The sequence below is a fragment of the Anastrepha obliqua genome, chromosome 6, assembly GCF_027943255.1.
Source record: "Anastrepha obliqua isolate idAnaObli1 chromosome 6, idAnaObli1_1.0, whole genome shotgun sequence".
In the NCBI taxonomy this organism is placed as follows: Eukaryota; Metazoa; Arthropoda; class Insecta; order Diptera; family Tephritidae; genus Anastrepha; species Anastrepha obliqua.
The window spans coordinates 77484077-77772434 of record NC_072897.1 but is presented as its reverse complement, the minus strand read 5'-3'; the positions used below and the strand labels follow the sequence as shown (position 1 = coordinate 77772434).

At 39.0% G+C, this 288358-nt stretch overlaps 3 protein-coding genes across 7 annotated transcripts; all 3 read left to right on the top strand.

Annotated features, from left to right (window-relative positions):
- The first annotated feature begins 5840 nt into the window (after positions 1-5840).
- LOC129250773 (uncharacterized) lies at positions 5841-11003 on the top strand. Its single transcript, XM_054890369.1, has 2 exons — positions 5841-8902; positions 10262-11003. The coding sequence occupies exons 1-2, from the start codon at positions 5841-5843 to the stop codon at positions 11001-11003; spliced, it is 3804 nt and encodes a 1267-aa protein (XP_054746344.1).
- A 45033-nt stretch (positions 11004-56036) lies between these two features.
- LOC129250866 (uncharacterized) lies at positions 56037-266778 on the top strand. 5 transcript variants are annotated; one of them, XM_054890474.1, is made up of 5 exons: positions 56037-56102; positions 144983-145178; positions 197249-197296; positions 231436-240976; positions 264725-266778. In XM_054890474.1, the coding sequence occupies exons 2-4, from the start codon at positions 145058-145060 to the stop codon at positions 239427-239429; spliced, it is 8163 nt and encodes a 2720-aa protein (XP_054746449.1). In that variant the 5' UTR covers positions 56037-56102; positions 144983-145057; the 3' UTR covers positions 239430-240976; positions 264725-266778. The 5 variants fall into 5 exon arrangements, with proteins under 5 accessions (XP_054746449.1, XP_054746447.1, XP_054746451.1 ...); XM_054890472.1 differs by having other exon boundaries at positions 56048-56102; positions 144905-145178; XM_054890476.1 differs by having other exon boundaries at positions 56085-56098; positions 144974-145178.
- LOC129250772 (T-complex protein 1 subunit theta-like) lies at positions 103620-126250 on the top strand. The gene is made up of 4 exons (XM_054890368.1): positions 103620-103629; positions 125620-125688; positions 125763-125830; positions 125891-126250. Exons 1-4 carry the CDS (start codon positions 103620-103622, stop codon positions 126248-126250), a joined length of 507 nt encoding a protein of 168 aa, XP_054746343.1.
- Positions 266779-288358: the final 21580 nt, after the last annotated feature.

Below are 288358 nucleotides of genomic sequence, written 5' to 3'. Positions count from 1 at the left end.
CCCATTGTGCTTCCGCCTGCAGATGGCTTTCAAGGCTTTTCCTTGGATGAAATCCTCAAGTGGTGGTAAACCATTCAGAGCATCTAATGCTGGGTTCGAAGTAGTCGGAAAAGCTCCGGTGCAGCAGGTGACCACAGTCCGTTGTAGTCTCGATAAGGTCCTCCTGACTCCTACGAGAGAGAGTCTACTCATCCAGATCACTGATGCATAGATGATAATAAGTCCTATCATAGCTGTGTAGATCCATAGGAAGTCTGTCAGTGCTTTGGATGTCTTTGCTTCAACGTGTGACTTCCAAAGGAGTTGACTATCGACGATTGCTCCAAGATATTTGATTTCTTTGTCCATCTATCTTCCTTCTTCTGGACAAAGAAAGAAGAAAGAGGGCAATACCAGTTTTGATGGGGTTTGCCGGTAGCCCATTCGCACAGCATCAAGTGTCAATCATATCCACAGTTTTCTGTACTTTTCTACAGATGTTCACAAGCGAAGGGCCGGTTATGAAACAGGCAACATTGTTCGCATAGGGTTGAGTGTAGACTCCAGCATCATTTAAGGTGGAGAGCAGAGGATCGATCACCATGCACCAGAGCAATGGAGACAGCACACCACCTTGGGGGCAGCCTCTATTAACCCCGGATGACACCAGCGGATCCTCCTCCGGCCGCACCGTGACGATTCTTTGGGCGAGCATTGAACGAATCCAATTCACCAATACCCAGTCTACCCTATGTCTACTGGCAGAGCTACACATACTGTCAAAAGTGGCATTATCAAACACCCCCTCTATATCCAAAGAGATGCCCATAGTGTAGTCCCTTCTGTCGATAGCTGACTGTACCCTAGCAACAAGGTTTTGCAGTGCCGACTCGCAGGATTTTCCTCATGCTTAAATGGAGAGTGAGGGTGAGCCTTCAGCGACCTCTGACGCATGTGCAACTCCACTAGCCGTTCGAGACTTTTCAGAATGAAATAAGTTATGCTGATAGGTCTTTTGGGGCTGGTGTAGTCATCTCTCCCAACGTTAGGTATGAAAGCGACCTTCGCCATCCTCCACGAAAGTGGTGTATAAGCCAGTGCCAGACATGCAGTGAAGATTTTCTTCAGGGCTGCGGCCTTCCTTCAGCAAGTCGAGATAAATGTCATCTGGTCGGGGGAACTTGTAACCGGCAAAAGATTTAATGGCAGATCGAAGGGCGGCTTCATTCACCACAGATCTGGCAATGGACCAGTCACGCCGAGAAAGTGTAGCAGCTCTAACAGCAGCCTTTTTCGTTCAGGGCTTTTGCCGGCCAATCCTTATCTGATTTCCCGGAAAGTGAGTCCAACAGCGAGCTGAATGTCTCACTTTGTTTCTCCGTGAAGGAGATTTCCTAAGTGACCCCAGCTTTGCGGTTGGATCCCTTTTCAGGATCCTAACCAATTTCGCCGTGTCACTCAGAGATTCAATACCGCTGCAGATTCCATAAAAGAAGCCCTTTTCGACTTACGAATAAGTTTCTTGTAGTTCCTCGGAATATGACGGTATCGCTCCCAGTCGTCAGCAAGATTAGTCTTGAGGGCCCGGTTTAGAAGTTTTCTCGACTCACGCCTCATTGTTTGGAGCTTTCGGTTCCACCACTGAACGGGAGTCCGATCAAGGAGAAGTCGAATTGGACAGGCTGACTCTAAATATTCAACTAAGGCAGCGCTGAGTTTCTCAACTGCCACCTCAATCGCCTGTTCTCTCCGATGTCTTGGTGGCGTCACCCCTTAAACTTCTGCCAGTCGGTTTTCCTGGGGTTTCTTGAGGGCAGCGGCATTTGTGCTTCCTTGCCACACTGAAACTCAATATACCTGTGGTCCGAGCACGAATCTTCGGCAAGGACTCTACAGTTCCTGATTGCCCACCCAAAACTTTGTATTTGGTAAGGTGAGATCAATCACCTCCTGCCTTTTAGCAGTAACAAACGTGGGCTGTCTGCCCTTGCTGTGTATGTTTAGGCAAGGAGAAGCGATAAATTCGTATAGCCGAGAGCCCCGCTCAGTGCATTTGCTGCTGACCCAGATTGTATGCTGGGCATTTGCATCCCAGCGGAGAACGAAGCCCAGGCTGCGCTGCTCACAGAACCTTACGAGACTGGTGACCTTCCCAGGTGGTGGCCCTTCCAGGGCATCGTAAGGAAAATAAGCAGATGCAATCACAAATCTCAGCCATCCGCTCTTACCCTTATAACACACCTCAGCAGCTACCAGGTTCTGACAACAGGATTGCTCAAGACTCGTCACAGTGAAATGGGATGAATCTATAAATGCGGTCCTAGATCTACTTGCACTCCTGTCATTTAATACCGTGGCCCCTTTCAACGCATTAAAGCCATAGAGACGGCCACTAAAGACCCAGGGCTATTGCACTGTTATTATATGAGGTACTGTGTGCAGTTGGGTAAGCCGTCTACTTAAGAGTACAGTAGCGGCTTTGGAATGCTGCAAATTAATCTGTGTCACCGCCAGAGACGCGCACGTCACCCTTATGGTGCCGTCTTTTGCCTCATAGCCCTTCGTGTTGGCTTCAGGACCGGAGACAACAACCCAACTCATCAGCTGGGTTGGATTTGTTGTCGGGGCGGCAGTTAGACGGCGGCTCAGTAGAACCATCACCCGCCACATTGACTGGCGCCGGCCCGGCTTTTTTTGAAGATCGTGCCGCCACCGAATCAGCCGCACAACGCAGGCGCCCCGAAACTGGGAAACGTTTTTCCGTCTCTGAAGAAAAGGAGATTGCGATAGCAACCCCCCGTATCCTCCTGGATGCACTCTCGCTCATAGAGCTGAGAGACTTGGATAATGGTTGGGGCCTCCATAATCCATGCCCCTGGCGCCGAAGCGGGTGGATTGCCACTTGTGTGGGTTCCACCTGGAGTAATTAGTCCATTGTTTTCCATTACCTTTTCAGTTTTTGTTCGGGAATTCAAAATGAATTCAAAACTGTACTCACCACGTGCATTGGTGCTTGAACTCCCCAGACATGACGATGAGTATTACCATCTGCTCCTAGTGCACCTCTTATGAGTGGTGATGGAGGTGGCTGCTTCGCGTCGTGTGCCATATATGACGAAGTAAGCCATATCGTCTTTCCGCAGGACTCCACCAATATGATGGCGTTTTCCGCATCGCTAAATGGTATTAGTAAATATATGTACATTAATACATTTCTTCACCAGTATGCCCGACCTGGGCTTACCTTTGTCAGTGGCATAGACCAATTTGTATTCTTGATTGGTCAAACCACAAACCCGATCTTTTACGACCCATGGTTCTTGGATGAGCACGATATCCTCTTCTCTTTCTGCGAGACGGAGGATGAGTGCGGCTGAGGCCGCCTCACTGTGGGGAAGACTGATTTGTACAACCCTCACCATCGATTGTATGCGTTATTGAAGGGCAGCCAACACCGGTTTGGTCAGCATTCTTTTCATCAGATGGAGGATGGGGAGGCTCGTCATCCTCCATAGCAGAGAGATCAGAGTACTCCCCCATGTCCTCTAAGGTAATCCTTTCAAAGAGTTCGCCAACCATGCCGGAGTTGGATGCCACCTCATAGTTGTCTGTGACAACCTCGTTCGCCGCTGCAGATGCAGTCGTATTTTAAGCGGAGGCGTTCTTGCGAGCTACATCCTGTCTGTGAAGCCCAAGGTTTCATCTACGAACTATGGGAAAATATATGTACATATATATAATATATATATGCATCCTGTCTATAGACATGTAGAGTCAGTGCTTTAAAGCCATAATTTATATTCCATTTTCTGTTGGCGAGTCGGTCTAATGATTCCTCGTTTAGGATTATAACGGCTAGTCTTCTCTTGCCATACACTTCGCCAATCGACTTTCCTGTCACTGGTAGGTAGTTCACGGTTACCTAGTTTTATCAATTCTAGAACTTCCTCTGGATCAGAATGGAAATCTGGTATCTCTTGATCTTAGCCGGTTGAGGATGACTTCTCGGGGGACCACATCAAGGCGGGCCTCTGGCCAAGGTTCCTGTTAAGCCAGATTCTGGCAAACTAATAATATAATATAAAATATTGAATTTAAAAATTGAAATTGTATTAAAACCTAATATTAAGTTATTTTATATTGTTTAAAAATTGAAATTGTATTAAAGCTTAATAATAAGTTATTTATATTGTTTATTTATAAGTAGGTATGTAGTATACTTTACTGTTTCTCGCTGTCGCTATTTCTTTACCTGTTTCTATTTACTTCCGAGCATTGACTCTATTTTTCCAGCTATACCTACTTTCCGTTCTTCCTATTTCTATTTACTAACTGCAAACTCTCTCTAACTCTCCACTTACTGTTCTTCCATTTCCGCTATTTCTCGTATCTTAGTTTTAGGCCTAATATAAGGACAGTACATGTGAAATAAACTCCACTTTTGAATTGTTAATCGGACGAGTGCGGTGTTCCTTTTTTAATTACGCGGCGTTACAGGCAATATACGTTTTATTTCGCGCTTCTACCCTTACAAAGTGTTTTTTAAAAAATTTAATAATATATAATACAATACCTAGTTTATCTTCTCAAACCAGTGAATAATTTTTCATGGCGCCCGAGCAGGGACTGTAGTGCGAAATTCGAGAAATAAACAATAATTTGTGAACTAAAATCGGAAGTTGTTTAAATAAAATACATTGATAGTGACAAAAGACCACAAGTTGGCAATTTGTGCGCGCAAAATATTTAATAACTAAGAATTTAATTAAATAACCAACGAAATTAGTAAAAGAATATTGCCTGCGCGGTCCGTTGCAAAACAAAAGTCGTCTCGCAAATAAAAAACCAAAGTAAAATAACAAAACAGACAAACAGACAGCTAAACGAATATATGTACATACATATGTATATGCATATACCAAAACAAGTGCAGTGACGTGGAAAAAGTGCACAGTGACAGTGAGGCCCCAAAGAACAAAACAAAAAAAAAAAAAAGAAAAAGTATATATATATAATATATCTATCAAAAAAGGCTAAAATCATTTAAAAAAAAAAAAAAAATTGTTTAACATATAAACAAAATAGAACATTTATAGCCAAAAAAGTTAAAAAAAAAAAAAACATATCGCCAACGAAGGGGAGTGAAACTACAGCTGTAATATTCATCAGCCACCAACTGTTCACCACCAATACCAACCGTTACACCGTTACATAGGACATCGAAGGAGGAATGACCTGCAACTGCGTGGCCTGCACAAGGGAAGTTCAAGCTGGAAACAAACCAGTCCATGATAAACAGGTATTGAGTGCGAAAAATTGAAGCTAGAAATTGGCTTTGTGATTGACCGAGATTATTACAGTTGCTAATAATCGTCTCACAGTATAAGGGCTTCAATTGTTGGCATCTCTTGTATCCACTTTTTATATGCAAATAAACTTATATACTTATATATATACATATCTATATACATATACATATACTGCCTATGAAGTGAAAGATACAGTGGGACCCGAGGTAGAAGAACTTGTTTGTCGCCAAATAATTTGCGAGTACTATTTTTCGGTTTATTTTCGGGATTTTTTCAAAAAACCAAACGAAATTGCGGTTTGTTAATCAACCACAATATTTTCAAAAAAAAAAAATTTTTTTTTTTCGACAATACAAATTTTGTTTGAGCAAAGACTCAATTGTTCGCTGCTTATTTTCGTCTCGTTTTCGTTGGTTCTGGTCAAGTTTGAGCTATTATATAATATATTTCAGTATTATCGCTTTCGTTTTCGTTTTCGTGCTGACAAACTTCCAGAACCGTTTTCATTTTACAAAAGCCACAGGCTAAAGCAGCGAACTTTAATCTCAAAACATGAGTAAACCAAAGACGGCTATTTCAAGTCTCTCTCCAAGTAAGCAGATGATGGACTTAAAGTCTTTAAAGCGCCAGAGAACTGTTACAAAAACCAGCATAGTGCGCATAAAAACGGGTCTCCTTGAAAAGACCATGTCGCTAGATCCAATCGAATTGGAGTGCCGACTCGACATATTGAACTCCCACAGTGAAAAACTCATGAAATGTCAGTCGAAAATTGAGGAAATCGACGAAGAAGACATTGCCCGTGGAGAGTTAGAGGACTTAATTGTAGAAACAAAGTCCATTATAAAGTCCATTCTGGCGAGAAATAAATCGTCAATTGCCGAAACATCTTTTACTGCACCTCACAGCTCGCGACTACCAAAAATGTCGTTACCTACGTTCAAAGGAGAATATTCCGAGTTTAAAAACTTTATGAGTCTGTTTGAGAGTTTCGTGCATAATGATCCCACAATCCCGGATATTGAAAAATTTAATCATTTAGTATCATGTCTATCCGGTGAAGCCTTAGGCACAGTGAAGTCCTTCCAAATGTCGGAAGAAAATTATCCAAAGGCGTTGGCAAGTTTGAGAAAGGTTTATGACAATAAATGCCTGATATTCTTTAATACAGTGTCTAAACTTTTTGAATTGTCAAAAATCCAAAGGCCTTCGGCGTCGTCTTTGCGATCAATGATCGATACAGTGTCTGCAGTATATGACTCCCTCTTATCGCTGGGTGACGATAAACTTATTTCAAATGCGATGTTGATTCACATAGTCATGTCGAAGGTTGATCCCACTACTCGGTCAAAGTGGGAGGAGCAACTTGACTATGATAAGCTGCCGCTTTGGGCTGAATGTGAAGCTATGCTAAACAAGAGGTACCAGCATTTATCAGCTGAAGAAGCTTCCTCATCCCAACAAAGGCCAAATAATGAAGATACGCGGCAGAAAACAAAAAATCAACAACTGCGACACTCAAGGACAACATTTATCGCGACAAATTCCAAACTGCCGACTTGCCTTCACTGTGGTTCCAAGGACCATTATTTGACAGCTTGTCCAAAATTCCAAGCGCTTACTGCACTTAAAAGATTTGAATTAGCAAAATCTATTTCCCTGTGCATAAATTGCTTGCGCAAGGGACACACGGTCTCAAAGTGCAAAGCAGATCGCTGTGGTGTATGCAACCGTTCGCATCACACCATGTTGCATCAATATCCGATCTCCTTTGAGACCGAGCCGCAACCTTCGACGTCACAGGCCATGCATATTAGCAGCCTGCCTGACCGAGTCATGTTAGCTACAGCCGTAGTTAATGTAAAGGCCAGCTCCGGTGTTTACGTGCAAGCGCGAGCCCTACTTGACTCCGGTTCTCAAGTCAACTTTATGACCGAAGAGCTTATGCAGAAATTGCGAATCCGAAAAGAAAAATTCGCTCTAAATATAGTTGGAATTGGCAATTCAAATAAAAAGGTCCAAGGCAAGCTTAAAACTTATATAAAATCGAGGATCAACAATTTTGAATTTTCGGCGGACTTTTGGGTAATGCGTTCGATATCAGTCAATCATCCAGATCGGACTGTAAACACAAATGGCTGGAAAATCCCACAAAATATTGAACTAGCTGACCCAAGTTTCTACAAGTGTCAGAAAATAGACATACTTTTAGGAGCTGAAATATTCTTTGATCTGTTATCGGTGGGTCAGATCAGAACCAGCCCAAGGCAGCCAACGCTGCAAAAAACTGTGTTAGGCTGGATAATTTCAGGCAAGTATGCCACAAATAATAGCTCCAGTGCCCAAGTAAGTAGCACATTATGTCAATTTGAAGAAAGCGTTGCTAGTATTGATACCACAATCCGAAAATTCTGGGAATTGGAAGAAATACCTGCACAAATAAATTCCACACGACTGACTCCAGAGCAGGAAAAATGTGAGGAATTTTTTTCGAAAACCACACAGGTTTTACCATGTGGAAGGCTTCAAGTCAGACTGCCTTTCAAAACCGACCGTAAATTACTCGGTCATTCGTATGAAACCGCGGCTCGGCGGTTTCAGGCGCTGGAGAGAAGGACGCTGAAAGATCCAGTACTTCGTAAAATGTACCTGGACTTCATGCAAGAGTATCTCGAATTGGGGCATATGAGTCCAAAAAATAATCGACTCCCGAGTGAGCCGCACTATTTCATTCCGCACCAGTGTGTGTTAAGACCGCAGAGCACAACTACCAAGTTGCGCGTAGTTTTTGATGCTTCGAGTCGCACATCAACACAAGTTGCGTTGAATGAAACCTTGATGGTCGGACCGATCGTTCAAGAGGAGCTTTTTTCGACCCTCCTCCGCTTCCGATTGCACAAATATGCCATGACTGTCGACATCACGAAGATGTATCGTCAAATATTGGTGCACGAAGACGACAGGAACTTCCAGCTCATAGTGTGGAGACAGGATCCATCGGAGCATTTGCAAATTTTTCGATTAAACACCGTAACATACGGCACAGCGCCTGCACCATTTCTCGCCACACGGTGTCTGCAAATGCTAAGCGACAAAAATAAAGCCAAATATCCACTCGGTTCCAAAGTCATTCGGAATGACTTTTACGTCGACGACCTATTAACAGGATCCGACAGTATAGAAAGCCTCACCCAGATACAACAGGAAGTAAATATAATTTTAGAATCGGCAGGCCTGAAATTAGCAAAGTGGTTTTCCAATCATACAAGCTCATCGAATAGTGAGAGTCTCCAAAAATTATTGCAGCTCAGCGATACCGACTCCACCAAAACGCTGGGAATCCACTGGCAGCCGAAAGATGACATTTTTCACTTCATTCTGGAAGATAATTTTAGCGAGCTGCGAGCAACTAAACGTAATATTTTATCCGTTTCCGCTCGCCTCTTTGACCCTCTTGGTTTATTAGCCCCGCTAGTTACCAAAGCTAAAATCTTATTACAAGAGCTTTGGATTCAAAAGCTAGACTGGGATGAGTCGATTCCATTGCGGCTTGACACTAGCTGGCAAAACTTTAAAGCCAATTTGTTGCAGCTTTCATCAATTAGCATTCCTCGGTATGTAAATACAGAGTCGAGTGCCAGCTGCCAAATTCATGGCTTTTCCGACGCTTCAATAAGAGCGTATGGCTGCTGCGTATATATACGTAGCCAATCCGCTAGTGGTACGAAATGCACGCTGCTTACTTCAAAGTCTAGAGTAGCTCCGCTGAAGACTAAATCTCTTCCGCGTTTAGAGCTCTCGGCAGCCCATCTTCTTGCCAAATTATGGTCAAGAATTTCACCAATGTTGAGTCGACCAATAGAACAAACAATTTTCTGGACAGACTCCGAAATAGTTCTGCATTGGATTAAAACGCATCCATCGTCGTTGCAAACTTTCGTCGCAAATAGAGTGTCCGAGATCCAAGAGTGGACCCAGAATGTGTCGTGGCGTCATGTGCCCACAAAACAAAATCCAGCGGATCAAGTGTCTCGGGGTTGTAACGTGGACGAATTGGGTAATTCAATATGGTTTAGTGGTCCACAGTTCCTCCTAGAAGACCCTGCTACATGGCCGAAAAATGTCAACTTCAGTCTCTCTCCAGAACAAGAAGCACTCGAGAAGAAGAAGAACGCAATTACGTTAACCGCAATCAATGCCACAACAAATCCACTTCTCGAAATAATTAATAGGTTCTCATCTCACAGAAAAGTGCTTCGGATTTTCGCTTATATACTCAGATGGCTTCGAAAAATACGAGAGCGAAAAGCAGAATCTGAAATAATACCCACGGCAAAGGAATTACAATTGAGTTTCCTTAAAATTGTCGAAATAATTCAACATTTTGAATTTAGCGATGAAATAAATAAATTATCGAAAAATAACGTACTTCCCTCAAGTTTGCAGAAATTAACTCCATTTCTGCATGAACACTCGGAATCATCATTATCGTTTAAATTGATTCGAGTAGGTGGCCGTTTATTAAACGCGCCAATCCCCTATGATGCTAAGTTCCCTTTGCTATTACGCAAAGACTCGCACTTTGTGAAAGCATACATCCGGTTCCTACATTTTCGTAATCACCATGCCGGTCCAAAGGCATTGGTAGCGCTTCTGCGAGAAAAAATATGGCTGGTAAATGCTCGAGAAGCCTGTAGTCGAACTGTAAGAGAATGTATTCACTGTTTTCGTTATAAGCCAAAATTACAAGGTCAGATCATGGGCAATCTACCCGCCGATCGATTACGCGCCCAACGGCCCTTCACAATATGTGGGGTAGATTACTGCGGGCCCATTCAAATAACCTTAAAAATTCGCGGTCGCCCTCCCGTGAAAATGTATATTGCCATTTTCGTGTGTTTCGCTTCAAAGGCAGTTCATCTAGAACTTGTAACTGATTTAACTGCTGATAAATTTATTTTCGCTCTCAAAAGGTTCATTGGGCGCCGAGGGATGCCAGCCAAAATATACTGCGACAACGCGACGAACTTCGTGGGAGCAGAGAGGAAGCTGAGGGAGCTCCGGGAAGCCTTTCTGGCACAGAAAGAGGAGATTCTCCAATATGCCGCCGACGAAGGATTCATCTTCGCCTTCATACCTCCGAGGGCACCCCACTTCGGCGGCCTGTGGGAAGCAGCAGTGAAGTCGGCCAATCATCTGCTGGTGCGCGCCGTAGGCAACGCGCTGTTAACCGCCGAAGAAAGCGCAACGCTTCTCGTCGAAGTAGAAGCGGTACTGAATTCCCGACCGCTCGCACCACTCAGCAACGACCCCAACGACGGCGAGGCGCTAACGCCGGCGCATCTACTAATCGGTTGCCCCTTGCGAGCTTTGCCACCGGAGAAGGTACCCGTCAACCTCAGCCGCTGCTTAGAGAGATGGCAGCTTGTTTGCTCTCTCAAGCAACAATTTTGGCGCGCGTGGTCGAAGAGCTATCTTCTGGAGCTTCAGCAGCGCAACAAATGGGTGCACCCGCAGCGCAACGTCCAACCAGGCCAACTCGTCGTCGTCCACGAAGACAACGTACCACCGCAGCATTGGGTGCTCGGTCGAGTAACCGCAACCATTCCCGGAGCGGACGGCAAAATTCGAGTCGCAGACATCACCACTAGGTCGGGTGAAGTACGACGCCCTATTCACAAACTCGCCGTGCTGCCGGTGGAAAACAAGAATTGAAGGCTGTTGGATTCCTTCAAGGTGGCCGGTGTTAAGCCAGATTCTGGCAAACTAATAATATAATATAAAATATTGAATTTAAAAATTGAAATTGTATTAAAACCTAATATTAAGTTATTTTATATGGTTTAAAAATTGAAATTGTATTAAAGCTTAATAATAAGTTATTTATATTGTTTATTTATAAGTAGGTATGTAGTATACTTTACTGTTTCTCGCTGTCGCTATTTCTTTACCTGTTTCTATTTACTTCCGAGCATTGACTCTATTTTTCCAGCTATACCTACTTTCCGTTCTTCCTATTTCTATTTACTAACTGCAAACTCTCTCTAACTCTCCACTTACTGTTCTTCCATTTCCGCTATTTCTCGTATCTTAGTTTTAGGCCTAATATAAGGACAGTACATGTGAAATAAACTCCACTTTTGAATTGTTAATCGGACGAGTGCGGTGTTCCTTTTTTAATTACGCGGCGTTACAGGCAATATACGTTTTATTTCGCGCTTCTACCCTTACAAAGTGTTTTTTAAAAAATTTAATAATATATAATACAATACCTAGTTTATCTTCTCAAACCAGTGAAGAATTTTTCAGTTCCCTAAGCGATTAATCGGCAGGGTGTAAAAGTCCACGAATCGCTGATAAGCGCATCTTATTACAGTTATGCGCGATTGAAAACATTCTGCATTCGAGCAATTGGGTGGAGGTCCTAGATTTTCTTTCAGGATGTCCCTGTACACCTTCCAATTTTTGCTATTTCCGCGAAAGACTTCTTTCCCGTGGCTTTAATCGTCAGAGTGGTGGACACCTTGATTCTTCCGGCTTCAGTCGATGCCCCTTCACTCGATCGTTTGGGTTGGGATTGCTACTATGGTGATCAGTAAGAGGCCTCGCTGCCGTAGAGACAGTCCCTGAAAGGACGGAGCGGTAACTGGGCCCTGGCTCAGCCAGCTTCTGTGAATGGTCTTTTTTGTAGAAAGACCTGACCTTCCCGGGGATAGGGTCTTGATTTTGCTGTGCCTTGGTTATCCGAGACTAGGTTTGGTTTGTTCATTTCATTTTTCATCATCATCCGCGCTGCTCGAAGTGGCGGGGAGACGTCGACCATGGCAGTCCCTTCTACCATGGCAAGGTCATTCTACCTCCTGTGGTGACTCAGTTCCAGGAGGGTGCCGTAACAATACAGCCGGATACCCCTGGCTCCAAACCATCCATTGGGTACGGTGACGCATAACACTTTGGATAAGGACGGCAAGGAGAGGAAATGATGAGATACAAGGCGAAGGAATAACAGTGGGATTATCGGTATGGTAATCTCCACATGATGGCCAGCCAATACCCATAGGGCGCTTTCCTCTTAGTTCATGCTGGGTTAACCTCCATTATATCAGGGTTAAACCAACACTTAAGCCTCAGCCCCACGGCAAGGAGGCCAACTCGATGAGGAAGGTTATGAAAGTAATCAATATATGATATTTGTGAGGAGTGTTTGCAGTTTTGTTTGCTGGGAGGTGAGATTTTACAACAATGTGTGGTGAAAAATGGCTAATGAGTAGATTTAGGTCAATGTAGTTGTTGCATTTATAAGTTAGCGCATTGCACACTTGCAAAGCTAAAACAGAGGTTTGATGATTCCCTTGAATCACTCCCACGTTACTGGCTGTTTGTAATTAGATCGCACAGCTTACTCCCACTCCTTGGCTTTTGGATTTTGTAAATAAACCTCACAGCGGTCAAGCTGATTGTCAATTAACGTACGTGACTTTGGGCAGCTTGAGGAATGCAGCTGAGAATACATTCGTACCAACATACAAACAGAGCCGCCGGCGCATCTATACCAATACAAACTCATCGTTGAATAGCTACACCGCAAGTAGGGATTTAGGGTAGATTGTAAGAACATAGTTTTTAGTTGAGATTTGATATTAATAAAGAACAGTCGAAAATAGGAAAGTTATATAACAGGTGGCGCTAAAGTAATCCTCCTATCAGAAAATGCTATAAATTTTGCCATTCGCCCCTAATGCCAGTTCTGTTTTGACATTTGTGTAGTAAACATATGCGAAATACACGTTAATAAACAATGTTACGCTACACTGCTCCAGAACGCGGAATATTGCTGACTATTTATTTGACCAATAATCGGTCGGTGACTTTGGCACAACGTGAATTTCGTCGCAGATCTTCTCGCCGTCCAACGCCTACTGGTGAAACACTGCGACGTTTAGCCCTCGCCTCGAAGAGACTGGCACAACACGAGATGCTGCCAGGTGTGGCAGACCCCGGAGTAGCCGTTCTGCAGAAAATATTGCTGCTGTAGCCGAGGATGTCATGGAAGCGCCGTCGACATCGACCAGACGACATGCCACGCAAATGGGTATCAGTCGACGGTCTTTACAGCGAATTTTGGTACAAGATTTGCAGATGTTTCCGTACAAAGTCCAGACGGTGCATCAGCTGTTAGCGGCTGACCGCCAATCGCGTCTAACATACGCTCAAGCTATCCTTAATCACCACCAAGAGGAAGATGATTTTTCATCAAAAATAATCATGAGTGATGAGGCCCATTTTCATCTTAGCGGGTACGTAAATAAGCAAAATTTACGCTTCTGGGGCACGGAAAATTCGCGTACAACCCACGAAGAGCCATTACACCCGCTCAAAGTCACTGTATGGTGTGCTGATTTCGTTGGAGGAGTCATCGGACCTTTTTTCTTCGGTTACTGTGAATGGTGAGCGCTACAGAGCAATGATCAACGAGTTCTTTTTGCCGCAACTTGATGAATTGGGATTGGAAAACATGTGGTTCCAACAGGACGGTGCAACGGCACACACTGCACGTGCCACAACCGATATGCTGAAGGATGCATTTCCCGGGCGCCTAATCTCGCGTTTTGGCGATTTGGACTGGCCAGCAAGATCGCCTGATTTGGCCGCTCCAGACTTCTATTTGTGGGGCTTTTTGAAGTCGCGGGTTTATGTCAAGAAGCCTCAGACTCTTGCAGCTCTTACAGACAATATTCGTCAAGAATGTGAGGACCTATCGCCGGAAGTTTTGGCCAAAGTGATGGAAATTGCCATAAAAAGGGCTCAAATGGCAATCAACTGTGGGGGCGGCCATTTACATGACATCATATTCTCGACTTGTGTTAAAAAAATTAAAAGACCAAATAAAAATAATCCACAAGAAGAATCAAAGTTTTTCTTTTTTTTTTTTTTAATTACAGCCAAAAAACATCGCAAGGTTACTTTTGCGCCAACTTGTATATAGGTAGGTATATATATATAATTGGCACTCACACCCTTTTTGGGTGTTTGGCCGAGCTCCTCCTCCATTTTGTGGTGTGCGTCTTGGTGTTGTTCCCCAAATGGAGGGACCTACATTTTCAAGCCGACTCCGAACGGCAGATATTTCTACGAGGAGCTTTTTCATGGCAGAAATACACTCGGAGTTGGCATAGACCTTTTAATTCCACTGAAGAAATCTCATTCTACCACACCCTGTTCTTTCAAATTTTCTTTCATTTCTGCGACTTCATTTAAGCATGGAGTGTAAATTGTACGTTTTGTAGAATTTAAATTATTGTGTAATATTTTTTAGTGCTTTATGAGCAGCGAACCAAGATAGGTTTGTTTACATCAGCCACTATATACAGGGTCCGGCACTCGAAGTGTAACCAATTAAAAAGGCCATGTCTAAGATAATGAAGTTATTTAAACTATGTCATTTGAATTACCCTGTTGTTTTCCTTTGCTATTGTCTATTCTTTATTTTTGCTGTTTAATGTTCGCCCATTTGTCGCTCTCTTTTAATTTGGACGTGGAATAAAGTGGATGTGCTATAAGCTAAGCTCAAGATTTTTTATTAAACATTTTTTGGTGCCTCCTGTGAGGTCTGATAAATTCACTATAACATCAGCTTAATTCGCACGATTACGGTGCACAAAGGCTTCGCGTTGGATTAGGCCTGATTTCCTGGATAATTGCAGATAACTTATTCGAGGTTGGAACATGTCGGAATTAAATCTACGCCAGTTCCATGCGGCCGCTATTTTGAGGCGAAGGCTGGTGACCTCAATGTCACGCAAATTGATCAGCGTATAAAATCTGCTGCCGTCCATTTTGATCGGATGCTCACAAATCATGAGGCTTTGGTTGCCGCAGCCAAGGAGGAGGACTTAGAGGTACACTCAGGATGGTGGGACTCCACCGAAGCTGTCTACATAGATTTGTGCGCAACGCTGAATCAACGACGAAGGGAGTTGGAGGGTGAATCTCTGCCTGCCAACAATTCGCACAAAGTTTCGCCAATGGAATTAAAATTAGAGCCGCTTTTTATACCATCGTTTGACGGATCCGCTTATAAGTGGCTTGCATTTAAGGATGCATTTGAGACATTGGTTCATCAGCGTGATTTGCCGGTGGCATACAAGTTGGGGAAATTGCGCCAGGCAGTTAAGGCAGAGTCGGTTCCGTTGGTAGGAGGTTTGTATTCGGGTGGCAATGAAGAAGTGTGGACGGCGATGAAAAATCGATATGACAACCCTAAGCAATTAGCGGAGATCCACGTTGCTAGATTTCTGAACATGAAGTCACAGACTGAGGATACGTCCAGGGCGTTACTGGGTGTCGTTGATGTGGTAAACGAGTCCTTGCGAGCGTTAGCGGTAATGAAGTTACCTGTGGACAAATGGGATGCCCTTACCGTCCCCATGGTGGTTTCTAAACTCTCTACTCGCACACAGCGAGAATGGTGCATGAATTGCTCCCCTACCGAGCTATCCACTTTAAATGAGTTGCTAGCATTTTTAGAAAAACGAGCGCACAGTCTTTCGACAGAGTTTTGCCAGGTAGCGGATCATCATGAAGTGTTGCATTCTTCGTCAAAGCAGAAAAACACACTCCGTCTTCTAAAGTCTAACCTCGCCACAACTGATGATGGCAACTGTCAACACTGTAGAGGATCACACAAGGTTATGCGTTGTCCGGTGATTCTAGCTTTGAAACCAGAGCAATGTTTTGAAGCTTTAAAGCGATCGAACCTATGCTTTAACTGTTTGCGGTCCGGGCATTCATCCAAGCTTTGCTCCTCTGGTAACTGTCGCCAGTGTGGCCACAGACATCATACTATTTTTTGCCGCCACAAATCGCAACAACCTATTTCAAGCAACGAGGTAGATTCTTCTGTGGCTAAGCCAGACATAATATCCAATCCACCATCATTATGACTAGCAAGCAATACAATCGTTACTAGCGTCGAAAGGGGAAGCCAGACTGTTCTATTAGCTACAGCACGTGCCCACGTCATCGGCAAGGATCGCAAGCAACGGGTGACTCGTGTATTATGCGATCCTGGATATCAAGTAAGTCTGATCTCGGAATGTTTGGCTAATGGTTTGGGTCTTTATAGGAGCAAGTGTGAGATTATGGTGGAGGGAATTAGTGGAGTTGCATGTTCGAGGACCAAGGGTAGCGTCCGATTCACGATAAAAAGCATTTTTTCTAAATTTGAACTCGACATTCATGCATTGGTTATTGGTTCGATCACTTCAGTTACACCAGCGGTTAGTGTCGATATTGGGCAATGGAGATATTTGGCAAATCTCCAATTGGCAGACCCATATTTTGGTACTCCGGGTCATGTTGATGTACTTCTTGGTGCTGATGTCTGGGGTTCGATTGTAAAAGGGTATGATGAACCTCACGCACAGCTTACCCGACTTGGTTGGGTTGTATTTGGGCCACCGTCCGTTCAGGGCCATTCTAGTACAACAGTTGGCAATTATTGCGCGCAGATTAGAGACGAGTCTTACTTGGAGGATCTCATTTGTAATTTTTGGAAGCTCGAAGAAGTACCGGTGACAACTAAGAGCTCGGATGATGAATGCGAGCGGTTCTTTGCCACTACACACCAACGTATGGCCGACGGACGCTATGTTGTGAGATTGCCATTCCGTCAAGATGGTCAACCGTTAGGCGACTCTTACGTCAACGCTCGACGTCAGTTCTCGCGTTTGGAGCGACGTCTGGCTGCTGATCCGAACATGCATGCAAAATATATAGCGTTTATGAGGGAATATGAGTCCCTTGGCCATATGGAAAGAGTTGTTCAGCCAGTTGTTCAATCCGGATGCTATTATATTCCCCACCATGTTGTATTGGGAAAATTTAGAGTGGTGTTCAATGCATCCGCTCTTACCTCCAACGGGCTTTCGCTTAACGATATCCAACTGGTTGGATCCCCCATTCAAGATTCGTTAATCAACATTATCCTCCGCTTCCGACGCTATGGCATCGCGATCACAGCCGATGTGGAGAAGATGTTTCGCCAGGTTCTCGTGGCACCACAAGACAGAGACTTTCAGCGTATACTTTGGCGTGAATCTCCATCAGAGGAAGTAATTACTTACCGGCTGTCTACTGTCACGTGGCATGGCATGGCATGCAGTCCTCATAATGCGATAAGGGCTATGCATCAGTGTGCGTACGACAGCTTCGACAAGATTCACAATCGCAATATGGGCATCCAAGCGCGAGAATCCATTCTCTCATTATTCTACGTGGATGATTTCCTCACCAGTTGTAGCACCGTCGAAAGTGCTATCACTTTAGCAACAAATATCGACACCATATTGAGAGCTGGAGGCTTTAAGTTAAGGAAGTGGAATTCTAATGACGCCGCCGTATTGATTCCATTAGGGAAGGGCTTATCACCTACGGAATGCCCTATTGATGCATTTATTGCCTCTGTGCTAGGTTTGCGATGGAGTCCAGTCGACGACATCCTGCTGTTCAACGATGTATACACAAAGCGCAGTGTGCTCAGCGAGGTGGCGAAGTTGTTTGACCCAACAGGATTCTTGTCACCCGTAGTGGTGGTGGGTAAGATATTTATTCAAACTCTTTGGTCCGCAGGTATTGCTTGGTATACTGCTCTAACAACGGAATTACGCGAAATTTGGCTAACATTTCGCAATGACCTTACTGCTCTCAACATGCTTCGGATACCTCGTTGGCTTGGGATGAAAGAAGGGTCGACTTCCACGCTTTATGGGTTCTGCGATGCCAGCCAAAAGGCATATGCTGCCGTGGTGTACGCTCGAACAACAAATTCTCAGGGGGACGTTCACGTAGCTTTAATTACGGCCCGAACCAAGGTGGCACCCCTAAGAGGAGCCACTATACCTCGCTTAGAGCTATGTGCGGCACAGTTACTAGCTGAGACTCTTCGAAACGTCCGAAGTGCATTAGGATTAGTCGACCAAGTAGCATCTTTGTGGTCAGACTCGACTATCACCCTCTGTTGGTTGCGAAAGCAGCCTGAGACGCTTAAACCCTATGTATCAAATAGGGTCCGGCGAATACAAGAGTTAACTTTGAGGGATGAATGGCATTATGTACGTTCATCGCAAAACCCAGGGGATTGCGCTAGTAGAGGCAAATCTGCTTCAGAACTTTTGGACCACCATTTATGGTGGAGTGGTCCCAGTTGGCTACGGGATGACACAATAGATCCCACCTGTCACCCTAAACTACGTGATTGCGATGAAGCTGTAGTGAATAGCGAGAGAAGGGTACAGTGTTTAGCCGTCACAGTCACTCATTTAACATTGACAACGCGACGTTTAGACGGGGAAATTATTCCGCTTACAGATCGATTCAGCTCGTTAAAAAAACTTATACATACTACGGCGTTAATACTGAGGTGGCTTCCAAGAAGTCGGAGTTTTCGCCGTTCCACAATTGACCCCCAGGAGATGGAGACGGCGTTAGAATGGCTTATGAGGATCGATCAAATGAATGCGTTTCCGAAAGACATTAGGTGCATACAGGGTGGGTCGGCATTACCAACCGCTAGTAGTATACTCCTGTTAAATCCTTATCTAGATGACCACGGACTATTACGAGTTGGAGGCCGCATTTCGAAATCTGCGTTAATCGAGGCACATAGACACCCAATCATTCTTCCGAAGTCAACGGGGCTAGTCCGGCTGCTTATTACTCAGGCACATATCGACACTCTTCACGGCGGAACTCAGCTGACTCTTCAAACTCTTGGATGTCGCTTTTGGATTATTCATGGGAGAGTAGCAGTACGTAGTCTGATCCTCAAATGTGTCATATGTCGTCGCAACCGGGGAGCTGTTTTAACACAACAAATGGCCTCGCTACCTCGGCACCGGGTTCAGGCAGCTCGACCCTTCATTGCGTCCGGTGTTGATTACTGTGGCCCGTTCAACTTGCGTATTGGAACCAAAAGATCGCGGACTACAGTGCAAACGTACTTGGCGATTTTTGTTTGTACGGCGACGAAGGCTGTTCATATTGAGGTTGCTGATGATCTCTCCACACAGGCTTTTTTGGACGTATTTACTCGGTTTGTTAGCCGGCGAGGTCCATGCCGGGACTTGTACAGCGACAACGGAACTGCGTTCGTCGGAGCTAACCGCGTTCTGAAGGAAGACTTAGCCGCCTGGTTTAATGAACGGAGTATTCAGTCACTGGCTGATTTGGGTACCCGGTGGCATTTTATAACGCCGAGCGCTCCCCATCAAGGAGGCCTATGGGAAGCAGCTGTGAAGTCTGCAAAGCGGCACTTAGTACGCGTAGTGGGTACGCAAGCACTTTGGTACTCTCAGCTACAGACGTTGGCGACTCACATCAAGGCTTGTCTGAATTCTCGCCCACTCGTACCATTGCACGATGACCCGGATGACAAGTATGCATTAACTCCAGCAGACTTCTTAATAGGATCTCAAATAATAGCTATCCCAGAGCCAGACGTTTCGGAGATTCCTGCCAACCGAGTGAAGCACTGGCAATGGTTACGGCAGATGCATCAGCTCTTTTGGAAAAGATGGAATGAGGAGTATTTGGCAACTTTACAGGCGAGGACAAAGTAGCAACGACGGGTTCCTAACATAAGACTGAGTGACATCGTGGTAATACGCCACGAAAATCTACCACCTACACATTGGAGGCTAGCACGCGTCACTGAACTCCACCCAGGCACCGACGGAGCAGTCAGAAATGTTACACTTGCAACCGCACATGGTTCGTGCACCCGGGCCGTGCAGAAGCTATGCCTTCTTTTGGAGGATCCCATTGAAACCAACGTTTCAACCGGGGAGGATTTCTAAGATTATGAAGTTATTTAAACTATGTCATTTGAATTACCCTGTTGTTTTCCTTTGCTATTGTCTATTCTTTATTTTTGCTGTTTAATGTTCGCCCATTTGTCGCTCTCTTTTAATTTGGCCGTGGAATTAAGTGGATGTGCTATAAGCTAAGCTCAAGATTTTTTATTAAACAGGCCATAAATTTAGTTTGGAAAACTACTTTTATTCAATTGAAGGAAAAAAATATGACCACATTTTGCTTTGACTATGGCCTTGAGACGTTCCAGAAACGAATCGCAACCCACTCGAATGTGATTTGCAGGTATTTTGGCCCACTCGCGGACTTTTCAGCACCTCGAGACTAAGGGATTCTTTTGGTTCGGACCTTCCTCTCCAAAATGGCCCAAACAGAATTATCCACCGGATTCGCGTCTGGTGAATTTGAGAGCCATTGTGTGGACGTTATGAAATTGAAACGCCCATCGTCTCCCATCAAAATGTTTGTCTGCCCACGCTTCAAAGCAACCTCCAGAATACTTTCCCGATAATATAATATTTCGCATTTACCTTCACGATGAAAGCGATTAGAGAGCGCCCATCTGCTATTACAGCAGCCCAAACCATTACCTTTGGCGGGTGCTGGCTCCTGGTGGCCAATTGATGACTCAAATTCTCGTATGAACGATCGATCAAAGAAACCCTATCGTTTTGAGAGTTAGGTTAGGTTAGGTTGTAATGGTTGCCCAGAGGGTAGGGCCCACTTGGACGAAATAGTTTGGTTCGTCCTTTGTGATACCATTGAAGGACAAATAGGGGGGAGGAAGGGAAGGGATGGGGAGTGGACTACGGAGTGTTTGTGGACTACGAACGGTGACTAGTCCGCGGTTGTGTTAACCTCATTATGCTGCTGATGTAGTTCATCAGATTTTTGTTATCGACGCCTGCTATATCAGCAGGCGCAGAAAAGAAGTGAGAACCAAGATATTTGAATCTTAGTCCCGCGAAGGCTGGGCAGCTTAGGAGCAGATGCTGAGATGATTCCACCTCATCCTCCATACAGCTGACGCAAAAAGGACTCGAAGTAATTCCGAGTCTCACGGCATGTGTACCTCGCGGACAGTGCCCCGTGATGATGCCCACGAAATTTGAGAGATGACATTTTGTCATCCCCAGAATATCACTCGAGCGCCTCCTATCCAAACGTGGCCAGAAGGACTTCGCGAATCTACACGTTCGTGTACTTGCCCAGCGTTCGCTGAGTTGGTGCATAGCCCATCCTTCCAGGAGTAGAGCGCAGGTTGTCAAGGGGATCCCGATCCTCTCCTTTCGCGGACAGGTCCCCTGTCTGGCCAGCTCGTCGGCTTCGCAGTTTCCTGCAATGTCACTGTGACCAGGTACCCAAATTATCTTAATATCGAAGAATTCTGATGCAATCGAGAGTGAGACCAGGCATTCCCTGACCAGCTTCGAATGCACCATAATAGAGCCTAGAGCCCTAATGGCCGCTTGGCTATCGGAGTAAATATTTACCTTTTTAGCAGTTATTACGCAAGTAAGTAGCCAGTCAGCTGCTTCTTTAATTGCGGCCACCTCTGCTTGGAACACACTACAGTGATCCGGTAGCCTGAATTTGAGTTTGATGGGGAGCTCTTTGCAGAATACTCCTCCTCCAACCCTACCATCCAACTTCGAGCCATCCGTGAACAGGTTAACGAGGCCCTGTCCCCAGGTTTTGAGAGTTTACGAATTGCTCAATTTGAAAAATTTTCTCGTCAGAAAATACAATGTTCGGAAATTTACCGCTTTCGGCCAAGCAAAGAACTCCTTCGCTCTTTCAAGTCTGACTAGTTTCTGCTTTGTTGAGAGATCATGCATTTATTGGAAAGGCTTGACTTTGAGATCATTTTTCAGTATGCGACGACTGTTACGGTCAGCTATTTTCAGTTTTTTCGCCATTTGATTGGCACACCGTCGGGGATTTCGCTCAAGTCGCTTCTTCACTTTTTGAATCATTTCACGTGACGCTGCAGTCTTTAGACGACCTCCATGACGTTTCACGATGTTATCAGTATCATTGTAACGAGTAATGGCGCGATAAACAAAAACTTTATTTACTTTAAGGGGCTCGAGCTCACGAACAATCGCTGGTTGTGATTTTCCAGCCAAATATAAGCAATCACACTATTACGTTTGAAATCCATTACTGATTTTCTTTTATTGCGTTTACTCTCGGAAAAATGCTTCCTCGTGCTTGTAAACAATTTTCTGGACTGTCATTTAGCCAACTAACAGACTGCTGATTCCCCTGCATCAGCTGAGCGAGCCGTTTGAAGTTGGTTACACTTCGAGTGACGAGCCTTGTATTATATTTAGGGCTTTCTTTTGTTGTAGAAGACATTTTGTCATAAAAGACGCTTTAATGAAAAAAATGAACATTTTTCAAAACACTAAAGTATTTTTTTTTATTTTTTGGGTTATTGCAAACATTTAAAAATATGTAGGTATACAATGTTTGTTGAGACTACAACTAGTTTAAAGGAAACTAACAACCAGTATGATTTTAACAGTTTTGTGGGGTTTTTATGAATATATTTTTAAAATCTCTTCTTTACATTAACTATATACCAATAAGATCATATGGTGTTTTTCGCTGGAGTCGTCGGGTTATGCCTGAGGTGTTGAGGAGTTTACGTGCCTATGGAATTGGAGCACCTAGTATTAGGGGATGATTTGCTTTTTTTATTGGTGAAGGTCACATGAATTGATTTGTTACTGTGTAATTTTATTCGTCCAATTTTCGTCCATTTTTCTACTGGTTTTTCCTGTTGGAAAAATTTCTGTGCCGTCAGCAATGGTGGCGATCATAGTACTTGGAGGTAATGGTATATCTTTCGTATACAGAAGGTAAAGAAGGTGCCCAAGGATGCTCCCTTACGGCACGCCAGAGTTTATTTTCTGCAATTTGGAATACTCATTCCCTTGTTTTACGCGAAAAAAGCGTTCAGTTATATAAGATTTCAAAAATGCGCTGCATTGAAGTGGAAGGCATGAGTTCAATTTGTTGATAAGGCCTTCATGCCAAACCTTGTGGAATGCATGCGCGACTTCCAGGAAGACTGCTGAGCACATGTTTTTCTCTTCGAACGATTTTTCTATTTCAGCTGTGATTCTACTCCACGTGTTTGCAACGGAATCCAACCTGGTGTGAAGGTATCACATTGCTAAATTCTATGATTGGTTTTAAACGATTTAGAATGAGCTTTTCTAGTAGTTTTGAAATTTGTGCCAACAAGGAGATTGGCCGGTATGAAGAAAAAATATGTGGATCCTTTCCTGTTCTGGGAATCATAAACATTCCCGCAACTTTCCACAGGCTTGGAACATACTGGAGTCGGATTAACGAATTGAATATATTGGCTAATCTTACTAGGCTTTTGTTGGGTAGTTGCTTTAATACTTCCGCTGTGATTCAATCAAATACAGGTGTCGTTTTGACTTTTATTTGCTTGATTTTTTTCGGTTCGCTTATAGTTCGGCCGCCGTAGCCGAATGGGTTGTTGCGTGACTGCTTTTCGGAATTCAGAGAGAACGTAGGTTCAAATCTCTATGAAACACCAAAATGAAGAAAATCATTTTTCTAATAGCGGTCGCCCCTCGGCAGACGATGGCAAACCTCCGAGTGTATTTCTGCCATGAAAAAGCTCCTCATAAAGAAAAATCGGCCGTCCGGAGTCGGCTTGAAACTGTAGGTCCCTCCATTTGTGGAACAACGTCAACACGCACGCCACAAATAGAAGGAGGAGCTCGGCCAAACACCCAATAAGGGTGTCCGCGCCAATTATATACATATAGTTATATGTGGAATTAGAGTGGTTTCTTGATCTAAGGAGGAATATAAGTCATCGCATTGGTTCTCGTACGGTTGAAAGGTGTTGGATAGATGCTTTGCAAATGTTATAGCTGTATCCTTATCACTTCTCGGCAAGGTATCATTTGCGTTTTTCACTGGCGGAACGTGACACTTTGGTCATTTTAAATATTTTGTGCATTTCCAAAGAGAGTAGTAATTTTTTTAACAGCTATTAACTCAGAAAAATGTCGACACATTGACTCATTATTTAAATGATTTATTTCTCGTCTTAGTTCCTGAGATGCTGTGGTAAGACTAGTTTTATCTCCAGGGAATCGTGTGTGTTGCCCTTTTCGGCGAAGTTGTCTTTTCCGTGGCTTTATTTCTTTGGAATAGTTAGATCGGATTACTTTATTTAAAAAAAAGTGTGCTACTCCACGTTGCTTGTTGGACCTCTTGTTTAAACTTAAAAACTTCTACTTCTAGTTGTTCCTCTGTTGTGATCGAGGAGTTATTGTGTGTATTGTTTTGGAGGACTTTTTCAAAGAATTTGCAACTTGTGTATTTATTGTAAAGGGTTAGTGGTTGGTCCTTTTCGATAATTGCTTCGCTGATTGTTGGATATATTGAGTTGAGATCAGATGCCTCACTGATTTGAACATAGTTGTGTGATATTGCTTTAACTATGAAAAAGTCGATGAAGTCTGGGGTTTGGTTGAAGTCTGTTGGCCAGTAAGTTGGTTTAGCTGTTGAAAGAAACTCACGGTCCGTTTCCTGTGCTGCTTTATATAGTTCCCGTCCTTTTGTCGTAGTTAAGCAGGACCCCCGATGGTATATTTCGCGTTTAAGTCTCCGCCCATTATAAACTAAAATTTATGCATATTTATAAGCTCTTTATATTTGCCTGATGAGATGGAATACCTCGGTGGGCAGTATATAGCCGTGATTGAGATAGGTTGGTTTTTTGTCTTGATTGTGATAGTTTGAAAAATATCAGCACTTATGTTGGGTTCTTCGTATTGATCAATGTTTTTCTTTCCAGTTATGGCGCTACCACATCTTGCACAATTATTCGCAATTAAACATTATGATGTTTAAATTCTGGGATTGTATATTAAAGTGCGTTCCAGATATTAGACAAATGTCAATTTTTTCTAAATCTAATAGTACTTGTAGCTCATTTTGGTGTTTTCTTAAACCGTTCGCATTCCATGCCATAATTCTTAACATGTCAGCTATTATTTAATATTGAGATTTGATTTGTTGTTCAAGTTCATTCAACCGTTTTTGAAGGTTTTTATAGAATTCTTCTTGTCTTTTTAATTTACTAAGTATCTGAGCCAGAATTTCATCATTACTCGCTTTGATATTTGATTTTTTCCTTTTTATATTGGGAGGTTGAATTAGTTTTAAAGGTTTTTTTCGAAGATTTGGGGCTTTATTGTGAAAAAACGGTACAAAATATTTTATTCGAAGTATTGGCCATCGCTAGCTACAACTTTCGCCCATCTTTCGGGCAATTTCCGGATGCCGTTTCTCCAAAATTCTGGCCGCTGCTTGGCTATCCATGACTCAACCCATATTTTGGTAACCTCGTACGAGGAGAACCGCTGGTCCGCCAAATCGAGACTCATATGCCGGAACAAATGATAATCGGAGGGAGCTATGTCTGGACTATACGGCGGGTGGGGTAACACTTCCCAGCCAAGCGTTCGAAGGTATTTTTTGACAGGTTGAGCAACATGCGGCCGAGCGTTGTCATGTTGCAAAATAACCTTGTCGTGCCTTTTTACCGTTTCCGGCCGTTTTTCTTTCAATGCTCGGCTTAAACGCATCAATTGCAGTCGGTAACGATCCCCCGTGATTGTTTCGCCCAGTTGGAGCAGCTCAAAATATAAGACGCCGACCTGATCCCACCAAATGCAGAGCATGATTTTCTTGCCGTGAATATTCTGCTTGGCCGTCGACGTTGATGCGTGGCCGGGCAAACCCCATGATTTTATGCGTTTTGGGTTATCGTAGTGGATCCATTTTTCGTCGCCAGTCACCACCCGATGCAAAAAACCCTTCCGATTTTGTCGCTCGATCAGCAATTCGCATGTAAAAAATCGCCGTTCGACGTCGCGCAGCTTCAACTCGTACGGGACCCAATGTCCTTGCTTTTGGATCATTCCCATCGCTTTTAGACGCTTGCAAACGGTTGATTTATCAACGCCCAATGATTCAGCAAGCTCTTCTTGGGTTTGGCACGAGTCCTCGTTTACCAATTCCCCCAATTCCGCGTCCTCGAACTTTTTGGGCTGGCCAAGACGCTCCTTGTCTTCGGTGTGAAAATCACCACTTTTGAATCGTCGAAACCAGTACTCACATGTTGAAATCGACGGAGTATGGTCTGGGTAGGCCTCCTGCAGCAATTCACGGGCTTGGGCTGTATTTTTTTTTCAAATTGAAGCAGAAAAGCAAAGCTTCCCGCAAATTGTGTTTCGACGGCACGAAAGTTGACATACTCGGAGCACGAAAACACTGCGTTGTTTATACTTCAGCGAAATGACAGATACTGATAAACAAAGCCTAGGGATGAGGCTTTGTCATGAATATATATTCAGTATTGCCAACGCGATAAAGTGATAAATAGCGCCATCTGTGTGTCACCTTTAAAACTAATTCAACCTCCCAATAGTTTTTTTGTTACTTCAGCGAATGATAATTTCTTGGCCTTTACAATATTAGCTCCATAGTTTTGTGTAAGAACATTTGTAGTGTCAGTATTTTCAGCACGGATATTTTGTATTGTTGGTTTAAAGTTCTTTTTATCGCTAACTTTTTGCAGTGTTTTTGCAACAACACATCCCCGATATTTTGGGGGTAGTTTTGCAACATTTTGGTTTTTGGTTTGACGGTTTTTTTGCAGTCTAATGTACTATGCTTTCCACTACATTTTACACATTTTGACTCTTTACCGCAATAGTTTTTCGTATGCCCAAATGCTTGCCAAGTTTGACACTGTGAAATTAGGTTTGAGAATTTGACCGGCTCAACTGTAACAATTGAATGAAGGATATGCTGGAGGTTATATATTTTTTGACGTCTTCTTTTGGATCAAATGTAACAAGAAACATATTCAATGGCTTTTTAGTTTTCCATTTCAACTGTTAAAGGCTTTTATGGCGTCAAGACCTTGGTTTTTTAAATCAGCGATGATTGGCATGGGGTCGCACGAATAGTGTAGATTCTTTATCATTACTTAGATTGGCCACGTTTGTTTGTTTTCATAAGAATACCAAGATGTTCCGGATTCGGCTAACATTCTTGTTATTGACCTATAGTCATGACTTTGAGTTACGTTAATTTTGTAAATGTCATTATTTTATTATAAATGTCATCATATAATAGTAAATTGATTATTTGCCAGCGCTTTGATTGCACCGCTTAGCTTTTGATAATTTTTAGCATTAGATATCAGAATTGGCGGAGGACGAGGCTCATATTTTTGGGTATTATTATCTGATGCTGATTTTCCTTGATTGAGCGATTTTTCAGCAGGCACTTCAACTAAATATAACCGGCTCAGGTAAACCATCAACTTTTCCTTTTTTGCTTAGACGTTTATTATTATTTTTTATAATCCAATTAGTTTCTAGCGCTAATTCTTCTTCATCTGTCTTATAGTGTAATTTTCTTTCTTTTTGGAAGCTTTATAATTAGCAACACCACTGCCCGGAGGAGGAAAGCGGCTGAAATCCATTTATTTATTTGCAAATATCCTACGCGATGGCAACTCTACAACGATCAGCTCCTGGAGCTGTTGATTCACCCAACAGCGGTGCAGTGGTTTTAGAACTTGTCTTGATCTGCCAAATAATATTTTGACAGTCCTTTGTTTATAAACTATGTTTATCTTTTATAGGTGGCTATTAGTTTCTCTTAACTGTTTTGCAGAATATTAAGATCACTTTGGAGTTTACGCAGCGAATTTTGTAAAAGTAAAGAATATAAAATGTGTTTTGTTTTTAATTAATTGTGTCCCAGAGAAATAATCGCGAATACATCGAAACGAACTATCTCACTATTGCAATGTAACCGGAGGTGATTTTTCCAATTAAAGGGAATTTGGAGCACCGATTTAAGGCAAGTAATCACACAATTGAATTATAGACGTCTTTACACTTGAAGTGAAGGAATGACAAAGTGTTAAAATTATTGTAACAGATTATGAACGAGCATTTACTTCTAACTTAATTAAATCTGTGATAGATTCTCTACAGAACAATTTTTTGTACCAGCTCTACATAGTGAGAGTAATGGACAAATCGAAAGATTACACGCAACCCTTTTTGAAATAGCTAGGTGCGTAAAAAAACAGCAACAAATTACCGAAATGTAAAAGAATAAAATAGTACAATTCATTCTGTTACAAAATCAAAACGAATAGAAATCCTTCAAAACTACCCGGTAAAAGAATTGGCGAGGATTAAAAAAAAACTAACTACGGGTCAGGATCTAACATTGAACGGGGTCAATAAGAAAATAATAATTAGACTTACCTAATTAATAAAGTTTTCTTTCGCCGAAATAAAATATTACGAAACAAATTTAATATAGTTTTCGTAGAAAAACGATAGGAAGTGACTTATGTTATGTACTACATTTCAGATAGATGGAAGAACAATTCATAAAAATAATTTACGTTAAATTAAAAATTACTACTTGTTATTATCTACGGTACTGATGCCAATTTAATTGATTATAAATCCTCTTAGGGATGATAACGGAGTGGATCCCACACTTAATTTTGAACAATCACCTTTTAGTATAAATAACATTCTTTTAGTGTCTGATTTACTGTATACTTAAGATTCTTGCTTAAAATTTATCCCTTAGTTCAAAATAGTATTATCATTAAGCTGGAAACCACGCATGCGGCAAAGTGTAGCAATAAATTTAAACCACTTTGAATAAACCGACACTTTGGCAGCTAAGGTGTGTAAGCCAGGTTTTTCGAACTGTTTATACCAGGTGCTAGATAATAACAAAGCGAATTGCACATCATACTTGTATACCGCCTATCCAGAAAATAGACGAAGGTGCTATTATTTTAACCAATGTCTCACCAAAAACCATCTTGGTTGACAAATAATAACTAAATTTAATTATAAATACACGAAAACTTAATTACATTAACATTGCCAAAGACATGATTTTCAAGGCTGAATCAGACCCAACATTCATCAAACGAATCATTACTGGAGATGAAACGTGAAGCAATTCGCAAAAAAAAGAAAGGATTTGTGAGAAAACAACCCGTGGATTTTGAACCATGATATCGCTCCGTCGCACAGTGAAATCATTATCCGTAGATTGCTGACCAAGAACGATACAGCCATCGATTTCATCTGACATGGGCCCCTGAAAAAAACTACTACGTGGAACATGTTTTTCCGGCCATACCCAAAATAAAGTTCCAGAAATGTTTCGAGAGTTAAACAAACGCTGGCTTAAGAGCCTGGCAATTGATGGGGAGTACTCTGAAGACGAAAATATACCTACCTTTGTATCACATGTAGTGAACTTCACGAGAATAAAAGCTATTCAATGCGAACTAATCACAAACATGCGAGAAGAGAAGTGAACAAAACAAACAGTTAATATTTTTCTCGTATTTTTTTAAATTTCTAAATCCTATATCAACTTTAGCTGTTATTCCATGTAGAAAAATGTTCCTTGAAATCCTAACTCAATAAATTGCCTGGTGGTGTCGGGCAGTTCGCCTCCCCGTGGTGCACTCTGGATATCGCCAAATGATCTGCGGCCTTAACGGTGATGACATCGCATTCATCTGAACGGTGATAACAATCGCAGTCGTCTTTGGACTAATCTACTTTTTTACGTTTGGAATTTTTCTGACCCCTGTGCTAGTGGTTGCGGCATTCGGCCACCTGAGTATGTTAGGATGAAACTTAACAGAAATGGCTGGTGGGCTAATGCCGCGACAGCCCCCGTCCCGTTAAAACCCGGGCAGGCTTCGGAGTATGTTCCAAACCCGTCGCCATTGGGTAGGTGCGAAGTTGAGATGACCCCCGTCTTTGCGTCCGGTCTGGCTCTGAACGCATGCGTCAACCCTCGCATGGCCTCCCTGCCATGGCATAGACAACCATAAGGGACGACTACACTTTACGGGCTTTGGATAGAGGCTATGAATGGGGACTCACTTATATAAATATGAATACAAACACAATTAAACAAACACCAAAAACTCCAGGTGGTAGCGAGAACTCGGAGCCGAGTCCTAAAACCATCTTTCCCAAGAAAAGAGGAGCGAAATCGTCTCCTCGCAAATTCTCCCAGGGTCCAGCCCTCAAGGCTGAAGTTCCTAGTGACAGTAAAGTGTCGGAAACGACTAGATAGGTAGACCACAAGGGGGACCCTGAGGGAAGTCGGAACTGATTTCCAGCACGAGTTTGGGGGTTACAAGCGGGAACCCGCTTATGGTAAGTAGGGGACTGCAGGTGGAACCGTCTGAGGTTTATAATTTAGCAGCATTGGATGGGGTGGCCAGTACCAGTAAGGGGTCCTCCCTTACTTTTCCGGGGACTTCGGCAGGAGTAAAGAGGCAAAGCTCCCAGGAGGAGGACGTTTCCTCGAAAAGAGACCCCGGACTGATGGCGGTCTGCCCAAATCATTTAGTGAAGTCGTTAAACAGGCAGGCTCCATCACTCTTGGAGTCATGGACAGTGGTAGGGAAGTAGGGAAGACGGCGCCTTTTTCAGGGTGGAATGGAAGAGAGTAGCCCCCGTCATCTCTGCCGTTTTCATGAGGGTAGTAAGGGAAAGCCCTGGACCTCCCCTCCCCCAAACTGTGAGTGTGCCGTATGGCACTACGGCACTTTCAAAAAAATTATTTCCGCTGACGAACGGTCGGATACTATGTGCAGGGCGCCAGTGGCCTTGGTGGGGGAGGTATTGAAGGGAGCTTAACTGAAGGCGGTGGACAAAAAATATGCAACCGCGAGCGCGTGTCTGGCTCCCTTCGGAACTCTCTACATCAGAGGAAATGGAGGAAATCCTCCGGTACTGCAACCCGAAACTTCCCATGCACAATTGGAAGGGGGTTGAGATGAAGAGGATTGAGGGATCTTATCGGCCAGCGCTGATTCTGCTGAATGCGGAGTCTCTTGGTCCTCTCGCTGAAAAAGGGGGTTTTCACTTATGGTTTCGAAAATGTAGCCCTTAAGGTCTACCAAAGCGATGCCAGAGCGGATGCCTCTGCACATCCAGAGGGGCTGGAGGAAAAAAGGCCCACAGTTGGGAAGCTCCTGTGGGCATGGAGATAGACTGCGTCACGTCGGAAGTTGGCAGTGTTAGCGACGTCCTCTCACGACTAGGATCCGTCGTAAGGATCGGGTCATTCTTTGACAGGGCGAAGGAGCAGAGGCTGCTGGCCTCGGAGAGTGAGGACATCGACTTTGGGGTGCTGCAGAGGTTTATCGAAGATGACTTTTCTTAAGATAGTTCTCCAGCACTCTAAGGCGGCCAATCCGCTGCTCTACCTTGAACAAGATCTCGCATGCTCATAAGAAAGGAACTTAATGCATTTATTTTGCCTGATTTTAGCAATGAAGACATGGTTACTGTAAGCCTGGATGGCCCTGCAGGAAAGCTGTGGCGGATGTCGGTCTATAAGGCACATGAAGGGGAGGTGGAGCCACCTCCGATGATGCTGAGGGAAGCCCTGGCTGAAGCGACGTGCAGGAAACCCGGCGTTATTGTAGGGACGAACACAAGCTCCCACCATACCTTGTGGGGAAGTTCCCACATAAATGCCAGAGGTGAGTCACTTTTTGATTTTATTTTAAACGAGAATTTGTTCATTTGAAACAGGGATAAGGACTCCACTTTTATTACTGCAACCAGGGAAGAGGTGCTGGATCTTGGTCTAGCCTCTTCCTCAATGTTACACCGAATTTCTGATTGGAGGGTGCTTCCTTCTCGAATCACAGTTATATTCAATTTTCTCCCACTGAAACGCGTCCAGGAACCTGAAGAGAACGGACAGTGATACATACGGAAGGAATCTATTGAAAACTCTCCCCGAAGCACCAAGGTAAAATCTAGATCTCTCGGAGGGAGCGATCGATGATATGGTGAAGATCTTCACTTCAGCTTGTAATAAAGCTCTCGAAAGCTCTTGTCCGCTTAGAACGCTCCCTCAGAAGGAAAAACCGCCTTGGAGGACAGTTGGGCTTCATGCAGACGCCTTTTTAAGATGCACCAAGATGTCATGAATCTTCAATGTTTAGACGAATACTCACGAAGAGCTCCGCTCCCTTGGAATACTTGAGGTATGAATCGGGACGTTGGGCGATGAGTTTCGAGGAATCACTAAAATTACTTCTCGACGCTCATTTTCTGACGAGCCCAGTATCTAACAGCACCAGCTTGGAAATTAAACTAATTTGTCTTCGGAATCGAGGCTGGCTGCTGGATCCTGATGGCATCATACTCACTTGTCTCCTCATAGCTCACTTGTCTCCTCTAAGGAGTTCAGCCAATCAGTCTCTCATCCTTCTTCCTGAAAACCCTCGAGAGTCTGATTGACCTACACATAAGAATCGAAATTCCCCGGGGGCATTTGTCGCATATCCAACATGGAGGGTATCAGTGGAATCTGTACTGCAGAATCAGAGCACACAATTGTTCAAGATATTGAGGAGTCTCTATATCTGAAAGAACTCGCACTTGGCGCCTTTCTCGACATCGAGGGGGCTTTTAAAAACGTCCTTCCGGGGGCAATCACTAAACCTCTGCGTATGCTGGGGGTTGGAGCCGACCTTTCCAGATTTATCGAAAGAATGCTTAGCGACAAAACGGTCGTGGCAGAGTGGGGCGGTGTCTCTCTCCGCCCACAGGTTAGTAGGAGTACGCCGCAAGGCGGTGTTCTCGCACCATTTCTCTGGATCATTGTTATCAATGACTTGCTGGAGGAGCTGGCTGTAGGGTAATTGCTTACGCGGATGACGTGGAATTAACCGTTAGAGAAAAGGCCGTAGATATTCTATACGATTTGATGCAGGGATATTTGAACGTGGTTGTTCGATGGGCAGCGTACTGCGGCTTGCCGGTGTCCTCTTAAAACGGAGCTTGTGCTTTTCACGAGGAAATATAAAATACTCAGAGCTCAACACCCTTTGGTAGGGGGCGCTCCGGTGGTGCTTTCTGACAAGGTAAAGTACCAAGGTCTTAGCCTTGACAGTAAGCTAACGTGGAAGCCCAACATTGAGGAAAGAGTAAGGAAGGCAACAATCGCCTTGTATGGATGCGAGGGCGCAATTTGTTAAAGATGCGGCCTTTCACCTAGAAATGTTTTTGACTCTTGTAATATGGAGTCGTTGTCTGGTGGATCTCACTGGAGAGGATGACATCAGTTAAAAAGCTAGAGAGAGTTCAAAGGTCTACACTCATTGTAATCAGTGGGGCGCTTCGAACTACTCCTACTCTATCGCTTAACGTAATGCTAAATGTGGTACCTGTAGACATCGCAGCCAGAATTGCCGCTGCACGTACCACAATCAGACTGAGGTGCTTGGGCTATAAGCTAAATCTCACATATGGCCACTCAAGCATCCTTAGAAACTTTGAGTTCATCCCCCTTCGACGGATCAATGTGTACCCTCGCTTAGTCCAAGCGAAACTTTCTCCGCCCATATTCCATTAAGGGAGAAGTGGACCTGGGGAACACCTGATAACAGGGCCTGGTTAACCTGTTCATGGATGGCTCGAAATTAGACGGTAGAGTTGGAGGAGGAGTATTCTGCAAGAAGCTCCCTATCAAACTCAAATTCAGGTAACCGGATCACTGCAGTGTGTCCCAAGCAGAGGTGGCCGCAATCAAAGAAGCAGTTGACTGGCTGCTTGCTTGCGTAATAGCTGTTAAGAAGGTAAATATTTACTCCGATAGCCAAGCGGCAATTAGGGCCCTAGGCTCTATTATGGTGCACTCGAAACTGGTCAATGAATGCCTGGTCTCACTTCCGATTGCATCAGAATTCTTCGACATAAGGGAGGAAGCTGGTCTAGAATTTTGAAAAAATCGAAAAATTTTTTTGTCTTAAAAGGTGCTTTAGGGTCTTAGAAATAATATACCAAATGAGGGATGCCAGCAAAAATGTCTAAATGCCCAAATTTTTCATTCGACGGCAGTGCCTCGCAGGTATGCCCCGAACGCTATTTACAACTTTAAACGCGTTTTTCTCGAAATCACTTTTTTTAAACTGGCCGAAGACATAACTCGAACAAATCTTTACCGATTCTTACGAAATTTTGACAATACATTCGAAATACCTTTCTCCGGAGACGTACGTAGGATTTTTTATTTATATTACATAGTTTTTTTTTTAATCAACAATTTTATGTCGTTCTTTATAGTGAAAATTGTAACTTTTTGTTCAAACGTGCACCATTTCGCGAAAAAACATAATATCGAAAAAATCCTACGTACGTCTCTTTCTGTTGTTATATAGAAACTAAAAAAATTTTATTTTTTGATCCAGGACAAAAATTAAGAAGTTTACGTCTTCGGCAATGGACCCACTAGAAAAAAAGGCGCCTTAGGAGAACTGCTGGACAGCGGCCATTTTGAAATTAATTCAGACGAAAAATTTTGTATTTGTACCATGAAAGCTATATTATTAAACCTATTTCACAGATTTTCGATTGATTCCTTTGTTGAGTCAAAATAAATTCATAAAATATGCCCATTTTTTGCGCTCTAGACCAGCTTCCCCCCATAAGGGTAATCTGGGTAATTGGTCATGGTGAGATTGCTGGAAACTTCGAAGCCGATGAGTTGGCCGCACAAGAGACCTGTCAGGTAGTGTGCCTGCTAAAGGAGAGAATCGGGATTCCCTTGAGAACATGCGCTCTACTCCTGGAAGGATGGGCTTTGCAGGAACTCAGCGAACGCTGGGTAAATACAGGAACGTATAAGGGCGCGAAATCCTTCAGGCCACGTTTGGATAGGAGGCGTTCGAGGGATATTCTGAGGATAACAAAATTTCATCTCTCAAATTTCGTGGGCATCCGCACGGGGCACTATCCGCGGGGCATACATGCCGTTAGACTCGGAATTACTTCAAGTCCTTCTTGCGTCAGTTGTATGGAGGATGAGGTGGAATCATCACAGCACCTGCTCCTTTGCGGCCCCGTTCTCGCGGGACTTAGATTTAAGCATCTTGGTTCTCACTTATTTTCTGTGCCTGCTGGCATAGCAAGTATTGATATCAAAAATTTGATGATATCAGCAGCATAAAACGGCTAACAGAGTCGCAAATCAATCACCATTCATAGTCCTCAAATACTCAAATGGCGAATAAAAGAATCCTACAGTTTATTTTATTCCAAGTTAAGCCTTTCTCGTTTTTTTTACATAAGTGTTATATTATATTAAGTGTGCAGATATTAGGCCTCATCGACGTATGGGATTATTGACATATCGATGAAGGTTCACTAATAAGTAACGTTTTTTAGGGAAAACCCTAAAAGTACTGAATTGCTTTTGTTAAGCTTTATTTTCCATTTCTTAACCCATGTTTTACATAGTGCTATCGACTGGAAGTATGGCAGTGTCATCCGCTAATGTGTCAGTTATTTGTTGATTTGCCGAAGGTACGCGAGTATACAGAAGATATAACAGAAAACCTAAAATAGTTCCCTGTGGAACCCCTGCATTCATATTTTTTGGAGACGAATATGATTTTTTTGTTTTCCGCAAAAGTGTCGGCAGCATGGACTTGAGTTTTGAGAGAAGCACTTTGTGCAATACTTTGTCGAAAGCTTGCGATATGAAGGAAAACTGACCACACTTTTTTTTTCTTCCATAGGGCTCTTCTAATACATAGCTACGTGCCTAAAGCTGAGACGCTTGTTAAACAAACCGGTCAATTATATATCTATATAAATTATATTATTAAATATTAATAATTTTAAAACACGACGTCTATATTTCAGTGACAAGAATCAACTGATTAACTTTATTGAACACAAGTCAAATGAAACCTTTACATAGATTGCTTAACTTGGAGTTTAATACGATTTGCTGATTAGACTTATTTTACATACAATTAATTGAAATTGGAGACTTTGCAATTGATTTTCGGTTGCGAAACCGGATGTTTATTTGACAAAAAGAAGTTATTAATTTTTTACGTGAAATCGCTTACTAGTCATTTAGTGAGTTCAATAACTCCTGCACTTTCTGGCTAGTTGAATATCTGGATATGCGTTGTGTGCTGGGAATGGAGTGGGCTTATACGTAACTTCTCCCCCCTTTAGAAAAGAATTCTCCTGAATTCTACTATTGTTAAGTTGGATTTTAATTTTTTTGTGCTTTAACATAATTAAGATTATTAGTATAATTATTAGTATAATTATAGTTGCATTGAATGAATAGATTATATCTTTATGTGTTTTTAAGTTTTTGATACTCATCCAGTTTATTTTGTTTGTTTCTAATACAATATATTTTCGAAAGTTATTTGTTTTGTAAAATTTTGCACTTGTCTCCTTTTTTCGTATAATGTTTTTTCGTTTTCTATTTCATAAGTGTTAGTAAAATAATTGTTATCTATACCTATTGTACAATTTGCGAAATGTATTAAAGTATTATTTATAATTTGTATTGTTTTATTGTTACAGTTTTGATACAATTTTTCATTGTTTCCATTCTTGATTACCATGGTCTCCTCGTCAACTTCTATTATTTCCATTTCTTCTCTTTTTATCAATTTACAATTTTTTTTGAATATACAATGTTTGCTGTTTTTCATTTCTTTTAATTTTTTATTTGTTTCATATGTGTAAGTAGCATTTTTGTACTTAAATATAGCTTCGTACTTCTGATTTATTTCAAATGTTTCATTATTAGGTACTGGAATTATTTTTGAACTTTAATTGTGATGAAGCTTGTAGGAATTTCTATTGCAAATATCAATAAATTATTTCTAAGCACTGCTGTAGCTAACTTAAGATGATTGAGTTTGTTGAAGTTTATATTGTATTTTTGGATCTCATTATCAGTTAATATGCTGGGGTGTACAATATTATATCTAGCAGATGCAACATTATCTTGTAAATGTTCTATTTTGTTTCTTATTAACTGTATTTTAATCTGTTGGTCGTAATACAAATTCTCCTGGTTTCTATTATTTTCATATTTGTTAATTGCGTTCAGTTGACTTTCTATTGTTTTTCTATCTGCCTTAATTACATGCTTGATGCAATTGATTGTATCATTAAAATATGTGTTAATATAAATTTGTTTATTTAATAACTCATCTGTTTCTTGCATGTTTTCTTTGAGTTTTGATAAATGATTCTCTATTATTTTTCTGTCTTCTTCGTCCATTGTGCCAAATAAACATTTTGCTCCACTCGCTACTGCATTAACTAATCCTCTTCTTTTACGTGTATGATTTCCATGTAATGTATATAATTTGTGTTTTGTTTCTGTTAACTGTGTCTGTAATATATGTCTGTTATCATTGTTTATAAATTTTATGTTGTTTTCTAAGTCATTTAAAATGTCGTCGATGTTTTCTAAATTGATTATGTGTACTACTATGTCTGTTGTTGTAACTATGTCTTGGGTTTTCGTGTCTATTATTGCGTACCCGTCCTGGTCAAGTATTTGCTGAGTCGTCAACGTTCCTTCCATTGTCTTCATTGTTGTCAGAATTAATATTGTCATCATTAGCATCTTCTGTAAATTTGTAGGCTCGTTTAATATTCTTTGGATCAATATCTTTTAGTTTTGCCTTTTTATATTTTGGAACTTCTTTGTGTCTGACTGCCTTATAGTTCTTTATAAACCCTTCTTCTCGTTTTTCTTCATAATTTTCTCTGTTACTGTTGATTTTTTCTAACATTTTTTTCTTAGCAATTTCTATATTTTCTTTAATTTTCGTCAGTTCTACCTTATTATTTTGAGCTTCGTTAGGGGTGCATTTAATTGTAGAGTGATATCTGTCATTGTAATTTCTTACGGCTTTTTGCATTATCTGTTTTATTGACATGTTTGATGTTTCTGTTTTACGTGTTACCCTACATTTTTCTGCCAATGCATTATGTAGTCTTTCTATGTCTGAATTTCCCGTGTGACTATTTGGTTTAGTTAGGTGTAACTCTATTCCTTTTTGCATTAATAATTCTTTAATTCTGATTGAGTTAAACTCATTATCAGCTATGATTTTATCAGGCTTTCCTATTTTTGTGAAATGTTCTTCCAATTGTTCTACTATGGTTATGTGATTTCTATCATTTAATGAGTATGCTGCTGCAAACTTGGAAAATTTGTCTATAGTTGTTAAGAAATGTGTATTTTTTACTACGTATGTGTCTATATGGATAACTTAATTCTTATTTGATGGGGTTTCTGTTTTCTTGAATTTGTTCTTTATAGGTTTCCTATCATATTTAATTTCTTTGCACAAGTCACATTGGTTTATAACCACTTGCACCAATTCTAATAGTTTTAGATAGTATATTCTGTTTTTTAATTGATTGTAAGTTTCCTGAATACCTGAATGCATACTTTCTCTTACGTGGTAAAACGATATTTGTTTGACTGCTTCTGTCTCGTATTCAATGTCTTGAGCTCTAAATGTACATTTTATGAATTCTATTTGCTTGTCGTCTGAAAACATTTCTATTAACTTTTCTTGTACTATATTGTATTCATACGGTAGTTCCCAATATATTCCAATTTTTCCTTTGTTTATATATTTTTTAAAAATCTCACCCATCGTTGGAAAGTCATATTTGGCTATAAAAATTATTCTTTTACCATGTATTGTTTTAATTTCTTCTATTTTGCAGTTTGTAATAGGACTATGGTTAAGTTCGTGCGGTTTTTTTTTCGAAATTTGAAACTTTATTGACGTAAAATGGTTACAAATTTAATATTCAAAGTATTGTCCATCGCTTACTACTACTTTTTCCCATCTTTCTGGCAATTCACGGATTCCCTTTGTGAAAAATTCGGTCGGTTTTGCCGCAATCCACGAATTGATCCATTTTTTGACTTCATCGTAATTACGGAAGTGTTGGTCAGCCAGGCCATGTTGCATCGATCAGAAGAGATAGTAATCGGATGGCACAAGGTCTGGACTATACGGCGGGTGGGGTAGGACATCCCATTTGAGCGTTTCTAAGTATGTTTTGACCACTTGTGCAACATGTGGCCGAGCATTGTCATGTTGCAAAATAACTTTGTCGTGTCTATCGGCGTATTGCGGCCGTTTTTCTCGCAGTGCTCGGCTCAAACGCATCAATTGTCGTCGGTAGACATCCCCCGTAATCGTTTCATTCGGTTTCAGTAGCTCATAATACACAACACCCAGCTGGTCCCACCAGATACACAGCATAACCTTCAGGCCATGAATATTCTGCGCCGACGTCGATGTTGAAGCATGGCCAGGGTATCCATACGTTGCCCGACGTTTTGGATTGTCGTAATGGACCCACTTTTCATCGCCAGTCACAATTCGATGCAAAAAACCCTTTCTTTTGTGCCGTTGAAGCAGTTGTTCGCATGCCATAAAACGGCGTTCAACGTCTCTTGGCTTCAATTCATACGGCACCCAATGGCCTACCTTTCGGATCATTCCCATGGCTTTTAAACGTTTGGAAATGGTTGATTGATCAACTCCCAAAGTTTTTGCAACCTCTTCTTGCGTTTGAGCCGGATCTTGATCGAGCAATTCCTCCAATTCGGTATCCATGAACTTTGGCGGCGCACCCTCGCGTTCTTCGTCTTCCAAGCCAAAATCACCACTTTTAAAGCGTGCAAACCACTTCTGGCACGTTCGCTCAGCTAGAGCATGCTCACCATAAACTTCCACCAAGATACGATGACTTTCGGCTGCTTTTTTCTTCATATTAAAATAATGAAGAAGAATTCCCCGCAAAAACACATTATTCGGCACGAAATTCGACATTTTCAAGTGTGGTAAAAATATTGTTGTTTACGCTTCAAATAAAAAACTTATACTGACGTTTGTGCCTTACGACAGTAGCTCTCCAATGAATGTTTGGAAATGTGGATCGATGGAATAATAATCAAGTTACGCCATCTGTTGTAAAACCGCACGAACTTATTCATAGTCCTATTAATTATTATCTGTGTTTTGTACTTATTAACTATTTCCTCCTTTATAGAAAAATTATTGTGTAAATTTTCTTCAGCTGAATGTATTGTTTCTATTGACATATTATCTTCTTTATCCTCTATGTTTGCTATTATATTTATATCTGATACGTTGTCGTTATTTAAGTTCTGTATGCCATCTTTTTTATCTTGTATGCAGTCATTGTCTTCGAGTCTGCTCAAAAAGTCTGCTACTCTATTTTCTTTTCCTTGTAAATAGTCAAGTTCAAATTGGTACTCTCCTAGTTTCAACAGCCATCTTTGATGTCTAGGCGAAATGTCTTTTCCTTTATGTTTTGAATGTAAAAATTTTATGGGCTGATGGTCGGTCAATATTTTAAATTTTCTTCCATACAAATAGGGTCTAAAATAATTAACGCTCCAAAGAATTGCCAAAAATTCCTTATCGGTAGCCGAATAATTCTTTTCGTGATTATTAAGAGTTCTAGATGCAAAACAAATTGGGTGACCTTCTTGGGATAACACCGCACCTATTGCATAATTCGACGCGTCAGTCGTAAGTGTAAATGTTTTATCAAAGTTGGGAAATCTAAGTATGGGCTGTTAACTGATCATATGTTTCAATTTTTCGAATGCTTCTACATAAGTTGGGTCTTTTCTATCAATTTTCACATTTTTCTTTAAATATTTTGTTATTGGTTGTGCTACTTTAGCATAATCTTTAATAAATTTTCTGTAATAGCCTGTTATACCAAGAAAACTTTTTATCTGTTTTTCTGTCCGAGGCAGTACTAGTTTTTCTATAATGGCTATTTTGTTAGGATTTGGTTTAATACCTTCCTTTGTCAAAATATGACCCAAAAATTCCGTTTCTCTTTTCATTAAATTGCATTTATCTATATGAATCTTTAAATTTTTCTCTTCCAGGATTTGGAAAATTTCATTAATGGCCTGAATGTGTTCTTGTAATGATGTGCTAAATATTAGTATATCATCTAGATATACAACACATATTTTGTTAATGTGATCTCTCAGTATTTCGTTCATAAACCTTTGAAAGGTAGCCGGGGCATTTTTTTAACCCGAATGGCATTCTTATAAACTCATATAAACCATGTGGTGTTACAAATGCTGTTTTCTTTCTATCTTCTTTCTTAACCAAGTTTTGGTGATAACCCTTGGCCAGGTCTAGCGTAGTAAAATATTGGGCTCTTCCGAGTTTGTCCAAAATTGAATCGATGTTTGGGATTGGAAACTTATCGTCAATTGTGATTTCGTTTAACTTTCTATAATCAATTACTATTCGATATTTCTTTTTGCCTGAATTGTCTATTTTCTTCGGTATTACTATCAAAGGGCTTGAATATCTTGAATTACTTTTCCTTATTATACCTTGCTCCGTCATTTCTCTTATTTGTCTCCTTACTTCTTCCTCATGTTGTGGTGGATACCTATAGAGTCTTGAATTTAATTGTTCGTCTGTGGTTGTGCGTATTTCGTGGTCTATCTCTGTTGTACTAGTCAATACGTCTCCCTCTTTGAAAAAAAAATTTACTATAACGTTGCATAATAATTTCAATTTCTTTTCTTTCTTCTTTGTTCAAATGATCTAACTTTAGATTATCGAGGCTTCCTTCGTTGCTTTCTAATGTAAACACTTCTTTGTACTGATACGGGTTATTTATGATTGAGTTTTCTTTATGATTAAGTGTTAAAACTTTTTTTTCAATATTGATAAACGCGTTTAAAAAATTCAATAGGTCTATGCCTATGATAAAACTGTACTTTCTTCCTGTCAGTGGGGCTACTTTCCAGCGAACTCTTGCATTACTTGGTAAATTAAATTCTTTTGGTTCTGTCGTATGAATTTCATGCTCTATTATGTCTTTGCTATTTATCGTACTATATGGAATTGGTCTGTTTAATTTTATTTTTCTGTACCCGTTGATTTGGTCATTTACTAGGCTTAAAGTGGCTCCTGTATCTATCAATGCTACATATTTTTCTTTATTTATGTTTAATTCTATTAATGGTAGGCATTCCGAGGTTGCTTCATAAAAAAAACAGTATTATTAACTTCTGCATTATTAACCTCTTAGGCGGCCGCCGTAGCCGAATGGGTTGGTGCGTGATCACCATTCAGAATTCACTGAGATGTCGTTGGTTCGAATCTCGGTGAAACACCAAAATTAAGAAAAACATTTTTCTAATAGCGGTCGCCCCTCGGCAGGCAATGGCAAACCTCCGAGTGTATTTCTGCCATGAAAAAGCTCGTCATAAAAATATCTGCCGTTCGGAGTCGGCTTGAAACTGTAGGTCCCTCCATTTGTGGAACAACATCAAGAGGCACACCATAAATAGGAGGAGGAGCTCGGCCAAACACCTAACAGAAGTGTACGCGCCAATTATTTATTTTTATTTATGGTGGCTGTACTGATCGTTTGAATCGTTGTTGTCGTTGTAGTCGTCATCCTGATATTGGTCATTGTCATTGTTCCTGTTTTGGTAGGCTTCTAAATTATCAATTTCTATTGGTTCTGCGTTTCCTGGTCTATACTGTCTGGATTGGTGTGAACCTGATTGCTGATAGTTTTGATTTTGTCTACTTTGTCCCAAATTGTTGCTTTTTTCTATTAGGAGCTGTTTCATGGCAGATATACACTCGGAGGTTTACAAGACAATATTTTGGAAGATTACGTAATTTGGCCTTCATTAAATGAAATTCAAATTTGCATGTTTGTGAATTTTTCGATATTCGAAAATCCATTGAGATAACATGAGACGTGATACGGTCGCTTACATAGTCGCACAAAAAAAATAAAAAAAACTTCAAAATCCGATATCTCAGTGAAAAATAAAGATATTTGAGCAAACTCAACGGCACTTAAAAGAGGAAGACTTATACTTTAAAATACTATGTTTACTTTTTTATGAAGAGCAAAATCTGCGTAGCTACATAACCTCAAAAATGGGCAAAAACAGCGTTTTTTGCACTTTTAGGTTAGGATATCTAAAATCCTGACGTGATAGAACAATTTAAACCCCGGATTCGGATTCTACGCAAACAATTACTTCGGAAATGACCCTACACTTTTATAGGACAAAACATTGTCGACCTGTGTAATTGAAGTAGACTGTATGAAAATCGAAAGTGACGCTTTGATTGTAAAAGATAATTTGTTAAGTGAGAATATCCTGCTAGAGTGTGTGTTCTCTGAAAAGGTTTCTGATCTTGGTCGGTGTAATATATTGAAAATGTCAATTTCAAAAATGTCAAAATTCCCAAACATCGGTGAAAATGAAAGCATATCGTCTACCTTTCTGCAAGCGTCCGATCGTGGCAGATATAAGAAAAGATCTACTGGAAAACAAAATGATAAGACCCTCAAAATTATAAGACACTTATAAGAATCCTCATATGCGTCACCCATTGTTCTCGTTGAAAAAACTAAATGGTGAGCATCCGTTTTGTGTAAATTATAGTTGTTTGAATAAAGTAATATAAGTAAAAACATCATATCCGATGCCAGGGATGGATGAACATTTTTCGCAGCTAGCAGGTAATAAATATTTTTCCATATTAGACCTACGAATGTGGTATTACCAAATAGAGCTCAACGAACATTCAAAGCAGTTTACGGCATTTATTACCAACGAAGACCACTACGAATTCAATAGAATGTCTTTTGGGTTGGTCAACGCTCTGGCTGTGTTCCAAACAGTAATGAATAGATTGGTCGCCGAAATGAAACCGGGGGATGTCTTGGCACATTTAGTCATTATACCAATTCGCACTATTGAGAAAGGTCTACAGCGTCTCGAGAAGTTTTTGGTTCTCTTAAGAAAAAGTGGGTTGACACTCCAACAAATGCAAATTTTTGCAAGCTAAAATTGAATATCTCGGTCACGTCATTGCCGAGAACGGTATAACGCCTGGAAATCGCAAGGTATCAGCAATCCAGAATTTTCAAGTGCCGACGAATATCACAGATCTGAGAAGATTATTGGGTCTCACGGGCTTCTTCAGAAATTTTTTTGCCGATTACTCTTTGATAACAAAGCCATCAGCAACAATTTTACGAAAGTCCGAACAGAATAATTTTTTCTGGACTGAGCTACAGCAGACAGCGGTTGAAAGAATTGTCAACTTTGACAACCACTCCAGTGTTGGCACTCTACGACCAATGCGCGCAGCATAAGGTTCACACCGACGCTAGCAGTATCGACCTCGCAGGCGTACTGATGCAATCGTACGACAGTAAAACATGGCAACCAACAATGTAAAGCGTTTTTCAGTAAGAGCGCTTCAACTTTTTTTGAATAAAACACAAACGGTTTGACTTTTTTAACTAATTTTTTTTTATTATCGAGTTTGAACATATACATTTAAGTATGAAATTCGATTTCTTTTGCATGACTACCGCGTGCAGTCCAATCGTTGAACCCAATTTTCGACCACTCTTTTGCATAAATCGGCCGAAATTCCAGCAATTTCGCTTTCAATATTGGCTCTGAGCTCACAAATCGTCGCCGCCTTGTTACTGTAGACCAATGACTTCACATAACCCCAAAGAAAATAGTCTAGAGGCGTCAAATCACACGAGGGCGGCGGCCATTCGACCGGTCCATTTCTGGAAATAATGGGCTCATCCAACTTACTCTTCAACAAATCAATTGTAGCGCGTGCTGTGTGGCTTGTGGCCCCGTCCTGTTGAAACCACATGTCGTCTAAGTCCATACCATTCAATTGCGGCCAAAAATAATCGTTAATCACGTCGCGGTATCGATTTCCATTCACAGTAACGTGGCGATCGTTCTCGTCAACGAAAAAATATGGGCCAATTACGCCGCCGGCATGTAAACCGCACCAAACAGTGATTTTTTCGGGATACAACGGTGCCTCATGAATCACGTGTGGATTGCTTTCTGCCCAGTAACGCATATTTTGTTTGTTGACAAAGCCATTGAGCCAATAGTAAGCTTCATCACTGAAGATGATTTTTTGGAAAAAAGTAGTCTTAAAGTAGCAGCAACAGAACGATTATTTTCATAAAAAATTTGCACGATTTGCAATCGTTGCTCAAGTGTGTAGCATTCCATCATGAAATGTATACTAATTAAGTTTACAAATGACAAGCGAAAAATAAAAAATATTGCGTCGTTCGCCCTCCCTATCGGAAAAAAATACTACAGTCGTCACTGTATAGATACCGAGAGTCATTATCACTCTTATGAGTTGAAAACTCTTGCTGTTGCTGAAGTGCTTGAACGATTTCGCATATACCTACTGGTCAAGAAATTCCGCTTAATGACTGACTGTCCAGCAGTTGCCAAAGTACGTGCTAAAAAGGAACTTAAGCCTAAAATTTCTCGATGGTGGTTGAAAATATCAGAACTCGACTTCGAATGCGTACATCGTTCCGTTAGCAGACTTGCTCATGTAGATGCGATGAGTAGAGTACCTGCCCAGCTCGCTGAAATTGTGGAACCAGCCGGTTCTATAGGCGAAATAACGTCCGACGTCATCGATTTGCTTTATACCATGCAGATTCAAGATATAAAACAACGTGAAATTCACAGCATACTGCGGGGTGTGTTGAATGCTGTTATCGGAAAGCAAAATGCGTTAAGGTAGAAGGTGTGATGCATTTCGGTCCTCTAGAGCCGATACCTTTCCCCGTGATTCACACTGATTACCTCGGTTCATTTGTTGGTAGCAAGAAGGGAAATTGTTACGTATTAACAATTTCCGACGCATTCTCAAAATATCTTGTAGTTAAGCCGGTTCGCGATACGCGAACAATTCATTTTTTAAATGCATTAAATGACATGACCAGCTATTTCGGGTTGCCGGTTAAAGTAATCACCGTTCGTGGGACCGTCTATACGTCAATGACATTAAGTTCATATTGCCAGCAAAACGGTATAAGACACATTAAACTCCACGGTCTAATGGGCAAGTCGAGCGCGCTAACCAAACTATCCTAAACTATTTACGTACTTCCGTTGATAATCCGAAAGATTGGGACTTAGTATTACGGGATTTGCAATATAGCATTAATTCGCAAAATAATTAAACCACCGGTTATAGTCCAAATGAGCTAATATTAAACTTCAATTTGCACGATATTGCGAAACCGCTGAGAAAATTTTGATGGAGGAAAAACGTAGTATAGCTTCTGGCAAAATCGAGTGCGAGCGACAAGAATGGAAGAAGCGTTTTGACAAAAAACATTCACTTCCTGTATTATATCGTGAAGATGATTTAGTCGTTATCGAGAACGAATCGTATCGCAAAGGTTTTAAACAACGATCGGTACCTAATAGAAGATATACCGGGAATGCCTATAAAATCACGTAATTTTTCTTCTGTTTATGAATCTAGCAAACTTAAACCTTGGTGTGGCATCCGTCCTGAACTCGACGATGACTACACAAGTAGTACCGATTCTGAAGACAAAGGAATCGGGGACGATTCCATGTCAGGAAGGGCCGACTTTCAGCGAGCTGGTAGACCTTCAACTAGCTAATGTGCAACTAGCATCGCCATATCCAAATTGCAGCGCGGGCGACGAAGATATCTCCTGACAAGTCGGGAAAAGTCGAACAGAACGCAAACGGGGGCGGTCGTAACATTAGAAATAATATATACAATATATACGTTGATAGTTTTATATTTTTAAATAAATTTTGTATAAAAGGAATAATTAAAACGTTTAATTTTAATATTGTGGAAATATGTATAAAAGCCTTCTGACAATAACTTAATACAATTCTAATCCTTTGGTCGTAATGAGCCTTGGACCGCTTGCTGTGTGCTTCGCGTTAAAGTAGCCACTAATTATAAAGCGACCCTGAAAACGATTTAAAAGGGCCAAGTAGCCCTCAGATTTCAACTGGTGTCTAGATGGACTGTAAACAGCAATTAACGTCAGTGGCTGTTTTAAAGTTTCAACGGAAACGAATGTCACTTGAAACTGGGATTCTCATATTGCTCAGTATACCATTGGTACATTTTGGAAAGCGTTAAATCAGAATGTAGCTATTTTTGGCTCGTGTCACGTCTAGTGTAATGAGTCGAGAAGCTTTTGATATTGTTTTTGACTTCCTCCAATTTTCCTGAATTTATTTTATTCGGTGGCTGGACAAGCAATTTTCTTGCATATTACACTTTTTACCAAACCCTCGGCCTCACGAAAGCACTTTCAGTAGGACCAAGGACTGAAATTAATATATGTATACTATGTATAAATCAAACTTAACCCTTTAGACTTTTGCTTAGGTCAAAATAAAATCCATTGATTGAGGATTGAGGTGAGGAAATTTTGCTTTCCTAATGTTTTTGCAATAATATTATATATTTAAATAGTGCAAATAAGAGGCGATATAAACTAAAAACAAGAACAACAACACCAAATACAACAAAGAAAAACCAAATACTCCCAAATCCACTCCGCGACAAAATATGCAACGAATGTTACAAAAAGCAGTACAACAACATCAAAATGGACAAAAGAAGGAGCAGACGTTGAGCTCTAGAGTTCCTTCAAACACCTGGAGCACCCAATGTTTCAGTCCCAATGATTTCAGTCCCTTGACTCAATCCCAAATTCGCAAATTTCCCCAAATAATTCGAGGGCAAATGTGCAAAAACAAATTCAACTGCTACAGCAAAAGCTGCATAAGCTTTACCAGCAAAACTGTTCAAGGTACCAATTGGCCAACTGTAGAGTCGAAAAAGAGACAACTCGATAGCCCAGGTAAGTAAGTGTAAGTAATTGGATGAATATTGGCTGTATAGCTTTGAGCCCACCCAGAACAGATTTTCTTCTCTAGAAATTTAAGGAGAGAAAAAACCCCGTGATAAAACTCCAAAACCCTCGCCAATATTTGTTGACAAAATTAACAATATTAGCACACTAATGAAGCTCCTGAAGAAAGCTGCCCAATAACAAAGTTATTGTGACCCTATTGGAGGTCAAGCAAATGGAATTTTACGCTTACAGTGAGTCAAAAAGTAAGTATAAGCCCAAGCAGGAGAGAAACTTTAAGGTAATACTCAAAAATATGCATAGAGCTTGGTCATTCTGCCGAAAATATCTAGGACATCAAACATAGAAGCACCAAAAAAGCAATCCCTATGTTCATCTTCGAGCGGAAGCCGAATGAATACTTTTATTTGGAATGCCAATGGACTCTTAAAATATATACTAGAAATACATTTAATATATACGACATATATCAGAAACTCATTTTACAGATAGGAGCTATTTTCGAACTCCAAATTACAATACAAGCTATATCACACAATGCACCCCGATAAAAAAGGTAATTTTTGCTCTGCTATTCTCATTAAAAGCCAGATTAAACATTACAGCATACTTCTTATTGTACAGAAGCTATTCAAGCCGCAAATATTGTTATAGCAAACACGAAAGGCCCACTCACAATCTTGTCAGTATACACCCAAGCACACTATCAAGGCAGAAGAGTATGAAAAATTCTTCGAAACGCTTGGAAAAAGGAAAGGCCGCCTGAATTGAACCTCACCACAGCCTCCTCAGGCTCCCCAACATATTGACCAACTGACACAAATAAAATCCCTGATCTCATCGACTTTTGCGTAGCGAAAGGTATTCTAGCTAGTGAAATAGTAACTCATGTTATGAACTATCCTCCGATCTCTCTCCCGTAATGATCGCTCTAAATAAAGAATCAGTTGACTCATTTCCCCACTGCTGTCTCCACAAAAATAAAACCGATTGGTTTACTTTCAAACACTATTAACTTCAACAATTAACCTTCAGCACCCACTCAAGTGCCATGAAGATATTATAAATGCTGTCGAGTACTTCAATAATTGCCTTCACCAGGCGGCATGGAACTCAACAGCCTCCTTCACAAAGCGACAACACACACAAGTATCTCTTTGCACCTTGGAAATTTAAAAATACCAGCTTTAACACAATCAGCCATTAAAATGGAAAATAATAAATAGACCCAATCGGGTCCCGAAAAAGCTCACACATTTGCTCAACATTTATCCTTAACCACTGTTCAAAAAGTCAAAGATTCCCTGGAACTCATTCACCAAACAGATCCGCCGAAAAAATTTTTCGAAGAAAGAAGTAAAAGCGGTAATAAAGAAGCTTAAACAAAGAAAGCCCTGGATATATTCTCATTACAGGAGAAGTACTTAAACAACTGCCATATGAATGAATCTCTTTTCTCACGTACACATATAATGCTATCATATTAACTGTTATATTATATTAATAATAATGCAATCAAACCCCAAAATAATGTTACGAAATATCTTGGTATACATCTCGACAGCAAGCTTACATGGAAAAAACATATTTTCACTAAACGTAAGGCAATTGAATCAAACTCCGAAATCTATACTGGTTACTTAATTTAAATTCACATGAATCTCTCAAAAGCAAGCTCTCACTCTAGTCAGCCATCTGAAAACCCATATAGACCTATGGTGTACAACTCTGGAGCACTGCAGCTAACTCTTACGTCGAATTACTTCAAAGATTCCAGTCAAAAATTCTAAGATTGATTACAAACGCATCATATTACATCACAAATGCCCAAATACATCGGGGTCTCAAATTTCTCTAAAAAAGCTTGCCAAATCATACAATATAAGGCTCCAGTTCCCCCAAAACCCTTTAATTCAAGAAATAACTCTCAATCCGATCTAATTTAACAAACTAAAGAGGAAGTCGACAACGGATTTATTATGCTAATAAGCAAAAATCTTCCAATGGTTGCAGCACTGGGCGCTTTCCATGGATGTCTAGTAAAATGTCCTGGTTTAAGTACAAGTATTACTGCATGTAAAAAAAAAAACAGATTGCTATAAATAAATGGATTGAAAAAAATTAGCATTTTGTCTTATTTTGAACTACTGGTGCAAACAATTTTTCAAAACATCTGTTCTTTTGAGTCAGATTGATGTCTGCGAAATGTGATTGGGCATTGCTGCAAATTGTATTCGGGTAAGGCTTTCTCAAGTGGGCCACAAAATTACCAAAGTGAATATTTTGCGATGAAATTCAGCCAGGACTGAGTTCTATCATCCAGAAGCACACTCAGAAAATTTTGTTGTAAAATTCTAAATAGTTTTTTTTTATCATTGTAACTATCGAAGTTTTTTGCAGCGCTTGAACAATTATCACATTTCTCTAAAGTAAGTATCCGATTACAACGATTTTTCAACTGCAGACTGATAAAGGATGATATTTTCTAAAAACGTTATTTTTGTTCCGAAACTTGATGTTTTGTTGTTGTAAATAATTTCTTTTAATAAACAATTAAAAAAAAATTTTAACTAATTTCTGCGCCTCTGGGATGAAAATTTTTTAAGGATATTAACGTAATAAACATCTGTGCATTTATGTATGGAAAAAATGCGTGCAATTCGAAAAGGATTAATTACAATTAATTTTTTTTGTGCCAGAATGCGCGCTTCGACTTACGCGGACGCGCACGAACACACAAACGGCGACTCGCGGGCGGCTTGCGAAAAACCGTGTTTCGGACACGTCTCAACGCGATATGCTTCCGTAAGATCAGTTTTGCCGACATTGTCATTAGTTGTGTCTAGTCTCCTTCCGACTGCTGTGGTGATGTGTTTCGGTGATAATAAAAACTGTGATATTATGTAAATCGCGTACGTTAATGTGTACAAAACTAAGTATAGACATTATATTAGTCACATGCAAATCGTTGTTGCAACCCTTTCGGAAAACAAAACCATAGTCGTGTTTACACAAATCTAGTCCGAATAAGTGACCAAAATGCGAAATTTAGTGTCGTGTTCAAAATTCTGTGCAATCAGAATACTGGAACACAACGCAGGCAACAATACATCCTTACGTTGTGCATTACAAAGAAAACGGCGTAGAACAGCATAAGAATTTTGTGATCATTTCTGAAGCATTGGAACATGACAGTTCCGCAGTCAATTTGTTCAATTCTAAATTGATTCAATATTTGATTAAACAGTTTGGTAAACGAAATGTGAAGAAAATCTACCTATTATTTTTCCGTCGGGGCGGCCTCACAGTACAAAAACAAGTACAATTTTATAAATTTACTATTTCACAAAAAGGATTTTGTCATCGATGCCGAGTGGCACTTTTTTGCCTCTGCACATGGGAAAGGTGCCTGCGATGGTATTGGTGGTGCTATAAAGAGAAATGCGTACCATGCAAGCTTGCAAGATAAAATTCCGGTGAAAATTACGAGACCGAAACAGTTGTATGATTGGGCAAAAGTCAATTCTAAGAAAATTAATTTTGATTACTGTAATAAACAAGAACATGAAAATCACTCTAGTAAGTTGAAAAAGCGCTATTCCAAAGAGCAAACTTTGAAAAGTACGAGGCAGTTCTATTCTTTTATTCCAAAAGATAAAAATTCCATCGAGTGCAAAATATTTTCAGCCCACGATCAATCTAAAATTTACCCATTATGTAAAAACAAACTACATGAAAAGTGTAAAAAGCGTGAATGATTTTCATTTTTTCTCGAAATAACAAATGAATATGCGATATCTGTATAACTTTCTTTAAGGGCATTTGCTGACTAAACCTACAATGTATAGATCTGATATGTAAACATAAACGTTAGTAATAAAGAAGTATATAGAAACCTTGCATGACAGCTTATACATTTCTTTGAATACATTTGATTTAATTATCATTACGCATTTCCGCGACAGTCAAAGCGCAAATTCTGTTATATGTAAATTATTTATATGACCAATCTTTAAAAACAAGTAAGCACCAGTAATGGAAAAGTCGGCAAAACTGATCTTACGGAAGCATATCGCGTTGAGACGTGTCCGAAACACGGTTTTTCGCAAGCCGCCCGCGAGTCGCCGTTTGTGTGTTCGTGCGCGTCCGCGTAAGTCGAAGCGCGCATTCTGGCACAAAAAAATTAATTGTAATTAATCCTTTTCGAATTGCACGCATTTTTTCCATACATAAATGCACAGATGTTTATTACGTTAATATCCTTAAAAAATTTTCATCCCAGAGGCGCAGAAATTAGTTAAAATTTTTTTTTAATTGTTTATTAAAAGAAATTATTTACAACAACAAAACATCAAGTTTCGGAACAAAAATAACGTTTTTAGAAAATATCATCCTTTATCAGTCTGCAGTTGAAAAATCGTTGTAATCGGATACTTACTTTAGAGAAATGTGATAATTGTTCAAGCGCTGCAAAAAACTTCGATAGTTACAATGATAAAAAAAACACTATTTAGAATTTTACAACAAAATTTTCTGAGTGTGCTTCTGGATGATAGAACTCAGTCCTGGCTGAATTTCATCGCAAAATATTCACTTTGGTAATTTTGTGGCCCACTTGAGAAAGCCTTACCCATTCCTTATTCCTCATGCCCTCAAAAATGTGAATTTAAAATTCAGAGTTTCAAAATCCATATGCCACAGTTAGAATACTAAACTCTTGCATGGTATTCTATTGCGGAAACTTTAAATTCAAAGCTTTTTCCTCATTCTTACGACTCATTCGCATCTGTTTGAAACCACCTCTAGAGTTCCCCAGGGTGGCGTTCTAAGTCCACTTTTACTTTTTCTTTTCATAAATAACATTTGGGTCTGTTTTCATCGATCAAAGTCTTATGCAGTTCACTGAAAAATTTTTAGTAGAATTTCTATTTTGTGATTTAAAAAATTTAATGAACTGGAGTATTAGAAATAAATTATCTTATAATATCAGTAGTCGCGTTAATATGACATTTTCTAAAATACTAAATCCAATAGTCTCTGCTTGCAGTCTTTATGAGGCTCAACTTTATACTGAATCCAATTGTAACTTAACTGAGACGATATGCTAAGGAATTCAAAGACCCCTGTTCCAGAAAAATAGTTTACAGTTGCCTAGCTAAATCAAACTTGGAATATGCAAAAATAGTTTCGTTAATCAGAAGAGTTTAGTATAGATTCATTCGCTATTCTTTGCTTTAATTTCTACCGTCATACTATTTACGGTGCATATAACAGAAAATGCTTCTCCAATTGTCCTGTTCTTCCGGAGCAGATGAGCTTTAACATTCTTTTATGTAAGAGTTGGTAAATCAACTTATTCTAATTATGGTTCCATTACAAGCGCTTTAAGTAAGTTATAGAACATCACTAGAAGCATTGATCAATGCTTTGCCCTTCCCAGGCCAATTTTTTTCGCAACACTTATTTCAAATACACGTACATATACATAATTATGTAAGTATAAAAAAATAATATAGTAGCTGTGAGTGAGATATTTTTTCTGACATAATATCTCGGGCAAATTTAATTACTCCAAGTGGTGTTTGTCATGTCAGAATGCTTTTTTTTTTTTTGCACTGTCTGCTTACCTTTTCCATGTGCTTCGCCCATAGAAAGTGGCCCGTCGGCAACCCAACCAGCTGCTTACAGTCCCTTATGTTTAATGAAAGGGGGATCTGCGACAGTCAGATAGACATATATAATACATATCTGCCTCTACATCTGTTCTCCACAACAAAGTTCATCGCTTCTTGAAACACCTACGTGTTCCTTCCAAGAGCGAAGTGTAGTATTGTTTGAGTTTGACCAAATTGAGCCTTTGGCAGCACCACTCCGTATCTCTTGTCTGGATGGAATGGAGTCAAGGGGCATAACGAGGATCATTGGATCGAGGTCCATGCCTACTCTGTTGTCCATGCCCATTGTGTGTCAGCCTGCAGATGGCCTTCAAGGCCTCTTCTTGGATGAAACATCAAATGGTGGTAGACTAACCAGAGCATCCCATGCCGGGCCTGAAGTAATCGGAAAAGCTCCGGTGCAACAGTTGACCACAGTGCGTTGTGTGAAAGGGGTCCTCCTGACTCCCACGAGGGAGAGTCTACTCATCCAGATCTTGCTAGGATGAAGCCCCAAGTTTTCCCGAAGAAGGCTGTCAGTGCTTTGGGTGTTTTTGTTTCCCCGTGTGACTTTCTAATGAGTTTACGATCGAGGATTGCTCCAAGATAATTGATTTCTTTGGATAGCTTTCTTGGCCTATCCGTGAAGGACTCTCCAGTTCTTGACTGACCACCCAAGTTTCGAATTTGATATGGTGAGATCAATCACCTCCTGCCTTTTATCAGTTACAAATGTAGGCTGTGTGCCCTTGTTGTGTATTTTTAGATCGGAGGAAGCGATAAGCTCGAATAGCGCAATCTAGTGAAAAATCTTAGAACAGAAAATCTTTAAAAATTTAACATAGTAGTCTTCTGCGACATGTATGGGTCCTTTAAAATAATTAGGCCAAATATTTCTATAAACTGGGTGCTTGCTGAACTTGTTTGTTAAAGTCTAGCCTTGGTACAAGAAACAAATTTTGAGCAAGGAGACTTCTTTGAAAGGATTTTTTAGTATTGATCTAATATTTTAAATTAAACTTTCCAACACGACTTATAAATACCAAATTCATGACGAGCAGAGATAAGTCGCGGCTAGTAAGGCGGGAACGTGGGAACGGGGACAAAACATAGATATTTCAACCCACTGAATTGGCGGTGAAACAACGCCGACCACATAAAGAGGTCGCTGATGTTGTCCATACACACCTTGATACGGTTCACTGCTAAATGGGAAACAGCTGCAAGCGTGATGATCTAGTTAGTCCCCTTCAAACCTGATAACTATAAGTTAATATACAATTGGCGGAACTTGCAGAGTAAAGTGATGGAACCCACCTGAAAAGTTCTCGAAAACTCTGGTTAACCGTTGCGTAATTCGCCATTGCTAGATTGGCTTGCACGCAGTAGGATTGGGTGTTTCTGTAGAATCTGCAGGTTATACAATACTTTCTCTTCTACAGTCCAAAAATATCTACGCGAAGGGGTAAAGAACTCAGTAGACATTAATTTAGGGAATAAAAAAAACAATATAGCCAACTTGACGGAATTAATTTTGAAAAGAAATTAGGCTTAGAAGATATAAGAATAATACAAGAATGATAGATTACAAGACTTAGCCATCCGAGGGAAAATTGTGAGAGTAACTTTGATTGCTACGTGACACTACGGACAAAATTGCTCCTCTCATTTCATACTAGGACTACGTATGAGACTTTACTTTAAGAGACAGTCGTTTTTCAGACATGTATCCCCAACACAATCTCAGTTTCTGCCGACCTGTAATGAACTTTCTTCCGGACACTCCCGTGGTAGCACGAAATCATTTTTATTATTAACGTGATCAAACTATAACATCTGCCAATGATATGTACTTCATCTGTAATATGTACTTCTTATAAAAAATTCTCTTTATCAGTAAAATGGCTTAGCACAGAGAGTACAGCTGATAATCGGTCTATTCCTTCTCCATCTATTGGGGAAGTAACTACTTATAGTATATCATATATATATATGACCTTTGTTTGTATGCCTATAAAAATGTTGACGTTAGTTTAACTTACGGATTTCCCCAATAAAGTAATAGGCAACAAGTTGGCACCTTTGTGTATTTGTAAAGTATTTTTAAACACAGTACATATGCGTATGCATCTTTATGTTTTCTTCCTCTGCTCATTTTAGTTAATATATTTTTCATTTCATTGTTTACTATAATCATTTTTTATTTTGCCATTTTATCCGCATATGAGTGTGTAAGTGAGGCATATAATATAATGGCCAAAGCTATAGCAGGCACGTTCAGCTGTGCCTACACGCTTGCGCACAAAGCAGCTATGTGTTTAGGTTTTTCGTAGCAGAAGAAAAGAAAAAAACATCTTCAACTGCAACACAAGAAAAAAGAAACAGTGGTGGTGAACAGTGGTCGTTCTGGTTTTGGCTTCAAGTTATTTAACAACTGAGCAACATCACAATCCGTCAACTTGTTAACGAAGTCGCTGCCACATACTTAATCAGTTGATCAACTTTCATTCGAATTGTACGGTTGCGCGCCTGAACTCTGCTCGTAGGTATGACCTCAACAACGGGATTAGCAAGAAGCAAGTGAAAGAAGTGTCCAAGAGCTATTAGGCGACATACAATTTTTTGGACTTTTTCATAGTTATTGATATATATATATTTTTTTTTCTAACCCAAAGTTCCATTAACAACGACTTTCTATGTGTTAAGTCAATTGAAAATAATCAAAGTTCGAAATACTGTTAAGTCATTGTTCATCAACCCAACAAGAAAAAAAAAATAAACAAGTTTGAAATCTGGATGTTTTGCTCAAGCACTCATAAAACAATAGCGCGAAAATCGGTCAAGTATGTGCACATATTTACATATGTATGTATATTATAAGGGAGCCGTATTATGGTCACCTATTTTAAAATTGAATAGTGTGAAGTGAATAGTTCCGAAGGTTTTTTTGTAAAAAAAGGTTAAAAAAGCTAAATTGCTTTCTCGTGCGATTTGTCTCGTCTTACAATTCACGGACTTTTCATGGGCTATTGACATGCGACTTTGCTTACGTACAACCGCATTCAAAGAAAAATACAAGTACTGCTTTCAAATCGAACGCTCTCATCATTTCAGCAGTGGCATTTCTGTGCTTTGTCCCTTCGAATAATTCAATATGACTAAACCTCACTATACACTCAGTAAAAGGCGACAAAATTAATCATCCCATTTTGTTTTCGAATAACTTTTTTTACTTATTAAAAAAAGTGATGTTGAGTAATGGAAAGTTGTATTTTAACTTTTAATATTGCTTGTCTGTTTGTATACCGCAGCCGTCTACACCATTGCAAAAACGCCATTTGCTAAATTTATAAATCTTTCGGTAGGGTAATTAATTTTGCGCCACCTTTTACATGTCAGATCGAACAATACTGAGTCGTGAGCTGAGTCAGCCCGTATAATGTGAATATAATAACATTTTACCAGACCGAGAACGAACCGTGGAAGGGCCTCATCCTCATCGTTAGAAGCTAACGAAGTGCAAGTTGGATAGGATACTGCATGAACAGAATAACACTAGTTTTAAGTATAAGTAAAAGGGTTAGCGTATTGTCTATTTCCGGAGGCAATTTCTAGTTATATGAGTTTCCAAAAACCAATTGAGAAACGAGTAAATTACTGGCCACCAGAGCAAGGAAAGGAGCTCACCACTTTAATGGTAGAATACTTGTATGTAAGCCGCGCACATGCTATTATTAACGTTAAGAAAATTGTATTTATATAATATACTAAGATGGCCACTGCAAGCCAAATGAGTGTTAGGCTGCATTAAAATGCTATATACGTACATAGGTAGAAAAATATATATTTATATATTTATATATATATGTATAAAAATATATTTATTTATTTATTTATTGAAAAGAGTAATAATTATAAATAATTATTCCACTTAAAGGTAAGAAAAAAAAGGAACAAGCACTAGCTGCTAAGGCCTTTGGCTATTGTTTTAAATGGTTAATACTATATATCAAGACGAGAAAAGTAAATAATTATATTATGCTAGATTTATTATACGCTAGATTCGAGATAAAAATATATTATATCTTCACTGGAGAAGATGAAAATAGTACAATAGAAGGTATGTGGAGTTAACCACTACTATACACACCAGATAACTTAGAAGTCTATGAAGTTAAATTTTTAATTTACAGCAAGAAAAAAATTGGTTTATGATACTAATATTATAGTCCGTTGTCTGCTTCAGAAGTTCAGATGGTTTGATATTTCTAAACACCGATGATCTAATATTTTGGATTCCTGAACATATATCCATGAAGTGCGATACGGTGAATTCGCTAAATCCACAAAACGGGCACGGGGGTTTCGGTAAACCATTTAGCAAATACGAGTGGGTTGAAATTGTATGGCCAATTCTCAGACGAACAACGGTCTTAATATTCCGGCATGAAGAATTTGACGGGTATTGGTTTTTCGATCTCGAGAGATTGAAGGATTTGTAGTGATGTTGGTACTGGTTCCATTTGTTCAGGGAACTTTCATAATTGGTACGCCTTACCATATCTTCTGGATGAGTGTATTCGAACATGTACAATGGCTCTTTGGTTGCCTCCTTAGCTCTACTATCGGCCTGTTCATTACCTTTGATGCCACTGTGACCCGGGACCCACATAAGTTTGATTGAACCTTTTTTTGTGTGAGCATGTTGCGCATTTTTGTTATTACTGGAGAGTTATTAGCTGGGTTCAGAATAGCCTCGATTGTTGATTTGAGATTATGAGAAACGACAAATATCTAGGGCCGTAGAGAGCATATCCGGGCCCCGGGGGAAAATTGCAAATGCGGGCCCTTTCCAATTATGTCTAACTCATATAAATACGTATAATCTCGAGTCCGGGCCCCTCTGAGAACTCCGGGCCCGGGGTAAAAAGTTCCCGATTCCCCCCCTCGATTGTTGATTTGCTGTCACTGCATATTATATATTGATGGTTTTTTTGGGACGCAAAGTGTACCGCCTCAAGTAACGCAGCAGCTTCGGCTGTGAAAATTGAGCAGTAACTTGGTAAAAATCCAACGGTTATAGTGGTACCTATTTCGTTTGTTACGGCAAATGAAGTACAGGTATCGGTTTTAGATCCGTCAGTAAATAACAGGTCCCAGTCTGATTTCAAAGGAGAAACAGTTTCAAGATATAATTGTTTGAATTCATCGGGGCCAGTAATATTTTTTGATGATGCATTAAATTATTTATGGCTAAATAGCTTGGTACGATCCATTCTGGATGAGACGGTTTTTCTACGAGGATTGGTGATATGAGTATGTTCAGTTCTTTGGCTTGATTTAAAATTTCTGAAATCGTTAATTTTCGGCCATTTTTACGTGTATTGTGTTGATATGAAGAAACGCATTCAAACAAAAACTTGTTTCTGCAATATAGAACTCTAGGGATACACATCAGCGTGTTATTTAATACCCTTTCCACAAGGGTAGGTAGACCAGCTTCCGCTAAGATAGCATAAATGGGAGAAGTAGGAAAGGCTCTAATGCTCCTTCTAGCTGCTGCGTGATAAGGCGCTTCTAGGCGTTTCAGATGGGTGTATGCGCAATGTCCGTAAATAGCTAATCCGAAGTCTATCTTAGATAACATCAAAGCTCTAGTTATATTTACCAATGTTTGTGTATGAATTAGACAGTGTTTTGAAGACAAGTACTTAATTATATTTAGTCTTGATAATAAGCTTATTCTAATATGTTCACAATGATGCTTATAAGTTAATTTTTTATATAATATAATTAATTCCGAGTACTTTTAGGGTGTTAGTGTGAGGAAGAGTGACGTTAGAAAATGATATTGAGGAGAAAGTACACTTATGTTTACGACAAATGTGAAAAGTGGAGCTTTTGTTAATAGACATGCTTGCTCCTGATGATTTCGACCAAAGCTCGAGTTTAGAGAGGATGTCAGTGAATGAATTTCTGACCGTTGTTAAATCGGAAATTTTGGAGAAAATCAGCACGTCGTCTGCATAAGCAAAGTGTTTGATATTTGCGTTTAAGGATATGATAGAGCTGACTTCTTTGAACGCTATTATGAACAAGATTACAGAAAGAGGAGACCCTTGGGGTATTCCGTTGAAAAGTGGGGGAATGTTAGACTCATTGTTGTTTACACGCACGAAGAATTTGCGATTACATAAGTATGATCTTATGACTTTGTATATTTTTTCTCCGACTTTCCAGCGACTAAGCTCTTCCAAGACAACGTGCGAGCCAATTCTATCATACGCCTTTTCAAAGTCTATACTAAGTACTGAAACATGGTTTCTGTTTGCTAAGGCTGAGGCAAAGTTTTCGAAGATAAGCAGTGGGTCTATAACGCCTAAGTTTTTCTGGAACGCAAACTGATTTGGACTTAGGAGGTTATTTTGCTGGGCAAACCATACAAGACGCCGAGCAATGATCTTCTCCAAAACTTTCGAGATGCAAGGCAACAGGGATATAGGCCTGAAATTGGAAATGAGGGAGTTTGGTTTGTTTAGTTTCGGAATCGGGATTATTGCAGCAATTTTCCATGATTGTGGAAATGTTCCTTGTTCTAATATCGAACTGTACAAATTAACAACGCGCGATTTTAAAGCGAATGGCAAATTTTTTAAGATATTGTACGTTATTCTATCAGAACCTGGTGTTTTGCCTGACAACGAAGAAAGAGTTAAGTTAAATTCTTCTAAAGTTATGCGAGAATCTAAACAGAGAGCTTCGTAAGAGGGTGAGGAATTGTGATAACATTTTGGTACTATATTTGACTTTTTACAGCTAAAATCTGGATGAAAGTTTGAACTATGTGAATAGTTTGACCAAGTTATTGCAAATTTGTCGGCGATTTCCTTGGGGGAATATATTGGGCCTTCTGGCGAGTGTATAAAAGGGATGTGGTTACGCTGACAGGAAGAAGTAAGATATTTTATATCTGACCAGATCTTTTTTGGGCTAGAGGAGGGTGTTATGCTGGCAGTAAGAGTTTCTAGAGCTTGCCTTTTCGACGCTTTTAATTCGCGCCTGAAGCATGCGTTGGCTTTTTTGTATTTTACAAGATTCTCGTTAGACCTAGTTCGCTTGTACTCCGCCCAAGAAGATTGTTTAGTTTTCCTCAAAAAGGAGAGCAGATTTGACCAATATGGAAGTTTCGCAGAGAACTTTTTGGTGCAAGTCTGTGGGATAGAAATATTCGCCGCTGAACGTATGAGGGACTGGATAGTAAAAGTTTCTTTGTTAACATTATGTGATTCAGGTTTTTTACTTGATAGGTGTATTATGTTAGAACAGAAAGTTTCCCAATCAGCTCTTTCTGTTATAAATTTAGGTTTAGGTTTAAATTTTAAATTTTTTTTAAATTTTTTGCAAGGATGACATCCTCGATTATTTTGCCTCTGTTATTTGTTGTAGGTGACCCCCAAAGAGGACTCCACCCATTAAAGTCACCCAGAAGGATGATAGGATCCAAAAAGGGATTTATTAAATTTAGGATTTCTGTACTACTAAATGGTTGCTCAGGTGGAATGTAACATGTAATAATTGTAATTTTAACACCTATATCTACTTCTACAGCAACAGACTGAATATTAGAAGCTATTGAGATAAATTTATGGCTGAGGGATTTTTTTACAAACATAGCCACACCTTGTTTGCATGTTTTGTTGTTGGCGTTATTGCTAAAGTAACTAAGGTATTTGTTTGGAGCGTGAGCTGTTTTACTCAGGCGAGTACTCATGTAAAATTAAATCAAGGTCAACATAGTTGTTGAGAAGACCATTAATATTCCATTGTACTATCTTCATGATTTAAACCTCCTTAAGAGTGTTTGTTTCTGAGGTAGTAGCTTGAGAGTCAGGATTAAGAGTGAAATTTGAAGAGTCAGGATTAAGAGAGAGATTTGAAGAGTTTGTTGGAAGAGAAGAAAGAGAAGAGTTGAATTCGTGTGGAATAGAAATCATTTGGGCGAGAAAGTTATCGATTAGCATTCTTTGTTGTGTTTGATTATCATCTGAGTTCATTTCAAGTGAGTTGTTGTCTGAAGCGATAGTGCTTGGGCTATTTGTTGATATTTTGTTGTTTGTTGAGGGAGTATTTGAATTATTTGTTGGATTTTCGTTATTGTTATTGTTAATTTGATTTGGTTTTGAGAAATTAGTTTGGTTTGAAATAATGTTTTGTTGTTGGTTGGCTGCGGATTGCAGTTAGCACAAAAGGTGCGGGAGCATGACAAATCGTCGTGAGGGGGAAGTGAGCAATTTGCACATACAGGCGTTTTTTTGCATCGTTTGAGTGTGTGGCCAAGTAGTTGACAACTCTTGCACCGCATGGGATTTGGATAGAACTGTTTTACTTTTGTTGTATACCATGACACTTCAATTTTCTCAGGCAAGTGGTAGAGATCAAAGGTTAATAGAATGACTCCAGAAGGTGCGGATTTGCCGTCAACGAATTTTAGAAACTTGTATACAGAAGTAACTCCTTGATCCTTTAAATTGTCAACTATTTCACTTTCAGAGACGTTATTTAAACACGGTGCAAATATAGTGCCTTTAGTAGAGTTAAGGTTGTTATGAAGTTGAAACTTAACTGGGCAGATGCCAAGAAGAGCTTTAGTTTGCAGAAATTTGTTAGCTATATTCATATTTTTAACAAACAGAAGTAAATTTCCGTCTCTTAGCTCTGAAATGTTTAAAATGTCGGTACTTACGTTTTTAAGTGCCTTGTGAACAGCAAAGGAAGAATATTTGCTAAGGGGTTTGGATGTATCAAGTGCACTTGCAATTAAGTATTTGGGGTTTTCTTTTATCACTGCCGGCAGTGCTGGGAACAACTCCTTAGTAATTGTTTGTGCTTTCTTTCTTTTGCGTTGAGGGCTTGCCGAGAGCAAGGCAAACCGGTTATCCCCGAGAGGGGGAGGCATTATTTCTTACCGAAGTCCGCAAGGTGAGAAGCAATATAAGGTCGTAAACAAATAAACAAACCGGTGCACGAAAAGAGATGAATAATTAGAGAATAGAAGAAATAAAAGCACTGCGATGAACTCAGATTGTAATCACTAGACTGCGAGAAGAGGAAAAACACAACCGAACGCCAAGAGTGCTAGTCGATGACTGTATAAAAATATATATTTCTCAAATTATACTTTCTCAGTAATGGTAAAAATATGCGCATTTCTGTAATCTCTGCCAGTGAGGTTCAGCTACTCGATCCATTCCAAATAGCCCCAAAACTAGTTTGGGATAAGGTATTGCTTTGGGGTATTCTTTGCTATCTCCAATAGGATGGTGATCGTATAAAGTGAAGGTTATTTACCCATTTCCTTTCTTTGGTCAGGTCGTCCTTATGACTTTTCCGTAGCACTAAAAAAAAGGAAATATATGCGAAAAAGACGCACTCAAAATAATCTAATTTCGGCCTTTAACATGCACAATGAAATATTTGTTTTTAATTATCAAATATGAAACTTTCGTGGTTTGGTCTTAAAAACTCTTCATGAATAGAAAACGAACAGTTTGCATCCACAGAAGTAAATGCAGTATACCTTAAAGTAGCCAGTTCGTTAGGATAATGTTAATCAAAACACAGTCCTCCTCAATCAAATACGAAATATCAAATTTATATTAGACGATAGATGTCACCAAGACGAATTCATACAAAGTGATAGCAGTAGCAAATTAATTAAAAAAATCTAATTATTATATATATATATAATTGGCGCGTACGCCCTTTTTTGGTGTTTGGCCAAGCCAAATAGCAGGAGGAATTTATTGGCGTGCGTATTAATCTTCTCTTCTTAATTGGCGCTATAACCGCTTACGCGATTTTGGCCGAGTTTCACAAAGCCCGCCAGTCGTTTCTTTCTCGTGCTAACCAGCGCCAGTTGGACACACCAAGTGAAGCCAAGTCATTCTCCACCTGATCTTTCCAACGCAGAGGAGGCCGCCCTCTTCCTCTGCTACCACCAGCTGGTACCGCATCGAATACTTTCAAAGCCGGAGCGTTTGTATCCATTCGGACGACATGACCCAGCCAACGTAGTCGCTTGATCTTTATTCGCTACGCTATGTCTATGTCGTCGTAAAGCTCATACAGCTCATCGTTCCATCGCCTGCGATATTCGCCGCTGCCAACGTGCAAAGGTCCAAAAATCTTCGGCATAGTCTTTCTCTCGAACACTCCAAGCGTCGCTTCATCGGATGTTGTCATCGTCCAAGCTTCTGCGCCATACGTTAGGACGGGCATGATGAGAGTCTTGTAGAGTGTTAGTTTTGTTCGTCGAGAGAGGACTTTACTGCTCAGTTGCCTACTTAGTCCAAAGTAGCACTTGTTGGCAAGAGAGATTCTACGTTGGATTTCAAGGCTGACATTGTTATCGGTGTTAATGCTGGTTCCTAAATAGACGAAGTCTTTTACAACCTCGAAATTATAACTGTCTACAGTGACGTGGGTGCCGATACGCGAGTGCGCCGACTGTTTGTTTGAAGACAGGAGGTACTTCGTTTTGTCCTCGTTCATCACCAGACCCATTCGCTTTGCCTCTTTATCCAGTTTGGAGAAGGCAGAACTAACAGCGCGGTTGTTAAGGCCGATGATGTCAATATCATCGGCATACGCCAACAATTGTACGCTCTTATAAAAAATTGTGCCTGTGCGATTAAGTTCTGCGGCTCGTACGGTGCTCTCCAACATCAGGTTAAAGAAATCACAGGACAGCGAGTCACCCTGTCTGAAACCTCGTTTGGTATCAAACGGCTCGGAGAGGTCCTTCCCAATTCTGACGGCGCTGCTGGTGTTGAGCAATGTCATCTTACATAGCCGTATAGTTTTGCGGGGATACCAAATTCAGACATCGCGGCATATAGGTAACTCCTCTCCGTACTGTCGAATGCAGCTTTGAAGTCGACGAAAAGATGGTGTGTGTCGATTCTCCTTTCATGGGTCTTTTCCAAGATTTGGCGTATTGTGAATATTTGGTCGATGATAGACTTTCCAGGCCTGAAGCCACACTGATAATGTCCAATCAGTTGGTTGACGGTGGGCTTCAGCCTTTCACACAATACGCTCGCTAGAACCTTATAGGCGATATTTAGAAGACTAATCCCGCGGTAATTGGCACAAATTGCAGGATCGCCCTTCTTATGGATTGGGCAGAGCACACTTAAATTCCAATCGGCAGGCATGCTTTCATCCGACCGTATTTTGCATAGGAGCTGATGCATGCACCTTACCAGCTCCTCGCCGCCATGTTTGAATAGCTCACCCGGCAGTCCGTCGGCGCCCGCGGCTTTGTTGTTTTTTAACCGCGTTATCGCTATTCTCACCTCGTCATGATTGGGTAGCGGAACGATAATTCCGTCGTCAACGATTGGGGTATCGGGATCTTCACTTTCTCGGTGACATGCGCAGCTGTCACTGTTTAATAGGTTCGAGAAGTGTTCCCTCCATAATTTAAGATTGCTCGGTACGTCAGTCACGAGTTCGCCGTCTTTGTTCTTACAGGAAAACGCCCCGGTCTTAAAACCTTCTGTAAGCCGCCGAACTTTCTGGTAGAATTTTCGGGCGTTGTTCCTGTTGGCCAGCATCTCAAGCTCTTCGCACTCACGTATTTCGGCCTCTCGTGTTTTCCGTCTGATAATACGTCTCTCTTCCTTTTTCAACTCCTGGTAGTGATCCTACATGGCTCGCGTTGCAACCGATCGCAGCGTGGATCTATAGGTACCGTCTTTCCTTTCTGCGGAAGCATGACATTTCTCATCGTACCAATTGTTTTTTCGGGCTCGCCGGAGTCCGATATCTTCTTGAAGAAATTTTGCTCCATTGCTCGTGCATGCCAGTTTGTTGGGCAGTACTCTCTGAGAGTAGGATTGAGAGTCGAGTGGCGAATCTTCTGGCTGTCTGTTGTGATTGCAACTTTTCGATGTTGAACATTCTTTGCTGCACAGAGACGTGTTCCTAGTTTAGCTCGATGTTGGGTCCTCGGATCGTACGTACATTTAAAACACTAGAAGCGTGTCTTCCATCAATCCCAACATGATGGATTTGGGTTTGCGTTATTTGATCAGGAGACAGCCACATAGCTTCAATCAGGTACTGCGCACTACCATGTTTCCGGTCCCGGCGAAATCGATCCGCCTTCCGTTACCGGATGTGTCGTTGTACCGGCTGAATTTTCCGACTGTGGGACCAAAAATTGCCTCCTTGCCCTCCCTGGCGTTGAAGTCGCCAAGTGCGGCTTTGGTGTAGGGCGGGGGCAGCTCTCATAGAAACGTTCCAAATGCTCGTTGAAGGAATCTTTGGTCACATCGTCCTTCTCTTCCGTCGAGGCGTGGGCGCGAATGAGCGAGATGTTAAAAAAAGCGGGCTTTGATGCGGATTATTGCGAGACGCTCGTCCACCGGAGTGAAGGACAGTACTTGGTGACGAAGTCTCTCTCATACAACAAATCCCACACCGAATTTGCACTCCTTTACATGGTAGCTGTAGTAGACGTCGCAAGGTCCTACTCTTTTCTTTCTTTGCCCCGTCCATCGCATCTCTTGGATGGCAGTGATGTCAGCCTTTACTCTCACGAGGACATTAACCAGCCGGGCAGAGGCACCTTCCCCATTAAGGGACCGGCCATTTCAGGTGCATGCCCTCAAATCATAGTCCTTAGTTCATTTGCAGGGGACGTCATCAGTATAGGGAGGTCTCATCCGAGGCTTTTTTAAACTTTTCAATTGGGGGGGATTTTTAAGTGGCGGGTCCCAAACCCAACGCACAACCAGCTATCCTGGAATGTTTCGCCTTCTCACGTTAGCTCACTCCCGAACGGGAGTTCGGAAGCTACCCAGAGGATACGTGGGCTAATCTCGGACGTTGTGAGCTGCTTGAACCATGTGCAGAAGAATCGTCCTGGCCATTCCCAAGTGAATGGCGATCAGTAACTTTCCCCACTTGCGTGTGGCTTATGGCGAGACACTCGTCCACCGGAGTGAACGACAGTACTTGGCGACGAAGTCTCTCTCCCACAACAAATCCAACACCGTATTGGCGCTTCTTTACATGACAGCTGTAGTAGAGGTCACAAGGTCCTAAGTTTTTCTTGCCTTGGTTTTTGTTAATGGGGGGTGGGGATTTTTACGTGGCGGGTCTCAAATCCAGCGCACCACCAGGGGTGTTCGGAAGCTATCCACAGGATACTTGAGCTAATCGCGGAAGTTATGAGCTGGCTGAACCATATGTAGGGGAATTTTCCTGGCCACACCCAAGTGAATTGCGATCAGTAACTTTCCCCACTTACGTGGACTTCTACATAGGGAGGATGCCTCCCCATGGACCAAAGATTGATAAGTACAAAATTGAGAATATTTTGTATGCGGAATTTATTTCATTATTTTGTTATGAAATCACATTCGTAAAATTATATCTTCGACTCCGGATACATAGCATTTGTCAAGGTTGGGTATTTTTGGACTACCACTGTCTATTCAGTGGTAGTTAAAATGCGAAATAAATTTTATCTGAAAATTTAGTGATAGTGAAAAAAATTATTTATTTATTTACAGACGTGGAATAATAATATAATTATTCTTACACGCAAAAGACTATGGTAAAAATATAGTAACTATGTTAAAGGAGAAAACATCAAATCTATTTTTTCAATCCAGATTTAACTAGAAATTCTGATATTTTTTATATATTTTCTGAGAAAAAAAATTTATTTAATATAACTATCACTTAACTTTGTTATAATGAAAAAATATATTTGAGTTTATATTTTATGATGGATATCAACTAGTTCATTAAGCCAATCTAGTGAAATACCTAACGACTTCTTGGTGTCAACAGTAGACATAAAATTGCCAAGTTCAAATCTCAACAAATATTTGACTCTGATGACTTTAGGATATGTCATTGTATTTATTTCTCCTTCAATATTTAAAAAATTGAAATTAAATTTATGTTTAAATTAAATTTACGCAACTGATTTATATTTAAATTAAATTTACGCAACTGAGCTTATGCTACTAAATTGGAGTTATTTAAGTTAGTTTTACTTTTGATTCAGTACCGCACGTGTTGTTTTTTTAATAAAATATTGCAAAGTGTTCGAAGTGTTTAAATTTTGTAGTGGACAAAAATTATATTTTATAAAATGAGTGATACTGAAATATAATATATTTTGGAAGCTACGATTCCCTTATCCCACTTTCGAGCTTAAACCTGGTTCGAGTAGAAAAACTCGGGTCAATGGAAACTACCAGGTGTGTTCGTGTTATCAATGTTTTTAAAATACAGCACGCCTCTGCCTTCCTCTACGCCAGTGGAGGAACTTTTTTCTTTTGCCGGAATTTTCAATCGATCGGCAGGCAAAATAGCACTGGCCGTAATTTTGAAGAATTGGTATTAAAAAAGCAAAAAAAAAAATTAACTTTATTTTCCTACTTTTGGTGCGGTATTATTAGAAGATTCTACTCAAAATTATGGTTTATTTGGAAAACATTTCCTTATACTGCTTTAGTTCATATAGTCTTACTTTTATTTCTCAAGAAGCAGTGTTATGTGATTGAAAAATGATAATTATCACTAAAGATTTTCACTGTCACTAAATATTCAGTGAACTTGCAATTTTTTCACTAGAAATGTTTATTCATAATGTAATATTTTTCACTATCACTAAATATTTAGTGATAATGAAATCCGAGTTTTAACTACCACTGAAGAAGTAGTGGTAGTGAAACGTTTACTACATTTATTTTTTAGTGCATTATGCCCAACCCTGGCTCTGGCAACACAATGGACCCTAGGGGTCTACGAAAGATCATTTTACAGAACAGCCAGCACTACTTAACCTAACTTAACATTGCTAAAACAGAATGCGGACTTGGAAAACGCAAATCTATGTGGTCTGTAGGACATGAAGTGATGAAAAAGTGCTTGCACTGAATTCTTCGGAGATCATTAACCTCTTGCGCTATAAATTAATTTCCAAGCGTGTGACTATCCCGTGCAAAAAAATTGCAAATGAGCTTTTACTTGGAATAACTTCTGTTAAAGCTTTGGGCAGATCGCGTCTGCGAAATGCACATAATTCTACTATTTATTATTGGCTATTTTTTACAGTTCTTTATTAAGTAAGGAGCACAGAAAGCTCAGAAAGCTCTGAAGACGTGCGTGACACGTCTTTAAATTTTGAGACCAAATTTCGTTGGACATGTATAGCACGTCCAAATAGCGCAAGAGGTTAAAGAGAAGGTAAAACTATTATGTTCCCTAATTTATGGACCAAGTGTTGAATTTATGGATTTATTTGAATTTATTTTACATTGTATACCAAGATCCACAGCCCGGCATAAAAATAGCAAAGAAAGATTAACACTTGTGGTTTACTGTAATGCAAGCTTAAGTTACTAAACATAAACACTCAGGGACGATTAAAAAGCCTTTAGCTGGAATGTACTAATGTCATTTGTGAAAGAAGTAACACACTACTTTAAAGAAAACTCTACCGAAATTAAATTACTTATAGAGTTTCTAGTCTCTCCTTTGGTCTAGTTCAACAAATAATTTTGTGGATTCTTTAAATGAAGTTGCTTTTCTAGCATCAAATGCTACAGTTTGCTTAAAAGATATTTTAATAAAAAAATATTTAATGACAAGGACTGGGCTCATGATCATCTGTTACGGGCCGGCAGTTTAACTGAAATCATTGATACACTTGTTGAAATATTGATATTAATAATTGAATTATTGAAGAGTGGTTGAATGGCGACACTAATTTGGTTTTCAACGAGATTAGGATGATGATAATGAGAACAGCATCAAAATGAAAACCAAGCTCCGAGTATTTCGTACCGTCAAGCTAAATGCGTTTGATAGATATATTAAAATGACCACATTTTGAATCTCGTTAGTCTCAGAGATATTGCCCACAAAAAGAAAAATGAAACAAAACTTCGATAAATGAAAATATCTAATTTTTTTCTGCCCAATGGAAATTTGGAAATATATACAAATGTACGCATAACTTACAACATTAAAAACAAATCGTAAAACAGAGATATTTGAGATTATACTGTATTTGCATATTTTCTAGAGCCAAAACATTTACTTAAAACCACGAAAAAAGCAAAACTATATATTTACGATTCAAATATGTAAAATATGAATGGAATTTCTAAGATCTTTATAATTAGTATATATATTTCATCTATTTGGGTTTTTCGTAAGTCTAACGAAAGCATGTATTTTCATTGATCTCCATGCCCTACTCTTCACTTTTAGAAAACTGTATGAATAGGCTTAGTCTAGTCCTAGTAAAGGTCTTCTTAATAATTTCTTTCAGTGAACCAGAGATCTGAGTAGGAATAATGACCTTATTGGAGCAAGTTTTTTGAATGTCCATTTCAGGGTTAACAAATACCTCCTCTCTATGAGACGCGTAAATGCAAGTGGAAAGAAGTTAGGATGCTCTCGCTCAAACATTTCACGTATCACTGCAACCTTTACAGGTCATTGTAAGGTAGGGGATCATGCAGCCAGACTTAACCTTCCTTTCAATCCCATCTGCAGAAGATGTCATGCAGAACAAGACTTCGCTCTTTCGGTAAGCCTTTCCTACAGCAAATTAATGAAATCTCAAGGAAAGAGATACAAAATTGACTATTATACTTGGATCTCACGAACGGGATCTGAGAAAAAGCGATAACAGTGGTAGTGAAACGGCGCTAGTCGCTAATTAAGATTATTTCAGTAGAAATACTAAACCACTTCAACAATAACAAGACCGCGTTCAAACAGTGCAACTCGTCTTGCATAATATCGGCGATTTCTTTTTTGAAATTGTTCGTCGTGTTCTCTTAAGGCAGTTCCGTTTCTTGTAATCGTTTTTGTTTTTAGTCTTCTGTTTTTCTTGTGAGAGCGCTGTCAAAATGTGCATTTAGTATAACTTTAGCCAGTAATGCCAAACCGGAAGAATCATTCATTGGGTATTTTTCTAAACAAGAGCTAATCAATTCAAATGATGTCGATTTTACGTTCATGCCTAATTGCGTAGTATTGAAATTTTTGGCAAAAAACTTCATTCAAAAGAAAACTTTTCTATGAAATAAAAGGTTTTCTAGGCTACTTCATATAACCACATGTTTATGTATAAGTTTCCCCCCAAAGACGATTAAAGAATATTTCACAAAATATCTATTGATAATAAGCCCATAGCAACTGCCATGAATTGCTGAGCCAACATATTGATTATTAATTGAAATCCTATGCGGAAAGTAAACATTGACCTAATTAATTGCAGAGCAGAAGTAGCGCGAATATCAGCAATAGCAATACCAACCATAGCAACAATGATAACAGCAGGCTATGAGTAGCAATAGGTCCATATTAGTTGTTAAAAATTAGTTTTCTTTTGCAGCATGACATTCCTCGTTGTATCAACAGTTTATTCGGGCTCGTCGGTATCCGATTTCTTCTTCGGCGGCGCTACGTAAAGAACGAGCAATGTTGCTCCATTGCTCGTGCATGCCGGTTTGGTCGACAGTACTCTCTGAGAGCAGGATAAGAGTCAAATGGTGGATCTCCTGGCTGTCTCTTGTGATTGCAGCTTTTCGATGTTTAACATTCTTTGTGTATTTAGATGTACGTTTTTTGCTGCGCAGAGGCGTGTGCTTGGTTTGGGGAGGTAATCATCCGAATCGATCTTGGGTCCTCGGATCGTACGTACATCCAAAGAAGCGTGTATTCCATCTATCACAACTTAACTTAAAACTGTAGGTCCCTACATTTGTGGAACACCATCAAAACGCGCACCGAACACCCAAAAAGGGCATAATCGCCATTTATATATACATATATAAAAATACATGTGACATATGGTAAATTTGGGGATATGTTCCACAACTTTATAAAATCGCGTAAGATGAAAAACTCTAAATATTTTCCCAAAGAACCGTGCAAAAGAAGTAATAATGAAATCCATATTACATAAAATAAAAACAATTCATTTTTATTACAACAAAAATTAAAAGTAGTGTTCACGTAAAATTCAATCCTTAAGTACAAAACATAAAAATTCAAATTAATGTTAGGAATAAAAATCAATTTTATAACTATTCGTCGGTACTTGATAACAAGCGTACACGTTTATTACGGACTGTTACAGAAATGCTATCATCAGTAGATATGTCAGATATGTCTAGCACAACTGTAGGGGTTGATTCAAATGAAGAATTTCGTTCGTTATTAACGACCTCTGCTGATTTTTTTGTTGTTATAAAGCTGTTTTTTTTTTTGGTTTCTCACGTTGCTTACATAATTCTTGATATCCATATATTGAAATTTTAATGCACGCTCCATGTCAGGATCATGAGTAAGAAAATGTTGTTCCATACTTGTAGCAAATTTTAAGCCCTCCCGAATTAAATCAGCCGTTAATAGCTGAACTTCACCTTCGTTTTCATCATTAACGGGTTCTTTATTATCACAAACTGTCATAAACTCAAAAAAATCGTCCTCATCCAAAGGGCTTTCTCGCATGTATTCATCGATGTCAGCCGTTTGCATGTTGTTGAAACCTTCGCCACCAATTGCATTCGGCACTCACGGCTGATTTTTGTACTACGAAACTTCCACGCTTGACGCATGATGGCAAAATGTTTTTTCAACAAGCATTTAAAATCGATTGGCGTAACTGTTTAATGGCAAAATAAGCATGTGTAATACAATCCATAATCGTAAACTTTATCCATGCTTCCATAACATTCAAATTTCTTTCTTCTACTGAGTCTAAAATATATTTAAACGTTTGCTTGATATAGTACATTTTAAATGCTGCCATAATACTCTGATCCAGTGGCTGAATCAGCAAGGTGGTATTCGGCGGCAAAAACAACAATTGAGTATTTGAATAATCCAGCACTAGGTGGCTGGGCGCATTATCAACGAGCAAAAGTATTTTGAATTCCAAACGTTTTTGTGTCATATATTCCTGGACACCAGTTGTTGAACCAATTTGTGAACAGATCCATGCCTTTTTATTCGCCGTCAAATCTACTGGAAGGTGTTTAATGTTCTTACCTCTTAAAGCTCGTGGCATAAGGGGTTTGTTGATTAAGACAGGCTTTAACATGTTATCACCAGATGCGTTACTGCAAAACAAAAGCGTCACCCGATCTTTGGACGCTTTAAAGCCAAAAGCTGATTTCCTTTTATTTTTACATTGTAAAATGCATGTATTTTTGGAAAACCTATCAGCTATCCCATTAAATACCAGTTTCTTCGTTGGCAGAATTGTTGTTGATAGTTAAAATTTTTGAAGTTGGTTGTATAATTTAAGTGCTTTCTCTTTTATAATTTTCCCATCAATAGGTATTTTTTTTGCAAATCTTCCATCCAAAACACCATGTGTTTTCTCGTTTTCCTTAAGATAGGACTTCGGCTATAAAAAGATGTTTTAGAACTAAGTTCTGATCCAGAAATTATTGATTGCCGAATGGAATTATCATTTTTCTAATTCTTCTTACAGTCGCTTCGCTTAAACTAAAAGCTTAGCCTACAGATGTGGAACCTTCGCCTCTCTTCAGACAGTCTAAGATTTTTATTTTGGTTCCTAACGAAATTGCTTGTCTCTACGGAATGTTTTGTTGTTGTTTAGGCATTTAATTGATAAGTCTACTGTAAAAACGATGTAAAATAATATTGCTTATAGAACTTTTCTAAAGCGAAAACTTAACACAATATTACATTAGTTGATAGTAAAAATTGATCAATAATATAAAGCAAACTAAAAATTTCACTAACTAATTAAAAAAAACTAATTTGAACATTAACTTAGAGAACTGTATTGAAATTATTTATTACGTCCTACGAATTGAACACTTTAACACAATACTGACTAACGAAATGCTGTGTTCAAGCTGAAGTACAACGAGATAAAGAAAAAAGCGATAATAAAAATCAGGTATTCCCCGTAAAGTAAACAAGCCATGAAATAGACCAAGTCACTAACACAATCGACCGACGGTTTGTTTACTTATGTATACCGGAAGTTACGGTAATCCCCCAATTGTATTTTGTTGCTGTATAGATAAGTTTTTATAAGACACTGTCAAAATTATGATAGAATTAAAAATTTTTTTAGGGTTAGTGCTAGAACAAAAAATTCGGGTATAAATACATATGCATTAATTCTTTTTGGTCAACCGCGTTATTTCAAAATCGTGTAAAAAGTACCGTGTCAAAAAGAGTTGGGTGTATACATGTGCTTAATCACTATCGTAATTTCTAGATCTGGCAGCTCGTATCTTCTGGTGAATTCTGTTGTAGCAGCAACTTACTAGTCACCTGTCGTCTTCGTCTAACTCATATAGTGGTAAACCCAGAAAACGTGCACTGTCTCGCTATCTACTGTCGCCATCAAGGTTAATTCATGTTTTTATTGTATTTTGGGCCTCTCGTTCCCTATTGTTCCAAGTCGGTTCTCGAAACTTAGCGATTGTAACAATATACTACTACAACATAAATTATTGAAATGTCTAAAATTAGGGTATTACAAAATGATTTAATAATTAAGTATTATTATTTTATAATAAAGTATTAATTATATTATTTTATAATTAAGTATCCGATACCAATATTTATTACTAAGAAAATCAGTGTATTTGTTTTGCCGCATAACGTATTTTATATTTGGAGACACACACACACAGTTGCTGAATATAACTTCTGCTCAAATATGAAGGAGACGGTATCAATAAAACGGTCCGCGGATGACATATGGCAAAAAAACATTTTTTTGTTTTTTGGTAGGACTGTTATAAGCTTACATGGCAAATTTCAGTGTAATATGTCACATAGTTTGTTTTCTGTGCTACTGTAAACAAGTCAAGCTCGAGTGTGTTCTTCGAATTTAACGATGGAAATTCAAAGAATTTGTTAGAAATTTTGTTATTCCAACAAAATTTCGGCTTCAGACGCCTTAAAAATGTTGCACACAACCTGTGGGGACTCTGTTCTATCGCGTGCACGTGTTTTCCAGTGGTACAAATCGTTCAAAGAGGGCCGTACATCGGTTGAAAACTTGCCTCATGAACGTCGTCCAGCAACATCAGTAAACGACGAAAACATCGGAAAAGTAAAGGAAATTGTGCTTGAAAATCGCATAAATCGCAAAATCGGTTAACGCTGAATATTATTTAGACGTTTTAAAGCGTTTGCGTGAGAACATTCGTCTTAAAAGGAAGGAATTGTGGGACAACAAGTCATGGTTCTTGCATCACGATAATGCACCAGCTCACACATCACGTCTTGTTCGCGATTATTTGAACAAAAATAATGTTAATATCGTTCCGCAAGCACCGTATTCGCCTGATATGGCTCCATGTGACTTTTCCCTGTTTCCCAAGCTCAAGTTGCCGCTCCGTGGAAAACATTTTGAGACAATTGAAGTCATAAAAGAGAATTCGAAGAACACACTCGAGCTTGACTTGTTTACAGTAGCACAGAAAACAAACTATGTGACATATCACGCTGAAATTTGTCATGGAAGCTTATAACAGTCCTACCAAAAAACAAAAAATTTTTTTTTGCCATATGTCATCCGCGGACCGTTTTATTGATACCGTCTCCTTCATATTTGAGCAGAAGGTAAAGATAAGGTTCACTCTACTATACATTTTCAATATTCTACAAGATGCTACGAATCAGTACTTGTGGGCAACAGTTGATTTCCGGAGGAATGGCGAATTGTTCAACTACCGCTAACCATAACAAGAACATCACATAGATTGATGATCATATTATCGTAATTATCAACGAGACAGCTAAGGTCAGGGGCGAACATGGAGAGGTTAAAGTCACTAGAGGGACCTACTTGATATTGTTGGAATATCAGATGACAATAAATGGTATTGATTTCTAATAGAGGAATTTGGCTCTGAAATGAATATCCGGGATATCAGCAGCATAAAAAATTAATTTCATTGGACATCAGGAAACCTTAAGTCAGAACTATCTTCAAAAAATCACTATATGGAACATTAATCATTAACTTAAAAACAGTGACCTTTGTCATAACAACATATGTATGTGGTTCTCATGGAGATAAGGATAATTTGGAATTATTATAAAAAACATTCCATGCGATGAGCAACCGATAGAATAGCCAGGACATTCAAAAAAAGAATCGAGGACAATCCTCACTTAGGAAGGGAGATCAAAAGGTCAGACGAACGGATAGTCTCCAGGCGATTTCGTTTACCATTGATATTCCCTACGTTGCCTGCTATTAAAAAAACAGTACCTTTTAATTTTTTTTTATCGTTTTTAAGCTAACTTTTGAATGTCTGGCAGCGTTCGTCTTACTTATTTTTTAAACAGTTGGTTTAAGCAGCTGACGCACGTTTCGTGTTTTGTTTCACTGCCAAACATCTTCAGTTCGGTGTATAATTTAACCTGAATCGTCTTACAAACGAACAACGCTTGCAAATCATTGAATTTTATTATAAAAATGCGTGTTCTGTTAAGAAAGTTTAAAGTCGAAAAATTTTGTTCAGCGACGAAGCTCATTTTTGGGTCAATGGGTACGTAAATAAATAGAATTGTTGATTTTGGAGTGAAGATCAGCCAGAAGAATTGCAAGAGCTACCAATGTATCCAGAAAAGGTCACAGTTTGGTGCGCTTTATGGGCTGGAGGTATCATTGAACCCTACTTTTTCAAAGATGCTGGGGATCCCTTTACTTATAATCATTATTTTTACATTCGCGTCTATTTTTTTTAACGAAATATTTCTGAATTTTCAAAAGAAATTTTTATTGTGCTAAATTTTTAATATTATATATGCAGCGGCTGCTTACTTGTTGGATGAACGTTCCGACGAAGTGAAGATAAGCATCCAAAGGCGAAATGTAAGGGATGCTCTGTGTTGTTTCAAAAATACGTAGGCTTGTGACGAACTTTCTTGCCACAGGTAGTTTCCATTGGAAACGAATCAATATCAGGAATGAGACAACCAACAGATGCACAGGTAATCACGAAGGGCTTGTGTGTTTTGGAGACAATATTTTGAAACAAATGGGTGAGCTTCACACGAACTCAGGAAGAAGAAAACACCGTAAAACAGTGGTCGCCAACCTTTTCAATGTGTTGAGCTACTTTCAAGATTTTGAAATAAACAGCGAGTTACTTGCACAAGCCAACATAAATTAAATAATACACAGTTATATTCGACATACAATACATGTATTTATTTTACTAATATACGTTCTATATATAGTAAACTTATGACTTATAGTGCTTATACTTATGCATAACTACATCCATGTTCACACCTATCAATCGTAACAAAATTTTTTGCAGTCATAATGGCAAATCACAAGTGACTTAAAAAAACAACAAACCAGTAATAGTACATTATTATATAAATAAAATATGGGCAGATAAAAAGAGCATATTTAATGAGAAGGTTGACATTCTGACTCATCGATAATTTTTTTAATATTTGCAGCATAATTTGATACAGTCATTCGAATACAGTTATCCAAATGTATATCTGTAAGCCGACTGCGGTATTTATTTTTAATAAATTTCATATTGGAAAAAGAAGATTCACACAAATAAGTTGAACTGAATAACGCTTTCACTTTCAACGCAACACGACATAAAACTGAATACTTATCTTTACTTACTAAGGTCCATATACATTTTGTATTTGAACCTAAAGATTTTAAAGTCAAGTCACTTTGAAAAGCAATCAGTTGAATTTCTGTCACAGCAATGTCTTCGCCAAAGTTGTTCATAACACAAGTTGCAAACTGTTGTATATCAATGTCCATGAAGGGTGAAACAACAAATTGCGTCACTAAAGCAATTTTGCTGAAATTCTTGAAACGATTTTTTAAGTTTTCCTTCAAGTTAGAAACTATTTCCATATGATATTTACTGTCATAGGGCTCTAATAGATTTTTGGATATCTTTTCGGAAAGAATAGGAAAATGCTTAGTATCGCGGTTTTTTAGGTTTTCTTCCCAAAATTCAAGTTTTGTAATAAATGCATTTATATCAGAAATCATTTCCGCTAATTCTTTATCCCTGCCTTGAAGCTGCAAGTCAAGCTCATTTAATTTCTCTGTAATGTCCACAAGAAAACCGAAATCTCTGAGCCAAGTTGAATTATCCAGTTCAGGAATCGGTTCATCGCGTTCTTTGAAAAATTGGAGTATAGCAGGCAGGACATCATTGAAACGTTTGAGCACTCGTCCTCTGCTTAACCATCGCACTTCAAAGTGAAGAAGTAGCTCTCCGTATTGACAGTCAATTTCATCAGCCAAGGTTTTAAATAATCTTCTTTGTAACGCTTGAGCTCTAATCTTGCTCACAATTTTCACCACCAGTTTCATAACGTTGTTCAAGTTTAGAAAATTTTCTCATAATGCTTGCTGATTTATAGCGTTTTTCAATAGGTGCGCTTCAACTTTTTTCCGATAGGGAGGGCGAACGACGCAATATTTTTTATTTTTCGTTTGTCATTTGTAAACTTCATTAGTATACATTTCACGATGGAACGCTACACACTTGAGCAATGATTGCAAATTGTTCAATTTTTTTATGAAAATAATCGTTCTGTTGCTGTTTTTCCAAAAAATCATCTTCAGTGATGAAGCTCACTTTTGGCTCAATGGCTTTGTCAACAAGCAAAATATGCGTTACTGGGCAGAAAGCAATCCACACGTGATTCATGAGGCACCGTTGCATCCCGAAAAAATCACTGTTTGGTGCGGTTTACATGCCGGCGGCGTAATTGGCCCATATTTTTTCGTTGACGAGAACGATCGCCACGTTACTGTGAATGGAAATCGATACCGCGACGTGATTAACGATTATTTTTGGCCGCAATTGAATGGTATGGACTTAGACGACATGTGGTTTCAACAGGACGGGGCCATAAGCCACACAGCACACGCTACAATTGATTTGTTGAAGAGTAAGTTGGATGAGCCCATTATTTCCAAAAATGGACCGGTCGAATGGCCGCCGCGCTCGTGTGATTTGACGCCTCTAGACTATTTTCTTTGGAGTTATGTGAAGTCATTGGTCTACAGTAACAAGGCGGCGACGATTTGTGAGCTCAGAGCCAATATTGAACGCGAAATTGCTGGAATTTCGGCCTATTTATGCAAAAGAGTGGTCGAAAATTGGTTCAACGATTAGACATCGTAAAACGTGCACGCGGTGGTCATGCAAAAGAAATCGAATTTCATACTTAAATGTATATGTTCAAACTCGATAATAAAAAAAAAAATTAGTTTAAAAAGTCAAACCGTTTGTGTTTTATTCAAAAAAAAAGTTGAAGCGCTCTTACTGAAGAACGCTTTATAATACAGTGGTAACTAAGAAATTGTGGAAAACTTTCATCCTTATGACATAGCGCCACGAGCCCATTATCACAACCCACCATAGCTGGAGCACCGTCAGTTGTCAGGCCTACCATTTTTGATATTGGAATTTTCTCAGAAGAGATGAGATTTTTTAAATGAGAAAACAGCTCTAGCCCAGTAGTATGTCCTTTGAGTGGAATAAACTTGAAAAGATCTTCTTTAATTGTAAAATCACTAAAAGCCATCCTGACAAATATGGCCATCTGTGAGGTGTCAACTACATCTGTTGATTCATCCAGTTGCAGTGAAAAATAAATACAGTTATCTAAGTCACTTCTTAACTGTAAAAAAATATCATTGCTCATTACTTTTACTCGCCTCATCACTGTATTAGCAGAAAGTTGCATAGATTTTATAGCAGACACTATTTCGTCTTTATTTCTAAAGTTGGCGAATAAAGAATCTGCAGCTTCCAAAAATGCTTGTTTTATGATTTCCCCGTCTTCATAAGGTTTTTGAAGTGAAAACTTCTTTAGAATCGTTGGGAGTGATTTGAGAAAAAGTGAAACGAAAAAAGCGACCATCTTGGCTACGAATATTACATATAAACGTAGCGACGAACTAAATAACTTTTAGGCCAGCGCCGACAGCATGGCGCGATAGCCGAGCGGCTAGCAATGTGAGCTTCCGATCCAAAATTCTTGGTTCGAATCACAAGAAAAAAAATTTTTTTATACAGTTATTTTATTTTATTTTATGATATGTTTATGAGGAGCTTTTTTTCATGGCAGAAATACACTCGGTGTTTTGCCATTGCCTGCTGAGGGGTGAGCGCTATTAGAAAAATAGTTTTCCTTAATTTTGGTGTTTTCACCGAGATTCGAACTGACGTTCTCTCTGTGAATTCTGAATAGTAGTCACGCACCAACCCATTCGGCTACGGCGTTTGTTTAATTTTACTGATGCAAAAATGAGGAAAAATATATGAATAAATTTTGGTTACTGTTTACACATTTTCCAAAGGTGACGGAGAACCAAAAAAAAAAGTCGATTTTCAAACAAATACGAGTGCATATGTGTAATTGTGTTAGAGTTTCGGTCACGCCCCAGCAAAACCTGCGTGCATATGTGTTTGTAACATTCAAAAAAATGTAATTGTGTTAGAGTTTCGGTCACGCAGGTTTTGCTGGGGACGCTCAAAATAGCAACCGCGTGTGTATTTTTATATTCGTAAATATTTTTATTTTTAAATATTTACCGCAATTATGCCGAAAAATAATGCAGAAAAGTGTCGTGAATATCGACAGAAAAAAAAATCAATAAATAGCATCACAGAATTCATTCACGAAAATTTAATAAAGTATACACCAGAAGTATCGCGGATACTTAGAAAAGATTACAATAAAGTTCCAATGATTTTAAGTGGCGATTTTAACGTAAATTTTGCATTGGACACAGCGGTTCCTTTAATTGACGTTCTCAATACAACATTCAATTTAAAAATGTGTAACAGTCGCACTGAATCGACAACACGATCAAAAACAACCATTGACGCGGTATTTCAAAGATATGTTGACAACATCGAAACCAAAGCATTTGTATCATATTTTAGCTATCATAAGCCACTCGTATCATTTGTTGACATTGAAAACATTGAGGATGAATAATAATAAAATGAAGAAAATAAAATATGAACTTTATAGCAATATTATAATGAACCTATAATTATCCCGCTCCTAATGCTGCTTTCGTCTTATTCTCTCTCAGTTTGTTTTACGGAAGGTTTCACTTCTATCGCGTCTAACCGTTAGACTGGTATTTTTTTTTTTCTTTTGTGCAATTATCTGGGAAACACGATAAGATGCTTCAGTTGTAGCCTTATTTTTGTCGATTGTTTTCAAAAATATTGACTGTTGTCCAATTAACTGGATTTTTAGAGGGTTGGTGTCGAAATTCTGTATGTACAAAATTCTGCTTTTTAAAAGTCTGCTTTTTAAAATTCTGCTTTTTTAAAATTCTGCTTTTTTAAAATTCTGCTTTCTAAAATTCTGCTTTCAAAATTCTGCCTTACAAAATTCTGTATTAAAATATAATGTTAACAATGTTAAAGAGGTAATGTAATTATTTAATTTATTATTATTATTATTTTTTATTATTATTCGAGATATTAAATAAAAATAATAATAATAATAATAATAATTTTTTCTTCAGTTTCGATAGAATCCATAGTATTTTTGCGTAGAACTTTTTTTCGCGTGGGCGGCCTTCGGCCGCGCTTCAAAAATATAACCCTCATCAATCCAACTCCGGCTACGCAATCCACAGTATTTTTGCGTAGAACTCCTTTCCGTGTTAAAACCATTGAGGCCTTCCAGCTTTTTTTTTTTATTTACTATCTCGAAAACTAAGCGAGATATCAAAAAATTTTACTCCTTCATTTCGTTTTCTTTTGTCGAGTTCTATAAGAATCCGCCATAAGATTGCGGCGCCACGGAAACAGCAAAATCCCCTCGTACATATGTACATACCTACATTAATTATAGTTGATAACAGTTATACATTGGTATGTACATATGGTTGCTATCAAATATTACATGGGGATGAGAACTTTGACTCTCTTCTTTTATGACGAAAATCACAAAACTTGAATAAAGCAGAATTTTTCGCATTAAACATGCAGAATTTTGAAAAAGCAGAATTTTAGAAAGCAGAATTTTAAAAAAGCAGAATTTTAAAAAGCAGAATTTTTTTGCAATTTACAGAATTTTGTTTCCCAGAATTTTGTAATACAGAATAATGACACGCTCGCTTTTTAAATGTTTCAGTTTTTCTTTTCTGGTGGTAGAATTTAACGGGAATGCCTTCTCAAAATTCGAATGTACAGTTTTATGATGCCTCTCAATATTTCCTTTTTTAGGAACTGAAACAGATGTATTACATAACAAACAAACACTTTTGCCTTTAACTTCTGTGAAAAAGTATTGTTCTTCCCATTCCGAATGGAAATGGTATGTCTTCGCCTTCTTACTACTGCTTGCCATAATGGTTCGAACTCTAACCCAACCGCTGCACGCGGAACGTTGATAATGCCGTTCAGTATTAAACTGAGCGCAATGTCGACGTGCATTGCGTATATATAAAGCCAAAAAATTCTCGAACACGCTAATCAGTTCCAGCCGATCCTAGAACGGAGACGCGACTTCGCGTCGTGTTTGTCGGCGCGAAATCGCTTACCGCAGTGTTGCCGCTATTTATCTATTTATTATGAAAATTTCTGAAATTTGCTAATACTGGTATGATTTTCAGACTTTTGGATTTTTTGCAACGTGAGCAGCGCGAGCTACCAGAATTGCCTTTGCGAGCTACCGGTAAGAGCTGCCGTAAAAGAACACTTTCTTTAATAACTTTGGCATACCGGGGGTTACAGGCTATGTCGACCATAATCAGAAGGGATTTTATAGTAAAAATGTTGTGGCAGTATGTATGTATGCTGACATATACTACATATTTGTGCACAGAGTCATCAAACATAAACATATTTATATACTTATAAAAACTAATTACAAATAGATTTGCGGCCATAATATGAGAATTATCTATGTATTGGGTTGGGAAATAGGTTCGCAGCGTTTTTACGGAAGACGTTTATTTAAACAAAAAACAATAAATAAATCAAAAAGTTAATCAATTATATATTCGCCGTTGTTGTTTACAACCTCTTCCCACCTCGGGAACAATTTGTCAATGCCGTTCCGCCAAAAATCGACTGGTCTGGTGTCAAAGAAGTTGTTGAGCCACTTTTTAAGGACCTCTTTGTTATCGAAGGTAACGCTCTTCATATGGTTTGACAGGAAGTGGAAAAGATCGTAATCGGTCGGTACAAGGTCCGAAGAATACGGCGGATGCTAAGAGATCTACCATTCGAGCTCTTGGAGTGCGGCTTTGACGGCTTGTGGAGCATGAGATCTGGCGTGAAAAAGTTAGGCTTGACCTTGTCGATCAGGTATTTTCAGTCGAATAGAATTATTCACGCTGTGTAGCTGGGCAATGGGTCTTGTTGACCATGGTATTCCTTTCCAGCATTTGTCAGTGCACTATACCCTCCCAATCCTACCAAACACATATTATTATTGTATCTTCTTTTGATGAAGATCCGGATTCACTCTCGGCTTTGGCGTGTCTCCTGGAGCCACCGACATCTTTTTTTGCGTCATATTGATATATACATAGGTATCATTTCTCATCACCCGTGACGTTTCGGTACAAAAGCGCTGTTGCTTGATGGCGGGCGAGATGCTTAGAATCAATTTGAAGATGACTTTCTTTGTTTCTTTCGTTGAGCTCGTGAGGCAACCAGGCTCCCAATTTGTCGAAAAATCTCATTGAATGAAAGTGATTGAGAATCGTTTTATGATCGCAGCTCATTTTTTCCGCCAATTCTAGACTGGTTTGGCGACTGTCCTGCTTCAAAAGTGATTTGAGACGTTCCTCACTGAATTCAGAAGGCCTTCCGCTGCGGCAGTTGTCATCGACATCAGAGTCGCCACTTTTGAACTTTGCAAACCATTTCCGCGTTGTAGACTTGCCTAGACACCTTCTCCAATCACATCGCAAATGCCCCGTGCTGCTTTGCAAGCTTTTTGACCTCGATGAAAAGCAAAGAACAGCAGGTGTAAATGTTGATTTTTGCCTCCTGGGTATTCGATTGCTAAGCCTTTGAGACTAATAAAAAATTAAATAAGTCAAAAATACAATTAACATAGTTTTGTAAAGCATAAAGAATTCTATCAAATGAATACTTCCTCTTTGCCAAGCAGCAAACAAATCATTGTAAAATAAAAGAAAATATAATAGCGTTATGAACTTGTTCCCCAACCCAATAGACGCGAGAAACCCTGGGGTTAACCACGACACTTTTATATGGAAGCATAGCGCAGAAGAATAGTTACTTCAAACAGATTTTACAATTAACATTATAACTATATAGTAATTTTGAAATGTCTCTCCGCAGGTGACTCTGGTTATCCACTACAACCATATATCTTGACACCATTCCGTATGCCCAGTGATACAGTCCAGAGCAGCTTTGATGACAGACATGCCAAGCCAAGAAATGTCATTGAGCGCTATTTCGGCGTTAAAAAAATTATTTTATTTTATTTATTTAGTATAGTTGATTACTTTGTTACAAAATAACTTAAGGTTAGATTGAATTGTGTATAGAGTAGAGGAGATTTCGCGGCTAATTTTGCTGCTTCATCTGCACGTTCGTTACCAGTTATGCCAACATGGCCTGGTAACCACATTAGTTTCACGTTCTTGCCTAGCTCGATTAGCATTTGCTGTATGGCCACTATGGGTTCACTGGTGTTGGTAAGGTTTGTGATGCCTTCAAATACAGAAAGGCTATCAGTGCATATAAATGTGGCGTTAGCTCCAGTATTGTGCTAATACCAGACTTGTGTTTCAATGGACGTTTTCTGGATTTCAGCTATTGAACCTCTTTGGAAAGGGCTGGATTAGTTTTGCAGCATAGTTTTGGTATTTGATAACATCGAGTGAAAAGTATTCCATCTTCAATGGAAGTGAAGCCGCCCCAGCTAGTAGGTTAGACGTACAGTTGTTATTAACGCACGCATGTTTCGTCGAACGGCGGCATGGTAAGGAGATTTAATAAGCAATAAAGAACTTTTGGAACATTTCCAATAAATGGGCAGGCCGTAGTCGATTTTTGAAAAAATTGTTAGTCTGGTTATAAGAGGGCGGTTTTTGTGTGAGCTTGACTCTTATAGGATGAAAGATACTTAATTATATTTAATCTGGCAACTAGGCTGTTTCTTAAACTATTTATTACAGTGTTCTCTAAAGTTATTTTTATAGTCGAATACTAATCCTAAAATTTTTATACTTTTTACATTTGATATTGAATGAATACCATATTTAATATTAATTAGATTACAATTTTATTTTAAACATACATGTAAGTGCTTACATTTATCCATATATATTTTCGCACCAGAGTTTTGGCACCAGCCGTCAATTGATGCTAGTGCATAATCAAACCAGGTTAGAATGTCGTTGAAGTTATTTTTATTGCAAAGCAGGTATAGATCGTCTGCATAAAGACAATGATGAATATTGTTCTGCTTTAGTAGAAGACGACTTAAATCATCGAAATCTATTAAAAATAAAGTGACTGACAAGGGGGAACCTTGTGATATTATATATATATATATAATTGGCTCGTACACCCTTTTTGGGTGTTTGGCTGAGCTCCTCCTCCTATTTATGGTGTGCGTCTTGATGTTGGTCCACAAATGGAGGGACCTACAGTTTTAAGCCGACTCCGAACGGCAGATATTTTTATGAGGAGCTTTTTCATGGCAGAAATACACTCGGAGGTTTGCCATTGCCTGCCGAGGGGAGACCGCTATTAGAAAAATGTTTTTTTTTTCTTAATTTTGGTGTTTCACGGAGATTCGAGCCGACGTTCTGTCTGTGAATTGCGAATGGTAGTCACGCACCAACCCATTCGGCTACGGCGACCGCCGCCAGCTTAAGCATAGAGTAGGTTATTTTATCATGCCCCTGGGTAGTGCTAGTTAGAGATTTAAGACAGGTTTCTATTTCATTGAAGTTAATCCGACTTTCCTTGAGCTTAGCTTTAGCTGAACAAGGGCAGTTTAATGGCTGCTTGAGGACTGTGTACTTGGTGGAACAAAAAGTACAGGGAAAGCTTGCAAAAGCAGTCGTTATTTCCGCTGAAATACTTACTACATTGAATTGAGTTTGTTATTGATCGAATGTTTTGCCAAATTGGAGTTACTGGGGAGTAGGGGTTGATATTCGATGTAAAATCTGCGAAACTCTTGCGCTTCGCAGTCTTCTTGTCTTTGTTGAAAAGGGCATAGGGTTTTTTGTAAGCAATAGCATTGTCAATGGATAAACATCTTTGCAAGGCATGCCACGCATTTGGTTTAGAATCTCTTAGAACCTTCAATTTTGAGGACAACTAGGGGACTGATCTAAAGTTTATTTTGTAAGGTGTGAGCGGGATTGACTCGTTAGCTACTTTTCAAATGATTTTTTTGGATTAACGTTGCCTCAGCGTTGTTATTATCCACTGGAGGTGAAGTGGAGGAAAAAGTTTGAATTTTATTTTGAAATATTCTCCAGTTGGCCTTGTTGGTATTAAACTGTGGTATTTTGGTGTGAGGGGTAAAGCAGTTGACGGATTTTGAGGTTACTCTCGGGTAATGATCGCTATTGTGAAGATCGTTGATGGTGTGCGACACAATTAGGTTAGATGCTAGAATAAGTTCTTCAATAATTTTAGCTCTTCAGTTGCTAGCAGGTGAGCTCCATTAAGGGCTCCAGGCGTTGAAATCGCCCAATATTAATATTTATGGAATTTATTATATTGAATAAGTCTGAAACAGAGATACTTTGTTGAGGGGGTATATAGATTGAAATTAATGTGAAACAAAAATTTATTCTAAGCTCAGCTACAATAACAGAAATATTAGAAGTGATATTTAAAAGTTTACAAATATAGTTTAATCATAAGAAGTGCGGTCTCTTGTTTAGCAAAGGTGTTGTAATTAAAGTTACGAAAGCATGGACACTCTGGGATATAAAGTGATAGTTGCGGTGTACAGACGTGTTTTGGTTCGCTCCACAATTGTGTTTATTTTCTAGCGAATCCGTCAATTAGTGCCTATTTAAAAACATGCCTTGCACATGCAAGCAAAAAGTCGACCGTGGTGAACGGAAAATACAATGTTCCAAATGCAAGGAACTTTTCCACTTGAAATGCGTTAACTTATCGGAAGCTGATGCTGACTTTTTTATCAACTGTGAACGTGACTTTCTTTGTGCAGTTTGCTCTAAAGTGCGGCGAAACTCAATTCGGTCCCCGCCTCCACCCCGCAACACACTTGATGCATTGCCGCCTGTGGATGATCGGGAAATTGTGATTGTGCCAGAAAAACAACAAGGACCATCTGTATTTCAAAAGGTAAATAATACTCGGCAGAAAGATGAAGAAACGGAATCTGCGCTCATTGCTGTTGTGCAAGAACTAGCTGGGCTTAGAGCAGAGAATATTCGTGTGCTTTCTCTGCTCCAATCTCTACACGATGATAAGCAATTGCTTTTGGGAAAGGTTGATAACCTTCAATCAGAAATTCTCTCTATGAAGAGTTTACTGAATAACTGCTTTACTGCAGTAAATCCTGAGGCTGTTAATGCGCCTATTTGTGCTGATGATAAGACTAGCTGTATCTCGCGCACTGCTAACACAACGAATCCAATGTCAACAACTGTGCCAACTATTTCTGCTGCCAACAATTTTACTTCGAATGCTGCTGCTGACGCCTCCGCCTCTATCTCATACGCTGCTGCTGCCTCTGCCTCTGAGACTTTGTCGCCGTCTGTTGTGCCTTTCGTTCGCAATCGCTCTCAGCTGTTGCCTCGCCCAATTGTTGCTAGTGCAGTTGATGCTCCCTCCGGTAATGTTAAGAGCGTAAATAATAATTTACCTTCGCGGATAATTGCTTCTCAACTTCCAAACTCTTCGCGGGCTCCCACTGATTCTGCCTGGGTCTCTGTTGAGACTAAAAAGAGTAGACGTAAGAAAAATCAATTACGTGTTGTTGGTTCTGGTGTGAACAACGAACTTGAGGTGGCTGTACGCTATAAGTGGCTACATTTGTCATCTTTCTCACCTACGGTGTCAACTGATAACATTATTCAGTATGTTAATAAACATGCCGGCTTAGATACGAAGCATATCTTATGTTATAAGCTTATTAAAAAAGAGACAAATGCGGACTCTCTTAGGCATATAAACTTTAAGTTAGGTGTTAGTGAACATAACTATGATGAACTACTTAAGCCTGAGATTTGGCCTGCTAATGTATCCATTCGTCCTTTTAATTTTTTAAGCAAACAAATAAATCAACCGCCGCAGAATTAGTTGTCTGTGCTAGGCCTAATAATCGAAATAATAGTCGAATTAAGATTTATTATGAAAATGCGTCCGGCATGCGTACTAAGGCAGAGCATGTACACTCCCTTAGGGTGCGGCCAGAGTGAACGCTGATGCCGAGCCGAGCCGAGCCGAGCTTATTGACGCTTATTTTCATGCGAGAAGAAAATTTGTATATAACACAGTGAATGCGAGAATCAGCGCTGAAATTTTGTTTATTCCATGTGTTTTGCTCTTATGTCATTTAATTTTGTTGTTCATTTGTGTTTATAAAAGGTCTGTACACGGTAATGGATTCATCAGGAAGAGTATTTTGCTTCTCCTAGTGTGATTAATGCAATTATTAACACAAAAGAGTTTGGAAAACATCCAATTACACTAAAAAGGAATGAATTTGGTGAATTTCATCATTTATTTAATGATTTATCTTATATTTATTTCGTGGAGGGAGCCTGAGAAACGGCTACCCCACTCCATTGGCCAGTTTTTCTTCGATTTTCGTGGTGTGGTACACTATGGATTCCTTCCACCTGGCCAAACTGTTAATAAAGAATATTGTTTAAGCGTTATACGTCGTTTACGTGAAGCAATTCATCTAAAAAGACCAGAATTATGGGCCAACAACTCTTGGTTTTTGCATCACGATAATGCACCGTCTCACACTGCACTCGTTCTTCGTGACCATTTCGCCAAAAATTCCACGCACATCGTTCCGCAACCACCGTATTCGCCTGATTTGGCTCCGTGTGCCTTCTGGCTATTTCCAAAACTCAAGAGGCCACTCCGGGGAACGCGTTTCGAGTCGATTGAGGGGATAAAAGCTGAATCGAAGAAGGTGCTGATGGCTATACCGGAGATGGACTATTTGGCATGTTTCGGGGATTGGAAAAATCGTTGGCATAGGTGTATTTTATCGAGAGGGGATTATTTTGAAGGGGATGAAATTGATTTACAAGAATAAATAAAGATTTTTAATTTTACAACCAAATTCACCTTACTTTTTGCCCACAGGTAAAAAAAGAAAATATTAATCCTGGCAATCCTAATAAGGATAATGGAAAACTTTTATCAAATTATTGCATTGTCATCGGTCCTTGATAGGTGTGCAAAATTTCAAGCCGATCAGATTTTTAGAAGCCAGTGAAAATTAAGCTCAAAGATTCCGTTAAATACATACATACATACATACAACCCGACCTAATAAAAGTGTGTTAAAAACACAACTGCACTCTAAAAAGTAAACATCAACAATCCAAAAAAGCGAGCAAAACGCTTTGAAACTGTTTTCTCGCACTCATCGGCTTTGCTCTCTGCTCTTGTCGGCGCTCACTGTGTTATACACAAGCTTATTTGTATTGACTTGTATGTAACCAGTTTTATCGCACTGACAATCTTTATCGCACTGACAATCTCGGCTCGGCTTTCAGCGTTCACTCTGGCCGCACCCTTAGTTCGCAATTAGATTATGACATATTCGTTCTTGTTGAGACCTGGCTAAATGCAAGTTTTTATAACAATGAATTCTTTGACCCGAACCTATTTAACGTTTTTCGAAAAGACAGAGACGCTGCAAAAACAGGGTGCTTGCGCGGGGGTGGTATTCTTATTGCTATCAGGTGTCACTTAAACGCATTTTTGTGCCCCCTCATGAACGGTGACTCTCTACTGGATCAGATCTGCGTCTGCATAAGTAGTCGAAACTCACAAGGCTCTTTATATCTGATTGCCTCGTATTTGCCGCCTGAAAGTTCATACGAGCTGTACAAAGCGCATGTTGACAACATAGTATATCTTGTCCTAAATAATTTAAATGACAATAATTTATGTGTGTTAGGTGATTTCAACTTGAGTAAAATAAATTGGTGTCCTAGTGCCTCTAACTCTATTCTCATACCAAACAATGTAACTGCAAACCATGAATTATATCTTATTGATAATATTCTTAGTCTTAATTTATTTCAAATTAATAATTTTGTTAATTCTCTGAACAGAATCTTAGACCTCATATTTGTAAGTGATAACATAAACTACGAGATCAATGAATGTTTGAATTCCATAACTCCAAAAGGTAAGCATCATTTACCCTTAGTGCTCAAAATCGACTTTTATACTTTTGCTACAACTGCATCTGATGTCAGGCAATCATTCAATTATTCTTTATGCGATTTTGTCAATTTCAATGACTTATTACTTGACATTAATTGGGATAATTTATTTGCTGAACTCGACACATCTAGTAGTTTTTCTGCGTTTAAGTCCATTTTGTCTAAACTCTGTTTAGATAACATTCCGCTCAGAAAGAAAAAGCCCTATAAATTGCCCTGGTATTCTAGGTCTCTGAAAAAGCTTAAAAATCTTTAAAATAATTACTTCAAGAAGTTTAAATCTACGAAGAATCATTTGTACTTCGTTAAATATAAGCAAGCGTTAAAGGATTTCAACGATTTAAATAAATCTCTCTATAACAGCTATATTACCAATATAGAGTTAAACATTAAAGCGAATCCCAAAATCTTCTGGAAATACATAAAATCTAGAAGGAGTAGTGCCAGTGTTCCCACTGGTATGTTTTTCGATAATAGCCAAGCGCGAACCCCAACTGAAACGGCAAACTTGTTTGCTGAATTTTTTAAATCTAATTTTGCTGACGACGAACTTGATTGCCCATCCGACTTTTCTTCTGACTTAGATTATGCCCTGAACTTTGGAGGTCTTTGCCTCTCTTCTGAGGATATTAGTAATGCTTTAACTAAATTGAAATCATCCTCTCAAACTGATGCTGATGGACTTTCAGCAGTTTTGATAAAAAACTGTCCGGCCTTCGTCTATCCCCTGAAAATTATTTTCAACAAATCTTTATCGTCGGGGTGTTTCATTGACGCATGGAAACTCTCTTTCATTACGCCCTTCTTTAAGAGTGGCAATAAAAATGACGTTAGAAATTATAGACCTATCTCTAAGCTGTCGACTATCTCCAAAATTTTTGAGCATGCGGTCTATGCAAAGCTGAGTTTTGCCGTTAAATCTTTAATTTGCCCTAATCAGCATGGGTTTATTGCTAACAGATCTACAGTATCTAATCTGGCCGTTTTTAGTGAATACTGCATTGATTCTTTCTCCGCTGGCTTCCAGGTCGACTGTATTTACACCGACTTTTCGAAAGCCTTCGACAAAGTTTCTCATAGAATCTTAGTTAAAAAATTAGCTAGTCTTGGCTTTCATTCTAATTTCTGCAATGGATAAACTCTTATTTGAGCAATAGACGCTGTGTTGTAACAATCGATGGTATTTCATCTACTTCCTTTGCTGCCATCTCAGGTGTTCCGCAAGGAAGTATCTTGGGACCGCTTTTATTTGTGTTATTTATTAATGACATCAAAAGTTGTTTCACATTTGCTAAATTTTTACTTTATGCTGATGACCTTAAGATCTTCTCAGCGATCAAGACGCAAGAGGATGCCATTAAACTTCAAGCCGATATGAATAGGCTTTATTTCTGGTGCCAGAACTCACGACTTTCGCTGAACTTATCTAAGTGCTTCCAAATATCTTACTCTAAAACATCTAATATTTTGTGCACTAAGTACAGGATCTCGGCATGTGTCCTGCAGTGTGTTAGTGAGTTTAAGGACCTTGGCGTCATCTTCGATAACAAATTCTCTTTTAATAACCATATAAATTATATTACTTCTAAATCTATTTCGATGCTGGGCTTCGTCAGACGGAACGCCACTAAGTTCTCTGATCCCTATACCATTAAGTTACTGTATACATCTTTTGTTAGATCTCACTTAGAATATGCTGCTTTTATTTGGAGACCTTGTAGTCAGCAAGCTATTAATAGAATCGAACGTGTGCAAAAAATATTTCTCAAATATGCCCTTCGGTCCCTGAATTTTATTGATCCCATGCCATCATATTCTGCTCGTCTCATGCTTATAAGTCTCAAGTCCTTAGAGATTCGTAGGACTATACTGTGTCTGTCTTTTACTCATAATATTATTACTGGAGTAATTGATTGTCCCTACTTATTGGAAAGAATTCGATTTAATGTTCCCCAGCGATCTCTTAGGAACTTCTACCCTTATTATGGGGGTAACTGTAAAACTACGTATGCCAGCAATGCTCCCATTACTCGTGCTTTACGGGAATTAAATGCCGTTCATAATGATGTTCTTCTTGATTTCTCGCTTTCAAGAACAGCACTTTTAAATCTTTTGAATTCTATATTATAGTTAGTTAGTAGCTAGTATAGTTTTTAAATACATATAATATATTTGTAGCTTAATCTAAGCAACTTTTGTATCATAGTCTGTAAGGATTGTAATTCATAGACTTAAATAAATAAATAAATAAATAAAAGACTTGTGTATTTGTGTGATTGGTGGTTTGAGGAGAAATTTCACGACTATGTAACGGATCTGAGTTATTAGCTGTTACATAGCTTTCGCTATTGGTGAGACGACTTATTAGAGTGGGGGAAAGAGAGTCTTTTGTGAATTAGAGAGAGAGGATGGAGAGATGGTGTTGGATTTGCAGATTATGTAGGAAGCAGAAAAGGTGTTTGGAGAAAATCGTTGATATTGTTAGTTACGTCGTCAACTGTATTGTTTGGTTGGCCGTTGGATTTAATTTGTTGATTTTGAAACACTGCTGATTGCAAGAGTCAAGTCATTAATATTTCTTTCTTTAATCTTAATTCTGTCATCAAAGAACACCACATCTCGACTTATTACCATCTTCTCAGTCATTTTATTGTATAACCGGTACGCTTTAGATTCGTTGCTATAGCCCATCAATACACATTCAATCGATTTCTTCTTCAATTGCTTTTTTTTTGGAACTCGGACCATTGCTCGACAACCAAGTACTCTTAAGTAGAAGAAGTCTGGTTTCAACTTCGTCCAGCTTTCTTCGAGAGTTTTGACATTGGCTCTGCATGGAGTTTTGTTTAACAGATATGCTGCTGTCACAGAAGCTTCAGCCAAAATTTTTTACCTGAACCTGCATGTCTCTTTCGGAGACACCACAATGCCACTATGACTTTTATATGTAACATGTATTACAAATTTCACAACTCGTCTTTTCAAAGGCGATTCTATTCCCTTTGATTGCCATTTGACTCACTGTAGAAGGGGGAACAGTTAGGGAACAATGTGACATTTATAACTGTTGACGTTAGATTAGATTGACGTTCCGCTTTGCCAATATTGGGAAACATGTGTAGGTCACCAATACATTCCGTTTTTAGATTCGAATTATTAGCAATAATAATATTTTTTCTATAAATGAGCCTTTGTCTAAGTAAAGCAAGCTCTCCTTTAACAAGTAGGATGTGGCACCGCTATCGACATACCATTCTATTGAATTTACATTACACGCGAGAAGCGAAGCAAATAATACATTATCATTAGGTCAATTAGGTTTGTTGTTGATCGGTTTATTTTTCTTCTTTGGTCAGACCTTCGCATAATGCCTACAAAATGCCATGCAAAGTTCTTATTTTTTGCGATCATTGCACTGTCGTTCGAAGTGCTGCTCTTTGGATATATCCTTGATTCTGCAACAACGTAGTTTTGACATGCTCAATTGTTACAGTTTTTTGAGTATTTTCGATGATCATAACAAAAATATCAAATTCAGCTTGCAAGCAAGCATAATTGAGGTTATCACTTTATCATTCAGTGACAAGCCCGCACTTTTTACTCGTGACGATAACGAGAGCATTTCATTGACATACTGATCCATGCTGTCGAGGTCAGAGAGTACGGTGTGATTGTAACAACAATGCGACTCTACGGCTAATGCTGAAAACAGTGACCGACGTAAACGCAGTCCCCTGTCAGCCGTTACGATCAAAGTAATGAGAACCCTATGTGAATGAAAAATTCCTTCCTTCCGTATCGTAGATTTTATTTCACGATTTTTGAAAATTCCCGAAGAATTCTGTCAGCTGGTTGCTCTCTCACCACACAGTGTTGCCAAGCAGTACATTTCGAAATCATTTACAAAAGAAACTTTATATATAGAAAAGAAAAATTATAATTTGTATTAAAATAACTTAAAAACAATGTTGAATAATTTTAATTATAGATAAATGAACTATTTACATTTGTGGGTTTTTGGCTTTGGTTTATTAAACAATGAAAAATTGTAACTGATAACGCGGATGTGTGAAAAAGTGTGTAAGCAAAAATATCAATGGGAACATTGTGTAGATACAACCAAACACATACACACACAAACCGATGCATTGTGTAAATATGTAATTAAAAGAACGCAGTTGTTCTCTACGGGATGAGTTTTGCTCAGTTTTGTGCTCGTTAGGGGCTGCGGTAACTGATTCCGTACGTCGGTCACTGTTTTCAGCGGAAGACCTGTTTCATGTAGACTAAAAATAGAAACAAGCAAACGCGTATGTAAAGAAACGATTATATGTATTAAGGAATAACTATGTAAACAATGCAGAAGAGCGCATCCAGGATTCAAAAAGATAGAAAAAATTTGAAGACATTTTTTTTTTAACTTAAATTAATTAAATGTAAGCGTTGACGAACGAGGGAATTAAAATGGTAAACGAAATCGTCTGGAGACGATTCGTTCGTCCGGTCTTTCAATCGTCTGATCTTTCGATCGCAATATAGAATGACGCCGTTAAGGTGCATAAACATTTTCACTCTTAAACAAAGTAGTTGATCCAACGGCATAAATACAACAAGTTTGGGATAGTAAAGCAAAGTGTCTCCTAGTATATTTCTGGTATGACAAAGCTTCTCATAGAAAACCATCTGCAATTCTTAGGCGAGATAGAAATGTAGATACCTCCATTTGTGGAACATTATTAAGAATCACTCCACAAATTGGATAAGGAGGTCGGTCAAACACATTGTACTTGAATTTTTTTGTGTACTCAAAAATTCAACTAGACTACGCTTTTGAACTCAAGTCTTTCAATAATTTTGTAATCTGAGAATAAGTTTACCTAATACAGGGTTCGCCATATAACTTTACGGAATTAAAGATGCTATAAAAAAGGAACTACTCAATATTTTTCCAAACTGTTTTTTTTATTTTGAAGTACAATCCTTCCGGTTAATGATGGAACACAACTTCATTCATATGGCTGCCTCGGCTACCATGCTCCATCCCATATTTCAATGATGTCTCCGAAATGTCCAATTGTTGAGAACGACGGTGAACTGATGTTCCTGGTGATTCACGAACACTATCGGCCACATCAGCAATATTTTCGGGTGTATGCACGGTTTTTGGTCGGTCACGCGTTGGTTTGTCAATAAGCAACGAAGTTTCTCTTACTTTTTTCGCAAAGTAACGCACATATGCTTCATTCGGTGCTTTTCTTCTTCCCATTGCCGTACGTAATTTTCGTACACATTCTGCAACATTACCATGATTTTCAAAGTAATGTCGCAATATTTCCCAGCGTTCTTTGAGCGTATACACAACCATTTTCGTTCAGCGGAAGAATAAAACTAATTTTCTGTCAAATCAGATGACAGCTAAGTGTTACCATTCTTCAAATAATACCTAGTTCAAATCCGTAACGATAGATGGCGGGCCCTGTATATGTACGTATGTAAGAATGTAAAGTCCACCTTGAAGTGAACCTATACAATGAAAATGTTAAATGCAAAACATTATATAGAGATTTAATTAAAAAGTTTATTTATTCTTTGATATGAAATTAAAAGAAGCATTATTTTGTTATGGAATCACATAAATTAACTTAGAATTTTACACAAAAGACTGTCGGATCTTTCCAAAAATTTCCTCAAATTACACAATTGAGTATATTGGTTGATAGTTGTCCTTATTCTTATATGGAGCTGCCCAATGAGTCCATTCAATAAATCGACAACACCCATGTCCCCGTTGTACTCATTGATAATTGTTGGATTGAGTATTTCAATTTTTTCCCCCCACTAGACATGTTGCAGTTGAGGAGTAATATGCTTTTTGACAACTTGGTTGTATTCCCATGTAAGTGGAAAGAAGGTGTTTTTGTTTGTTAATCATGCCGCTCCCCAGAAAGTTGCTTACATCCAGTCCACAAACTGTTCCATAATCCTTCGAAAAACCAAGATTTACTTTTTGTTGAGCTCAGTATCACTAGAAAGTTTAATGCATGGAACGCGAGTTGCCTACACTGAACCTAAATTGTAAATTGCGTGGCTTTTCAAACAAACTAACAATAACACTGAGGTGTTAAAATGATCGAAGTACACTATATAAAAACTAGCAGCTATTTGGCCATATAAGAGCGCACAAATAAAGCTCTACTTTACATATTTGTAAAATTTCAAATATAAAAATTTTAAAACTTCAATATAAATCAGTGCTCTCGCCCCCGTCTGTAGGCTGGAGTATGCAATAAAGGGTTAAATGCACTGTATACCAGCAATTGGTAGAAGCAATAATGTCGTGATGGAATCATGAGCTCTATGAACTGTACACAGACATGGAAATAGTGCAGCGAATTAATATTCAGCAGCTCTGCTGAGTAGATCATGTCGTATGAATGAAAACAATCGCATTGGCGCTGAGAGCATTCGACACGTTACGCGAGGGTGGTAGCAGAGGAAGGTCAACGCCTCCTTTGCGTTAGAAGGACCTGCCTTCGCTCGGCAGTTCTAATTGACGTCGATGAGTACTGGAAAAAATAACTGGGGCCCTTTGCTGAATTCGACCAAAATTACTTACTTGGATACTGTGACAAAAAAGAAAAATCAAATAATAGATTATTCTTCATACCATGAATTACAAGCCATATGTCTGAAAGAGAGAACTTGATTGATATTAATTTTAAGAAAATTCAAGCTTAGAAGCATAGTTGCATTTTACGCAGTATAGACAAATCCTTACGTTCAAACTGGGTTGGTTGGTTGCGAATGCACAAAAGTTGAATGGAGTTTCGTTTCTCATTATTTTGGTACACACAAATATAGGGATAGCAATATTTCCTACGAAAATTATAAAAAGCTTTGTAAAAATATACCCGTTTCGTATAATTATACGGAAAGGGGTAACACTGCTAACAGCGAACAACCTGTTACAACTGCGGAGCCTTGCGTGACAGATATGAGCGATGCTTCTTTAGAACATCGTCAATATGGCGGATAAACTATATAAAATACATTTCAATTAAGGAATCAAATTCTTAGTGGTGGCAGAGTTTATGTGTGTTATTTTATAATTTTAAATATATTATACGTGTGTATATCCGCGTTCTCCGCGGACTTTGGATTTATAATTCATGGAAAAAAAAGACACAATGCACATGGAAATTTTTGAAATAGAGTGCCACATCTCAAAATCATCTATTTATCTCATTTTGACCAAACATTTGAGCTACAAAAAAGCTCAGTCAAGCACAATTTGTTTATCTTATCTCAATGCTGTCGGCAGTTAACGCGTGTATTTTAACATTGACGTACATATTCAATTTGTCTTTGTGCTCTATTTTAAAAACTTTAACAAAAGAGCTACCGCAATGTTTGAGACCAATTCTTAAACGAAAAGTTATGTTAATGACATTTTAGTTATGTTAAAAAATATAAAAAAAAAAATTCAGCCAAGAATTACTTCGAAGAGTCTAAAAAACATGCTTTCTTCTAAATAAGGCAGTGATCTAAAGTAAAACCATTGACGGTGATAACAAAACTCATGCCTAATGTTGATCTTTCTTTCGGAAATCTTGAAGTTTGAGTTAGAAAAAATGTATCATATCCTCAAAGATGTTTAGTTCTGTTTTTTTTATTATTAAATATCACAACTTTTCTTAAATATTTGTAAATCAAAACAACTTCTTTCACAAAAAATTTATTTAAAATTTTGTATCATTTTCATTTGGCCGCCATAGCCGAATAGTGCTGTGGTGTCCGTGCTCGAAACACCAAATGATAGAAAAGTGTTTTTCTAATAGCGATTGTTGGTCGGCAGACAAAGACAAATCTCCGAGCGTATTTCTGCCTTGAAAAAGCTCATTTTAAAAAAACCATATGCCCTTCAGCGGCATAAACTGTAATTTTAACGTAAATTAAACACTTTTTGAATACTTTTACATTCAATGTCTTTTATATGCACGGAATGTAAAGAGGTTGAGGGGATCTAATGTCAAATGGCTCATGGTAAACATGGTTCTTCGATTTTGTTGTCCAGCGGGTAAATATGACGGCTCTCCAAAATGTGAACATACCACCTATTTTTGTGTAATTCTCTCAAATTTCCTTGCAATTAGACGTATATCAAATAAAGGCCGATAGCCTCATATGCTGGTTGCCTTGCTATTTTAATGTAATTATTCATTTTCTATATATATATATAATTGGCACGTACAACCTTTTTGGGTGTTTGGCCGAGCTCCTCCTATTTGTGGTGTGCGTCTTTATTTCATACTTCATGTTTATATAGAGCTTCTCAGCCTAAACTTAACTAACAGACTATATATAAATAAGAGAAAATGTATTATGTATATTATGTTACATTATGTTTTCTATGCACAGGGTGGGCCATATAGCGTTTGATTTTTGAACCACCTATTTTTTTGAGAATGGTAACACAAATGACATGTCAAATGTGTTCATAATTTACTTAAAGGTTTGACATTTACGAAATGGGACGCTATACGCTTGAACAAAATTGGGAAATATTGAAAACCTATTTCCAAAGTGGTGAGTCTTCTTCTTCTTCCGCGGTCACAGTAAATGGCGAGCGTTACCGTGACATGCTCAACTTATACATATATAGTGTTATTATGACATACAACCGTAATTTGAACAGCAGACCTAATATTTAAATGTACAGCTAAATTGAGAAATTTTTAAAAATTCATTTCGGATAATTAATGATAACACTTAAATTAAAAATTAAGTACTAAAAAAATCTAAATTGAACCCCATTTGGTGTAACATAAATAAATAAATAAAATTTCTCATACAAAATGGAGAGATTTTTAAAACTTTTTTGTCTTAAAATATTTTCTTGAGCCGCGAAAAACACAAAACAAATACCGCTTAAGACGGACGCCCCATTCTCGAGTTATGCGTTGTCTTGTATACACAACTGTTTTGCATGTTGTTAATAAAAAGCTTAAGTTTTTAAAATCGCTTTTTTACCCTCTAAATGTTTGGTTCCTGTCCAATCGAGCTGAACTGAATTTTTTTGTTTAAGTGTGCATGGTGGCACAAATAATTTTAATTTTTAGATCTACCCATATCATAATATTCAAGTAAAATTTGTTACTAATTAACTTTTTTCTTTAAAATTAAGAGATTTATATTGTTACGAATTTGTTACGTTTTTGTCTAAATAAAAACATCTCACAATAATTCCTCTGAGTCAGATCACTGAATTGTTAAATAAAAGTCGCAAATCATGGCAACACAACTTACAAGCTTTAGTGGATCCCTTTACTACTTTTTTATTCGTTTACACGCTCACACGCTTAACTTGAAACTGAATACCCTTATGCGCATGCGGAGTTCGTCTTCGGTTGGCTGTGTAGTATACTGCAATTGCCTTTCTGACCATTAACATTCTTAGTGATAAACATTACTTCGGCATTTGCAGACAATTCGGAGCACTGAGGTACTGGACGTTCATCGTCAGATATTTCTTCCGCATCATTTATTTCGGGTGTTGCACGCAAAGGCAACTCATCTTCCGAAACTAATTCAGTATTTACAATAGTTGCATTACTCTATTATGCAATTTTTTTTGACTATCACTTCATATTCAGTGATAAAGAAATTCGTGTTTTAACTACTACTGAAGAAGTAGTGGTAGTGAAACGCATATTGTATTTATTTTTTAGTGTATTATTGCCAACCCTGTCTTCAACCAATTGTTCTTCATAAAGAATGCAGTTCTCGTCTTGTGGTATTTCTTCAACTATTTCCTCTGATTCTACAATATGCTCCTCATCTATTATAACATCAGTAATAACGCCTTGGGCTGATTTTTTGAACATTTCCTTATTAACAAGCCACGCTCTTCCAACTCTTTCTTAAGATGCCGAAGTTTGCTTAGCTTTGCCATTTCCACGATCCTGTTCTTTGCAATTTATTCAGCAATTCCACTTTTGACACCAATTGCTACGAATTTGTTAAGTCCTTATCCAAATAAAAACGTCTCACAAGAATTCCCCTGAGCTTGATCACTGGATTGTTAAGTAAAAAACACAAATTAATGGCAAAACAACTTGCTTGCGTTAGTACCTATGTATATCACTTTATTGCTTTACTATTCTTTTACGCGGTCCCACGCATGCACCTCTGCTTATATACATGTGCTTAATAGATTTGGTTGTGCTTAATTAATTTGCTTCTAGGTTTGGCAACTCGTATCTTCTGGCGAGTTCTGTTGCGTTATCTAGTGCCAAGGCGAGTTCATGTTTTTGTTTTGATATCCCGTTCGCTCAATACTGTTGCCAGTGGATACGCGAATTTTCTTAGTTCGTTACAGTATATAAATTTGCTGTATTAAAAACCGACTGCCCTGTCCTATCTTTTTCCTTGGCTGGGTCTTACCAGACTGGATCACCAACAATCCCAAATTGTATAATAATAGTAATTAATTAAAATTGTATAATAATAGAAATAAACATACTATTAATTAAAAAAGAAACATAATATTAATTGGTATTATTATTTTTTATTGACGAACGCATGCCTCTATACTAGCTACCCCTTTGCTCTGCCATTCGCGCTGCCACCGAAGCCCATCTTCTGGCGCCCCACTTTCATATATGTAAATATAAGTATGATATGTAACATGTACGCAAAGGTCCACAATTTCCACCACGCTGTACACGACCTTGTGCCTTTTGTTGTTGATAACATGTTGTTCTTATGGCAGCATAAACATACCCATACACATACTAATTTTTTTATTTAATTACATATATATTTTGCAGATGTAGAACAACACTCATAATAACAGATGTTAATAAGAGCTTGATTGCTACAGATGCATACAAAGCTAAATAATTAGATAAAAAAATCAGTTTTGACACTTTTACTTACATTAATCATTGACTAAGAAGCTGATATTTGTTTACTTGTTTTGCTGTTGTCTTATTGCAGCTGGCTTTTTTCTGTTTGCTTGCTGCTTTTCTGCTACGGCATTAGTATGATTAGTGGGATTAGATAAAAGTATTTATTGCAATGGCGACAAATACGGAATATTTTATGATGCCAGACATGCATCCAAAGCTGCACCGTACTTAAAGAACTCGCCGGAGCAGATCTGATCCATCTTGTAGCATATAAATGCACATTTCTTAACACAATTCACTGGACTGGTTAGCAATGAATGCACATTTCTACTTAAATGAATCAAATACTATTATGCTGGTATTTTGTTGAAGGCTGAAAAGAATCAATTAATGATTAATATGCTACCATCCCAGAGGTTGCGGGTTCGAATTCTGAAGCACGGTCCGCTCACTTTTCCAAATTTACCTACCTTTAGAAAGAGGGAATTTAATAATTTTAAATCCCAAAAATATTTTCAGACTCACTCCCTACTCCTCAAACCCAAACTTATCCTTTCCACTCCCGCACAATAGTCAGCGCATTATTCGCATTGTGGCTGGTAAAATAAGCAAAAGCAAAGAAAAACACAGAGTTACACATTGCATCAGTGGCGCCAGTAAGAGGAAGTGGGCAACGGCGGTAAAGCGCATACACATCAACTTTAGCGAATTCCTTAACCATCTGTGGGATCCAAGCAGTAAGAAAGCGTTGTTCTTAAGTTCAGGACTGGTAGTGGCAGGCTAACCACCCACCCTGTCATAAATCAAATAGATTAACGTAACCAACGCATGAGGCCCTATGCTCCCGCGAGGAATGAACAAGAAAAAAATATGCAACTCAAACGAAAATAAAAAAGCAGACTATTGCGTCCACAACTACGGCTCTCCACTCCGATCGATCCTCCACCACGCGTTCCCATTTTCAGCCGGTTGGTTGTGACCTCATCAACCCAGCCTTTATTTGGTATCCATCGACCTCTCCGTCCAATCGGTTGTCTATGAAATGCTAAACTGGCAACTCCCTTCAACTGTCTGCAATTATCCCAGCATGATTTTCTGTCTCTTTCTTCTACTTCCTGAATAAGAGAAGAGAAATTACCCTTTCCTATGCCAAATAATGGCTTCGGGCCTATAAATGGGGAGCACACCACTTTTCTGGCAAATTTGTGTGCTAGTTCGCTCCCAGCAATTCATATGTGCCCTGAAATCGTCATTTCTGGCCTAAAATATTCAGCTTATCAAGACATTCCAGCACCAGCTTTGATGTAACCTGGAAAGAGTTGTGAGCCTTGATTGCTGTGTGGCTGTCGGTAAGGACAGCTATGCTTATATTGTTACAAAGGGTGCTATAGGAAAGTTTTTCAAAAAAACACACGTAAAATTGAGAAAAATTCATGCAATGCTTAGTCCAATTTTGGCATACTCTTTCCAATGTTTCGGCCGGCATGTCACATATAAATGCTTTAATGTTGTCTTCCAATGCGTTAATTGAAGCAGGCTTGTCTGAATAGAGATGAACTTTAACATAGCCCCACAAAAAATAATCTAAAGGCGTTATATCGCACGATCTGGGTGGCCAATTGACAGGTCCCGAACGTGAAATAAAATGTTCACCGAGCTCGCCTCTCAACAAGTCCATTGTTACGCGTGCTGTATGGCATGTGGCACCGTCTTGCTGAAACCACATGTCATGCAAGTCAAGCTCTTGCATTTTGGGCAAAAAAAAGTTGGATATCATTTCACGGTAACGCTCACCATTCACAGTTACGTTACGATTCACAGCATCTTTGGAGAAGTACGGTCCAATGATACCTCCAGCCCATAAACCGCACCCAACTGTGACCTTTTCTGGATACATTGGTAGCTTTTGCAATTCTTCTGGCTGATCTTCACTCCAAAATCGACAATTCTGCTTATTTACGTACCCATTCACCAAAAATTCTGTGTTGCGGTAGGGCGTTCGGCTTCAATTCTTACACCACCTGTATTTTGAAAGGCTTCACACCTAAATCCTTTCGCAAATTTTCCACGTTGTTGAGTAACGGAGGCCCAATTGCTGTGAACGGCGACGAATCCATAATTGATGGTCATCATTAACACTGGCAGCTGCGATATTTTCTTCAGTTCGCACTCTATGTAAGCGTGTTGGTGGTTTGATGTCCAATAATGTAAATTTGGTTCTAAATTTAGTCACAATAGCTCGAATAACCGCTTCAGTGGGTCGATTAAACTGACCATAAAATGGAAGAAGCGCGCGATAAACTTTCTTAAGAGAACACGCATTTTTATAATAAAATTCAATGATTTGCAAGTGTTGTTTGTTTGTAAGACGATTCATGGTTAAATTATCGACCAAACTGAAGATTCTTGACAGTGAAACGAAACACGAAACGTGCATCAGCTGTTTAAAACAACTGTTTAAAAAGATAATAGCTAAAAAATCACCCTTTGGTTGCATTCAAGGTTAAAGTGAGCACATCTTTCTATTGCGTAGGCTTCCACTTGAAATGGCGATTTCAAGTATTTTATTTCGCAGTATCATCATATCACATGGCATTGAGATCTCAGAGGCTGCTTCAGCATGATCTTAGGATAGCCCTCCTCTCTTGGGATTGGATATGAATATGAAGAAGGGTAAGTTCTAGAAGGGCCTCCATTGATGCCGTAGTATGTATGTATATGTACGCATGGCACCTGTTATGCATATGCACGTAAGTTTTTGTAACCATGTTAATGTGTTTATTATTGATTGCTTCCGACTATACCGGGTAGGTCCATCGCAAGAATTTTGGTGCTAGCTCCCAATTTTTCCCTGTAATCGATTAAGAGGTTATGAATACTCTAATAGCCCCTCTCTCCATCTCTGTAATATATGCCTTCCATAGTATTTTTTGGTCAAATGTGATACCCAAGGATTTAACTTCTCTACTTTGGTAAAATACAAAAATTCTATATAAGTAATTTGGTTCAAAATTTTTGAGTTCGTATTCCCTTGTTAATGTTACGACGGTCGTTTGTGCTGAATTTATGTTCAACCTCATTTTAACGCATCATTTTTAGGTTAGTTTAATTGAATTCTATTCAAAGAGTTTATTCGAATTTCTCTTGACATACTATGATTATGTCGTCACAATATCCTTGAAAGATAAACCAAAGATGTCTAATTCCATCAAGAGTACATCTAGATGCATTTGCCGTTTTACTACTCGAGTTGGTTGTTATCTCTATCCTTCTCGTACTTGGCATATTGCCGATTCGTTGAGCGGGAGTATTATTAATCCGTCTAAAAATTATAACCGCATTTATGGCTTCATCTGAGGTGTTATGAACATGTACGAACAATGGGGCAAAGTTTCTTCTGCTTTACGCGCCGATAAAGAAATCGGACTTCGGCAAGTCCAAAAAAACAATTGGTATAACGAAGAATATATTGCTGTTGTGCAAAAAACGGACGCTGCCTATCACGGTAGGCAGGAAGCATCGATATCAATATTATGTAGCTATATTATATATAACAAAAAAGTACAGTTTAAACTATTGATATTAGTGTTTTCTGGCAAATGTATTTTCTAGTTTTAGAAATTCTTATATGCGAAGATTAATTAATAATGAATAGTCAGCTGAATAGTCGGGTGAATAGTCAGCATCCGCTTTATAAATGCAATCATGAAGAAAATCGCACAAAAGTATGTGCTCTTTGTGGGGAAAAAATTATTTCCCAAAATAAACCTTCCCAACATTTCTTGCTATCTGAAAAACATATTGAAGTTATAAAAAAGCACATTAATGGTGAATTTAATATTTATAATAGTAAATTCCCAAAAAGTTTATGTAGTTCTTGCTGACTAACTATAAATGAATATGGAAATGATATTTTCAAAAGACCTTGTCCAACTATGCCCAATTACGAGGATCTTAAATTATCAAAAGAAACAAGAACGATGGGTGGTAATTGTTACATCTGTCTAACAGCACGAGTTACGAGTCATAAAAAACAAAAAAAAGGTAGAGGTCAAATTAGGGATTTCTCTACAAATATTGACGGCAACTAGACCGAGAACTTCTACTGAGTTATGTAACAGTTGTTTTCAACAAATAGGTAAAGGCATATCACATTCTTGCAGAGGTCCTTCTACTTCTAATGCTCGTAAGAATGTTTTGAATATAGTACAAAAGTTACCCGAGAAACATCAGAACCAAATAATAACTAAAATTTTGAAAAAAAAATATCCAACAATGATAACGAAGATAAAGATGAGCTCGTGTTAAATACTCTGGGATCGAAGGTTCGGGTAACTGTTAATAAAAAAAAAGAAAAAGAATTAAGATTTTCTGCCGAAAGATTAGACAATTTCCAAGCTAATACTGGATCGTCTACAAATGATATGAAAAAATTGGCTAACTTCATTCGTAGTTCTGCTGGTAGAAACTCAGTTCCCAAGAATTACAATCAACATTTGTATGAAAAATCTAATATCCTGGAACACATTTATAAAGAAGGTTTCTACGAATTCGAAACATCCCAAGATGGTATTAAACAGAGACCAGTTGTGTATGCTACTGCATCAGAACTCGTAGACTTTCTCTTTGAAAATCGAAACATTGAACATATTGAACAATCAAAAATAAAAGTAATGGCAGATCGAGGACAAGATTTCTTCAAAGTTTCTCTTTCAATATCAATTCCAGAAAACGACTTAAAAGAAAATGACTTGGATAAAAGTAAAAATGTTTCAACTTACTCTACTGGTGGAAGTATGGCAAATAAACGTAAGTTGACTAGTGTATTTAAATTGCTTTTATTAGGCATAGTGCCTCGGATTAAAGAGACCTATGATAATTTTAAAATTTTGGTTGAATTGACGAAACTCAATGAGATACCATTTAAATTTGTTGGAGTTTTAAAGCTCGTTCTATTGGTCAATGGGCAGCAAACTGCAACGGCTTTCTACCTTTGCCCTTATTGCTTCGTCACATTAAATGAATTAAAAAGTTATAATAAAATGATTGAGGAAAATTATATAAGCAGTGATGACAAAAATCTTGATTTAAAGACCTACAAACATTTAAAAGATGACTACTTTAAATTCAAGAGCTTGGGTAATGACAAAAAAAGTCTAAAGAATGTCGCAGTACAGTAAATCACCCTTTATTCATTGAATACGGCACTACTGAAGATGATAACTTGTACGTACTTCAGAAGTGCATTCCTCCTGAACTACACCTATTACAAGGGTTTGTCTACCATCTTTTCTGGGACGGTATAGTTAAAATTGAGGAAATTGGAAAATATAGAGCGTTATTGTGGCCGAATAAATTAGGTATATCTCATAAGAGATATCAAGGAGATATGTTTGAAGGCAATCAATGTCGAAAATTACTTAAAGAGGCCGATAAATTGCAGGATCCTGAAATTTACGAGCTTGCAGGACCATTTCGTTTACAGCCTTATATTGCTGCATTTAAAGCTATTAATAAAATTGTTGAAAAGTGCTTTGCTGCCAAAAAAGCTGATCTTACTGAGTTTAACAAAAATTTAAAAGAACTCCGTGAAGCCTTAAAAAGTACTGAAATTTCTCAAACACTAAAAATTCATATTATCCTGGAGCATTTGGAGGAAGCAATCATATTCTTGAATAATGATGGCTTAGGTTTATGGTCCGAGCAGGCTGGAGAGTCAGTTCATAGCGAGTTCAATTAATATTGGAATAGATTTAAAATAAATTTGCTAGATGAACCATCTTTTATAAGTCGCTAAAAGAAAGCTGTCGTTACATTTTCATTACAGCATGTTTAAATTTACAAACTTAAGTTTACAAATTCTAAATATTGTAATATATACAGAAATAGTAACACATCTTAATATCTAAAAATAAAAAAAAATCTAAAAAAAACAAAAAAACTGAAAAAACATAAAAAAATAGAAAAAAAGGTACAAAGTAAGTTACCTCCACGTGGTGTACCTTGGAAACGATTAAAATCGGCTAAAAACTTACGTAAGATTCTTTATTATTCTCTTGCTTAATACAAATTCAAACGAGATTATACTTTTGATATTGATTCCAAATTGTCCCAACATGAAATATAAAAATATGAATAACTTTTGAAAAGGAGCAGGTAGGATTTCAATTCCAACGGATTTTGCACCTATAATCATCAACAAATACAACCCAGCTTGCAGTTTTTGTCGACATTTTTGTGCAACCTATCGATGCTTCCTGCCTACCGTGCTATAGGGCCACGCTGCGATCGGCCACAATGCTAGCCATGTGGGATCGCTAAGAAAGGAAAAGAGAGGAAGCTATCAGAAGAACGAAATGAGAGGTCGAGGTATGTGAGTGCAAAGAGTTTGAGATGGTAGCCAATAGGAACAACGCTCGAAAATCCTACCAGAAAGTTCGGAGTGTCAACAAAACATTTATATCTTATTCGTTTAACAGGTGTTCTCTTTGCGCCAGCTCACTTTTCGTTAACTGCTTTTAAATGAAGAAGATTAGAACGCGTCTAGATATTTCGTAGACCGAGTCGTGTGTGTCCTTCAGGTTTGCATTCCAACGCTGTTCTGCTTGTGCTCTCCCTATCATTTCTGAGAGTGTGGCCGATCCATTGCCATTTACGAACTTTTTTCCGCCTTTTGGATTGCTTCTTGCTCGGGGATCTCCCACGAGTCCGCATTTCGGATGGTATTCGGCCAAAAGGAACTTAACATATAATCAGAAAGCATTTGTTTGTAAAGCTTTACAATTTCTGCGAATTTCTGCGTCGTCTTCAGTTTCTCTGTTAGTCGATACTATGCTACTAAGATGGCAGAAACTTTCAACATACTGCACCGCTTCCAGATTACAATATTGTTAGGATCTGTATTATTAAGTCTCATTACTAGCGTTTTCTTGCTGTAATTTCCAGTCCAGCGTTTCGTGCCGCAGTGACTAAAAGATCGATGTTGCCTGTGTGAAAGCAGGCAAATATCGTCCGCATAGTTCAGGTCATGTAGTTGGCGAAATAGCATCCAAGTGATGCCATCCCCCTTTGTGCATTACATCTTGAAGTCTAACCGCGAATAGAAGTAGCGATAGTGGGCAGTGTTTTAGACCGGACGTTGTTCTAAATGGAGTACTTGTGGCGCCATTGTGGAGAACTGTTAATTCCGCATTATGATATGACTCCGCATTATGATAGAGCCTTAACTTTTGTAGGAAATCCTTTATTTTCTCAGAGCTGACTTGGTGTGCGCTTGACGGTATCACAAGCCTTCTGTAAATCGATGAACGCCATATAAAGTAGATTGGTCTATTATAAGGATTGTTCAATAATTATCCTGAAAGTATTCCCTTTATCTACACAGTTCCGGTGGGGACGGGTCACGTAGTGACATTTCGACCGCTTGAAGTCTATCCAGAATAAAAGTTGCGACTATTTGATAAATAGTGTTGAGCAGTGTGATGTCTTCCAGTAGCCGTATTCCCAAAGATCACCTTTTTTTTGCAGCTTAACCACAATGACTTTCGTTCGAGACATCGGAAAGTTCTCGCTGTCCCAGCCTGCAGCGATGTTTGGGTGTAACACGGCTATGCAAAATGACGTTGCTCAATACCAGCAGCGCCGTCAGCGTACAATTGTTGGCATATGCTGATGATATTGATATCATCGGCCTTAACAACAACGCTTTTCGTTCTGGCTTTTCCAAACTAGATAAAGCAGCAAAGCGAATGGGTCTGGTGGTGAATGAGGGCAAAACGAAGTACCTCCTATTATCATACAAACAGTTGACGTACTCGCGTATCGGCACGCACATTACTATTGACAGTTATGATTTCGAGGCCGTAAGAGATTTCGTTTATCTAGGAACTAGCATTAACACCGATAACAATGTCTGCCTTGAAATCCAACGAAGAATCTCTCTTGCCAACAAGTTCAACTTTGCACTAAATAGGCAATTGAGTAGTAAATTCCTCTCTCGACGGACAAAAACTAGCAGTCTATAAGGCTCTCATCATGCCGCGACGGCGAGTAACATAGGTGATGGAACAATGAGCTGTATGCGCTTTACGACGACATTGACATAGCGCTGCCAATAAAGATCCAATGGCTCCGTTGGCTGGATCATATCGTCTGAATGGATACAAACGTTTCGGTTTTGAAAATATTTGATGCAGTACAGCTGGTGGTAGCAGAGGAATAGGGAAGATCATGCGGAGAAGGACATGGTTTCACTTGGTGTGCCCAACTGGCACAGGTTAGCACGAGAAAGAATTGACTGGTGCGCTATGTTAAACTCGGCCACAATCGCTTAAGTGGTTATCACACCAAGCAAGAAGATTTCAGCTTGAATTATACTACAGTAATAAGGGAGTCTGAACGATTTTTGGAGATCAAATTACGGAGAAACGACAGCCATTCTTACTCCTTCCGCCATTTTGGACACATCTGTAAATTGTATGAATGATATGTGGATTTTAGACCTTTTTGCTATCCATTTTACATATTACGCCAAGTTTTTTGCAAAACTTAACTTGTGGAATTACGTAGTTTGATCTTCCGTTGGAATCCAAAATGTTGCTGTGACCAGAAGGCATCTGTGGGAATTTTGCTGACATTTTCAGTCTTAGAGCAGATATTTTGGCTTAGTTTCTTACTACTAGTTTGATTGGATGCCAGTTGAGAATTCTTTTTATTACCGCTGTTGGAGTTGTGCTCATAGTGCCCATTACATATATTCCTGCAATCCTTTCCACTCTTTTAACGTTAGTCACTTTATCGCACACCGTCTACCATAGTAGTGAACCCTAGAACATTACTGGTCTTTTGACCGCCATGTATATGCAATGTATGGGTCGAGGAGATAAGCCCCAAGTCTTACCGAACATTCTTCTGCATGCGTATAAGGCATTAGAGATTTTTTTTTCATGATAGTTTTCTATTCACAACAATACCTAGATATTGTCGATGTTTTTGGTGGAAAATCAATTCTTTAAAGCTTCGAAGGTGACCAGTTTGGAATCTTGTCTTCCTTGTAAGGAGTACTAAGCCTGTCTTATCTGAATTTACTTCCAGTCGGATCATTTCCGTCCACTCTCTCTACGCGTCCTTCTGAGTACGTCATTCATCGTTTGTGGACACATAGCTGAGATGATAATAGCCATGTCGTCAGCATATGCTGTCAGAATCAGTTCGCTATTCCCAGGTTTGAATCCAGTCCCTCAATCAAATCTTGCGTGGATACATTGTGAAAAACTCCAGATATGCCAAGGAACACTTCCATGGTATATTCTTCGTAGTGCAGCGCTTTCTCTATCTAGAGTAGTACCCCGTGAAGAGCTGTTTCAATAACTTTCCGTTTGTGTATGCATGTTGATTTGGCGACAATAGGCTAGTTTTGGTTCTTTTCTTAATGCACGAATCTAGAAGTCTCTCGAACGTTTTCAAAACGAATGATGATCTTGTTGATCAATGATTGATAGGATAGAAAAGATTTAAAGGTAAGAAGCTCTGGTGCCGTCTCTAGATCTAGTGGAAATACCGGATGATGGAGGCAGGCTTTAGGCTTTCGTTTCCGCATTAAAGGTGGACGCAATTTATGATATGATAGAAAAGACTTAGAGGTAAGAAGCTCTGTAGGCATCCTCATATATAGTGGAAATATCGGATGTTGGTAAAGTTTATGTACCTATGATCAGAGAATGAGTTTTGTTCAAGAACCCGCCAATCTAAGACTTGTATGCTGTTACTGTAACAGAGAGTAACATCTAATACTTTTTCTGATGTTGGACCTATATACATATGTCGGGATATTTGATCTATTTGCTATGTTTAGATTGTTCTGCAATATATATGTAGTTGAAAAGGGACTCACCTCGATCATTCAGATTCTGCTGCCTCATTGGGAGTGGTGCGAATTACTGTTCGCTCCTACCACCATCACTTGGTCCCTTATCTGTATCTCCTCCGTAATCTTTTGCAGCTAAATGGGTGGCGCCTCGACGTTGTCGGCTATGTAGCGTGAGGAAAAGGGTCTGGGCTCCCCGTTCTCCCTCCTCATCCTGAGTTCCCTGTCCTCTCATAGTCAGGTCATCTAAGCTATTATTAGATAGTAAGTACGCATCAACACAGGATGGCCGATTAGTCTTTCTTACCGTTGAAGCGTAGTGCATCTTATAGTTATCCGACTGCAGTCCAGCCGTCGTTTTCCTGGATTCCTGGATTCCATGTTCAAGGTTTCCGGATTATAGCTATATCGTAACCGCCGCTCTCTAAAGTACAAAAGACGTTGGCTGAAGCCATTGTACTATGATGGAGATTAATCTGCATGATTATTCCTAATGTCGAGGTCAGAAGCGGGTTTCATGGGTACAGCTGCCTTCGTCGTATCTCCGCTTTCCATCGTGTCCATTTAGTGCCAGTGTCGCTTCCATCACCGATTTTAAGCCGAGTTCACGTTCTACTTCGCCTCCAGCGTGTTGTCATTTCCGTCCTTCGGGTGATATTTTTTGAGGCGCAGATAGGCACGGCCGGTGCCGCACGACATCTTCCCAAAGCGCGGATACAGATTTTTCTCTGCTTCCTAATTTATCTGGATGATCAGATCACGTTCATTATTGATATCTGGTTTCTCTGGCTTAACCTTGTTAGATACCCGGACGTTAGCTCTCCGTTCGTGTGGAATGTTGTGCAGTTTTTCACCGTTCCATAAACACTCCAGTGTCAGAACAGTCACAGCCATTTTAGCGGCGCATCATCATTTCACTTTAGGGTTTTTACATCCATTAACCATCCTGCTCCTTCGAATGAGAGCGAGATTTGGTCCGGCTCGTTCACGATCTCCGCAACGAAAGCTTGCAGCAGTTTTTCCATTGATCTATCGTCATGTGCGAACAAAGGGGAGGGGACCTTTGGTGCCAAGCTGCATTTTGATTTTGTCCTTCGCTTTGCAGCGGGAAGGGATTTCCTGCGCTTCTTTCTCGGCTTCTTCCTCGCAGTTTTCTTCTGCGACTATATTTACAGTCGCCACGTTGCTAACGCTTTCGAGATCCGAATCGTATTCGACTGCGGTAGTTCTTTAGACTGACCAATTGCTGGGGCCAGAAACCACCGCAACAGAGGTGTGACCACTGGAAACACGCAGAGGGGAATTCAGTTACCTCTCGTGCCCGCTGATGGCAGCAGTCATTACTCCGATCCACGTTTGGAGCCCTTTGGCACCACGTTGGTTTTCTTGTTCAGGGACTCCTTTCATAGCGTTTATGCCTACTCGCAAAGCACCTTCTGGCCCTGACAGCAACAAAGTTCTGCATATTATCGCCTACCATAAGGATGCTGGAGGAAGGCATACAAATTAGCGACCCTTCACCAAAATTAAACTAGTGGAGTTGGAGTTGGCAAAAGAACTTAAACATTTTATTGAAATTTCTTCTTTTATACAATAACTTGCTTACACACTAATACCTTCTACTCAAATATGAACGAGACGGTATCAATAAAACGGTCCGCGGATAACATATGGCAAAAATAAATTTTTTGTTTTTTGGTAGGACTGTTATAAGCTTACATGGCAAATTTCAGCGTGATATGTCACATAGTTTGTTTTCTGAGCTACTGTAAACAAGTCAAGCTCGAGTATGTTCTTCGAATTCTCTTTTATGACTTCAATTGTCTCAAAATGTTTTCCACGGAGCGGCAACTTGAGCTTGGGAAACAGGGAAAAGTCACATGGAGCCATATCAGGCGAATACGGTGCTTGCGGAACGATATTAACATTATTTTTGTTCAAATAATCGCGAACAAGACGTGATGTGTGAGCTGGTGCATTATCGTGATGCAAGAACCATGACTTGTTGTCCCACAATTCCTTCCTTTTAAGACGAATGATCTCGCGCAAACGCTTTAAAACGTCTAAATAATATTCAGCGTTAACCGATCGGCCTTGCGGAAGGAACTCCGAGTGCACCACACCTTCGTAATCGAAAAAAACAGTCAGCATAACCTTAATTTTTGAGCGACTTTGGCGTGGTTTTTTTTGTTGATGTACGGCCCTCTTTGAACGATTTGTACCACTGGAAAACACGTGCACGCGATAGAGCAGAGTCCCCATAGGTTGTCTGCAACATTTTTAAGGCGTCTGAAGCCGAAATTTTGTTGGAATAACAAAATTTCAAACAAATTCTTTGAATTTTCATCGTTAAATTCGAAGAACACACTCGAGCTTGACTTGTTTACAGTAGCACAGAAAGCAAACTGTGTGACATATCACGCTAAAATTTGCCATGTAAGCTTACAACAGTCCTACCAAAAAGCAAAAAATTTATTTTTGCCATATGTCATCCGCGGACCGTTTTATTGATACCGTCTCCTTCATATTTGAGTAGAAGGTATATTTTGTTTGTGTTCTTCGATACAATAGTTTTATATTTGTGTTCTTATTTACCGATTCTTACATGTGGAGTTGCTAACAATGCTATTTTAGTCAACTCATTGGGCAATAGCGAATTATATTACGGCGGCACGACTTTCGCTGCAGGCGAAATGTTAAGTTATTGTTGTTGTTAAGTTATTGGAAAAGTGCTTAACTCTGTGAACGAATTTGGCAATTCGAGCGCTTTTTAATAGCGCAGCATTTTATTAAAATTACATATTTACTCAACAATATTGTTTTACATATTTAGCCAACAATATTGTTGCTAGTATATTTCAGTACAATGATTAGTGTGCAAATTGTTGTGCTAACTTACATATTTAGTCAACAATGTTGTTTTACATATTTACTCAACAACATTGTTGCTAGTGCATTTCAGTACAATGATTGGTGGACACATTATTGTGCTAACTTACATACTTTGTAAACAGCCTTAGCTAAACCTCTTGCCGCATTGCTCCTCGTATTCCCACCCCTTTCCAAAATCTAATATCGAAATTTCGGTTATTAGAAGTGGGACGGGGTGGGAAGAGCAAAGATGTCGAGATCCATTTTCCAGGCGGCACCCTCGCGGGTGGCTTAGTCAGAGGATTTTTGCCACCCAGCTAACACTTTATAGATATTAGAAACCTCGTTGGTGTGCCCAGTAACTTCGTAAAAACTTCTGAAACTGTTACGCTTCTCTTCCCTTATCTCCTCATTGTAAAGAGGTAAAGCGCGTTTTTGTTCTTACCTGTCTTCAGATGTTTTTAATCTATTTCGAAGTCTGCGACCGGCAGTTTTCATGTAGGTCAGTTACCAAGGAACTTCCTTAGTAAAATGTAATTTACATATTGGAGAGCTGTCCTCATATGTCTTAATAATGGCTTTATTTAAACTTTCGATAGTGCTTTCTAAATGTATTGTGCTTCTAATGCTCTCATCAAAACTACGCTATTTTAAATTGTTTTTAGATTCGTAAATATTTATTCTAATCTGTAATTTTAGGGTTCCTAAGGATAATGTAAGCTGTTGATGAGGCCCCAATGCCAAATCTATTATGCTATGATTCGTCATCACTATCATACTATCAAACTTCTTACTAGAGCCCTGCTCCGACTACTTCCTAGGGTTATATTAAGCATCCCTTCGTGTATACCATTTGTAACTACGTTGGTGTAGGTTAAGTTAGGTTGGCCTGGCTGGCTGAAAGCCATGACATAGACCTATTGGTCCTTATTGGTACCAAATGGAGCTTCACCCTTACGTTTCCTTGTAGTAGGCTTCTTGTAATAAGCCTGCGTCTTTTGCGAATCTAAGTAAGCTCTGAAGCTCTAACCCCGAGAGACATTCTAACCTCTAATATTGTAGAGCTCCTAGAACATTTCATTCGGGTTCTAGCTAATGTGGAACAAGAACATAGAAGGTGTTGTAGAGTTTCCCTCTCTTCTAGTTCATTGCAAAATCTGCATCTATCATTGTTTGCAATTTCCATGTTGTATGCGTGTGCCGCATGTTAGTATATCTACGATAGTTCTGCTGTGCTTTCTAGACAGGGCTAGTACGAATCTGGCGTATTTATCTGCATTCTGTGTGCACTCGATTTTCGCGGTTTTGCATGTGGCTTGATTATTCCACATCCTGTCTATCCGTATTTTCATGTTCGCAGTGATGACTGTCAACGTATATATTTATGTTGTTATTGCTCGATGTCTTTGCTTCTGCCGGAAAAATGCTGCAGTGGCCCGGGACCTTATGTGACCGCTTGATGTCTAGCTCTGCGCAATAAATCCCTACACATACTCCGTCCATCATTTTTGAGCCGTCACTAAGCGTATTGGGGCTACCATAGGTTTCATATCTCTTTTACACTCCTTTTCTTTTATTGCTGTTCCGAATCTCTTCACCCAATTGTATTTCGGAGTCGTATTTCGGAGTCATGTAACTCCCAGCATTCTTTTACATGCATATAGTGCGTTACTAGCCTTTTCCTTCCTCTCCAATATATTGTGCTTTCATGATAGTTTGCTATCTAAAATTACTCCAAGGTACTTTACGTAGTCTTTAAGAGTCAGTTCTACGCCGTATAGTTTCGGGGGGTGCCAATTCGGGATAAGTAAAAAGTATCATACATATGTCTGAGTTGCCCATTGATGCACTGTTGCGGCTGTATTATTCATTATGACGCTCACAGTACTATTATTCGCCTGTCACTATTATGGCTATGTCATCTTCAATTTTCGTTACTAGTTCATTAGCTGCGAATAACCAGAGAAGTCAAATCCTAGTTTAGTGTGTTCAGATTCGTTCCATTCCGCACGTATTACTCTACATACAAGTTAAAAAGTTCTTTATCCATGAATAAACCTCCCTATAACTAACAATAGTGAGTGTAACGCAGTCTCTGTGGATCTGCCTTTAGTATATGCGTGTTGTGCCTTAGACATAAAGTTTGACATCCTATTTTCTCTAATGTGGCCGTCAAGGATTTTCTCAAACGTGTTCAGTAGAAATGAGGTCAAACTGATGGGCCTATATTCCTTTGAGAGTATGGGGTTGCTTTTACCTGCTTTCGGTATAAACACAACCCTTGCTTCTCTCCAGAGTATTGACACATAGTTAAACCTCAGACATCCTGTGTATATCGCTTTTAGCAATGGTACCAACAGATTGTCCATCCCTTGGAGCATGGCAGGTGGGTTGCCCATTCTATTTCTTGCGTTGTATTAATGTCTTTCGGGATGTTTACGTTACTTCTTACAGGCTCCTTACCTAAGTAGTCTATGCATCCTAGAAAATGCGTACTGACTAGATCTTGGAGTGATTCTTCACAACTATCAGTCCAGTCTCCGTTGGACTTATGTATTACGTTGGGCGTAGTTGGGTGTTTTGATAACAATTTCCTGAGCCTAGCCGCTTCGTTTGTGCTTTCTATACTGCCACAGAAGTCTTTCCATCACTCTATCTTGGCTCTACGCCCCTGTTTCTTGTATGTTCGTCGTATATTATTATACCCTTCCCAGCAGGATTCATTATCGGCTACTCGAGCCAACTTATAGAATTCTATTACGCTGCGCCTTTTTGACCCCAGCTCCTTGCTCCACTAAGGTGGCTTTGATCCGCGTTTTAAGCATAGGGAAGTGCATGCTGCGTTACTTGCTTTATTAAGTGCTCTTGTGTTCTAACACTCTCTTCCAGTTCAACACATGAGCTAAACCTGCGAGATCTCACTGGTTTTTACAATAGCACGTTCTTAAGCAGATCCCACTTTGTGTTTCTAGGATTTCTGATGGTTTTGCTTGGGCGAGAATGTTATTTTGAACTATATGCATTTGTGGTTGTAGAAAGACAGCGTAGGAATACTCTCCAATCTTCCACGATTTATTCGTAAAGAGAGTTAAGTCTAGAACATTTTTTGAGGTGGGTCCAATAAATGTTGGTTCCTCACCCGGTTTGTTATTCCCAGACTAGTTTGTAAAATAAAGTTAAGTAGGTACTCACATCTATCGTTTATGTCGGAGCTCCCCCGGACAGTGTGATTAGAGTTGGCATCGGAGCCTTCCTCCGCTCAACTTCCTTAACCAGCCTACGAAGCTCATCCGGCGGTGCTTCCCTCTCGTGTGATATATTATATAACAGGACCCAAGGAGTAATATTTGATTCTTGCAGCCCTTATAGTCATCACTGTGAGGTCATCTGTGGAGAGATTGGTATTAAAGTAGGAACATACACTTTCTTTAACAAGTATTACCGCTCTTACCCTCCTAGTGTTCGGGAAGTATGTATTGAAGTTTCGAGAGTCCAGTTCCGATACCACGTTTTTTTAACCGATCCATGGTTCCTGGACTAGAGCCGCGTCGTAGTTGACCCCTTCTATATTTTGGAGGAGCTCAACTGAGGCTTCCTTGCTTATGTGAAGGTTAATTTGAAGGACCTTCTGAATCAGGCCTCGGCTCATTCACGGGTTTGGATGCCTGCTCAAGATCACCCACCTTATCGACAAAGATGTTAAGAGAGGTTTTGGGGATGTCTTCAATGCGGAGATCCTCCTCCACCTCCCCAGTTTTGACCGTGTTTTCGTTGAACACGCTTCTAATGCCCCACGCCATTTTCCCAAATCGTTCGCACAAAACTCCTCCGCCGTTGTATTTATCTGGAGGATGTAGTTCTGGCTTCCATCTGCGTTCGCTCATTTAGCCACTATCAACACCATCCAGTCGTCGGTAGGTACATCTTTGCTCAGCATTTGTAGCAGACGCAGTTTAAGCTCCGGTTTTACCGTGCGAGGTACTAACGCCCTTGGTATCCGTTCGGATCCGCGTCCAGTTTTGCAAAGAGAGTTTCCAACAGCTTCATTTCCACTGTTTTAAACGGTGTCTGCGACATTTCCTCCGGCGGTTTACCACGATCAATAAGTGCCACAGCCAAGAGCTTTTTGGCAATTTTATTTGCCGCCGCATCTGCTTTGGACGTTATCGACCTACCTTCGCTTTCGGTTGATCGGTGCCTTTTTTCTACCAGTGTGTCCTCAACCTTGTTGGCGGACTCCGGGTTTGATGCAGCGATTTGCAAAGTGATCACGGCCCTTTTCAATTTGTCTTTTAGCCCATGCCAGCCGTTCCGCTTCAGCTTGCGTCAGACTGGTCATGTCACTAAACCGGTCTACACTTTGTAGGGTGCTTTCGCTTTCATCGCCTCCATGGTTCCCTTACATCTAGGCCCTTTCTTACTCACAGGACTTGCACCATCAAGCTTCACCGGAGAGCGAAGTAATGCATGTTCTTCGTTTCTATTTACGCTTGCAACCCTTTCCAAGTCAGAGTCCTCGCGGACTATGGCACCCATGCATTGTATAGCGTTTTTTGTATGTTTTGGCAGTAGCACCACCACCACTGTAACCTGCTCCTGTTACAGTAGAAGTTTGGTAGCTTGAGTCAGAATAGAAATGAAATTCATCTTTTTCCTACGACCACCTTTTCGACAAGGCAAGCGCAGTCGTCTATATGGTATAAAGGGGAATTCAAATGGTCCACCGCGGCGGCGACCCCTGCCAACATGCAAGGCCACAGTTCCTCCATTAGGCGGCACGATGTTAAGGAGGTGCCGTTAAGATACAGCCGGTCTGGTAAGCGCCCTGGCTGCAAACCATCCAATGGGCACGATGACGCATAACACCCCAGATTAGGGGGTGGGCAAGGAGAGGAAATAATGGGATGCCGGGGGTTTGGGATGAACATGGGGTCTTCGTCGGTACGATGATCTTCGCATGGGGATTAAATGGCCACCAATTTCGCCGTAAAGCGGATGGATGGCTAGACAAACCCCATATGGAGCTTCCCTCTTAATACGTGTTGCATTGGGCCCCATGATATGGAGTTCAAACCACCACTTAAGTCTAATCCCCGCGGCAAGGAGACCAACAAGATGAGGGTATTACCTTCAAGCTACTGATGAAATTCATCAGGTGTCCGATATCCAAACCGGCTACCACCTCTTGGAAAACATTGCAGTGGTACCGTAGGTTGAACTTGAGCTTAAATTGAAGCTCCTCGCAGAATACTTTTCCGATAACCGTTCCATCTGACTTTGAGTCAACCGTAAGCATATTTATCACGCCCAATATCCAAAAGCTGGACTCCACCCACTCCTCTCTTCTAGGAATAATAAAAGAAAAAGTACCACTCGGACGCAGCGAGGACTTAGTTTGTTAATCATCATGGGGATGAACTCAAAGTTTTAGGGATACTGGAGTGCCTAGAGCTTAAGTATAGCTTGTACTCCGAATACGCAATATTCACGGGTACCACTTCTATCTCATTCAGCATTAAGAGTACGAATGGAATGAAGCGCCTACTGATTTCAATGAGCGCAGACCTTCTGACTCTTTCCAGCTTCTTAACCAACACAGTCCTCTTCAGATAGTGTTACTAGACTAGGCTCCATACAATAAATTGGCTTGATAATTGTGTAATATAGCCAGAATGTAACCCTGGTCGAGAGGTCCTATCTCTTGCCGATGACGCTTCGGCGTCCTTACAAGTCGACTGTTGCCTTCATAGTCCTCTCTTGGATACTGGGATTCAAAGTAAGCCCTCTGTCAAGGATCAGTCCCAGATACTTCCTTCACTTTATCAGAAAACACTTACAGAGCGCCCACTCTTGTGGGAAGTTGAGTTCTGAGTATTTAATATCTCCGCGTGTCTAAGACGAACTCCGAATTCAGAGATTCACAGAGAGATCCCACTCTGCGGTCCATTTGACAACTATATTTAGGTAATCCTGCATCAATTTATACAGAATATTTAAAAACTTATGTGGCTTGCACAAATAGGAAGCAGCCAACGGCAAGACACCTCCGAGGATTTATCCAGTTGAGCAGTCATGATGCCATTGGGACCAGGAGACATGAAAGATTTAAAGGAGCCTATCGCCCTTGTCAGACTGGGCTTATCCGGCTAGCAGCCATGGACATAAGAAAGGCCTGGCACGCTACCCCTTTTTGGTAATTCCCAAGCTAGGATTTATAAGAAAATAGACCTCGGAATGAAACCTGAGAGACTCCTTGCTACACACCGTTCAATACCCCGATTCGTGTCTCAGGTACCCCATGGACGTGGAATTCCTCAAGAGAATGCATCGGAATCTTCTCCATGCGTCTTCCTAAGATTTTCAGTATACTTAACGGTTGCCCCGTGATGGGAGGGAAACAGAGCTGGAGTGGGCTTTTACTGGGTGAGCGGAAATGCAAGTCTCACACTCTTCAGTGCTTCACACTGAATATATATATTTTTTTTTCTTGAGGTATCAACGCATTGAAAGTTGAAGTGTGAAGCACTGAAAAGTGTGAACCACTAAAAACCCACCCCAGCTCCGTTTCCCTCCCACCACGGGGCAACAGTTAAGTATTACTACACGGGTGGGGGAGCGGCCTATTGCCAGTTCATGTAGATTTTGCGTTGTTGCTCAGCGCGACATTTATATGGGCACAGTAGTCCAGTCAAAAGAGGATTTAACTTCGTAATTTTAGGAGTACGGGAGTTTATGGTTTTATTATGTAAAGCCCATCACTGTGAACTTAAGTTTGAGTTTTCGGGGTCGGGGGTTGTGTCCCGCGGCCGCCATCTTGGAAATAAGGGTGCAACTGGTTTTTTGCGTTTATCTCGTGAATTCCGAAAGTTACGAACATTTTGTAAAATACGTTTTTGTAGACAATAATATTATCTACAACTTTCATTCAAAACTTTTTATTGTAAAATTAATAATAAAAAAGTTATAAACAAAATTACGCGAAAAATTAAGGGATGCATTGTTTTAAAGCGTAATAACTTTTTTTTTATTGATTTTATGGAAAATATACATCAGAGCTTTTTTATAGAGCATTCTTTTGTGAACATTTTTGTCCAAAAGTTTTTTCCGCTATCTTTACTTAGTCGTATGATTTTGAGCTGCTAAGCGGAGCAACCAATACATTAGCGAAGCGCGTACATGATTACACAGGCCGACAAAATTTAACCAACATTCAGACCCAGAAACCAGACTATATATTTCCGAAGGCTTATGATGCGCTGAATCCAAATCTGGCCTCGGAATTGCTCTATCTGCTCTGGTTTTCGAGATATCCTAATCTAAATGTGCAAAAAACACCATTTTTGCCCATATTTGAGGTTATGTAGCCTTGCAGATGTTTTCTTTCACCAAAGTTAAAGGATGGCATCTTTAAATACAAGCCTTCTTTTTTCAAATGGCGTTTTGTTTGCTCAAATATCATTTTTTTTCGCAGAGATATCGCATTTTGAAATTTTCATGTTTCTAAATTTTCCTACACCTGAAAATCGATTAAGATAACATAGACATGATATATTCGATTACTAATTTTCTTGAATTGAGTCTTATTTTTCTTAAAATTTTGTCTCACACCATAAGTGTTCTGACTCACCACACCCCTACACTATCTAACCTTTGGGTACCGAGTCACACACAGCCCTAACCCCTAGAAACCACCCCTATCATACCGCGAGCAGGCTTTCCCACAAACTCCAAATTTACATACTATTAATCCACATATTTCAGGCCCTCAAACCCAAGAAAATTAGTAAACGACTATATCATGTCTATGTTATCTTAATCGATTTTCAGGTGTAGGAAACATGAAAATTTCAAAATGCGATATCTCTGCGAAAAAAAATGATATTTGAGCAAACAAAACGCCATTTGAAAAAAAAGGATTGTATTTAAAGATGCCATCCTTTAATTTTGGTGAAAGAAAACATCTATAAGGCTACATAACCTCAAATATGGGCAAAAATGGTGTTTTTTGCACATTTAGATTAAAATATCTCGAAAACCAGAGCAGATAGAGCAATTCCGAGGCCATATTTGGATTCAGCGCATCATAAACCTTCGGAAATATATAGTCTGGTTTCTGGGTCTGAATGTTGGTTAAATTTTGTCGGCCTGTGTAATCATGTACGCGCTTCGCTAATGTATTGGTTGCTCCGCTTAGCAGCGCAAAATCATACGACTAAATAAAGATAGCGGAAAAAACTTTTAGACAAAAATGTTCACAAAAGAATGCTCTATAAAAAAGCTCTGATGTATATTTTCCATAAAATCAATAAAAAAAAAGTTATTACGCTTTAAAACAATGCATCCCTTAATTTTTCGCGTAATTTTGTTTATAACTTTTTTATTATTAATTTTACAATAAAAAGTTTTGAATGAAAGTTGTAGATAATATTATTGTCTACAAAAACGTATTTTACAAAATTTTCGTAACTTTCGAAATTCACGGGTTTTACATAATAAAACCATAAACTCGCATACTCCGAAAATTACGAAGTTGGCTATTTTTTTCGTCTCTTTTGACTGGACTACAGGGCAAAGGAAATACATATTGGCGCAGTGAATTGTGTATGCCTTTTTGTATGTGCGTTTGTTTTTCTGTTTTCTCATAAGAAGGATTATGTTTCGTATGCATGTACATACATACACACTTGGATATATATAATTGGCGCGTACACCCTTTCTAGGCGTTTGGCCGAGCTCCTCCTCCTATTTGTGGCATGCGCCTTAATGTTGTTCCACAAATGGAGGGACTTACAGCTTTAAGCCGACTCCGAACGGCCGATATTTTTTTATGAGGAGCTTTTTCATGGCCACTATTAGAAAAAACTTTTTCTTCATTTTGCTGTTTCGCCGAGATTCGAACCTACGTTCTCTCTGAACTCCGAATGGTAGTCACGCACCAACCCACTCGGCTACGGCGGCTGTCACTTAATGGAAAGAGACTAATCCAACGACAGCGTGATTCGTATGATGGTTTCGGGTCTGAGAAATTTAGTGAATGTAGTGCGAACCGCAAAAAAATTTTTTTAACCTTCTCCACTCGATTTATATGGACTGTATGAAAAGGTCTCCAAATAAAATAAGCATAATCTAATTTGGACCGAACAAACGCAGAGTATATTGTCTTAAGAGTATAAGCAGAGAATGTTAATGCAATGAGAAGGAGCAAATGTTAAATGAGCTTTTTTCGAGAACTAATTTGTAGATTCATACTAACGTAATTTCAAATTCAACTTTGCTCACTAGTGGAGAATTGCAGATATTTACCACGCGAGTGACGCGAGTGGAGGGTTTCTATATTTACTTACCACGCTAGGACAGGAATTCAGATTTTTTCTGCGTTTACCAAACTACTGAGGAATTTCATACGATTTTTTGGCACACTACTAAGGAAATCGACTTATTTCATGCCCACAGCGAAGCGAATAAATTTGCGATTAAGAAGGCCGCGCGGCAGTTAATTTGTTGTGCAGAAGCTAAAGTCGGCGGAATTATTCGTTTTGTTTTCTGGCACGTACATATTTAATTCAGGTTCAAGTCCTGAAGTCATATTTTTTTTCTTGCACATTTTTTTTTACAATTCAAACCAGGAAAGTTTGGTAAATTTTTGAGTTTATTTTAATTAAAATTTTTTTAAAATACTGTTTTTTTTGTATTTCATAAATGGAAATTTCTTTTCGGTATAAAATAGTTCATACTGGATATGACCTGACTTTTATATAAATCAATCAAAACAGAAAATATGTACATATGTATGTCTATAATCTATTTCATCAAATCCAAATTATATTGATGAGAAAATATCATTCTAATATCCGTCCAGAAAGCCCAACGCGCATTCACACATACATACATATGCATATAATTACGCATACAAACTTTCAACTAACGCAGAATATGTGCATACATATGTATAAAACTGCGAATCGAATAAATGACTGATTTAGAAAATTTCATTAGTAATTTTAGGTTGGCGCAATCGTGAAAGACGTGTTGTGTATGCAGTACATCGTCTCATATTTGACTCAGGTTCAAGTCCTGTACACACTTTTCTTTGTTCGATATTTTTATTTAATTTTTTGTATTTGGTTTAATTAGAATTGATTTAAAATAGTGTATTCAGGTTTTTCTAATACCTGTTATTTAGAAATTTATTTTCTATATAACATTATTCATACTTCTTTTGAATTAATTTATATGTAAAACAGCCATAAAGGCAATCATATGAATATGCATTCCTATATTTAATCTCTTCAGTCAAATCTGAACTACTTACATACACATATTGATGAGAAAATATTCTAATATCCATGGATGCATCCAGAAAGCCAAACGCGCATACACGCATATGTATATAAATATATATAAATACATATATACAAGCCTTCAACGAACGTAAAATGTATGCATACAAAAAACAACAACTGCGACCGTCTTCTTGTCCGTCAGTGAAAAGATGGGATATGTATACCCTATGAGCAAAAAGAACCGGGAAGGTGATGTTGACTGTTTTCTTCGATTGCCAAGGCGTAGTGCACCATGAGTACCTTCCATCGGGCCAGACAGTCAATAAAGAATATTATTCATCCGTTTTGAAACCTTTGAGAGATGCTGTATGTTGCAAACAGCCGGAAATGTGAGCAAACAATTCTTGGATTTGGCATGATGATAACGTGCCATCGCACCGATCAAAAAGATCAAAGAGAATACGACGAAGGAGCTGAAGGCCATGTCGACCTGCCGGGGTGTTTGTAGGACTGTGTTAAACGTTGGCACATGTGTGTTGCTTCAGACGGGTCATATTTTGAAGGAGATAATATTATATAAATTTGCCTGAAATTTAACTCTGTTATGTTTTATTTAAACATTCCCGGTACTTTTTGATCAAAGAGTACATATATGCGGCTTTGTGAACAGAAATGTGTGATTCGCTGGATTTGTTCAAGGAATCTAAGTCGCATTAACTCGCGACTGTCGAACAGTTAGAAGACATATTTACATACATATAAGGGTGCATACATACATACGGAGCCGCGGCCACTCGACATGACAAAAATTCAAGATTTATCAAATACTGGCAAATAATTCCACGCGAAATATTCCAATATTGACTATTTTCGAATGGTCGCGAAAATTGGCATATGGGCGGCTCGTTTTATGAATGAAATTGAAATATGAGCTCGAACTTATGAATGAACTGTTTGTTTTTGTTCTGAATTGTTCAGCGCCGTCGCTGATAGAATCATAGCCGCTGCGACTGCGTCTACGAATGTATTTTGTTTTTGTAGTCGCTAGGCTTAGATTTTAGCTTCGGGCGACATGCGCATGTGAGGTATGTGTTTTTGTTGTGTTCTACAATAGAACATTTTAGAATGTGTGGTGGGAAAGCGGCCATCGCGTTGCGCTTGCTGTTGCATTTGCGTCTATCAAAGTATTGTGTTTTTGTAAGTACAATATTAGGAATATCGACTGGTGAAAGACAAAAGTACACGGAATCAAGAAGGGAGCGCTGTGCTCGCTCATATACGTATGCTTGAATGTAAGAACGTGCATGGATGCAGTAACATATGAATACAATTATTTTGCATGATTCAATTATAGAAGGTCAGGTAAGTAAACAGCTTTCTCGCTCCCTCTTGACATATCGGCTCCCTTATTTGAAAGCGTGTTGCTTCTTTACAAAAAAAGTACCTATTTCACAAAAAAATGTTTGAATTGTAGTAAAAACTAAACTTTTGGTGCAAATTATTTGGTCGGCAACACCGTTTCCACTTTGACGCTTTGCTTTGTTATTATTCGTTGAAAATCTTTTATCTGTTTGTAAACATTCAAGTAAGTATAATAATAAAAGCTAATTATTTTGTAAATTAATGTCGTTTTTCACTATTTAGGTCGATTATGTCTTTCATATGGTGATAGTCGATTATTTGGAGTCGGCTTTCTGCTGCAGAAAACCACCGGTTTGTGAATTTTCATACATGTAAGTCCAGATCAGACATTTGTAAACATTCTTATTAAACTTTTTCATTCATAGGTTTTTATAGCAGCGTTTTTGCAAATATAACAGAGACCACCTTACATACAATACATAAACTACAGTTAGTAAGTTCTTTTAGAATATTTGCTAATAAATTGTAATAAATAAAAAGTTTTTATTTGTAGGACTTCACAGACGAGCAATTGCTGCGGAAGGTGTGTGTTGAAGAGCTAGGTGGCCCTACTATTGTGGTTTTTAGAAACGAAAGCACGTATGCGCGTATTTCTACCATTGTCTCATGTGGTGCTACGGACAATTTCATAGGAGACATGGAGCGTGTTGTGTATGATGGTGCAAATACCTGTTTAACATGTGACGGTTATTATGTGCCTAGTACTGCTACCTCTGAAATGAATTTGACTTCCGAACTGGCTGTCCACGTCGATACCTTACCCCGTCTAGAACAATATGCTGTACGTTGTATGCGCAACACCTACACGAGCAAGTCCTCGCGCTTTAAGTTTACAATTACAGATAAGTTGTAATGATATATTTGTGAGTTATTTTTAAGTTTTTGGTATACAGGTTTTTGATTTCTGCCTGAAGTAAGTGCAGCGTTCCAACACCTATACGAGCAAGTGCACCCACATTCCTCATATTTCCACTCCGATTCATTACTGAGACACGTGGTATTGATATACGTAAATTTACAAACCATCACAATTACTAAAAGTGGATTATATTACCAATATCTAAAATTTTTCGATGTATTAGTTTTAGTTTATATTAATACATTTTCCTATTAATGTTAGGGACGCAAAGTATATTAAGGTAGACAAATTTTAAACTACAAACTAGTAAATTTGTAATTTTTATTGCAAACTATTTTAACTCTTCTAATTTCAATTTTTTTCTTATATTTAGAAATGATCGACTGAACTTCTGCTTTCGCAATGTCTTTACGGTAACATACTACATGTATCTACATGTATTGTTATGTACGAAATAAGAAAAAAAATTAAACTTTCTGTTTCATCTCATTCCTGTCGATTAAGTAAAGCGTTTTTCAATAGGTGCGCTTCAACTTTTTTCTGATAGGGACGGCGAACGACGCAATATTTTTTATTTTTCGCTTGTCATTTGTAAACTTCATTAGTATACATTTCATGATGGAACGCTACACACTTCAGCAACGCGTTAAAGTTACTCAGGCTTATTATGAAAACGGGCGTTCAAATCAAAATGCATATCGCGCATTTCGTGAAGAAAATCCTCTTCAGTGATGAGGCACATTTTCACCTCAGTGGATTCGTCAATAAGCATAATTACCGCATTTGAGCGAATGATAATCCAAGAGTGATTGCCGAAAAACCAATGCATCCCGAAAAAATCACTGTTTGGTGCGGTTTACATGCCGGCGACGTAATTGGCCCATATTTTTTCGTTGACGAGAACGATCGCCACGTTACTCGAAAAAACAAACACATACATAAGTAACATCACATAGTTCTGCGTGCTCTTGTGTTAGATAAACATCGAAAATATTCTAAATAAATATTACATTTGTTTAAAGAAAAAACTATAATTTTTCTGTCGTTTTAATGTAGATTAAATTACCAATATACTTGTTTTTCTCTTAGTACAGGACTAATTAGTTACTTTACGTACTTTTTTACTACCTTTAGGCAAGAAGGGGAAAACATTTTTCCCTTTTTCCCATCCTTCGTAAATGCAGCCCTAAAATAAGGGAGTGTCAAAGCGCCCTTGTCACTACTTACCTAACCTTCTATAATTGAATCATGATTATTTTGTAGGAAGTTTAGAAGGCAAGTAGGTATATGTATATGTATGTATACATATATGCTAGGACATAAAGTGGGTATACATATCGCTCATTTGCTGCAACGTCGTCATAACTCAAAAATCGCAAAATTTCAGTTAACATGACTAATATATCGGAAACAACATGTTTGATCAACTGACAAAGTCTTATATCCGAAGTTTTAACATTTCACGCAGCATCGCGATAGATGCCTTTCGCTCTAATTACATATCCTATTGCGTCGTATTTGCAACAACGTATTATCTCAGTTGTGCGTCGGCTTTTGTGTGGTTAACATCGTGAAGTTCTCTAGAAAAGTGTCATATTTCGTTTTGTGACAATATTAATAAAAGGTAAGTTCACTTTTATATCTCTTTCCCTATCGTGTATATTGCATTATTTTAAGATATGACGTTGTGCATGTAAAAATTTGAGTGAATTCCTGTAGTGTTTTTGAGTGTTATGACGTTTTTGCAGAAAATAATCATTTTTATTTCAGTACTATTTCGTCTTGAAACACTATTACAAATAAGATGTATTAGTGAAGCAATAGTGTATTAAAGAACTATTCACTGTTATGACATTCTTGCACTAAATATTTTTTAAGTATAAATTATTTGCTATGAATCATTTCCATTTATGTCAGTATTGTTGTCATTTTCAGTCAAAAAAATGGTGGGAATGGCTTTAAAAAAACAAGATGGAAAGGGTAAAGAATGCCAGATAAAAAGAACATCAACAGTGAATCTTGTTGAAATGAAATCAGACTCATTAAGCTCAAGCTCATTTTCTGAGGATGATGACGATTCCGTACGTGATACCACATACATTCTACCCGATATTGCCAGTAAGAGTAAGAGTCACTGCGAACAAAATTCAACATCAGACAGTTCTGAGGCTAACACAACCGGTGTCGAAACTCCGATTATTTTAACGAGTCCACTAAAAAAAGGAGTAAAGCGTAAACGAAATGAGAGTAATTGGGTAAGAAATGTAAACAAAAAGTTGAGAAATAGTGGAAAAGAATACAAAATGAGGTCTACGTGTCAAAAAGTTCGAAAAGAGAGAAAAATTGAACCTCCATGTACAGAGAAGTGTAAGCGAAAATGTTTTGAAAAATTTACAGAAGAGGAACGGATGGTAATTTTTAGATCATACTGGGATTTGGCTATGTACGAAAAACAGCGACTATTTATTCAGAATAGTATGGAGGTCATTCAGCCTAAATATCGTTATGTGCGTGAAGGTGGTACGAGAAAGAAAAGGGAAAATAATAATGGCTTCTATTTTCATCTCAATGGGCAGAAAGTTCGAGTATGCAAACTGTTTTTTAAAAATACTTTGAATATTAATGATCGCCCAATAAGAACTGTGCAGGAGAAACGAAATAAGGTGGCAAATGTTTTACTGATGGAGGATTGTCGAGGAAAACATGGAAAACAAAGAAAAATTGATGAAATTGTAAGGGAAGGTGTTAAAAGCTTCATCGATAAAATCCCTAAAATCGAAAGTCATTACACTCGCGCAAACACCAGTAAACATTTTATTGATGGTAGCAAATCTATTGCAGACATTCACCGATACTACGTCGCGGAGTGTAAAGATAAAAACGTTCCGTTTGTTAACTATGTAATGTTTTATCGAATATTTACAGAAGATTATAATATTTCGTTCTTTACGCCAAAAAAAGACTTATGTGAAACATGTTGTGCCTACGATATCGCTGAGGGTGATGAAAAAAATAAACAAGAAGAATATTATAATCAGCATATCGTAGAGAAAGAATTATCCAGAAAGGAAAAGAAGTATGATAAGGAGGAAGGCTATGCTAATGTGGTAGTGTACGATTTACAAGCCGCCATGCAGATTCTAAAGGGCGATGTCTCAGTTTTTTATTATAAATCAAAACTAAATGTATTCAATTTTACAATCTACGATCTAAAGAGTAACGAATGTGAATGTTTTGTTTGGGATGAATCCAATGGGTATAGAGGTATTAACGAGTTGGGTACGTGCGTTTTTCGGTTTTTAAATAAAAGAGCTGTGTCAAGTGATGAAGACTTCATATTTTATTCGGATAATTGTGCGGGCCAGCAAAAAAATAAGTTCATGGTGGCCCTCTACCTCTACGCTGTATCTTATCTCAACGTAAAAAGCATAACTCATAAGTACCTAATCAAAGGCCACACGGAAAACGAGGGAGATTCCGCCCACTCTTTAATTGAACGTCAAGTGAAACGACAGCTGAAAGGTGGTCCAATGTACACGCCAGAGTCATTTATATCTGCAATTCGTGGTGCCAAAAAATGGAAAGCCATTTAACGTTACGGAACTGTGCTTTGAAGACTTCTTTGATATGAAGGCTTTAGCAACTGAAATGGGACTCCAAAATATGGCACAGGTAAAAATTTCCACAGTGGTGGTTCTGCAAGTTCGGCGCGATTCACCTAACACCATTTTCTTTAAAACATCTTATAACGAAAACGAATTTAAGGTGGCAAATAATATCATTAAAAAGAAAAACATTAAGGATATTACAATGACAAGGGCATTTTATACAAAACCTCAGATAGCGGACCGCAAAAAAAAAGATCTGCTAGAATTGATTCAGAAAAATCACGTTCCTAAGTATTATAGAATTTATGTTTCTTTATTTTTGTACCTGAAGTAATATGTTAATTTTTATGTTACAATAAAATATGCAATGAATGCAATAAATTTTATTTAATATCCATATTTTTTTCTCTTATAATGTTTAGTAAGTGCAAATATAATACCGTCACAAGTCAGAATTTGCAATAGGTTTTCAGCTATAAAACTTTTTGTTATTTGCAGTAACGTCACAATTTTAATTATGTCAGACCATAAAACTTATTTTTGCAGCAACAACGTCATAAGAAAAACTCGGAGTACTTTTGAAGCTACAGAAAAAAGTCCATTATACATTACAACATTTAATTTACATATACGTCTTAACCAGATGCTATTTCAGCAAATTTGACCATAATCTTCTTTTCATACACAATTTTAATATATATAAAACAATTTAAAAACTGAAAAATGCGTCTCCTGTAAAATCACAATTTTTGAGTTATGACGACGTTGCAGCAAATGAGCGATATATACATACATAGAGCAGAATTGTTTTTGCACTTGTTAGAAAGAAACTCGTTCACTAGTGCGTATGTGTTTTTGATTTCTTGTAAGAATGTGATGTGCTGTGACATGTGTACAAATGTACATAAGTCAAGGTTATTGGGCATACATGCATATGTACATATGTAGGTATGAAAGGAAAATGATGTTTCTACGCTTGTGCATTATTGTTTTTCATATACAAATGTACATACTTACATACATATGTATGTAAATGCTGTCGAATACATTAACTATAAAGTGACATACAATATAAAATAAGTGTTGATTTATCTTAAACCGTTTCATTTTCTGAATGCAAATACCTCCTATTGACATGTACATACATACATATTATGTATAATGTCATATACCATCATTTATGTACATATAGAGTATACGTTCATTTATGAATGTATGTATGTAATGAAAAACTTCATGAATTACTTTCACAATTTATTAAAACTTATTCGCGTCGCGCGCATACATATGTACATATCTACGTAGACATCACAAACCTTTTGTTCACAACGCAGGCGCAGAAATAAACGCTCTGCGTATTTATCCTCCTCACGTAACTCGCCATCAATTCTCGGCGCAAATTTTTTTTTTTTTTTTTTTAATTTTTTTTTTTAATGTAATCGTAAAAAAATTTGTAATAAATTTTATGTATCCGCTTATCATTTCAAAAGTAACAAAATGGTAAAAAAATAAGCAGTCGAAGAAATAAACGCGCCGCCTATTTTTCCTCGCCTCATGTTAGACTCGATTTCAATTCCCGGCGCAAACTTTTTTTATTAATTTTTTTTTTTTTTAAATTCGTTTTTTTTTAATGCAATTGAAAAAAAAATTATGTAATAAATTTTACGTATTCGCTTATTATTTGTGTGGTGTTTCTAATTTTTGTGTGGGGAAAAGTCAGTGAGGTGTCTATAAACTCGGTGTGCTAAATTTCCTTACTTCAAATCTTTCAAATCTCAATTGTACTAAAAAAAGTTCACAGTAACATTTGCACCTTCTCATTGCACTAACATTCTCTGGTATAAGGGTCAGTGAAGTGCGATGAGTGACGTCTAAAAAAAGTGAGCATAGCAAGAGAATTGGAAACGGCATAATTTAGGTGCGTGATAAAATTAAGCTTTGAATCAAAGAAAACCCAATTGGTGATATGATAAGAGGTATTAAGGGGGTTTTGAAGCTTAGAAAACGTTATTTTATGACATTTTTCAATATTAAGAAATAAACGATTCATAAGACACCAGGAAAATAAATCATTCAACTCGGACTGTAGGACGGTTGAATCACTAGAATTTCTTACTTCAGCGTACCCTTTTGGATCAACGGCATGGAGAAGAAAATTAGCAAAGGAATAACACGAACAAATATCTTTAATAAACAAAACAAATAACAAAGATCCTAAAATACTACCCTGAGGAACTCCAGAGGTGGCGATGTAATGTTTCAAAGAAACTCCATCGATAACAATAGTACTGCATTTCTTTATTAAATAGGGTCGAATCCAATCAAGGAAAGTTGAATGAAAACCGAGACAAGCCAATTTAGTAACTAAAATCGTATGGGAGATTTTATCAAAGGATTTAGAGAATTCCATGTATATTGCGTCAGCTTGGAAACCATTCTGGAAGTCTGCGTGACAATCATAAAAAAAAACGGATAAATTAGATAACGTAGATCTTGCAACGACAAAACCATGCTGTCTAGGACTAATTAGACGTTTAAAGCTAAAATATAACTTGTCTTTAACAGCACATTCAAAAAGTTTAGATGCCATATGACTTTTAAAGGGTGATTTTTTAAGAGCTATTGTAAAGTTTTCCAAAAAAACACGCGTAAAATTCAGAAAAAACGTTGAAATGTCTAAGAAACTACCGCTGGTTGTAGCAGAAAATAAAAAAAATAAATAATTGGCGCGTACACTTCTGTTAGGTATTTGGCCGAGCTCCTCCTCCTATTTGTGGTGTGCGTCTTGATGTTGTTCCACAAATGGAGGGACCTACAGTTTCAAGCCGACTCCGAACGTCAGATATTTTTATGAGGAGCTTTTTCATGGCAGAAATACACTCGGAGGTTTGCCATTGCCTGCCGAGGGGCGACCGCTATTAGAAAAATGTTTTTATTAATTTTACTTTCACCGAGATTCGAACCAACGACCTCTCTGTGAATTCCGAATGGTAATCACGCACCAACCCATTCGGCTACGGCGGCCAGCAGAACAACCGTTGCATTAAATGCTGTGTCCAAATTGCTTTATTTCACTTTTTTTTATTCTTGTTTTATTCATTTTTTGTTGTAAATATTCAATATTAAATAAATAAATTTACTTTGAAATTAAAAATCTTTAATTTGAATTTAAAAAAAGTTTAATTTGAATTAAAGTTTTTTTTTTAATTAAAAAACTTTAATTCGAAGTTAAAAACCCATATAGCAGCTTGGCTATCCATGAGGGAGTTTGTTGTGCAGTTAATTGTTGCTTCTGTAAATACAAGCGCTGCTGCTTTTTTACAGCAAAGATCTCCGCTTGAAACACAGGACAATAGATAGGGAATTTAAATTACTTTTTGATGCTTAATTTCGCATAATATATGCCAACGCCAACCCCTCATCCATTTTTGATCCATCGGTAAATACATCGATGGTGCTTCTCAGAACTAAACCTTTGCGCCATCCATCGTCTTCGATAACGGTCTTTAGCGGTTTTCCAAAAATCGAAACTGGAATAATATAGTCTGAATTGAGCGTGCCATTCCCAGTAATAGAGCTATGTGCGAAGGTTCTAGAGATAGCTTCACAGTTGCTTGTAGCTTCACAGCTGAGTTTGCAGCCCGATTTTCCACGTAGAGATCAATCGGTGTAAGGTCGAGGATAGCCATTGGAGTTGATTTTATAGCTCCCATAACGCAAAGCGCGGAGACTCAGTGAACTTTTACCAATGGCTTGAGATATGTCTTCCTCCTAACCGCCTTCCACCACACCCATATGCCATACAGTAGGTCTAACAATTGAGTGTAACACCAGTGCATAAAAGCTGGTGAGAGAGTTCTTCAAATCATTCTTTTACATACGTATAAAGCATTCGTTGCCTTCTTCACCCTCTCCTCAACATTGGATTCCCTCGTCAATTTATTTTTCACTATTACTCTTAGGTATTTGGTGCAGGATTTCAGCGATAGAGAGATGCCGTCGAGCGTACCTCTTTATAAAGCACTGTTTTTTCTGCTTTTAATCAGACTAGTATTGCTAGTTCAAAAGACTTGGAATTCAGTAACATATGACAGGATCCATTTGAACAACATCAAGGCTTTCTAAGATAGCGTTAGTTGATACATTGTTGGATGAATCATTCCAGGAATAATCCTAAAGCACATTCCTTATATTCCAAAGCTTTTTCAACATTAAAGACCAGAGTATGTAGTGCAATTTGCTCTTAGTATAGCCGTGTTGAGATTTTCACCGCCCTTCAGGGCCTAATCAGTCTCCTATATGGTTTGCCAAAAGTTTTCCAAATATTTTATGCTTTAATAAAGGCTTTTGTAAACCTGCTACGCAAAGTTTTGGCGTCTTCATAAGAATTTTTTGATACATTTTCCCCATTTCCTTAGCCAGAATCTTTCCATAGAGATCCCAGTTAGCGTTTCCGGGACTCCTCAGAACTTTGCTGATTTTTGTGAAATGGAAATCAATATTAAAGCTGATGTTATCATGATCTGAGAATGAGGGTTCTTCCAGAACCTTCCAGTCCCTAATCAAAGTTTTATCATCAGTAAAGGGAGTTATATCCATAACGTTATTCGAGGTAGAGACTACGAAAGTCAGTTTCTCCCCACGATTTGTAAAACTTAACCTATTTTGAATTTTACAGTTAAGAAGCAAGTCACCTCTGTCAATGATGTCAGTACTTTTCCATACCGACTGCTGTGCGTTGGCGTCCGTATCGATGACAAGATCATGCCTCCTCCCGCCGTCTATATCTACCAGCTTTTGAAGGCCTCCAGATGGCGTTTCTTCTTTGTGTGGCATGTAACAAAACGCCAGGAGTAGAGTTACTTCCACTTTTTCTGTTTCCAGTGCTACAAGATCATCTCCGGAGTGCATTAATTATATAAGAACTAATACCTTTTCCAGTATAACAGTTCTTTCTGTTTCCAGTGCTACAAGATCATTTGCGGAGAGTGCATTAATTATATAAGAATTAATACCTTTTCCAGTATAACAGTTCTTACTTGCTTCTGGTTGCACCTGCACTTTCGTCTTCACGTACATTTAGTGATGAAATAAGCATTTCCTCCAATCCAATGTCCTTCTGAATCTCTTCTGCTGCTAGCGTGTTGTGATTCTTGCTCGTCAGATGCCGTTTTCTGAGGCCGAGGTGCACGCTCCCACACCCCACGACATTTTTCCGAAGCGTGTAAAACGGCCAACTTGTTGAATTGGAGGATGTAAATTTGTTTTTAGCCGGATAGATGATTTTTAACTTCCTCCAATCACCCACTTTTTTGTCGCTGCAGTAGGTGTAGCGCATCTTCTAGCTTTACCACTCGAGCAATAAGAACCTTCGGCAGAGCCAGAATGCTGCTGCGGTATACTACTTCTAGCGATGCACCTTCCCATAGGCCTTGGAGTGTTTCACTAATATCCCTTAACCACTTCAGTGTCGGCTCATCCACGCATTTGAGGATTTGAACGCGACTGAACCAGCCAGCGCCGTCGAACCATGGCATTTCCCGTATATGTATGGGGAATGTTTATGCTGCTACACCAACGACATGGCATTGGAGAATCTGGTTGAGCGCTAAGTTTTGCGACCATGGCGTCAAGTTTCATCTTTACCTTCTTTCAATTATCTTGCTACATTCGTCCAAGAACATGGTTGACAAGTGCCATAATCAAATGTAAATATTCAGAGAGCAGCAGATCGGAAAAAAGATGACATTAGTGAGAAAATTAAAAATAATGCAGACTTTACTGATTACAAATGTACTTGGCATCGAACTTGTATGGCAAGTTACATTAGCGAAGAGAAGATAAGACGTCGAGAATTGGCACTACAAAAGCAGGAGAATGTTTCTATTTCTACCTGCTCTGCAGAAGCTAGTGTGTCAGGTGCTCAAGGCACTCGAAGGTCATCAAGAACAAATTTAAAATTTAATAAAAATCTAAAATGTTTAATCTGTGGTAAACAAACAAGAAATAAAAACAAAACACTTTATTTGTGCTCCGAAATGTCACCAGCGGAACAAATCCTAATTACTGCCCGAAAAAGACAAGATGATGTTTTTACACAAATTGAAACTTGCGAACATCCAGCCGATTTATTTGCAATGGAAGTAAAGTATCATAAACACTGTTATCGTGATTATCTACGACTACCAAGAAACTCAGCAACTCCAGAAGGTAGACCTCCAAATAAAATACCACATGACATTCTTATAGAGACATTTGAGAAGCTGATTAATGAAATAAAACATAAATTAACAACTCACTCTTTTGAAGTGTCATCATTATCTAAGCGACTAGCTGAACTCACTGACATAGAAGATGCAGTTGTAGAAAATCGTGATATTAAATCACTACTAATAGATAAGTATGGTGAAAACGTTTTATGTTCATATCCAAATGATCGATCGAAATCATCATTAGTGTTTATGGGCAACATACCACTGGATGAAGTCATTGAACATATTCGTACCATACTTCAACAAACTCCATTGTTCAAGTGGCAAAACAACTTCGTAAAGAAATATTAAGTACTGAAGTAATACCAAATGGGTTTTTATGTGATGAAATTTTAATTGAACAATTTTTAAAGAAAAATCATTTACCGAATAATTGGCAAATTTTTATGCAAGCTTTGTTCAGTGCTAAAAATAAAAAATTAAGTGAAAATTACAATCGACGAGCGTTATCAGTGTTTCATGATATATACTTCACGATTACTGAGAAACCGACTCCAAAGCATATTGCTTTAGCTCAATCTATTCATCATTTGACTCGATCGAAAAATATAATCAAAGTGATGAATAAACTTGGTCATTGCATTAATTAAAAAGCATTAAAAAACTTCGATAAAGAAGTTCTAACGTCAATTGGTTGCGACTCGACTACCAGATTGGGCTAAAAAAAAAAAGTTTAAAAGCTGCATCGTTGGGTTTTGTGCGAAATGGTCTAAGGCATTTAGCAAATCCATACCTAACAGTCGAACAGTTAACGGAATTAGAAACCATTTGCATCTATTATATCTTTTCTAAAAAAAAAACATTAACTGCTGATGAACTTCGCTATAAATTAATTTGTCAAAATATCGGCTTCGGCTTAAATTTATTAAAAGTAATTTGCACATCAGATGCTCTACATTTACATTTGTTAAGAGCTTCAGCACAAACATATAATATACTAGCAAACCCGGCCCCTTTCGTTGGGCACACTAAAATAGAATAGATATGGTTTAGAACAGAAAATATATGGTTTTCATATTATTTATTTCTTTATTCTTTATTCAAGCGCTTTGGCATAAACAATATTTTTTGTTTTTCTATTTGTTTTTGAGTAAATATAAAATATAAATTGAAAATCAGGAAAAAAGAAGATTGTTTTTAAATTTCAAATCAACGCATATGAATAAACAATCGTCTTTTTTCCTGATCATCCATGAATTTTTCGTTTCAATTTATATGTTTTATTAAGCATTGGAGCTTTTTTAACCATTATCCATTTATATTTAAAAAAAAAAAAAACGAAAAAAATTGTTCTTTCCACGAACACATAATTTCATTCGGATTTCACATTAAATTCTCAAATTTCGTAAGAAATTATTCACTGTTCCAAAATCCACTCCAAAAAAATTCACAAACAATTTTTACATCTTGCACTTACGTTTTTTCCTTATGGCATCCAAATCAGAAAGAAATATTGACACATTGTAACTAACACTGTCAATTTGACAGTTCAGTTCCGCCCCATGCGTTAAAAAAGTAAGCGACATTATGGCTGGCTCAAAAGAACGCTGTACCCGTTGCCACTGCTCCGAATTACAACCAAACTTTACGAAACCCATTTTCAATACTTACTTAACAATGTGCATAAGTTTGGTTTAATTCGGTGCAAAGACACGGCGGGTCCACGTTTTGGCATATATTTCGAGACCCTAGTCATCAATAGGTATGAAAATTACCCCGTATTAAAGCACTTATCAACAGCTTTCATTTGATACCTATATTGTACATACACAACCAAAGGTTACCCGGGTCCACGTTTTGACCTATATCTCGAGACCCCAGTCACGTAGCGGCATGAAAAATACTCTGTACTAAGGCATTCACCAACAGCTTCAATTTGATATCCATATTGTACAAACACATTCTAGGCTCCACGTTTTGGTCTCTATCTCGAGATCCTAGTCACGGAGCGGATGGAAATACTCTGAACTAAAGCATTCACCAACAGCTTCCATTTGATACCCATATTGTACATACACGTCCGAAGGTTACCCGGGTCCACGTTTTGACCTATATCTCGAGACCCTAGTCATCAATAGGTATGAAAATTACCCCGTACTAAAGCATTCACCAACAGCTTCCATTTGATACCCATATTGTACATACACATTCTATGGTCCACGTTTTGATCTCTATCTCGAGGCCCTAGTCATGGAGCGGCATGAAAAATACTCTGGACTAAAGCATTCACCAACAGCTTCCATTTGATACCCATATTGTACATACACATCTGAAGGTTACCCGGGTCCACGTTTTGACCTATATCTCGAGCCCTATCCACCAATAGGTATCCAAACTATACGGAAACCATCTTCAATACCTTCTTAACTATGTGTGTAAGTTTGGTTTAATTCGGTGCAGACACGGCCGGTTAGCGAACACACACAAAAAGTTGACTTTATTTTATATATAAGATTTTTTTCAGTTTGTGTCCGAAAAATCCAAATATCTTACGGAACCCTATTTTTTCCAAAATAAAATGTAATCCATGTTACTCCTGGATAATGTAGTTTTCGAATGGTGAAAGAATTTTTAAAATCGGTCCAGTAGTTTTTGAGCCTATTCGTTACAAACAAACAAACAAACAAAGTTTTCCTCTTTATAATATTAGTATAGATATGGATAAATTCTGACCAAACAGTACTACCAGAGAATGTTAATGCAATGAGAAGGAGCAAATGTTAAATGAGCTTTTTTCGAGTTCTAATTTATAGATTCATAATAAGGTCATTTTAAATTCAACTGTCTTCACGAGTGGGGAATTGCAGATATTTACCACGCGAGTGACGCGAGTGGAGGGTTTCTATATTTACTTACCACGCTAGGACAAGAATTCAGATATTTTCTGCGTTTACCAAACTACTGAGGAAGTTCATAAGATTTTTCGGCACACTACTAAGGAAATCGAAGCGAATAAATTTGCGATTAAGAAGGCCGCGCGGCAGTTAGTTTGTGGTGCAGAAGCTAAAGGCGGCGGAATTATTCGTTTTGTTTTTTGGCACGTATATAATTCAGGTTCAAGTCCGGAAGACATTTTTTTTTCTTACACATTTTTTTTTACAATTCAAACCAGGAAAGTTTGGTAAAATTTTTGAGTTTATTTTAATTAAAATTTCTTTAAAATACTGTTTTTTTTTTGTATTTTATAAATGGAAATTTCTTTTCGGTATAAAATAGTTCATACTGGATATGACCTGACTTTTATATAAATCAATCAAAACAGAAAATATGTACATATATCTATAATCTATTTCATCAAATCCAAATTATATTGATGAGAAAATATCATTCTAATATCCGTCCAGAAAGCCAAACGCGCATACACACATGCATATTCATATAATTACGCATACAAACTTTCAACTAACGCAGAATATGTGCATATAAAACTGCGAATCGAATACATGAGTGATTTAGAAAAGATCATTAATAATTGTAGATTAGCGCAATCGTGAAAGACGTGTTGTGTATGCAGTACATCGTCTCATATTTGACTCAGGTTCAAGTCCTGTACACACTTTTCTTTGTTCGATATTTTTATTTCATTTTTTATATTTGGTTTAATTGAAATTGATTTAAAATAGTGTATTCAGGTTTTTCTAATACCTGTTTTTTATAAATTTATTTTCTATATAACATTATTAATACTTCATTTGAATTAATTTATATGAAAAACAGCCATAATGGCAATCATATGAATATGCATTCCTATATTTAATCTCTTCAGCCAAATCTGAACTACTTACATACACATATTGATGAGAAAATATTCTAATATCCATGGATGCATCCAGAAAGCCAAACGCGCATACACGCATATGTATACAAATATATGCAAACCTTCAACGAACGCAAAATGTATGCATATAAAAAACAACAACTGCGACCGTCTTCTTGTCCGTCAGTGAAAAGATGGGATATGTATACCCTATGAGCAAAAAGAACCGGGAAGGTGATGTTGACTGTTTCCTTCGATTGCCAAGGCATAGTCCACCATGAGTACCTTCCATCGGGCCAGACAGTCAATAGAGAATATTATTTATTCGTTTTGAAACCTTAGAGAGATGCTGTGTGTTGCAAACCGCCGGAAATGTGAGCAAACAATTCTCAGATTTTGCATGGTGATAATGCGCCATCGCACTGATCAAAGAGAATACAAATCGGCCTGCCGGGAGTGTTTGGAGGACTGGGTTAAGCGTTGGCACATGTGTGTTCCTTCAGACGGGTCATATTTTGAAGGAGATAATATAAATTTTCCTTAAATTTAACTCTGTTTTGTTTAATTTAAACATTCCCGGTACTTTCTGATCATAAGTTACATATATGCGGCTTTGCGGACAGCAATGTGTGATTCGCTGGAAGTCGCATTAACTCGCGACTGTCGCACAGTTAGAAGACATATTTACATACATATAAGGGTGCATACATACATACGGAGCCGCGGCCACTCGACATGACAAAAATTTAAGATTTATCAAATATTTGCAAATAATTCCACGCGAAATATTCCAATATTGACTATTTTCGAATGGTCGCGAAAATTGGCATATGGGCGGCTCGTTTTATGAATGAAATTGAAATATGAGCTCTAACTTATGAATGAACTTTTTGTTTTGTTCTAAATTGTTCAGCGCCGTCGCTGATAGAATCATAGCCGCTGCGACTGCGTCTACGAATGTATTTTGTTTTTGTAGTCGCTAGGCTTAGATTTTAGCTTTGGGCGACATGCGCATGTGAGGTATGTGTTTTTGTTGTGTTCTAGAACATTTTAGAATGTGCGGTGGCAAAGCGGCCATGGCGTTGCGCTTGCTGTTGCGTTTGCGTCTATCAAAGTACATATCGTGATTTTGTAAGTACAATATTAGGAATATCGACTGGTGAAAGACAAAAGTACACGAAAGCAAGAAGGGAGCGCTGTACTCGCGCATATACATATGCATGAATGTATGAACGTGCATGGATGTAGTAACATATGAATACAATTATTTTGTAGGAAGTTTAGAAGGCAAGCAAGAATGATAGAAACAAGATTGCGCCCATCAGAGCGTACGTGACGTCACGTTTGCTGAGTTGTGCAGTATTGCCAACAATTTGCTCTTCGCAATAAATTTAGTGCTTTTTTATACCGAAAATGCGACAATTTTTAAGTTTGGTGTTTGTTTCTTTTTGATTTTAATTTAAGGCTAGCGAAACTTTAGGTTAAAAAAAAAACTGTATTATTATACAAAAGAAGTTTAAAAAAGGCCACTCTGAGAAGATTTTAGTGGTAATGAAAATTTTTTTACTCCTATAAAATTTGATAATTTGAAAGTGCAAATTTAATTTTTGGCTCCATTTAAGGCTATGCAAAAATATTAAATGCCCCTCTCTCAACTCTTCTTAAGATTGAAAACCTTTTTACACATTTTAAAAAGCCTTTGAATTTATTGAATGCGAATTAAAACCATAGAGGTGTAATCGTTTCTTCCGGTCATCAATCCTTAGTGAGACATAGAGCATCAAGAGGTGTATTCATAGTAAAAATAAGCAACAAAATACCAGAAAATACTAAAGAAACCATACTGACATTTTTACAAAAAGAGTACCTTATCTAGTTACATAACTTCAAATATAGCAAAAAAGTCGTTCCCTTAATAAAAGAGTCTCGCTTAACAAAAAAAACTCATAAATTAAATTGTACATAAGCATAACACATTTATTTAAAAGAAACGCACAATCTACAGACAATTTGTCACGCATGCAAAGTTCTTTAAGTAACACAATAAAAATTTCGTGTTTTATTTTCTTTAAATGGGCATTTAGAGCGTTTTTATATCCAAAGCTAGGCAACTCTGCAGTAGCGAGAGAGAGATTTGACTGCCGAAAGCAGAAGAACACCAACAACACCGGCAATCGCGGACAATGCCACCAGATGTTAAAAAAAAGTAAAGCTAAATAAAACTGAGTGAATTATTTAAATAATTATTAAAAAATGTATATTTTACAAAATTATAAACATTACTTTTAATTAGAATAGGCTAGAAAAATGTCATGTAGAATGAACTAAAACTCCGAGACAAAAAATAATAAAAATAACAAAAAAAAATGCTAAATCAAGTTACGAAAATGGTAATCTGGCCATACTGGAGCTAAAATCACGTAACTAGTTGTCAAATTCGCTGAGCGCAAAGTAACGGGACCACGATGGGCGCCATCTCATTATTCTTTGCATCATGGAAGGCAAGTAGGTATATATGTATGTATATATGCTAGGACATAATACATACATAGAGCAGAATTGTTTTTGCACTTGTTAGGAAGAAACTCGCTAGTGCGTATGTGTATTTGTCTTGTAAGAATGTGATGTGCTGTGACTTGTGTACATACATAAGTCAAGGTTATTTGGGCATACATGCATATGTACATATGTATGAAAGGAAGATGATGTTCTTGCGCTTGTGCATTATTGTTTTTCATATACAAATGTACATACCTACATATGTATGTAAATGCTGTCGAATACATAAACTATAAATTGACATACAATATAAAATACGTGTTGATTTATCTTAAACCGTTTTTTTTTTTTTCTTAATGCAAATACCTCCTATTGACATGTACATACATATTATGTATGTATATTGTCATATACCATCATTTATGTACATATAGAGTATACGTTCATTTATAAATGTATGTAATGAAAAACTTCATGAATTACTTTCAGAACTTTATTAAAATTAATTCGCGTCGCGCGCATGCACAAAACCTTGGTTCACAACGCAGGCGCAGAAATAAACGCACTGCGTATTTATCCTCCCCATGTGACTCGGCATCAATTCTCGGCGCCAATTTTTTTTTTTTTTTTTTAAATGTGTTTTTTTTTATGTAATCGTAAAAAATTTTTAATAAATTTTATGTATCCGCTTATCATTTCAAAAGTAACAAAATGGTAAAAAAATAAGCAGTCGAAGAAATAAATGCACCGCATATTTTTCCTAGCCACATGTTAGACTCGATTTCAATTCCCAGTGCAAACTTTTTTTTTTAATTTTTTTTTTTTTTAAATTCGTTTTTTTTTTTATGTAATTAAAAAAAATTATGTAATAAATTTTACGTATTCGCTTATTATTTCAAAAAATACGAAAATAGTAAAAATTTAATTAGTTTAATGTCTTTATCCTCCCCATGTGACTCGGCATCAATTCTCGGCGCCAATTTTTTTTTTTAAATGTGTTGTTTTTAATGTAATCGTAAAAAAATTTTTAATAAATTTTATGTATCCGCTTATCATTTCAAAAGTAACAAAGTGGTAAAAAAGTAAACAGTCGAAGAAATAAACGCACCGCCTATTTTTCCTCGCCACATGTTAGACTCGAGTTCAATTCCCGGCGCAAACTTTTTTTTATACATTTTGTTTTAAATCGTTTTTTTTTTAATGTAATTGAAAAAAAAATTATGTAATAAATTTTACGTATTCGCTTATTATTTCAAAAATACGAAAATAGTAAAAATTTAATTGGTTTAATGTCGAGGTGAGAAATGTGTTGTATGTTGAGGTGAAAGATGTGTGGTGTTTCTAATTTTTGTGTGGGCAAAAGTCAGTGAGGTGTCTATAAACTCGGTGTGCTAAATGACCTTATTACAAATCTTTCAAATCTCAATTGTACTAAAAAAAGCTCACAGTAACATTTGCACCTTCTCATAGCATTAACATTCTCTGGTACTACAGCCTATTGATTACATCTTATTAGGCTATGAAAAAAAGATGGTAAATTGTATCAACGACAATTGACGAAGCGACCATTACCGGAATTGTTAATTCAACCCTGCAAATGTACATCTAATTGTCAAACAAAGGCTTGTTCTTGCAACTAAATTGTATTTCGTTGTGCACATGTATTAATAATAACTGCCAAAATAAAAAAGATTAATTATTTGTATTTTTTTGTATGACTTATGTTAAAATGTTCTTTTTCCTATTAAATCATTTTTTATCAAAAATATGTGTTTTATTTTTTACTTTTTTTTATTGACTAACTAAAATTATCTTTAATCATAAGAAATAATTGAATTTTATCACTAAAACAATCATTGAAATGGTTTCAAAGCACTTGTTCAGTCCATTTACTTGAATACTAAGGGGGTGGGGTAAAAAAAAAAATGGACCATCAAATCTCCCGGCAACATCCAGAATCATAATCTGCAAGCTTTTCTGAGTTCAAAACTATTTATAGAATGCGGTCCTCACATTTTGCACACTCAACTCCATACAGCCCCCGCTCTAAATACAGATATATTACAAATATTAAGTGTATGGTCTGACTGTGCAGATAGACAGACAGAGCTAAATTGATTCCTCATCATTCTGAATATTTTGGTATGTGTGTATGAATCCTGCGTTAGGGAGGAAAAATTACTGTTATGAGAATAGTAAAAAGGTAACCTTATTCGCAAATCAACATTCGAGACTCTTTACTTTCCCTTGTGTTCAGCCTATCTGAGCTATATAGTAAATTTTGCTTGCAGCGTGCAAGGCTATACCGAAAAGAGCGAACAAAAAATGTTTCGAAAAATGGAAAATGTGGTAGTATCTAGAGGGATTGTATTTTATTGAAATTACTTGTTATCGATGGCAAATTGAACCATAAGCCTTCTTTATATCCTATCATTAGTTCATACATACGCAACTACGAATGAAGTGAATAGTTTCTATAATTAATTCGTTTTTACATTTTTATTCCTTTTAGGTACAACGAAAAACAAACTCTGGATTCAGACATCAAAATAATAGTATCAAAAATATTTACTTTTGTGAGTTGTTGCAGCCGCGCTGTACAGGCGAATCGTTGTAGCAGAAGTCGAAATTGTCCTGCCGTAAATCGCCAAGTCTCCCGTGGACAATGTTAACCACAGCGCAGCACCGAGGCATATGTAGCACAACACCGATATCAACCCGTAATGTGTTATTTTTAATGTTTGGCGCTCTGCTAGCACTGCCACCAACTCAGCCCTCCACTTTAGGTAAGTTCTCGTTCTATTAGTATAACTTGGAAAAAAATTGAGAATAGGAAAGCTGTATCCTCAAGTGGAAGCTTTATATAATTCCAAAGTACTAATATTCAAGTACATTAATAGGTAATTGTATGCTAAACAAAATTATAGTAATAACATTGATCAATGGTAACTGCTTAAGCTAGTTGAGCTATAGAATTATATTCGTTACTCCAATCGTCAAACACATGTCTTAAATTTTCAAATGATTTATTAAAACCTCCCTCAGATTACAACTTTATCTTGTTAATAAAGCCATCTCGATGACGTTACATTATTATTTTTTTTATCGGAACAGACTAGCAAGTCCAGCATTCAGACAACATTAAGTCTAGTGTCTTGCACTAGGGTCCCCTTTTTAAAATTCTTTAAATTTACCCGACCTATTAAGAAATCTGAGTATATCTTGTGGTGCCAAGGAGCCAAGGTGGTCGCATCAGAGTGCCAAAAATATCCGCCGTCTCATCCTCCTCTCCATATATTGGGCAGATTGCACTATCTGAGATGCTTACCATTTCCTTGTGATTCGCTCATAGGAGGTGGTCCGTCATCAGTCCAACCAGCTGCCTACAGGTCCTTCTGCTTAATGACAGGAGGACCTGTGACAGTCGGTCGGACATGACAGGTAACATCAGTTTTGTCCTTCTGCAGTCTCTCTCAGCTTGCATATCTCGCTTGTGGGTTAAAGTAATCCGTTCGCTAACCGTAGCTTTGATGGCTGCAGAAGGGAGTGCCAGAACGGGCTCCGGGCCATAAAGTTGGCCTTTGAGCCTATCCAGCTAACGAGTCAGAGGTGTCGTTACCGGCGATACCCACATGTGCCGTTAGCATCAGGATATTCTGTCTACCGACATAGTTCAGCTTGGATTTATAGTGCTCAATTACTCTTGAAGTGATTGGAGGACAGTCTAAAACCATGAGGTTAGCTTTGCTGTCGCTGCAGATACATACAGACCAGCTTCTCCGTTATATCTTCCTGAACAGCATACACCTTCGCCTAGCAAAGTGTAATTTTGTCCTGCTGGATTTCACGTAGAGACCAGAGCCGGAACGGTGCTTGGTCTTGGAGCCATCCGTGAACACGCGAAAACAACGTTTGCCGGGCTCATTTTTTGGGTTTAACCACACCTCCTTCTGTTTCTCGGTAGCCTATTCGTACAGCCTAGCAAACTAGCAGATCTTCCTCTGCTCGCACCGTGACGATTCTTTGGGTCAGCATCGGACGAATCGAATTCACTAGCACCCGGTCTACTTCATACCTACTAGCAGAGCTGCACATACTATCAAAAGTGGCATTATCAAATGTCCCCTCTATGTCGAAAAATATGCCCATAGCGTAGTCCCTTTTGTCGATGGCTAGCTCTACCCCAGCAAAAAGGTTTTGCAGTGCTGACTCGTAGGATTTTCCACTTTGATAGGCATGCTAAAATGGAAAATGCGGGTGGAGTTTCAGCCACTTCTGACGTATGCGCAATTCCACCACTCGTTCGAGACTTTTCAGCACGAAAGAAGACATATTAACGTTTCTAAAGCTTTTGGGGTTCGTGGAGTCATCTCTTCCAACCTTAGGGATGAAAGCGACCCTCACCATGCTCCAAGAGCGTGGTATATATGTAAGAAAGAAGATATTCCTTCTTTCAGTTGGAATTCATAACGTTTATTAATTCAGAATAATGTATTCTACAAATGCAGTGTTAATTAAAATTTAAAAATAGTTTTATGAAAAAATAAATATCGATGGCGCACACAACTGACGACGACCGCTTCTTTCTCTTTAATGCCGGTTCGCCGGGACTGCCTTTTCGATAGAGTTACCACCCTTCACACTCGGTCATCCTGATTATCATCTGACTCAGATGATTCATCTTCGTCGACTTCGAAGTGAGCCCATAGCTTTATGTTATCTACGCTGGTGGATGTAACCTGGGGACCTTTAAAGTCCGCTGCTTTTTCGACGTCGTATCTTCCGTTGCGTTTAACTCGTGTAATTTTGTACGGACCGATGAATTTGTTGAACAGTTTTTTGTTCGAAAATTGCATGAATTTGATTGCAACTAAATCTCCGTGTTGGTACCCATAACAGCTTTTGCGCTTTTTGTCAAAATTTCTCTTGTAAGTTTCTTGTGCTTTCTGAATGTTGACTCTCGCCTCTTCCCTCAACTTAGTACGTTCCTCTTGCAATGCAGTAATCAATTCTTCTTCCAACAGCTTTATAATCTCAGTAATCGATCCGGTTCTCATTCTTACCCCAAACATGGTCTCAAATGGTGTGAATTTCGTAGACGAGTGAACGTGTGCATTTATTGCTTTTTGCACCTGTGCTATATGTTTGTACCATTTGCTTGGTTCGTTCGAAGACAGCTTTGCTAGTATCGAGAGAATAACTCGGTTAACCCTCTCAATTTGTCCATTTCCCCTTGGAACCCCTGTTGTAATTTCAATGTGTTCAATATTGTTTGCTTTGCAAAAATCTTTAAATATATTTGCTACGAACGCCGGCCCCTTGTCGCTAACAATTCGCTGTGGATTTCCGAAAACTACAACCCATGATTTCATATGCTTAAGAACTTCATTAGCATCCGTAGACTTTGTTGGGAACAGCCACACAAATTTGGCAAAACCATCAACAATAGCGAAAACATATTTATAATTTTTAGCAGTTGCATCTAAAATACCTAGATGGTCGACGTGTATAGTTTCAAGCGGAGAACCACCTTTATCAAGGCAATGTAAAAAATCGTGTTGTTTGCCTAACTTGTGATTATGAATTATACAATCAACACAGTTGGCAATGTGCGCTTTAACTTTCTTTTCTAAATGTGGAATGAAAAAATCTTGACGTATGGCATGCATAGTTTTCATTGCACCCATATGCCCTACATCGTGCGCTTTTCTAATTATTTCTTTTTCCATACTTCTTGGAACTGCTAGTAAGTCTTGACCATTAATTTGTTTAAACAAGATCCCACCTTTCACTACATAATCTGCATACGGTTTTTGCTGAAGAACTGAAGCAACTGCCTTAAGATGGTCATCCTCTTGCTGCGCTTTACAAATACGCGCACGTATTTCTGACGTAACTAACATGACTGGAAAACGACTTAACCCATCGACATGCTTCATTCTATCGCCTGCACGATGCTCGATGTTGAAAACAAAATCCTGCAAATACATAAGCCATTGACGACTTCACGTGGAATTTCTTTTTTGGATGCTGTTTGTTTAAAAGCTGCACAGTCGGTAATTAAATCAAATTCAAGGTCCATCAAATAGTGTCGTAGTCTTTTCGTGGCTAAATATGCTGCTTTTACCTCTAAAAAATAACTATGGAGCTTTTCCTCTTGAGGTGATGTCTTTCGACTCCAGAAAAACACGGGATGCCACTTACCATCATGTTGTTGCATTAACGTTGCGCCAAATCCAAACTTAGATGCGTCTACATGCAGTTGGGTTTTTGCATTTTGCTTGTAAATTTTCAAAACAGGCCCTTTGGTTAATGATGCTTTCAATTCTTCAATTGCTTGCTGATGTTCAACGTCAATTTTAAATTCGACATCTTTTTTCAATAATTGTGTCAAAGGCTTAGCAATTGTAGCATACCCCTGGATAAATTTTCTAAAATAACCCGTAATGCCTAGAAAAGCTTGCACCCCCTTTATGTTTTTAGGCACTGGAAAATTTTTGACAGCTTTGATTTTATCTGCTCCAGGCCAGATATTGCCATTTTTCACTTCATGGCCCAGAAAACTTATTTTTTCTTTCAAAAATTTGCATTTTGCCCATTTAATTTCAAGACCATAATTTTCAGCTTTCTGCAACACCTTTTTTACGTTCTTTAAACATTCGTCTGCTGTCCGTCCGAAAACCACAATATCGTCCACATATATTTCCATAGTGCCTTCGTTTATCAACTGTTGAAAAATGTATGTTACGTACCTCACAAAAATCGCTGGTGAGTTACAAAAACCAAATGGAGCTTTGTTAAACTCATATAAACCCTCCTTGGTTACAAACGCAGTATATTTACGGCTGCTTTCTTCCACGGGAACGTGAAAAAATCCATTCTTAAGATCCATCACCGAAAAAAACTTGGCTGCCTGCATTTTTTCCAAAACTTCGTCGATTATTGGTACCGGAAAACGATCTTTTAGCACGGCCGCATTCAGTTTGCGATAATCGATGCACACTCGGTAACTTCCATCCTTTTGCTTTGCCAAGACTACTTTACTTGCAACGTTTGAAGAAGATTCGCGGATCACGCCCTGCTGCAACCACTCATCCACCTGCCTTTTTACAACAGCTCGTTCCATAGCCGACAATCGAGTTGGACTTTCATTAAAAGCGATGTGTTCTTCTTTCGGAATTACTTTCAGCTGGATAGGATGCTGCGTCAGCGTCTTCGTAGGTTTGTAGCTTTGAATCAATTTATTAATTTCTTGTTTATACTGTGGCATAACATCTATATCAACTTCACCTTCAACGACGTTGTATAAACAATTGTATTTCTCTTCGGCATTGGTGAAAAAATAGACATTCGTATTAAATTCTAATTGAAATTTCTGAATAAAGTCGTAACCAATAATAACCTCAAAACTTATGTCTGCATCTGATACCACGAGCAAAGTGTGCTCTGTCTGCACGCCGTCAACTTTGACATCTGTTTGACTTCGTTTATCGTCTCCAACTATGCTCATCACTTGATTCTGCTTTGCACAATTTTTCGCAATATGTCCACTTCCATTACATTTGAAGCATTTTGTTTCTGCTTTGCATTCTGCTCGTGCGTGCGCAGTCGAACCGCAGTTGAAACAATGTTGCCTATGCGTGTCGTAATTGATATCGTTATGCTTCTGCGTATTCCTCTCGTTCTGCGTTTTCATCTGAGTAGTGCTGCTCTGCTTTGTGCTCATCTGTTGTATTAAATCGTACCGCTCTCTCAATTCTTTGTACGTAGTTGCGCTGTACAAAGGGTATTTTAAATCGTCGCGCATTCTCAATCCATTGACGATGTAGCGAATCACTGCTTGCTCTTCAATTGAACCTAGTGCTGCCAGCTTTCGCATTTCAAGTACATATTGGTGAAAATTTTCTTCATCTCTTTTACGCCTTTTAGTAAGCTTTTGATGAATGTCAATGCTGCTGAGTTTCTCGTCGAATTCTTCCACTAACGCTTTGCATAGATTTTCGTAGTTTGCCACGCTTATTGTTTCAAGGAATAATTTTGCCGTCCCTGTCATTTTATTTCTTGCGTTTACGTATTTTTGCTTGTCGGTCAATTCGTATGCGTCCGCATTCTCGTTAAATTTTCTTAGCCAATTTCTGATAGGAATTGAAATACCATCATACTCTGGCACTATTTTGGCGAAACTTTCAATTGAAACACTCTTATTGGAATCAATGTACTTTAGCAATTCACGAAGTTCAAGCGATGAATAGTTCAATGCGCCGCCGTTTGTACTGGATTGGTTTTTTCCTTCGCGGATGCCTGCTGCACTTTCTGGCCACTGCACTTCCTCAACTTCCATATATTGGGCTACTTGTTCTGCCTCTTTTTTCTTTTTTTCTGATTTCGACATTTTTATTGTTCAACTTTTGTCTTTAACTTTGGGATCGACTTTCAACTGCTAAATTTCACTTACAACTGTCTGATTTTTTCCTTTCAACTTATAAAATTTTCTGTTTTTCAACTGTTCAACTTTTTCTAACTGTTCAACTTTTCTTCATCACATTTTCATATAAAAATTATAATGTCTTCGGCTATTCCACTTTCTTTACATCACGCACGTGGTTTCTTACATTGATAATAAGTTCGGCGGTTGAGCCCCCATGTAAGAAAGAAGATATTCCTTCTTTCAGTTGGAATTCATAACGTTTATTAATTCAGAATAATATATTCTACAAATGCAGTGTTAATTAAAATTTAAAAATAGTTTTATGAAAAAATAAATATCGATGGCGCACACAACTGACGACGACCGCTTCTTTCTCTTTAATGCCGGTTCGCCGGGACTGCCTTTTCGATAGAGTTACCACCCTTCACATATATGCCAGTGCTAGGCATGCAGAGAAGATTTTCTTCAAGGCTGCAGTCACGGCCGATACAATCACAAACCTCAACCGTCCGCGTTTACCTCTATACTGCACTTTAGCCGCTACCAGGTATATGGCAACAGAATTGCTTAAGATACGGCACAGTGAGATAGGATGATACTATAAGACCTAAGTCTACTCGAATTTCTGTCGTATAATAACGTAGCTTCTTTCAACGTGCGAAGTAACAGAGGGGGCCCCTTAACTTTAAAACGCAAGCCCTCCGAAACTGGGAAACGACTTTCCGTCTTTGAAGAAGAGGAGAGAGCGATGAGGTTTTTAATTCAGGACTCCTCCCTAGCCAGTTTTGTTCGCGGATGGCAACCTAATTCTATGCCAACTTTTAGTCATCACACACTAGTGTTGGAACGTACCCCATTTGGGAAGGCCACTCGTGTGATGCCAGGGCTTCCCTATCCGCCAGTTGGGACGCCCCCATCGGAAGACCAGCTCCTGACGTTACATACTATGTAAGTTTTTTTTCGTTTTTCCAATCTAATAAATGGCAGAATTCTCGGTTTACGGTCACAGCAATATGTTTTGACCACAGTGCCTTTCCATCAATTTAACACACGCATTGTTTACACATAGAGGATATATTTCACAAATTTTAACATTGACAAAGTATCAAGTAGTACTGGTTAGCGGTAGTGAACTGGCGTCGCACTATGGAAAATAGTATAACAACGGCTACAAATGTCGCTATCTTTTTTAATTTGTTTCCCATAGTTTAAGGATCAAATTAAGCTATCATAAAAAATTTGTTAATAAATTATATGAAATTAATTTTTTATCATTCGGCAATCTTTGTTATTTTTGGAAACGTCCAGGTGAAGCCACTTCACCTTACTACATTTAAAGTGATTTTAAGGTCATACTTTGTAGGAGTAAATATAAAGTGTTATATATTTCGGAAAGTTTATTTTTTTCGAGATTATTAAAAATTCAATATGTTTTCAAATTTGTTTTAAAATTAGTACAGCGTTATGGCCCACCTACAACCTTAAGCAATCGTCAACATTGATAAACATGAAACGACGGGACGCCTGGAGACTAACGGCAGTAATAACTGGCTTTTGGTCTGTGGGAGAACAAGCAGCCAAAATGGGCATCCCTCACAACACATACTGTCACAGTTGTAAACAACCGGAGAAAAAGGAAACAATCTTCTATTTCCTCTGCAAATGCCCTGCCTTATGGAAGGACAGAATGTTAACCCTGGGTAAACCGCTGTTCGAGAGTCTGGAACAGCTGTCTGGCTCTGTCAACAATCTGATAAGGTCCCTGAACCGCACAGACTGATTATAGTCATGCTGTAAATAACTGGTAACGAGGATGTGGCAACAAAAGGTGCGGAAGCGCTGGTTGGATTCTGGAAGAATCACCACTTAAACCAACCAACCAACCAGTACAAAAAACAGCTTCAAATAACATAAGTTAAAAAAAAGGTATTTTAAGTTTATCGAAATTTTCGGCAATTACCTACGCCTCTCCACGTTTAAAATTTTAGTGGGATTAGTAACTTTATTTTACAAATTTTACAAATTTAATAAAATGTCTTGTTTCAAGTGTTCTAAGCGTGAAATTATAATAAATCATATTGAAGGAGGACAAACTTTAAATAATTTATCAAGTGTTTTGAAAAATTATTACAAAGTCTCTGAAGACAGAATATATCTTATCATCAGTGATACTCAAAGACATATAATTCCAGCTTTTAATAAAAGATGGATGGAAGTATCCTGTAAAAAAGAAATATTTAAGAAAAAAAACAGTAATTTGTTGAATTCCGAATATTCAGTTATTTTACCGAAAGACAATACAACCGTTTCTGGTAAACATGGAAAACCGTGCTTACCCTATACAGACTCATCAGAATCCAGCAAGAAAAGAAAAAAACACAGTGTCACTCCATGAATACGGATTTGAGCACATTTACAATGCTTATCTTCAGAAACAAATCTTGTGGAAACAATAAGAGCAGCAGACCGTAAAAATAAGCCTTATACTCGGATCTAATAGAAAAATCAGAACATAAACCCATTCTAACCTATAAAGAGGCATTGAGTGTTAGAATTGATTTAAATTTAACAAAAGCCCAATATCAATACCTAAGAAATTTAACTAACGAACGACACTCTTTTATATATCCACCACATTACAAAGTGCAAGCAATTGAACAAACCTGCTGTCCGCTAGTGTCATCAATAGAACTAACAAACACAAGTGCAAAAATAGTGAAGCTTCAAGATTTATTGGATTACACTGTGGCTAGAATTTTGAGAGTAGATTCTGTCTTCAAAGATGAGTTGAAACATCTAGTCCTGTACAGTAAATGGGGATGTGATGGTTCATCTGGACAAAGCCAGTATAAACAAAACCATCCAAAAGAGTCTGAAAATATTAATGACGCAAATTTGTTTATCACTTCTATGGTGCCTATTCAATTGATTAACAACCTAACAGAGGATGTGGTGAGGGAAAATCCAGTACCTTTATCTGTTCGATTTTGCTGTCCAATATTTATTGAATTTAGCAAAGAAACCCCGGGAAAAAACTTAAGCTGTTGTGGATGAGATAAAGTGTGAAATAAATTCTTTAAAACCAACATTTATTATTAAAGAAGATAAGAAAGTGAAAGTAAAGCATGAACTCTTTCTAACAATGATAGATGACAAGGTAGCTCAAGTATTGACAGACACTTCATCAACTTCCACATGTACAATATGTGGGGCTACTCCACGTGAAATGAACGATCTAACTAAAGTGATTGCTAGGCCTGAAAATAAAGACTCTTATCAATATGGACTATCTACATTACATGCCTGGATTCGTTTCCCTGGTACTATACTACATATTTCCTACAATCCTACATATTTCCTACAATCAATCTAATGATACTACATATTTCCTACAATCTTTCCTTCAAAACATGGTCAGCTCACAGTGAATAAAATAAACTGCTAAAGCAAGAGAAAAAGATCCTGGTACAAAAACGATTTCGCGATGAGCTAGGATTGATAATCGACAAACCCCGACAAAGAAGTGCCAATACCAATGGCGGTAATACTGCCAGAACATTTTTTTACAATTCTAGCTGTTCAGCTGAAATTACTGGAGTCGACATTCATTTGATTAAGCGCCTTCATATAGTTCTACAGACTCTTTCATCGGGAATGATGATAAATTCGGAGAAATTTGGTGGTTATGCTATGGAAACTGCTCAGATCTATATGACTAATTATAAATGGTATTACATAACATCTTCGGTCCACAAAATTTTAACACATGGAGAAAGTATTATAAACGAATCAGCAGTGCTTCCTATTGGTCAACTTTCTGAAGACGCACAAGAGTCCCGTAATAAGGATTATAAAAAATTTCGTTTACACCATGCTCGGAAATGCTCTCCATCAGCTGCAAATGAAGACGTATTCCACACTCTTCTTTATACCTATATCTGATCCATTTATAACAAGTTTAAGAAAAACCTATAAAAGAATGGTAAAGGAACTTGAAGAGGAAACCCTGGATTTACTAAACATTAATTAATTTGTTTTTAATCCTTATTTTCAGTAAGTATTTAAGTAATTAAAATAATTTTTTGTAAATAGAAAAGGTACAAAAAATAACTTTTATAATGTTTATTATTTCTATTCCTTTAATACGTATTGTAATGTACTACTTCTTCTTACTGATTTGCTTTACTTAATTGATTGACAATAATTTAAATATTTTGTTTTGTTAAAAGTTATGAGTTACAAGTTTGTTTTTACATACTTTAAGACGTTTAGTTATTTAAAATGGAATAAAATAATTTTAAATTTGATAATTTTTAAGTTTAACTTTTTTTCACACGGTATTTAAAAATAAATGATATTAAAATATATTTTATTTAAATCTTTATACATTTCCTCGTATTTGTGCAAATTTTCGCAACGTAATATTTAGAAATGTAACAATTATGTATTTTTGGTCCGTAAAACTCTTCCATTTTCCATAGTGCGTCGCTCTAACATTTCAGTTTCAGCGAAACCTCTTCTTTCGAGCGAAATTTTTACCGGCGATCAATTTTTTTAGGTCTGCGAAAAACAGTAGTCGGTGGAAGCCAAATCTGGCGAATGCGGTGGACTTGAGAGCTATTCGGAGCTCAATTCATATATATCGTTATGCTATTGTTTTTATGGACGTGTGACACGGTGCGTTATCTTGAGAGTGAGCATGCGCGACATTCAGTTTGAACAAAGCTTTCTCATATTCAAATGATCATGCAATATAAAACCAACACGGTGTCTCTACGACCATATTAGAAGTCAGCAAACCATGGTTAGGTTTCTGGCACGAAGACGAAACTTCGGGACACACAGAAATCTTTACTTTGCTATCTGAGCAGTATCCACTATTTTTGGCCCCTAAATATGACCTGATACCCACAGCTTCATTTGGAAGGAAATTTGATGTCAGATTTCAATTGCGTGAGCAATGGAGAAATCCAAAATGCTTTCAGGGAGGTTTATTTACAAATGGGTCTAAGAATGAAATAGGGTCTGGAGCCGGATGGCACTTAAACGATAGCAATAAGTATCACTATGCTATGGGGGAAATGGCAACTGTTTTCCAAACGGAAAGTTTTGCCATCCTGAAAGTAGCCGAATGGATAATCGAAAGGAGATGGAGCGGGAAACAGATTGGAGCTCTCAGTGACAATCAGGCTGCGCAGAGGGCAAGCTTGTACTTATATGAGTTTCAGGATGCTCCGGTGTTCAAGGAAACGAAATTGCAGATAAATTGGCCAGCCGTGGATCAGCGGTTCTCTGCGTGACCTGCCTTTGCTAGAGCACGTCTACGAGTTTTGGGTTCCGATGTCATGAGCATGAGTAATATTCGTTTTCTAAAACTATAAGATATCTACAGATTTGCCAAAGAATCTGGAAAATTCTCACAGTATTAACTATCTATATCTCTATCTCTATTCTTTCCCATCTCTTTCTCAGATACTTTTCTCCCTTTTTGACTATCTACCCTCTTTCCAGAGCTCTAAATACAATTGGATTTTTAGCCTGAGTATTTTAGGAGTCACCAAATCGCCTGGTGCTTCTTTACTTGACCTTTTCAAATTTGAGTTTCAATTTCAATACCTACAGGAGCCTTAGGATCACGGAACCACCACGAAGAAATGCAGATCTTTCGAAAGAATCGATAGGTGAATTGGTGGAGGCATTCTCCGTTGCGTGTAACAGGGCCCTCGCGAGCGCTTGCCCTGTAATTCCGCTTCCCAAAGAGGAAAAGCCGCCTTGGTGGACAATCGAACTCACGCAAACTAGATCTTCATGTAGGTGGCTCTTTAATAGAGCCAGAAGAATTAAGTCTCCCTCGGGTTGGAAACTGTACAAAGTAGGATTAGGAATCTACAAGCCCAAAATTAAGAAAACGAAACGTGACTCATAGATGAGATTATGCGAAAGCTTCCACGCTGTAATGAGTTCGCGAGATTCAGACGGATCCTTTCGAGGAATTCCACACCAATGTGGTACGTGAGAAATAGCTCGTGGTGCTGGACGATGAGCAGCGAGGAATCACTTAGGTTACTTCTTGACGCCCATTTTCCAACAAACCCGGACTCGGGCAATATCGGCAGTTGTTGTCTTCTCCCTATCCAGGTGAGCTGCATAGATTGAAGCTACATACTCAGATCTTGGAGGTCTGTGAGAGTTACAGTCGTACCCACGGCAGATAAAATCTCACATGTACCACCTAAAGATTTCATACCTAACAGGTCTCTTCTCGTTCCTTCTGAAATCCCTTGAGAGGCTGATTGACCTGTACATAAGATGTGGAAGTCCTCGGGGCATTTATGCAACATGCCTACTGCAAAGGCAGATCGGTAGAGTCTGCCTTACATACTATTGTTAAGGACATCGAGCAGTCCCTCTATCAGAAGGAGTTCACTGTGGACGCCTTCCTCGACATAGGGAGGCCTTTTATCAATGTCCTCCTGGAAGCAATCACCAGGTCTCTGCTTAAACTCGGAGTCGGAATAGAACTTATTAGGCTTATCCATAAGATGCTTAGCGATAGAACGGTCTCGGCAGAGTGGTGCGACACTTCTCTTCTTCTATAAGCTAGACTTAAGCTGCGAAAATTCTAGTATTCTTAAAAATTTTGGGTTCATCGCCATGGTGCTGGATCATAGTATACCCACGCTGGGTCCGAGCGGAACTTTTTCAACTCATACTCCCTCAAGAGATGAGTGGGCGTGGTTGGGCGGCAAGGCTAGGCAAACATATTCACGGATGGCCCGAAGTTGGACGGAAGGGTTGGTGGGGGAGTATTCTGTGAAGAGCTCCCCATTAAGCTCAAATCCAAGCTTCCGGACCCCTTTAGTGTTTTCCAAGCCGAGGTGGACGGAATTAAGGGAGTAGTGGACTGGTTGCTCACTTCGATAATTACCGTTAAGAATGTAAATATTTACTCCGACAGCCAAGCAGATATTAGGGCCTTGGGCTCATTGTTTTTGGTTTGTCAGGGAATGCCTAGCTTTTCTCTCAGGTATGAGGCTCATTTGGGCTCCCGGTGACAGCGGCATAAGGGAAACTGAAGGGCTGATGAGCTGGCTAGACAAGAAACCTTGGAAACGGTTTCGTCACAGAATTAGAGGGTTGGGGTTCCTTTGAGAACCTGTGGTGTGCTCCTGGAAAGATGAGCCTCCTGGTCACGGGTAGATCGTTGGCGCTCGAGAAAACTTATAAGGCAAACAAAACTGCAGCTCTAGAATTGTGTGGGTATCCCGTTAGGTGTCCATGCGGTAAGACTTGGGATTGCCTTAAGTCCGTTCTGCAGAAGTTGTTTGAAAGACGAGGTGGAATCATTTGAGCACCTTCTTCTCATCTCCCTGCTCTCGTCTGGTAGAGATTTAGACATCTGGGCTCTCACTTTTTTGCTACACCTGAAAATTAAGAAAAACATTTTTCTAATAGCGGTCGATTGTATTTCTGCCATGAAAAAGCTCCTCATAAAAAAAAAAATATCTGCCGTTCCGAGTTGGCTTGAAACTGTAGGTCCCTCCATTTTTGGAACAACATCAAGACGCATACTACAAATAGGAGGAGCGGCTCGGACAATTTATGAACTTAACTAATTACGAACGTAAATTATCCACCGACGGCGTCATCGTAAGTGTATGGTTATCATCCCCTATTCCCAAGGCCTCTTCTTCCCTCCATTCTCCATTGTATGTTATCACAACGGGTGAATTTTGGAAATTTGTCCAAGTGGGCCCCTCGCAAGGGTAGCCATTTAACCTAACCTAACCCAATGAATGGAATATCATGACATTTTAACAGCTGTATTTTTAAGGTTAGTACTAGCTGAAAAATAGGGGAATGCAATAAAACTAGTGCCATTTACATATGTGTTAGGCTCGGGACTTTTCAGCCCATTAGAGCCTGACGTATTTATTTGCATTCTGTGAAACGTGATTTTCGCGGCTTCGCATATGGCTAGCTGGTTACATCTCTGTCTATTCGTATTTTTATGTCCGCAATGATGTCATCGTATATCGTATTTAAAGTCGTCAGCATGCCATTTTCTTTTTCAAATGGTAAGTAAACAGCCTTTTTGTTAATCTCATCTACAATTTCATTTCATGTGCAGCCTTTTATCTGCGGCCAGTCTCTCTATGGGCTTTCCTGCTCTTAAGAACGTTTTGAGAGGAAATTTCATATAATTTGATTGCCTTTATCGCCGCTTGATTATCTATCATACATATATAACAATGGCTTTCCGAATGCTATTTCGGCAGCCTTTTTTACAACAAAGACTTCTGCCTGATTCCTGGCTCTGCGCAATAAATCCTTGCACCTATTCCGTCCAACAATTTCGAGCTGTCAGTAAATATGTATATGAAGCGTATTGCAGCTAGGTTTCATGCCTCTTTTCCACCCTTCTTTTTTCTATTGTTGTTCGGAATTTCTTCACCCAGTTAAATTTATTCCGTATTAGCCACACAAATCATGCCTTTCGGCAAGTTTAGCTGCTACACATTCTGCCGCAATGTCGATCGGTGGCCAGTTGAGAATTCTTTTAAGTGCTGCCGTGCACTAAGGCGCTGAATAGTTTACATAGGTATTTTGCATGCCGTTTTTCTTAACGGTTTACTACAGCTGAGCAGTACCAATACATTATAAAAGGATACAGAACCTATGTAACTCGCAGCATCCTTTTACATCCATAGAGTGCTCACTTTTCTTCCTATGTAATATCTTGTGTTTCTATAATAGCTTGCTATCCAAAATTACCCAAAGCTAATTTGAGTTGTCTTTAAGAGTCAGTTCTACGCAATTTAGCTTCGGGGGTTGCCAATACGGAATCTTGTACCTTCTAGTAAAAATTATCATATTCGTTTTGTCAGCGTTTATCCCCAGGCCTAGCTGATTTGCTCATTGCCAGTGTATTATATTATTCATTATGTCGCTCACGATATCTAAGAATTGCCTCTTACTACTACGACTATGATATCTGCATATGCCGGCGGCCTTTTAAAATAGCTTCTGCCGACTAGTATATGCGTGTTGTGCCTTAGACATTAAGTATGACGTGGGCGTCAAGGGTTTTCTCAAGCGTCTTCAGAAGGAAGGAGGTCAAACTGATGAGCCTATGTTCTTTTGACAGAGTGGGGTTGCTTTTATCTGCTTTCGGTATTAACACAACCCTTGCTTATCTCATGCATATATGTATAGCTTTTAGCCATTATACCAACACATTGCTCATCCGTTTTAGCATGGGTGGAAATATTGCATATTCATATATATTTATATATATAAACTAGCGGACCCTCACCCGCTTCGTTGGGTGAAAGCAAAATATAAATGAAAAGTGTTCTTTGTTTTTTTCTTGTTTCATCACTTAATTCATACTCGGCCATTATTTTGTGACTTATTCTAATAACAATGTTTTATTTATTTTAGTGACTTACTCTAATGATTGTAAACTAACAACTTATTCTAAAGCCTTCTGATACACAAAATTTTTGGTTTTATTTTCATGCTGTGTATAAATATAAAGTAACGATGGTTTCCCTACTCGAGAACATCCTACATACAGTTGCCCATGTCCAAAGCATGGATAAGTTAGGTCAATTCCACATAATTGAAGTGTTTGACCTTGAGACTTATTGATTGTAATAGCAAAAGCAAGGCGAATGGGAAATTGAAGTCGCTTAAAATCAAAAGGCAAATCTGCTGAAATCATTGGAATGCGCGGAATCAAAACATCTTCACCTTTAAATTTGCCTTTCAAAATTGTTGCTTCAATTACATTGTTCATTGTCCGTTTCACTGCTAATCTTGTCCCATTGCATAGTTTCGGCTGATTGATATTTTCAAACGATGTGATGTCAAGCCAGGCAAATGAGGTGAATTCAAAAATTCAATTGGATAATTCACTACATCGTCGGGATTAGTGATTGAATCAATTGATTTATAGGTGACAACTTCACCTGGAATTTGAGTCAAAATACTGGCATTGATTTCATTGACATCGACATTTTTGGCAGCTAATATAGCTCTCTCGCTTAGCCAATCTTGATTTTGATAGTTTTGTGCAATATTTGGGAATACATTTTCCACTAATTGTACTCTTGATTCTGTTACGGTACAAAAATTAGTTGGAAGTGTGATCATGCCTGTATTCTTATTAATTGGCTTTCGTCCGTTTCCAATTTGCAACAAATGTTCGGAAAATTCAGCAGCTGTTGGATCATTCTGTAACTGCACACGAACAATAGTAGTTAATGTGAGTTTTTGAACATACCTATCTCCACAGATTAGAAGATTTAAGGCACGATCTCAATTCATCAGCTGCTGTTGATTTGGAATAACAGGCAAAGTTTGTCGAAAATCACCGGCCAATAGAATTAGTGCACCACCAAATATGTTTGTGTTATTTCGAAAATCTTTCAGTGTTCTATTTAAGGCTTCCAGTGATTTTTTATGAGCCATCGTACATTCATCCCATACAATAATTTTACATGTTTGTAAAACCTTTCCCATTCCAGAATTTTTAGAAATTTTGCAAATTGGTTCTTCATTTACTTGCATATTTAATGGTAACTTTAATGCAGAATGTGCAGTGCGACCGCCGTGCAATAAAGTTGCCGCTAATCCAGATGATGCCAAAGCCAATGTAATATTATTCTGTGATCGAATGGTGGCCAAAATTAACGACAACAAAAACGTTTTTCCAGTCCCACCTGGTGCATCCAAGAAGAATATTCCTCCTCTTTCATTTGCAACATTGTCTATAATTGTGTCATATGCCTGCCTTTGTTCTGTGTTTAATTTTGGTAGGTTTGTTGTTACAAATGTGTTCAGATCATTTCGATCATATTCTTTTTCACGTCTTAATTCTGCATTGTACGCATCATGCATCGGACGATTTGGTGCGATCATACCTAACTCGCTCAGAGTTTTATTTGCAATCATCAGGCAAAAGTCTTCGATTTTAATTAATGCCTCATGATATAATTCATCTGTATAATTCAAATTTGGATTTGCAGTAATGCGACGTACTTGATGTAGGATATCTCCTGTTATGTATTCTTGGTAAGTACTCCACAATTCTTTTGGGTTTGATGGGAAACATGTAGCAATAATTATGGCAAATAGTGTTCTTATTTGGTGTGGAGAACTTGTTGCACATGCATCCATAAGAGTTGCATCCCACTGATTATCATTTTCAAGCAAATTCAATTCTTTGGATGCTTGCTGATAAGTACAACAAAGATGACCATTAACTCGTTTCAAACTTTCGCATGATCTTGGGCCGGGAATATCAACTAAGAGTAAACGTAGATAGAAACATTCCACTTTACTTGGATGCACAGTGTAAGGTTGTCCGATTGCATTACCCAAATGAACACCTGGATATCCATCTACAGGTATTTCTCGTTGCCTTCGTACCCAGGACCTTGATGATGCATTCGAAGTATAATATTTAGGAACATTTGAATAAAGCAATGTTCTTGCAAATGAATCTGTTTCACATAAGTTGAAAAATGCAGTTAGTGTTGTTGCAGGTGGTCGTTCGGCCATTTGTTGAGCAGTATTTTCAGTGAAATAAGCACTTTGTTCATTTTCTAAATGGACTGACAAATGAATAACAGCTGGATGGCGATCATGAATCGGAAATGATAATATTCTCCAAACTACTTCGTTGCTACTAATGTATCTTCCCATTTGGTAATTAGTAATTTCATCATTTCGATTTACAACTCCAAATACTGCCATGTCACTTCCTTTATTGATATATTTGCATACGTATTTGATGGATTTTACGGAGTTACAATATTCAACATTTATATGTGCGTTAAATGTTTTCGATAATAATTTGGAATACGGAACTATCCAACGGTTATCGATCTCCACATTTTGATTATTTATTTTCACAGTGACTGTTTTTCCATTATCTTCTGGTGATCTTCTACGGTACAATGGATATCCATCATTTGCAGTCATTATTTCAGCAATTAATTGCCTTGGGTAGTTTTTTGAACATTTACCATCAACCATACATGGAGAATTTTGATTTAACGTACCACACGGTCCATGAATCATGTTTTTGGTTACAGTAGTATGTAATTCTGGGCCTTCATTTATATCTGGAATTTCAGCACATATAATATGATCAATTTTATCTGTGGTTAGTTTTTGTTTTAACCAAATCAAAATATGCGCATGAGGCAAGCCTCTTTTTTGCCATTCCACAGAATACAAAAAACATTGTACATCTCCGTAAACTTTATGTTTTACAATGAAATCCATTAGAGACTGTAGCTTTCGTCTAAGCACTCTTGCAGTAATGTCATGCCTATCAGTAGCTGATTGCCCAGTATATAAATGATTCTTAATATCATCCCATTTCGGATTGCATGTGAAAGTTATGAATAAGTCGGGTCGACCATAATTTCTGACATAACACATTGCATCTTGGGCGTATTCATGCATATGCGTTGGACTGCCTGTATACGATGAAGGTAATATAACCATTTGACCAATGTTATTAACGTTGGTATCGTTGTTAATTGCATCTCTTAAATGTATGTATTCGTCACAGCGTAATTTTCTTTGGTTGAATCTAATGTAATTCAATCGTTCTGTTTCTATTTTTGCATACATGTCAACAATATACTGATGAAATAATTTACGACATTTTAAAATGTGATTCTCATGATTTTCTCTTATCATGATTCTGTATGCATAATAATTCATTGTGCTTACAGTTTTATTTGTTTCTTGACCATTTGCTGGATTTATTTGTTTTATATCAATCGAATAATCATCTTCACCACTATAGAACATAAGAGGATATTGTAATGCATCATATTTTCGATGCGTTTCATTAACACGTTGCAGTGTATCATTTCTTCTTTGCAAAACAATATCTCTTGGTTGAAATTCATCTCCAGATATAATATTTGCAACCTCGTTGCTTGAAGTTGGTGGAAGATACACCACGATGTTCGCCGGCAGGCGTTTTATTTGCATCAATTTTAATTTTATGATTATCAGATGACAATCTTTCGATTGCTGTTTCCAAAACTTTGCACCAAAACATTGTGTGTGTGTAATAAATCTTGTAACTCTCTCATAATGACTCTGTTTATATTTCTGGAAAATGCACACCGTGCTTCAAGTTCATCATCGTTGTCATTAATGAAATAAATTTGCAAAAATTTTGACTCTTGATCGGGTAGTGGTAGTAATGAACCTATTAAGTGATATGCTTGCCCTTGAATCTGAAAAAAGCCATAATTTGTGTCCATAAAATTTAATTATTCATTAGATGTGTCAGCGAATGTTGTTGAACATTGAAATTTATGTATTACCTTGAACGTTGGCATGAAGTTATCGGTTATAATTTTTCCAGCACCAAAAAATGTCATTTGAAAACATGAATTATATGTGGAAATTTTTTCAAGAAAATGTTTGGAATCGGGTGATGTTCCCGATAATAATGTAGCTAATGGTTCGGGCGGATATTGTTTGTCTGATAAACGAACTTTTCCTGCAGCGCAACACATGCCTGATGTTTCAGTTTTGAATTTCAATGCTTGAAAAAATCCGCAAATTTGATCCATACTATCAATGACAACGTATTTGTGAGATGAATAATCAAGTTGTGGATTATATTGAAATGCTGCACCATTCAAATTTACAGAATTGATATTTATTGGCCGATTTTGTTGACTTAATCTATCAGCATGATTTTCCTCACTTTCATTTTGTCTGTAGTTTTGCACATTTCGATTGTGACGTGTATTACGTCCGATGTTAGCATGTCTTCTACCTCGTGGCATTCCTTTTACCGAATCAAAATGGTCTTCTTTATGTCACCCTGAGCTCTTGATTGCTACTTTTCTTGTTTTTACACTGGAATTCAAATTAACATACTGTTAGCGCCATCTTTTAAAAATATAATTGAAATGTGAGCATTCTTGAAAATATCTATCTATCTTAAATATCTTAACTAAAAACTTCTAAAATATTTTTCACATCATTTATTCACTGTTTCACTTGTTATCAATCATTTGCAAAATTAATATATATTTTGTAAATTTTTCGTGAAAATATGGTTGGAAAATGTGGAAACAATCTCTTCTCTTAAATATTTCTAACGCACTTTTTTATCTCTTTGGTTGACGCCTGGAAACTGCTTCACTTGAACACTTTACCAAATAAAACACTTTCTTGTTAGTTTTAACACTTACTTTCACTATGCACTATTACTGATAACCTTTGATAATCTTCTAAAAAAACGGCCTTGCTTAAGTACTTTTTTAGCGACGACCTGTTCAGGTTCGTTGAGCTAATGGTTTTGCTTCGGTTATCCCGAAGTGTGGGTGTAAAGAAGAAGTATTTAAGCAAAGTGTTAAGTTAGTCACAGCAGCATTGTGTTACGATTAATTATTGCAGGCGCTCAGCTACAGCTGTGCCTGCTAATTTGTATGTTTCTATTCTATGCGAATGCAGGCGTGCAGCCACTGCTGTATGAATATATGTATATGTATATATGTTTGCATTCCATTGAAATGTATGTAGTGGAATGAAAATTTAGGCATAAATACTGCTGCGTTAACTTGTACATATGTGAGTAAAATGCAACCGTTTGCAATAACAACCTCACGCGTAAAAAGAACGCTGCCTCGTGTATACTGTGTGTTGACGAAAAAGTAAAGGAGATTTTAACCAAACATAGTTACAAACCTTCTCCACATGTGTCTCTTCAATGTTGCAAAGTTTGGTTAAAATCGGTTGAGCCATTCTCCGTAAAGTTCATCACAACGCGAAAAACGGCTGAATTTTTATATTTATAGATATATATATATATGTAAATATAAATATATACATATTTATATATGTATTATATTATTATATGTATTTATTTATATATTAATATATGTATTATATTTATATATCTATAACATAAAAATAAGTCGGGTTTGTCTTCCTGACGCTATAACTCCAGAACCCACGAACTGATTTCTTCCGTGAGGTTTATAGCATGTACTCTGCTCAGTTAATTTCATGAGACATTTATTATGCGCACGTTCTTTCAAACACTAACTTAAAACCGGTATTGTGTTCACTGTGAAATTGAGGTTAACGTTATTCGTTTTCTAACAGTTCAATTGGAAAACATCAAATCAATCACGCGTATTGTGCAAATTTTTATTCAACTTCATCTTGCATCGCTTGCGCATTCGAACGAATAATCCCGACATGCAAATAACCGATCAAATCTACAATGAGGGATTTATTCTGATTGAGGATCAATGCTTGACTATTGCAAACAAGCTACTGATTGAAGTAGGAATGATAGCGTCAAATCGATCGATGCACGATGCATTCAACCAAGAATTAAATCGAGAGCTGCAATAGAATGTTGATACATTGCAGGAATTCGTTCGAAATAATGTGCCGTTGCTGAATGAACAGCAAAAACAAATATACGAAACATTAATGCAAGCGGTGGACAATAATACTGCTGGTCTATTCTTCCTGGACGCACCTAGAGGAACAGGGAAAACATTTGTCATTTCATTGATTTTGGCCACTATTCGATCAAGATGTGACATAGCTTTGGCGTTAGCATCATCTGGAATGGCGGCGACTCTTCTAGATGGCGGTCGTACTGCACATTCTGCGCTTAAGCTGCCACTCAATTTAAACACAATTGATACTCCAACATGCAATATTCCCCGATCCAGTGCAATGGGAAAACTGTTGATGCAATGCAAGCTCATTGTTTGGGATGAGTGCACAATGGCACATAAGAAATCACTTGAAGCACTTAACTTCACACTGAAGGATCTTCGGCGAAATAACAACATCTTTGGCGGCTTGATGGTATTGTTGGCAGGCGATTTCAGGCCGACGTTGCCAGTAATTCCCCGTGGAACGCCTGAAGATGAATTTAATGCTTGCCTGAAGGCATCACTTTTGTGGAATAACGTAAAAACATTATCGCTAACCACTAATATGCGAGTTCAACTTTAAAATGATCAAAGTGCTGCACAATTTTCCAAACAATTGTTAGCTGTTAGAAATGTAAAAGTCCCAGTTGATGCGGCAGCTGGATTAATTACTCTTACCAACGACTTTTGCCGACTCTCAATTAGCTCTTATTGAAAATGTTTTCCCAAACATTAGTGCGAATTATCAGAATTATACTTGGTGAAGTCAACGAGCAATTCTCGCCGCAAAGCACAATGAATTTCACAATTCAATCAAAAATCGATGGCGATTTGGTGAGATACTAATCCGTTGATTGCATAACAAATCCCGATGATGTAGTAAATTATCCAACGGAGTTTTTGAACTCTCTGGAGTTCTCAAAGTTGGTTCAGTTATTATGATATTGCGTAATTTGAATCCACTGCGACTTTGCAACAGTATTCGACTTGCGGTGAAAAGACTTATGCCGAATTTGATTGAGGCAACCATTATTAACGGAAAGTACGCAGATGAAAATGTATGTATTCCTCGAATACCAATGATTCCGACTGATCTTCCGTTTGACTTCAAACGATTGCGATTTCCGGTTCGCCTTACGTTCGCAATGACAATTAACAAGTCCCAAGGCCAATCGCTTAGTGATTGCGGGATAAATTTAGAAAATCATTGTTTTTCACATGGGCAGCTATACGTTGCATGCTCACGACTTGGGAAACCATCCGCTTTGTTTGTGTTAACGTCAGACCACGTTATGTATGACGGTCGTAAATGATGTTAAGGGGAGTTGCCAGGTGTCCTGGTGCGATATTGAGACAATCTTCTTGGTTCTACATCACGGTATGTTGCCTTGAAGCGAGAATCAGATTTAAGGTTCTGTACTGGGGATATATTTTCTATACGGTTTGACGGTTCATCCTCTACGTCATCGAGGTCTGGCAAAGCAAGATCCAGTCTCGACAAGTCCACTTTGATTTCGTACAAACGATATAATGGAGAGTTCTGCAGTTAACCACGAAGTAACTGTACTTTTGGACATGTATCCGCTAATGTAAACAGATTTGTGGGCAATCCGAAATTACCTTCAGCTGTGCTGCAGTGATGGGTTTAAGGTCGTTTTTAAACCAAAGTCTGTCGCAGACCGAGCAAGAGTAGCCAAAATCGTTTTCCAAAAAAGTAGATTTGAATTTCATGATTGATGCTGCCCATTTGGTGTTCCAAGTAGATTGCTCAATTTGATCTGAAGAAGTACTTGGTTGTACAGCTTGGCGTAATCTGTCGTTTCGATCTCTTACATTACGTGCTTTTCTTCCAGCTGCTGTCTGTGCAGGAGTTTTGGATACAGCAATCCGCTGTCTGTACTCACGTTGTATTTGTGCCCTTGTGTGTTTGGAGCAGCGAATATTGCCTGCGCAAATGGCGTTGCTAAAGTAGATGCTACAATATCTTGAACTTCTATGGGTTCACTCAGCGAAGGTAGTGGCTCATTCGTGACATTCTCTGGTTCGTCAGGTTGTTTTTCCATGGTGCGATTGTAAGCGGTTCTGCAAAATGAATCGTCGTTCGAAACAATTTAGAAAAATTTTTCATTAAATTCTTCGTTCCGAAAATCATTTTAATTTACAAAATACTTTTAAAAAAATTTGTTTCAATTTCTACTCGACTGTTAAAATTTAATTTTTGATTTTATTATTTTATAATAATAATACATTTTGTATTAACATTATTTCTTTCAACAAGTAAACTGAATAAAAGTTGTTGTTCAATTAGTTACTCATTTATTTTTGCAAATTTAATTGTAATTTGTTGTAAAATGTTATAACTTTGAATAATTTATTATAAGAATAAACTGTGATTAAATTATTGTTCATAAGTCTTGTTCATAAATCCAACTTTTAAAAAGTTCTCCTCAATGTGCATGATATATGAGAAAATTGTTTCCTTTGACAGCTGGCTGGTCCAACCTGTCATTTCAGACATGTTGTTATGATATGTGGAAGATTTAACATTTATGTTTTAATTTTTTGAAATCATAGCTACGCTCGATAATTACTTCAATCGCCATTGATTTTTTACTCATCGTGAAATAGTTCTGTTAACTTATTGTTGCATAGTTTTGTGAATATTGCATAACCTACAATCGCTGCACTAGCGGGCCGATGTTATTATTTCGACAATATATCACTGAACATATATTTAATATCGAATGAATCATTACCTTTATCGCCGTAATTATCGTTGCTATTAACAATTGACACCACATTCACTTTTCACTTCACTTCATAATTAACGAAAACGTGTAAATGTATATGAGTAATGATAACACAATATTTATCATTTATTTTATGTAACTTTATTTATATATATGTAAGAGATATATATACAACTTGCCGATTACGAAATCAAACTTTGAGTGAAAGTATGCTAATGAAAAATATATGTTAGAAGTTGAGAGAGGGTTTTCTTAAAGGTTATTTTAAAGTTAAATATTATATAATAACCGTAATAAAAAAGTATAAGAAATTGAACAAGTGGAATATAGGGTAAATGGGTACAAGATGGACATAACTCGCGCTTTGAATTAGTCTAGTATTATCAGAGAACGTAAATTCATAGAGAAGGCGCAGTACCGGCTCATTCCTCATTTTGGGCACTAACAAAACACGGGTAAGAGATTCAACTCAGAAATTACTTCACCACAGGTTAATAGTAGGAAATTAATTAATATGGCTGCCGTAGAGAAAAGAGAGGGAGAGAGTGACACGCAAGTGGGAAAAAATGTAGTTTACATTAGCTAACATTTGCTTGCATACAGAATAGATTCGTACATTTGATATGTCCATATGATTTGTATGCATCTTTACATATAGATTTGTTCTTTTCACGTTAATAAAAACATTAAAACAACAGCTATTATTAGCAACTAGTCGTCACTAATTATAAATTCGGTAAGGCTGATGATCATACAATTGACTTTATTATAAATTCTTCAAGTAAATCAAATTAATAATCCTCATAGAGAAATGGTTCATTACCATGCACACAGGAAGAAGGCTTATGCAAATACAAATATGTGAATTTATATATATATATTATATATGCGCATATACATACACTCAAGTAGGAGAGAGCAGATGTCGAACGTTGCCGAATGCGGGGCCGATTGTGCCTCTTTGTCGTTCGCTCTCGCTTGCAGTTCAAGCAAGGTAACGCCGCATTTTTTGGTGCGTGCAGCCGACTACATCGAATTATAAGACGTTATCACGTCAAAATGCATTGATAAGTTCGAGCTCATATTTCTATGAGCAAAGTATTTTCATTCATTGAACGCGACGCCCATATGTCAATTTTTCTCAATGATGACAAAAATTTACATCTAAGATTGAACATATCAAATCGAAATAGTCAATACTGGAATATTTCTTATAGAAACATTTGCCAATATTTGGTGAATCGTGATTTTTGTCATGTCGAATGGTTACGGCTCCGTATATAGGCTTACGCCCATATATATATATGTAAATATGTCTTCTAATTGCTCGACAACTGCAGCTGCTGTTCATCAAGTACACGCATGAGTGTATAGTGAAAGGCAGAAGACAGCAAGAAGTAGCTTATAAAAAAGTTCTGCCCCGAACATTTCGATACTAGGAGAAAATTTCCTAACAAATATTTTACTATATGTTCTCTGGTAGTAGGTAAATAATTAATTAGTATATTACTTTACGTATGTAGTTCTTCAAATGATAAAAGTGCATAAAAACATATGCATATATCTGGAAAGTTAGAAGCTTACTCGGAAATCAGAGGTCGGCTTATTTGAAGCTTACTGTACATACAACGCTGTGCCTATGAATGTGCGCTGGATTTCTTGAGAAATTTTAGAGAATCGTAATATTTTTTGCTGTGGCAAGTGCACACAGCATATACACGTACATACATACACACAGGATATATAAATTTAAGTTTAATTTTGCATATGCCATCTTCCTGTGTGCCTGGTAATGAATCAATTCTCTATGAGAGATTTGATTTGGTTGAAGGGAATTCAACAAAGTTTGAACAGAGGGTGCCATAGACAGACGTAATATACATATGTATATATAGGCGGCCGCCGTAGCCGAATGTTGATTGATGCGTGATTACCATTCGGAATTCACAGAGAGAACGTTGGTTCGAATTAAGAAAACCATTTTTCTAATAGCGGTCGCCTCTCGGCAGGCAATGGCAAACTTCCGAGTGTATTTCTGCCATCAAAAAGCTCCTCAATAAAAAGAAAATATCTGCCATTCGGAGTCGGCTTGAAACAGTAGCTCCCTCCATTTGTGGAACAACATCACGACGCACACCACAAATAGGAGGAGGAGCTCGGCCAAAGGGTGTACGCGTCAATTATATATATATATGTATGTTTATCAAAATAAAAAATATATATATACACATTCTCTAATAGTGATAGCAAAAACAATAATTAAGTCTGAACCTAAACTTATTAAGTGAACCACTTTGTTTTGTTTTAATAATAATTCGATATGCTTAGATTCATTTTTTTCCAATATTAATATTATTGGTAAGACTTCCTTAAACGATTTTTCTTTATCCATAACCACGGTTTCTGATATGAGAGACAAAAGAATGTATCCTAAAGGTCGCCTTATGTCCTCAGCTGTTTTGGATCGGATAATATTTTCCTAAAATTTGTATTTTATTTTCTCCACACTTAATTTCTCCTTTTAATTTGGTTTAAAGATGGTCGCTTCTTAACACATTAATGCCAATGACCTCGAACCTGATTGGAGTGAAGGTGGGGCAGACGCACAGGAAGTGATCCGCCGTCTCATCCTCCTCTTCACAACGTGGGCAGAGTAGACTGCCTGAGATGCCCACCCTTTCCATGTGCTTCGCCCACAGAAAGTGGCCCGTCATCAGTCCAACCAGCCGTCTGCACTCCCTTCTGTTTAATGACAGGAGGGTTTGCGACAGTCGATCGGACGTGACAGGTAACATCAGTTTGTACATCTGCAGCCCTTCTCTGCCTGCCAAGCTCTCTTGTGGGTTGTAGTAACTCATTTGCTAACCGTGGCTTTGATGGACGCAGAAGGGAGTGGCAAAGCGGGCTCTGGGCCAAAGAAGTTGCGCTCATAGCTCATCTTAGCTAAGGAGTCAGTCCATGCCTTCTCTGTTTTCCAATGCCGGACAGAGGCCTTACCACTTCCCATTGTATTTCAGCCTGTAGATGGCTTTCAAGGCCTCTCCTTGGATGAAAGCATCAAGTGGTGGTAAATCCTTCAGAGCATCTAATGCTGGGCCTGAAGTAGTCGGAAAAGCTCCGGTGCAACAGATGGCCACACAGCGTTGTATACTCCTTAAGTTCCTCCTGACTCCCACGTGAGAGAGTCTACTCATCCCAACCACCGATGCATAGGTGATAATAAGTCTTATCATAGCCGTGTGTATCCATAGGACCTTGCTAGGGGAAAGACCCCACGTTTTCGCAAAGACACCTAGGCACTGCCAGAAAGCTGTCAGGGTGTTTTGGGAAACAGGACAATACCAGTCTTGGTGGGATTTGTCGATAGCCCACTCGCACAGCACCAAGTGTCAATCCGATCCAGAGTTTTCTGCACTTTCCTGCAGATGTTTATAAGCGAAGGGTCTGTTACCAAAAAGGATACATCGTCCGCCTATGCTTGTGCGTACACTCCCGAGTCATTTAAAGTGGTGAGTAGAGGATCGATTACCATGCACCAGAGCAATGGAGACAGTATACGGCTTTGGGGGCAACCTCTATTAACCCCGGATGATACCAGCAGATCTTCCTCTGCTCGTACCGAGACGATTCTTTGGACCAGCATCGAACGAATCCAATTCACTAGCACCCGGTCTAAGCCGTGCCTACTATCAGAGCTACACATACTGCCAAAAGTAGCATTATCAAACGCCCCCTCTATGTCTAAAAAGATGCCCATAGCTTAGCCCCTCCTGTCACTTTGATAGGCATGCTGAATTGGATACAGAGGGTGAGCCTTCAGCGACTTCTGACGTATGCGCAATTCCACCAGTCGTTCGAGACTTTTCAGCATGAAAGAAGTCATGCTGATGGGTCTAAAGCTTTTAGGGCTGGTGTGTAGGCCAGTGCCAGTCACGGACTCTGCGCCTTCCTTCAGCATGGCAGGATATATTCCATCTGGTCTAGGCGACTTGTAGCAAATGGCAAATCGAATGGCGGTCTCATTCACCACAGATCTGGCAACGACCCAATCATGCTGAGAAGGTGTAACGGCTCTGACAACAGCCTCTATCAATAAGGGCTGTTGCCGGCTGACGTTTATCTGATTAATAGGAAAGTGAGATTCCATCAGTAAGCTGAGATCTCACTTTGCCGCTCCATGAAGGAGCCATTAGATTTCCTAAGTGACCTTAGCTGTGCAGTTGGGTCCCGTTTCAGGATCCTTACCGATTTCGCCCTGACATTCAAAAATTCAATACCGCTGCAGAGTTCCCTATGGGAGGCTCTTTTCGATTCCCGAATAAGCCTCTTGTAGATCTTCTGAACATCACGGTATCGCTCCCAGTCCTCAGCAAGGTTAGTCTTGAGGGCCCGGTTTAGAAGCTTTTTCGACTCACGCCCCAACATCTGGAGCTCTCGATTCAACCGAGAGAGATCGAACTGGACTTGGCGTCACGTCAAGGTCCCGCAACGCCTCCTTTAAATTCTGCCAGTCTGGTTTTCTGGGCTTTTTAGAGGGCAATGGCATTTGTGCCCGCTCGCCACACAGAAACCCAAAATACCAGTGGTCCGAGCACGAATCTTCGGCAAGGACTCTCCAGTTCTTGACTGACCACCCAAGTTATGTAGGCTGTGAGCCCTTGTTATGTATGTCTAGGCAAGAGGACCCGATAAATTCTAAAAGTGTAGACCCCCGTCCATTGCAATTGCTGCTGCCCCAAATTGTATGCTGGGAATTAGCATCGCAACATAGGATAAGGCCCAGATTGCGCCGCTCACAGAACCTCACGAGACTAGTGACCGTCCCAGGTGTTGGCCCTTCCAGAGCATCGTAAGGAAAATAAGCAGATGCAATCAGAAATCTCAGCCACCCGCTTCTACCCTTATAACACACCTCAGCAGCTACCAGGTCCTGACAGCAGAATTGCTCAAGACTCAAGACACAGCAAGATGAGATGGTACTATAAGACCGGTCCTAGGACTACTCGAACCCCTGTCATTTAATAACGTGGCCTCTTTCAGCGTGCTTAAGCTACAGAGGCGGCCCATAAAGACCCAGGGCTCTTGAACTGTTGTAATGTGAGGTAATGTGTGCAGCTGGGTAAGCCTTCTACTTAGTAGTGCAGTAGCGGCTTTGGAATGCTGCAAGTTAATTTGCGTCCCCGTCAAGGGACGGCAGATACAGGAACCGTCCGAGCCAATCATCTGGAAAAGACGTGAAAGCTGACCATTCCAAAGAAGAGACTCTGACGGTTCCCGTACCGTGAGCCCATGACATGAACACTGCCCTCATTCCCTCGCACCACATGGGAAGCCCCTTTCTTTCCTTCCCGGTTTTTGCTCTTGGTGTGCGAGACGACTCGCCAAAGCCTCGTGTTGATGCCCGGATTCTGGGCAAGTAAACAGGATAGGACATCCGCCGTAGACAGGTCTGGATCCGGAATCCAGCAAATGGCCTTCCTGAGGGGTACACTCTCCTCGCTGTAGACTGCGAATCGAGTGGTCCCCATGGGGGGCACGTTATTGACCACGGTTCTGATCCACTCGAAGTTGGCCAGAGACGCGCACGTCCCCTTTATGGTGCCGTCCTTTGTCTCATAGCCCTTCGCGTTGGCTTCAGGACCGGAGGCAATAACCTGACGCATCAGTCGACTTTTGCAGTATTTGATTTCTGCATCCGTCAGCTGATAGTAGGGCTCCAGTTTACCAATCACAGCCACAGGTCGTGGGCCAGCAGCCATCTCGCTACAGGATGGCCTGGCCGCACCCTTGGATGTGCTTGGGCGAAGTTTCAGCTCTCCATCCTCCCTTGACGAAAATTTCGCCAGGCAGACAGCTGTGCTGGACTTTCTGTCGAGGCGCCGATAGTGGCGTGGCTCAGCAGAAGCTTTTCCCGTCACATTGACTGGCGCTAAGACCACGCTCATACCTTGGGGGGTCGTGGCTCGGCCATTAGCGACAGCTGCAGGGCAGTGAGGTGTATTGCTTTCAGCCACCGTCCTTTTTTACTTACCTCGAAAGCGACACAGCTTGGGAGCGACCGTGACCAACGAGGATTCGATAGCTTCCGTGGTCTTTTAGAAGACGCAGGCGCAGAAGGGCCGGCAGAGCCATATGAGGATTTCTCCCGCATGAGTCCTGTCCGCCGTTTTCTTCTCTCCCTTCGATTTCCCTCCGAAACAGGGAAACGTTTTTCACACTCTGAAGAAGAGGAGGTTGCGATAGCAGCCCCCGTCTCCTCCAGGATGCGCCCTCGCTCATAGAGCTGAGAGACTTACGTAATGGTTGGGGCCTACAGAATCCATGCCCCTCCCACCGAAGCGACAGGATTGCCACTTGTGTGGATTCCACCTGGAGTATTATCATGATGTTGTCCATTAAAAAGAATGATTTTTATTCGGGACTCCTCCCTAGCCAGTTTGGTTCGCGGATGGCACCCTGATTCTATGCTTACTTTGAGTCAACACACGAGTGTTGAACCCACCCCATCAGCGATGAAATCTTAATTTGTCCCACTATGTCTTCTTCGATTTTGATACAATTTATTAGGAATGGGTTTAAGTATTTTGGTGCTACGCCCTTATTTAAAAAATCGGATTTTTAAATACATTTTTTGGACTTTCGACGCTTTATATTAGATTGTGAGATGTGCTTTCATCTGAATTCGTTACCCTCGATAAAGTTTTTACTTGTGATTGTGGTTGAATTCTTTATAAAGAATCGTTTGCTTTGCCGGGCTTATATATTAATTCATGGTCATATTCTTTCCGATTTTTCATTTTACTGTTATTATTTGTATTACTTAGTGCATAAGTTATTGGTTGATGGTAATTTTTTTTTTTGCCGAAACCATATAGATAATTTCTGAAGGTATTTAATGCTGATATTATCGCGGTACAAATGCTATCGGTCTATCACTATGTGATGGATAAGCTAGGATGGTGGTCTTCGGAAATTTATCAATTCTTAATTTTCCTGAATGAATCGTTTGCTTCATTATTTAAAGAAATCTTCTTAGTGGCAGATTTGCACTTTGAGATTCTCCCACCTTCCCCTCTTAAAAGTGTCGTCAGTGGTTTAGCAATAAACTTTTACAAATTTACGGTAATACCCTGACAATCCTAGGAAGCTGACGATTTGCTTTAATTTTTTTGAAAATTCACGTACGCATCTTCTAATGTTTTAAATACTTTTTCTATATCTTTAAAACGCTCTTTTTCAGTTTTGCTGAAAACTATTATTCTTCTTCTTAATTAGTGCGATAATCGCTTACGCGGTTATGGCCGAATTTATCAAAGTGCGCCTGTCGTTTCTTTTCCATGCGTCAGTTTGAAACACCAAGTGAAGCCAAGTCCTTCTCCGCCTGATTTTTCCAACGCAAAGGGGGCCTTTTTCTTCCTCTGCTACCACCAGCTGGTACCGCATCGAATACTTTCAGAGCCGGAGGGTTTGTATCCATTCGGACGACATGTCCCATCCAACGTAGCTGCTGAATCTTTATTCGCTGCGCTATGTCTATGTCGTCGTAAAGCTCATACAGCTCATCGTTCCATCGTCTGCGATATTCGCCGTTGCCAACGTGCAAAGGTCCAAAAATCTTGCAGAATCTTTCTCTCGAAAAATCCAAGCGTCGCTTCAACGGATGTTGTCACACACAGCACACTTACTCTATGTTGCGATGCTAATTCCCAGCATACAATTTGGGGCAGCAGCAATTGCAATGGACGGGGGTCTACACTTTTGGAATTTGTCGGGTCCTCTTGCCTAGACATACATAACAAGGGCTCATAGCCTACATAACTTGGGTGGTCAGTCAAGAACTGGAGAGTCCTTGCCGAAGATTCGTGCTCGGACCACTGGTATTTTGGGTTTCTGTGTGGGCACAAATGCCATTGCCCTCTAAAAAGCCCAGAAAACCAGACTGGCAGAAGTTAAAGGAGGCGTTGCGGGACCTTGACGTGACGCCACCAAGACTTGCTGAATGTTTTGAGTCACCTTGTCCAGTTCGATCTCTCTCGGTGGAATCGAGAGCTCCAGATGTTGGGGCGTGAGTCGAAAAAGCTTCTAAACCGGGCCCTCAAGACTAACCTTGCTGAGGACTGGGAGCGATACCGTGATGTTCAGAAGATCTACAAGAGGCTTATTCGGGAATCGAAAAGAGCCTCCCATAGGGAACTCTGCAGCGGTATTGAATTTTTGAATGACACGGCGAAATCGGTAAGGATCCTGAAACGGGACCCAACTGCACAGCTAAGGTCACTTAGGAAATCTAATGGCTCCTTCATGGAGCGGCAAAGTGAGATCTCAGCTTACTGATGGAATCTCACTTTCCTATTAATCAGATATACGTCAGCCGGCAACAGCCCTTATTGATAGAGGCTGTTGTCAGAGCCGTTACACCTTCTCAGCATGATTGGGTCGTTGCCAGATCTGTGGTGAATGAGACCGCCATTCGATTTGCCATCAAATCTTTTGGCGGCTACAAGTCGCCTAGACCAGATGGAATATATCCTGCCATGCTGAAGGAAGGCGCAGAGTCCGTGACTGGCACTGGCCTACACACCAGCCCTAAAAGCTTTAGACCCATCAGCATGACTTCTTTCATGCTGAAAAGTCTCGAACGACTGGTGGAATTGCGCATACGTCAGAAGTCGCTGAAGGCTCACCCTCTGTATCCAATTCAGCATGCCTATCAAAGTGACAGGAGGGGCTAAGCTATGGGCATCTTTTTAGACATAGAGGGGGCGTTTGATAATGCTACTTTTGGCAGTATGTGTAGCTCTGATAGTAGGCACGGCTTAGACCGGGTGCTAGTGAATTGGATTCGTTCGATGCTGGTCCAAAGAATCGTCTCGGTACGAGCAGAGGAAGATCTGCTGGTATCATCCGGGGTTAATAGAGGTTGCCCCCAAAGCCGTATACTGTCTCCATTGCTCTGGTGCATGGTAATCGATCCTCTACTCACCACTTTAAATGACTCGGGAGTGTACGCACAAGCATAGGCGGACGATGTATCCTTTTTGGTAACAGACCCTTCGCTTATAAACATCTGCAGGAAAGTGCAGAAAACTCTGGATCGGATTGAAACTTGGTGCTGTGCGAGTGGGCTATCGACAAATCCCACCAAGACTGGTATTGTCCTGTTTCCCAAAACACCCTGACAGCTTTCTGGCAGTGCCTAGGTGTCTTTGCGAAAACGTGGGGTCTTTCCCCTAGCAAGGTCCTATGGATATACACGGCTATGATAAGACTTATTATCACCTATGCATCGGTGGTTGGGATGAGTAGACTCTCTCACGTGGGAGTCAAGAGGAACTTAAGGAGTATACAACGCTGTGTGGCCATCTGTTGCACCGGAGCTTTTCCGACTACTTCAGGCCCAGCATTAGATGCTCTGAAGGATTTACCACCACTTGATGCTTTCATCCAAGGAGAGGCCTTGAAAGCCATCTACAGGCTGAAATACAATGGGAAGTGGTAAGGCCTCTGTCCGGCATTGGAAAACAGAGAAGGCATGGACTGACTCCTTAGCTAAGATGAGCTATGAGCGCAACTTCTTTGGCCCAGAGCCCGCTTTGCCACTCCCTTCTGCGTCCATCAAAGCCACGGTTAGCAAATGAGTTACTACAACCCACAAGAGAGCTTGGCAGGCAGAGAAGGGCTGCAGATGTACAAACTGATGTTACCTGTCACGTCCGATCGACTGTCGCAAACCCTCCTGTCATTAAACAGAAGGGAGTGCAGACGGCTGGTTGGACTGATGACGGGCCACTTTCTGTGGGCGAAGCACATGGAAAGGGTGGGCATCTCAGGCAGTCTACTCTGCCCACGTTGTGAAGAGGAGGATGAGACGGCGGATCACTTCCTGTGCGTCTGCCCCACCTTCACTCCAATCAGGTTCGAGGTCATTGGCATTGATGTGTTAAGAAGCGACCATCTTTAAACCAAATTAAAAGGAGAAATTAAGTGTGGAGAAAATAAAATACAAATTTTAGGAAAATATTATCCGATCCAAAACAGCTGAGGACATAAGGCGACCTTTAGGATACATTCTTTTGTCTCTCATATCAGAAACCGTGGTTATGGATAAAGAAAAATCGTTTAAGGAAGTCTTACCAATAATATTAATATTGGAAAAAAATGAATCTAAGCATATCGAATTATTATTAAAACAAAACAAAGTGGTTCACTTAATAAGTTTAGGTTCAGACTTAATTATTGTTTTTGCTATCACTATTAGAGAATGTGTATATATATATTTTTTATTTTGATAAACATACATATATATATATATGCGTTAGGCCGAGCTCCTCCTCCTATTTGTGGTGTGCGTCGTGATGGTGTTACACAAAAGGAGGGACCTACAGTTTCAAGCCGACTCCGAATGGCAGATATTTTCTTTTTATTGAGGAGCTTTTTCATGGCAGAATCACACTCGGAGGTTTGCCATTGCCTGTCGAGTGGCGACCGCTATTAGAAAAATGTGTTTCTTAATTTTGGTGTTTCACCGAGATTCGAACATATGTTTTCTCTGTGAATTCCGAATGGTAGTCAGGCACCAATCTATTCGGCTACGGCGGCCGCCGTATTAATAAATATAAAAGAAAATTATGTATATCACCTGAACTGCAATCACCACAAAATACTGCAAAAGCAACAGCGGGTCCGTTTCTGCAATTAAGAATAACATACCATCTTTCCTGCAACAGCAATAACGATTGACGGCAATCGACTTAAGAGGGGAAGAGTTAACTTAGGATAACTCGCCTGTAATACAACTACCAATCATAAATTAGAGGTTTTTTTATTAGATCTGCACTGGAGTACTCAAGAAGCATTTCCCAAAAACACATTACCACACAAGTCATAGGAAATGCGATGACAACGCACATATTTCACCTGACACTTATTATAAATTACTATAACTTCACCAAGTTGACCCGTATCAAGAGTCAAAAGAAATCAATACCGAAATTGTAAAATCTTTGGTCAGTTTTTATTTATTATTGAATAAAGGCGGTTGTTATCACCGCGACCCAAAAAAAAAACACTCAATTTTTATTAACTTATGTAAATTAAATTTTCATTTGTTGAAAATTGTTTTTTAAAACGTTGCCGGAGCGAGCTCCGGACTTCTTTATTTTAAATTAACTTAACACTAAACTTAACTCTTGCTCATTACAACTAGGACTGACTTAAATATTCAAAATATGCTTAATATTAAGTGCCTTGTCACCTGCTTTGACGCGTGACCGCGTTTCGTGGGAATCATCACCGGTAGTTGCGCAGACAGTTTGGTCAGCATATTTGTGCATTTCGGCTAATTTGACCGTATCAGCAAGTACATATAAGGTGTCGCAACGCGACTGGTGTTAACTCCTCCACGCTTAAATTCGATTGTCCTCAATCGATCAATTTCTAATAAAATTGGGTTACTGCTAACTCTTCTACCAAAAAATACTTCGATAGGTTTTTTATCTGATGTCGATTGTAATGTGAAATTATATTCTTTAACTGACCTTTGTAATAATTCTTCGAAAGATGGGTGGTTGTTTTTCGTTTTAAGGCAGCGCATTATTTCTTCTAGAGTAGAATGAAAACGTTCCACTTGGCCGCTTACGCAGCTAGTGTACGAGGGTGTGCGAAAGATTTTAATACCGAATTCGTTTTTTGTCATGAAATTTATTGAAGCTGAATGAAAAGCTTTCTCATTATCTATAATTATTTGTTCGGACATTAGGGCAAAAAGTATATCTCTTAAAGGTTGTCTAATATCTTCAGCTGCTCTAGACTTTATGGTTTTGACAATGGCAAATTTTGAGAATTTGTCTATTGCTGTTAACATCATTTTTTTATCTGTAAGAATTTTGAATTGGTAGGTAGAGGTATCCTGTTTGTTGAGAAAAATTTGATTTTTGAATGCATTTATTGGTGCGTCAGTGCTATAGATTAGGTTGTGTGAAGAGCTTTCATCACTATGTTCAGTTGTTGTCAACGAATTTTTCTGTTGTTGTGGTGTTCTGGATAAAGCGTCTGCAACGACGTTAGCCTTACCGGGTTTATAGTGTAATTTATAATTATATTCTTCAAGAATAGCTTTCCAGCGTTTCATTTTACTATTGCTATTTTTATTACTCAATGCGTGAGTCAGGGGTTGATTATCAGTAAAAATATTAACTTTAGATGTTCCGTAAAGGAAATTTCGGAGGGATTTTAATGCCCAAATGATTGCTAACATTTCCTTTTCGTTTGTAGCATAGTTTTCTTCGGTTTTATTTAGCGTTCGAGATATGAACGTTATGGGTTTGTCATCTTGTGACAACACTGCTCCTATAGCGAAGTTGGAAGCATCGGTTGTGAGTGCGAACTCTTTTTCGAAGTTTGGATAAGCAAGCAACAAATCCTCTGACGCCAGAGTTGCCTTTATTTTATTGAAAGCTTCGATAGCTTCCGAGCTCAATTTTATTATTTTTTTGTTGGACAAATTTTTCGATAATCGTCCTTCCTTCCCTCGTAAAAGGGATGTCAGGGGATTAGCTAGCTTGGCGTAGTCACGAACAAAGCGACGATAATAACCTGAAAGCCTTAGGAAAGAGCGAAGTCTTTTAATCTGTTAGGGTATGGGATTTTTGAAATGGCGTCAACCTTAGCTGGGTTCGTTTTAATTCCGTCGGCTGAAATTATAAATCCCAAGAATTCTACGGAGGTTTTAAAAAAATTGCACTTATCAAGTTGGACTTTCATATTTGATTCCACTAAAGTTTTGAAAATCATCTCTATGTGCTTAATATGTTCGTTTTCTTATTTACTGAAAATAATAATGTCGTCGATATACACATGGCAGATTTTGCCAATATGACTGCGTAAAATGTCGTCGAGAGCTCTTTGGAAAATTGAGGGTGCGTTCTTAAGACCGAATGGTAGTCTTGTAAACTCGTACTTTCCATTGTTTATAGAAAACGCTGTTTTTTCAATATCAGATTCTTTTAACGGGATCTGATGAAATCCGCTTTTTAGATCCAGCACGGAAAAGAATTGATTTTTCCCTAGTTGTGCAAGGACTTCATTGATATCTGGGATAGGATATCGATCAGCAATGGTGAGTTCGTTCAACTTCCGATAGTCGACCACCACTCTGTATTGCTTATTGCCGGAGGAGTCGGCTTTCTTGGGTACAATCCAAACAGGTGAATTGTAGGGAGAACTAGATGGTCGAATTATTCCGTCCTTGAGCATGGATCCAATTTTTTTCTCTACCTCTGATTTTAGAGACATTGGATATGGGTAATATCTGGTGTATACTGGTGTATCTGTGTGGGTGCGAATTTCGCCTATTACTCTTGTCGTGTAAGTAAGTTTCCTATTTAGTTCTGCAAAAAGTTTTGAGGAATTATTTACTAAATTTTGAATATTGAATTTTTGTTTTTCCGTCATGTGTTCATTTCTTATGTTTATTGCGTTTACGGATTTAGAATCTAATTGTTTTATTTTTATATTTATGTTGGTTCGTACAGACATGTAATTATCTCTGGTGTGAATAACGGCATTTAGTGTTTTAAGACTTTGGTTTCCTATTATTCCATGAAAAGATTTAAGAGTGGGTAGTATATAAAACTTAAGATTTATATTATGGAGATTAAAAAGATTAATGAAAGTATGTTCCCTGATTTTCACGTCTCCAGCTATTGATTTAACATAGAAACATTGTTCGTTTGGTACAGGGTTTTTTACTAAACTTGGCTGAATATAGTTTTGAGTGGAACCGGTGTCGATTAAAAACTTTAAGATTTGTTTGCTCTTCGTGTTACTTTCGATGTACGGTAGCGAAGAGTTAGTTAGTCTAAAAAATGTATATCGCTAGTGTCTAATAACTCAGTGTTTACGTCACTGTTTTCTTGAGTGTAATTTTCTAGTGTTGCGTATGCATCGGAGTCTGGAAAAGCTGGTTGGTACATTTCTTGTTCTTGTAGTTGATTGTCTATATGAAAGTTTCGTTGAATTTTACGTGATTTTTGGAATTGGTTAGGATGTGTCTTTTACCAGTTCGGTCTGGGTCGGTTCATGTAATTTAGGTTTTTGGTGCGCATACTTTGGTCAATGTATTATATGTATTGAATGGCCTAGGGTTTTGTTTCCATGGAAGAAAAGTAGTTTGTGGTTGTGGCATGTGAGCCAGTTGGGGATAAAATATTTGTCGTACAAAAGAAGGCTAAGATTTTTTTACAGGCAGTTGAGGTGAAATATTGGAGAATTTTCTGGTAACACTTTGAGTGTTAAAGGCATAATTGGATCGAAAATTTTGATTTTCGAGGTTCAAACAGAGATGTAGTGCTTGCGGTAAATCGGCCGGTTCTCGTATGCCTAGTAATCTGGGTAGGTCGCCTTTAAGGCCTCTTACAAAAGTATCGAGCGCCTTATCTCTGTAAGTTTGAGTAAGCAGATGTAGCGATTCCTCGCCCATGCAACCAATTTTATTCATTATCAGCGCTAAATGGGAATATACCTGCTGATAGAATTCTTGTACACTATCATGCCCTTGAACTAGAGACATCATTTGGTACTCTAGCGTACCAAGATCTCTTTTATCTGCGTAGTGCAGAGTTAGGCACTTGGAAATCGCGTTACCAATAATTTTATTACGAATTACGCTTAAGATTCCGTAATACTTCGAGGTGCCGGCAATTGGCTCGTAGATCTGAAGGATACGATCTACTCCCTTTTTCCAAGAATTGAACTCTCCTGGATTCCCTGAAAATTCGCGAAGGCAGCGAACCACCTCGGGAATTCTATCGACGTCTGGTAAACTGTTTCTATATGAAGGATCAATCGTTTGATCTGCGAAATTAGAGAAGTTCACATTAGTATAGAGCTGTCTGCACCAGTTGTCGTCCCTGTGATTAGAAAACGTTATTAACTATTTGGGTAATTGTCGCGGTCAGTTGTTCAGTAGTCATGTTTTGCGTAGGTTGGGTGGGAGGTTGGACGAGAACAGGTGGGCGTATGCGATTATTTGGGTTTGACATTGTAATTAAAATTTTTTCTTTTTAATTAATTATTGAAATATATATAGTTTTTGTTCTCACTATCTTCTTCTTCTTAATTGGCGCTATAACCGCTTACGCGATTTTGGCCGAGTTTAACAAAGCGCGCCAGTCGTTTCTTTCTCGTGCTAACCGGCGCCAGTTGGGCACACCAACGTAGCCGCTGGATCTTTATTCGCTGCGCTATGTCTATGTCGTCGTAAAGCTCATACAGCTCATGGTTCCATCGCCTGCGATATTCACCGTTGCCAACGAGCAAAGGTCCAAAAATCTTCAGCATAATCTTTCTCTCAATCGCTCTGAGCGTCGCTTCATCGGATGTTGTCATCGTCCTAGCTTCTGCGCCATACGTCAGGACGGTCATGATGAGAGCCTTGTAGAGTGTTAGTTTCATTCGTCGAGGGAGAAATTTACTACTCAGTTGCCGACTTAGTCCAAAGTAGCACTTGTTGGCAAGAGATACTCAACATTGTATTTCCAGTCTGACATTGTTATCGGTGCTAATGCTGGTTCCTAAATAGACGAAGTCCTTTACAACCTCGAAATCATAACTGTCAACAGTGACGTGGGTGCCGATACGCGAGTGCTCCGACTGTTTGTTTGATGACAAGAGGTACTTCGTTCACCACCAGACCCATTCAGTTTGCCAACAATTGTACGCTCTAATAAAAAATTGTGCCTGAGCGATTAAGTTCTGCGGCTCGTACGATGCTCTCCAACATCAGGTTAAAGAAGTCACACGACAGCGAGTCACCCTGTCTGAAACCTCGTTTGGTATCAAACGGCTCGGAGAGGTCCTTCCCAATTCTGACGGCGCTGCTGGTGTTGAGCAACGTCATCTTACATAGCCGTATTAGTTTTGCGGCGATACCAAATTCAGACATAGCGGCATACAGGTAACTCCTTTCCGTACTGTCGAATGCAGCTTTGAAGTCGACGAAAAGATGGTGTGTGTCGATTCTCCTTTCATGGGTCTTTTCCAAGATTTGGCGTATTGTGAATATTTGGTCGATGGTACACTTTCGAGGTATAAAGCCACACTGATAAGGTCCAATCAGTTGGTTGATGGTGGGCCTCAGCCTTTCACACAATACACTCGCTAGAACCTTGTTGGCGATATTTAGAAAAGTAATCCCGCGAAAATTGGGAAAGATTGCAGGATCACTCTTCTTATGGATTGGGCAGAGCACACTTAAATTCCAATCGGCAGGCATCCTTTCATCCGACCATATTTTGAATAGAAGCTGATGCATGCACTTTACCAGCCCCTCGCCGCCATGGTTGAATAGCTCACCCGGCAGTCCGTCGGCGCCCGAGGCATTGTTGTTCTTTAGCCGCGTTATCGCTATTCCCGCCTCGTCATGGTCGAGTAGCGGAACGACAATTCCATCGTCCACGATTGGGGCATCTGGATCTTCACTTTCTCGGTGACATGCGCATCTAACGCTATTTATCAGGTTTGAATAGTGTTCCCTTCGTAATTTAAGTGTAATCTGGATGTGAGTCAACATATTGCCGTCTTTGTTCTTACAGAAAAACGCCCCGGTCTTAAAATCTTGTGTAAGCCACCGAACTTTCTGGTAGAATGCGCGTGGGTTGTTCCTATTGCCCAGCATCTTAAGCTTCTCGCACTCACGTATTTCGGCCTCTCGTTTATCTTTTTGGATAATACGTCTCTCTTTTTTTCTCAGCTCTCGGTAGCGATCCCAGCATTGCGCCCGATCGTAGCGTGGCTCTAACGGCGGCATATTTTCTTTCTGCGCAGCATGACATTCCGCGTCGTACCAACTGCTTTTTCAGGCTCGCCGGAATTGGATTTCTTCTTCAGCAGCGCTACGTAGAAAACGATAAATGTTGTTCCATTGCTCGTGCACGCCGGATTTCGGGCCAGTTTCTCTCTAGTAGTTTTCGCAAGGTCTTATGTTTTTCTGCCCTTGCCCCGTCCATCGCATCCCTTGAATGACAGTGATGTCAGCCTTTCTTTTCACGAGGACATCAACCAGCTGAGCAGAGACACCTTCACCATTAAGGGACCAGACATTCCAAGTGCATGCCTACAAATCGTATTCCTTGTTCCGTTTGCAGGGTTCTCATCCGATGCTTTGTACATCGCAGCTCTCCTGGGATGCTTCGTTTTTTCACGTTAGCTCACACCCAAACGGGTGTTCGGAAACTAATCAGAGGATACTTGGGCTAATCCCGGAAGTTGTGAGCTGCTTGAACCATATGCAGAAGATCAGTAACTTTCCCCACTCTCGTGGACTTCTACATATGGAACCATCCTCCATCCTGAAAACTATAATATTATATCGTCGATATACACATAGCAACGTTTCCCAATGTTCTTTCAATATTTTATCTAATTTTCTAAATCTAAATTCGTATTTACCATTATTAATAGAAAATGTGGTTTTCTCTATGTTAAGATTTCCTTAAGGGAATTAGATGGACACAACTTTTCAAATCTATAACCGAGAAGAAGTTGCTATCAGCTACTTGTGGTATTGGGGAAATGGATACCTGTCAGAAATTGTAACTGCGTTGTGGCATAAGCTAATTGTGGGTAAAAGGGTTACGGTTGTGCCCTTAGAGGCTTTTTTTTGGTGATGATGCCCTTATGTTTTTGGCATGATTCGACCAAAAATTTTAGTTATCTAATTTTTTACATAAGAAGAGAACCTGGGGTAAGTCGACAAGTTCCTTCATACCTAGTACCCCTGTTAGGTCCCCATTTAGACCTCTTATGAGGCTTGTCTCTAAAGGACTGTGTTAGCATACATAGAGTTTAATTACTCATTCCTTCGCAACCTAATTTATTTAAACTCAACGAAAGGTGTATATATACCTGTTGATAGATTTCCGAGATTGTCCTGTTACCTTGTACATTGTTACCTAGTCGTCATTTGATATTCCAGCGTAGAAAGGTCGCGTCTATCAGCGTATTGCATGGCTACGCATCTTGTTATTGTTGGCCAATCAAATGGAGAGTTGTATGATTCCAAGGCTGTATCGGCCTAACCAGTTATTTTGTTTCTGATCACGCTCACAATTCAATTATATTTCGGAGTTCTTTTTAGTAGTTCGTAAATGTTAAGAACGCGCTTTTTTCCATAAGTTCGCCGCGAATTTAGATTATTCTGGCATCAAATTTTTCGCGCAAAAGAGCCATTGTTTCGTTAGCTGTGCAACAAGTGGCACAGTCCTGTTGAAACCACATATCGTCCACATCCATATCTTCCAATTCGGATTATAAAAAGTTCGTTATCATCTCACGATAGCGAACATTATTCACAGTAACTGCCTGACCGGCCTCATTTTGGAAAAAATACGGCCCAATGAAGCGGCCGGCCCATAAACCGCACCAAACAGTTACTCTTTGTGGGTGCATTGGTTTTTCGGCAAACACTCTTGGGTTATCATTCGCCCAAATGCGGCAATTCTGCTTATTGAGGAATCCACTGAGGTGAAAATGTGCCTCATCACTGAAGATGATTTTCTTCGATATGCATTTTGGTTTGAACGCCCGTTTTTATAATAAGCCTGAATAACTTTAACGCGTTGCTCGATTGTGTATCCTTCCATGGTTCAAATTGAGTTAGTCTGAAACTGAAAAATGTCAAACGAAATGCAGAAAAGAATTTGACGTTTAGGTGTGGTTTACAAATTTAACCACCAAATTTAACTCTTCGAGCCGTTTGATACCAAACGAGGTTTCAGACAGGGTGACTCGCTGTCGTGTGACTTCTTTAACCTGATGTTGGAGAGCATCGTACGAGCCGCAGAACTTAATCGCTCAGGCACAATTTTTTAAAAGTGCGTACAATTGCTGGCGTATGCCGATGATATTGACATCATCGGCCTTAACAACCGCGCTGTTAGTTCTGCCTTCTCCAAACTGGATAAAAAGGCAAAGCGAATGAGTTTGGTGGTGAACGAGGACAAAACGAAGTACCTCCTGTCTTCAAACAAACAGTCGGCGCACTCGCGTATCGGCACCCACGTCACTGTTGACAGTTATAATTTTGAGGTTGTAAAAGACTTCGTCTATTTAGGAACCAGCATTAACACCGATAACAATGTCAACCTTGAAATCCAACGTAGAATCTCTCTTGCCAACAAGTGCTACTTTGGACTAAGTCGGCAATTGAGCAGTAAAGTCCTCTCTCGACAAACAAAACTAACACTCTACAAGACTCTCATCATGCTCGTCCTAACGTATGGCGCAGAAGCTAGGACGATGACAACATCCGATGAAGCGACGCTCAGAGCGATTGAGAGAAAGATTATGCTGAAGATTTTTGGACCTTTGTACGTTGGCAACGGCGGGTTTCGTAGACGATGGAACGATGAGCTGTATGAGCTTTACGACGACATAGACATAGCGCAGCGAATAAAGATCCAGCGGCTTCGTTGGCTGGGTCATGTCGTCCAAATGGATACAAACGCTCCGGCTTTGAAAGTATTCGATGCGGTACCAGCTGGTGGTAGCAGAGGAAGAGGGCGGCCTCCTCTGCGTTGGAAAGATCAGGTGGAGAAGGACTTGGCTTCACTTGGTGTGTCCAATTGGCGCCGGTTAGCACGAGAAAGAAACGACTGGCGCGCTTTGTTAATCTCGGCCAAAATCGCGTAAGCGGTTATAGCGCCAATTAAGAAGAAGAGAAGAAGAATGGCAGGCGAATTAGTCGAGAGACTGATATCAAGAACCTCTTCCCAATTGTTTTATGTTTTCAATGCTGGAAATGGTGTTGCCCTTTTTCCAAATAAGGAAATATCGACTTATAATGAAATCAAAAAGAGTCTCTCCTCGATCATTTATCTCTCTGCCTAACGGTATGTCTCGCATTGGCGTCGCAGCCGATGAGGATGGCCTCTTTATTAAATGAAGGTGAGTCCATAAAACGTCCCACTTCCCCAGGAGGTACTGCATTTTCGTGGGCCATGTATGAAGAAACCAAATTGTAGCAGCGGCCACTAGATGCTTCTACACGAACTACTGACACGTCTCGTGAGCTGAAATGAGAAGTCAGAAAGGCATTAATAGTTTTCCTAAAGAGGACAAAAGCCCTAAGCTTACCTTTTGACTGGACACAAAAAGGGGATCATAGTGCCTTTTCTGGAGTCCCATGATCTTAGACTGCTGACCCCAAGGTTCTTGGATCAGGCAGATATCTATGTCTTCCTCCCTGAGGATGACACAGAGGTTACCGGTACCTAACTAGCGTGGGGAAGGTTAATTTGAGCCAACCTCAACATTTCTTTGTTAAAAGGTGCTCACCTAAGTCTGTTTTATGACCGATCTCCGAGGATTTTAAGGAGCTCTTGACTTCGGGTACTGCGTCCTTCGCAGACGGCCGTAGTTCGTCGAGCTGATTTACTACTTCACCTTTTCCGTCAAGTTCGCCATCGGGAGCACCAGTCTTCTTGGGATCACCCTAGAGCCATGGCAGATATCTCCCGAGTCGAAAAGAGGTAATTTTTCTTGGTTTGCCACGAGGTATTCGACGATCATTTCTGACAGCCGTCCCTCAATGGCACCCCAATTGGCCAGCAGCTCCCTACCACTATGAGATTTTGCGTCTGCGAAGGTAACTTGGAGGTGATCCCGGGCCACCTCGCTATAAGCCCCTCGTAGCCGCAACCGCCGTTCTTATTTTACGGCCCTAAACTCCCTGAGTCACGAAATTTTTTGTTTTCTTGGCAGCGCGCCCTCTCACATCTTGTGATTGATTACGCTTAACCGCTGGTTGGTTCTGACGATTTTTATGTGATTGGAGGTCGGAAGTTTTCCTAGGGCCATGGTTTCGTCGTCTTGTCCCCTGTGTCGCAATCATGTGGCCTACCGGCCAATTCATTCTTAGTTATCTTAGCCAAAATGAATTTTGCTCTCAGGTAGCACTCTTAGAGCAGCGACCTGGACGATTTTTTAATTTTCTTTTTGGTATCCCTATCAGAGGTCCCCGGAGAAGGGGATTGCGTTTGTTGGGTTATTGGCTGTAAACGGCTGGGTTTCAGCAGTGAAGTGCTATGGTGAGCAACTACGACCAACTTTCGGTTAATAGAATAGAACGCGTTCAAAAAATTTTCCTTAAGCAAGCATTACGTTCCCTTCGACTTGAGTCGGTTGTTCCAAAATATAATTATCGGCTAAAGCTAATAAATTTAGAATCTCTTGAAAAGAGAAGGACAGTCCTCTCACTTTCGTTTATTTTCAGTGCTGTTAATGGCGACTGTCCAGATCCACTTGAGCGGATAAGCTTTAATGTTCCCCAAAGAAGTCTTCGAAGTTTTTACCCTTTTTATGTGGAAAACTTTAAGACTAAATTTGCGAGTAATACACCCATTGCTCACGAACTTCGAGACCATAATTAATTACCTAATACCAGTCTGCTTGATTTCGCATTATCCAGATCTAATTTTGTAAAAAAAATAAAATTTATTTATTTAATTTTGTATATTATAGTTGCCAAATTTGGCTTGCGTTTTTTTACATTTGTGTCTAGTCTGTAAGGTAATTTGTACTGTAGAGTATTAACAAAAATGTATATATAAAATAAAATATTTCTGTAAGAAATATTCCAGTTTTGAATATTTCCGAATGGATGAGTGATTTGTTCAGCCCTGCCGAGACTAAAAAAATCATGGCCGCTACATTTATATATATGCAAAGACAATTGAACTTTTGCTAAGTTGCCCCACACATGCATATATGGTTCTCTAAGTATTTCTTTTATTTATTTTAAGTTTCAAAGTTTTATACAATCTAGAAAATGCATGTCCTGTAATAAAATGTAAATTGAATAAAATTTCGTTCGTCGTCGGCTATTAGTCAATTTCATTTCATACAGAATCCAAAAACTGAGCAGGGCCAATGTACTTAGAGAGACTTATCCAAGAGTGAGAGAAACTATTCGTAGCCCGTGAGTCTCCTCCATATCATCTAAGTTGTTTGTATTTGTTCTGCACAATGTTTGGCTTCTGCAGGAAATCAAATTGACGAATGGCCGGCGGCATTTTGCAAGGCATTTGAATGACTTTATTTCTAAGTTTCCTTGACAAACGAAGTTTTATTCAATTTAAATTTTCAAAAAAACTTAAACGTACATTCAAACATACATAGGTATATTTTGAATTATAAGCACCAAAATGTAAAATCAAGGTAACTTTAATGTTTCCAGCTTTCAATTAAATTGCGACCAGTGCCGACCGATCTTGAAAGTTTAGTAAAAATCGTGTTTCGTCCTGATATTTCGGTCTGCTATAAAATCACTATACATTCAATAAATTAAGTGAATAAAAGTAAAAATTAAATGAGATGAACATTAATATTTAATTAAAAACATTAAGTAACAACAATTAGTCAGGGTAACTTCTTTTGAGAGTAGTTTTTTTACAGATAATATACAATTTTCTATGTTGCTGGTCCCAGCGCAGCAAGAACTGTTTTTGTTCTTTTTCAGTCGTGATGAGTCCGTTAAATTCTTCCATTAATTTAACAGCAGTATCATTCACAACTCTCAAATGACTTATTTTTCTTTTATCTTCGAGAAAAGCAGCATTATTATCACAAGAAAATACATCTTCCTTTGGAAAACTGTCGTCTATCTGCAGTTGTGATGGAAATTGTTTGCTTTTCTCCGATCCGAAATCATCCAGTGTTTTGTCCGGAAAAAAATAAAACAAGTTAAATAACAAAAGTAAAATTCAACAAACGATTTCAAAATATCACATAAAGTCAATTTTACTTACCAAACAACTTGCTAAAATCCCTGTTGAAGTTGTCAGCTACGAGGAAGGGAGAGTAAATATACCAAAGAGAGAATTCACTGTAATCATCTCTGTTAAAAACTTCACCACATTACGGCCGCAGTTAAACTTTATTTTTTCCCACTATTCGTAGCCCGAAAGACTTCTCTATACATTAACGGTCTCTGCTTGCTACGAGCAAGCATCCCTTTTGTAAATTGCAAAACGTGTACTTGTACATTTGAAACCTTCTAACTGATACCAAACACATTAAAAATTGAGGTTAGGTCTGTCGTCAACAAATTTTCTGCAATATACGTCGATTTACTTTCATAACCCGCGTCGCGCTCGCCAAACACGAACTTACTGAATTCTCGATTCTTTTCCGATTTGAACGGTCTCTTTCGCATTGAAATACAAATTTATGCAAAGCGAAGGTGGTTTCCTTTCTACTACAATTTAGATTCGCTGACACGAGATCAAGAGCTTATACAGGGTAGGCCATGTAGCGTTTGCTTTTTGAACCACCTATTATTTTGAGAATGGTAACACAAATGACATGTCAAATGTGTTCATAATTTACTTAAAGGTTTGACATTTACGAAATGGGACGCTATACGCTTGAACAAAATTGGGAAATATTGAAAACCTATTTCCAAAGTGGTGAGCCTTCTTCTTCTTTTCTGATGAAGCTCATTTTCACATCGGTGGCTACGTCAATAAGCAAAATTGTCGGATTTGGGGCTCAGAAAATCCACACGTTATCGTAGAGAAGCAAATGCATCCACAACGAGTCACTGTTTGGTGCGGTTTTTGGTCTGGCGGCATCATCGGGCCATTTTTTTCGAAAATGAGCGAGGAGCCGCGGTTACAGTAAATGGCGAGCGTTACCGTGACACGCTCAACGAGTTGTTTCCAAAAATTGAAGAGGATGGCATGGACGACATTTGGTTTCAACAGGACGGTGCAACTTGTCACACTGCCAAAGTTACACTCGAACTTTTGGCTACCGTTTTTGAAAACCGAATAATCAGCCGAAATTCCGATATCAATTGGCCGCCTCGGAGCTGTGATTTAAGCCCGTTGGACTATTTTTTGTGGGGAGCCGTTAAAGACAAATGCTATGCGAACCATCCAGAGACGATTGATGCTTTAAAGCACGAAATCGAAGTTGTCATTCATGAAAGTAGAGCCCAAACAATCGAAAATGTGCTTAACAATTGGGTTGATCGAATGGCCTACTGTAAAGCCAGTCGTGGCTGTCATTTGAACGATATTATTTTTTTATTTATAAATCACAATGTTCAATCTTCAAAATAAAAAAAAAGTTTGAAAAAATATTCATTAGTTTTTTTTTTATAGCCGATTCAAAAAGCAAATTTTACATGGCCCACCCTATATCTCCAGTGTTACGGCTTGCGTCTTTATTTTGACGTGATAACGTCTTATAATTCGATTTAACAGGCTGCACGCACGAAAAAATGTGTCGTTACCTAGCTCATTAGTGTTACCTTGCTCATTAGTGTTACCTTGCTCATATGTAGTTACCTTGCTCATTAGTGTTACCTTGCTCATTAGTGTTACCTTGCTCATATGTAGTTACCTTGCTCATTGCCGTTACCTTGCTCATTTGTCGTTACCTTGCTCATTGCATTGAATGAACTGCAAGCGAAAGCGCGGAACGAACGACAAAGCAAACAAAGCAAACGAACGGCAACGTTCGACATCTTGCTCTCTCCTACTTAAGTGAGCGTATATATGTATGTATATGCGCATATGTACATATATAAATTCACGTATTTGTATTTGCATATGCCTTCTTATTGATTATTATTAATTTGATTCACTTGAAGAATTTAAAATAAAACCAAGTTTGTTAATAATACCTGTTGTTTTAATGTTATTATTATTAATTTTTTTATTATATATGAAGGAAAAAATGTATGGTAATATTTACCATATACCTTATAAGATATGTTGTCTATACTAATATTATAAAGAGGAAAACTTTGTTTGTTTGAAATGAGGAGGCTCAAAAACTACTGGACCGATTTTAAAAATTCTTTCACCATTCGAAAGCTACATCCTCCACGAGTAACATGGATTATATTTTATTTTGGAAATAGGGCTCGAGATATAGGTCAAAACGTGAACCCGGGTAACCTTCGGATGTGTATGTACAATATGGGTATCAAATGGAAGCTGTTGGTGAATGCTTTAGTACAGAGTATTTTTCATGCCGCTCCGTGACTAGGACCTCGAGATAGAGACCAACACGTGGACCCTAGAATGTGTTTGTACAATATGGATATCAAATTGAAGCTGTTGGTGAATGCTTTAGTGCAGAGTATTTTTCATGCCGCTCCGTGACTGGGGTCTCGAGATATAGGTCAAAACGTGGACCCGGGTAACCTTTGGCTGTGTATGTACAATATGGGTATCAAATGAAAGCTGTTGATAAGTGCTTTAATACGGGGTAATTTTCATACCTATTGATGACTAGGGTCTGGAAATATATGCCAAAACGTGGACCCGCCGTGTCTTTGCACCGAATTAAGCCAAACTTACACACATTGTTAAGGGGTATTGAAGATGGTTTCCGTATAGTTTGGATGCCTATTGGTAGACAGGGTCTCGAGATATAGGTCAAAACGTGGACCCGGGTAACCTTCGGATGTGTATGTACAATATGGGTATCAAATGAAAGCTGTTGGTGAATGCTTTAGTACAGAGTATTTTTCATGCCGCTCCGTGACTGGGGTCTTGAGATATAGGTCAAAACGTGGACCCGGGTAACCTTTGGATGTGTATGTACAATATGGGTATCAAATGAAAGCTGTTGATAAGTGCTTTAATACGGGGTAATTTGTTATGTTATGTTATGTTATGTAATGTTATGTTATGTTATGTTATGTTATGTTGTGTTATGTTATGTTATTTTATGTTATGTTATGTTATGTTATGTTATGTTATGTTATGTTATGTTATGTTATGTTATGTTATGTTATGTTATGTTATGTTATGTTATGTTATGTTATGTTATGTTATGTTATGTTATGTTATGTTATGTTATGTTATGTTATGTTATGTTATGTTATGTTATGTTATGTTATGTTATGTTATGTTATGTTATGTTATGTTATGTTATGTTATGTTATGTTATGTTATGTTATGTTATGTTATGTTATGTTATGTTATGTTATGTTATGTTATGTTATGTTATGTTATGTTATGTTATGTTATGTTATGTTATGTTATGTTATGTTATGTTATGTTATGTTATGTTATGTTATGTTATGTTATGTTATGTTATGTTATGTTATGTTATGTTATGTTATGTTATGTTATGTTATGTTATGTTATGTTATGTTATGTTATGTTATGTTATGTTGTGTTATGTTATGTTATTTTATGTTATGTTATGTTATGTTATGTTGTGTTATGTTATGTTATGTTATGTTATGTTATGTTATGTTATGTTATGTTATGTTATGTTATGTTATGTTATGTTATGTTATGTTATGTTGTGTTATGTTATGTTATGTTATGTTATGTTATGTTATGTTATGTTATGTTATGTTATGTTATGTTATGTTATGTTATGTTATGTTATGTTATGTTATGTTATGTTATGTTATGTTATGTTATGTTATGTTATGTTATGTTATGTTATGTTATGTTATGTTATGTTATGTTATGTTATGTTATGTTATGTTATGTTATGTTATGTTATGTTATGTTATGTTATGTTATGTTAATGTTAACTCATTCTCTATATCCATACAAAATATCTATCAAACAAATAAAATTAAAATTTTCTTTTGAAAAATGCAACCATTCAATCAGTATTTTCTTATGACGTTATCACGTTAAACTATCGTCAGTAAACCGACTTTACAGACAACCTCTTTTTTAAATTTTCCGAATAATTTCCCGGACGAGTCCCCAAAACCGACCGTCTACGCTACAACCTAAAATGCGACTCCTCGCGAAACTAACTCGAAATCAGACCTTCCCTCGTTTGCTGATGTAGCCAACCAAGATTGCCAGGACCCCAAAAGTGAGACTGGGGATTACACCATTCCCACAGTATTGCTCCTCTTCGTTTTTCTGAGCTTGCCTTAGTTTCTTCTCCCAATTTTTTTTTTTTTCATATTATGCGGCAGGAGATCTGGAGATGTGTCATTTTCTCCGACATCTACATTTTTAGTGACATAACGCTGGATTTTGACAGTAAGTATGTATTTCGTATTATTATTTTTTACACCCTATTTCAAAATATATTCCTTATAAAAGTTTTTTTTTTTTAAAACAAAAAATAAAGTAATAACAAAACAAACTTTTTGTATGACTATGTAACATCTAAAGTAAAGATCTTAAAAATTAGTGTTAAATACATATAAGTACAAGCTAGTCGAATCGACAAAGCATTAGTATTTACGTATATAGTAAAATAGAGCATTAGTACTCTGGGATTAAATAAGGGTTTGAACTATAAAAAACCGCCTTAGAATAAACCCTTTATAACAAATTGCGTTTTTAATTAAAATTATTTCAATTATTATAATGAAACAAGAAGATTTTTTAAAATTCAACATAGTAATGCGGGAACATCAAATGCATTAGTGATCGGTCAACAAATTAATTCTTCGGAGTGGCGCAAAATGCTCTCTACAACATTTTGGACGTTAGAATTGACATTCCGATGATTGCTAAGCGAGGCTAGTACTTTCAATCGATCGTAAAACCGTTTCTGAATTAGGCAATGTTGAAAAATAACGTCGTTGACGCAGTGACAGGCAATGCCACCATAACTCGACAAAGCTATTGGACATTTGGAAGCGCTTCTCCATTGCAAATGTAAAGCGATTCCAGAGAGTTTGTAATGTCTTTGTTGGCAATGAGCCAACTCCACAGTTGAACTTGACTTATCCATGAATTATAAGAATCCTCATGCAAAATTTTAGAGTATACATAGTTTGAATAACTGAACACATTGATTCAAAAAGCGGTTGGTTCTTAATCATATTGTACGTTGAAGCATTGAATTCGACGTCAAGTTAGCTATAGTATTCATATGTTTATGCCGTGGTTTTTCTTGTCGTGCTCATTTGAATATTTTCTCTTCCTTTTTTGCAGTATTAGCCAGTTCTATACTATTATCGCATATCTCAGTTTTTTGCCTGAATTAGTTGCCTGAGTGATATGGTCAAGGAACGCAATGACTCCAGCACAAACATGCAAATCTGATCTGATGAAAATTTGTTCCAAATCAAAAACGAAACCATGTCTCTTTTAAGAATCTACTTTTTTTCTATTTTTTTCCTACGATCAATTTTTTATGCATTTATATATGCGAGTATACTCGTATACATACTTGTTATAATGCCAACAAATATAGTAATGCGTTTCTTTATTTACTTCTAGATGAATTTTACGTTCAACCAACACCAGCGCTACATGCCGCTAAAGGAGGTATGTATGCAAATATGACTACATAGTCCGGGAGCCATGGGCCATTTTGATCTTATCATTTCATGCCGACTTATTTTAATACTGAAGGCAGACGCCATCCAATGGATGACGAAACCAACCGTCAGCTGGTCCAGTAGCGGTGAGTACGTGCGTGGTATGCTGCGAAACGTGTCGAAAAAAATGTTTAACAACTCATTTAATACCGGCTGAAATTTTGTTTGTGTATTGTTGACATTTAGTAGAATAAAAAAATAGTCCGCTGCGCGTGAGAGGGGGACAATACGTCAGCTGAACAGGCGAACTTGTAAAATAAATCAAAAAGTAAAACTACTTTATGCCGATTGAAATTTTTTTACATAATTTTGGACACATATTAAAATATAATAATGATGGTCAGCTGCGTTTATAGCGGTGGGAAGACCGTCAGCCGAAGCATTGAAAATTCCGCGCGCCGCCGAGATGTATGAACGCAATGATACATTCTTGCTTCGGCTGACGGTCTTCCCACCGCTATAAATGCAGCTGACCATCATAATTATATTTTTATATGTGTCCAAAATTATGTAAAAAAATTTCAATCGGCATAAAGTAGTTTACTTTTTAATTTATTTTACAAGTCCAGCTGTCGTGTTTTCTACCCTCTACCGCCCAGCTGACTGTTTTTTTTTATTCAACTAAATGTCAACAATACAGGAAAAAAATTTCAGCCGGTATAAAATGAGTTCGTAGAAATTTTTTTTCGACACGTTTCGTACCCTCCCACAATCACATCCACTGCGGGTGCGCCAGCTGACGTTCACTTTCGTTATTCATGAAAGCTTAATCACAAGTATAGTCAAGAATTGAACGGTATAAAAACGCAGTCCAAAATCGACCCCTGGCTCCCGGACTAACATAAGTATGATATTACACATATTTTACCTTATTTTTATGTATGTATTATACTATTCTATATAACTATTGCTTAAAATTTGTCAAGTGAAAAGTCAAAAAGTTAATAATGCGATATTTTATAACATATCTATATTGCATAGTATTAGTTAAGTTACAGCTTTTCTGGATAAAACTTTGCGATCTGTATATGTAGTTATTTATTTATTTAAGAATAAACCACAATGATTATAAAAGTTAAAGTATTACGAAGAGCATACCTTGGGAAGTTAGTAATGCGATTTTTGTGATCCCAACATATGAAGCTTAATAAACTTTCTCAGTAGTTAAAATTTATTACTTAGTAGTAGTTCAAAAATTATTCATAGTTTTCTAATATGGTTTTGTAAAAAGAATTATGTACATAAGCCTAACATTCATATTTTTCTATCAGAGAACTAGCTTTTTGCTTAAATAAGTTACTAGTCACATGTATGTATATGTAATTAGTAGAATCAATGCTTAGGTTAGGTTTAAATCGGTTGCCTTTAAAAATTTGCAAATTCTATCTCACACTGTTGATCCCATACTTGTATGTTTATTCATTTTCCGGATCACCACTATTTCCAGGGACCCAGGACAGTTTGGTACTGGAGGAAGATGCCAGACCCTATTCTTAAGCTCATTTCTCAACCGTCTTTGAAGACTGGAACTTCGTCATTTTTTAGAACGGTATCAGATTCCCAGTTACATCTGGTAGGGTAATGAATGCTGAATCTGTGGACAAAGTTTATCTCCGTTATTTCATGGTCATAGTTTTACTTCATACTTTCTGACGCAGAAATTCGTGCAGTTCCAGAAACCCAAAAGAATTAAGCTGAACCGCACGCAATCGCATGATTTTGGTGGCTAATTCACAGTGCCGCAAAGCAAAATAAATAAAATTCGAAATGCCCCCTAGTTCTCCAGGGGCAAATCTCCATGTTCACACATGATGCTTTAAAATAATAAAGTTCCAAATATCCGGTCTTAACACACAGGTGATAAATTACAAGGTTTAGCTATCCGAAGCAAAATTGTGCGAGTAACTTCAGCGGCCACGCCATCGGGGATTCGGCAGAAGGATTCTGCCCACTCACTTCACACGTATTCGTAAGAATACGGTCGTCCAATCAGTCGTTATTCAGACAGCAATGAAGTAATATGAGTAGAAACTGCGTTCTTTCTTCTTATATCACCAACACAATCTCAGTTTTTGCCGATCTATAACGAACCAGAGAGAACGTCGGTTCGAATCTCGGTGAAACACCAAAAATTAAGAAAAATATTTTTCTAATAGCGGTCGCCCCTCGGCAAGCAATAACAAACCTCCGAGTGTATTTCTGCTATGAAAAAGCTCTTCATAAAAGATATCTGCCGTTCGGAGTCGGCTTGAAACTGTAGGTCCCTCCATTTGTGGAACAACATCAAGACGCACACCACAAATAGGAGGAGGAGCTCGGCCAAAGGGTGTACGCGCCAGTTATAACGAACCGTTGCCACATCCAAAGTGACGGTAGCAACTCATATTTATATGTCTATTAAATATTAAAACCTTAATTAATTATGTAGATAAGTAAATTTTCCTATATGTGTAGATATATTATAATTGTACAATACATTTTATTTATTATATAAAATTTTTATTGAACACATAAATACTTTAATATGTATATATGTACATACATAAAAATCTATTAGCCTGCATATACGAGGGACACTACCATTTAATAATAAATTCTTCACATTCTTCACTTGTCATGTTATTTTGAAACATTCCGATTTAATTTATCCGACATATTTTTGAACTAATCGACACGAACACTAATAGAATATTGTGCAATATTTTATGCAAGGCGAATATAAAAACAAAAAATTAAATATTAAGACCTCTAGGATGGTGCATAACGATATATTATAAATTACTATTAAATGAAGCATTTAATTTTAGTTCTTAATAGTTAATATGTTTCTCTTAAAATAGACTTCACTTAATTTCGTTGGTATGGAATCCACAATCCATGCTGAAAGATCCAAGAACCTCCATAGAAATTCTCAGCGAATTCTCTTAATACATCCTTCAGCAGATTTTGTATAAGATTCTCTCAATGTTCTAGAAAAAAATTAATTATAAGACAAAACGAGAATATGTTTTTTAATGAAAACAAATAAAGGCAAATGAAATTGCATGAAATTAAAAAAAAACTTAAATTTGCTTTCGACTCGTCGCTTTTAAGTGGGAGTTTAAGTTTCTATACATATGTATAAGAATGTACTGGTCCATTCACCGGTTTTTGTGACATCGTTCTTCTTAAATACTTGCTTCGTTACTTGTTTGTTTAACGTAGGTATATTTTGTTTCTGCAAATCCAACGTACGCACCAAGTAACGAAGAGTTGTGGTGACAAACTTGGCAATTTGATCTGTAGCTGGTAAAATAACGATTAGCGCGAAGTTCAAGTTTAAAATATCAAAAGTTATTTTTGTAGTCTAAGATTTTATATTTCAGGAACATTTTCTTTCAGTCGGTGACACGAAGCTAGCTCGCAAGCGCCAGAAGCCCAAAACACCAAAACAAAAAAAGAAAACGGAGTAGCCGGAAAAAAATAAAAAAATTCGGGGAAGTAGGAGTCTCATATTAGATTTTTTGATTGAAAACGTCAAAACTGAGGCATTCAGGAATGACTTCTGACATAAAAAATAAATTAAATTTTTCGACTTCATTGGCAAAATATAGCACTCTTAATTTGTCTTTGACTTTTTTGTACTGATTCATATTTATTCACAGCATTAAAAGGAAATCAATTAAAAAAACTTCGAGTTCTTTGAAAAATTGAATCAAAACCTAAAAATTTCCTTCAAAACACTTGCAAAGCAGTTGATCGAGGAGTGTGGTATTGTTGTCTCTCATGAAGCAGTGCGTCAAGCCGTACTGCGCCATAAATGTTCATAGAGCCTGCACAAAATGTAGGAAAATGCTTGTCTTTTGCTTTGAACCCCATCACAGGCTGTTGGGACGACGTTATATTTTGCGACGAGACAAAAGTAATGCAGGGGGGAGAAAAAAAATAACAAAAGAAGTCAAAGATAAATAAAGACTGCTAGTTTTTGCTAGAGAATCGTTGGGGACTCCATCCGGACCTGGAGCTTTATTATTTTTTATCCGTTTTCTGCTCATCAGGAGTTCTTCTCTGTTTGTTAACTGCACATTTTGATTGGAATCTTACCAATCTATACTCTCGTTTAGTGTCTTGCAAGTGGGAACAATGTTTCTACTACATTACGCATCGTCGCATAGCTGGAGGAAACACCGGCGTTTGCTGTTTTTAATTGCCTTTTTAGGCATATGTATGTATGTATAAATTCTGCGTGCACTTACCACAGCAAAAAATAAAACGCTCTCTAAAAAATCGCTTACAACCGCATATACAAAGTATTTAAAACCAAGATCCCTAATTAAACCGGTCGTGTTTCGCCTAAGTGAAATTGGTTTACTCCGGGACTAACAAAATAGATTAAATAATAACCAAATCAACGAAAATGAAACAACAAAAAACCAAAAGTGCAAACAGATGAGTGTCCGACGTTCTCCGCCGCCAGTGCGCGTTCGCTCAGCCAGCATTGATGAGAACGGCGATGCAGCAGCTTTCATCAACGGGAACAAAAATGGGCGTACAATCTCCCCGCTTACAAGTAGTTTTGGCACAACCGAAATTGTCTCTGTTTCGCAAGTGCAGTCAGAAGGCATTTCGCAAACCAACGGAAAAACTTCTGATCGAATTGTGAGTACACTCTCTACAGACTCTACAGCAGTGGTCGCCAACCTTTTCAATGTGTTGAGCTACTTTCAAGATTTTGAAATAAACAGCGAGCTACTTGCACAAGCCAACATAAATTAAATAATACACAGTTGTATTCGTCATACAATACATGTATTTATTTTACTAATATACGTTCTATATATAATAAACTTATGACTTATAGTGCTTATACTTATGCATAACTACATCCATGTTCACACCTATCAATCGTAACAAAATTTTTTGCAGTCATAATGGCAAATCACAAACGACTTAAAAAAACAGTAATAGTACATTATTATATAAATAGAAGGTTGACATTCTGACTCATCGATAATTTTTTTAATATTTGCAGCATAATTTGATACAGTCATTCGAATACAGTTATCCAAATGTATATCTGTAAGCCGACTGCGGTATTTATTTTTAATAAATTTCATATTGGAAAAAGAAGATTCACACAAATAAGTTGAACTGAATAACGCTTTCACTTTCAACGCAACACGACATAAAACTGAATACTTATCTTTACTTACTAAGGTCCATATACATTTTGTATTTGAACCTAAAGATTTTAAAGTCAAGTCACTTTGAAAAGCAATCAGTTGAATTTCTGTCACAGCAATGTCTTCGCCAAAGTTGTTCATAACACAAGTTGCAAACTGTTGTATATCAATGTCCATGAAGGGTGAAACAACAAATTGCGTCACTAAAGCAATTTTGCTGAAATTCTTGAAACGATTTTTTAAGTTTTCCTTCAAGTTAGAAACTATTTCCATATGATATTTACTGTCATAGGGCTCTAATAGATTTTTGGATATCTTTTCGGAAAGAATAGGAAAATGCTTAGTATCGCGGTTTTTTAGGTTTTCTTCCCAAAATTCAAGTTTTGTAATAAATGCATTTATATCAGAAATCATTTCCGCTAATTCTTTATCCCTGCCTTGAAGCTGCAAGTTAAGCTCATTTAATTTCTCTGTAATGCCCACAAGAAAACCAAAATCTCTGAGCCAAGTCGAATATTTCAGTTCAGGAATCGGTTCATCGCGTTCTTTGAAAAATTGGAGTATAGCAGGCAGGACATCATTGAAACGTTTGAGCACTCGTCCTTTGCTTAACCATCGCACTTCAGAGTGAAGAAGTAGCTCTCCGTATTGACAGTCAATTTCATCAGCCAAGGTTTTAAATAATCTTCTTTGTAACGCTTGAGCTCTAATCTTGTTCACAATTTCCCCCACCAGTTTCATAACGTTGTTCAAGTTTAGAGAATTTCCACATAATGCTTGCTGATGTATTATACAGTGGTAACTAAGAAATTGTGGAAAACTTTCATCCTTATGACATAGCGCCACGAGCCCATTATCACAACCCACCATAGCTGGAGCACCGTCAGTTGTCAGGCCTACCATTTTTGATATTGGAATTTTCTCAGAAGAGATGAGATTTTTTAAATGAGAAAACAGCTCTAGCCCAGTAGTATGTCCTTTGAGTGGAATAAACTTCAAAAGATCTTCTTTAATTGTAAAATCACTAAAAGCCATCCTGACAAATATGGCCATCTGTGAGGTGTCAACTACATCTGTTGATTCATCCAGTTGCAGTGAAAAATAAATACAGTTATCTAAGTCACTTCTTAACTGTAAAAAAATATCATTGCTCATTACTTTTACTCGCCTCATCACTGTATTAGCAGAAAGTTGCATAGATTTTATAGCAGACACTATTTCGTATTTATTTCTAAAGTTGGCGAATAAAGAATCTGCAGTTTCCAAAAATGCTTGTTTTATGATTTCCCCGTCTTCATAAGGTTTTTTCTTTTGTGCAATTATCTGGGAAACACGATAAGATGCTTCAGTTGCAGCCTTATTTTTGTCGATTGTTTTCAAAATATTGACTGTTGTCCAATTAACTGGATTTTTAAATGTTTCAGTTTTTCTTTTCTGGTGGTAGAATTTAACGGGAATGCCTTCTCAAAATTCGAATGTACAGTTTTATGATGCCTCTCAATATTTCCTTATTTAGGAACTGACACAGATGTATTACATAACAAACAAACACTTTTGCCTTTAACTTCTGTGAAGAAGTATTGTTCTTCCCATTCCGAATGGAAATGGTATGTCTTCGCCTTCTTACTACTGCTTGCCATAATGGTTCGAACTCTAACCCAACCGCTGCACGCAGAACGTTGATAATGCCGTTCAGTATTAAACTGAGCGCAATGTCGACGTGCATTGCGTATATATAAAGCCAAAAAATTTTCGAACACGCTAATCGGTTCCAGCCGATCCTAGAACGGAGACGCGACTTCGCGTCGTGTTTGTCGGAGCGAAATCGCTTACCGCAGTGTTGCCGTTGTTTATCTATTTATTATGAAAATTTCTGAAATTTGCTAATACTGGTATGATTTTCAGACTTTTGGATTTTTTGCAACGTGAGCAGCGGGAGCTACCAGAATTGCCTTTGCGAGCTACCGCTAGCTCGCGATCGATGGGTTGGCGACCACTGCTCTACTACACTGCTCTGTGAGCAGATCTACAGCCACAGCTCAAGAAGAAAAGCTCTCTCACGAAAGCTTTACGAAAGCTCTAATCAGTAACTGCCCAAACCAGAGTAAAATTAAACAGTCGGTCATACAGACTGGGTTAGACCGCTACATGAACATTCAGCCAAAGCGTAAACTAAGTCCGCAAAAGCAAACAGTTGATAAACAAAGAGAAAAAATAAAAATAATTTGTGAAGACGGCTCCCAGAATAGATTTGCTATACTAGACAAAAGTGAGGAAATAACCAAGAGTAAAAGTACAGGCAGTAAGTCTAAACCGCCCCAATATACTTAAGAGAAAAAAATTCGAAGACTGTTCTAAACAATTTAGCAAAGTTATTGGGTGCACACAATTTTCATGTTGTTTCTGTTATGAAAGGCAACATACATGAGACCAAAATCCAAATCTACGAGGAAGAAAATTTTAGAAGGTTAGTAAATAATTTCGATTTGCTTAAGAAAGAGTACTACACGTATCAGCTTAAAAGCAGTAAGGGCCTTATAGTAATTTTGAAAGGAGTTGAGCATAAAGTAGATCCGTCCGAAATAAAGGGAGCACTTGAAGAAGCGGGATTCGAAATAAGGTCTATATTTAATTAAAAAAACCGGTACAAAGTTCCGCAACCAATGTTTCGTATAGAACTTGAGCCATCAGCAAAATTATTAAAAAAAAAACACCAGTCTAACGGTTAGACGCGATAGAAGTGAAACCTTCCGTCAAACAAACTGAGAGAGAATAAGACGAAAGCAGCATTAGGAGCAAGATAATTATAGGTTCATTATAATATTGCTATAAAGTTCATATTTTATTTTCTTCATTTTATTATTATTCATCCTCAATGTTTTCAATGTCAACAAATGATACGAGTGGCTTATGATAGCTAAAATATGATACAAATGCTTTGGTTTCGATGTTGTCAACATGTCTTTGAAATACCGCGTCAATGGTTGTTTTTGATCGTGTTGTCGATTCAGTGCGATTGTTACACATTTTTAAATTGAATGTTGTATTGAGAACGTCAATTAAAGGAACCGCTGTGTCCAATGCAAAATTTACGTTAAAATCGCCACTTAAAATCATTGGAACTTTATTGTAATCTTTTCTAAGTATCCGCGATACTTCTGGTGTATACTTTATTAAATTTTCGTGAATGAATTCCGTGATGCTATTTATTGATTTTTTTTTCTGTCGATATTCACTACACTTTTCTGCATTATTTTTCGGCATAATTGCGGTAAATATTTAAAAATGAAAATATTTACGAATATAAAAATACACACGCGGTTGCTATTATGAGCGTCCCCAGCAAAACCTGCGTGACCGAAACTCTAACACAATTACATTTTTTTGAATGTTACAAACACATATGCACGCAGGTTTTGCTGGGGCGTGACCGAAACTCTAACACAATTACACATATGCACTCGTATTTGTTTGAAAATCGACTTTTTTTTTTTGGTTCTCCGTCACCTTTGGAAAATGTGTAAACAGTAAGCAAACTTTATTCATATATCTTTCCTCATTTTTGCATCAGTAAAATTAAACAAACGCCGTAGCCGAATGGGTTGGTGCGTGACTACTATTCAGAATTCACAGAGAGAACGTCAGTTCGAATCTCGGTGAAAACACCAAAATTAGGGAAAACTATTTTTCTAATAACGCTCACCCCTCAGCAGGCAATGGCAAAACACCGAGTGTATTTCTGCCATGAAAAAAACATAAACATACCATAAAATAAAATAAAATAACTGTATAAAAAAAATTTTTTTCTTGTGATTCGAACCAAGGATTTTGGATCGGAAGCTCACATTGCTAGCCGCTCGGCTATCGCGCCATGCTGTTGGCGCTGGCCTAAAAGTTATGTAGTTCGTCGCTACGTGTATATGTAATATTCGTAGCCAAGAGTGTCGCTTTTTTCGTTTCACTTTTTCTCAAATCACTCCCAACGATTCTAAAGAAGTTTTCACTTCAAAAGGCGAACTGCATCCTATTTTCAACCTGCGTTATCTACTGCATCGTAAAATTTCAATAGAAGAACCAATAAAACGTAAGAGTCCCGTACAATGTACAAACTGCCAGGAATTTGGCTACACTCGTAGCTACTGTAATTTACCAAGCGTGTGTGTGATATGCGGTGACTTACACTCCACATCTACGTGTAGCAAACCAAAACAAGATGCAAGTGTTAAAAAATGTAGCAATTGTGGAGAAAACCACACTGCTAATTATCGGGGCTGTCCTGTATTTTTATCAATAAAACAAAAAGAATTGCTGCCAAATAGAAAACCTGTCCCACCTACAACAGTAACAAATCTAAATTCTTTTAGTCGCCAACCAATAGCACAACCACAATACCAATCATATGCAAACGTCCTGAAAACCAACTCATATGTGGAAGCAAATAACATGAATAATTGCAGTATAGAATCTATGCTTCAAACACTCGTGCAAACTCTTAATCAATTTATGGTTGGAATGCAAAGCATGATACAGGATCTGATTAGTAATCAAACCATTTTAATGCAAACTCTTTTAAATAAACCATAATGTACAGAATCAAAATTTGTCATTGGAACGCAAACGGTCTCACCAAGCACAAGCTCGAAGTCTATAATTTTCTATTATCAAATAACATTGACATTATGCTTATATCTGAAACTCATCTTACAGATAAAAATTATTTTAGAATTCCGGAATATCTTTTCTATGATACAAAACATCCTAGAAACATGGCTCGTGGTGGCACAGCGATATTAATAAAAAAAAACGTCTAAAGCACAGTATACTAGAGGAGTTTAATGAAGAATACCTTCAGTCCACTATTATTCAACTGCAAGAATTTTCCAGTACAACGGCTATCGCAGCTGTGTACTGCCCTCCTTCTCAAATTATAACCGAACAACAGTTCAAAGATTTTTTTGCCAAACTTGGGCCAAAGTTCATGGCTGCAGGGGACTTCAATGCCAAGCACCGCTATTGGGGCCCTAGACTGGTCACACCTAGAGGGAGACAACTTTTTAGTTGTATACTAAGATCAAAACTTGATGTTGTATCTACAGGACAGCCAACATATTGGCCATCTGACCGCCAGAAGATGCCTGACCTGATTGACTTTGGTATTATAAAGGGTATTGATCGCAAGATTGTAACAGCGTCCTCATCCCTGGAATTGTCCTCCGACCATTCTCCGTCTATTATAACCATGGAAGGTAGTCCTTGCACCAGAACAGCGGGTAATCAGCTCCCCCATCCCAATCTCATAAACTGGCTTAAATATAAAAAATACATTAGCACTCATATAAAAACCAATGTTTCTTTAAAGAATGATATTGATATCGATAGGCAGATATATATAATACATTTACTGAACTAATGGATGGAGCTACTAGGGCAGCAGTGGCCACAAATAATAAAAGTCGTGTTAACTCTCAGCGAAACATTGATGAGACTATAGATGATTTAGTTAAAAAGAAACGAGAGCTGAGAAGGTCTTCGCAACAATATCGTTCTCCAAAATACAGGAAACTATTGTATGAATACACAGTTAAGTTGCGTTGCGCCCTTAAAAAAGAAAAGGAGAGTCATGTTCATGATTTCCTTTCTAATCTTACTCCGACGGACCAAACAGATTACGCATTGTGGAGGGCCACAAAAAATACAAATCGGCCCATACAGTACGAATCACCAATTCGACTAGGAAATGGTAATTGGGCACGTACGGATTCTGAAAAAGGGTATGTATTTGCTGAACGTCTGCAATCTGTCTTCACTCCCAATCAGTCTTCTGCAACTACTTGTTTACCACTAGACATATTGCAACCACCAAGAAAGCCAATAAAGTTTAAAAAAAATAACATAGTCTCAGTTATTAATCAACTTAAACCTAAAAAAGCACCAGGTTACGACAAAATCACCCCAAAATACTAAAAGAGCTTCCCAATATTGCCGTTCTACATATCAGGCACATATTTAATGCCATCTCTCGTACTGCCTACTACCCAAAAGCTTGGAAATTATCTCAAATCACTATGATTGGTAAACCTGGGAAAGACTTAAGTCAAGCATCCTCACATCGGCCAATTATTCTATTTTCCATACTTTCAAGGCTATTTGAAAAGTTGCTCTTGCAGAAAAAGGGCAAGATAACAAGATAACAATATTATTCCTCAACACCAATTTGGATTTAGAGCAAAACATAGTACAACTGAGCAAGTTCATCGCATTTTGTCATTTATACAAAAGTCCTTTGAGAAAAAACAGTACTGCACTGCACTGTTCTTAGGTTATTCGATAAGGTATGGCACCGCGGCCTAATTCACAAAATTACTAGTTTACTGCCTACGAATATACACCTCTTGCTGCAAAACTATATCACTAATAGAGAATTTGTTGTAAAGCAAAAAGATTTTTTTTCTCGGCATTGTAGAATAGACGCTGAAGTTCCACAACGCAGCGTTCTATAGGGCCTAGAATATGTATTATACACATCTGATATGCCAACGACAAGCCAAACAATGACATCAACATTTGCCGATGATACTGCAATACTTTGCACTCACACAGACCCAAAAGTAGCAACGTCTATATTACAAAGGCATATACTTGAAACAGAAGTATGGCTTAAAAACTGGAGAATAAAGGTTAATGAAACCAAATGCGTCCATATTACTTTTACTCTAAGAAAAGAAACTTGCCCTGCAGTTACAATAAACGGTCAGAATATACCACAGCAAAACGAAATAAAATATCTTGGAATTCACTTAGATAGAAGACTCACATGGCGGAATCATATTGAAAAGAAAGTGTCGAATATCAAGCTTAAAATGAAAAGCCTATATTGGATGTTTAATTCGAAATCAGCATTACCTCTAGAGTACAAACTGCTACTATATAAAGCCATGCTAAAACCAATATGGACATATGGTATAGAAATGTGGGGAACGGCTACGCCCTCAAATATCGGAAAACTTCAGAGAGTGCAATCTAAAGCCTTGCGGATAATCACGGGAGCGCTATGGTATATAAAGAACGCGAACATTCACAGAGATATTTGCATACCTCGTGTAGCCGATGAAATAGTACGGTTGATCAAAAAATACCTACAAAAGTTAGAAGACCATCCCAATAAACTAGCGCGAAATCTACTTTTAGATGAAGGTCACACACGATTGAAAAAAAGAGACATCTTCAAGTCTGCACTGTCTTAATTATCTCATCTCACACGAGAGTCCGTCCACAACTTCCTCCAACCACATGTATCACATTCGAAAAAAAAAACAAAAAACAACAACATTTTCACAATCGACATGAGGGACAACGGAAGCTCTAAGGGAGACTGGAAACTAGGCCTTTCCGGCTCCCAGCTACGAAGAATCGGAGACTGGAAACTCGTCCTTTCCAGCTCCCAACTATGAAGATTCACAACCGATTTAAACATATATAATATGTAAATATATACTATATTCATTTGAGCAAATAATTCGTTTCTTAGCAGTGGCAAGGAAACATATTAGTTTAGTATATAAGATTTGTAAACTTATTATTAGTTTCTTATACAAGAAAGATTCAATAAATAAAGAAAAATGGAAAAAAAACTATTTGCTGCTTCGGTCCCTGTTGTTATGAATAGCGCTGCACAGCTCACAGAAGCTTCAATATATTTGGCACTTTGGGCTTCATCCGAAGGCTGAATGTATTTACAGTAACCTCCAAATAAGCCGAACTCTGGTTTCAGAGTACGTTTCTAACTTCGCAGATATACCTATACGTATGTTTTTGTACCCTTTTTATCAATTGGAGAACTACACACGTAAAGTAACATACTAATTAATTATTTACCTACTATCAGAGAACATAAAATAATTGTTTAGAAATTTTCTCCTAGTATCGAAATGTCCGGGACAGAACCTTCTTATAAGCTACTTGTTGCAATTTTCTACATTCTACTGTACGCTCTTCCGCGCACTTGACGAACAGGAGCAGCGGTTGTCGAGCATTTAGAAGACATATAAACACATTTATGAAGGCAAACATATGTATATACGGAGCCGCGACCATTCGACAAGACAAAAATTCACGAGTCACCAAATATGGGGAAATATTTCTGTAAAAAATATTCCAGTATTGACTATTTTGATTTGATTTCTTCAATCTCAGATGTAAATTTTTGTCTTCGTTGAGAAAAATTGGCTTATGGGTGGCGCGTTTTATGAATAGAAACAATTTGCTCCTAGAAATATGACCACAAACTTATCAATGAATTGTTTTTTGTTGTGCTGTACAATATTTGAAAGTGTTACGCGCCGCCGCGACTATTTTAGACTGTTCAGCCCCATGACAACTAGAATCATGGCCTATGAATATATTTTGTTCTTGTAGTCGCCAGGAATAGAATTTTATCCTTGGACGACGTAGGCATTTGGAGGAATAAAGTAAGAGACCTGTGTGTGCATACATAGGCTATAGCATCAAGTGTGCATAGGCACATACAAATATATATACGCATCTGCAAAAGAGAAACGTCTTAGCATATGTTAGGCAGGACTTCGATCATTCGGGTATTTCCTCCCTAATTATTGCATATATCGTCCCCTTAGTATTAAAATAGCCTATACATTTTTTGATGTTTTGAGAAAATGAATTTCAAACTTTTTGTCGAAAGTGGCTCTCACTCAAATCTCGTTATGTCTGTAAATATTTATTATTTTTGACTGACGTTTTGACCCACTTTGTGGAACTAGAATTTGACAAAATTTTGACCACATATAAAATCGACGATGGAGAATCCAAAAATTCAATAAAAAAATAATAGCCTATGAGCACATAGGCTATTGTTATACTAAGGGGACGATATGATAGATATCATAAGACGATTCGTCGTGAGATAGGTCATGGTTGCTGTAGTACATATGTACATATGCAATACTGTAAGAATTCAAGTTGCAGTTGAACTTTCGTACAAATATAACTAACATAATATATATAGTTATATACATATCTATGGGTTTGGGAAAAAGTTTCCGTCCTTTCTAAACCAAAGTTACGAAGTATTTAAACAATTAAATATTACATATTATGTGAAGTATGTGCCATTGGAAGCTACAACTTTACTCCATCTTTCAGGCAGCATACGGATACCTCTGAGGAAAAATTCGACTTCTTTTGACTTGATCCATTCATTGAGCCAGTGCTCTTGAGCGATGCTCTCGTAAGAAGTGAACCAATAAGGGCTGACTGCATAGATCGGAAAAGACGGTAATCCGAAGGTACAATGTCTGGGGAATACGGCGCGTGGGCAAGATTTCTCAATTCAGTCCCTCCAAATATTTCTGGACCGATTTAGCGACGTGTAGCTTGGCGTCGTCAAGAAACAAAATCAGTTTGTCATGTCCACCGTCCCATTCCGGCCGCTTTTCTTTGAGAACTCGATTCAAACGCATTAGCTGCAGTCAGTAACGATCACCAATGACGGTTTCAGATGGCGTAAGGAGTTCATAATAGCTGACACCCTTCCGATCCCACCAGATGCACAATATAACCTGCATGAATATTTTTTTCTGTTGTCAACGGACTTGGTTCACCTGGCAGGCTACAACATTTTCTACGCTTTCAGTTATCATAATACATATATCTATTTTTCATCGCCAGTGACGATGCGATGCAGAAAAACTTTTCTTTCCTCCTGTTGAAGAAGCATCTCACACGTCACCAAACTTCAATCGATATCCCACTCCTTCAATTGATGTGGCACCCAGTTACCTGCTTTCTGGACCATTCCCATGGCGTGCAAACGTTTACCGACGGTTGATCTGTCAACATCCAACTCTTTAGACATATAGTATCATCAAGGAGTTGACATGCGTCTTCATCCAATAATTTTTGTAGTAGAGTATCTTAGACTTTTTTCGATGCCCCTCCACTGTTGCTCCCCTTTGTGTTGTTATGAGTAGCCCCATTCAGTAGCCCATGCATTAAAATCGCTTCCAACTAATATCAGTACTTTCCCTTTGATGGCTCTGGTCATTACATCAACCGTTTGCTCAAAGTCATTCATGCTGCAATTTGGGGAATAAAAGTTGAAGTTACCGCAGTTCATTACGGCTGCGTTGCCGTTTGCATCAGATGCTCACCGGTTGTTATCTGTTTTGGTCTTCCCATATGCATCGTTATCTTTAGGTTCCTTATCCTTGGTTGCAGTATCGATATCTTTGCCTATTGGCGTGCGTGGGGTGAGGATACTTCCTTCGAAAGGATCGCACATTCTTGACGTATCATCCTCTGCCACCCCCGCACCTTCAGATATAATGGGTGCAATTGGGAGATCTTGCCATTTTGTGGCTTCTCTTGAAGGGAGCTTTCCCTTTTCCAGCATTCTCTGCTAATACGATTTTTTATCCTTCTCATATCCGCTGCTGCTGGTACTGTAGGTTTTTTTTCGCTATAGTTAGCGCTTGCTGTTGTTGTAGTTTTTGTGTTTGTGGTTTTTTCTGTCTCCATTTAGTAAGGGTTCCCACTCAAGTCCGTTATCTCTGGACGTAGTGTAGTTGTTTTATAACCCTACGGTTATCTATACAATGTAGGAAGGCCATGCGAGGGTTGACACATGACTTTATGAGTACATGTGTTCAAAGCCGGGTCGGCACTAACCAGGAAAAATTCAACTTGACCTACACAACCAATTAAATGGTGATGGCCAGAGAGCGATACTTGAGGCCTGCCAGAGTTTTAACGGGACGAGGCTATCGTGACATTAGCCCAGGAGCCATTTCAGTAAGGTGTCACCCTAACCTACTGAAGTTCTAGAATACCACGATAACCTGCCCATGTCAAACAAATTCCTCTCCTATCGCCAGTTTGCCATAATTAAGATCCTACTGGTCCGGATCTTAATGATGCAAAGCGAGTCATGTTGGATCGCTTCTGGGAGCTAAGCAAAACGAGAGGCAAACATTTATGAAAGCGGGGAGTTTGAGATGCTTGGCAACAGAAAAAACGCCCCAACATTCCACCAGAAAGCTCGTAGGCTTACAGAAGGATTTAAGATCTGGGTGATTTCCTGTAAGAACAAAGACGGCGATCTGGTGACTGACATCCAGAGTGCACCAGAATTATGGGGGAGCACTTCTAAAACCTGATAAATGGTAATAACTGCGCATGTCACAGAGAATGTGACGTTGACGACGGGACTGTCGCTCCGCTTCCGGATCATGGTGAGGTGAGAACAGCTTTGCTGCGGGAGCTTACGGACAGCAATCTTGCAATCTGTGCCAATTATCGCGGGACTAGTCTTCTAAATAGTTGACCTCGGTAGTTTAGCGTAAGAGCACTAGCCTGCCATCCCAGAGGTTGGGGGTTCGAATCCCACGTAAAGCACGATCTTCGCACTTTTCCAAACTTGCCTACCTTCCTAGTTTCTAAAAAAACAAAATAATTCGTCAACCCCAACAACCTTATCCTTCCAATCCTTACTCCCGCACAAAAAGTCAGCGCATTACATGCTTTGTGGTTGCTAAAACAAGTAAAAATAAAACTAAAGAAAAAGACACAGTTAAACATTGCATCAGTGGCGCCAGCAAGAGGAAGCAGGCAATCGCGGTAATAGCGCAGACACACCAAACTCAGCGAAGTCCTCAACCATCTGTGTGATCCTTCTTCCAGACAAATTTGACACACAGATGGCGCTTCAAGCAGTAAGAAGGCGTTGTACCTAAGCAACGACAGGTGGGCATTCCCATTACTTAGGACTGGTAGGGGCAGGCTAATCACCTACCCTGTCAGAAAGCAAATAGATTAATGAAACCAACGCAAGAACTGAGTCTTGCCGAGGCCCTATGCTCCCGAAGTGGAGTGAACAAGGAAACAAAAAAAGTCTTTTAAATATCGTCTATGAGGTTCTAGCGAGCGTATTGTGTAACAACCAACTGATTATACCTTATCAGTGCCGCTTTATACCTGGAAAAACCACAATCGGCCAGACATTCACAATACGCCAAGTCTTGGAAAATACCCATGCAAAGAGAACCCACATACACAATCTTTTCGTTGACTTCAAACCTGCATTCGACAGTGCGAAAAGGAGTTACCTATATATGCCACGATGTCTGAATTTGGTATCCGCGGAAAACTAATACGGCTTTGCAAGATGACGTTTCTCATCAGAATTGGGAAGGACCTCTCCGAGCCGTTTTATACCAAACGAGGTTTCAGACAGGGTGATTCGCGATTTTTACATAAGACCGTACAGTTGTTGGCGTATGCTGATGATATTGATATTATCGGTCTTAACAACGGCACTATTGGTTCTGCATTTTCCAAACTAAATAAAGAAGCAAAGCGAAGGGGTCTGGTGGTGATCGAGGACAAAACGAAGTCCTGCCTTCAGACTAACAGTTGGCGCACTCGCATATCGGCACCCACTTCACTGTTGATAGTTACGATTTCGACGTTGTAAGAGACTTCGTCTATCTAGGAACCAGCATTAATGTCAATAACAATGTCACCTTTGTAATCCAACGGAGAATCTGTCTTGCCAACAAGTGCAACTTTGGACTAAATAGGCAATTAGTAGTAAAATTCTCGACGAACAAAACTCTCATCATGTCCGTCCTATCGTATGGCGCAGAAGCTTGGACAATGACAGCATTGGAGTGTGTGAGAGAAAGATTCTGCGGAAGATTTTGGGACTTTTGCTCGTTTATGATGGTGAGTATCGTAGACAATGGAACAGTAAGTTGTATTTCCTGGTTCCCCTTCTAATATGGTAATATGTTACTCCCGTAACTCATGGTGAAAGGATTTTTAGAGGCGTGGCCAAGACTAGTACCCGTTGGTGTGGCAGAACTTTTGGAATTATGCTCTCAAATATTGCCCAAGTTATAAAAACGGCGTTATAAGTTTCCATGTTACTTTAAAAAAATAGGAATCTAAGTAAATTTCATAAAAAAGTTCCTAAAAACTAAATACTAACATTTTTGAATTAAATATCACTTTGACACTATGTCACATAGAATTCTTTTGTATAAATTGGGCTCTCTTGGCTTTCACTTGGTTTTCCTTCAATCGTTAAAATCTTATCTGAGTGAAAGGAGCTTTGATTTAGAAATTCAGAGTAAATCTTCTGCTCGATTCATTGCAACTTCTGGGGTACCTCAAGGTAGTATTTCGGGATCGCTATTTTTCATCGTATTTATGATATTAGCAGTTAATTTCATTTGCCAGGCGGTCGACTTCAAAATGCTTACCGCAATAAGAAAGTCAGATGATGTGCTTGAGCTCTTGGTTGACCTTATTGAACTCGCTTTTTGATGCGCAGGTTCATGACATCCCTTGATATTCTGCAAACGCCATATAATATTTCTAATAATTTCCTCCAATCTGTAGATAAATTCAAAGACTTTGGAGTAATTTTTGACACTAATTTTTCTTTCTCCAGTCAAAAGGAATTTCGAGCTCAATGTACCTATTGCTCGGACTCATCGCGTATATAATGACATCTCGAATTCCATTTCGTAGATTTTACAATTAATAGAAATAAATTATTTTTTTTGTTGAATGCATTATTTAATTTTCTAATATAATTGTTATTGTTTTGATCCAGTTATGATTTTTTTTAGCTAGTTTTATTTTTAGCTCGGCCTCATTTTTGCCCAACACTCTGCCAGGTTTCAAAACTTACGAATACTTAATTTTTTTCCAGCACTTGTGGTGACTCAAATTAGATGTTTGGCTTCTGATTTACTTCACAGCAAGTGCGGCAGTACACGAAACCTGTCGCTACAGTATCATTCGACTTCAGGATTTCAGCAAACAAAGAAACAACGGTAATAAGGATGAAAATTTGCATATGCAAATCAATCAGAAAATTTAACAAAAAAACATTGCATACCAAAAAAATCGATACCGTTATTAAGAGTATTAAAATAGAAATTCACATATACATATATAAACCTCTTTTCCTGAAACATCGAGCATTTTGCGATTCCCGGATGAAGTTGTATTTTGTTTTGTGGATTTGGATATTAATCGAAATGGATTTGATATCAATCGAAAATTATTCTTTAAAAAAGTTTTAAATATGCATTACAAGATTAAATCATGCATTAATCTTAGAAAACCAAAATGGTTTTGGTATGAAAGATTTTAACACAGGATCATAAAACACTGGATAAATTTGAATATTAGGTGTGCAGTCAATGAGAATTTTTGTTGACTGTTTTATGCAAAAGAAAAAAACGCTATTTCGATTCCAGGAAACTCAATTTATTTTGAAGATTTTTAAGTACAAAGTTACTGTAGGCGAGCTTAAACTAGTCCGCCCGATATGGTATATGATCAAATTGCGACTAGCTATTGCCCTGCAGTTGGGTAAAGTTGTTGGAACCTGCACATAAGGTGAGAGATCAGCAAACGCAAATGAATGAATAGTATGTACTAATTTAAATACAGCAAGTTTACAGATTGTTCTTTGTGATTTCCTTTGATTGCTGTGTAGAGCAATTTACAGAAGTTTATATGTATGTATATACATATGTCAAAGTACATGAGAGAAGACAAGTGCAGCGTCTATGTTGGTTGCGCTGCCTGCACTGCTTTCGCCTCCTGCATAACCATACATCCTCCCTCCGTTGGAAGACTCGGGCTTTCAACCTCATCCTGTCTTGGCAATGGGTATAGCTTTCGGACAGCTCTTCGGATGACTCCGTTTGCAGTCTTTAGTACAGCGACACATCCCACACGATCTGATCCATATATTAGTTCGGAGACTCTTGGCCCCTACCACTTGATTCTCGTCCTGTACTACAACTATGTCGTGGATGCAGATTTCGAACTTCTGTATGCACCATTTTGAGTGCTGCTGCAGGGTAGTTAAGTACTCTTGACGCCAACGTGCCCAAAATATCTGCTGGTAGTATGATACGCGCTGCCATTGATCTAAACGATTAAAGTTAATCTTCGGGACATCTGGTTCAACATAAGTACAGATAGAAGCAGTGCCAATGAAGTGAGCTGGAGTTAGAACGTCTAAATCGTCCAGATTCTCTGAAAGTCGAAACAAAGCTCGTGAGTTAATAATTGCCGCTACGTGGCAAGTAAGTGTACGTGGGCTCATCGAAGTTTAATAATGACGAGCCAACCGAGCGATAAAAGTGATATTACGCAGTTTTAACGGCCGCTTCCCAAAGTCCACTAAAGTGTGGAGAGCGAGGTGGAATGAAACGCCACTCTATGGTATTGGCTAGACGAAATTCATGAACTGCTTGTACATGATTATCGCTCTGGAATAAACGTTTTAATTCTGCCATCTCATACAGGGTGGCTGATAAAAGCCGCTACCAAAAAAAAATTGAATAACTTTTTTTCTTTTTAAGTTATCTGTTCCATTTTTGTTTTAATTTGCAGATTGATCTTTAAAATTTATTAAAATGGATAACTGGGACACGCAAACAAGAATTTGGATAGTCCGCCGCTATCACGCACTGGAGTCCGTAGTTTTGGTACAGAGAGAGTACAGGCGGATGTTTGGCGGCGATCCCCCGAGCAGATGGACCATAATGAGACTGGTGAATAATTTTGCTGAGCAAGGAACAGTCGCAAGAAGGCCTTATCATCGAAACCCACCAGTTCGGACGGAGGAAACGATCGCTGCTGTAGCTGCAGCTATACAAAGCAATCCAAGGGTTTCAACAAGAAGCTTATCTGCTCAACTTGGTGTCAGCCGTCAGTCTTTGCAAACAATAATGCACAAAGATTTAGACTTATTTCCCTACAAAATTCAAATGGTTAACAAACTGAATGCAGCAGACTTGCCGATTCGCTTGGAATTTTGCCAGAAGATCCTGCAAATGGTGGAAGAAGACCAAAACATGTTAAACTGCCTTTTCATGTCTGATGAGGCCCATTTCGTTTTAAACGGCAATGTGAACAAACAAAATTGTCGAATATGGAGTACTTCTAACCCACAGATACTCCACGAGACGGAATTGCATCCTCTTCGCGTGACAGTGTGGTGTGCGGTTTCTTCACGCTGTATTGTCGGGCCTTATTTTTTTGAAGAAAATGGTCACACCGTTACGGTTACTGGAGACCGTTATTTGAAAATGCTGAAAGAATTTTTCTATCCAGAACTACGCCGAAAGAGAATTCCTTTCAACTCTGTGTGGTTTCAACAAGATGGGCCAACGTCTCACATAGCCCAGACTGTTATGACAGAGTTGCGACGAAAATTTCCCAATAAACTGATTTCAAGAAACTCCGAATTTCGTTGGCCCCCCAGGTCGCCTGACCTTACTGCACCTGACTTTTTCTTGTGGGGTTTATGTAAACAAGAAGTTTATAAAATAAAGCCAACAAATTTGGATGAACTAAAACAATCCATTCGGGCAACAATTGCGGCTATTCCTGTCGCAACTCTCAAAGCAGCAATGAACAACTTTTTACTAAGATGCCGCACTTGTGTCAACGAGCATGGGGGGCATTTAAATTCAATTATTTTTAAAACTAGTTAAGCTACATTTAATAAAATTTAATGACCTTCAACTTGAAAAAAAAAAATAAATGAATTCCATACACTAAAAAAAAAGTTAGTTGAGTTTCTTAATGTAGCAAAATTCATCAGCCACCCTGTACTTAGCGCCTACAAAGGTAATTGCGTTGTCCGACCATATACGAGTAGGGCGGTCCACAATAATCAACGCCCGTCACCATAAATGTATAAGATGAATTTACTCTATCTTCCGAAAGATCAGCCATAATATAATATAATATGTTCCGCTAAGTGCGGTTTAACTCGAAAACATAGAGTGCATTAGCTTACAACGTTTGAAACAGTGTTTCTTCCACAAATAGGCCAATACTGCACCCGAATGTATGCTAGTAAGGAGCGAGGACCCGCGTACAAATTGCGCCTATGAAAATGCATAACGATTACCTGAGTGACGGGATGACGGCACAGCAGTATGACTGGATGCTGTGCATCGAAGTCGAGCGCCGAGTTTTTCAGTCGTCCACCTACACTAAGCAGTCTATAACTATCGGTGAACGGTGAGACTGACGCAGTGCAACTAGATGCCTTCACACATTGACCGGCTTGAAGGCATTTGAGATCCTCTTTGAAGTGAACCATTTGGGTGATGGGCAGGAGTAATTTTGTGCCATGGTGGCGTATGCAATCAATAGTCAGTCCAGATAACCGTAAGCGATTTGGGAACTTATAAATGTAACCAAAGGCATGCTGTAATTTTTCAAATGAATTAATGAACTTACCCCTGAGTGTTATGCCAATGTACTCAGATGTCGCAAATAACACCGTTTTGCGCATTTCTGGGAGTTGATTGACTTGACGACAAGGCTTTGGCCAATTGTTTTTATCTTGAGCTATAAAATCCGGTCCATGAAGCCATAGAGATGAGTTAATGAGGTCGTTAGAGGTTGCACCTCTGGATAAAATATCAGCTTGGTTAAACTTCGCAGGCACGTATCGTCATTCCATACTCACAGCCAACTTCTGTATAGTGGCTATGCGATTAGCTGTAAAGATTTGAAATCTTGAAGGTTCGTCGCAGATCCAGGATAGTGCGACCGCCGATTCAGTCCAACAATAATATCGACACGAGAAAAGTTTCATTTGAGCTATTTCATGCATGAGTTGCGCCAACAGAGAGGTACCGCACAACTTCAGCCTTGAAACCGTGAGAGTTTTTAAGGACGCTACACGAGATTTTGGACATAGAAGTTGCGCCTGCTTTCTTCCTTGACTGACTGACGCTAAAACCATGAAGTCAAGCCTCTCTTTTTAGATTTGTTGAAGAAAGATTTTAGCCTTCGAAATAATAGGGCTGATGAGACCGAATGGGTCATAAAACCGAAAAATAGTTCACAAAATGGACTGCTTGCAGTGTTTCGATAAAGGCTGCATTGGTGAGAACGCGAACAATAGGCAATCTGATGCAGGATTCCAAGTTAGGCCGCGTGCCTTAGTTACATCGCTTCCATCGTCGCACTTAAGTAGTGTTTCTCGATCATCAGGTGGTATCGTCTGCAACAATTCAGGATTATTGGAGTACCACTTTCCCAGCTTGAAAGCTCCATTAGCTAGCAGCTTTGTAGTTTGACTCATAATTTTCCTGACTTCTTGAATGGACTTACCGCTGTCAAAAGGTCATCGACATAAAAATCGCGATTTAATATTTTTGACCCTATAGCAGACAGTTTGTTCATCAATGGCTAACTGGTGCATCAAACGAATTGTGACGAATGAAGCTGGTCTTGTACCATAGGTGACTGTGTCAAGTTTAAAGACGTTGACCGGCTACTGGGGGGAGTCACACCCCCCCAGCAGCTAACTATGGGGCTCTGAGACTCACACACAACGATACATCTTACAAATATCGCCCGTCAAAGCGATTGGAAAGGTTCTAAACCGAAGCAATGTGTTGAACAGCTTAGGTTGTATGGTGGGTCCTGTCATAAGCAAGTTGTTCAACGAGTACCCAGAAGATGAAACCGCAGAGTTATCGAATACAATGCGGAGTTTTGTAGTTGTGCTGTATTCCTTCAAAACACAGTGATATGGTAGAACGTATTTACAACGCCGCAGATTGTCTTTACTAACCAGTGACACATGTTTTAGATCCACATAATTGGCCTTAAAATGCGTTTCGCAGTCGAAGTCTTCTTTGGAGTATATGGCGACAGATTCAGAGCAACTTTCAACCATTAAAAAACTAAGTACTAAATTGATCGATTCGAACATTGGATTCGAAACCTATGTCAAGTGATGACTGCACAGCCAACATCGCTCCTCTTTGCCGCAGTGATTCACCACCTGTTACATCCCATCCTAACCTAGTTTTCTGTAAGCGCAGCAGACCGTGAGCTAACTTTATTTGTCCAATGCATAAGAGTTAATAAAAGAGACTACCTCCAATAAGCATGTCTATTCATTGCGACTTTAAAAAACCTTGATCTGCTAAACAAATGTTCGATGGTATGTTCCAATGAGAAATATACAAAGTAAAAGAGGGTTCATTTTCCGTTATGTTAGGAGCAACCAACGCTGTAATGCAGATAGAGTACTCCGAGTTTTGAGACTGGATAGTAATATTGGCAGTCAAACCTTCAGAGGCGAAGTTGACATTACCACGACCCGATACGGAGCTGGATGACTTGGTTTTGTGCAACTGCAGTTGATGAACAAGACGGGATGTAACAAAATGCAACTGTGACCCGAAATTGAGCAGTGCACGACATTGCATCCATGTACCTGCGTTGTTCTTAGCATTGATGACAGCAGTGGCCAGAAGCACAACATCAGAACTGAGATTTTGAGCAAATGTGAGAGTTGACGTCGTTTGTAAGATTGCAGCCAAGGATTGATGTGCGACTGAAGTTGAAACAACCTTAGTTTGGTGGTGCTAGTTGGGAGGATGCTTGCCCTGAAGATGCAGGACCTTACGACTTAGAGTAGTCGATATGTAGCAGAATGTGGTGCTTGGCTCTACATGTACGACATAACGCAGCATTGCAAGTTCGAAGGTGATGGCCTTTTCTGAGGCAGTTTAAACACAAAGCAAGCCTTTTGACCTTTTTAAGACGGAGTTGTAGAGATAAATTTATAAAACGAGTGCATGAATATACAGCATGGTCTGTATTGTCACAAAAAACATAGCCATTGGTTGGTTTAGTATCAATAAATGATTTTCAACCATGGTTAATAGTTCTACTATTTTTTCCCACCTGAGAGCAATGTGAATACGCTGCCATAGAATGTTGTACGTTCTCTAGCTTTTGACACCGCTTCCCCAGGAAATTTGTAAACTGCTTCTATGAGGGTATAAGAACTATCGGCGCAGCTTCCTCCCAATGGGCCTGCGTGGTACTGTCGACTTTTTGTAGAAGAGTGTGTACGATTATGCACTCCGTATTTGCTCCGAAGTTCCCATGGTGCGTAGGGCGCGCAGGTTTGCATTTACCTTTTCGGATAATTCCTGAAGCTTCACCGCTGAAGAAGTGTCCGACCTTTTGATGCCCATAATCTCAGTGATGTGTGCCTGAAAAACCAGACGCTTATTGTCAAATCTTTTGTTAAGCAACTATAGCCACAGAGTAGTTGTTGCCACCTATCTCCAACTTCTTGACATCCATGAGGTCCGGATCCTTGTCTATAACGGTTGAAAACAGGGAAAAGAAATCTGTGTATTTCATAGGTTAGGTTAAGTTATGGTGGTAGTCGGTCCGTATGACCAACTCACTTAGACCTCACAGGTCCGTTGTTATACCACTGTGCGACACAAGAACCTTGTTTATTTACTTTCATGAAACCATTTTGAGGCTCTTGTGAAGCGCAAAATTGGTCTAATCCTCCCGCCAGATAGTTCTGTAAGAGGATTGAAAAAGTGTTTACCTAGACAACCTGCTCTGGTTTTAGCTAAGGCTGGACAATTGCAAAGGAAGTGCTCTATTGTTTCTTCCTCCTCCTCATCTTTACAGCTCCTACAATATTCATGGGAGAATACTCCTAGTCTCAAGGAATGCCTGCCAAATAGCCAGTGGCCGGTGACACAACCCCCTCCCTTCGAGATATCTTCTCTTGAGCGGCTAAGCAATTCCTTTATCCTTTTCTTATTTATTTGCGCCCATAGTAGCCAGGCGGTTACGCATGTATCTTGATCTCCCCATGACCTATTGGCCCCATGGGTAATGTTGTTTTTTATTATTAATTTACTCGTGGCCAACGGTATTCCAATGGTATTTTTATCACGGAACAGTTGAAGAGCAGTACCATTTCTGGTTAGCTCATCAGCTCTACAGTTTCCCTCCATATCTCTGTGTCCAGGAACCCAAATAAGGCTGGCCTTGAATACGACGCTAATAGCATTTAGGGCTGCTCGGCGTTCCTGTGCAACCTTTGATCTTAGTATAGCCGCATTCATTGATTTAATGGCCGCTTGGCTATCCGAGAATATATTTATAGTTGTTTTCGTTACGGCATGCATATTTAGGTATGTAGCCGTATCTTTTATGGCTAGAACCTCTGCCTGATAGACGCTGCAGTAGTCTGGTAGTCGAACGGATAGTTCCAGTCCTAATTCTTCCGAAAATACTCCATAGCCAACTTTATCGTCTAGCTTGGAACCATCTGTATAAAAATTTAATTCCCCCCTTCTCCATGGCCTTGGTGTCTGCCACTCCCTTCTTGACGGTATATTTGTCTTGAAGAGTTTGTCGAAGGTAAGTCTAGGAGTAGAATAGTCTATTTCTTGTTTGTGACCGTTCAGAGTGTGCAAAATACAGGCGAGGGCAAACCGCCATTCTTTCCATAGCGCCATACTTTTGAGTCTAAGCGCCGAGGCGGCGGCCACGTTGTTCCCTACAAGATTTAGTGCAGGCAAATTGATTAGCACTTCTAGCGCTTTGTTTGGGGTAGTTCTTAAAGCACCAGAGATGCATAAAAGAGCTGTTCTTTGGACCTTACTAACCCGTAAGTACTTGACATTCTCTCTCAAAGGAATCTCCACACCCTTGAAATCCAGCGGGAAGATTATAGGCAGCCTATGTTTCCTTGTAAAGAGTATTATTTCAGTTTTTGCGGGATTTATAGCGAGTCCCCTACTCTCAGTCCAGCTCCTAAGCGTGGCCATGTTAGAGCGCAGAATGTCCATGAGGGTGTTAGGATATCTGCCTTTGACGGCAATTTCTAGGACATCTGCGTATGCAGTGACGTGGTAACCCCCCCTCTCCAGGGTCAGCAATAGCGAGTTTACCGCCAAAATCCAGAGAGGGGAAAGGACACCATCTTGAGGTGTGCCTCTGCAGACCTGTCTGCTTAGAGTAGTGCTGCCTAAATTTGCCGTTACCTTCCCTCTGACGAGTATTGCTTCTATCAGGGCAACAACGTGTGTTCAACTCCAAAGTCTTCTAAAGCATCTACTATAGCGCTCGTCTTTATATTGCTGAAGGCGCCTTCTATATCTACGAAGGCAACCATGTGAAACTCTTTATCTGATGAACATTTTTCCACCAACCCGACAAACGAGTGTAAGGCGGTTTCTGTAGATTTCCCCTTAGTGCAGGAATGCTGCGCCGAGGAGAACTTATTTATTGGTATAGCGCCCCGTATGTACTCGTCCACTATCCTCTCTAGAATTTTGAGGAGGAAAGACGTAAGACTAATTGGTCTGAAGTCTTTGGGGTTAGTGTGTGAGGACCTGCCTGCCTTGGGTATGAAAGATACTTCTGTCTCCCTCCATCCTAGCGGAATGTAGCCCATGTTAAGGCAACTTCTAATGATAATTTTAATAAGCGGTGAGGCAATATTCCGTGCTTTCGGCAATTCCACAGGATAGATACCGTCTAGTTCAGGTGATTTATAAGGACTAAAAGTGTTGATAGCCCATTTAATCTTTGCGTTGGTCACTAATAGACTTCCTAAGTTGGATTGCCTTTTCGTGATTAGTAGAATCGTTTTGTTCCACCGGCTTGGGGAGTGTGTGTCTAGTACAAGACCTAATAATTCCTTACTTGACGTAGTCCATGTATTCGCTTGACCTTGTAGATAGCCTAGATTACATGGCGTCTTTGAAAGAACTTTTCTTAATCTGGTCGCTTCTGAAGTTTCTTCAATTCCTTGCAATATTTTTGCCAGGATTCCCGTTGCGCAGTTCTGACTGCTTTCTTATACTTTTTCGGTTCGGCCTTATAGGCTGGCCAGTCCTCTGACCTTCTCGTGGCCTTGGCGAGATTGAATAAAGTTCTATGGTATTTTTGTAGCGAGGTTAGTTGCTTGGTCCACCAAGATGGTTTAGACTTTCCTCTGGGCCTGACAGACGGGCAGCTGGCTGCTTAAGAGATAGTCATTGCTATAGTTAACTGATTTACAAATTTATCCAGCTCCCCACATGTAGTGAAGTCTTTGGGGGCTATCTTTGGCAGTAAAGTTTTTAGTTTATTATTGAAAAATCTCCAGTCGATTTTTCGTATATTTCTAAACTTACTTACTTGAAGGGATCTAATGTCGATTGTAGTTGGAAAACATCTTGGAAGGGTGATATCCAGAACTTCCTCTCTTTTCATTGTGACAAAGGTCGGCTCTGAGCCTAAATTCAACACACTAAGTTTGCTTTCTAAAATAAAGTCAAGTAAAGACTCACCTTTAGGGTTAGTGTCGCTACTCCCCCACAGGGTGTTAAGTGCATTTGTGTCGCATGAGACAACCAGGTGTTCCTTCTTCAGAGCTGCCTCTTTCACGAGCACCCGAACCTCTTCCGGCGGGTCGTCTTTTTCACGGGCCATGTGGGCGGAGGCTAGGCAAAGGCGGTTTTCCCAAGCTCGTTGCTTGCCGCCACCAAGTCGCCGCTACTGAGCTGCGTAAGCAAGAAAATATTGATATTATTTCTAGCTAGAATGCAGCTGCGGATCTTACCTCTGTTTTGTACGGCAATTGGTTTGAAGCCCTTCACTCCGAGTCCACAGATTTTATTGCCGCATATCCATGGCTCTTGAATGAGGGCTACGTCAAGTCCACCGGCAGCCAAGTGGGCGGGAAAGTGTGCGGACGCAATTTAAGAATGGTAAAGATTAATTTGGATCAGCTTCATGTGAATCTCTCCGTTTCGTCTCCGCCATCGTGACATCACCGTCCTCATCCGAGATCTCTCCATCCTCAGTGTCAGCGAGGAGATCCTCTTCGTTGAAAAGCGGCCCACACCGGTCAGCCTCTCGGAATCGGTTGAGCTCTGACTACAGACCAACTCTTCTTCCGTATCGCTACGCAAGCCGGCTTTGTCCTTCCTCATCATAATGGTTGCGTCAACAACCCCGAACCTGACAACATAATTTTTTTGCGCCAGTGGGGCAAGCGATTCTCCATTGAGGATGAGCATCACCTGTCTTCCTCTCTCTATTGGCTCTTCTACTTTCCCTACCTAACAGTTGTGAGTTGGCAGGTCGCTATTACATGTTTTAAATATTTGCTCGATTTTTTCCGGCTCTGCCGGCCTGGCCGGAATCTAATCTCGACCAAACCTTTCCCGGCTCGCGGCCAAACCTTTCCTACCCTGGCTACGGCCAACCTGTAGAGTGTGGTTGACCTAACGTCTTCGCAGGCGATGAGCTTTGCTCTACCTTGATACCAACCTGTGTCATGGCAAAGGAGAGGGGGTCAGGGGTGTTCCTTTAGGATCTGGAGGTAAACTTCGGCGATAGCTTCCTCAATCCATCTCCATTTTTCCTTGGGAATGTTCTCTTCCCCCTCTCCCTTGTCAATGACTGCCAGTATCTCACCGCCGCCTTCTACGACCTCACTGAACGTTTATAGCCACCTATTTTTTGCTTTTTGGCGACCTTTTCTTCTGCTTTCTCTGGAGAACGTTGCCTTTTAGGAGTATCACCCACCGTTTTCCCCAGTCGGATATTCCTCCCTTTTCCCATTCCAGCGACTTAACCTGTTCTTCTGTTAGCTGTTCTGTCGCTCTCTTCTAGTTTAAATAAGACCCTATTGGCCACCTTTTTCTCTTAGTAGCTTTGCTTAGAGGAACGGACATGTTTAGCCTGTCGCCCCTGCCCCTGAAAGAGGTTGAGGTGAAATGAGGATTGCTCGCCCTAAGCGGAGTTGATCCCGTAAGTCCTGGTGTTGGTCGCTTGAAGACCGGTTTTCCCAAGCCTCCTCGTCCCCCGCTGCCTCCTGCAGTACTCGTACTGGGACCAGCCCTATCGCTCAAGCCCCCTCTGTCTACTGTTAATGACGGTCTGACCACTACCTTGCTGGCAACTGTGGCGACAGTCGGGTTCACCTTCGTCGGTTCTTTGGGAGAACCGTCCTCCTTGTTAGATGTATGTTTATTAGAACTCTTTTCATTTTTTGGTCCAACGAGTGTCGGACAAGGGAGGTCCGCCTGCACAGAGGTCCGTGTGCACAGGTAAGGCTAGATAGAACCGGAGGTCGCCAGGTATCCGGAGCACTCCGTTCACGACTGGACTATTTTTTATCTGAGTCCCCAGCCAGGCTGAACCATGGCGTGGTGACGTCAGGAAACCACCTGCTCTTCCTCTTCTTCTTAATCAAGACGATAACTGCTTACGCCATTTTACCCGAGTTTAACAAAGCGCGCTGGTCGTTTCTTTCTCGTGCTAACCGTCGCCAGTTGGAAACTCCAAGTGAAGCTAAGTTCTTCTCCACCTGCTATTTCCAACGCAGAGAAGGCCTTCCTCCTCCTCTGCTACCACCAGCTGGTACTGCATCGCATACTTTCAGAGCCGGAGCGTTTTCATCCATTCGGACGATATGACGCAGCCAACGGAGCCGCTGGATCTTTATTCACTATGGCGTCGTAAAGCTTATAGAGATCATTGTTCCATCGCTTGCGATATTCGCCGTTGCCAACGTGCAATGGTCCAAAAATCTTCCGCAAAATCTTTCTCTCAAACACTCCAAGTAACGAATGTTTTGTTTGTCGAGACAGTTGCCTACCTAGTTGAAAACGGAGATTCTTCGTTGATGTGAGTGCCGATATGCTGGTGTGCTGAATGTTTGTTTGGTGACAGGAGATACTTCGTTTTGTCCTTGTTCACAACCAGACCCATTCGCTTTGCCTCTTTATCCAGTTTGAAAAAGTGCTGATGATATCAATGTTATATGCGATATTTAGATATTTATAATAATTGGCAAAAATTGCAGGATCACCCTTTTTATGGATTGGACATGGCACACTGAAATTCCAATCGGAAGACATGCTTGCATCCGACCATATTTTGCATCAAAGCTGATGCATGAACCTTACCAGCTCCCCACCGCCATGTTTGAATAGCTCAGCCGGCAGTCCGTCGGCTCCCACGGCCTTATTGTTCTTTAGCCGCGTTACCGCTCCTCGTCATGGTTGGGTAGTGGAACGACAGTTCCGTCGCCGGCGATTGGGGTATCGCGATCTTGACATTCTCTACGACACACGCAGCTGTCACTATTTAGCAAGTTCTGGAAGTGTTGCGTTTTTTGATCAAGAGACAGCCACGTAGTATGGTTTATCTTCGTATGCTGGAATCTGGTGTTGCAGACTACCATGTTTCGGGTCCCGACGAAGTCGATCAGCCTCTGTCCATTACCGAATGTTTCGTTGTGCAGGCTAAATTTTCCGACTATGGTATCGAAAATTCCCTCCTTGCCCACACTGGCGTTGAAGTGGCCAAGCACGATTTTTATGTCGTGGCGGGGGCAGTGCTGATGGGAACGTTCCAGAATACGTTGATAGAAGGAATCTTTGGTCGCGTGGGGCGTGGGCGCAAATAAGCGAGATGTTGAAAAATCTCCCTTTGATGTGGGGCATTCAAGTAATTCCCCTTCTTTTTGTTTGTATATCATGTCAGTCCATAAGTTCGTGCGTTTCTTAAAGGTGTTTTAAAATTCATAAAAAAGATGTTTACAGTATTTATTAATGAATAGTATATTTTCCTTCATTGTTTACAATGTCTTCCCAACGTTTGGGCAAATTTTTAATTCCCTGCTCAAAAAATTGTTTGTCCTTGGACCCAAAATACGCTTCGATATCCCTTTTTATAGCTTCTTTTGAGGAGTAGTTATTCTTACTCATATGGGATTGAAGTCCACGGAAAGGTTATAATGACAAGGTGCAATATCCGGAGAGCATGGTGGATGCGGCATTAGCTCCCATCCGAGCTCGTTCAGCTTGCCTAATGTTTGCCTTGCGGTATGAGGTCTTGCGTTGTCGTGGTGAAAAAAAACTTTGCGTCTATTCACTAAAGACGGTCGATTTTCGTTAAGTGCCTCATTCAGGTTTGATAGCTGATGGGAATAATAATCAGCAGTTACCGCCTAGTTTGGTTACAGAAGTTCATAATAAACAATATCGGCCATGTCCCACCAAATAGACAGGAGAATCTTCTTAGAGTGAAGGCCATCTCTAGGGGTCCGTTATGGTGTTTCATCTTTATCTAACAATTGGCGTAACAGGATTATTGTAAAGGACGCATTTTTCATCACCAGTAACGATACGGTTCAAAAAACTTTGATTTTCAAGCCGTTGCAGCAACTGAGAACACACATTCACTCTCATTTTGGCGACGGAAAGTCTATGCGGAACCCATTTTCCCAACTTTGAAACCTTTCCCAACCGAACCAGGTGCCTGTGAACTGTTCCATGCGATGAATTTATCCTCTGAGCTATCATATCGAATGTCAAATTTGGCTCAACCTCCACGAGTTCGAGCAAGGCGTCGGAGTTAAAGAATTCAGGGCAACCAGCGCGCGGGGCATCCTCCATGTCGCAGTTACCACTTCGTTATTTTGAAAACCACTTTTGCGCAGTCCTTACACTCACAGTATCCTCTCCGTGAACAGTGTTTATTTCTGCAGCAGCAGTTGTTGCATTTTTACCACTTTTATAAAAAAATACAAAATATGCCTCTTATACGCGTTCGAAGATTACATTTTATATTTTAACAACACGTGCTTCTATCTGCGATTAAAATCACGTGTTCAATGCACAATATATCAAAGAAAATATAAATAGTTTCGTTACACTCCGCGAATAATTTTGTGTGTGCAAAAATCGTAAAAAAGTGAAATTATGTGTAAAATACGCACGTACTTATGGACTGACCTCATATTGTATGTATATTAGCTTGACGACACAGTGAATTCGGAAGGCACAATCTTGTATTAATATATATTATCCTTGGGCAGTATCAATAAGTGCAATCAGCAAACATAACACGAAACGGACTGCGCAAAAACTGTCACATCTCTAATTTTGCCGTACAGCAAGAGTAGTGAAAATAACAAGAACAATTTTGTATCGCCCAATTTTTTATCGATGGTAAATGCTCAGAATAAAGAAATTTAAATTAAATGTCTACGACTACAACTAATTCTATTAAAACCGTCTTTTTATAATATATTTCACAACCAGCAAACTGTTTATACACAACGAAGTATAAAATTTGCTTCCAATCAAATTGGTTGCCGCAACGGACCCTTTGTGACATCCCCATGAAGTATATCCCTTTGAATGCTGAATCCAGTTACAGTTTACATATGTAACTTGTTTGGATAACGGTCATTCGCAGTTACAGTAAACAAAAATTTCACGAATAAATTACATTTTTTTGTTTATGATTTTCAAGACAATTGGAGATAACACAAGTCGGGCTTGAATGAAAAAAAAACCTTTCGGATATGGTTAAAATCAAAAATGTTAAACTTTCGGATGGAAATGATAGCTAGCATCTGATAATACTTAGAGTTGTCAAGACTCAAAGATAGTGACCCTCGTATGTGTTTATATCTAAGTATGTACTATAAATTATTTTTTCGATTTCCAGCTAATACCACTTTTGTATTTTTATTTTCTTTCTCTTCCTTTTTCTTAACTCTTTAAATGGATTTGTTTGGCATTGGTTACGTCACTCACTTGCACCAATCTATCACTACCTCTTATAAATCTATATATCACCTCCATTTTGATATTACCTACAATAACTACTACAACCATTTGTTGCTGCTACATGTGTTACGAATCTGAATATCGCTGCTACAAATTTTGTATGTATGTTAAATAAAAAAAAAATGTACATATGCATACATGCATATATGTACGTATACTTTTTCATTTTATGTACATACATATATGTATATATACAAATATATGTTCTTATATGTATATACATATATATATATTTATTTATTTACTGCTTTATTTATATATATATAAATATTTATTAAATTTTTGTACTTTTTTACACATATTTTTAACTGCTTTTTACTGGACTGTACTAAAAATCAATAAAATTGTAATACGGACTGCTTTAACGGTGTGGTTTCACCTGTTAATTAACCATTTGCTGGATGATTAATCTCTTCGACTCAATTTCATTTGGACAGATATAACGACGGTTTTATTGGTTAATAATGAAAACAGTGGACGTAACGGTCATTTAGGCCACTTTGTAAATGTGCGTCCAGAAGTTGGCTTTTTAAAGTCAACCGCACGCACCTTTATACAGGAAGGCGTAACAACAGAATATGCCACTCAAATAGTGGGCACAACGCTGGAAAATGGACGTTTATATGCACAAGTCTTAAAGAAAAGTTCAAGAGTGTTCTACGACAACGGCCAACTACCGCATCAAACGTTTGTTTCGCCTACAGTTGTTACCAGCTGGGTGGGTGATAATTTGGAATTGCAAACTAAATCCCTGTTAGAGAATCATAATGATCTATTCAACGCCGATCAGCCAGATTGGCAAGATATTGATGATCGTTTACTAATTGACGGTGGTAGTGCTTTTGTTGGTAATACTGATTTTATTGATGTGAGCGAGATAAAGAAAAAACAACAAATGTTAGTTACCACTTTGGTTTCAGCGGTTCCCGGCTATATTTCGGCAAACTTTAGTAATAGCAACAACAATGGACACAACGTTGAGGCAAATGGGCTTGCAGTTATTCCTTTGCACATAGCAAGTCGCTTAGGGCAGTTGGAAGAGAACGCTCGCGAATTGGCAGTGAATAAAGTTTTGCCCATTGGTGACTTACCCACATATACCGTTCGTAATCATTTCTCGCCAAGTGGCTTTTCCACAGCAAACACCATAAAACAAGTACAGTTATCTCAGCATTCAGTAGAAAGCGAAGACAGAAAATCTTCACGTTTATTTAAAAGTATTAACAATAATGAATTGTACTTCAATCGCTCACCAAAACATTATTACCAACAATTGAAAAGTGTTAATGGTAATATTAGTAGTTCATTAAAGCCGCCCCACACAGCAGCACTTTTCACTAGGCAATTTTCGACCACAACATATTATGGATTCGCGGATTTTACCACTATTGTAGGTGATAGTGTAATTGTTTTTTCTCCAAGTACTTACTCACAAAACATAAATTTGGGTCACGTGACTTCTATAAAAGGCGAAGCAACTTTGGATGGTGGTGGCATTAAAAACGCCCAGGTATCTACTGTGGCTATAAGCATTAATACAGAATTCATAGCACCCACATTAGCTGCAAACACGCAGTTTTTAGAAACTGTTCAAGTAAATAATTTAAGTAAACAGCAAGATGATAGTTTGAGCATATATTTTATGTCTACCATAATGCCATCGCAGGGACCAAAAGAGATCTCACATGAAGTGGCATATAGTGGGGACGATCAATTGGAAATATCCCATGTGGGTGTTGTAATAAGTAATGCTACAAGCAGCATTAATGTAGAAAATGAAGTAAATAAGTCAATGAGCTTGGGCGAAATCATACTCACTGTTGACAAGCAGACGTTGGTGACAACGGCTACATATTCCCGCCCTTCTGATCAGGAAGTTTTGGAAATATACGCCTCTCTTTCGCGCGCAGAGGCAGCAAGCAAGTCTGCTACGCAGACAAAAATTGCACCAACGGCAGTTAAGGATGAGGAAATGTCTACTGACCAGTTAGTTCTTGAAAGAAATATAATTACGACGGGTTTATCTGTACAAAGCAGTGAAGACCGCAGCTCTGAAGCAACTAATGCGGATGTTTCTCTGCTAAGTGCTAGTTCCTCCGTGAAGATCTTAGGCGGCGCAACTACAATATTTTTCGAAGACGACCCCTTTGCTAACTTTGTTGAACCAACATCTACTTTGAACTTGAAATATGCACAAGTGCATAAAGATGTTATAGTGGTAACTGATACCACTGATATGTTAGAGGCAAATAGAATACAACTTGATTACGAAACAACAACCAATAGCCAAACAACGATGGAAGAATACGAAGATATCAATGACGCAATCACCAGAGATCTGCCGAAAATTATTGCAAACAATAACTTTGAGGAAGAAAAGAGCGTAGAAGAGCACAATTCTTTTAAAACTGTAGAAACAGATGGCAGTGATGGCCAGCCGGTGTGGCCGCCGACCAATGTCAGTCTGATGGAAATCGTTGTCAATGATGATATTGTTGAATTCAAGGACTGCATAAGAACTTCACAGACTTTTCTTACGCAAAAAGCGACAACAACAACTCATTTAAACACGGTATACGAAGCCATACCTGGTTCACAAGAGGAAAATAAAACAGCCAAAATTGAAACTTTAATTCTGCCTACCTTCGATATTTTAGAAACAACTAAGCACTATTGTATAAAACCTAAAGCAACCAAAATAATAACAGCGACAAACAATCTAACTGAAAGTATTGCGATAATGGAGGTAGAAGATACTTCCCAGTTAGAAAAGCCACAGCTACAGCTTGTTAATGAAACAGAAGTTGAAGTGTTGAATGAAACAAATTCAACAACAACCGCAGCCCAAAACGAAGTAGAATATGAGGAAGAAGCAACAGACGCCAGCGATGCAGGATCCGATACCGATGCTGATACTGATATTGATCTAGATGACGTAGTCTACTCGGTTGAAGAGGATTCCGGTGAAGAGATTGAATTAATTTATAAGACACTCTATACAACGTATACTTACTTGACAACATTCTTTGATGACGGCAGTAGTACTAGTATATCAAGCCACACGGAAGTGTTTACCAATGTTTTGACGTCTAGTTTGAAACCAGGCAGCGGGGAAATAAAATCAACTGATTCCATAATATCACCGACAGCGAACACTATGAGTGTAGAAGAGGGATTTAATATGAGGAATCAGCATGACCACAGCGCTAGTAAATCTGCAAGTACCTCAAAATTTGTACTACCGACCGAGTTGGAGAGCATATTGCGTGAAGGGGAATATACCAAAGACAGCAGCACTGATGCTGATGCCATTGACGAGAAACTAAGCTTTACCACTGCCGTTTTAGATAACAACAAAGTAGTGAAAACATACTTTACAACCTATACGTATTACACAACTATATTTGTAGAGGGTGAAACAGAAACCATGTCCAGAACCGTGGTGTACACAAATTACGTTACAGACTCTATAGCGCCTACCACTGTGTTTGAAATTAATAAAGCAACACAAGCACAAGTAACTGACATGCCGGTCGATAGATCTACAGAAGTCACAAACACTATTTTAGCCAATAATGTTAGCAGTTTAAATGGAGTGAAAGAAATAGAAGAAAACATGTCGAATGACCATCAACTATTAAGCTATAGCACTATGATCCGCACGCATGCCGTATCTACTTATAGCAATCAGTCAGAGCCTGATCTTAACAACTATACATCTGTTACTCTAGTTACTGATGTGCGGTCCAGCAGTTCGAATGGCGATCACCATATTATTAATCAAAAGCTTGATTCTGTGGATGACCAGATAAGTTCGGAGAGTAATACAGACGAAATAAGGCCATCACCTACATTGCTGTTACAGACGAGTTTCACCACCTTTACGTACTATACAACCATGTATAACAATGATGATACAAATGTAGTTAGTCGCCTAGAAACAATAACCAATGTAGTTACCGAAACATTGCAGCCGAGCAAAACTGAAAGTATTGACGAAGCAACGCTACCTATAACATATTTCACCACTTTCACCTACTGGACGAAACTAGCAAAGTATGGGGAAATAACAACTCTTAGCAGAGAGGAGACAATTTCAAATATCATTCCACCGAGTTTAATACCATCAATATCTGCTTTGATTACAATCAGTTCTTCATTAAATAGTTACGTACCGCTAGACATAAGTACAACAATTGGAGAAGCAATTGCTGATGCAACTGATAATCAAATAGATAACTTTTCCAGTGGCTTATCAGAAGATTCGATTAACGTACCAATAAATGCTGACGAAATACATAAGACAGAGATCTTTGAGCCCACGACTTACTATACAACTTATACATATTACACCACTTCATACGATGTTGATACGACAATTACAGATTCACGTTTCGAAACAGTCACTAATGTGGTCATGCCAACACTCATACTGCCAGATGCAACTAAAGCAGTTGAAGATGATGAAGGCACTAGTAAAGTTAGCAATATTGATGGTTTAATTGATTTAAGACCCTCCATGAGTAATGAAAGTAATATCGGCAGTACCCTAGCTCTGCCAAAAGCAGCTCTTGTGCTTTACGACCGTAAAAAGATCATCGATTCGGAAGGCATTAGTACATTGTATTTTACCACGGAGGTACTGCCCACTACCGCTGCCGATGGTTCGCCTTCCGAAATTACCAGCAGCATGTCGAGTTTATATATTGATGAAGCGAAGAAAGCTTTGCAGCCGAGCACCAATGCAGTCGCAGGTAATGCGGATGGTAGCACTGCGCGTCATTATAAAACGGGTTTGGTGCGGTTAATTGAAGGCACACGAATTGCGAACCATACAACAACCCTTTATCAGTCGAAAGTTATTGGAACTTTTATTGAGAATCGTTATGCTCAAATTATTGAGAGCACATCTAGTTTTATTTTTGAGACAAATAGGTTGAATGGAAATAACGTTATGGCCTCCGGTGAGGTTATTGAACCAACACTTACACCCATAACACCTCCAGCAATCGAGGCCACGCAAGTAGTAACCCTAAATGAACCGACTGCTCATGCAAGTATTGCAGACAATGGCTCCGCTGAAAGTGCTACAGATTTGCCCATAGGCAACGATAGCTCTAAAGACGATGATGAAGATGAAACTGATGAGGATGAAGCCAATAAAGGTCGTTTGCCATTCCAATCAAAGAAACATACTTTTACACCGGTAATACGCCCGTTCGCATCACGCAACCGACCACAATTCGCACCAAAGAAGAAGAGCGGTGCACCAAGTAGCGCAACTATTATAACACGTATTGATTTCACACCAACTATAACTGCAACACCGGCGCTAAAAACCACCGGTCGATTTAGCACTTTACGAAAAGGTGGACTTTATAGTAGTCCTATTTCGACAGGTTCACCTGTTATTTCTAATGCTTCTTCATCTCGTCGATCCTTTGGTCGGCCAATAAAATCCTCACAGCCTTCTGGTAGTAGTGGTGGACTAAATTCGCCGTCCATTTCATTTAGTAGTGGTTTTGTCGGTAGCCGAAATCGACTTTCGTCTTCTCCTCGTCCGCTTTTACAGTCTTCTACACGACGCGCGGGGGTTTTGATACGGCCCTCATCTTCTGGCATTTTTCGGCCAGTCTTTTCAACTTCTTATGCTGGTAATTCACGTATACGTGTTAAACCAACTGGTTTGGGACTACCTGGCTATCAAAATACGGCAACAGAGAGCATAACTACTTTGACACCTGATGTGAGCGGGGAAGAAGAGTCAACTACGCCTGAACTGCAAATAAATGACAACGAAAATGAAGAGGGAACGCTTGATGCCATTCGTCGAAATCAAAACCCTTTACTACGCTTTCGTAGACCAATAAATCGCCCAGCTGGCTTTACACCAGCTAGCCAGCGTACTATTACTGGTGCGGTTTCAGCACGGCGAAATCCTTTAACAGGGCGCGCCAAATCTGCAACTACTCCTTCTACCACCACAACAACCACACCACAATCGCGTCCACGCAGCTTTCAACGACCGCAAATTGGAAACATACCAAGCAAACCTCGCCCTCAAAATAGCCTTTTCCCACCACGCGGACTACTTCAGAAACAAAATAATCAAGAAACCAATGAAGCAAAAGAAAATAAAAAGGATGAAAAATTAGAAGGTAACTTAGATGCAGATGACGACTCTGAATATGAAGACGAAGATGAGGAGGATAATGAAGATGATGTCGATGGTGATAACAGCCGACGTCGTCGCTCTAATTCCAAACAGCATAAATCTTCGATTAAGGCAGTGGCATTGGAAACAGTTAAAACCGATAGATATAAAAAATACTATGAGAAACCTGAAAGGTCTTTACGGGTACGTCGTGAAACCGATAAGTCGTTACACAGGCGTAGTAACTTTCGTAACAGATTCCGTCGCCCAAAGCTTACTTCAGCTGACGAAGAACGCAATTTTACTGAAAACGTCGAGCCTGAAACGCTACCACCGACCACAGCACCAACGCGGCCAAGGATGAGCGGACGTTTCGTCTCGCGCTATACGGGACTTCATAGTACACAGGCAGCTGCGATCACGATAGTTAGTACAGCAAATCATCGTGCAATAAGACCAACCCGACCCACAAATGGACGCGCCCAATTTACTCTACGTGAGAAAGATAACATCACAACTCAGAAAGGTTTGACGCGTGCTGGCACAAATAATTTTCGTCGACCACAAACTGCTGCCTCAGCTCGTCGAACATCACCGGCGTCCACAAGCAGCACTCGCCGTTTAAAATCATACAAGAATAATTTGTCACAGGACTCATCTGTGCGAAATACATCACCGAGAGGGCGTAATAATTTGAGTCGCACACGTACCACCATGCGCGGTCGTAGTCGTAATGATTACAATGCCGATCTAGTTTTAGTACCTAATGTTGGAACCATTACCGTTACACACGTGCTACCGGCTGAAGTAACTATACCAATTGTAAATGGTAAAATAACCGAATATAAAAATGTTATTACAGCGAAGACGAGCACAGAGGTATTGGGGCCCCAACAATTCACTAGTTTTGTTGGTAGTAATGGGCAGACAATGTTGGCATTGATACGCGAAGACTCCAGTGTGAATTTTGGTGGCGCCACTGAAATCACGCAGTATGTGCTGCACGAGTCGACGACTACAACTGTAATATTCACGCCAACAACAATACGTGGGCGAAAAACATCATTTTCCCACATAATACCTTCAACTGTTTATTCAGTGGAAAATGTTGTTTCAACATCACATCCACAAATATCTGCGAATGCGCCTTTGGCTAACATATTACTATCACAGCTGTTACTTGGCAATATTGGCCTACCGCCTGCAAACCCCCTGCTTGGTGCATTAGGCGCTGCAACTACACCTACACCTAATCAATTAGCAATCGGTTCATTAGGTACCCATGTGATAGCAACGCCAGTTACCGAGTATCGCACACATACATCTACCTACGTTACAACGGTTTTTGAGGGAATGTCCACTGTTTTGCCAGTAACATTCCAGGGGAAAAAGATATTGACCACCGTTTATGATACAACGGCCCAAACAATAACAGCTACGGAATTTGTCACAGATACCATTGTAACGACTTCAACGCAACAACCATTGATTGCTCAGGTACCGCAAGTCAACAACTTATTGCTACAACAATTGTTATTGCAACAGCAGCTACAACCACAAATCGAACAGCTACCCATACTACATTCAACAGCACCACAACTGCTGCTATCAGATAATATACAGGATCTAGACTCGAATAATATCCGGCTATCCAATGAAAATGAAAATGATATACCTATTATCGAAGAAAATCAGTCAAATAAAGTTGTGCGGAAAAAGTCACGTAAATCTGGCAAGTCACATAAACGAAAACATCATTCAGCACAAGATGAAGCACCAGAGGGATCTAGTATAATCACGTTGTATGTTTCTGGTCGACGTCCAGGCGAATTTAGCACGATTTTGAGCACTGTGCCACTGAGCTTTGATTCTACAGTACACAAGCGTCAAGCGCTTAGTGGTGTGAAACAAACAACTAGCATTGATTCAATCACTGACTTTTACGTAACAGATGGCAGTGAATTTGTTGAAGAGTACATGTTGCCAGAACTGCCAGGTAATGAGGTCAATGACATTACAGTGCCTCAGATAAAGAGCGGCGAATACAATTCGTTCGATCAAACGCAATCGCTTGAGAGCATTGTCGGGGATGTTGAAACATGGCTCGCTAACATCACTCATGCGTATAGCGAGCAAACAACAGCTAAGTTATTGGCGATCACTAGCACACTGCGGAGCGAAAGATTTCAACAGGCAGAAAGTCGTCTATTTAACAAACCATCGAATACGACAAACACGCCGGTTGGAAATAGGAAAAACTATAATTTTTTAGTTTAACTGACCTTACTGTGATGTCATCCCCACGCCAGTTCAAGGTCATTAATTTTGATACGACAAGCACAAACACAGCTATTGGTACGTGGGCTTACAGTAGCTGCATTAATAATCTTATATGTAAGATCATTAAAAGCCGCACTCCGAACAGCTACAATATATGCATGCATGTGTTCTACAATAGAGGCAACAACAAAAATAAAATGGTTCATAAATGCTTAGGGGATAATATCCTGCACAATATTTTCGCACGCAAGTCAATATCAATATATAAAGAACAAATTGCCAAATATTTTAGATGCAATGGTATTTCGTCTGTTATAAAATCTAACCACACGTATCCCATACATAAGATCAATAATAATATTAACTATTGTAATATATTAATGAAGAGGAAAAGGAGAAGTACTACAAGTTTGACGGTCAATGAAAGCGTCACCAGTCACCACCCGCTAATGAAAATACTACAATTTCAAAAATAACTAATTATGATAGTAAAATAATATCTTTGAATAGAACTGCGACATATCCGAACCCTTTTTAACGACGTAAGTATAATAAAGTACTCATGCGACGCCGAACACTGAAAATGATTGCAGCAACTACATTTGACACTGCCACTAATGAGGTGCTGACTAAAAGTGTGACATCTTCACTTGCGCCACGACACAAGATCATTATTATAAAACAAAGACATCGGCGTCCGGTAGACATGGCGACACATAGACAAAAAGACTACGTAAACAAAAAAAGCACACTGCAATTTACATTAGTCAGCAATTTCCCTGCGGTCGGTAGCCATAACAGTAATGAGTCCAAGCTAGATTGAAACCGATAAATGGTTGTACTCGCTTTGTGGGTAAATACATCAATCGCAAACTTCCAAAAATTGAACAAGTATGCGCAAATAATCGAATCGCAATAACAATAACAACAATAGTGCGGACAAAGACACTGGAGCCTGTAACTGAAATAGAAGAAATAATTTTAGACACACAAGCAAACACCGAGAGTGTATATAAAATAATGCCAAGTCGCACGCAGACGAGCCGACGGTGTAAGAAGAAAGAACGTCCACAACGTCAACAAAGTCAAAAATTTAAATCTGTTGTACCAGCAGCCAAACATCAAAACCAAACAATGCTCGACGAGTCCCCAACATCAGCATTTACAACTTCAATGATCACAAAAGCAATTGCAATACCACCAAAATTATTAAGTGCTTCGTCAAATAACGAAAGCATGCATTCAATTACTAAAATTGATACCATGCACTTGCCCGTCAGTTTTGTAACCATGCTGCAAGTGCGGCTCGATGGTAGGACTGCTGTTCAAACAACACCAGTTTTTGCCTCGCATATGAATATTCAAACATTCTTCAATTCTGAAATCGCTACAGGTGTACAATATAACACGATTGTACGCGCGCACTTACACTTACGTGGATCGGGTGCACGAACAGGAACATCATGTTGAATCTTCAACCACTGACGCGCCAGCTAACATCGGCAGCGCTAACGCTTACAGCGGTCCTGTCGCAATAAGTACAGGTGACGATTTAAATACTTATACACTAGTATATATGTATGTACATATGGAATGATAATATTTCATATAAATTATTTTAAAGTAATTAATAGATTGTAGCATGTAGCAGAGAGAAAATACATACTTATATGTATATATCGGATGCCTTTCTAAGAGCTTGAGATCTTAAAATCATAATGCAAAACAGAAATATTGTTGGAATAACTTTTTTATTATAATCTGGTAGATAACTTCATAACATTTTGAATATGATATCCAGCAAATGTATATCCGCTGGGATACGAGTTATATCGATCAGCCCAACTTTTGACTACTTTTTTCAAATAAATCTAGCCGTATGGCGTCAATGGTGGATTGGAAATTGTGCCATAACAAGAAATTGATTGTTAAGCGCGCTGTATGGCAAGTTGCATCGTATTGCAGGAACCAATTGTCGTCGATGTTTACGTGATCAATTTTCAAAAAAAATGCAGTCAACATGGCTCGATAGCGCTCGCCATTCACCGTAACGGTCATTTCGAAAGAAATAGGAACCGATGATGCCGAACTTATGGCACTGGGAACTTCGCGACAGATTTATTTCAATTTAATTTCAAAATAAATTCCCACAATTTGGAAGCATTGTTCTGGCGTTAAGCGATTCATGATGACTTGCCAAACCTTACTGAACAGAAATTTCAACACAGTTTGCTATTCTCAGCTGTGAAACCACAGTTATCGATATGGATAGTTCTCATGCAGCTAAAAAAGTATTAGATACGAGTATACCATAAGCATGCATAGAGTGAACCACAAAAGTTTTGAGTTTAATTGGAAACAAAATAAATTAAAGAATAGCTAAAAGCTATTGTAGGCTATAGAAGATCAAATAATATATAAATATTCGCAGTTTTTAGTTACAGAATAATTCAAGTTTTATAAACCCTTTTGTGCACTAATATTAGTTTACTTCCAGATTGATCGATAAACTATCAATACTTTTTGATAGTAGATGCTTTCCATTTCAATTCAACCGGGCTATTCGAGACATGTTCTTCGATTTCGATGTAACTCAAATATGTTGCTCTCTGGTCAAAATAATGAGACAGTATTTTTTTGTTTGCCCGAAAAAATTTTTTTCGAGATTCGTTCGTTTTCCGGCTCAAAACCGATTTTAATAATTTTGGGTTCAAAATGATCGTAATTACAGTGCACTCGCGGTAACTCGAATAGCCGCTAAGTCGAACGACGTGCTAACTCGAACACATTTTTTTCCCTATTGACTAGTTTGTAACTCGAACAATATTAAAGCGCTATAACTCGAACAAAAAAACAAATTTATTTGTACACACATTCTTTTCAAACATGTACATTTTGTACATACATACATATGTAATAGTATATGTATATAAATTATATGTATACTAGTGTATTGTCCATATGAATATTTCGACGTTAATATCCCGTTAGTTTTCTGGGAACAACATCTTGCATTGACCAAATTGCTTTAAATTTGTCATTTGTAGTGTATCAGTGCATGTGAGTAATGGATCGTAAAAGGTTGAAGTGTTTAACATTAAAAGAGAGGGCTGAAGTCCTTAACAAAATTAAACGTGGATGTAGTGTTACTTCTCTAGCGAAGGAATATGGGGTAGCCAAGTCCACCATTAGTCTTATAAAAAAGAAAGACAAGGCAATTTTAAAAGCAGTAAACAACACGATTTTGGGTCCTGGGAAGAGGAGAACTTTAAAAGCTTCTGAGTTTCCTAAAATGAAAGCCGCTTTATACAAATGGTTTCTGTCCCAAAGAAAAAAGAATTACCCAATAAGTGGACTCATCTTGAAAGAACATAACATGAAAAACATAATTTACAGGTCGAATTTACGCTTTATGATGTTAACAAATGGAATGATGGTGCCGAATTTACCGACACAGAAGTAATAATTGAAACTAGTGATTCTGAGTCTGAGTTTAACAACACAACTGAGACATGTGAGCGGATATCATCTGAGGAGGCAGTTAGCTCTATCAATAAGGTAATTCAGTGGGCCACAACTGAACAAGTAAGCCCCGCAAAGGTTAACACTCTTCAACATTGCTGCAGGCAAGAAAAGACAAACACACATTAAAACTTTCTTTTCGGCCTAACTTTTCTGTTAAAGCTGACTTTTTTTGTGTAACTGACACAAAGACTGCCAAATATTTGATGAAAAATATTGAAACGAATTAATTATTTTAAACATATTCATGTTCATATCCATATGTAAATAAATAAATAAATTTAATTGAAAAAAATCGATATCGATGACTGTTTTTTTAACATAGCACACTCAATTGATAAGCCGAACAAATTCGATAAATCGAACAGCGCCTGTTTTAATTAGTTCGAGTTATCGCGAGTGCACTGTACTTGCACGAGCGACTTCATGTACAAACAATACCAAAAAAATTGTTGAAATTTTTTTATTTTGCAAAAAAAAAAGAAGTGCGAAATTTTTTCGAAATTCAATATTTCAAAAAGTGAATTTTTTGTTTTTTTAACTTTTTCCAAATCAAGAGGACACCTCAAACTTCAATTGAGCTGAATGCCCAGCAGCTAAAATGAGTTGTTTTTGAGTAATGAGTTTTTGAGTAAAAAACCTGTTTCGCACTTTTTGTTTTTTGCAAAATAATAAATTTTCAACTACTTTTTTGGTATTGTTTGTGCATCAAATCGCTCGTGCAAGTAATAACGATCATTTTGAACCCAGAATCATGAAAATCGGTTCATTTTTGACTAAGTTATGAGCAATTAAAAAAAAATTTTCTTATATAATTAAAAAAATCGATTTTGAGTCGGAAAACCAAATTGCCGATAAATCTCGAAAAAAAAATTTCGGGCAAACAAAAAAATACGTGTCTCATTATTTTGACCAGAGAGCAACATATTTGAGTTATATCGAAATCGAAGAACATGTCCCGAATAGCCCGGTTAAAATGGAATGGAAAGCATCTACTGCATTACTAGTATCAGTATCAGAATTCGGGGGAGGGAAAGCAGATAAGAAGCTGAGGTAGGAATTAAGTTGAGGTATTAAGGCTGCTGAGAGACAATTTATTTGAGAGATGAAATTTAAGAGATAGTATTGGTTATTGTTGGAGTACCGACTGATTCAACTGTGTTTGAATTGTTGGAGTATGGTGTGTTTTGGCTGTTGTCTGCGTTTTCTTTGCTTACATTGTTTCGTTTATCACTAATGCAGAGAACGTTAATGTATAGAGAATTCTCACGAGCTACGAATAGTGTAAATTGTCAAAAATGAAGTGAAACCGCGAAGACTTTTTCACCTCGCTCAACTTGACAGCGGGGAACTTCTTAACAGAGCTGATTACAGTGAATTATGTACAAGTACATTGGCTCTGCTCAGTTTTCGGTTTCTGTATGAAATCAAATTGACGAATGCCGACGGCATTTTGCAAGTAATTTGCTATCTAGTATGTTCCCTTGATAAACGAAAATTTATTCAATTTATATTTTCAAACAAATACAATACAAATAAAGATTTGAAATTATGCGCCAACATTTAAAATCAAAGTATCTTTAATGTTTGTTGATTTAATTTAAAAAGAAGAATTTAAACAAAATACATTATAAAACGACCTCACATTTTGTTGTGTGCGTTTTAGTAAATTTAAAACTTCATACAAATTTCATGAAAATGTTTACAAATTTTTCGAGCCGAAATGAATTTTAGGCAAGAATTCATAGAGCATACAAGTGTTTTGGTATATTGATACATATATGTATGTATGTATATATATATTATGTTAGTTATGTTTGTGCAAAAGTTCAATTGCATCTTCGGTTCTTATAGTGTTATATATGTGCATACGCACTGCAGCAACAAAGCCCTATCTCACGACGCATCGCCTTATCATATTTATGTTCATTTGAATATGCATTTATTTGTTCCTTTGCTAAACGAAATTTTTTTTTCAATTTACATTTATCATAGGGAATAATACCTATACATACATATGCATGTATGTATTTTATAGATAGTATAAAACTTTCAAATTTAAAATAAATAAAAGAAAACTGTCATATAAGGGAAAACTAACTTCTATTGCATCTTTAATATATATGTATATATAGTGTTGCACGCATTTGTACCTATGCACTGAAGCGACATAACCTACCTCACGAGCATCACCTTATCATATTTCATGCAATAATTAGGGAGTCAATATCCGAATGATGAATCCCTGCCTAACAAGTGCTAAAACAATTATCTTCTTTATATGCATCCATGGTACATATTTGGATGTGCGTATGCACACTTGATGCCTATGTACATACATACATATACCTATGTATGTGTTTTGACATATACATATACATATAATTGATCAGATCAAAAAATTCTTTATAGAAAACGCTTCATTATCAGGCACATAGGAAAATGGCATATGCAAATTTAAATATGTGAATTTTTTATACATACATATGCTATACTATGGCAACTAGAATCATGGCCTACCCTATGTACGTCATATGTAATTGTGTTCTGAACTTCCAGCAAAGCAATGCTTATTAGTATACACATCCAAATGCATGTACATACAACCGCACACACAGGGCACAGTTTCAATAAAAACTCATCATCAATAAATTCATTGATAAATTAGTGTTCATATTTCTACGAGCAAGTATTACAAGTACTTGTACTTGCATTCATAAAACGAGCCGCCCATATGCCAATTTTCTCGACCATTCGAAAATAGTCAATATTGGAATATTTCGCGTAGAATTATTTGCCAATATTTGGTAAATATTGAATTTTTGTAAATATGCCTTACTAAATGCTCGACAACCGCAGCTGCTGTGCGTAATGTGCGCGCATGAGCATACAGTAACTTGCAGAAAACAGCAACAAGTATCTTATAAAAAAATTCTGTGTCGGACATATCAATACTAGGAGAAAGTTTCGAAACAATTATTTCATCTTCTCCGATAGCAGGTAAATAGTTAATTAGTATATTAATTTACGTATGTAGTTCTTCAATTGATAAAAAGTGCACAAAACATATGCATATACATATCTGCAAGGAGAAACTTACTCTGAAATTAGAGTATTTGAAGGTTTCTGCACACATTTCAAGGTTACTGTACATACAATGCTGTCTATGAATGTGCGCTGGATTTCTTGAGAATTTTTACCGTAATATGTTTTGCTGTAGCAAGTGCACATACATATGTATATACACACAGCATATGTACCATATGGTATATATATGTATGCACATACATATGTATATAAATTCAAAAAATTTAATTTGCATATGCCATCTTCCTGTGTGCCTGGTAGTGAATCAATTCTTTATAAAGGATTTTAATTTGGTTCATCAACTATAGACAGACTAATAAAATACATACATATGTATGTATGTGAACTGTTCAGCGCTGTTCATAACAACAGCACAATGCTTGGACATTTTTTGGTATATTTGCACGCGGCCGCATATGTACCTATAAATTCACAAATTTAAATTTGCATATGCCTGCAGGCGGCCACCGTAGCCGAATAGGTTGGTGCGTGATTACCATTCGGAATTCACAGAGAGAACGTTGGTTCAAATATCGGTGAAACACCAAAATTAAGAAAAACATTTTTCTAATAGCGGTAGCCCCTCGGCAGGCAATGGCAAACCTCCGAGTGTATTTCTGCTATGAAAAAGCTCCTCATAAAAATATCTGCCGTTCGGAGTCGGCTTAAAACTGTAGGTCCCTCCATTTGTGGAGCAACATCAAGACGCATACCACAAATAGGAGGATGAGCTCGGACAAACACCCAAAAAGGGTGTCCGCGCCAATCATTGAACTGCTTTTGTCGAGGATCAAAGTTATTTCAAGGCGCATACATACTTATGTGCATATGGTGTGTGTATGAATATATATTAATAGCATCGATTGCTCCTCTAACAGTTTTACGTTTTGCTTTTGTACGAGTTTATTGTTTTCTTTCACACAGGTACATATTTCCTAAAAAACTAGCAGATTTTTGCGTTTGACATACGAGGTGTGTTCAAAAAGTACCGCGAATTTTGATTTTTCGTTCAGGTTACGTATATTCGAAATTCGATTTATTTGTGGCGATATGTTAGTACTCATGTCTCTCACTCATGACCACGAGTTCGACCACTTTGAATGTTCAGTTAATTGTAGACAGTTCCTTTGATGGATCAAAGAACCTGTATCACATTTTGTGTGAAAAACGAAATTAAGTGCGCGGATGCATTCCGAATATTGACTGTGTCATACGGAGAAGGTACTTTGGACCAAAGCAACGTTTATCGGTGGTACGAAGTGTTCTCAGAAGGCCGAGAAGATGTGAACGACGAAAAGCGTGCCGGACGCCCGAGCACTTCAACAACAGACAAAAAAACTGATGAAGTGAAGAAAAGGGTATTGGCCAATCGTCGAATCACCTTTAGAGAAATTGCTGAGGACCTGGACATATCGATTGGCTCGTGCCATTCGATTTTTTCCAATTATTTGGTCATGAAACGGAGAGGTGATCACAATTGGCCACCGAGATCTTGTGATTTAACACCTTGCGACTTTTTCCTTAGGGCCACGTGAAAGAGACGGTCTACGCCAACAGCCCAGGGTCGGTTCAAGACTTCAAAGATGGAATTCGTGAGGTTATCGAGGGCATAGGACAGCCACTTTGCAAATCGGTTATGGAACATTTCATGAAAAGGATATTGTCCTGTAAGCGTGGTCGTGGTGGTCATTTGCCACTATTAAGGGCATACCTTCCTCTTTATAATGAAATAAATATCCGATCATCATTATTATCATTAAAAAATAGCATTTTTCTTTGAATATCAAATAACACCTCTGTTTGGAAAACCCATTATTTCAATAGAATCCGAGTAGGCCAACGGAGTGAGCTAACCAGCTCATGTATCCCTGTATGTATTCTACGGGCTCAAGTTTTGCTCAATTTTGTGTATATCACGGAGAATAGACAGAGACTATAATAATGTCGAGGAGTGTGGGCATCATTTGGTAAAGAAAAATCCACATCGCATTTGCTTCGTGTCGATTTGTTTTTGTTTATACGAGCAAAGTCATCGTATCTCGCCTCTAAAACTTGTTGCAACAGTTCGCCCTTCCTCTTCTTTTCACCTGACCGACCGCATCAATATGCCCGTTTGCCAAAAATTGAGTGGTTGTGACTCTATCTTATTATTTACTCGATGCTTGCAGCCAACGAGCAAACCTAATCCATCACCCAAGAATAACGGTTGTATTTACAAGGTAGCTGCTTACTGTGTTAGTGGGCTCAGTCCTTCCGTCAAAAGATTTGCGGCTCCTCGCCAGCTCTTATTTCCAGTTTATATTTTTATGATTTTCAAAGTAATGTCGCAATATTTCCCAGCGTTCTTTGAGCGTATACACAACCATTTTCGTTCAGCAGAAGAATAAAACTAATTTTCTGAATAAGATGACAGCTAAGTGTTACCATTCTTCAAATAATACCTAGTTCAAATCCGTAACGATAGATGGCGGGCCCTATATATTTGGTGTGACTTAATATGGATCCTATTAAAAGTTAGAAATGGCATGTACTTTCACCAATGGATACGCTTTCCATCTAGATTGAAGTACAGTAGTTCTTGCTTATAAGCACCTCACTTATAACCATTTTTCACTTATAAGCTTCGTTAAATTGGTCATCTTCCCGCTTATTGCAATGAAATTTATCTTTGCACTTATTGCCAAATTCGGGCTTAAATTCACATTTGAGATTGATAATATTGAGCGATTGAGGTTGATTAATATTTCTAATAGCGATGAAAAAGTCTTCGCGGCTGCACTTCATTTTTGACAATTCACACTATTCGTAGCTCGGGAGACTTCTCTATACATTAATGTTCTCTGCGCAGTTCATTGAAAACAAGAATTGCAAAACCAAGAGTGCGGTACAAGTGCTGTTTAGCCATTTTTACTGCGGCTTCCCAGAAGCTGCCGAAATTTGATGAAGGAGGAGGTATGAATCGTCAGTCGAACCCATTCTTGAGGCAGTGAACGTGAACCTTGCTAAGGTGCTCTTCGCTTAGGGGTAGGGATTTTAGGTTGCTCAACTCGTTTTTAGCACTTACGAAATTGATTGCGTTGTCTGACCAAATACAGCTTGGCATGCCGCGTGTGAAAGCATCAGTTGATAGGTCGCTCACGAGTTCAATCCACACCTTGGTTGCAAAACAGATGAAGACGCTGGTATAGCATTTCTGGGGTGACTTATTGCTGCTTTCGAAATAAAATGGACCGCAGTAATCCACTCCTGTGGCGACGAAAGCTCGTGAGGCCTGAGTGCGCTCCTTAGTTAAGTCAGCCATGATGTTCTTAAAAAGTTTCGGTTTTGACCTGCAGCATATTATGATCATCCAAAATCCAAAATCCTACAGAACGGCAAAAGAGAAAAAATGCTGCCCGACGAATGGACGCATCGATTTTCTTTCAAGGCAATGTATTCTGGCCGAAGCTGAGCTTTTTGAACAATGCGAATTAGCAGTTGAGTTCCACGATGTATGTTTTTGGATGTAAGAGGATTTTAACGATCTTGGGATGGTGATGAACTTATGTACGTATCCAAAAATGCGTTGCATTATGATGATTGACGAACTTAAAGGAAAGCGAGATGGCGATTCGATTATTCATGGATACCAGGACTCTTTGACGAGTGCCCTGGAGTTTAGTTTGGGGCACCGGCCTTAGACCACCATTCCTCTTGCAGGGACAGTGGTGCACGCTTCCACTATTTTGATTCTGAGAGATCTCGGGGAGCGGTTGCCCTAAATAAGATATCAGCAGAATTTAAAAAGGTGGGGACGTAACGACACTGCATACCTTCTCTAAGCTGCTGTATGGCACATACTCGGTTGGCGACAAACAAGGTAAATTTGGAAGGTTCTTCTTGTAACCAGGATAGTACCACAGACGAACCTGAACAATAACAGGAACGACTCGCGAAAAGTTTCAATTTTGTTATATCACCCATTAATTGTGCGAGTAAGGCGGCGGCACAAAACTCCAGTTTAGGTACGGCAAGCGTCTTCAAAGGGGGACACGAGCCTTTGAACAAAGAAGATGAACTTGAGCGTGGTCGTCTCTGACTGAATGCGTATAAACGCAAACACCAAATGCAATATGTAACGCGGAAATGATAAGTAATACACATTTATGAAGTCTTTGCAAAAGGCCGACCAATCTGTGGCCAGTGAGAGCGGTATACTCTCGTCCAATTCAAGCTTGTCTCCACATTCGCTGTAATAGAATCAAACCGATCAAACCTAGCGTGTCGTAACAGCGAGATATTGGGGATAATGCAGGCCATTTAGAATTTCTGGTACCTCGAAGGTGTCGCGCTAAGGAAAACAACAAATTATCTTTAAAGGGAACCCATGTGAGTCACAATGTTTTGGTAATATTGCTTCTGTCATCGAATTTAAGAAAGGTTTCCTTGTCCGCATCAGAAATTGTTGTAAATGTGAACGAGACTTAATCATTAGATGTGTTTAATATTCATTTGTAAACCGCAGCCAACCTTGAGTGTCATAATAAATGAGTCTTCCTCTTTGGTTTTTGGACAGCTCTGCAGGTGGCTGGTGTTTTTGCTTCGCTCTCATATTCCACTTAATTAAATCTAAAATCATCAGGTTATGGGCTAACGTTTTTGAGAGTCTAAAAGCTAATTTATCTAAAACTTCGAAATAACCACGGATATATTTGGATATTTGTTGTTTTGCGCACATCTGGCATAAAGTTTTGTTTTCACCTGGAGAGAGCGTGTCATCAGACTAAGCTGCACTGGAACCCTTGGTAAAACGTGTGAATTTATCGTTTTTGGGTTAATAATGAATTCTCATACAATTTCTTTTGAGAAGCTACGCGGTCGCGAAAATTATAACGCGTGGAAAAGGAATGTTAAATCGTACCTCGTTATCAAGGACTTGTGGTCTTGCACATACGAGGAACTTACGGCGACGTCAACAGCAGTAGAAAAAAGTCGAGACTTGAAATGTCTTTCCGAGATCATCTTGCTGATCGAATCACACGTATTTTCATATATCGATGGAAAGGAAACGGCGAAAGATGCATGGGATGCACTTGAAAAAAGTTTAAGTGAAACAGGTCTTAGCCGTAGAGTCGCATTGCTAAAACAATTCACTCACACCGCGCTCTCTGACTTCGGCAGCATGGAGCAGTATGTTACTGAAATGCTCTCGTTATCGTCACGAGTCAAAAGTGCCGGTTTGGCACTGAATGATGAAGTGATAGCCTCAATTATGCTTGCTGGTTTACCAGCTGAATTTGATACTTTCGTTATGACCATCGAAAATACTCAAAAAACTTTAACAATTGAGTATGTCAAAACTACGTTGTTGCAAGAATCAAGACTAGATCCAAAGAAAATTACTTCGAACGACAGTGCAATGTTTGCGAAAAATAAAAAATTTGCGTGTCATTTCTGTAAGCAAATTGGGCATTTTGCGAAGGTCTGTCCTAAGAAGAAAAATAAACCGGTAAACAACAAACCTAGGCGTGATAATGTATTGTTTGCTTCGCTTCTCGCGTGTAATGTAAATTCGAAAGACTGGTACGTCGATAGCGGTGCCACGTCCCATATGTCAATGGAGAGCTCGCTTTTCTCAAACAAACGCTCAGTTTTGGAAAAGAATGTTATTGTTGCTAACAATTCCAGTCTTAAAGCGGAATGTATTGGTGACCTAGACATGTTTCTCGATGTTGGCAAAGAGGAACGTCAATCTAAAGCAACAATTACTAATGTCACATGCGTTCCCCAATTGTGTGCTAACCTTTTATCAGTGAGTCAAATGGCAATCAAAGGGAATAAAATCGTCTTTGAAAAGACGAGTTGTGAAATTTATAATGCAAATTCTGAATTGATCGGTACAGCATCACTTGTCAATGGGTTATATCGATTGAATTGTATACCTGTACACAACGTAGATAGCAGACACAAAGCGATGATTGCGAGTGATAACCATGAGTTATGGCATCGTCGCCTAGGTCATATTTGTGACAGCAATTTGATAAAGGTACAAGAGTCATCGAAAGGTCTAAAGCTATCGTCGAATAAGGGTGAACAATGCATTGTTTGTATGAAAGGTAAACAATCCCGGCTGCCATTCAAATATCCAGGTAAAAGAGCCAAACAACGTCTCGATTTGATACATTCAGATGTTTGTGGCCCATTCGAAGAAAAATCCCACTCTGGTGCACGTTTTTTTGTTACTTTCGTCGACGATTTCAGCCGCCATGTTACCGTAGTGCCAATTGCTGCGAAATCAGATGTTTTTGATGAATTTAAAAAATATAAGTCGCTCGTGGAGAATCAATGTTCAAGAAAAATTAAGGTGTTTCGGACTGATAACGGCACTGAGTACTCAAGTCGTGAATTCCAAAAGTTCTTAACAGAGCATGGTATTAAACATGAAAAAACAGCTCCGTATACTCCAGAACAAGGTGGTGTCGCCGAAAGAATTAATAGGAGCATTGTTGAACGTATAAGATGCATGTTGATAGATGCACGTTTATGTAAGCAATTTTGGGCTGAGGCTTCTGTCACAGCAGCATATCTGCTAAACAGAATCCCATGCAGAGGCAATGACAAAACTCCTGAAGAAATGTGGACAAACGTGAAACCAGATTTGTCTTACTTAAGAGTGTTTGGTTGTCGAGCAATGGTCCACGTACCAAAACAAAAACGACTCAAGCTGGATGAAAAATCAACTGAATGTGTGTTGATGGGTTACAGTAACGAGTCCAAAGCATACCGGCTGTACAATAAAACGACTAAGAAGATCGTAATCAGTCGAGATGTTGTTTTTTTTGAAGACAAAATTGAAATTAATGAAACAAATATCAATGAAATGAAAAATCTTTTGCCATCAACAGTGTTACAAAGTAAATGTAAAGTCGGTATAGGTTCTGAAGATGCCAATTCCAGAGGGGAAATTGTCGTTGAAATTGGCGATCAGTTAACAAGCGAACGTGAACATGCTGATACTTTATCTGACGGACACGCACCGGAAGCGGCAACTGAAGAAGCGGCTACAAACCAATCACCTAGTCTACCTGAAGTGAGCTCATTGGACAGTTCCGGCGTTTACGCTGATGATTTACATGACTCTTGCTATACTCCTGATGAAGACACTTCTACATTGGAGCGTATTCGTTTTTCTATTCGGCAACAAGGTAGGAATAAACCTAATTACTTACCACCTAAGTATAGCTTTATGGCAAGTGAAGAGCAAAAATGTGATCCATTGTCGTACAATGAGGCTATGTTTAGCGCTGAAGCCAGGCATTGGAAAGAAGCAATGAAAACTGAGCTTGATGCATTGAAGGCATGCGGAACATGGGAGCTAGTCAATCTTCCAAGCGGGAAACGGGTCATTGGCTCAAAATGGGTCTTCAAAGTAAAGCGCGATGCAGATGGTAACGTGTGTAAGTACAAGGCACGAGTTGTTGCGAAGGGGTACACGCAAATTGAAGGTATCGACTACAAGGAAACATACGCCCCCGTTGTGCGATACACCTCCATTCGCATACTCATTGCCATGGCTGCAAAGCTTAACCTACGAATACGACAAATGGACGCGGTAACGGCATTCCTCAATGGTAAACTTGAAGAGGATGTCTACATGAAACAGCCAGAGGGATGTGACGACGGAACGAAGCGCGTTTGTAAATTAAAGCGGTCCTTATATGGACTAAAACAATCCAGTAGAGTCTGGAATGAACGCTTGAATGAATCGCTACTCCATTTTGGTCTGGTTCGTAGTGAAATCGATCAATGTGTGTACTTCTTTCCAAGTGAAAAGAAAACTTTGATTGTCGCCATTTATGTCGACGACGTACTTATACTAAGCAACGACAGCGTCATGGAAGACAAGCTAAAATCTAATTTGTGCCACAATTTTCGAATGAAGGATTTGGGTGAAGCCAGCTCAATACTGGGAATTAGAATAACGCGTAATAACGACAATAGCACTATCTCATTAGATCAAAAGCACTACTTGCTTGATGTATTGAAGCGGTTTAATATGTTAGACTGTAATCCAATCTCGACGCCACTGGACCCGAACCAAAAGTTGACGAAAAGTCAATGTCCAACGGAAACAGCTGATATTGAAGAAATGTCACAGAAGCCATATATGCAAGCAGTTGGTAGTTTGCTGTTTGCTGCACAATTGACAAGGCCGGATATAGCATACGCGGTCAACATGTTGAGTCGTTTTGGAACCAACCCAGGCAAAGCGCATTGGGCAGCCGTGAAACGTGTGTTGCGATATGTAAAAGGAACCATTGATAAAAGATTAACTTATCAAAAGGAACATTCAGAGGTCGAAGGCTATTGCGATGCTGATCATGCTGGTAATTTAGATACAGCTCAAACCACAACTGGCTATGTTTTCTTGCTTCAGGGTGGTGCAGTATCATGGGCTTCGAAGCTGCAGAAGCGTATTACTTTGTCAACTACTGAATCCGAATTCGTGGCAATGGTTGCAGCCTCCAAGGAAGCCACTTGGCTTAAGGGTCTACAACGTGAAATTTTTCCAGTAACTCCGAAACTAACCATTTTGTACTGCGACAACAAAGGAGCTGAGAATAAGGCCAACAACAATTCATACTCGGACGCTACAAAGCACGTACTCATTAAACTTAAGTATTTGCATCAGAGAATTAAAAATAAGGAATTAAAGTTAGTTCATGTATCTTCCGATGAAATGATCGCAGATGCTTTAACAAAAGGCTTGCCTAAAATCAAATTAGAATATTTTTCAAAGAAATTTGGACTTAATTGATTCCTTACAAACACATGTATAAATAGAAACCATTTGCATTATAATTTTTATTTTTATACCTTGCCTTGTATTAAAATATATATTAAAGAGCTATGTAACTATATACTATATTATAAGAGTATCTCGTTCAGAGGGGATGTTGTAAATGTGAACGAGACTTAATCATTAGATGTGTTTAATATTCATTTGTAAACCGCAGCCAACCTTGAGTGTCATAATAAATGAGTCTTCCTCTTTGGTTTTTGGACAGCTCTGCAGGTGGCTGGTGTTTTTGCTTCGCTCTCATATTCCACTTAATTAAATCTAAAATCATCAGAAATGTAATGAAGAACGTCAGGGTTGTTGGAACACTATTTCCGGAGATGAAATTTTCCACGCCCAAGGAGACTGGTGGTTTGATTCATCATCTCGCGCAATTCTTCAACTGAGTTTGCTCCGGAAATCAGGTCATCTAGGTAGAAGTCACGTTTAACAATTGGGAACCTAAGGGGTACGACGAGGACTCATAGGAGGCTAGTTGATGCATTGTTCGTATAGCTAGGAGCGCTGCAGGCTTTGTTTCATACATGACCGTTTCCAGCTTATAAACATTAATGTCTGATTCGCGATAGTCTCAAAACAAAATGCATTCCAACATGTTGTCGAGTGCAACGATACATCTTGCAAATGGCTCTATTTAGTACATCGGGAAACGTGCGAAAGCGAATAAGTATATCAAAAAGTTTGAGTTGATGAAGTCCGCGACTTCAGTACAATATCGACCGTATAGCCTTCAGTTGACAGGTTGGCATCCCCGATGTCCGAAACTGCGGCCGAATACTTGGTCCTACGAAGTTGCACTTGGTTAGCGAAACGATTTGTAATAAAGTGGAGCTAAGAACCCGAGTCCAAAAGGGCCCGACATGGCATGCAGGTATCAGCATGATTTTTAACAAAAATTACTGCCGTAGCTAGAATCACAGCATCAGATGGAAATCGCGAAGTAAAGGTGTGTTTGATTCTAATGTGGGTGGTTGCTTGTCTATGCCTGTCATACAAGTTGAAACAGAGGATGTGCGGTCGAAATGCAAAAGCCGGGGTGGTGTTTCAGTTGAAAAGTTCTACAGGATCCAGATTTGCAATTTCTCACCTGATGACCACCCTGTTGACAATTAAGGCAAAGTCAGAGCTTCTTGGCTTCCTACTGAAGCATTCGAAACGACAAATGATTTTCTTTTAGTTGTACTCACAGTTTCTCCATTTCTGTCAACTTGATCCGTTTGGGTTTATATGGCATGCTCCACCTTTTCGAGGGTACGACACCGCTTTTCCAAAAATGTAGCTAACTGATCCCACAACGGCAGTTCGTTGGTAGAGGAATTTTCTTCACACTTAGATTGAGTAGCCTTTTCAAAACTTCTGGATTAGTAGTGCCACTATGATGCAGTCAGCGAGTTGTTTCTGGGGCTCAAGCGACTGCAACGCGCGCATGTGTAACCTTATCCGTCAACTCCCGCAGCTTGCTTGCGGATGCATCTAACCTGTCCAGCCCAAAGATCTGTCTGACGTGTGCCTGAAATATAATTCGCTTGTTATCAAAACGTGTTTTAAGTAAATAAAATTCAGCTTCGTTTATCTCCAGAGATTGGAAAAGAAGTTGCTCCACTTGGTGTAGGGTCCACTAAATTTAGGTAACATTAGCAAAAGCAAGCGAGAACGACTGGCATTCACGATGATCGGCTGGGAGTCACCAGAGTTCGCTCTAAATGTCGAGCAGTGCTGACCTGTGGTCCGTCTCCCAATCTCTCGTTGCAGGTTCACCTTAAGTTTCACTAAGTTAGCATCGAACCATAGACTCGAAGTCCAATTACTCCAAACTGGCTTGAGCTATGGTGAATGTTGATTTTAAATCTCTCAATGATTCGACAATTGCCGCCAATCTATACATATCCATGCCTTGTAGCATTTCGGTGTTCTTCTCTGCTGCTGTATGCTGAAGTCGACTAAAAATTGACATTGTTTTCAGCTTTAAGAACGACACTTGATCTAAAGACGGTTGACCACTCGTTGGTGCAGTATTTGTTGAATCGCCTCTAATGACGGTTCCATTACCTGGACTAAGCGTTTGGCAGTTAAATACATATAATACATATAATGCAAGTGCAAGTACAAGAACTAAGGTGACCAGATGTAACGAGTAAAAAAATATTAAAGTATTATACATTAAACTATTGTAGTAAACTATCACACTAAACAATTCATTTATAATGAAACTACAATATATCCTGCAAATCGAGTGCTGCTCCAAACAGGCAATTTTTCCCAGTTCTATGTGGAGAACCGAAACTATTTATTTCCATTGCGAAAATGTCCCATTGTTCGTCATTTTGCAATTAACTTTGCCCAAATGCTCGAGCCCCCCTTCCAATTGATAGGCTGGATTCCATTAAGTTTACCAAATGATCGAACTGCTTACTCGAACTTTTTACTGATCTGGAAAATTATTAAACTATTTATTAATCTGATTGTCATTCCCTTGGGAGTAGCCAGGACGATTCTTCTGCATACAGCCCACAACTTCTAGGCTTCGCCCAAGTATTCTCTATCCTTAGATGAGAATTGCGTATTCTGATGACGACCCCTGCAAACGAACTAAGCGTAACGATTTGGGGCATGCACCTGGAATGTGAGAGAAAAGGCTTGCATCACTGCCATTCAAAAGATGCGATGGACGGAGCAAAGCAAGAAGAACATTGGGCCTTGCGACATCTACTACAGCTGCCACTTAAAGAAACGCAAATTCGGTGTTGGATTTGTTGTGGGAGGGAGACTTCGTCATGTACTGTCGTTCACTCCGGTGGACGAGCGTCTCGTAATAATCCGCATCAAAGCTAGATTGGACAATGCGACCAAAGATTCCTTCTATGAGCGCCTGGAACGTTCCTATGAGCGCTGTCCCCGCCATGACATAAAATCGTCCTTAGCAACTTGAATGCCAGGGTTGGCAAGGAGGGAATTTTTGGTCCCACAGCCGGAAAATTCAGCCTGCACAACGAAACATCCGGTTTCGGATAGAGGTTGACGGAGAAAGAAAAAGAAACGAGAGCTTGACATGCTGGCCAACAGGAAAAACGGTCAAAATTTTTACCAGAAAGGTCGGTGGTTTACAGAACTTTTCAAGATCGAGGCAATTCCTATAACGACAAGGACGGCAATTTGGCGACTGATATCCACAGAGCGCGTGAGATATGGAGGAAACACTTCTCAAATCTGCTGAATAGTGAAAACTGCGCATGTTACAGAGAATGTGAAGATCCCGATGCTCTAATCGTTGAAGACGGAATGGTCGTTCTGCTACCCAACCAAGAAGAGGTGAGAATAGCGATGACGCGGGTAAATAACAGCAAAGCCGCGGGATCCGAACTTAATCGCTCAGGCACAATCTATATATAATATATAAAAATTCAGGCGGTTTTCGCGTTGTGATGAACTTTACGCAGGATGGCTCAACCGTTTTTAACCAAACTTTGCCATATTGAAGAGACACATGTGGAGAAGGTTTGTGCTTTGAAATTTTAAGAATCGGATACCAGGGTCTCGAGAAATAGGCCAAAACGTGGACCCGGGTAACCCTAGGATTTGTTTGTACAATATGGGTAGCAAATGGAAGCTGTTGATGATTTCTATAGTATAGAGTATTTTTCATACCGTTCCGTGGCTAGGGTCTCGAGATATAGGCCAAAACGTGGACCCGGGTAACCCTAGGATGTGTTTGTACAATATGGATATCAAATGGAAGCTGTTGGTGAATGCTTTAGTACAGAGTATTTTTCCCGCCGCTCCGTGACTAGGGTCTCGAGATATAGGTCAAAACGTGGACCCGGGTAACCTTTGGTTGTGTATATACAATATGGGTATTAAATGAAAGCTGTTGATAAGTGCTTTAATACGGAGTAATTTTCATACCTATTGATGACTAGGGTCTCAAAATATATACCAAAACGTGGACCCGCCGTGTCTTTGCACCGAATTAAACCAAACTTACACACATTGTTAAGTAAGTATTGAAAACGGGTTTCGTAAAGTTTGGTTGTAATTCGGAACACCGGCAACACGTACAGCGTTCTTTTGAACCAGCCATAATGTCGTTTACTTTTTTAACGCTTGGGGCGGAACTGAACTGTCAAATTGACAGTGTGAGCTACAATGTGTCAATATTTCTTTCTAATTTGGACGCCATAAGGAGAAGACGTAAGTGCAAAGTGTAAACATTTTTTGTGAATTTTTTTGGAGTGGATTTTGGAACAGTGAATGATTTCTTACGAAATTTGAGAATTTAATGTGAAATCCGAATGTTCAAATGAAATTATGTTTTGTGGATTTATTTTTTCGGTTCATATGCGATAGGCTACAATACAATATGAGTGAAGAAAATCGTAAAAAAAATGGAAAAACAAAAGAAATTGTTAAAGGATGCAAAAGAGGAGCACGAAAAATGCGTAACTTTGATGAAAAAATGAATAGTCTTATCATGCAAATTGTCAACAATTTTCAGAAGAAAAGAGATCATTTAAGAAAATCACAACAAAATAAAATAATCCTGACCATGTGGACTTGTGCTTTTAAACACATATGCATCGAAAATATAATCCACAAAATTGAAAAAAAATATGTTTTTAAATCTCAGAATACCATAATTACAATCATGTTTATTACAGTACAAATGCCAAGACAATCACGTAATCATATTAGTCGTTCGACAAATAATAATAGGCGCATGAGAAATGCCCGGAATAACGCGACATCAGAAGAACGTCAAGAACAAAATGAAGTAGTCAAACGATTGATGAATAATGTTATCCAAGAAACTATTTTAATTAGCAAATTCAAGAATGAAGACTTTCTAATACCAAGAATTCCAATGATTCCACCTGAATTGCCATTTGAATTCAAGCGTTTGCAACTGCCCATTCGTTTAGCATTTGCAATAACTATCAATAAACTATCAATAAAAAAGGGCAAATTTTAGAAATATGCGGGATGAATTTAGAAGAACCAGTATTCACCCATGGTCAACTATACGTTGGCTGTTCACGTGTTGGGAAGGCAACAACATTATATATTTACTCAAAAACAAAAAGAAAAACAAAAAATATTGTTTATGCCAAAGCGCTTGAATAAAGAATAAAGAAATAAATAATATGAAAACCATATCTTTTCTGTTCTAAACCATATCTATTCTATTTTAGTGTGCCCAGCGAAGCGGGCCGGGTTTGCTAGTTTTTTATAAGAGCGTACAATTGTTGGCGTATGCCGATGATATTGACATCATCGGCCTTAACAACCGCTCTGTTAGTTCTGCTTTATCGAAAAAAAAGAAGCAAAGCGAATGAGTCTGGTGGTGAGCAAGGATAAAACGAAGTACCTTCTGTCATCAAACAAACAGACGGCGCATTCACGTGTCGGCACTCACGTCTCTGTTGACAGTTATGACTTCGTTTATTAAGGAACCAGCATTATCACCAATAACAGTGTGAGCTTTGAAATCCAACGAAGAATATCTTTTTCCAACAAGTGCTACTTTTGGACTAAGTAGGATTTTACTACTCAGTCCTCTCTCGACTTTATTAAGCCCTCACTACGCCCATCTTATTGCATGGCGCAGAAGCGTGAACGATGACAACATCCGATGAGTCGTCCCTTGAAGTGTTTGAAAGAAAAATTCGGCGGAAGATTTTTGGACCTTTGCACGTTGGCGACGGCGACTATCGCAGGCGATGGGCTGTATAAGCTTTACGACAACATTGACATAGCGCAGCGAATAAAGATCCAGCGGCTACGCTGGCTGGGTCATGTCGTCCGAACGGATACTAAAGCTCCGGCTCTGAAAGTATTGGATGCGGTACCAGCTGGAGGAAGAGGAAGACTTCCTCTGCGTTGCAAAGATCAGATGAAGAAAGACTTGGCTTTACTTGGTGCTTCCAACTGGCGTCAGTTAGCGCGGGGAAGAAACAACTGGCGCGCTTTGTTAAACTCTGCCAAAGCAGAACAGCTGCTTACTCTATCTATACACATTCAGGTCTCCACATTTTCATATTTACTTCGAATATTTCCGACATAATTGGAAATTTGCGGTGCTTCTCCTTTCAAAAATTATAAAATAAAAATGGCAACTGGTGACGAGCAGTTGCCTCCGTTTGACGGGTATCGATACTATAAAAAGAGGTGGTATTTAGTAATAGTTAATGTATAATTGCGCTATCTGGCTTGGTTGCCGGCGTTCAGTAGCGGCACCTTCCGTACGACAAAAGTAGTAAGTTACCACGTGTTAAGTGTTAAGCACTCCAACTTAACGTACGGTACGTATGTGACGAGTTCCATTCAAGAACGTATCATCTAATTACAATATAATATCATCTAATATCTAATATCATCTCATCACAAAATTGTTCTTTTTTAAATAGTTGCCATTAACACCACACCTTTCGCACGACAAAAGTAGTAAGTTACCAAGTGTTGTTGTTTTATTTTAACAGTAATAGCACTTGGTAACTTACTACTTTTGTCGTGCGAAAGGTTTTATGTTAATGACAACTAGGTTGCCAAGTGTTAAGCATTCCAGCTTAAAATTTGACAATTAAGGTAAATTTTGATTAAGCACTTACTGACCTTGTTCGAGCCTTGCGCGCTCTTTGAAAATTGAAAAAAAAATATTAAATTAAATGGTTTTTAATTAGGCCTTATTTGGAAATAAGGGAAATTCATAGTGTCGGAGGTCGGCCTATAAAATATGGTTTATTGGAATGCGAAAGAGAAAACTTCAAGAAGTTTATGTATATCGGCGACCGCCGTAGCCGAATGGGTTGGTGCGTGATTACCATTCGGAATTTACAGAGAGATCGTTGCTTCGAATCTCGGTGAAAGTAAAATTAATAAAACATTTTTCTAATAGCGGTCGCCCCTCGGCAGGCAATGGCAAACCTGCGAGTGTATTTCTGCCATGAAAAAGTTCCTCATATAAATATCTGCCGTTCGGAGTCGGCTTGTAACTGTAGGTCCCTCCATTTGTGGAACAACATCAAGACGCACACCACAAATAGGAGGAGGAGCTTGACCAAACACCCAAAAAGGTGCACGTGCCAATTATATTATATAAATATATATATACCTATATAGTACATGAATTCTAAAGGTTAGCCAAAGTTGTTGACAATGAATTCTGTTGGAAGGAGTATAAGGATCTACTAACAGTGTATATATATATACTCCTTCCAACAGAATTCATTGTCAGCAACTTTGGCTAACCTTTAGAATTCATGTTCTCGTACTCTACGCCTTTATGCTCCTAATTCCTTGTTCCACCAAAGGGCTTCACCTCACGTTTATTACGTATTGGGGGCAGGATATTTTATAGGCTTTAACGAGGGTAGTTGCAAGCAATTCAACCCCTTTCTCAAGTGCAACGTGTGACCTGTATTACCGGGATATCATTGGTGTTTTTGATAGTATGTCCCTATATAGGTCTCAGTTCGTATTCTTAGGATATCTGAAGGATATATTTTTATTTTTTGTGGAGAATATTACCTGAAAGCTTATGTATCTGTAATCAGAGAACGAAGATCTACTCAACACTTCCCATTCCTGCACCATAACATGTTGGCTTGTGTAGAGTACTAGATCAAGTACATTCTCCGATCTTGGTCCAACATAGATATTTTTGTTCTTCACCTCTATTAGCTATTTCTTTGAGGAATATCGTTAAATAGTGACTCACCTCAGTCGTTTATGTCCGCACCACCCCAGACAGTGTGATGTGCGTTTGCGTCAGTTCCTACCACCAAAGCATGCCTCTTTCTGGCAGCTGTTTCAATCTACTTCTGAAGCTCTATCTGTGATGCTTCTTCCTCGTGAGGAGTATAGCAAGACCCAAATAGTAGCGTCTCATCTTTGCAGGCCTCCAGTGTCACCACTGTCAGATCTTCTGAAGAGAGATTATGATCAATATTAGAATATATACTTTTTCAACCAGTATAGCTGTTCTTACCTTATTCTTTGAAATCGGGATGTAGGTGTTGTAGCTATGTGAATTTAGACTGGAGACTATACGGCTCCTGGACTAGAGCCAACTCCCCTATGTTGAGCAGGAGCTCGGCTGAGGCGTTCTTACTCTTGTGGAGATTTACTTGAAGGACCTTCAGCATCCGGCCTTAGTACCTTGTCGGAGTTGGATACTTCCTCCAGCTCACCCTTATCCACTTCCTGCATATTGAGGGAAGCTTCTAAGATCTTCGTAATAGGCGCAGTGCATTTTCCGGTTTTACCACGCGCGGAATGAAAACCTTTGCCTTCGGTATTGTGGGAATGTAGCTGCGGTCAACAATTTCAACAGATGCCACCTCCCACAGGCCTTGCAGCGTTTATACTGCTTCCTTTATCCATGCTTCCCTTATCCATCATAATTGCATTTTAAAATCTTGACGCCATTGAACCATCCAGCTCCGTCAAGTGCGTTCAGCTCTGCATTAATTTTCATAGATAGGGTTTCCAGTAGCTTCATCTCCACTACCTTCCACTGCGACATTCGCCCGAGCTTATCACTACGGTCAGTGAGTGCCACTATGGGATGTTTTTTGAAAATTTCACTGGCCGTTGCCTCTGCTTTCAATGTCGTTGGTCTTTTTTCGTCGCTGTTTTTCGGTTTAGCCATTTCGTGCTTCTGCTTCTGCTCTTTCGATGGTACTGAACATTGGTTTTGCTGCATAGTAGACCCGGTTATTTTTTTATCTCCTCCCTGGCCCAAGCCAACCGTTCCTCCTCCTGTTTCGTAAGGTTGGACTTGCTGTCAAATCGGTCACAAACTTTGACCGCGGCCTTGTACCGTGCGTTGGCCTTCAGCTTCACCATTGGACCCAGCCGGAGAGCGCAGAAGAGCTTTTTCCTCAGTTGTATTTGTGCTCCGACGCTTTTGTGGTCCAAGTCTTCGTGGATAACGGCACCTCTGCCATGAAGAGCGTTATGCGTGTGTTTCGCAGTAGCATTGCAACCACTGTAACCTGCCCCGGTACAGTGGAAGTTTTGTCGCTTAAGTGAGTATTCGATTTCATCTTTTTCATAGGATCACCTGCTTGGCGAGGCGAGCGCAGTGGTCTATGGATACAATGGGAAATTCAAACGGTCCACCACGGCAGCGACCCATGCCGTGGCAAGGCCATAGTTGCTCCCTAAGGCGGCCCGGTGTTAGGAAGGCGTTGAGAATACAGGCTGCAAACCGTCTAATGGGCATGTTGTCGCATAACAACCTGGATTAGGTGGTTGGCAGAACTTGGTCATCGTTCAGAAAGACAGCCGGAATCATGGGAGTGGTACTGTAAAGTACTGATTCATTTGAATGATCACACTACCATCCATTAATAAGGCCCGATTAGTGACTCGACTAAGCCACCGCACCACGGCAAGGAGCCTGCCATCGCGGAGGTCAGGCTAAATACAACCCCGACGCCGTCAGACATCCGGAGGCCACCGTTATGAGACACACTGAAGAATTGCTCTCCATACAATATACATATTCATAGCTACTAAGCATACTTTTAAATATTTTGGAACAAGAAATAAATACATACACAATATGTATGTAACACCCACTATGTGTACTCATACACCCACTTTTGTTTGGTGTATGATTGAAATCTACCCATATTTTGACTATAAATTAGATGTTTTGCTATAGATTGTTTATAATATTCAGTGGAAATGTCCTAGTATTACTTACATATGTATATTTACGTTTAATGTTATAATTATGTGGGTTTTTATGCATGTTTTATTATCTATTCCCATAAATTTGTATATGTTTAATAACTAATGTGTATATTATTTCTCTTCCTTTCTTCCTTACTTCGCTGTACAGTGCGTCTCATACTTTTGGGTGTACATAAATATCACTTATGAAAGAAAGATAATCAACTACACGTGAATACGTATTTGCGACATTGTTCTGGTGTTGTACTGGTCCCTTTGTCTCCACTATCGCTAAAAAATAACAAATACCTTATTATAGATAAATAAAACCAACAACTTATTCACATGCAAATATATATAGAAGCATATATATAGGCCTCTTCTATTCGCCACTTCTCTGATCGGCTCGCTTGACAAAAAATTTGCATGTGAAAGCAACATCAGTTATATTGAGCAAGATTCGCCGCTAGTGAGTATAGTTATACCTCAAAAAACTGGTAGAACTCACTGTCAGCTGCTTCACCTATTCGCCACTAGCTAACGCTTGGCGAAAAGAAGAGACCTTATGTTGAGCCAACATGCCTACAAACTTTACCTTTGTTAGCACTATAATGCTCGCAATACCTGAGATAGATGGCGACGTTAACCTTGAATTATCGACTTAATTTGGAATTAGAGCGCTGATATCCAAGACTTACACACACCATACCAGCAACACTTGTTCTTGGTTATCCTAAACTCCACTTAACTTAGAAAACATAAAGACTTGATTTAAATTTCTAATTGTGCCCAGATTCACCGACGTAGACCTACTTTTCTTGTCAGCTGACACGATTAAACTTATGGGAGCGCCATGTAAATGAAAACTCATCATCGTGTTCTTGCGACGTTATCGTGTATCGTGTACTGGTGTAAATGAAAAATTTTGATTGTTTCGTAAACACGTGTCAGGTGGTTGCTCTCTCATCACACGGTTTTGTCAAACGGTACATTTTGAATTCATTAACAAAATAAACTTATTAAAATTTAAATTTTTATGAAAAGAATTTTAAAACGCGGTTTAATAATGTTAATTATAGATAAATGAACTATTGCATTTGTTCATTTTTGGCTTTGGTTTATTATACTTACAATGAGAAATTGTAACTGATAACGCGGATGTGTGTAAAAGTATGCAGGCAAAAAGATGAATAGCAGCATTGTGACCATACAACCAAACACAAACCCACACAAACCGATGTGTTGTGTAAATATGTAACGAAACGAAAACAGCTGTTTTCTATAGTCACAATTTTGTGTACCTCACGAGCAACAGACAAAGTCTACGGTAACGTCGTTGAGTGTTGGCACCATAAGTTATTTATTTTACATTGAGAGACATGAGAGAATCATACTGGCATGTTGTTTTATAGATTCCTCCAAATATGCCATACAAAAGAAGTAACCGAAACAAACAAGTTTGTAATTATATTATTTATTTTAATATTTTGGAGCTGTTTCAGCAATAGCAATGTAAAATTTGTTTTTAAAAAATCATTGTTTTTAGTATAAGCGCACATAGTACTCGAATTATTGTATAAGGTAAATTTTTTACCACAATACTACCTTTTGTTAGCATAAAATTTTTATCAGGCGCCGTAGCCGAATGGGTTGGTGCGTGACTACCATTCGGAACTCACAGAGAGAACGTAGGTTCGAATCTCGGGCAAACACCAAAATTAAGAAAAACATTTTTCTAATAGCGGTCACATGAGAAAGCTACTCAAAAAAATATCTGCCGTTCGGAGTTGGCTTGAAACTGTAGGTCCCTCCATTTGTGGAACCACATCAAGACGCACGCCACAAATAGGAGGAGGAGCTCATCCAAATACCCAGAAAGGGTGTACGCGCCAATTATATATATATATAAATTTAATATATAACATATGTATAATTAATATATATATATAAAATTGCGCCGTTAATTGGGATTAACGCCGCCATTTGTCTATGTTAAAATGCCATTGCGAGTGATCAAAAGTGCGTATTTTCAAATCCAAATTGAAATACTCAAGCAAATGCAATTGTATGCATGTATACCAATATATTCATAAGAATTAACTAGTTGTAAGTTTAAGAATGTATGTATATATGTGTAACAAAGTAGCCGTAAGTTGTAAAAAAATATTTTTAAATACGTATGTATCTATGGATATACTTGTATCATGTCATGTATATTTTTCTATAATAGAACATTTTAATAATATAAAATTCTACAGTTTGACTGTCTTTTTCTCATTAAGTTAAAGCTGTTTATGCAAACTACATGTTTAATCATTATTTTAATTGTTGGTTTTTCTGATTAACAAAGGATTGAAATATAAGAACAAATAGTGAAGTTTTATCTTCAGACAACGATTTTATTTTAAACAATGAATTTCGTCCGGAACTTCAGTGGATGTGGTGGAGTAATAAGTGCACGTGTTAGTAATGAATACGATTGTTGTGTTTTTTTATAAGAATTGTTTTTGTCTATGTAGTCCTTCTTCTGTATATATATTGTTACTAAAATAACTTTTAATACTACTAGCTTAAGCTTTTAAAATATGATTCTACTTCAGGTAAGGTTACCCTTCTTTATTTTAAATTTTTCCCCCAAGCATTGTTTTTTATGATAGTGAATAGAGAGGAAGCAAGATTGGAGGAGGGGAGTAGAGGCTCCAGCAACTCTTGGCGCAGTTCGGTCACCGGTATTTATTATAAATAGTATAATATCACTCTCAGACTAGAAAAGAAATAATAACAACAATTCCATTTAAATTACGTACTACGCACTTAAATTAAAAATCTTAATAAAACCAGATTTGGTCAAAAAAAAGTATATGTGATGTGAATTAGATAATATATTAAATCCATGATGTGCTCGAGAAATTTAGTTTTAAAACTTTCCGCACAAAAAGGGTAAACATTTCAAAGACGATAAAGCGTTTCCTCTCAAGTAAAGTTGAACAATCAATGATATATATAAAGGAAGTGAAAGAGCTGATCCGAATTAAATTGGTCAAGTTCATTAATTCCGATAAATTTTTCAACGCGTTCAATTCTATCTATTAACAGTTGGTCATATGGTCTCCAAATTATTATTGCGTATTCTAAGGGAGAACGAACAAAAGTCGTAAAAAGCAATTTAAAGGTATTTGAAGGTCTTTTTTTATTTTACAATGATTTATTTGCTGCTTAGCAAGGGGTAAGTATTCATTCGATAGAACTCCTTATGCTCTCTGAAATAGCCTGGTGGCAAAAATCAACATTTCCGGCACCTGCTCTTCTTTGCATTTCATCGAGGTCAAAAAGATGCCGAAGCAGAAGGGGACATTTGCGACGTATATGAAGAAGGTGTCGTAGGCGAGTCTACAGCACGGAAATGGTGCGCAACTCACCCCCCAGCGGAAGACCTTCTGAATTCGATAAAGAACGTCTCAAATCACTTTTGAAGGAGAACGGTTATCACTCCAGTCGGAAATTGGAGAAAAAAATTAACTGCGATCATAAAACGATTCTCAATAAACCTTAGCCTGGGTGCCTCACGAGCTCAACGAGAAAAACAAACAAAGTCGCCTTTAAATTGCGTCTGAACATCTCGCTCTCCATTGAGCAACACGCGGTCATAAACAGCGTTTTATGTACCGAATCGTCAAGGGAGATAAGAAATGGTACCTATACATCAATATGATGCAAAGAAAAGAGTGTGTGTCTCCAAGAAACACTCCATAGCCAGATCTTCATTCAAAGATGATCACGATATGTGTTTGGTGGGACTGGGAGGGCATGTTGCTGTAGGAAATGCTCGAAAAGAATGCCATGGTCAACAAGGAGCTCTACTTTGCCCAGCTTCACCGCGTGAATGAGGCTATACTGAAAAGACCTGATCGTCTGGTCAAACCATACTGCTTCACGACAACGCCAGTTCATGTTACACACATCGTCAAAACCGCACTCCAAGAGCTCGAATGGGAGGTCCTCCAGCATCCGCCGAATTCTCCTGACCCTTCACCGACCGATTACTTTCGATAACAAGAGGTTCTTAACAACTGGCTCAACAAACTCTTTAACACCACACCAGGCGATTTTTGGCTGAACGGCATTAACAAATTGGTCGGGAGGTGCGAAGAGGTCGTAATCGGCAACGGCGAACATGTCATTAATTAATTAATTGATATACACATAATTATGGTTTTTGTTTAAATAAAAGTATTCGTCGTAAATACGCTACGAACTTATTCTCCGACTCAATGTATGATTAAAAAAACTCAGATGTGTTACGTTGAATACAACCAAGAATAGAGTACGATTTCTAAAGACTAGAATAATATAATTGTTGAAGGATAACTTAGTGTCAAATATAACTCCAAGGTCCTTAGTTTTCGGAACACTTTGTAGAGCAAAATCTGAAATAGAGTAATATGGTGACATAACGTTCTGACGCCTCGAATATGTTACGTGAAATCATGTTTTTATATTCAAAGAATGACCCGACTTCAAGCATTATAAAGGCAGTTAATTCAACTTCTTTTGAAGATTGCATTCCCTGAGTCCTTGACAATTGTGAAAAGGCTTCAGATCGTCGGCATAAAGCAAGTAATTTGATAAAGGCAGACAAATATTATCAGTCTCAAATGTGAATTTCAACGTGAATATAGGGACAAGAAAAATTAAATGTCAGTGCTGTAAGGAGGAAGATAACCAATTTTTCGATGCATATAAACAGGAAATGCTTATACTCGTATCGTGATTTTTTGTGTGAATTTTCTTCTAGTTTTTCTAGTGCTAATAAATAGGGAATGTTTATAATCGGGTTGCTTATTAGCAAGAAATACATATGTGAAGTACATGAATATACATATATAGCTTGACGACATCATTTGAAAATATTACCATAATTTTCTTCATACATACCAATTAAGTCGATTTACCATTTTGCAATATTCGTAGTACATATTTGTCAAGCTAAATTTTTTTCGTAAGTTATATTTAGTTTGTACGCAATTCACAAAGTTCAAAAAGTTGCGAACAAATTTTCAACTTTCTAATATGAACCTTTAGAAAAGCTTTATATTATATGAATCAACGCGATTTTTGGGCAACTTAAAACTTACGCTTGGTTATGGCTACTAAATTTTTTTTCTTTACAAATTTACAAATTTCCAATTTGAATTTCAAGGAAGCTTTTTGTTTAAATACACTAGCTTTAGGCAAAAATATGTTTAAGCTTCTTGGATTTTATTAGGGCTTTCCTTTGTCGATAAAAATTTGACCTTAATATATGCCGACATGACGAAAGTATTTCCATATTCCTGAGAAAATGTTGCGTAATTATATTACAATAGAACAAGAAAAATTCAACACTTCCACAAATTATAAAGGGTTTTCCAATAACAGGTGTTGCAATTAGATGGTATTGATCTGGACAACGTTTGTTTTCAACAAGACGGCGCTACGTGTCACACAAGCAACGAAACCATTGATCTTTTACAGGAAAACTTTCCGGACCGGGTTATCTCTCGAAGAGGTGATCACAATTGGCCACCGAGATCTTGTGATGTAACACCTTATGACTTTTTTCCTTGGAGCCACGTGAAAGAGAAGGTGTACGCCAACAGCCCAGGGTCGATTCGAAACCTCAAAGATGGAATTCGTGAGGCTACCGGGGACATAGGGCAGCTACATTGCAAATCGGTTATAAAAAATTTCATGAAAAGGATATTGTCCTGTAAGCGTGGTCGTGGTGGTCATTTGCCTGATGTCATTTCCCACTATTAACAGCATACCTTCCTCTTTATAATGAAATAAACATCCGATCATAATAATTATCATTAAAAAATAGTATTTTTCTTCGAATATCAAAATAACACCTCTTATTAAATAATGAAATATAACGACTTGTCAGAGTACCACAAATAGAGAAAAGAACACCAAAATTTTACAGCTCTGACGTAGTTCAGAATAAATGCGACATTATTACGAGAAATGAAAAAACCGTGTTGGTTAAAATCATGTAAAATAAATAAATACACACCTTTCTTCATGTGAACTGAACTGAAGATATCGAAAAATGTTCGATTGTACTATTTGAATACACACTTTTTTCCGCAATGTTTGCTTCTCGTGAAAATGAACACTTCAGTTTATAAGTATGCCAGCTATCATGTGAACGACTATTTTCATCCAATATATAGAACATATTAGGCCTCTATCATGGTTGATAAGCTGGCATGAAGTGAAGTTGGCGGCGATCTTGTGGCTGATATCCACAGCGTGCATGAAACAACACTTCTCAAACCTGCTAAACAGTGATGGATGCGCATACCACGCTGCCAACGGAACTGTCGTTTCGTTACCCGATCATACCCGAATAGCGGTAACGCGGCTAAAGAACAACAAAGCCGTGAGAGCCGACGGGCTGCTGGCTAAGCTGTTCAAACACGGCGACGAGGAGCTGGTAAGGTGCATGCATCAGCTCCTATGCAAAATATGGTCGGATGAAAGTATGCCTACCGATTGGAATTTAAGTGTGCTCTGCCCAATTCACAAGAAGGGCGATACTGCAATCTGTGCCAATTACCACGGGATTAGTATTTTGAATATCGCGTATAAGGTCCTAGCGAGCATATTGTGTAACAGGCTGGAACCCACCATCAACCAACTGATTGGACCTTATCAGTGTGGCTTTAAGCCTGGAAAATCCACCATCGACCGGATATTCACAATACGCCAAGTCTTGGAAAATACCCATGAAAGGAGAACCGACACACACCATATTTTTGCTGGAAAAGATCGTGCGAGTCGCAGAACCTAATTGCACAGGTTCAGTTTCTATAAGAGCGTACAATTGTTATTGATATTGATATCATCGGCCTTAACAACCGCGCTGTTAGTTCTGCCTTTTCCAAACTGGATAAAGAAGCAAAGCGAATGGGTCTAGTGGTGAATGAGGACAAAACGAACAGTCGGCGCACTCGCGTATCGGCACCCACGTCATTGTTGACAGTTATGATTTCGAGGTTGCAAGAGACTTCGTTTATTTAGAAACCAGCAATAGTAGTGTTAGCCTTGACATCCAACGGAGAGTATCTTTTGCTAACAGGTGTTACTTTGGACTAAGTAGCAAAATGAGTAGTAAAGTCTTCTCTCGACGAACAACACTAACACTCTACAACGCTGTCATCACGCCCGTCCTATCTTAAGGCGCAGAAGCGTGAACATGGACATCAACCGATAAGTCGACCGTTGGAGCGTTTGAAAGAAAGATTGTGGTGAAAGTTTTTGGACCTTTTCACGTTAGGAATGGCGAGTAGTGCGATTCATTAACACATTTCAACGATATTCTCAGTTTTATTTTTCCTAAACCAGAATTTTAACGCTTTTACTATTCAGTAACCTATTTGATAACGAAAATCGGTAGGACAAAATCAGCTGTTATGTTAAGATGCCGATTATCGCAAACCTAACGATAACAATTTTGTTGTGGTTAAATTAAATGAGAAAACAAGAATTGGTAGCTTAGATTAAGATTTTGAAATTATATTAACAACAACTTTTTGAAAAACGCTAATGTGTCTTTTGAGTATTTGGCTTAAGGCATAAGCGTGGACAGAAGGTAGTGAACACCCAAACGGGATGTAGACAGTTCGTTCCATTTGGCTGCAGGGGCGTTCCGAAAACTATTCCGGTTAACTCTAGATTTGATTGAAGACTTAATTTCTCAGCTTGGCAGTCGTCTTAAGGGTCCCGGTCCTAGAATAACACCGATTTCGATTAAAAAACTGGTAAACCTGCAACCTTCAAGTTAATTCAAATCTAAATTCTGCCTTTGTATTAACGGATTCTAGCTGGGAATGTCCGTAGCATACATCGCGAAGCAGATGCGGTCAACCGCTTCATATTTTCTGTGAATGTGAGGTTTCCTATGACTCAAATGGAACAGCAAGGGGCAAAAAACATGTTTGTTTCAGTAACCTTACCGTTTGTGTGAGCTTCCAAATCCACAGGTCAAAATCGACAGGTGCGCGCAATCGATAGCCACAATTATCGATTGCGCGCACCTGTCGATTTTGACCCCGAAACGTCATGAAGAGGCAAATGTCAACCACCACAGTTACCATTCGTTTAATGTACATATGGTAGCAACTTAATTTGTAAAGTATTCAAGAAGCAAGATTCCCTTTTTTATATCTTACATATACATATATGACACCCCTCTTAAAAGTTTAAACGTAAATGCCGATTTCCGGGAGCACGGCACAATTCATTAATTCGGAGTTGCTTTGCGGCGCGTAGGGTTATGCATTCAAATAAAAACAAGGGAATTGAAAATCAAAAATTGTCTGCAGGTGATTCCCGGTATCCTTTGGCGCCTTGGCTGATGACTCCTCTAACAAACCAACCAGAAGGCAGTCCGAAATTTCTACATATATAATGGGACATTGTGAAAAGTTCGAAGCTGAGATGCTTTTTGGCGTTCTTAAGGAAACTTGTCGGTGTTTATCTTAAACAAAGGACACTTTTATATGATCAAGTAATTGTCGCGTGCTCAGTTTTGCATAACATTCGTTTAAGAGAACGAGTATACCACACCGAAAATGAATTCACAGGGCCCAAAACAAACAAACAAGATTAAGGATTTACCCGCTGCTCCGTCGTATTATTACGGTAATAAAAGCTATAAATTATGTCTTCTCATTCATTACATAAATGAGCATTACAGAACCTCACAAGTTATCACTTTCTTTGAAAGTTCTCAGAAATATTTTCAGCAATGAGTTTCATTTAGGTTTCCCTTTCCCAAAAAAGGATAGCTGATCTTCATAAAATGAGACCCAGGAAAACGTTTAGACAGCGGTTACTTGGAAGTAGAATAATTTAAAACTCATTCAGCTCATAGAGATCAGAACAAGAATGTTTTTTAAAGGAATAATAAAAAATGGCTTGTTCCTGTGCGCAAGTTTTTAAGTATCTATAAAGGCAGGACCAGGAACGATTGTGTTTTTTTTGTAAGAAGTGAAAAATGGCAAACGTATTTGTAATAAGATTTGCACAGAAATAAATTATATAAATATCTCCTAATATTGAATGTAAGTAAAACAGCGAATGTAAGTAAAACTTCTTCATTTATTGAAAGTATTAAAATTACTTATATTTAGCCGGCCACACTATGCTACCAGTGGATTCTATTCCCAGCTTGAATAGAATCGGGACAGCAATGCATAGTCTCCTAGTGCAAGACCCACAATTAGTCGTAGTGTCAAATCCAATCCTTTTGGATATGAATACGTATCGTTAAAATACTCAGGTTTTTTTTAAATGGAAACAATTTTCTGCGATCTGCGTTCTGTCTTTTTCGAGAAAAATCATTTTCAATTAAATACGGGCATTTCGAAAATACATTCTGTCAAAAGAATATCGGGAACTGTTCATTTAAAAAGCTCCCGTTACACATACATATGTCAAAATATTTTTTTCTGGAATGTTGGTACAACTGTCCTCTATAGTATCGCAAAGTTTGAGCGTGATCTGTCAATTAGCTTGTTTTTGGCATTTAATTATATCAGTCTACCGCAGGTGTGCGTTGAGAATGTTGCAGAAAGCCTATGGCGAGTGTGCTTTATCAAAAACACGGGTCTACGAGTTGTAGAAGACATTTGCAGAGGGCCGAGAAGTCGTGGAACATTTGCAATGTCTTCAACGGATGAAAACGTCGACAAAGTCAAGGAAATGGTCTAATACCATACTGGAAACCCATCATTAAAGTTTGAGGGACCTTGCTCATGACCTTAGAGTGTCAAAAAACGAAGCGTAGGAGACGGCCCCATTTGTGGAAAGAAAACTCATGGATATTGCCCCATGTTAAGTCACCGCCTCACAAATCTCATATTGTGAACATTTTTTTGACCAAAAACTCGACAAATATCATCGAACAAACACCGTATTCACCGGATTTAGCCTCCTGTGACTGTTTCCTTTTCCCAAAACTTAAATTGCCACTCCGCGGACGCCGCTTGGAGTCGATAAAGGCCATTAAGGAAATTCGCTGAGGGAGCTGAAGAAAATCTCTTCACGTTTAAAAGGTGCTTGCGAATGGCGCCTATTTTAAAGACGACAAAATAAATTTTGATGATTAAACATTCATTTTGCGTTTTATTGAACAATTCCCGGTACTTTTTTGACAGAATGTAGTGAAACATAGGCTTGTAGCATTAATTTCGGCCCTTCTATAACCCAGGATCCTTATCTTCTATACAGCTAAGAGTTAAGCACTCCTTTCTCAACCTGAAGGATTGCAAAACCCTTCTAGATGTATTAAACGAGACCGGCGACAAAGATATATATACCTATTTATGTATGTACTTAATTTCATACGTTTTTGTGCATTTTGTATACACAGATTTTTTAAGTTTTATTTACATGCCCAGTCATCGACTGATCTCCGCTGTGTTCGGTTGTCTTTCTGGCTAGTTTGGTGTGTTTTCGGTGTGTTTTCCATTATTTTCCTTTTGGTATCCACCTCACAGAAGCTTTTGTTGTAATTTTTTATTACGTGTGCTGATTGCAAATACGATAGCTAATAAATAAACAAAAACAATCATGTCCCCCGGGGGGCCCCCTTTAGGGGATAATAGGTTTGCCTTATTATCGGCAAGCCCAGATCGCAAACGAAAAAAACATTTAAATATTACAAAAGACGTTTTCCCCACATTACCAGTGTTAAAAAAAGATAATCCTAAATATCTAGTGGCAAGTGCTGTAGACTCTAATAAGCCGCTCAGCAAATATTCATGCTTTGCTGTTCACAAGGCTTTGAAGAACGTAAGCAATGATATTTTAAATATAGCTGAGTTAAGAGACGGAAACCTTCTTTTACTAGTAAAGAATAGTGGTGTCGCACAAAAATTTATCTCTACTAAATACCTTTATGGCGTCTGCCAAGTGAATTTCGCCCTCTATAATAATTTGAACTCATCCAAAGGCACAATTTACGCTCCGTGTTTGAATGACATCCAGGAAAGTGAAATTATTGAAAATTTGAAAGTACAGGGTGTCACATCTGTTTACAAGTTCCCAAAATATATTGGTGGAAAGCCTTTTTCAAGCGGAGTTTTACTGCTAACATTCGATCTTTACCATCTGCCTGATAAAATCGAAGTGTCATGGTACACTACGAAAGTGCGACCGTACTACCCCAACCCAATGAGATGCAAAAACTGTCAACTTCTCGGACACACAGTGAAAAGATGTAATAAGAACCCTGTATGTGATAATTGCTCTCTCCCTCCTCTTAACCCATCCCCTTACACTCGCTCTTTATGTGCGAATTGCTCTGGAAATCATTCCGCATCAAGTAAATCATGTCCTAAATATATTCAAATGAAGCAAATCATTACCATTAAAACCGACAATAAGTGCTCCATGCGTGAAGCTATCCAAATACAGAGAAAACAAATTCCAAAAAAAATTGATGAAAACTCCACTACTTTTTCTGAAGTAGCAAAAAAGTCACTAAGCAAAAACAATCAAAACAACACCAGCGAACAAAATATACAAACAACAAAACCCACCACAAATAACATTACTGATAAACGAAACAATGTAAGCAAAGAAAACGCAGACAACCGCCAAAACACACCATACTCCAACAATTCACACATAGCCGAATCAGTCGATACTCCAACAATAACCAATACTCTCTCTTACGATTTCATCTCTCAAATAAATTGTCTCTCAGCAGACTTAATACCTCAACTTAATTCCTACCTCAGCTCCTCTGCTGGTTTCCCTCCCACGAATTCTGATACGGATACTAGTAATACAGTAGCAATGAATGATAATGAAACATGAGAATACTACAGTGGAATCTTAATGGCCTTTTTAACAATTATCCAGATTTAAATTTATTAATTAAAGAATTTACTCCCGAAATAATAGCACTACAAGAGACACATATTCCAGCCAGTAAATCAGCTTATCCCCCTAATAATTATGTGAGTTATTTCCATAACAGCTCACAAAATACTTACAGTAAATAAGGCATCGCCGTATTTGTAAAAAAATCAGTTATCCATAAGCAAATACCTATCAACTCCAACATCCAATCGTTAGCTTTTGAAGTCGACATTGGTTTTAAAGTAACAATAATTACGTGCTACATTCCTCCAAATCAAGATTTTAATAACAGGGATCTAAACAATATTCTAGACCCTTTTTCAACTCCAATCATATTATTAGGAGACTTTAACGCGTGGAGCCCTCTTTGGGGCTCCGCCTCGGCCAACAAAAGAGGGACCATAATAGAGGACATAATCCTCTCCAAAAATTTAGTTGTCCTAAGTGATTGTGCACCCACCCATTTTTCCACTCATAAAACCTTTTCCCACCCTGATATCATCCTATCTTCAGCATCCATAGCTCCTTAACTCTCATCCAAAACACTGGATGACTTGCACAATAGTGACCACTTCCCTATCATTTCCTCTCTTGCAATCCCCTTTTCCTACCAAGTCAAACCTGTTGCCAAATTCATAACAGAAAAAGCAGATTGGCCAAAATTCTGCAACTCTTTATTATATCTGTCTAGAAATAAGCCATTCTCAACGAACATCAATGAAGAGGCATCTACCATCAAATCGATAATCCGATCAGCTGCTCACCTTTCCATACCACAAACAAACACAAAAAAGTTCTCTACCAAATTACCTTATTGGTCACAGCTTTTATCAATACTTAGAAATACAAAGAAAAACTTATGGTGTCAATACAAACGGAACAGAACTGACGAAAATTATGTAAATTACAAAAAAGCCAATGCTCTTTTCAGGCGAGAACTTCAATCCTCAAATCGACAATCTCTTGAAAAACTTACGTCGGAAATCACTCCGTCCTCTAGTCCAAAAAAAATATGGGCTGATATAAAAACACTTACATCGTCACTCCAACGAAACCACATCGCCTTCATTCATTCCCCAGAAGGCCCGATCTACGATCCCCAAATTATAGCCGATAAATTTGCAGGCACATGGTCAGACTACTCCCACTCATCAAATTTTAGTCCAGATTTTAATACGTTAAATGCAAACACCAAAAACGAAAACTATCGAAATCTATCTCCTACACTCTCTGCTTCATGCGCTGATGCTCCTGTCACATTATTTGAATTTGACAGTACTATTTCCTCAATGAAAGGCAAAACACCAGGTGCAGACAAAATATCGTATCCTATTTTACGAAATATTCCCTTCGCTGTGAAATCAAGGCTTGTAAGATTATATAATCTGATTTTAGACCGAGGTTTATACCCACAGGCATGGAAAACTGCTGGGATTATACCTATCCCAAAACCGAACAGACCCAATTCTCTGATTTCAAATTATAGACCAATTTCGCTATTACCTTGCATGTCAAAAGTACTAGAAAAGATAATCTCTCGGCGACTTGTGTGGTTTGCCGAACAGAATGATCTCATAAACCCACATCAGTTTGCTTTTCGGAAAGGTGTAAGCGTAATAGATCCTCTTCTATTATTTGATCATTTCATTACTAAAGCCCTATCGTCTAAAAATCACGTCTCAATACTTAGTTTAGACTTTGAAAAGGCATATGATAGAATTGGAGCGCATTGTGTATTACAAGAACTTAAACGTTGGAAAGTTGGTAAAAAAATATTCTATGTCGTAAAATCCTTCCTCTGCAATCGCAAATTTTTTGTTCGTGCAAATAATCAAAAATCAAAAATTGTTCCCCTTTTCAATGGTATCCCTCAAGGGTCGCCGTTATCAGTTATCCTGTTTACAATCGCGTTCAACGTAATTAGCCGGATTATTTCGTCATATACCCAAATTGAGCATTTCGTTTATGCCGATGACGTCCTTATTTTTTCGAAAATCAAATACCTAACTATAATAAAAACCGCGTTCTCTAATATCTTGGAGGACTTAAACACTTGGTCAAAAATATACGGAGCTAATTTGTCTGTTAACAAAAGCACATCTTTCCATATCTGCAGGAAACATAAATGCGTCTTCCCTACCCTTTCCCTTTTTAACTCTCCAATCCCCCATACTAATAGTTTAAAAATATTAGGCATTATATTTGATAAGAGATATACGTTCAAAGATCATTGTGAATATGTTAGACTAAGCATTGTCTAGTACACATAAGAACTCTTGTCAATATAACAAAAGCCATAATACTTTCTAAAATCGATTTCGGACTCGCAATATACGGACACTGCGCCAGAAGACATATCAAACGCCTACAAACACCATACCATGCTGCGGCCAGGAGAAGTATCCGCGCTTTCCCCACGTTTCCAATAAAGGTAATTTTAGCCGAAGCAGGACTGCCAGCTATTTCGCAAAGAACAATGAGCAACTCAATGATGCTAATCCCAAAAATGCTTCACTGCAGAAACAAGTTGCTATTTTCATACGTTGAATCAGAATGGCTTCAAAAAGACAAGTCCAAGTCACCATCAGCAATATCGCGCATTTCAAACTTAGTCAAGAACCTCGACATTGTTTCTGTACCAACGCTCTCAGCAATCGAAACGCATCCGCAGTGGTTGGATCGTAGATCTAGCTTCATCACCACTTTATTAAAATATCCAAAATCCTCTACCAGCCCCAACAAATACAAACAACTCTATAACAAATTTGTTGAACCTCTTAGAGGTAACTGGGAGTTTATTTTTACAGACGGATCGAAGTCTGACACCAGCACTACGTTTGCAGTGACAAACGAGCTTGTGGTTTGATTTCGGCCGCTGCAATGCCAACATATTGCTCGATATTTACAGCTGAAGCAGCTGCAATATTTGAAGCGGTACGGTTTGCCTCCAGTAGTGGAAATAAATATCTGATATGTAGTGATAGCAAATCCACATTCGAAGCCCTTGCTAACCACATCAACAACACCCCACTAATTGAAAAGATTCGCAAAATACTTCTAAAGCATAAGGATACCATAAAAATTATGTGGATACCAGGTCACGCCGGTATTCGCGGGAACGAGAAAGCTGACGAACTTGCCAAAGAAGCTTCCAGACAACCGTTACATCTATCCGAAAACTTCATCGATAAAGACATTAAGAAGCTCGTAAAAAAATATATTCAGAAATGCTTCGCTAGCGATTGGTGTAGCTATCATCACTGCTACAAAAATTACAACCCTAATGGGGAAACTCCGATATATCCATCTAATGTATCATGCGGCAAACTCAAAATATTTGTTCGCCTTAAAATTGGACACACACTCACCACACATGCACACCTTTTAAAAGGCTCCACAAAACAAACCTGCTCCTTTTGCGGCTCTACCGACAACACCGTTCTTCACCTTCTGGACGAATGTGCTGGACTCAAACAAATAAGAACCTCCATTTTTAACAATACCAAACCATCATCCTACCTAAAGCTTCGCGATATCGATAGTATTAACATCATTTATAAATTGATTTATCTGTGTAAGATACCTACTTAACCATTATTTTTTCTTGTATATATCATATTACTTTTAATATATGTATGTAAACAATCCTTGTTGGACATGGTACAAATGTTCGTTAGTGAATATACGGGCGTACATCTATGCGCTTAATCGTACATACGATGAGCGTATATGTGTTACACACACATGTTAGTACGAATGAACATGAGTACCATCAGTCACGCATTTGCCAATAACTTTAAATATTTTTAAATCCTATTAGACTATTTTTTTCCTTTTAGCAATAAGCCGAAGGCCCTGGTAGCCAGCGCTGTAATATTATAAGTGTAATAATTATTAATTAGTTGTTACTCTTTCAAATAAATAAATAAAAATATTTACATGCCTTTATTATAATTTTATAGAAATAATGTGTACTACAAAGGAAATAAGTTCAGTTTTTCTAAAGCAAAATGCATTGTGTTTTTTTTGATATTGCCTGTTTACGTAATTAAAAAAGAACACCGCACACGTCTGATTAACAATTCAAAAGTTATGCTATTTATTAATTTCTGTCCTTATATTATGCTTCTGCTCCATCTTAAACAAGGTGGAGCTAATATAGCTCTGATCCAGGAGCCGTGCCTAAGCAGCAGCGGTATCTCTGGACTCAGGACGAGAAGATATAAACTGATGGCGTATAGCGGGTTAGGTAAACCAAGATCTTGTATGCTCACCAGGAAGGAACTTAATGCATTTATTTTGCCTAATTTTAGCAATGAAGACATTGTAACTGTTAGCATAGAGGGCCCTGCGGGAAAGCTGTGGCTGATATCGGCCTATATGACGCATGAGGACGAGGTGGAGCCAACTCCGATGATGCTGAAGGAAGTTCTGGCTGAAGCGAGGCGCAGGAAAACCGGCGTTATTGCAGGGACGGACGCAAACTCCCACCACACCTGTTGGGGAAGTACCAAAATCACTTTTTGATTTTATTTTAAACGAAGATTTATTTATTTGCAACAGGGGTAAGGACCCCACTTTCATTACTGCAACCAGGGAAGAGGTGTTGTATCTTACTCTGGCCTCCTCCTCACTGTTAAACCGAATTTCCGATTGGAGGCGGCTTAACACGCACTCCTTCTCGGATCACAGGTATATTCAATTTTCTCTCACTGAAACCTCCTCCTACAGGAGTCTGAGGAGAACGGACTGGGACACATACGGCAGGAATCTGCTGAACCTTCTCCACGAAGCACCAAGTGAAAATTTAGATCTCTCGGAGGGAGCGATCGATGATCTGGTGGAGACCTTCACTTCAGCTTGTAATAAGTCTCTCGAAAGCTCCTGTCCACTTAGAACACTCCCTAAGAAGGAGAAACCGCCTTGTTGGCTGAGCTTTCTGAGCTTAGGGCTTCGTGCAAAAGGGAACTGTATAAAGCAGGGCTGGGAATCTATAAGTTCGAAACTAGGAAGGCCAAGAGGGACTCTGGGCGAAACTTCTGTGGAAGCGTGGAGGGTTGGCATGAGTCTTCAAGATTTAGACGAATACTCACGAGGAGCTCGCCTCCCTTGGGATACTTGAGAGATGAATCGGGAATTTGGGCGATGAGCGTCAAGGAATCACTAAAACTGCTTCTCGACGCTCATTTTCCGATGAATCCGGTATTCAACAGCACCAGCTTGGAAAGTACACCAATCTTTCTTGAGAACCGGGGTTTGCTTCTGGATGAGCACCGCTTGGCTTGGGCCATTGCCTCCTTCGGGCCCTTCAAGTCACCTGGTCCTGTTGACATCATACCTACCCAACTGAAGAAATCTGTGGAGGTGTCATGCCACTGGCTGAGCCCTATCTACGCGAGCTGCATAGCCAGGGGCTATATACCGGGATCTTGGAGGGCTGTGAGGGTTATGTTCGTACCCAAGGCTGGCAAGAGCTTACATGTCTCTCTTAAGGATTTTAGGGCAATCAGCCTCTTATCTTTCTTGCTGAAAACCCTTGAGAGGCTAATTGACCTACAAATGATAAGCGAAATTCCGCGGGGGCGTTTGTCGCACACCCAACAGGATATTGAGGGATCCCTGTATCAGAAAGAACTCTCAGTTGGCGCCTTCCTCGACGTTAAGGGGGCTTTGAATAATGTTCTCGCAGAGGCAATCACTAAATCTCTGGGCAGGCTGGGGGTTGGAGCCGACCTTTTCAGGTTCATCTACAGAATGCTTAGCGACAGAACGGTCGTGGCAGAGTGGGGCGGCGTCCCTCTCCACCGGCAGGTGAGCAGGGGCACGCCGCAAGGCGGTGTTCTCTCACCATTTCTCTGGATCATTGTTATCAATGACTTGCTGGAGAGGTGATTGCCTACGTGGATGATGTGGCATTAACTGCTGGAGGAAAGTTTATAGATGCCCTGTACGATTTAATGCAGGGATATCTGAACGTAGCTGTTCGATGGGAAGCAGAACTTTCTCCACCCACCTTCCACCAAGGGAGGAGTGGACCGGGGGCAACACCTGGGGACAGGGCCTAGTTAACCTATTTACGGATGGCTCGAAGCTGGACTTTAGGGTTAGAGGAGGAGTATTCTGCAAAGCGCTCCCCATCAAACTCAAATTCAGGCTACTGGATCATTGCAGTGTGTTCCAAGCAGAGGTGGCCGCAATTAAAGAAGCAGCTGACTGGCTACTTACTTGCGTAATAACTGTTAAGAAGGTAAATATTTACACCGATAGCCAAGCGGCAATTAGGGTCCTAGGCTCTATCATGGTGCATTCGAAACCTGGCCTCTCTCTCGATTGCATCAGAATTCTTCGATATAAAGATAATTTGGGTACCTGGTCACAGTGACATTACTGGAAACTGAGAAGCTGACGAGCTGGCCAGACAAGGGTCCAGTGAGGTAGTGTGCCCGCTAAAGGAGAGGATCGGGATTCCCTTGACAACCTGCGCCCTACTCCTGGAAGGATGGGCTTTGCTCCAACTCAGCGAACGCTTTGCAAATACACGATCGTATAAGGTCGCGAAATCCTTCTGGCCACGTTTGGATAGGAGGCGTTCGGATATTCTGAGGATAACAAAATCTCATATCTCGAGTTTCATGGGCACCCTCACGGGGCACTGTCCGCGGGGTATATATGCCGTGAGACTCGGAAGTACTTCGAGTCCTTTGAGCGACAGCTGTATGGAGGATGAGGTGGAATCATCTTAGCACCTGCTCCTCAGCTGGCCAGCTCTCGCGGGACTTAGATTCAAGCATCTTGGTTCTCACTTCTTTTCTGCGCCTCCTGGTATAGCAGGTATTGAAAACAAAAGTCTTAACACATCCGCAGACTAGTCACAAGTCCACAAGCACTCAACCTTCCCCATCTCTTTCCCTTTCGTCCTCTTTTTTCCTTCACCTCTTTTCCCCTCTTGCAATGGTATCACAAAGGATGAACCAAACTTCCTCGTCCAAGTGGACCCACTCTCTGGGCAACCATCACTTCCTAACCTAACCTATATTATGCTTAAAACTAAGATTAAAGGAATAGCGGAAATGTAAGAATAGTAAGTGGAGAGTTAGAGATAGTATAGATGAGTAAGTACCATAGTTAGGTAAATAGAAATAAGAAAAACGGAAAGTATAGCTGTAGAAATAGACTCAATGATCGAAAGTAAATAGTGAAAGGCAAGGAAATAAACTTAAATATAATTTACATTTACATATTTATTTATTTAATTTCAATTACTTAAAAGTTCAAACAATATTTCTATTAGCTGCTTAATACTAATTTTAATTTATCCAATTCATATTTATTTCATTTTATTCTATTAGAAAGTTTGCCAGAATCTGGCTTGACAAATATGATTAGTAAAAGTGCACTTTGCATCGAAAATAAAATCCAAGTACATAACTACGTTAACCGATCTCAAAAGAATTTTTTTTAATTTTTTTTTTGGTAGGTGAGGTAGGGTTCAAAATGCCTTCGCACTTACAGCGACCGTCGTCTACCGTGCCGTAAAACGATCACTCCTCTCCTTCTGGGGAGAGACCCTTCCCGGAACTGCTTTCTATATTACTTCGGGAGGGCCCAGAACGGCATCCATAAAGGACCAATTCGTATTACGTTTTCGATGTATTTCTTTACCGCGTTCCAGCTTTTCTCGTTCGAGCATTTTTCTCATTATGTTGCTCGGTGCGATGTCGCAAATCTGCTCCCTCAGAGCATTTCTTTCCGCAAGCCATCTGTTACAACTAAAAACGTATGTTCAGCGTCATCGCTCAGCGCTTCGCACTATATGCACTTGGAATCGGTTACCTTACCCATACGGTATAGGTATCTCCAGAAGTATCCATGGCCCGAGAGGAACTGGGGTAAGAAGTAGTTCACTTCTCCGAAGTTCCTTTGGACCCATTTGTCAATTAATGGAATAAGTTTCGCCGTCTATCTGCCGCTCGGTTCAGTGTCCCATCGGCTGTGCCACCGTTGCATGGTTTGGAATTTCCGTTCTGAGAAGCTAGTGATTACGTGTTTATTCTTGGAGTTCCACGCACCTATTCTGTCCCGGATCATGAGATCTATGGGTATCTGCCCACTGATCACGATAATTGCTGTGCCTGAAACAATGCGGTAGGCTGAGGCAACTCTGAGTGCCGCTGTTCGTTGCACAGCCCCCAGTGCCTTTCGCTTGGCTTTACAGTTTTGCACAATTCCCCATACTTCGCTGCCGTAAGGAGAATTGAGTTTGTGGCCGCCATAATTAGCTTTCTTATGCTCAGTGTTGGTCCACCGATGTTTGCCATTAATCTACTTAGCATACCTGCGACCTTTGCTGCTTTGGTAGCTGCATGCGGTATCTGGGACCAAGAAGTGAGCCTGCAGTCAAGTTGAATACCTAAGTATTTTACTACTTGTTGGGTCACTAAGGACGGGTCGCCTATTTGCATGCTGGCATTGAGTGGCATGCCATATATTCATCCTTATCATGACTTGGTTCAGCTTCTTTCTAGCGTCCTCAGTGTCCCGATCTGGTATGACCGCCCCTATATCGTCACGTATCCCTCTATATATGTATCTTCTGGAATTTCTATGCTCAATATTCATCGATGCTCAGATTCCCGAGATCGGGGCCGAGAATAGATCCTTGAGATGCACCAGATGTTATCGCTTTTGCTTTCTGACCATCTGGTGTATCGTACAACAGTTCGGGATCACTCAAGTAGTTGTGGAGAATCCCTAGCAGGTATCCAGGTATTCGAAACCTTTTTCGTAATGCCTTTATAATGTCTCTCCATCGTAGGCTGTTAAAGGCATTTCGTACATCAAGAGTTGCCAGGACGGTGATGCGGTTCGGGTAGTGGCGTTTAGCGCTGCTTACCACCTCCTCTATTGCGCCAAGGGTTGATTTTCCTTGTCGGAAACCGTATTGCCTTGCTGACAATCCTCCTTCACTCTAAACAGACTCTGTAAGTCTGCGCTGTGTGAGTTTCTTAAGAAATTTCCCTTTACCCTTACTGATCAGCATCAGTTTCTGTATTTTCCACAGCTTATGGAAGATGCTATGAGTAATGCATGCATTGTAAACGTCGAGCATCACATCTGGTTGGCTTTCAGCCACAAGTTTGAGAGCTTCAGCTGGGATGCCATCTGGGCCTGGAGTTTTGTTTATTTTGAGGTTTCTTGCCGCGATTTTAAGTTCTTCCTCAGTGAAGTGTGGGAGCATCTTGACACCTTGGGGGGTCCCGGTCCCCGCACATCATAGGGTGCGTGAGAAACAGTCTATACACTTTTTTGCTGATATCGTCACTGTCTAGATGTACGGCTGTGGAGTTGGTGTTTAGCTTTCCCGTTACAATTTTATAGCCCAGACCCCAAGGGTTGCTATTTAGATCCCTTCGAAGTTCCTCCCAGTTTGCCTTCTTACTGGCTATGATTGATTCCTTCAGCGCCTTTTGGGACTGTCTGAAATAAGCAGCTTCCGCCTCTGCTTCTCTGTTTCGTCTGGCTCTGGTGTACCTTCTTCTATTACGGAGGCAGGTTCTTCTGAGCTCTGCGATTTTCGACGTCCACCAGTACACAGGTCGTCTTTTTAAGCGTAAACCCGCGCGGGGCACCGATGCGTCGCAGCTTTGGCGCTTCATGGCAAGGGAATCAACGTCACCAGTTATGTGCGGGATGGAATTTGCATCAAACTAAGCTAGAAACGCTTCAGCGTTCACCTTGGCCATGTTCCATTTTTGGAGTACCCTTTGATTTAGGTGTTGGGATAGGGTCAGTTCTCGTACTGATCCGGAATGTGATATACTGATGGTCACTTCCAGTATATTCTTCCAGAACTTCCCATCCGTTGATTGCCTCAGCTAGTCTATCAGTCACTAGGGTGATATCCGGCGTGGTGGGTTCACATTCTCGTCTCCTAAAAGTAATGGCATTTCATTTGTTTGCCACTAAAAGCCCCAGTCTTTCAGCCATGTCTAGCTAGAGGGCATCTCCTTGACCCTGGCAGGTGGTCAGTGTGGTCGCGTTTGGCGTCTACGCAGTAATGTCGTTGGGGGCTGCTTTGCAGTCTTTTATTTTGTGCCCTGGTTTGCCGCATCTGATGCACTTATCCCTTCTATCAGGGCCACGGCAGTTTACTTGTGTGTGCCCTATCCCAAGGCAGCGATAGCATCTCTTAATTTTTTCACATCTTCGCATCTTTGCTCCGATCCAGCCAATTGTTATATCGCCCCTCCCTATGAGCTTCGCCGTCTCTTCTGCTGATAGCGTGAGGAAAGCACGTACTTGCTCCCACGTATTCGGTGCCGTTATCCTCATCTGTACCTGTTCATCTTGATTGGTGAGCAGTTTCCGGGCAGCTGTTTTTACCTCCACCTTGGCCGTCAAGGAGTCGAAATCTCGTATCTCAATCGTGGCGTTCAACTCCGCGAAGGAAGCCGTATCCTTCACAGTGCTTTTCAGCTGGTTCCCGAGCTTTGGCGTGACTTTCTCTCACCTACCAAGCCTCAGAAGAATGGACCCAGCTTTCGTTTTCCTGACGGACCTTACTTTGAGTGACTCATCAGTCGTAATCTTCGCGCGGAAGTCCTTCAGCACATCTGCATAGCTATGGCCTTCTGCGGATTTTATCACAACACCTTCTGGCTTTGCGTGTTGTGTTCGAGACTTGCTCCTTTTGCTTGGCTCGGCTAGCTTATTCTTCGGCTTATTTTGGTTGCCCCTCCTAGTAGCTATCTGCCACCCTTCATCCGTTTTCTCCGGGAGTCCTTTTTTATTCTCTGTGGGTCCATTTACCCTGGTTTTCTTATAGCTCTCAGGGGCAGCCGTGCCGGTTGCCATTCGCTTCGGGTTTATCTTCGCAGAGGAGGGAGTATTTTTATTTGCTGGATGACTGTGATCTTTCGGGGGTTCGAAAGCGCTCTTCCGACTTTTGCTGCCTTCCAGGAGCGTCTGTAGTCCAGCGATACATCCAGCAGCTCAGCCATTTTGGATACTCCAGCTTTAACTTCGGTGCTAGTGTTCTTTTGACGCCTGAACGGCTGCTGCATAGACCTTATCACCAGCTTACATTGGGAGATCGCATCTTCCTCTACCCTACTCATGTTTTTTATTAGTTCGAGCCGTTTCAATAACGTCGATTGATGCGCTCTCTTTAGTGGGGATCGCTTCGGTGTTGCCATTCGCTGGAATAGGAGTGAAGAGCTGTTCTACCACAGCGAGGACGCTCGTAGGCGTATACTGCGCTGATTGTAGCCCTCCAATGGCGGTATTGGAGGCATCCTTCATCTGAATGCTGATGTTACTGTCACTGTTTGACATTTTTGAATGCAGTGCGGGCTGCCGTTCCTTTGCCGTACCTTGCAACCTGAGCCTGCACCACCAACTTAACGGTGACTTGTAAGGAACATACCCGAAGACTTGCCCGAGTTTTAACGGGACGGAGGCGATTGTAGCAATAGCCTATCATACATTTCAGTGAGGTGTCATCCTCATGTATTGAGGTGACAGAATACTACTTTCACCAGCCCATAGACTTCTTAATCTAAAAATCTTTTCCAGTATACCGTAATCAGGATCTTAGTGGTCTCGATCCTGATGAGCTTTACAGCCTTGCTGCTGGAGGTACTCGGGGTATTGAAACATTTAGATAAACAAATAATTGTATTTATAATATGTTAGCTTCTTTCGATCCATCAGTGAGACGCAGGTCACTCGTCTTTTGATCGCCCTACAACGGGATCAAACCATACATACTTATACGCAGTGGAAGTACAGTTTTCACAACGAAAATAATACAGTACGGCCAAATCATACATTCGTCATTGCCTGCCGAGGGGCGACCGCTATTTGAAAAACCTTTTTCTTATTTTTG

Bases quoted from the DNA above. Each gene is read 5' to 3' on its own strand.
- LOC129250773 (XM_054890369.1), top strand. From the start codon at position 5,841: ATGAGTAAACCAAAGACGGCTATTTCAAGTCTCTCTCCAAGTAAGCAG. The intron at 8,903-10,261 runs GTATGTAAATAC...CGCTCTCAAAAG, and splicing joins TCATCAATTAGCATTCCTCG to GTTCATTGGGCGCCGAGGGA.
- LOC129250772 (XM_054890368.1), top strand. The intron at 125,689-125,762 runs GTTTGTGAATTT...TTTCATTCATAG, and splicing joins TCTGCTGCAGAAAACCACCG to GTTTTTATAGCAGCGTTTTT. The intron at 125,831-125,890 runs GTAAGTTCTTTT...TTTTATTTGTAG, and splicing joins CAATACATAAACTACAGTTA to GACTTCACAGACGAGCAATT.
- LOC129250866 (XM_054890474.1), top strand. From the start codon at position 145,058: ATGTTAACCACAGCGCAGCACCGAGGCATATGTAGCACAACACCGATA. The intron at 145,179-197,248 runs GTAAGTTCTCGT...ATTTACTTCTAG, and splicing joins AACTCAGCCCTCCACTTTAG to ATGAATTTTACGTTCAACCA. The intron at 197,297-231,435 runs GTATGTATGCAA...TCATTTGGACAG, and splicing joins GCTACATGCCGCTAAAGGAG to ATATAACGACGGTTTTATTG.